The sequence below is a fragment of the Phyllopteryx taeniolatus genome, chromosome 22, assembly GCF_024500385.1.
Source record: "Phyllopteryx taeniolatus isolate TA_2022b chromosome 22, UOR_Ptae_1.2, whole genome shotgun sequence".
Taxonomy (NCBI): Eukaryota; Metazoa; Chordata; class Actinopteri; order Syngnathiformes; family Syngnathidae; genus Phyllopteryx; species Phyllopteryx taeniolatus.
In genome coordinates, this window is record NC_084523.1 from 2,480,285 (window position 1) to 2,701,444 (window position 221,160).

Consider the following 221,160-nt stretch of genomic DNA (forward strand, 5'->3'; position numbering starts at 1 on the left):
CGTCCCTGCTTATTTCAGCAAGACAATGCCAAACCACATTCTGCACGTGTTACAACAGCGTGGCTTCGTAGTAAAAGAGTGCGGGTACTAAACTGGCCTGCCTGCAGTCCAGACCTGTTTCCCATTGAAAATGTGTGGCGCATTATGAAGCGTAAAATACGACAACGGAGACCCTGGACTGTTGAACAGCTGAAGCTGTACATCAAGCAAGAATGGGAAAGAATTCCACCTCCAAAGCTTGAACAATTAGTGTCCTCAGTTCCCAAACGTTTATTGAATGTTGTTAAAAGAAAAGATGATGTAACACAGTGGTAAACATGACCCTGTCCCAGCTTTTTGGGAATGTGTTGCACCCATAAAATGTTAAGTTCATGATTATTTGCTAAAAACAATAAAGTTGGTCAGTTTGAACATTAAATATATTGTCTTTGTAGTGTATTCAATTAAATATAGGTCGAACATGATTGAGAAATCATTGCATTCTGTTTTTATTTATGTTTAACACAACATCCCAACTTCATTGGAATTGGGGTCGTAAATTTAGCGCAACAGTGGTCTGTTGGATTCCACGTATTTGCACTTTAGGGACTTGGTATTTTTTTGGTCATTTTTGTAACTGGATAACATATTTTAAAATTCCAATTATTGCAGGATTGAAATGAGAACTTCCATTTTTGCAGAAAAAAATACCACTATGACACCTTCTTTCTATAGCTGTTACACCACACGAAATGTGAGCCTCTTTTCCAGTGTTCGTGTTAGGTGTTCACTTTTAAGTAGGCGTCAGCTTCGAGGCCTTAGAGAGTTGCCAACGCCCTTCACTGACTGTATGTTTCCACACACACAGTTTACTATTCCTAATAACTCAAGCCATCACCGCTTTACTGTTGAAAACGGCTGAGAATCTTTATTATACAAAAGCAAGTATTGTCGCCATCACGGGGAGGCCATTGTTTGCATGTGACAGCCACAGCTATAAGCGTACTTATGTCACTCTTGTGGAATGCGTCCTTGTTGAAAAACAGTAATCCCGTGTTGAGTGGCTAAAAAGGGGAGGAGAAGGCAGAGTCTCCGTTTAGTTGAACTTCAGGGTTGTTCATCTGACAACTCAAGGCATATAAGGGGGAAATTGCATTCGTTTGTTGCATGTATTTTGAAGGGACTCTAGATCGAGACGGGGGAAAATGCACCTAAACCCTTTCCCCCTGCTTTTCCACTGGTATTTTAGCCCCATTCCATTTTACTGAGGAGCAAAACAATCATTTCCCTACAATCCCATCATGAAGCAACAGTTCCAGAACCTGAGAGCTGTGCCATTTGAGCTCTCTCATGCCGATACATAATGGTTAGTTAGCAATGCTGACCCAATTCCCTAATAGCCCACTAATCTGTGTGTCAAGTGGCCCTTTATATACACTGTCATACTTGAAGGGGCCATCGCTGGAAACGAGGCCTTGGGTAGTACGAGCACACAATGTGTTTGTCAGCACTCTGGCCTGTCATTTACACTCAGTTTACAGCGCTATATAAAAATCCCAATCCTCTTCTTGTTGTCTTTGGCCCCCTTCCCACCCTTCAACATTTCCTAATCCAGGGCTGTATGTGTTACACTTGGCTATGCAATATTTACACCCATTGTCTTCCCTCTGCAGTCCTTGCCCCTTGAATAAATTAGCTTGTCTGAAAAAAAACAAAACAAAAAAAAAAAAACAATTCTGTATGACAATGTGCCGGGAAGAAGAGAACTTAATCTTTTTTTTTTTTTACCATTCAAGTGTCACAGTGGGATGAGATTTGCAATGGGCGTATTAGGGACCACACGCGTCCTCCCACGTGGGAGGCTTTTTCGATTGCTTAGGTGATTAGTGTCGTAATTAAGGCGTTACGGGAAACATTACAAGAACAACAAAAGGATGCGGCTTTGTCATATGACTCTTGAGCTCGATAAAAATAAGAATTTTCAGAACAATTATGTGAAGTTGGATAGTGTGGAGGACACTTGCTCTGTAGTATTCCAAGCCATTTATTCCCTCAATCGAGCATTATAACATATGTTTTAGTTAGTTTTAAAAGCATTTTGACAATAGACTATTTTCAAGACAAGCACTTTTCATAAAAAATATCGAAAATGTGTTTCACATAAACAGGAAGTAAAGGAATAATAACGATGGAGAAGAAGTTGTTACTGCACAGGTGCCGTTTGGGGCTTTCCACATCCTTTTCATTTCTCGATTGCAGAACTAGAATAGAGAAGCGGTACACCACAGACAATCTATTGTCTTTTTCTTCCTGTGGGACCTTGATTACCGACGCGGCGTGAAGAATTACTTTGACGAATGCGGTCAAAAAGGAGTAGAAAGGACGCATTAGCTTCAGCGTGTTACGTGCAACATCAGAATGGAAATCATCCTGTTATGTTGCGATGAATCAACTTGACTGATTATTCATAATTTTAGGGGGGAAATCTATTTTTTCTAGCAGCTTCCATAGTTCAAAGTGTGTCCCCGCTGATGTGCACTGTCTACACTAACAGCGTGGCTATGAACAGAGAGGAGAGAGTTGACAAAAGCACAACTAGTGTTGCCAGCTTAGCGATTTGGTCAGTACATTTAGATTGCAAAAGTTCCAAATCTTTCCAAGAGTATTTGTCGTATTTCGAGTGAAAACTAATCTGATGATACTTAAAATAAGACTCATCAGGTAAAAAGTAACGTTTTTCTTTTTTTTTTTTTTTCAAACCATACCATTCGCCCAGCTGTGGAGGCCATGGTGAGGGAAGGCGAGGGTCTGTTGATGCATGCGTGTGTGTTGGGAGAAGTTAGGGGTGCAGGGAGTGCTAGAGCAGCTGGATATTGTCAGGAGTTCACGGGGGGATCCAGGGTGTCAGGGTAAATGGATCTAAGTTGAAATATGGCCAAGGAGACCCTAAGTGTTGGTTTTGGGATGTCCCAAGCGGGGTGCCCAGGGTGGGTTGGTGTGCTTGTGTGATGTATTTTAGCCTGCCGGCACGGTGGACGACTGGTTGGCACATCTGCCTCACAGTTCTGGGGACCGGGTTTCAAATCCCGGCCCCGCCTGTATGGAGTTTGCATGATCTCTCCGTGCCTGGGTGAGTTTTCTTCAGGCACTCCGGTTTCCTCCCGCATCCCAAAAACATACGTGGTAGGTTGATTGAAGACTCTAAAGGGTTAAAGGGCAGGCCACAGAGTGCGTAAATTGATCCTTTGTTTTCGTCCCAGCGTAAGTGTCTGAGAGGGGTTGGTTTTGGTCTCGCTTCGGTGACTTTGAGACCCACTCAGTGCAGTGTCACGATTTCAAGGAAAAGAGCTTCATAATCAGATGCATTAGTGGAAAATAGCAAATTACATTATTATTGGGCTGCAATTTGACAAATGCTGGTTGAAAATCTCACTTATCAATAATAGTATGACTATAGAATACCTTATAAGCTAAAATACCATACTGTATGTGGTATTCATAAGAGCAAGCAGAGGTGTGTGTGAGTCCTAGTGTGTGTGCGCGGTTGTGTGTGTGCGTGTGCGCAGCTGGCATGAAAAAGTGCTGTGTTTCAGCTGATGTGTTTTTGACCTTATCTCCATCTGGGAAACAGCTGACTCACATCTGAGCCCAGCTGTGTACTGTAGTACTGGCCTGCGCACAAGCATAATAATTGTGTGTGTGTGTGTGTGTGTCTGTCTGTGTGTGTGTGTGAGTGAGTGAGTTGGAGGTCATGTACAACCGGGGGAGGCTTTTTCGATTACTTAGGTGATTAGTGTCGTAATTAAGGCGTTACGGGAAAACATTACAAGAACAACAAAAGGATGCGGCTTTGTCATATGACTCTGAGCTCGATAAAAATAATAATTTTCAGAACAATTATGTGAAGTTGGATAGTGTGGAGGACACTTGCTCTGTAGTATTCCAAGCCATTTATTCCCTCAATCGAGCATTATAACATATGTTTTAGTTAGTTTTAAAAGCATTTTGACAATAGACTATTTTCAAGACAAGCACTTTTCATAAAAAATATCGAAAATGTGTTTCACATAAACAGGAAGTAAAGGAATAATAACGATGGAGAAGAAGTTGTTACTGCACAGGTGCCGTTTGGGGCTTTCCACATCCTTTTCATTTCTCGATTGCAGAACTAGAATAGAGAAGCGGTACACCACAGACAATCTATTGTCTATTGTGTGTGTGTGTGTGAGTGAGTTAGTGAGTTAGTTAGTTAGTTGGAGGTCATGTACAACCGGGGGAGGCTTTTTCGATTACTTAGGTGATTAGTGTCGTAATTAAGGCGTTACGGGAAACATTACAAGAACAACAAAAGGAGTGAGTGAGTTGGAGGTCATGTACAACCGGGGGATATGTGGCAGAGGATAAAGAATATATGCCTATGAGTATTGTCGTATGCTCTGTCTGCATGTGTTACTGCTGCTTGTTTTCAAATAAGTTGTTTAAAGTTTGATCATTACTGCAACATTGAGGCTAGTTTTGTGAGCCTGCGGCGTTTTGCTTTCGGTGTTAACATTAAGCTAGCAGACTTTCTAAGACAATGTAAATATTCATTCATTCATATTCTGTTCCGCTTATCCTCGCTGGGGTCGCGGGCCTGCTGGAGCCTATCCCAGCCATCTTTGGACGAGAGGCGGGGTACACCCTGAACTGGTGGCCAGCCAATCGCAGGGCACATAAAAACAAACAACCATTAGCACTCACATTCACTCCTACGGGCAATTTAGAGTCTTCAAATAACCTACCCTGCATGTTTTGGGGATGTGGGAGGAAACCGGAGGCACGGGGAGAACATGCAAACTCCGCACAGGCGGGGCCGGGATTTGAACCCCAGTTCTCAGAACGGTGAGGCAGACGTGCTATCCAGTTGTCACTGTGCCACCACAATTTAAAAATGTTTTGGTAAAACACACGGTGTAATTCTCTTTGTTTTATTATTAATGTCACAGTAAACAGCTTGAGGCAAGCACTTGGACCCTTTTTTTTTTTTTTACATTTTAGAATTGTTCACTATCTGCTAAAGTGCAACAAGTAAAAAAAAATAAAAATGTAAAAAAAAATCTGCTAAATGATCAAATCTCGAAAAACTAGTAAGTCAGGTCACTCGTAAATTGAGATACGACTGTGTTTGCTCAAAACCTTTTTAGCCAAAAATGAACTAAATAACAATTTTACATACGTATACATTAAAAAAATATATATATTTTAAATAATAATAATATCCTTGAGCCCACAAACTTTTGCCCACCAATGATGAGACCATTGCTTGGATTTGACTGATATTCCCTGTTGGCCTTTTTCCATTCGGGCTGTTTTCCACATCCTCGAAATCTTTGGAACTTTTAATAAACTTTGGTATTCGAGGGCATGTTGTGATTCACCTCCTGAATTTTTAATACCCACCAGCCAGCGACTCTAAAGAATTCAGACTCAATGTAGTGTTATGTAAGATATTCAACCTGTTATGTGCTTGGTTGTATTCAGGAGTTTGTTTACTGTGGACGACATATTTGAACCAGATTCCTCCGAGCTGAAATGTGGATCATTGCGTTCTGAGTGAGGGCGCGCCCCGGCTCCTTCCCGCCCTTTGGACGCCGCGGTACCGAGGAAACGCCGGTAGCTGCCGTGGTTTTGGAAAGTATGAGCGTGGTGTGAGAGTGTGAATGTGTGTAACATTGTGTACGTGGGTGTGAGACAGGAAGTAATCAGGGATCCGTTCTTAGCCACAAAGCTGCACTAGTTAGCCAAGAGAGTCTGTAAAAGGATGTAAAGGGTTACTCAAGTGTGTATTTATCAAAACCAGTTTTTAAAATAAAAATAAAAATAGCTTGAATGGGCAAATTCCCATCGTGTGACAAGGTGGTGAGCTTCCCCTCTTAGTGGGGCCCACGGTGGAAACTCATCATAATCACAAAGTGAAGTAAGAGGCCACTGAAAGGGGAATTCATACCCTTCCCTAAAAAAAAAAAAAAAAAAAAAAAAAAAACTTCACATTTTAACCCGCGCACCATAAAAAAAAAAAAGAGCGATTTGCCCTATATACTCATACGACATAACATTAGGTACAGCTGTAATATTTATTGAGACCCCAACAAGAGTGTTATCTCGATATTTACCTTCACAAAGAAAATAATGAGATGTATTGTACCGGCACGTTTAATTCAAACATTCTGAGTGTTTTTTTTCCCACCTAATGTACGAGAATCTTGATGCAGTATATAGTTACATTGATAGTGTAAAGGAATATTCGGGCCACGCTGCAAATAATAAAAAAAATAATTACAATCTGAGATTAAAGTCGAGTTGTGATTTTTCATTTGAAAATTGTCCTTTTCTGTACCACTTAAATTGCAAAACTAGATGACTTCTTATCAAAAATATTACTTCCCCCCCCCAAATATACAAATTTAACAATAAAATAGAGCCTGCTTCGATTGACCTCCGTGACAAGCACAGGAGTGACAGCCCATCTCCAGCAGTTATTCCTGGGAATCGTGCAAGGCTCTTGTTCTTTGTCTTTGATCCTCGACACTTTTTGATTGCGCTTTATTGCAGCTCCCCCATGCACGTTATACACGTTTTAGTAGTGGTTCCCCTTCCTAAGCAGCAAATTCAATCATAGCTCTCTGCTTCTGACGGGCATCCGACAATCATGTAATTTCCAAATTGGCTGAAAAGGAAAAGGACAAGCTTAAACAAAATTTTTTTTTTTTTTTAATAAACCGTCAAAAAGTATTTAAATTGCAAAGAGTCAACATTTCAGAAAAAAATTAAACTACTAGTAAATTAGATTAAATTAGGCTCATTACTTTTTGACTGCTCCTTTTGACTATTTTGCCTCACAAGGAAAAATCCTCAAATTTTGTGATGAAATAATGACAGGGTATTTCGGGTATTTTCCATAGCTGTCAAATGTAAACCAAACAAATTAAATTTGACCGGAATAGTATGTAAGTATGAAGAATAAAAGTCTCTTGACTTGACCCTTATTGCTGTAGCACCACCTTAATAAACCCCAAGCTTCTTTTGCGAGTTTGTCATCCTAAAATGTCTGCTATGAAAATACTCCAACCAGGCTTTAGGACCACAGCGTCCTCTGCTGGTAAAGATTAGGAATCACTGCACAGGGAGAAAGAAAAACCTAACATTTCCACTGATGACCTCCAGTTTCCTGCCTGTCTTAAATACACATGGCAAAAAATAACACACTCTCCTGTGTTAGAGTCCACTTGGCACATGTCACACACCCCTAATCAATCGCTCATCCCTAATGTGTGTCACATTCCTGGGAACAAGTTGGGACAACTTGCTGCACCTGAAACCAGTAAAACTGCCATAACAAGTCATGAAAATTTCAAAATACTGCTATAAATTGTCTATTTTTTCATCCTTGTGAAACATCGATGATCCTCGTCAGCTTGTTAACGTGAACATGTGATAGCAGTTACTGTAAGTCAAATTAGCAAATGATGGCAGAGACGTGTGGAATTTTTCATTGCCTCGCCCCAGGAGCACCATGCTGTCTGTGCCTGCTGCTGGTTCTTCTCCTTTTTTTCTGCTGTTGTTTCCACCCATCCCTTTCATCTCTCTCACACACACTTCCTTTTTTACTTCTCTGTGAGCTAGGAGCTTGTTGCAGCCGATGTCTCTCTCTCTCTCTCTTTCTCCATGGCCTGTCCTCCCGCCGCCTCCTGCTCCTACACCGTGGTCCTCATCCCGCTCAGGAGCAGCCTCTGCAGCCTGGACGCCCTTCGCTTCTACTTGTGGGTGAGCAACGTATCCATGTGTGTTGAACAATTACTCTTGTTTATCTTTAAAATTATAGCTACAAGGTGGCTCAACAACAAAAAGTTTTTTTTTTTTGTTGTTTTTTTTTACGACTTCCAAGATTGTCAATATTTTTTTCCCATTCTAATGAGATTAATGTGAGTAAATATCATTACCTGCAATGAATTACTTAAAAAAGAAAGAGGCAAAAGGCAAAATATTCAGCACAGTTCTCTACCACAATAATAAACATACTGGTCAGTTTTAAACAAAACTGAATTTAAAAAAAAAAATGAAAGTCCATGTGCTGTACTTCACAGTATGGAAATGTCAAACTCCTCACTGACAGTACAAGCAAGTGCAGGCTTGCAAGAAAGCCGTTAAGAGCTGACACAATATACCTAAGTGGGTGTGGTCTGCATTCAATAATAGTGAATGACTTTGAGCCACACCTGTTTGTTTTTCTATTTTTATGTGTCTCATTCTGGCTCTGTTTATTTAATGTGTTGGATAGATGACGTTTTAAATGCAGCGTACAGTACTGACTTCCATTTTTGAACACGACAACATGACATCAATCAGTGTATTTTAGGCGTATTTTTCCCATCTTGGCTGGCGCTGCGTTTCGCCGTTGGAGGTAGCGACCGTCACAGTGACACAGCCGTCAGCTTCCTGTTAAAGGCTCAGAATAACAACTGAGTGGAAACATATTGTCACCTAGCTACAAATATTGTCCATGCAGTCAAATCAAATACTCCTGAATATGGACATATACATTGTAATACACACAGTTGTAGCATGATTCTATTGTTCCATTTTTAAAGCCTTTTTCAAGTGCTTCGAATCCAACTCATAGGACCTCTGCTCTGCCTGTTTCAGATTAAGCATCTCAAGGATCTAGAAAAGGAAAAAGACATTCTGTGCTGTGGTTTGGAGACTCTGGAGCAGGCCCGACTCTGGTACTGCCAACGGCTGCAAAAGTCCAGAGCCCAGCAAGATGACACTGACACCAAAGGTTGGATCAACTCCTCCCAACAAGTTGTTACAAAGGTACAAATACGAATAGTGAAAATCCGCGAGTGACAGAAGCATGCCCAAAAAGGTTTCTAATGGCTTATAGATGCCACAATGTGGCAGGAAAAGCACTTTTTTTCTTTTCTTTTTTTTTTTTTTTTTTTATTAGACAAGGCTATAGCTTGACTAAATGAAGCTCCTCCACTCAGTTGAATGTAAGTGGCTGCCACCAAGATGTGTCCAGAACTCAGGTGGCGCCAAAGCATTTTTTGATGTTAGACATGGCTTTGCCCTGAGCACAAAAACAGCAAATAGGTGAGTTTTCAGTGAAAAACGTAAGAAAAAAAATCCGCAAATTTACAAATGCCGAATTGCAAATCTGCTTGAATTCACTATAGTTGTGGGAGTAAGTCACATATGTGCAAGTCATAAACTGTAAGTTATCCTGGCAAAAGTCAGATCAACCAAGTTGAATCTTTCAGAGGTTTTTCGCCCAGCAAGTCATAAGTCCTAAAATTGGACAACTTATTGGAAGTCAAGTCACGTGGCTCGAGTCCCTTACCTGTGATATAGCTGTCATTGGGTACTGCCTTGACCAAGCTTCCTTTCCCCACAGGCCCATTCTTGCTGGCTGAGGTCTCGCATACAGCGGGTGAATGCATCTTTGGCTTCTGTCATGGCTGAGCCCAGTGGCACCAGCACTGATGCTGTAGTACACAGCGCCCTCCGGTGGTATCACACGCGACTCACACAGGTCAGCTACTGTACATTGACAGTGCTAACATTTTCAAAATACTGTATCTACACCTGCAGGACTCTTGACAGTGTAACTGCTCAGTGAGCAAATCGGGTCATCCCACTATGTTTAAGCTTTCTTCCAAAATAGATTCAATTCATTTTTCCCACCATCATTCCACACGATATCCCATGTGAATAACGATGTGAAACCATGTTGATAGAAATCTGTGCAAATGTATTCAAATTCTCAGATATCTCACGTGCGTATGCAGTGTTAACATTGGTTATTGTCTCCCTTTTTCAAAGGAAGTGAGTCACAAGAATCGACAGATCTCCATGTTAGAGATGGAAAAGGACGCTCTTCTCGAGCGACTTTATGAAGTTGAAACTGTCAGGTGCACGTCTCCTCATTTGTAAATATGTATTTAAGTCAATAAATGTAACAGTATTGTGTATAATTTGTTGTGACAGATTGTGACCAGGTGTAAGGAAATTGGTGTGACTACTGTATTAATAATGGTAATGCAACAGCTTCTTTTATTGCATAGTTTTTAAACTAACATCAGCTCTCGTTATTCTCAAAAATTCTTTTTTTTTTTTTTTTCACCCTTCAAATTTCATTTGGTTCTCACAATGTACAGGTTGAAAAAAAAAAATCACCAAAATGAAATGTCATATACTGTACTCTCAATACTACATTTTCCCCCTTATATTGCTAATAGTACAGTCTTTCTATAGCCAGCAGAGCGTATCTCCACTCGGTAAAATCAAAAGTGTGTCATTTTTTTGCAGTAAGCCAAGGGTGTCCAAAGTCCGGCCTGGGGCCATTTGCGGGACGCTGCAGTTTTTGGGGTTTTTTTTAAGTTGAAAATTAAACATGGCCTGCATCAAAAGGTTATGACAAAAAAAGTAAAAATGTGAAAAGATCACACTCTGTTTTTAAATAAAAAGTGTCTGGCTATGTGTATGTATTATATATATATATAATATGGCCAGAATAGAACCCAGAGGGTTAATCATTAAGAGTATGAAGTATCAGCTCCGTCACTCCATGTTCTTCCGTTTCTGTCCCCTGCATGTGGGCTCTCTGCCTCGACACGCCGACCCGTCCTGGTGGTCCCGTACTGATCTTAGTTCTGCTGATAAACCTTATCTAGGCCACTCATCACGCGAGTTTACGGGAATTTATGGCCCCTCCCCCCTCATTTTTTTGTTTTTTTTTTTGCACTCAACCACAGAATACCCAAATATACTCTTCTTGAATTGATTCTAAAAGCAATGTCACTGTGCTATGTTTTCCTTAGCATTCAGTTTTGACCAAAATGTTCTCACGTGTGAATAGTGACAGTTGAAGGAGCGGACGTAAAAAAAAAAAAAAAACTTATGCTGGTATACCGACTTCAGTGAGTTTATGAATAACTACAGTGTGTGACTATTTTGCTGCATTACATTGTATGTGGTGGGGGGGCTAAAATATATAGTGATATAAATGTCTCACCTCTTCGTCATGCCCTAGTAAGCACATCTGCACACTTCCTGCAAGGAATCCGATTAAAATCAGCCTGTTAAAACATCCATTATGCAGGAAGCTTTCATTTAAGTAGCTTCATGCGCTCTACCTTCACAGTGTAACTGAACCATCAAGCCCAGGGTACCAGCACTTGACGATTTACCGGGTCGAATTCACATGCCAAAGAACTTTGTTTTGGATATGTCACGCCTTTGAGGCTGTCATTCGCGCTATGGTTCAGCTACACAGCACCCGATACGGGTATGTCCAAATCCTGTACTTACAATGTACATATGTTTTATTTTCCTTCCAATTTTGTGGTTTTAGTGGCTTCCGTGCAGGTCTGCGGCGGTGGGAAGAAGAAAACATCCTGCCGTGGTTGTGCTCTATGTTACACACTTCAAACAAACTGTCGTGATTCAAGAGTCACACACATGCAAAATATTGCCTTTGTAATTAGACGTTGTTCACATTTGCAGCTCAATGTGGAGGTATTGAAGTCACGACACTTTTATCATCACATACACTAATACAGTAGCGCTGCAGAACATGACATGACTGTTGTATCTTGCAAATTCTGTGCAATAATGTTGTGCTCTATATTGAACCCTTTATGGATTATTTTTTGCTATTCTCTTTCAAATGCTTGGAACGTACAACGAAGGGACACTTCATTCGGTACACCCGCTCGCCCAATTTCATCGATTCCAAATGCGATCATGCTCAATTTGGATCGAAATCGATTAATTTAACAATCGTCATTGTGGTTGTAGTTTACAGTGGTGTCAAACTACACTGCTGAGATATTTCTTTTATATATATATATTTACCCATTAATAATGCGCTAAGATAAATAAATACTAATACACATTTCATTTTTTTTTGCGCCACAATAGTAAGCGTGTTGTTAGTGTGTCAATAAAAGCAAAACTGAGTATGACGTACCTTTGTACAGACAATAATTTTTCACTCTGCAACTCTTATGGATCTCATGAGTTTTGCAGGAGTATCTAATATTATGACTAATGGGTATGGATTACATTATCGCTTAAAGCAAATACATGACCTTAAACTTTAAGGCTTAAAAGAAAAATGTTCATTGTTATTGAGCATATACAAGGGCGGGCCAAAAGTAGGTATCGTATACACTTAAAAATGTTTTTTTTTTTTTTTTTGCTGGCATATTTTCCTTCTTGACTTCCTTTATTCCCTCATTCATTCTATCATTTCTCAAAGTTGCTATTTATCTTTGCCTTGCTCCTTCCTACGCCGAAATCTACTTTTCTCCCTTCATTCCTTTCCTTCCCGGCATCTTTTCCTTTCCTGTCCTCCTTCATTTCTTTCTTCCTTCTTTCCTCTCTTCTGTCGCACCTGCTTATATGCGTGCATCTTTACCTCTGTCACTTAAACCTACTTTTCTACCTTCTTTCCCTCAGTTTTTTTTCTTTTTATGAATGGATCCTTCCATCCTTAGTTTTTTCACTTGAACCAACTTTTCTTCCTTCCATCCCTCCCTCAGACACACTTAATTTTCCATCCTCACATCCTTCCACCTCAGACTGGCTTTTTCTTCCTTCCTTCCTACATCCTTCCTTCTTTTTCTTCCTTTCTTGTTTGTATCCTGCCCTCAGCCCAGCTTTTTATTTTGCATCCTTCTTTTGCTGAAAAGTACTTGTATGTCTTCCTTCCTTCATCAGTGAAGGTCAGATCAGTGCCTGTCCAAAATGGCTTTAATGTATAGTGTACAGCCTTTTTTTTTTTTTTTTTAAGCCCAATATAGGCGGGGAAAGCGGTATTTAATGTCCTCAGTGGCATTTGCAAAAACTAGTATCCAATGTCCTCACGGCATTTCGGCCGTTTGTGGCCAGCTTCCAGTGACATCCCGGGTGCGTTCACGTCCAAAAGGCCTTGCAGATGTTTGATATAGTCGATGGCGGCCCGCAGTGTCTCCACTTTACTGAGCCTCTTGTCGTCCAACTCCCTCGGCAGGCGCTCCCGGAGGCGCGCGTAACCCTCGTTGACGCACCGGACCCGGTGGCGCTCCCTCTCGTTCCTCTTGCGGATAAACGCAGGCTCCAGCGAGTATTCACACACGCTCACCGAGCCGGGACACGGGTAATAGCGCAGTCCTCCGTCTGGGAACTTGGGGCTGGGGTAGACGCAGTCGAGGCAAGCCGGCTCCAGGTGGAAGGAGGGCAGGCCGAAGTGGTGGTGCGACCCGGTGATGTCAACGGAGAAGCAATGGAGCGCCAGCGGGGGGATATAAGGAATATGCTCCACTATCTCATGACGAGAAGACATTTCCCCCTGAAAATACATGTCCATTAACAATTGCAAACATGCATCATTAAGTGCTTAAAATCAATGCAACTTACACTACTTGTGACACTTTCAGCTCATCCCAAGTTGTTTTAAAAATAACAACGGTATAAAACAGTGCAAAAGTCTCTTCTCAACGAGGACTTGAGTCTGTGTGACAACTTGTTGCAGTATTTTGGAGCTTTTTGATGTCGCACTGTGGGGTGGGTGTGATCCAGGGAGGCGATCTGCAACCGAGATAACGTTTTCTTACGTCTCTGAGGCAAATATCACCATGACTACACTACTGGAATGGAATTCTTTAAGAAAATCAACATTTTGTTTGTTTTGAACAAACTAGAAGTAGTATGGCGTGCTTTACAAACGCTGGAATGCGTGGAAATAAATAATTTACAAAAATGTAAGCTTGGAACAAATATGCGTCCTCCGCTGCATTGCGCATGCGCAAGTGTATCCCGTCTAGGTTTAACTGCGCATGCGCCATAACAGTGTTGCTAGTTTTTTTGTTGTTGTTTTTTTTTTTTTTTTTTTTACGACGCCTTCTCAAGCTGTTGGTGTTTTGAATGCTGGGGGCTCACATTTGGTCGTGATTCGTGACTTTTGTCTACTCCTTCTTTGAACCGTAACACTTGACAATGTTCATAGTTATAGGTCATAGTTTTGGGGAGATGATATCCATCGAGGGCTAGGCTAATGCTTATTGAGCAGTAGCTGGTTTTATGGTTAGTAAAGTAGTAATAATGGCGCTGGAAATGGTCTTTTCCTCCCCCCAACCTTACAGGTTCAAATATGTAAGCGTACCCTTGTCTGGTTTACCGATGGAAAGCTGTTGATTTCAGGTAAGCTAATATTGCTAGCACTGAGTATTTTGATGCAGCATTGCCACGAGTTGGGCTTTTACTATGATATATAAATGCATAACAAGCTAGACAAAGCCATTTGATTGCGTCACTTGTCTCATAAGTGACACTGTTCTAGCATGAATGACATGAACCTGAGTCCAGTGGGCATGGACCAGCTGAGTGTGCCTTCAGTGAGTGCAAGCCACTTGGGTCTGGCCACCTCACCCCCACATAACACCATCCCCACCCCAGGTAGGAAAACACTTCAAACCCCGCATTGTAATGTCAGAATTTCTTTTTAATTACGCTGTCTCCTGTTTTTCAGGCATACCAGTGGCAATCCCCAGCCTGGCTCCTTCTTTAGGCGCCCTTCCGTCAGCGCTGTCCCTCATGCTGCCCATGGGCCCTCTGGGGGATAGAGGAGTCATGTGCGGCCTCCCGGATAGGAACTATTCCCTGCCACCTCCTCCTTACCCACACTTGGAGAGCAGCTACTTCCGACATATATTACCAGGTAGGCCATTCGAGACATTTAAAGGAGACAGACCTAGACGTCGCTTTACAGTTTAACAGATTAATTAGCTGACATGCGGGATTTAGATATTGATATTTTTCATTTATCCCTTGATTCAACACTGTCCCCGTCCGTCCCCATAACTGTCTTGTGCCATGCACGAACTGACAACCATGACGTGATGTCTTCCATACTTGATTGTGTAGTTTTGCCAACTCTGCGTATCCGGTTTTGTTGCAATAAACCACAATGCACATTGTGCCTTTTTATGAGGATTACCCATTTTCTTAGGGATTTATTTAGCAGAACTCAGTTCCTCCACAGGTACAGTGTTCTTCAGCTATTCCCAAATATTTCTATACAAACATTCATTCATTCATCTTCCGTTCCGCTTATCCTCCAAAGTGTCGCTGAGGTGCTGGAGCCTATCCCAGCTATCTTCGGGCGAGAGGCGGGGTACACCCTGAACTGGTCGCCAGCCAATCACAGGGTACATATAAACAAACAACCATTTGCACTCACATTCATACCTTCAGGCAATTTAGAGTCTTCAATGAACCTACCCTGCATGTTTTTGGGATGTGGGAGGAAACTGGAGTACCCGGAGAAAACCCACGCAGGCATGGGGAGAACATGCAAACTCCACACAGGCAAGACCAGATTTGAACCCCAGTCCTCAGAACTGTAAGGCAGATGTGCTAAACAGTCGGCCATTGTGCCTATACAAACATTAAAATGTCAATTTTCACAGAGTATTATGTTCTCTGACAGTATAAGCACCTTTTTTTCCCGAGTGATAGTGACTCACAGTTTCGAACTAACTACTGTAACACGTACTCTTTTTTCACCATACAACTACAGATGCGTACTCTGTTGAAGTGCGAGGTGCTTAAACTTGGATGACTTGTCCGTGTTGGCATTTCTCTTCCTCGTAATCGATGTGAGAAGCCTGTTGAAAAATATACTTGACGAATACGTTTGTCGCTGGCAGTAAACTAATTCACAATTGCTTCACATTTTTGTTGCTTTAGGTATTTTGTCCTATTTGGCTGATCGTCCACCACCTCAGTACATCCATCCAAGCAGCCTCAACATGGACGGTACCCTCTCTGTGGCCAGCAACAACTCCTCGGGTCTTGACCCTTACAGTGGAGCGGGCGGCCCACTGGAGCAGGGCCTGGTGCCCATGGACTCAAGACAAGTCAGTGGCCAGGAAGATCTCCACCAGACTGGCACCCATGACCTGGACTCGACAGGGTTAGCAATGGAGTCCCGTGACAGCAACTCCATGTCCCCGGACAGGATGGGAGAGGAGTTGGCCTCCATGGACGGAGTCGGCGTGGTACCGGTCTCTGACGGTGGGAGCCAGCCCCTGACAGGGGTGGACTCCTCAGGCGGGGTGATGCCCCTCTCTGTGCTCGAACTCCCCATGGTGATGGAGCCGGATCACATGGGGGGCCGCGTGGGCAATGCGGGCGGAGGAGGAGCAGGAGGACTCGGGGACCAGCTCCACCCAAACGGCGAGCTGAATTCGGGTGTTGTGAGCGTGGTGCTCACCAGCTCCTTGGCTGGCCAGGCCCAGCTGGGGTCCGTGTCGCTTCACGGCCACTCTGGGATTGGGCTAGACTCTGTGAATGTCTCCCCCATCACCACAGAGGTATCGCTGGGTCCGGAAAACAACCTGGTGCTGGTCAACTCCAGCCTGCAACTGGAGGATTCAAGCCCCAACAAGGAGAGCATGGTCACTGGTTACACTATTTGTAAGTATCTTTGGAATTGATTTAATCAAAAATTATCATCATAAGTAAATAATAATTTAAATATTCAGCTTTTTTTAATAATCATCACTCAGGGTGCACTCTGTGTGAGCGCTCGTATACCTCAGACTGCCCAGAGCACGGGCCGGTCGCTTTCATCCCGGACGCGCCCATCCAAAGCCGGGCTCGCCTCTCCATCCCACGTCCTCTTTGCCTACGCATCTCCGCGGCTGACGAGCCGCTCGGTAAGACAACTGAATATACGCGCAAAAGCATGATGACTATATATATAGTATCTCCTATTTACTGTTTACGTCAGGCGTTTTTGCACGGGACATCATCCCTGCAAGGACATGCTTTGGACCGATGGTTGGCCAGCATTGTAGCAATGTGGATCTCTCTGATTGGCCAGAAAAGGGCACGCCTCAGATTTGGAAGGTGAGTTACCTCCACTTTAGCACTTAAACCATACATACTGTTCAAATCAAATTTGACCCCGTTATGATATTTGACAGCAATACAAATGCCCTCAATGCCAATCCCTTATCCGGAAATTTGATGACTTTCCAAGTGACCCAAAATACACAAAAATGAAAATGTTTCAAAATTTCATTCTTTTGTACAGATGCTGCAAAATTTCTTTACAGTTGGTCAAGTTTGACCTGTGTTTACTAAAATGGATTCTAGATTTACCAGTGTGTGTTGAATCAAGGAAAATGGCGGAAATGGTGAAGATCTTGAAACTGTACATTCCTTTAATGTGTGTATATTTTTGGGACAGTCGTAACAGAGTTCAAGAGGGACCTTTTAAACATTCCCGAGACCATATTTGCACAGGTTCCCGCAGAAAAATGCATCTATTGGTCTTTGAAGGGTCACGAGGGAATCTTGAAATCATAAAAGAATAGAGTAGCATTAGAATGATCATACATCCTGAACCTAAGGAGCAGAAGTCATACAGAGGTCAGAGTCTGCCTTGCCAAAGTGAGCCTGGGTCACCATTGAACCAAAACATACAATGTGTGCATGGGAAATGAACAGTATGTTAGGAAGAACACTTGATTAAGCGCATTGTGTTGTGACAGATGTACCACAACAACGTGCTGGAGTTTTACACCGTGACGGCAGATGAGAACGAATGCAACTGGATGATGTTTGTGCACAAGGCAAGGTATGAAGGTGCAGTCTGGACTCAGAATTTGAGCTTGAACATTTCTATTTAGACGAAGGAGGGCTATAAAATTACCCCCCCCCAAATAATACGTTTTTAAAACCTTTTTATGTATTTTATTCCCCCCATAATATTAGGTTTTTTTTTTAAATTTTGCTCTCTGATTTGAATCACTTTGTGCTTGTAGGAGCCGCGAAGAGCAGAACTTGGTAGCGTACTCTGCCAATGGGAAGCTCTTCTTCTGCACCACCATGGAGGTCCACCCCGACGAGGAACTGCGCTTCTACTACAGCCGAGACTACTGCAGACTCATGGGTCAGATCTCGTCTCTGACGAGGGGGTGGGGGGGGGGGGCTTTTTTTCTATAGCTTTCTTTTTTCTTTATTTCTCTTTTTCTTTATATTCATTTTTTTCTCTTTCTCTTTTTCCTTTTTTAATTGCATGCTGACTTCGTGCCTACCTACCTCCTTAGTTACCAACCTACCTAATTACTTTAGGGCTGTAACTAACAATTATTTTAATTGAGTAATCTGTCAATTTTTATTGACTAATCGATAAATCGGATTAAATTTTTTTTTATTTCCATCCCTTTATTCAAAAACATGACATTATTTCAAATAGTGCAGAGAATGCACAATCATAAATTATGATTCAGTTACGGGTTTGGTCAGTAACGTCAGAAAATGGGCAAAAATGTTGATCATTGTTCTTCAAAGTAAACACAGAGCTAATCAGGCTGCTTTGAGGGAAGACTACGGAAATTGGAGAATATTTACTGACAGGCTTAAATTCCGAGGATTTGGACAATTTAAAGTTAAACAAGGTCTAAACGATTAATCGAGTATCAAAATAGTTGATTAATTGTTGCATCACCAATTTATTTACCCACCAATCTACAGACTTCCTTGACGTATTGACTTACTTTACTCACTGTGCTGCTGAGAATATCGTACATGATCTATGCTGATCCCGCCATCATGTATCCAGGTGTTCCTCCTTTACCTGAGGCTCAGCTCTGCCAGTGTGGCAAAGACTGCCCTTCTTTTTCGGACCTCAAGTCTCACATGAACAACCACGGCCACAACCAGCCTCCTCACAGCCACAGCCCACCACAGCAGGACCACCCGCTTCAGCAAGAGCAGCAGCCGCGGGAGCAGCAACCGCCTCCGCAAGCGGAGGAGAAGCTCACCAACGGGATGTCCAGCTCTTCGTCCTCGCCGTGGCCCCAAGCGGCAGGACAGACGAACGGGGACAACCTTAACGGCAATCAGAATTCAAGTACCGGTACCTCCAGAATGAACTCGAAAGGTCAGGGGCACCCGCGAGAGAAGAAATTCAAGTGCAGCATGTGCTCGCGGGCATTCATCACGTCCACCAAGCTCAATGTGCACTTTATGGGGCATGTTGGCATGAAACCACACAAGTGTGAATACTGCAGCAAGGCCTTTAGTGATCCCAGCAACCTCAGGATGCACCTCAAAATACACACGGGTATGTACATATTCATTCATTAGATTGGATGTTTTTATAAAGGTTCTGAAGTTCTAGCTTCGAATCTCTGCTCCGGCCTTCCCGTGTCGAGTTTGCATGTTCTCACTGTGCTGTGCTGCATTTGAAAATGAATTGCACTTACTGAACTATATAATATGAAATACATTTTTTAGGCTTTTATGAAAGATTTATTCCGGTGCTATTCTTTTCTTTGGCCAATAACAGGTCAGAAGAACTACCGGTGTACCGTTTGCGAGAAGTCGTTCACGCAGAAGTCCCACGTGGCTTCTCACATGCTCATCCACACTGGCGCCGAGAAACTCAAGTGCGACCTGTGTGAGCGGACCTTCATCCGAAAGCATGACCTGAATCAGCACATGTTCTCTCACACACAGTACGTCCCTTCTTTTCCGCTTCATAACCACTGTTATGCGTTGTATTTGTTACTAGGGCCCGACCGATGTGGATTTTTTGGGAGGTCGATGTCAACATATACTATCAGCCAATTAAATCAGCCAGCTGCTTAATCCCTATTCGTTTCATTTTCTTTACTTTACAGCGAACGCCGAATTCAGTGCCCGAAGTGCAACAAGCACTTCCTGAAGACCAACCACCTGAAGAAGCATATGAACTCCCACGAGGGGCGTCGGGACTTTGTGTGCGAGAAGTGCCACAAGGCCTTCCTCACTAAGTACCACCTCACACGTCACCTCAAGATATGCAAGGGGCCCAAGGCGGAGCACTCATCCCGGAAGGAGCGACACATGGGCGAGGAGGAGGAGGACGAAGAGGAGGAGGACGAAGCCGAGGACAGCGGGGGAAGAGGAGGAGACAGACTCATGGACTCTGGCAGGAGTGAAGACGTTGGAGGATATAACTCTGAAAAGTCACTGTCACCCCCTCATTGACTGCAATGTATCTCTAGTCGTGTTAATTTATTTACTGCCATACATTACACTGTCTACTTGTCATTTTTCAAGCATTTCTTAACCAAATTTTCTTATTTTACATTCATATTGAATATCAAAAAACATCAGCGCTGCTCAGACTCTGTCATTACTTTTGAATTGTCTATTTTTGGTTTAGGTGCATTCCTTATCTGCCTTTGGTTCATTTCAGTGTGAGTGAGTGACATTTATGCATAGCTGCTCATATTTCCTTCTAATTATGTTTAACTTTAAATGGTCATTATTTATTATAAGGTGATTTGGTGCAATTAAAATTATGGGTGATATTTGAAGTGGAACACTGGGCATTATGTGATGTACTTCATCATATTTCAGATTTGTTTCAAGCGGTTATTATTATTGTCTTTTTTTGTTACGTCATAATGCTCTCGTATTTTAGAAAGGAGAGCTGCAGTTGCCTATGTACTTTTCCACTTATTGAAAGGGGCCGCATTTATTAAAGAGTGGGTAGAACAGGTTCCAACTTCGTTCATGGGACGGAATTTAGAATCTGTAACTACAAAAAAAAAATTTATTTATCAAATGTGCGGACACCTGTTGCAATCACACAAGTGATGGGCACCTGCTCTAAACTGCAACGCTCGGCATGTGTAGCCTCATCTGCATTGAGAAATGCAAGCTTAATAAGGGTTTTGATAGCTGTTTTACAAAATTATTTTAAAATTAAAACATCATGTCATAGATGAACATTTTCAAGGTACATTTTAATACAATAAGTCTACAACTCGTGCATTCTAGTATTGTACACTTTTTTTTTTTAAATAACAGAACATGTCAAAACATGCTCTGGAAAGAAAACAAATGACTCTTGAAAAAGGCAAAAATAAGATTTGATTTAATAGGAATGCTGAAAAAATATAGTCAATGTTTTTAAATTGTATAGGTTTCTAAAGGCAACAGAGGTGGTTATTTTTTTAATGAAATTATTATTATTTTTTTTTATAATATCATTGTCGTAGTTCAGTCTCACTCCACACCAGTAGGTAGAAGTAAACGTTATTTACCAGAAGTGCAGTAACCAAGACAACCCGGTAGTAAATCTGTTTCCGGGTCGGAATTTAAAAAAAAAAAGAGACAACATGTAATGCCCGGCTTTCGTCAGCGTGCTATGAATGCTTTAATACGCTATAAGGTATTTTACAAACTTTTTTGTCGTTAACAGTTGTAATGTAACGTTATTGAAATGATAGCTTACCATAAGCGTTTCTATGTGAGCAAATTCTTTGTTGTATGTGTCACCTTGCTAATTTTAGCTAAGTTAGCAGCTCAGCTAAAACTAGTACACGAGCCCTCCTATTATATCTCGCGCTATGTTATGATTATTATTTTATTTTATTTTACAATTGTAGTGTTATTGTCCTCTCTCTCTCTCTCGCCTTCTTTTCAGCCTTAACTTTGTAAAGATGTTTACCCCACCGAAGGACGGGGTGGCCAGCATGATTGACAAGGCGCTGAGGATGAGGAGGGAGGAACAAGCTCGTCAGGTGGTCCTCGCCTGGGCTGTTCTCAACGTATCCCTGGCTGGCATGATTTACACTGAAATGTAAGTTGATTTCTCCACATGATACATTTCACTATTTAGTGCTCCACTGTGTGTGAGATAACTAGTGATTGACTATACAGCAAGTACTAATATAACTTCTAATTTAGGTCTGGAAAATTGTTAAGCCGATACTTCAGCATCAACTACTGGCCGATTTGGTACATTGGTGAGTCTCTTATACGATCAATTATGACGTATACTGATACAATATCCTTAATGTGTTCTTCTATTTTAATCACAGAACTCGCGCTGGCTTCGCTTTTTAGCATCAATGCTCTTTTCGATTTCTGGAAATATTTTAAATACACTATGGCTCCGTCCACCATCGCAGTATCCCCTCAACAGCATCTGCTTCTGGGTCTGAGAAACACAAGTGAGTCTTCAATAAGCTTGCCGCTTCTTAAAGAATACTGGCTCAGACTGTATCTGTTGACTTGTCTGTTTCTCCTGCAGGTATTCAGGCTTCTCCTCCCCAGAAGCCGGAAAAAAAGGAGACCCGCGCTCCGGCGGAGTCGTCCCCCTTGCAGGGCCAGAGCGTTCTGAGTTTTAGCCCGTCTCGTTCTGCCACCACCAGCCCCAAGTTCTCCCCAAGCTGTGTGGCAGGCTACAGCCCATCTCTTAGTAATACAACCACTCCAAATAGTGCCCCTTATTCTCCTTCGGTAGCCTTTGGGAAGGTACGTTCCTCACAGGGCATAAAATTAACTGGCTTTACTACACATTTTTCACCATTTTCTCTCGTTTTACCTTTTCAGGTGTTGAGCTACAGTCCGTCCCCTGGCTCCCCGTCATACCCGAGCAGCGTCGGGACGCCGGAAAGCTCCGTGTTGAGGGCTCGATACCGTACGTCGCCGTCCGTGTTTAACTCGCCCGGAAGCGAGGAGGATTACATGGAGGATCTGAAAAGCCTCGAGCGGTTCCTGCGCACGGAGGAGGAAAAAAGTCACCGCAGTCAGCTTGGTACAATGATTTATACAGTCATCACGCAACACATTAGGAATATTGGACTTTCGGGTGAAATTTCCGGAGGGTTTTAGGAAGGTCAAATTATGTTTGCCGGTAAAGGTTACATAAGCGTCTGCGAGAGGTGAAACTATATAAAAAAATAATTATATGGTCTCTCTATTGCAGACTTTGACCTATAACAGCTTGGGCTGAAACGTATTTCCTGCTATAAATGAAGGTTTAATGTAAATATTATTTTTGTGTGTGTTCCGGGCCCTAATATTGTCTAATTATTAATTTCTCCTCACTAGGGAGCCCAGAATCTGTCTCCCCGAATCACAGTCCGACATTTTGGAACTACAACCGCTCTGTAGGGGACTACGCTCAGAGTCTGAGGAAGTTCCTGTACCAGCCCGCCTGCCGCTCTCAGGCGCCGTCTGCCCACAAGGATGAGACGGACCCGGGCTCCAAACAGGCTGCGGAAGAGGTTAGTGAAATCGTCAATCTGACGTGAATGACTTGTATGTCGGAGTGGCATGAAATATGATTTTATTTCATGTAGGTGTGGGCGAGGATCACGACCAGTCGCCCTGTTGTGGACCGCATCGATGGCTGGACAGCAAAGCTGCGAAATGTTAGTGTGTGACTCGCCAGAGCAAATCAATGAAGTCAATTTTAACGAGATGCTGTGTGTGTTTTCACAGTGGATCAGTGACACCATCTTGGTCCCTCTGGTCAAGGAAATGGACTCGGTCAACACCCAGCTCAGGAGAATGGGCTTTCCTGAGCTCCAGATAGGAGGTAAACATGCCGGAATAATCCTGTGAAATATTACATAGAAATCATTATGCCCTTTCTTGTTGCTTCACCTAATGCAGTGGGAGCCAAACATTTGTGCTCAGGGGCCATGTTAGATTTTTAAAACGAACAGATGTCGTTCATAGATGAGGTTCAAAAAAGCTTAAGACATGTATTTAGTATTTATTTGAATACTAAAATAATTCATCCTCATTTTAAAATTGTATTTAGGATTTCAAACAAAGTTCAATATATTTTTCATTTTACTATTGTAACATGTTATTTGAAATATCGTATATATTTTTGTAATTTAAAAAACATTGAACTTATTGAAGGGGAAAAACATGCTATTTCTATGCAAGATTAATTCTAAAAAAAATTTTGAATTGACAGGTATTTGTTAATTTGATTAAGATTTATTTATCATAAATTTACCAATGTAATGAGATAATTGAATCAATGCAGAATCAATACAGAATGCAACCAATAACAGTTCATGTGCAGTTGTTTACATCACTACCGCATTGCAAAATTGATCAAGGTGGTCACTAAAAAAAATACCTCATTCACGCTCAAACAAAAGTGACAGCACGACTCTCGCACAGGGCGCCATTCAAGCGATGACCGCCACTGGATAACCAATTTTAGGGGAAATAGGTCAAATTAATGCAACAAATATTACAGTCGTATCGATAATGTTAATGGTATGTGGTCTGGATTAAAGAACAAAGCCGCTGACTTGATGAGATCCACTACAAGAGCTCAGTCGACCAGTTTTTCCCTCTTTGTTTCCACCAGAGGCCAGCATTAGCAGCCTTAAACAGGCCGCAGTGATGAAAGCCTCATCCATCCCTAGTATGAACTCCATGGTCCAGTACCTGGACATCACTCCCAATCAGGAGTATTTGGTGGATCGCATAAAAGGTTTGTTTACAGGTTTGCGTGTGTGTGTGTGTGTGTGGAAAATGAGCCCCGATATGAAGTCCCCATTTCTTGTGTTTTGGAATTGGCAGAGCTGGCACACAGTGGCTGCATGAGCTCCTTTCGGTGGAACCGTGGAGGTGATCTGAAGAACCGGAAGTGGGACACGGACCTCCCCACAGATTGTGCTGTGAGTACAGACACACGCACACACACACACGCCTCTTCATGGTCAGCCACGTCTTTGTCACCTTACCCTGGTTGTCTCCACTCTAGATCCTCATGCACATAGTTTGCACCTACCTGGACTCCAGACTGCCTCCTCACCCCAAATACCCAGATGGGAAGACCTTCACTTCGCAACACTTCAGCCACATCCCAGACAAACCTGGTGAGCGCACACACACACACACACACACACACACACACATCCATTCATCACAAAACTTGTCTTTACAGTGTTTCTCTTTTGTCTTCATACAGATGTGACCAAGGAGAACCTCTTCTGCATCCACCAAAGTAGCACCACCCCACCTCACTACCAGCTCATCTATCAGGGACACATCTCCAGTCTGCCCAAGGTGAAACAACACCACACCAACAGCATCCAATTTTCTGAACTTAATCTTCTTCACTGTTGTAACTTTTTTCATGACTCTTTCCTCCCTTTGTCAGCTTTGCCAATTTTTCGTGGACAGAGAGGTCCGCAGCGTCGAAATGATTTTAACGCCCTTGGCTGGCGTCACAATAGCCTTTCTTTTGCTTCTGTAGCCTACATATTGTAGGTGTAGCGTGCTCGACTCGAAATGCTTTGCCAAGTCGACTGTGCACACACATCATTCATGTTTGTATCTGATTTCAAACTTCAATTCAATATGCATTATTGACTGAGTCTCTCAGCCCTCGCTTTCACAGGAAACATGGTTAGAAGGAAGACATTTGGCAGAGTTAGTGAAATATTGGTAGGGGCTGCTGTCAGCCACAGCTCACGCCCACACACTCGCCGACGTGAGACGCCATGCACACCAGGCCTCGCCTCTCATAGGCACATACAGTTTCTAACACTCAGGCATGTGTGCGTGTGTGGGGGAGGGGGGGGGACTATTTAAAAAAAAAAATACCTATATGGTCTTTATCACAGATTGATCACCTATAGCAGGTAGGTCTGGATTGGATCCCGTGGGTTCACTGGACAGCTACACAAACTCCCCTTGCTTTCTTTTGCAGGGCAGGAACAACTTGTTCCATACAATCCTCATGTTCCTCTACATCATTAAGACCAAGGAGTCAGGAATGCTGGGGTGAGTGTCTTTTTGTTTTGGTTTTGTCTCCTGACTATACATTTCTGAAAAATCTTGACTCTTGAACAAAAATAAACACCAAGGTACAAATGACATATTTCATTGAAGAAATTGTGTGTCATCCTTATCCAGGCGAGTAAACCTCGGCCTCTCCGGTGTGAACATTCTGTGGATTTTTGAAGACTGAGTTGCCAAAGTTCACAGTCGACGACTTCAAAGTGGACCCCCCCCCCCCCCCCCCCCATTTACCCCCCCAACCCCTCCCTCCATCGAGAGTGCTCATCTTTTTCAGGACTTCTATTTCAGCAGCACTTCACTCCAAAAGTATGTTTACCAGACATCATTGTAATCACACAGAGAACATGTCAGACAATAGTTTTTGTTCATTTTGAGAACGTGCTCCATCGACCTCAACTTAGTTCATAGTGTTTAAGGGCTCAATCCCCATTCGGTTGAATGTAAAACATAGTATGCGTGGGCTTTTCTGGGTGTCAATGCTATGCGTTTGACATCTTACAGGAAAAAACAAATCAACAGTTGCTATGTTTTGTCTTTTCTTAGGCCCCAATGCCCTTTTGTTTGTTTGTTGATTCTTTTCTTTTTTTTCTTCTTTTTTATGAAGCTTGCGCAAATAAAAAACACTTGGAGGTCTGAGTTAACTGAATATCATAGCTCTCTTTTCAAATGAACTTTGGATGTGATTACAATTGTGTGGCTTTTTTTTTTTTTTTTTTTTAAAGCTGCAGGAATTAATCCTGAAATTTTCCACCTGGGACTTGACATGAATGAATAAAACAAGGTAAACGCTTGTTCATTTTCATTCAACGGTGCTTGTTTTTTTCCGTTTTTTTTTAACCACTTGATGTCACTGTTCACATGCTTTAGTTGTTTTTTTTTTTTTGACCTTGTTCTCGTTTGATGCAGTGCACACGCACAGCGTGAGCTTTATGTGATTCATTGTGGCGCCTCAAATGAATCCAAACGACCTGGTTAAGAACAGCAGCACAAATGTAAATACTGGGCCTGGCAGTAAAGCACAGGTAACACACTGATGACAAATGCATAATATTGTGTTTTTCTGAAAAGGCATGAGAAAATTATTAATGATTATCATTGTTGACTTTGAAACTGCCCAAAACCGTAACGATGTGGCGAAAATTGCTTTGTAGTGCCATGCTGTGCCTTTCATAGTGAACAACATTTCCCACATTGCATCTCGCGTTTTGACATCTTTTTTTGTGGGTTATGATAATTGCCCCTCCCCACACATGTAATTGAAACAGTTTCCTTTTTAAAACACAGATCTAAAGTCTCGCTATTGTAACGTGAATTGTTAGCAAGTGTGTCAGAGGAGCTGTAGTCCAAAAACACGAAGAACTACAAGGACCAGAATGCATTTCGCACCTGAGCTTCCTCCGCTCACATCCGCTCGCCTCGCTGTAGTGTTGGGGAAAGGGACTTGGTGAAAACGAGCGATGTCTGTGCAGGTTGTGGCAGCGAAAATGGCAGAGGTCGAACTCAAAGACGTCGCGAAGGAATTATCCGCTGATTCTCCCATCACACCGACGTCGGAGGGAGTTATCGGCAGAAACTACCCGCGCGAGGCCGGTTCCTCCACCGCAGCGTCCCCGACCGCGGAGCCCTCCGCCAAAGCCGGGGAAGGCAGCCCGGGTTTGCTCGCCCCGAACGCCACCAAGATGCCGCAGGCGTCGGCGATGAAGCGTCCGGACCCGCAGCAGAACGGCGGCGAGGCGTTCGTCAATCGCGACGGCACCGTGGCCGAGGCACCGCGCATGAAAAAGGCGAGTGGGACGCTTGTGTTTTTCCTCCTTTTATGCTTTCTTCCCCCCCCCGAGCGCACGCTGTGTGGCTAAGCTAACAATGCTAACGGAGAACAAGGCTGATTCAGCTGTGTGACCTAACCTCAAAATAAACACTTTACAGTGTTCAGAACTTTGAAGACTGGACACTGGTGAACTTAAGATGTACTTTTGAATGTTTATTAGTCGTCAAACTGTTATGCTTCTTGGGAGTCCCACTGCCATTTTCCTTCATGCTCCAACACAGTGTTTCCCAACCTTTTATTAAGCCAAGACACATATTTTACATTAAAAAGTGGCAACACCAGAAACTAACTTAACTCGGAGCCACTTTAGTACGAACGCAAACAAGCCACTGTACCAAAATAGGACATAAAATGGTACAAATAGTTATCAAGCAATATGAAATGTCCATTAGTGTATTAATACTGACCAGTAAGTATCATAGTAATAGTACTGTTAGGACCAACTAAGTGAAATTGAATAATTTCTCACAGATCCCTCATGGCACCACTGTCTTAACCCGTCACTATAGCAACACAGCTTGACATGGGTGCTGTCACTTGAAAGGAGGCTCATTTTTGATTCACACGTGTCAGTCTGGACATGAGGACATTGTTCTAATTGAAGGGAATAGGAATGGCCATGTTCAAGGAAAAGTTGGACAAGCAATCCCGTGAGGGGGGCTGCTGTGTAGTGTATTTCCTCTGACAAGCGACTTGACATTGATTTGGAGCCAGAGGTTTGCATTGATCCTTTTTATTGATCTGCAGTTGCTTGTTCAGGAATGGTTTTCCGATGAGACCATAAATAACATGCGCGTTAGTCGAAAACCAAACGATGGGTTGGACACCTTGTGACAAGCACTCACGCAGCCCCCCCCCTGAAGAAAACCCACAATGGAGGGCACCCCAGCAGCAATGCAGAACAGATGGCCCTGTGCACCACGACTGGATCCTGACTATGGAAGCCATCCAGGAAGCAATTGGTAATTTGGACATACTTTGTCAGAATGCAAAAAACTGGACCTCCCGGAGAGCAGCACCCACATCTGGATTATTTCCCAGTTTGACTCCAAGAGAGCGGTATTTCACTTTCATTAGCAGTTTCATATAGATGATGCGTGGCAATCCACGGGGATTGTTTTGACGCAATCTTAATTCCCTGTTACATCAGGCATAGGTTGCCAGCTAGACAGGGTTCCTATGGCACGCGGCGTTATATATATGACCACAGCCGCGCCATGTGCATCTGTTCAAATCATCCAGTCCAGTAGAAAGTGGAAGGGGTTGGAGAGTGGGGTGCGTTTACAACCGGTTAACGCTTTTAATCTTTATCGTGTCATCCTCATGAGAGGATTAAAACGCCAGCTCTGTGTTGTAAGCGGGGCCCAGATGTGAGCTGTTTTCAGCGATTAGTTTTATTGTAACCTGTTGTGCACACACAGCTTGGTGCTAATGTCTCCCAGCTTCCGGGATGTCTCTCACAGTTGAAATATGCAAGATGATTTTAGAATCCTTATTCATTTGAAGTTTTGTACTTGTATGGATGCATTTGAGATCTACGGTAAGGATGCGTTCTTTGCTAATAGGACAAACCTTTTCGGCCCACTTCTTCAAATATATATTTTCTTCTCTTTTGGGGTGGAAAAAAAACAAACTGTCAGCTCATCTGACCACTTGTCTGATTGTTTTTTTTTCTTCTTTCCCTTCTCTCTCTAAACGCCTGCTATTTTCCAAGGCAAACATCCCAGATGGTTTCCCGCAGCAAACCATCTGTTACCTACAGTTAATCATTCTCCACTGCCCCCCTCCGCCCTTTTTTTCCCAAAATTCACCCAGTGTCCAAAAAAAAAAAAGAACACATGGAAAATTCAACATACAATTCCAGATCATCCCGCTTTGATGTAACGTTATGTCACATGAACTAAGCTGGTGTTCCTGGTATTGCTTGCCGGCTAACAGGCTTACAGTGTGACCTGTGGCTGCCCTACATGGGAAATGGAGTGGACGGAGGAATGGGTTATGTATTCCCCCCCCCCAAAAAAAAGCCTTTGGTTGTTTATAAAGGCTACACAAATCAGCACTAACCTTTACTGTCACATCATTTATACCAGTGATTCCCAACTGGTGTGCCTCGGGAAATCGTCCCAAAATTATTAACTGCCAATAAAGAATTTGTACTGTTCGTCTGTCTATGCTAGCGATGTATAGTGACAAGCAGAACAATTAAAGGATCTTCCGTTTGGTGATGTGTGTTTTGTTGAGTTGTGTACAGCGAGATGTTTTTCTCCAGGAAAATATGTCCCTTGGCTCAATAAAGGGTGGAAAATATTTCCAGCGCGTTGTAGTCACGTGACTCGATTCGGTTGGGTCGCCGGCTTCCGTGTGCAGCTCTCCGCATTTGTACCGCAAGTGTGAACAAACCCAAAGGCTTGAGTACGCATCCGTACGACGTGCAACACACAAGGGAATGTTGCGCGATAGCGTCAGGAAAACGGAAGACCCACTGCTTCCCAAATAGCCCCTTGTGTCTTTCTGTGTTCGAGTTAAAATTAACTGCATCAGAATAAACTTGAGAGTTGAAAATGTTCTGAACGTAAATGTCTGTTTGCACACTTCGGCAGGCGCAGGCATGCAATTAGCTTTGTAAAAAGGATGAGGTTTTGTGCTAGTTTATGGTTTCTGTGGTTCTGTATTGCAGGGGTTCCCAACCACTGTGCCGTGAGTGATCATCAGGTGTGCCGCCGGAAATGGTCACTTATTAATTAGCTTCAAATAATGCAGCTTTGTTCTCTCTATGTGACAAGCAGAACAATAATTCCTCTTTTATGGGAAGGCAGGAGGTACAATAACCCTGTGTATCCACCTGTTGCCATTCTTACAACAGAATAATAGCTTTGTGTTCAACGAAATGTGCTGACAAAACTAATTGGTTATTGAGTCATCATAGATAATGTTGATTATTGTCAGCGGTGACACAGACGTTCAATATTTCTGGCTGTTAAAGATTAATTCGTCTTTGTCTGGTAATAATTGTAAAATGTCTCAGGACTATGTCAGCTGTGCTCTGAGGGGATTTATTGCTGATGTAATGAGCTATCAGCGAAACCCATTTTCGGCCGTCGCGGGGCTCCATTATAGCCCCTCGCCAAGCTTTTCATGTCAGACCACTTGCTTTTTCTGCTTCATCTCCTCGCTCTCATCGGCCCTGCTTTGTTCCTACCATGAAGTAGATTGCCGCTACTCACTGCCTCATTCCCTTCCTGCGCTTCGTGGCCTCGGTCTGCCCCCTCGCAGTGCAAAAAAGTGAAGGCGTGCGCCTGTTCACACCCTCCTAACCACTTCCTTCCATCCTTTGAGGCTTACTCAGGAAATGAACTGTTGGTCCTTTACACCACTTTGACTTGCTGTCGCCACGCGTTGACACGTCGCCTTAGCACTTCACAGATGGATTGTTCTAGTCATTCTTTTTTTGTTGAGTACCATGATCTCCTGTTTAACGCGGGTGATACGTTCCAGACCCACTCGCAGTAGGTGAAAATCTACGGTATAGCGAGACCAATGCTGTGCGATGTGAAGATATATGTGTGTGTGATATAAGTAACATATGTAACAATTCATTTATTAACACCTTTACTGGTTAAATGGTTGGCATACTTGAATGTTTCTTGAAGCATATTGTTATTGTGTTTATTTGAATTCTGTGCACTTTATTGGATTCCTTGAAGTCCAATTGTACCTCCAGATATTTTGAATTGTATTTTTTTCCACTGGATATTTGTGTTTTTATTTTTTCTGTGTTTTCTATGTAAAATGTGTTTTCCCCAAAAATGGAGTTGAGGTAAGGAAAAAAACCTTCATTAATATCATGTAATTTGCAGGAAAAATAATGTATCAAAATGAATATTGTTTTCAGGATTTAAAAGTACCTTTTACGGAATATATAATTTTGTGCATATGGCACGTCACTGAGCGAGACCATCTAAAAAATATTTTTTATATATAGTTTTAGCCCTCCACATGCTTTAACACATTTAAATATAGTAAAACACACTTTTTAAAGGTCTCACTCTCTCACTTGCACAATTCCCCAAATAAGAGGCAAACCATGCTTGCTTCAAGTTGTTTATTTGGTACTCCCAGTTGAAGTTTACTGTAAAACTAACAAATTAAAAACATATTTGTTGTGTTTAAACACCAAAATGTTGAGCCAAAAAAATATGGACTATTTCAGCTAACAGAAGTCCGCTAGCTTAATCCTAACATCTAATGCAAAACACCAGCGATGGGCTAACCGAAGTTAGCATCGATGTTACAGTAATTATAAACCTTCAAACAGCTGCTACTTTAGCATTACAGTAATTATACACCTTCAAACAGCTGCTACTTTAGCACACATGGCCCAGCAGCACATAAAAATAGAGAATGCAACATACAACTTACTCACAGGCTTACATTATCTCTGCTCTGTGGGAGCGACGACTATTACTGGGCGACTATTGGGGACCTTCTCTGCCTTTTCTGCTTGCTAAGTACACTGCATCTCTTCCAGTAGACCTCAGTGCTGCTTGGTATTTTGCAGCACAACATCATACCACATGAAGGCACGCAACTGTAAATTCAGACTTGCCCGAATGCTTCACAAAAAAACCAAAAACTAAAGTTACAACTACATATGTTTAACAGAAAAATCTGCAATATTGCCCGCCATATAGTGGGGGATGTGTGTGCCTCTTAACCTTTCTGGAATCTTTGTAATGATATTTAAAAAAAACAAAAACAAACTAAGAACCATGTCGTTCTAACATAAGCTACCCTCTTTGACCCATGTTGCCCAATTTCAGGCGACTGAAGGGAAATGGAGCATACAGGTGTTTCCAGGAACCTGTGTGTTAGTGTGAAATGTGAAACCCTTTCGGTTTCCTCACTGACAAACCGGCGTGTACGTCGTGAAAATGTGCATCCATGTGACCAGTGGCGTGGACACGGGTGGACGTCGGCTCAGTTTGTAACGTGACGGGGAATGCAACAACGGGAAATAACAATTTAAAAATACATTGTTGTGTTTGTGAAACTGGAGAACTTTTGTCAAATTGGGTTTTGCGTTGTTTTTCTCAAGCTTCTGCGCCTTTCATGAAGTCCTCACACTCTGATTCCATAATAGTTATGTACTTGTCAGTAAGATGAAGTAAAACCCCTGAATACTGGTTTCATGGTCCCAAAGAAACTCACTGACCTGCTGTTTCATTCAAAAATAGAGCAGCACCACCCGTCTTGATGTTGTTTGATGTAATTATAGTCAGCCCTTAGGGAATGAGGGCTGTTTTTGGCAAAGTCAGAGGAAGATGAATACATACAAAACAAACAACTGAAATTGCGCACTCCCAACAAAATCATTCAGTGGTTTTCCAACATTTGCGGGGTTAATTGTCCCATCGAGTTTAATTACCGGGATTACCAATCCATTTAAGCGTTTCAGACCACTGAAAGGCTTTATTGAGCCATTAAGAGCCAGAGTGGCCAAAAGGTAACAGGATGGACCGCACGCACCGATGGATGTTTGCCCGAGTAAACGCATGCTCATGTTTGTTACAGGTCATTAACGCAACTGCGTAAAAGCTGTGATATTGTTGATACGGTGCTCCATCAAATATTTCCACTCCCGTTATGAAGCCAAACGTCCCAAGATTGAATAACATATTATCCGCAGCGGTGACTTTGTCAAGGTCACGTAACCACCGTTCAAATGTGAGGCGACCTGAGGCTGATCGACATAACAGGAAACACGGATGTGTAACATGTCGTTTTTGTGTAATAAGTCCTTTTTATATAGAATTTAATTCGTTCATAAAGGTGGCTTATTTGTTTTAAATGATATGAAGGTATGAGTGTGTGTTTGGGGGGGGGTGACAATGAAACGTAGGGCTGGGCGATATGGCCTTAAAATAGAATCATGAAATTATATAGGGTTCCACAAAAATCCAATTTCCCATTTTATTTTTTCCCCCTGCACTTATTTTAAAAAAAGTGAATTAAAATGACATAATTCATAAACTTTCAGAATTAATATGCCTTTTATTCTAAAAAAAAAAAAAAAAAACGCACCACTTTATTCATGAAACAATGATGGATTTATGTGATGTCACAATCATATCAGAGCTTTTAATCGGCCCAAAGCTAAGGTATGGAGGAGTAGTTTGTTTCTGTTTATTGTATTGACTGCCAGGCCCTTTTTATGCTTTTTTAATTTTTGTAATTTTTTAAAAATGATATGACAATTTATTCCAAATTATTTCGTGGACCCCTATGTTATGGCTTGGAGACCCCCAGGAGTACCTGGATCCCAGTTTGAGAACCTGTGGTGTAAACGACAACAGGATGACTTCCTCCTGGCTGGTACTGTATAGCGAAGCCCCTGTTGACATGAAGGCTCTGGCAATGCACGTGCGAGCCCACTGGTAGCTGTGTGCCTCGCGTGCATGTATGCGCGGCGTTATTTACCACGCCAGCGCTTGTCGGCGCACATTAATCAGCAGGAAGCGCTCTTACATCACAGCCGCCCTCGGGGGCAGCTAGCGCCCCCGACGTGTGCACGGGCGGGCCACCTCACGATAGCTGCCTCCTCCTCCTTTCCCCGCCTGTTGGTGAGAGTGGTCGCACGTGTTTGGTTATTGGATGAGGAGGATAATAGAAAAATATAGTGAACCCCATTTTATGGCGAGGGATACGGTCTAGACACTGTAGGTTGAAATCTGTGCTATAGAGAGACCGTTATTATTCATATTTGTTATAGTTACATCCCTTCCACATTTAAACTTATTAAAACACACGAGGTGGCGCCTGATGGGATGGCATGTGACCTCAAATATGCACGTGAGCCTCAGGGTGTGAACTGTGGCCGACAGCAGCTGCTTCGTGAGTGTGCGGATTGTCTTCGAGTGTTCTTTGTGCAAACCAAACTGAAGCGTACCGGGTTGCGTAAATGATTTTGTCAGGTGTCGTGTTGGAGTTGCAAACTTCTCCCGCCCTATTGGAATGTTAGAAATCACAGCTGCTCCGGTTTTGTTATTCACAAAAATACAACAATTCCCCGATGCCCCATTTCAATATTGAGAAGTATCGGTATCACTTCCATGGTGTTTCTCGCGGGCGAGCCCAGCTTCTGTGGACAATGGCTCTTTTGTTGTGGGTGTCGTTTGAAGGTTCACTGGTTGCATGGATGATTCAGCATCTCTCGCAAGACAATGGAGACTTTGGTGTGGCTATTTACCTGGGCAGTTGATGATTGATTGTAGAGACCAGTTGAGGCGGCTTTCTTTTCCACATCACTTTAAACTTTTTCAACATCCACTTGCCTCCATTGTCCCCAATTCACCTAAGCCAGTTCATGTCTTGTAAAGACCCAAAAATCCACTGCCGCTGATAAAAGCATGACACCGCATACAAAATATCTTCAAATCTGCGGCCGTTTATGTAATGCCATTGAGTAACAGATGGCAAAGCTTGAGGATCAGTCTCTTGTGACACTAGAGGGATCCCTGTCTTTTTATTCATGTTGTCGTGCAAATGCCCAGATTGAGCCTATGAAGTTGCGTAACTGTGACTGCAGGCTGAGGGCCTGGTAAATATGAATTTACGGTATCTTTATCATGGAGGCAGAGTGGGAATCACCATCCGCCCCCATCCTTCTGTTGTGTTTGTGCCATTTTTGAGAGTAGAAAATCAAGGACCGGCTGATCGGTCAGAGATTGTATTTCCATAGGGCTCCCTGCTTCTACTGTGTTTGATTAGAATCAGGTTTCTGTCTCTATGGGTCTCGAAAGCCACAGAGAATGAAGCCCTCCCGTTGTGGGTGGGAAGCAAGTCATGTTACCGCAGAGGACGAGTGTCGAAAACCCTGCAGACCGCACAGCTGTATGATTGAAGGCACAGCTGCCTGTGCCTGCATATTGAGTCGGAACACATTCAAGCCGAGCCGTCATTACTTTGTTGATACAGTTCTTTCCTACGGAGAGGCACCTATGAAAACGTTCGTTCCCGTGGTTCACAGAAATACCTTCTATATCCTCTCAGTTGGCTGGGAAAACGTTAGCCGCATCCTTATCTAATAGAAGCCAAAGTGTCTTAATCTGTGAACGCCTGGTTACAGATTTTCCTCCAATTTATCGATTAGCGACAGTGGTCAAACCTGAGGCCTTATCTGCCATGTTGGCAATACATACTTGAAATTATTTTAAAGATTTTGAAATGGCCAAAGACACAAGGGTTTCTTCCATCTCGACGATCTTGCAAATACATACAGCGATACCTTGATTTACCGGTTTAATTCTGTGACTGAATTTATAACTCAATTAACTCGTACTTCAAATTTTGCTGAGCAGATGTTGTGGCGTTCGCTGGCGCTATCTAGCAGCAGGGTATCAATAGCTTGCCCATACATCAAATTTTGTTTGTTTGTCGTCTCAATTAAACAGATTATGCAAATCAGTCAAATCATACATACTGCAGGCAGTATTTTACCACGAAAAAAAATATTGTTTGCCACGTTTCTGAAAGTCGTGAATACACAAGTTTTTATGCGAATAACAGAAGGTAAGTTCGAGAAAAAAAAACAGGGAATGCTGTTTGGGATCAGGGAGTTAAAAAAACGATAACCGATCAACAATCCGATCACAAGTTGAGTAATGTGTCTATTTAAATGACTTGTTCATTTACTATGTATACTTGTGTACTGTCGACTGAGTATCTTCAAAAGTAATCTCTAGCATCTTAGACAAAAGGTAAAACATTAATGACCTCTAGGGGGCATTCAAGGATTGGCCACTGACGTAAGTTTTAAGTTTTCAGTCAGGTCAAACCAACATAAGAACATGACAGAAATAATGGGTGCTAACGAAGTGTAATTAAATTACTTCGTACACACTGAAACTTTAAAGCATGAGTCAACAGAACGCCGGCATGTTTACGTACAACCGTTAGTGCTAGCACTAGCTTGCTAGGCTACCTAACGTTTTGTTGCCTGCTTGTGAGGCGTATCGTATTAAAAGTACGTGAACATACCTCAACCAATGCATGAATGAAAGTCCTCACACACACACACTACATTTGCGATCTGTTGTTGTTGTCATCGCCATGGTAACGCGTGTATCCGGTCGCGTTTGAGTTGACAAGATAAAGCCCAGTGACTGTAAAAGACGGGATGCGGTGGTATCAGAGTACAAGATTTTATTGCAGTAGTCTGACATAGTGCAATCGTGAAAGACCAAATTTGTCTTGTAGTCTGATCCAGATATTTACAGTACTACGTCAAAAGACGCGTGACAAGGCTAAAAATCAACTAGATTTTGGATTCAAATATGCTGTACACGATGGCGACACGGAGTAAATGTCTTTTGCGGAGCCGATCAATGACGTCATAGATCGGATCGACGAATTATGACAAAGCCGACCTGCATAAAATGCTAATTATCGGGCGATACCGATCAGGCCGATGTAAAGTCTCGCAAAGAGGTAAATTCCCGAATGCTGAACCCAGACCGCGAATATGTGGGGGTCCACTGTATCTAGAAACGTAGACTTCCATCCATTTCCAGATGAGTTGGTAGCATTGCTGCCTTGTACAGATTACATTGTGGTGGCATTATTAGCCTCCACTGCTAGTTAGCTGCCTTTGCGCTAAATGACTGTGGGTAAACTCTGCTGTATCATGTCACCCTGTGTGTTTGTTTTCTCTCGCCCTGAGGGTGCTTTTGTTTTTTTTCCACTGACCCAAGACACGGTGTCTCAACTAACCTGTTGACTGCGCTTTCCCGGAACACAACCTCCTCAGAGTCAGTTATTTGCTTTGTCACTGTATAGCATCATAAGCAGATAGTGCAAAAAAACAAAACAAAAAAACCAAGCCAGTGTGATCTCTTGATTTAGGTTAGTGCTTAGTGTCACTTAAGGGATTCTCACATAGACATAAGCTACCGGGCTTAGACCATCTTCTCTACCAAAATCCAACAGCACGTCTTTACTTTCAGTCATTCTAAAGCCACGCTCTTCTATGTATGTTGACAGAACATTGTAAGAGATTATTCAAATTATTCATTTGAGTGTGCCCCCTGCTGCTCTTTTCATCTTAGTTCAGTTTATACTCTGCTTTCTTTACTACAACCACTAATCAATGGATGCGGTACATTTACATAAACCGAGCACACTGCGCTCTTGTTTGAGAGGTGCTCATTTATTATTAATTATTAATCCACTCAGCTAGTGGACAGCTCAGATCTGGCTGGTAAAATGCTGGAATGGTTAACCCGCATTTAGCTGGCTGGTTTGTAATGAGCAGCAGATTAGAACATCAGCTCATTTGCAGCGTGAAATTTGATCTTTAAATCTAATCGCAGCACGTTATAAAACAGATTAATACAAGATTTTCTATAAATGCTGACAAAGCTCTGGCTTTCCAAGGAATTTGCACTTGAATGCACTCACTTAACCTTTGTTCACTCGCATCGCACTTCTCATTTCGTGTGGAAGTACTGTACCTAGTGTTCTAGAACTGCAGCTAACTAGCGCTAGTTTTGTCCTAAAAACAACTCTTAAGCCACCTCGAGCCGCGGCTCCTTGGCTCCCAAAATTACCCCAAATCTCTCCACTCTGAGCTCCTAAAGCCCATCATCTAACCTCAATCGGGTAAACCTCAGCAGACAAAAATCTGCATTATACCCACCCTTTTTATGGCTGGCCGAGTTATTTGCAGTATCTGCCATCTGAAATTCTGCAATTCAGGGGCTTTATGAGCTGAGAAATTGTCCGTGAATTGTATCTTACCCCTAGTTAGTCTTAATCTTTTACTTGCGCATTCATATTGTTCAGTTTTTTTATTAATCCCACCAAATAATCTCCAAGCGGGCATGATAACTGTGGGTGTGTAGCAGGAGTCAGGGACTAAAAAGAGAGCTAAAGGGAGCCCAAACGAAAGGAAGGGAAACAATTAATTGCATTGTGTCTGCCTGCGCTGTCGGACCAGTTTGGGCTGGATTGCAAGAAGAGATTAGTGACCATAAAGAACCACAACGACAAGAGCTTGGCTGATTTTCAAGTTCCTTGACAGTGGGCTCCAGCAATATCTGCGCATTTCCCCCCGGTCACATTGATTTATGGTGGGGATAAGTCATCCTTTCAAATTATAATATATTGATAATACGAGTACAGAAGGATCTGTGGAAAGATTCATGGCGTGATTTGAATCAGTAACCTTCGATGTCGCAGGTCCATTTTTACACTTGACTGTTGGCAAAATGAATGTTTTGGTGATTCCGGTTTCAAAAGCACCAAATTCTGATCTTGTCTTCCTCTCGACCAGCAGATCCAGTTCGCAGACCAGAAACAGGAGTTCAACAAGCGGCCATCCAAGATCGGCCGTCGTTCTTTGTCGCGCTCCATTTCTCAGTCGTCCACAGACAGCTACAGTTCAGGTAAGCCAACGTATCCTTCCTCCTCTTGCCGGTTCCTTGTATTCTCACAGAATCATCTCACACCTGTCGTTCAAATTCCTCTGATGGTTTCCATTGGTAACACTTTCCCCAAGACCACTCTGTTCTCATGTCAGGTCTTTAAGCATTACTTTTGGAATGTAGGAGGAAGCTGGAGAAAACGCACACAAGCGCAATAAGAACATGCAAACTCCACCCAGGAGAGCTTGAGGCGAGATTCAAACGCAGAACCTCAGGAGTTAATTGTGAGACAGACGTGCTAATCAGTAGTCCCCACCGTGCCCTATCCGAAACAAATTTGGACAGAATGGAGCCAAAGTGCTCCAAGTTACCTTTTAAACAGTCGTATATTATGAGGCAAATATGTTCAACTCAGTGGGAGAAAAAAGTCCCTTTTTACTTCATTTGCTGACATCAATGTTTTCAGTTCCTCATCTCATTTCAGCATTGTTTAAAAAAATGGTGGCTAAACACATTTTAAGGCTTGCATGATCGCATCACAGTCATTTTGGTCCATTACACAGGTTTTATGGTGCAAACACATGTCCTCTATCCAGTGTTATAAACAATTGGAGTATGCCTAGTGTGATCATCTCCACTGGCCATGTATGTTCTATTTAGATACGGCTTTGGACTGTTTAGAAATATTTCTTGGGTTGATGTTGCTGCAATGTCCTTTGCCAGTATCTGTACATTCATCCTTATGACTTTTAAGATAACGTCGTCATTGTTGCACCCGCCCTTCCTTTTATGTCTGTATGGATGGAAGAGGTCAGAGGGGTTTTCATTTTTTCAAATTATCCCCGCACCCTTTTTCTTTCTTGGCACAGCACACAGCGTGTCCTTTTTACAGTTTTTACGGTGCGGCCGGATAAGGTGAGCACTTCTGCCTGGCGCTGCTGTGCGAGCTTGTTAGAAAGCGCTCTTGGGGTTGTGATGTTGTGATGGATGTCTCCTCAACAAAAGCGGGTTGTGTGGTGAGTCAGATTCGCACACGTCGCAGAGTACCAATGGCTCTCACCACCTTGTTGCTTTCCAATCTCCTGTTTATGTCTCACATAGCCACTGTGTGTCTACACTGCACTTCAGTACATTATTTAGATACAAAGCTTGGTATAAACCTCTAACATTTGATTCAATAATAAGGAGGTTGTCTAGACACCCAAGGTCTCATGAAGAGGGTTGCAACCTCCAAATCAGGGTATTCATAACTTTATTCACGCCGTCATGGTGACAAATCTGCTGTTTGTTTTCCAGCGGCGTCATACACGGACAGCTCCGATGACGAGACGTCTCCTCGGGACAAACAGCAGAAGAACTCGAAGGGCAACGGCGACTTCTGCATCAAAAACATCAAGCAGGCTGACTTTGGACGCCGAGAGATCGAGATAGCCGAGCAAGGTTTGTGGTTTGTTGCTCGACTGTGGTTTCTTTTGTCAACACGGCGTGGACAGGTTTGTGAAACCAGCATCTTCGGTGTTACAGAAAAAGCATAAAAAATATGCGGATAGGCATGGTGTAGGTGTGTTTTTCAGTGAATAGTTCTAGCAATGTTCTGCGGGGGGGGGGAAAAAAATCCCAAATCGATGAACGTTCACCCTGAACGGAACACTCAATCACTGCTAGTATGATGTTGTAGAAATTAAGCCTCAGTTGAACCCTGCCACTCAAACACAACTCACAAACACGCACACACATAAAACCATCTTTAGCGTCAGTACCTCCTTCAGCTGGATGAGTCGATCGGCTTAGCGATGAAGTATTAGAGGGATTAAATGATCATACAATGAATTCCTTCACGCAACGCTCCTTTTATCCATTCAGATGCCTGACGTATGCTTTCCCCCTCTAGAGATGCCGGCCCTCATGGCTCTGAGGAAGCGAGCCCAGGGCGAGAAACCCCTCGCCGGCGCCAAGGTGGTGGGCTGCACCCACATTACTGCCCAGACTGCTGTGAGTGTGGAAAAAAAAAAAATATATATATATATATATATATATATAACAATCCTGTCCTATGGAGCAGTGGTTCTCAAACTGGGTCCCCGGAATCCCTGGTGTCTGTGAGTTGTAGCTTGGGGGTCTGCAAAATAATTTTCAATAAATCATGTCAAATCAAAAAAAAAACACAGGTGTGCCGATGAAGCAATAAACCAATCACTTCCCACGACCTTTGGCCCAATTAAAATCCCTGATAGGATTGGAACGTATCATCACATAAATCTGATATCCCTCCATGAATGTTTTTTAAAAATGTTTTCGAAGGTAACAGGAACAAAGTGCTACTTTTTTCAAACTGAAAATGTGTATTTTTTCTCCTTTCTTTTGAGAATATCTTTTCCAGAATAAAAGGCATAATATTATGAGAACACTGTAAATTGTTATTTTTGAAATCCACTTGTTAGAATCTCCCGTGTGAGGGAATCCCTGGACCCAAAAACTTTGAGCTCCCTCGTTTGACACTGCTCACAGTCTGTGAGGGAATGTACTCTAGGTTTAGAGAATCAACTTTTTCCGGCCCCCTCCCTTCAGGTGCTGATGGAAACTCTGTCAGCTTTGGGTGCTCAGTGCAGATGGGCGGCCTGTAACATCTACTCCACCCAAAATGAGGTGGCAGCTGCTCTGGCAGAAGGAGGTGGGACACCGTCTTGCCCTTGTTTCTTCTCTTCCTATTCTCTTTCGATATACAGCATCTCTGTGTGTCCAGGTTTCAGTGTGTTTGCATGGAAGGGTGAGTCCGAGGACGATTTCTGGTGGTGTATCGATCGCTGTGTCAACGTGGAAGGCTGGCAGCCCAACATGGTACCACATTTTCCTGTACATGCCGATTATGTCACCAGTTTTTAGGACTTGGGACTTACTCGGCTTAAACTTAGGAAAGACTCCTTGTTTAAGACCTGCACAAACATTGTGTCTTTTATCTCTGATAAAAGTATCTCGTCTTTGTTCCTTCTTTATATGTAGTCGCTAATGCATTTTGAATCATAGTTATGAGCAGTTCAATTTGCCTCTGTGCTGAACCTCTCATTGTACCACGTTGCCTCCAGATCTTGGACGACGGTGGCGACCTGACCCACTGGATCTACAAGAAGTACCCCAATATGTTCAAGAAGATCAAGGGCATTGTGGAGGAGAGTGTCACTGGTGTGCACAGGTAGGACCAAACTATTTCCAGAAAAAAAAAAAGACTAAACTAAACTAAAATGCAGGATGAGTGCTGGTTTAAAAAGTCTCACCCAGTTCCTGGTGCCATATCACCATCTAGTGGTGACATGTACATCAGGACACACCGTTCTAGAAAAAGCAATCCCGATAGATGGATGAAAGCAATTAGTTCCACTGCACCTAATATATGATTCATAGCACTGTTATGCACATTACACTCGCAGGCTTTACCAGCTGTCCAAGGCCGGAAAGCTGTGCGTCCCCGCGATGAATGTCAACGACTCTGTGACCAAACAGAAATTTGACAACCTCTACTGCTGCAGGGAGTCTATCCTAGATGGGTATGGGCCCATTTTTGGATGTGTTAGAAGGACAATTAAATTCCACCTTCAATAATCTGACTGCCACTGGCGCTTGTTTCTAGATTGAAGAGGACGACTGATGTCATGTTTGGAGGCAAACAAGTGGTGGTGTGTGGGTATGGAGAGGTAAAGCTCCTCACCCGCATTGGCTTTCCTCTCACATGGTTGTTGATACACAATTGAATATTTGCTGTTTGGCACCCTCAGGTGGGAAAAGGCTGCTGCGCCGCACTCAAAGCAATGGGCTCCATTGTGTACGTCACAGAGATCGACCCCATCTGTGCCTTGCAGGCTTGGTACACCTCCACCCGCCTGTGTACTTTCTCAACGCCGCTATTGACATTTCACTATTGACATTTCAGTCTCATTCTCCTTTCTGTTTTCCATTGACAGCATGGATGGCTTCAGGCTGGTGAAGCTCAATGAAGTCATCAGACAAGTGGATATCGTCATCACCTGCACGGGTGTGTTCGCATCCTCCCTTTGTTTTGTTTGTACAGCATAATTGCTAGATTAGCCGGTACTACACGATGAAGAACGTCAGCTTGTGGAAGTCATTATTCCAACTCAGAATTATTTGAGCGCTTTACTGCCTCAGTGTTTCTCACCCAAGATATTTATATAGCAAGATGGAAATAACTTCGGGAAGGCCACTCACTGTGTATTCAGGAGGAGTCCGTGATGATATTGTGTCAATGTACTCATAGATTGACTTATTTGCTTATTCAAATATCGGCCCGTTAAATTGAAAACAAAGCTATTATACTCTTGCACGAATGGCAAAAGTAGAGAAGTAGTTTAATTGTACCTTCTGCGACATAGCAGAAAGGCATTTCATTGATCTGCATAGGTAGATGAACAAAGATACATTATTTGTAATACAGCACGAGTAATTTTGGGACAAATTAAGTGAAATTGGATCATTTCTCGCAGCACAGTGTTTGGGAATCTTTGCAGTACCCAAAGATACAGCTTTATGGTATTTTCCCAGATCTAATCTGTACACTGTAACTATATGTCAAACTAATTAACCGTGATGAACTGAGAAGTCATTCATTTAACATTTAGAATTTAATTACCCTTACTAGGTCTCTTGGGGCCACGTTTTCCCTCATCTGATTTTCCGTTTGCTGTCGTCCCATCAGGCAACAAGAACGTGGTGGTGCGGGAGAACCTGGACCGCATGAAGAACGGCTGCATCGTCTGCAACATGGGGCACTCCAACACCGAAATCGACGTGGTCAGTCACCAACTTCTTTATATAATGTTAATACTGGGAAAATCTTTATCCACGACATAATAGTAATCGTCTTAAAAGCCTGTAGGTTTTCATATACACTGTGCTGTGAAAATGTATCTTCTCCAATTCTTTTATTTTTCCGTGGTTTGCCCACTTTAATGTTTAAGATCATCAAACAAATGTAAACATGAGACAAATATAACTCAAGTGAACTTAAAATGCTGTTTTTAAATATTTTTAATTTAAGTTTCACTGATCACACTGAAGCCTGTTTTTTTTTTGTTTTTTTTTGTTTTTTTGTTTGTTTGTTTGTTTGTTTGTTTGTTTTGTTTTTTTACCTTAGTAAATGAAACCACCATTTGACAACAGCATTTTAAGTCCCCTGGGGTAATATTTGTCTGATATTTACATTTGTTTGATGATCTTCAACATGAAAGTAAGGAAACTATGCTAAAATATAAGAATTTGAGAAGGGGGCCAATGCTTTTTCACAGCGCTGTATAATGCAGCCGAGTGGGACATGATTGAATAAGGACAGATTAGTTTTCGATGGTTGTCATAGTTACTGCTGGTTTCATCTGAGCCTTGACAAAGGATCTTCTTGGCTTTCGTAGTTCATGAAGCATTCTAGTTGTCGTGATTGGAATAAGCTCATCCCCATCTAAAAATGGGAAGGCCGTAGACACGTTCTAACGCTTTTTGCTGTGAATCTGCAGGCAAGTCTGCGGACGCCCGAGCTGACCTGGGAGAGAGTGCGCTCTCAGGTGGACCACGTCATCTGGCCAGACAGCAAAAGGATAGTCTTGCTGGCCGAGGTACTCATACACGCATACGATAATGGTCTCCGATTTGAATACAGTGAAACCCCGTCTCGACCCACCGTTAATACGCTTTTAACACAATTCAGCTACTTAAAACATACTTTGTAAAGACATGGGAAGCTTATTTGAACGTGCGCGCACACTAAATTGCAGGCATAAAATCTATAGATAATACTGTAAGATTACACTGTCTGTATGTTCGATATGCGCCTTTAAGAGTAACTCATCGATGCACTTTAAGCGGTTTATTTAATGAATGAGACACTGTATGGCAAGGTAATTGAACGTTTCATATGGAGTAAGGCTTTGTTTCCTGCGCTTGTTGCTTAGTACGTGTGTAAAATATGTTTGGATGGAGACTTTTTTTAAACTGCTGCGACAGAACCAGAGCGGTGGTGACGGATCCAAGCAGACAACCTGCCAAGTCAGGGTGTCACGCCCCATCAGCCCCTCTTAATCACGCCCCATCCACCTCTATTATCACACACACATGCACTCTCTGGAGTAAAGAAAATTTTACATAAAATGAATGTGTATAAATGTGTCTCGATAAATAAATAATTACTGTGAAAGACATTCTTATTATTTTAATATTTTGGGGTGTCTTTTTCATCTACTTTGCAGGGTCGTCTTCTGAACCTCAGCTGTTCCACCGTGCCCACGTTTGTGCTGTCTATCACGGCCACCACCCAGGTAGAGCCGGACAATTGTCGATGGCTTCATTGGGCCGTGAGAAGCAAAAGGAATCATGACGTGTCTGTTTGTGTGGTCAGGCCCTGGCTCTGATAGAGTTGTATAATGCTCCAGATGGACGCTACAAGCAGGATGTTTATCTTCTGCCCAAGAAGATGGGTAAGATCTTCGGTTTTAAATTTGTATTTAATTCAGGGAATCTTTCACGTACCACTAGAGGGAGCGCTCATACTGGTACCGAATTTTGAGAGTCACTGGTGAAGAATATTTGCTCAATAACTATTTTTAAAATGCAAAGTGATCCAGGCCAGCTACTTTAAACTGAAATGTGGTGCTCAAGAGCCACATTGTTTATCAAACCCTCATGTCATCTACCCATCGTGTTGCTTGTTTTTTGCGGCATACACAGGGAGCCCACTAACCTCTTTTCAGGGTTGAGTCACGTGAAAAATGTAAAAAATGTATATATACACTTTGATAAACCATTTTTTTTTTTTGGGGGGGGGGGGGGGGGGGCTGTATTTCTAAATTATATAAAACCCATAGCTTATATATCATTGATTAATTCATTCATCTATCGTTCCGCTTCTCCTGACGTGCCGGAGCCCATTCCAGCAATCTTGGGGCGAGACCCCAAACCGGTCGCCAGCCAATCGCAGGGCACATGGAAACAAACAACCGTTCACGCACACATTCACACCTACGGGGAATTTAGAGTATTCAATTAACCTGCCATGCATGTTTTTGGGATGTGGGAGGAAACCGGAGTGCCCGGAGAAAACCCACGCAGGCAGGGGGAGAACATGCAAACTCCACACAGGCGGGGCCGGGATTTGAACCCCGGTCCTGAGAACTGTGTGGCAGATGTGCTAACCAGTCGCCCACCGTGCAGCTTATATATCATTGCAACAAATACTACAGAACTCTTAATAATGTAAATACTCAGTGAGCCGGAGTAAGGAATGGAGCGACTAAAGTATTCGAAAGTAGAGGAAGTCAGGATAAGTCTGTTTTGCCTCCAGGCGTGTTTAATTTCTCCGCTCCCTCACCCAATTTATGAGGTGGGCTGCGTCTGTTCGAATCCGCCTGCCTCCCACGACAGACGATCCTTCGCAGTCGAATACGTTTTAGCTCTGTATGAGTGAGAGGGGCCAAACGGTAAACAACGACAGCAAACCAAAATGTAGGTGACTTGGACCGTTGTGCGCTCGGAAAGGAAACCGTTTGACAAAGAAGGGGGGTGAGAGGAACCCGACGGGAGGATGGCAAGATGAAAAGCCGGCTGCTCTCTCTTCTCTTTGCCATCTGAATGATTCATTAATGCCACCCTTGTGTGTGTGTGTGTTGTGTGCAGATGAGTATGTGGCCAGCCTACATCTGCCGACATTCGACGCGCACCTCACAGAGCTGAGTGACGAGCAGGCCAAGTATCTGGGCTTGAACAAGAATGGTCCCTTTAAGCCAAACTACTATCGGTATGAAAACACTCAGTTGTTTTTGTGATGCATTTTGTCAACATGGAAACAATGTTTGGGTCCCGAATAATATCTGACTTTGGAAAATGTTTTATTGTTGTGTCACCTTTTTCCTTATTCACAACGTAAATGGCACAACAGTTTGAGGAGAAGCTTCCTACATTTCCCTGTCTCTTAATTTCATTTTTTGTGTCTTTTATCAAGGTATTAAAGCAGTCTCGGGGCAGTGCACAAAAGGAGACCGCAGGACTCCTCAAACCGCACAAACTCTTAAGAGGCCGAGGTGGAGGAAGACGGGACAGGAAAGTTAACACACATCTTTTAGAATGAATATAAGCGGGGAGGAGGGCAGGGCTCCAGCTGCGCCTGAGGGGGCAGTCATTTAATTTATTCCCACTTGACGATATTAATTAAAACCCTGAGGATGCGGCTCCTGCTGTTGTTTGCCACCAGCTCGCTCCCCGGGAAGCCTCGTCTCCCCCCGGAGGACTTTTGATTTCCCCTTTTTCCTCTCACGTGTGCGTCGCCACACTCTCCTCCCATCACCTTTTTATGGTTTCAACCAATACTCAAATATATATACTTTGTAAGAAAAACCATGATTTAAAAAAAAAAAAAAAAAAAAAAATGAAGACAATTTATTGAAGATTTTGTGCTTTTTACCCCCTGCCCTCCCTTGTTCTTTTTGTCGTCATCTTTTATACTTTTATTCTTGTGTATTGTTCCGGTTGGTGGGATAATACCTGGACAGGTGGGAATTAGCCAGGATCTCACAGTCCAATCATATTTCTTTTTGTAAGTATTACTTGACACGCTATTCCTCCTCGTTAAACTACAGTAGCAGTCCATTTTATTTTATTTTTTTAAAAGCCTGACTGTACAGTGATTGGTTCTTCCAGCTGTCACTTAAACTGCCTTTCGGCTTCAGTGTGGCTAAAAATGAAAAGCATTCGGGAGATTTTTATTATTATTATTATTCATAAAAAGTACCATATTGTATTCAAAGTGTTGTCAAATCATTACATACTGTATATTTACATATTTATATAGAAATGACAAATTTTCTACATTTTCTCCCTCTCATTGTCTTAGATCAATAAATGTAATCGAGATAAGCAATGAAATATTCAAATTATATGTGTAATAAATGTACCTATATGAATAAATACTGTGATTATATTAACAAAGATACCAAAACATACAGAAAGTTGGCTTGGGAACAAAGGATCCAAATTTGAAGTTTTTCCTTTTTTTTAAAATTTTTTTTTATTAAGTTTAGTTTCCAAACTGAAATGATTCTTATGGAAGCAAGCTTTCCTTGTCTTGCTTTTTCACATGTTTTGCGTTCTTCTGCTTAAAGTAGCGGGATCAACCACTCTGAAACCGCATGTGCGCCGCAGCTTTGATATCTTGCGGCTGTGCTGTTAATAAGAGTGAAACGGAGACCATCTTGAGCTTGCACAACCAGCTTGGCGAAACACTTAATTCCCAAATTGTTCCGGATGAGATTTGTGCTTTTCTTTTGCCCTAGAGTGAGTGTGACCTGCACGAGTGAATGGTGATTGTAATGTGTGTGTGTGTGTGTCTACATTTGCGTGTGTATGTGTGCTTTATAAACAGCTGCCTCAGGATCCAAGCCTGCGCGTTTTGAGGGTGGGAGAATTTCCGTTTTTTTGTCAGCCTCAAACTGACCATCGACCCGTGGGTCGGTGGGCAGGGGTGACACCAGCATCGCGTGTATGTATTATATATAGAATACACACATTCTATATACAGATATAACAACCTTTAAAAATCGTAGGAAGGAAAATAAATCATCTCTTGTATTTATTGTTGTAAATCCTTAAAAAAAAAAAAAAGGTGAAAATTCCTAAACATGTCTTGTCTCATAAAGAGAGGAAAGTGATGACGGTAGATGACGAGCAATAATCTGTAATCTCTAATAAAAATGTAAAAAAAACGTATCCTTGTCCCCCTTTGCGTTCTCTGTGCTGTTTATTGCATTGATTTGGCAGTGTTTGGGGGAGGGCTGCGAATGCGCGCGCGCGCGTGCGTGCAGCTGCCAAGGTCCGTCAAGACCCGCCTGACCTCATCCCAGCCGGCACTGATCAGACGAGCTCGCCTCTGACATCTGCTGACTGTTGGGCCTTGATTTATTCCCTGCGTTTGCCTCGCCCTTTGTCGAAAATCTATTTTGAATAATGTTGGAATGGAGAAAATCCTCCGTTGTAGCAGCCAATCGTGTCTGCTTGTTCACCGTACAGCAATCTTTGAAGTGCTCCCGGGGGGGCAAGACTGGAGGTGAAGGTGTGTGTTGCTGGGGGGGGGGGGTCTCTATCCCTGCCTTCTTCACACATCTGTATTTAGACCAGCCAAGCTGGCAGCCACTTTATTTATATTAAAAAAGTTCTATGTAAAGGCAGACTCATAAGATGGATCTTGTAGCGCGTGTTTGAAAAGGAAAGCAAAAAAGAGTAGATGGAGTATACACTTAATTAAAACACTGGTATGTTTCAGCATGTATCTTCCGTTCATTCTCTTTTCATCCTTCATTCAATTGCAGTTTTCCTGTTCTTTTCTCCCCATCTTGCCTTTTGCTACTTCAGTCCCCTCTTCTTTCTACCTTCTTTTCATACCATCATTGCCTCCTTCCTTCTGATTCATCAGCTTTCCTTCCTCTTCATTTTGTCCTTTCTTCCTACCTTTCTCCCTTCCTCACTCCCTTCAGTCTTTCCGTCAGCCTTCCTCCAGTTCATTTTTCCATCCTTCCTTTCCCCCTCCCTTTCTTTCTCCCCACATTTCTTTCCTTCCTTCCTTTTTTCATATCCGTTTCCTTTTTTTTCTACCTTGCAACCCTTCCTTCATTCTTTCCTTTTCCAACGTCCTCTCCCATCTTTCCTTTCATCCCATCCCAGTTACTTCCCTTCTAGGCAGCATTCCTATTTACATTTCCCTTCATTCTGCCTTTCAGGTCTGTCAGACAGCCTTCTTCCTTTCCTTCCTCCCTTACTGTGTTCCTTCTTTCCTCTGATCCGTCCATCTTCCCAAACTCCCCTTTCTCACTTTCCTTCCTTCTTTTCATATCGTCTATATTCTTCATTCCTTCCATCCTTCCTGGCTTTCCCTTTTCTCCGGTTCGTCCTTAAGTTAATGTAAAACATGTATACCTTCCTTTGCCCCCAACCCACCTGTGTATTATACGGTATAGGTGAAATTACCATTTTGGTATTGGTTGTGTCAATGTGAAAGCGACATTTTTAACCAGAAATGATGTGTAAAGTCACTTGTTCTTATAGTGGTTGTAAGGTTTAGAATGTGTCGGAAGTCCAGGTTTTTGCTAGTGTGCCGGTTAGCTCGTTTCTGTTGTGATTGCGGTCTAGCCCCGCCCTCTCGAGGCGTGCGGGGACAACGAATCCAACACACGTTTCGAGGCGAAAGGCGGGCGGGGGGCACGAAAAGGAGGAAGGAGAAGCTCACAACTTGCCCTCCCGCCGCCGGTGGGCCGCCGTGTTTTGTGCCTGCTTGTCCTCCGTTAACAAGATGCAGGTGGAGGACATGGAGGTCCCTTTGCTCAACAACCTCAACGACAACGGCGACAGGCTGAGGTCGAAAGGGAAAGATGTGTTCAAGGAACAGCAGAAGGAGTCCGAGGTAGGTAACCCCGAGAGAGACGTTCGCGTCCGTCGGAAACGACACGATTTGGGGTGTTCTACCGTGGCGTAATTGTTGCTGGGGAGCTTTTTTTCCGTGACGGCTGAACGTCCCTTTTTCCGTGGCTGTCTGGAAAGTATGCATGCAGACAGACGCACTTGAGGTTATTTTGGCAAGCGGCTCCTAAAAATAACCCCGCTCGTAATCCTGCAGCGTTGCTCAACGTGGAGACTGCAGGTGGTGAAATGTGGCCGCTTGGTGCATGGCTGCCATCTCATATTTACATTGGTTCATCGTGAATTCCACACTATTGCGGGTTGTCATTTAGCATTCGTTTGAATCTGAACAGCGTTTTGCCTCGTGTGCAATACTGTACCTTGCTGGCCCACCTCTTGTCAGTGACATTTTGACCAGGTTTGAACATTGCAAAGGTCACATGATTATTTAAAAGGCGTTCAATTATGAACCATAATGGCAAATCCTGCACTGGACGTTACATTTTATAATTGATAATTTGAGTAAATTGCACATATTTGTATATTTAACAGAATTTAAAAAAAAAAAACGAACAACCTCTAGTGCCTCTTCAGTGAGTTATTTTGGTTAAAAAATCTTCAAATCTTTTTTGTTTTTGTGTTTTATAATTTGTGATTGTTTTGTAAATGTTGGATATTTTAAAAAAAGTTTTAGAAATCCTTAATACCTCTGAAATTAATCAATGTTTTCATTTTATAAATGTTTTATTTTTATAATCTAATTCTTGATTTTGGTAGTTGCTGTTTTAATAATGTTTCTACTGCCTCTGTAATGATTTTGTGTTATGATTAAAAAAAAAAAAAAAAAAAGTTCTGGATCTTAAATTTATTTATTTTATTTTTTATTATTTTAGTCATATTTAAAAATGGGGTTACATTTTTAAATGCTGCATGGTAGGTGTGGCAAAATGTGATAAGTTGTGATAAGTATGTTTTTGTAAAAAATCCAGGATATTTAATTAATGAATTAAGAGTCAATTTTAATATTTTTTTTATATTATGACTAATTATGATTTAATTACAAAGGAAGTAATTATTGAGGTTATTTTTAGAAACTTGTGGCTATGTAATTGATAGTTTTATTAAAACTCCAAGCTCTTTAATTTTCATGTTATTTTTATAACGTAAGTGATTTTATTACTTTTGCCAATTCTTTTAGTTTAGTTTTTATATTAATAATTATTTTTTGCAAATATTAACGTTGAAATTATTTTTATATCATTTCATAATGTAATTGATCATTTAAATATGAAAAAAAAAAAAAAATTGATATCCTTTTCCACGCACTTCCAAATGCTTTATTTGTTGCTTTGCTCCATGGCAATGGAGGCAGCGTATGAAAGTGTCCTTTCATTTGCTCCCCAAATGAGCATGCTTTCTAGAACAAACTTAATGTTCATCCCCTCATACAAAGAAATAAAAAAACACTATATACACTTGGGGGGGGTCATTTTACTTTGTGCTAAAACAGTGTTGATGCTGATACTGTCTGGCCTCGGCAGCGTTTAAACCTATACAGCACTTGCAACTCATTCACTCAAGGGGCTTTCTGGTGTCAAGTGTTGTCTGTGTGACATATGTCCACAGGAGTGTGTGTTTCTTGACCGCATGCCCAGTTTGTGCACGCTGATGTGCTAGAGTGAAGCGTCTGTGCCTGTATAGAGCCAGGAAACCAACTTGATATCATTTCAATACTCAAATAGTCATTTTAGTCTGGCTCTTATTTTACCCCTACTATACTGATATTACATTACATATCAGAATTTTACCCATTTCTAGTAATACTTTAGTCATTGAAATGAGTAGAAAGGTCTTCTTTTTTTTTAATCCATTAATCGTTTAGAGACCTTGCTTAAAATTGATTTTCAGCAGTAAATATTCTCTGATTTCTGTAATCCTCCATGAAAGCAGACTACCTTTGTGTTGAATACAAATAAGATTTGTGCAAACTTCTGCTGTTTCTGAATTTTTGTACTGTCAATTTGTAATAATATCCTGTTTTGTTTAATAAAGGGATGGGGAAAAAAAAGTTTTGAATCCGATTAATAGAAAACATAAACCACAGATTAATTGATTATTAAAAATATTGTTCATTGCATCTACTTTTGCTTCTGAGCATTCGTTTTCTTAGGACCCAAGGTTAGAAGAAAACAGAAATACTTGCACAAAAATGAGAGCACAAAACACTTTCATTACAAGGTAACCACGGGAACTGACCGTGTCCTGATCTTGTGACATTCGCTGCCGCCCTCAAAATGTTCAACTAGTTATTGAACCATGACAGTTGACACCCCTGAGGTGCTTTAAAAAAAAAAAAAAAAAAAAAAAAAAAAAAAAAAAAAAAAACATTCCAGGGCTGTTCAACGGCATTCAGCATAAACCTGAAATTAATCTCGCCCCACCCAAAAGGTAAACGAAGAATCCTCCCCCTCCTCATTTTTATTTCGTCATTTTCTATCATTAATGTCCTGATATCGGGAGAAGTGAACTGCATGCACGGTCTGTTTGTTTGCACGTTTATATTGGCATACAAAAAAAGGCGTACTGGAACCTGTTTGCATTTCCTGGAGCGGATGGACACTCGCTTCCTCTTGCACCGACCGGCTTCACTCTTTTTCTTTTTTACTTCATGCTACAATAAGAAATGCTTTTTAATCAACATTTTTTCACTTAAAATCTTTGTAAAAGCAGAATTTGTTGTATTTGAGCATGGTAGGTGTGGCAAAATGTGATAAGCTTCTGTTTATGCCTTTTGTTCTCACCATTATTTACTACTTCCCTGGCAGAGCTCCTTGGAGTCTCCCAACCTGGAGTTTGAATACGGCGACACGGACACGCTCACGGCCGAACTCTCAGGTCGTAATTTTGACAATTCCCTTTCGAACGGGGGTGGGCAAAATATGGCTTGGGGGCCCACACACGGTCCACACTGAGCATTTACACGAGTCCAAAAGTCCTGTAATATTTGTTGCATTCGTTTTTCTGTTTTTCCTTAAAATTGCCTAATTAAAATATGTTGCTCCATTTAAAATAAAATAAAAATCTGATTAAATCATTTGATTTATTGTAAATGCTAAAACTAAATAGTAAGAGTTACTTTCTTTGTCAATATCTATTTTAGTAATTATTTACAACATTTCAATTTTCAAAAAGAATTTTGATTAAGTAATTGGTAATTAGTTATACATAATAAAAATGAAGTTATTTTTTTTATTATTATAATTGGTTAATTTAAATTAAATAAATAATTTAGTAAAATAAGCAATTTCACAAACATTTAAGTGTTTTATTTTATTACATAATTGGTCCATTAGTTATACATAATACAATTTCTAAAAATATATTATAATTGGTTAATTAATTAAAAATAATAGATGGAAAAAATAGTCATTTTATTTACTAATATAATTGGTTCATGTATTTTAAATAAAGAATAGTAAAACAAACAATTTTACTTAAACATGTAAGTTTTTATTTTTATTACATAATTGGTTAATAACACAGGGTAAAATTGAAAAAAAGATTCATTGTTAATTTAAAGAGTTTAACATTTTAAATTATGCAATAAAATAAATGTATAGAAATCAAACAATGACTAAGAATAAATGTATAGATTTACATCAATTATTAAATTGTTTCATTAAATAATTGGTTAATTGTTATTGATACATGTGTACATGCAATTATACAGGTATTTATATTCACATCTGCCAATTTTAAAAATAAGATGTGGCCATTGAGCAGAAACATTTTCCCACCCCTGCCTTAGAATTTGTGGAAGAATGCTGTCGCCAAGCCAATAAATACATATATTGAGGACTATTGTGTTGCACATTTAATCACCCAGAGTAAATGGTAGCTGTTAACCACCCCCCTCCCAAAAAAAAGACCATGAATCATAAAAATTTGCATGTTGACTTTGTCTTCTATAGTGTATTTCTACAGACTTAATTTTAGACACTGACACATGGTGATTAAACCCTGACTGACTGAGTGTTATTAAACAAGTTGTTCATCAGTCTGTGTAGCGAGTGAGAGAAAGCATCCGTTTGCCTCCAAGCGCAATGTGTTGCCTGCGGTTTTTGCTCACATGTTCATTGTGGTCCTTTCCAGAGCTTTACAGCTACACAGAGGAACCGGAGTTTGCTCTGAACAGAGATTACTTTGAGGAGGACTTCAGAAGCCATGGTACTGTCTGCGTTTTAGGAATGTGGCCAACACCCATGCCATATTTCTTTCCACCCCCACCCACCCCCATGATTTGTGCTCTTAAGCCGATTTGGTGTCAGATGATGGTACCCGGCACATCAAAGCGCTGCTTCTGTTTAAGCTGTTGGGAGTTGAGGAAATGAATATCCTCTCTTATGCAGAGTAGATGGAAGGTTTTGGCCAATCAAACCATGCAAAGACTAAGCGACAGTAATACCATCAGTTATTACTTTGCAACTCAGTTCTCATTTAATTTATCAAGACATTTTGGACTATTTCCTTGTAATCTGGGAGCAGTTTTGGAAGGGGCAAGCATGGTGTGCCTCAAGGGAGCGCTTTAGGTCCTCTTTTATTTTCTGTATTTACAAATGACTTACGATTATTACTAAATAAATCTAGACTGGTTTTGTATGTTGATGATTCTATGATGTACAGTGCAGCTCCTCCGACGGGTCGTCCTCTGCCTATACTGTTCTGCAGAGAGAGAGCGCACATTTACGTGTGTGTGTATGTGGGTGTGTGCTCGCGCACTGCACATTACTCGTATGAGAGATATTTGACAGCGTAATCATAAATCTGGTGGTTAAATGGTTCCCAACGAATTCCAGTCGGGCCCTGCCATCAATGACGGAAGTTAACATTGCGAGGCGTTTTATTTCATTTACCAGAAGGGCAGTGTTTTCATTTTGGACTCAAGTTGGTAAACGCCTGTTAATCATGGAGATGACATTCCAGACCCACCTGTAAGAAGACTTTTGTCTTTTCCTTGTCAACCTATCCTGTTATTCATCAAAACAATGAAAGTTTCACTATTTTGTGCACCATCTGGGGGCAAGGACGTATGTTGAAGTGGGTTGAGGGGTTTCACTTTGACTCAAGTAGTGTTTTGCCACCATCTTTGGCAATTGCAAACCTTTTAGTGGGATGCCCTCACACATTTTCGGTATTTATGGCAGGTGCCTATCCCTTTGAATATCAGTGGTTCACTGTAATACTACTACTACTAATAATATATACATCATTTGTTAGTCCCTGCCCAGGGTTCCAAGGAACAGTATTTCACAGGGATATCAGGATATATAGATAGGAGGTGTCCTTGAAAATAACCTTCCTGTGTCGTCCGCCCCGCAGCCCGAGGCAGACGGTGGATCGATCTGAGCGCGGGCGAGCGGCGTACGTACGTGATGAGATTACTCGACGCGTTAGAGGTGACTGACCGGGACAAGAGGCTTAAAGTGGCCCGGGCCATCCTCTATCTTGCTCAGGGTATGTAGCCCCAGCACGCAGAAACACTTGCTTATTGTTGAATCAGTCTTTCTGCGATTTAATTAAAAAACAACAACAAAAAAAACAATTCTTTATTGAATTTCTTTCCAGGGGTGTTCGACGAGTGCGACACCGAGGCGGACTTGCTCCGCTGGTCCAGGCACAACGTCTTCCTCCTGTATGACATGGGCATCTTCACAGCCCTACTGGAGCTTCTCAGCATGGAGATAGAGTGAGTAAGAAGCCCAGGAAAAAGCCTTAATATCATTAAGAGGGATTGGTTACAATAAGACTGACTAAGGCACCTTTTTTTTTTTTTTTTTAAATATGTACATTCTTTTAAAAAAATTGTCGTCATGCATGTTTTAAAGGAGATAATATGCAAAAATGTATTTGTATGTGTTTTGCAGTAACAACCAAGCATGCAACAGTGCGGTGAGAAAGCCCGCCATCTCCCTTGCAGACAGCACAGAACTTAGGTGAGGAATATTGGCACTTGCACACAGTTATTCATTTTTTGTCAAAATCCAATTTTATACATCTATATACTCACTCACACACGTGTAAAAAGGTGCATCTCAATAAATTAGAATGTCCTAGAAAATTGCATTTATTGCAGTAGTTCAATTCATAATAGTGAAATTCATGCAGACTCATTAACTCAGTAGACATACAAAATTCCTACTGAATTTCAAAATTAGAAATCTTTTTTCTTGTTTCTAATGTAATATTCTGATTTCTTGAGATGGTGGATTTTGGGTTGTCTTCAGCTGTGAGCTATAATCACCAAAAGTATAAGAAATAAAATCCTGTCAAATCATTTCACTGTTTTTCTTCCCCACGATATTGTAGTTCGTCGCACCTAAGTCGTTGCAAGCTTTACTTGCAGGCACCCACCCACCCACCCACCCACACGCATGGACCCATTCTACCAAATAATTTCACATTTTGTTGACCTGTGCAATTTACAAGTAATTTCAGGCTCCAGGAGAAGATTTATGCTTTATTGCTGCGGCAAAATAAAGACGACATAACGATTATTTTTGCACGGTGCTTTGTAGCATAAACAATGCTCTAAGCTTCCATTATTGCACTGCTTGCATGTTCATTGTTTCCCATTTCCAAATCCTTGTTTCTTTCAAGAGTGTTGCTCAGCATCATGTACCTGATGGTGGAGACCATTCGAGTTCAAACAGAGGACGACGCACCGCAGTGGAGAGCGGCCAGGGAGGCCTTCAAGAACGAGCTAGGTGGGTAGAAGGAAAAAAAAAAAAAATCTCCTTTTCACCAGATGTCCGCTTTTAAAATAGTTTTCCCTTCACACGATAAAAAAATCGCAAGCGTAACATTTATAGAAAATGCTGTGCCATATTGATAAGTGCTGTGCTGCTTTTTGGACCGATTATGTCAAATTTGATAATTTCCTGCAGCACACCTGACCCATATCGGTTGGGAATTGTGTTACTGAGCCACTTCTATCCCACTCAGGCGCACCTCTGTACAACGGCGAGCCGTTTTCCCTGCTCCTCTTCTCCATGGTGACCAAGTTCTGCAGCATGAGCGCACCGCATTTCCCCATGAAGAAAGTGCTTCTTCTCTTATGGAAGACTCTCCTGGTGAGTACTCCAATGCTCATTAATTCGAAAGATCCTCCCAGTAGGATGGCGTTTCACAATGTATCCCACCAGGAATTCGCTGAGTACACTAAAGGCAGCTCTACTTCCTCATCCTCGTTTCCCAGTTCACCTTGGGGGGCTTCGAGGAGCTGCAGGAGATGAAGGTGCAGGGCCGCGAACACCTCAAGCTGCCCCCCCTCCCCGAGGACAGCATCAAGGTGGTGAGGGCCATGAGAGCCGCCTCGCCGCCCGCCTCCGCCATGGAGCTCATCGAGCAGCAGCAGCAGCAGAAAAGAGGGCGGCGCAGTCGCAGGGTACAGGAACGCCCGCGCGCACACACACAAAACCAACACTGGGCACACACACACACGCATAGAGTACAGTGAACCCCCACCTATTTGTGATTTGTTATTCACAAATTGACATAATCAAATTATTATTATTTTTTTTTTTTCTGCGGAGCCTATCCCCAACTATTTGCTGAAAAACCTTTTCACAGTTTTTCTGCTTTTTCTAAAACGCCCTAAGAGTCTGCCAAACCTTTATCGAAATCTGAAAGTAGGAGTTGGTGTCAAGGAAGTACAGATGTACTCAAATGACTTATCACAAATCGACTGCCTTGAGTCCATTCCAGCCTTCCCAAAACACCCAGAACTGTTGTAGTTTTTTTCTTCTTCTTCAATAAATAGCATTGTACATCCAGTTATAACATAATAAAATACAATGTAAAGAACTGAAATATTTTAACTTATTAGCTACATTTTTTAATTTCACTGAACTTAATCTTAACTTTTTGTTTTTTTCCTTTTTCGCCACGCTTTCCTCACTTTTGATTGATTGCTTTGTAAACAAAAAACAAAAAACATATATGAAAAGGGGGGGGGGGGGGGGGGGGGAAGGGACCGAGCACGGCCGACAGCGAGAAAATGCAAGGCATTGGTGCCCCTAAAAATGTTTATCACTGCCTATATTCATATTTTAAACCATAAATATACCACAAACTATAATCCTAAAATACTTCATATCATTTCAAACTTCCACTCACAACCCAAGCTAAAGTTAGACCCCCCCCGCCATACAATGCTTGTCTTAGTCGAGATTTATCATTTCAACATACTTCCTTTACACCAATTACTACTTTCCTGTTGAGACAGGGCTTTGGCCACATCTTATGGGATCTTAGGGCATTTCAGAAAGAACACAAGTGAGTTTTTCACCAAATAGCTAGGGATAGGTTTCACATGAATAGAGAATACAATATGCGGGGGATTCCCTGGGGAGAAAGATTGTTTGGCCAATTTTAACTAACAGCATAAGCAGCATCGTTAGCGCTAATACACCATAAACACTTACCAGAGACTAAGAGTTTTTTTTTTTCTTTTTTTTTTTTCATTCCATGAAAACGATCCTTTTCTAACTCATCGAACAATAGCAGGGCCGAAAGGAGGCTTGCGCACAGGCTCGCCGTCTAACTGCCCTCATGGTGTCTCATTGCCCCTCTTCCTTGTGTCCCCACAGAGTGCCTTTGTTGATAGCTTGGAAGGAGACAGTCCCTTTCCCAAGAAGCAGGTCTTTACCCGCAAATTCCCTCTTTTCATTTTTTTTTCTGCATTGAGCATCTTTTTTTTTTGTTGCACTCCTTCCCCTCACCTCCCTTTGTCTCCCTCCCGCTCACCTCTTGCCTTTTTCCTCCCTTTCTCCTCCTGTGGTTTCACCTCATACGGTCACGCCGGGATGCACCACCACCGAAGTCAATTAGCAATTTTTTTCACTTCATAATTAATGACGTGTTTCCACTGAGCAGCACCGTTCGGTTCGGCTCATCCGAAACCAGAATTCTACTGTCTGAAAATGTCAAACATAGGGCATCAAAATATGACGTGATTAGATTTGACAGTGGTAAATTCATTTTTCAAGGGCAAATACATGCATGTCAGAGTGAGAAACATATGGAATTGTTCTTGTTCAATGTAATTGGCCCCAAAATATTAAAATCTGGATTAATACTGACACTTATACGCATATTTAAAAAATGTATCACCGGTAGTCATCTAATGGGACAATGGGTAGATCGTCTACCCATTGTCTGCTGCGTCATGTAGCTAACGTTTTTCTCTCGTCCTCAATCAAAGGATGAAAAGGTTTTTGATGTTGAGAGACACAACATCTGAGCAAAATTACGACTATTTAAATTAGACATCTGTGATAAAACAAAGCACGACATATCAACAAAATCATACCACAAAAAGCTCATTGAAAACCTTTTTTGAATCAGTTATATTTCATATGCAAGTGGGTCATCATTTTAAGGGGTGCTCGAGAGCTATTTGGTATTTGATTTAGTATTTGGGAGTCACTTTTCCTCCAGCGACAGGAACATTTTGTCTCCAAATTTCTTGTGGTTTTGGACCACCCAAAAAAATAAAATGACTCCCATTTCTGGATTGTCCCATCAGTCAGTTTGGTACCCTTCACAACACAAAGCGTACGGCTTTAAGAAAAACGTTTGAGTGGTCGTGGCGGAGCTCTTCATCCTTCTCCGTCCCCCTGCTCCTCCTTTGCGTTTCGGTGTTTTCTATTCTCTATTTCCAATTATTCCAACTCCATTGTGTCCCACTGCCGCTCTATTCATCTCTCTTCTTCTTCATCCTCGTCCACCTGCTCAGTCCAGAGTTTTGAGATGCGGGGCTGCCTTGCCGGCTTGTTGTCTTTGGCGCCGGTCCCACCGGCCCATGAAGACGGTCGTAGCATCCCCCTCCCGCCACCACCTCCGCCACCACTATGTAGTGTCCATTACATTGCTCCCTCCAACACAATCATGCACTGTAGACACTGAAGTAGGGGGTCATTAAAATGCATTCATCAAAGAGGTGACCTTCTGAAGTTGAAGTTTTTTTTTTTTTTTTTTTTTTTTTTATGCATTTGAGTGACAGTCTACCTCCTTGATGGGTGTCAGTGAATGCAGTCGACCCCGCTAGGGGAAAAAAAAAAAAAAAAACTCCCGACCTCTCCACGTAGCAGAGAATGGCTTCTTCATACCGTAGAGAATGTCCTTGTTGTCTTCTATACTACAGCCTCCTCAACGAGTCCCAGCGCCACACCATCCACCGCACCAGCTCCACTAACGTCCACAGCGCTGACTCATGCCTGATTGCTTGCACTACTGCCACACTCATTCATTGAAGCGACGCCGTGTCGAGCCCAAATGTGTGTGTGCGCGTGTGAGTGCTTTGTTTGCAGTATTAATGTACACGTGTGGTAAGTTGAATCAGAAATGATGCGAGTGCTAGCAAGTTTTAATTTTGGGACAGAATGGAATAGCTCATAATGACAGTATTTTGTACTTATTTTGAAATTGTATTTTTTTTTCCCCAGACTATTTATTATTTGTTTTATTTTGATACATTTCTTCTTGTACAACTGCACAAAAACAATTACAATACATTTTCCTCAGGCGCACCTATCTTTGGGCAGTTTTGTCCATTCCCTATCTGGAAATGATTAAAAAGTGAAGCACTGCATCTGGAAAGTATTCACAGCGCTTCTCTTTTGTCACACTTTGTTCTTTCAAAATGGATTAAAAAAAAAAAAAGAAAAAAAGCATCAAAATTCTATGCATAACCCCACTTAATGACATGTTTTTTCTTTTTTGCAATTGTATGAAAAACAATGGTGGTGGATTAAAGAAATAATAATACAAAAACAAAGAACATGTAGTACTCACATCCTTTGCCATGAAGCTCAAAATTGAGCTTTGGTTCCTCCTGCTTCTTCTAATCATCTTGGAGATGAAGTTGTCACATAAAAAGTAGAACAAGTGAAGCGCCGTGATTACTTCCTGGATATACTGTATAGTAAATGTTCTTCCAGTCTGGATGCAGTCGACCTACTTAAGCATTAATACTAGAAAGCTGTACATAAAATATTCGGGCAGTGTTATCTTAACTTGAGGCAGCATGAAGACTGAAAGTACTTGTTATCTCATGGCTATGCTTGCACACACATTTACCTCTTTGCGGCAAAAAGTGTGTAAAAGGGCTTTGTTATCATGCTTCCTGCCCCCGTCAGCCGCTGGTCAAGCAGGACAGCCTGGACACGTACAACGAGCGGGACACGTACAACGAGCGGGACCCGTTCAAGAACGACGACGTCCGCGACGATGAGGAGGACCCCGACGACGGTGACAGCGGCATGGAGGGCGAGGTGGACCTTTTGGACCGCGACGTCATCATCCAGCCGCCGCCCCCGCCGCCGCCTCTGCGGCCCCCCACCGAGAGGGTGAACTTCCCCAAGGGCCTCCCCTGGGCCCCGAAAGTCAGGTTACTATTACAGTGCTCAGTTATTTGAAGACATTTTCTTGCCTTTAAAGGGGAATGCTTGAATTTAGCTGCTTTTGGCTGACACTGTCACACCCGAAATCTGCATGTGTAAAGATAGCATTCAAAAAAAATCTCTTGTAATATTTGTTAAATTAGCTGTTTTTCCCACTAAAATTGAGTTACTTAATATATTTCTTTAATTCATTTAGTTCATTAAACATTTGTTTTGTGGATGTATTGTAACTAATACAATTGTTTTGAAATGAGTACATTTTTACCTTTAACATTTATTTATGGGACAAAAGAATAGGTTGACTACAGTTAATAAATAATCAAATTAGCTAATTAAATTCAAAGTATTTCATGTTTTTTTTTTTGTTCATTCGCTGATCTCCTGAAATAATTTGGGGTTTCTTCTTGTAAATCCAAAATATTCATTATTGGGCGTGATTTTACCAATTTCCTCGATTCGCGGTCGAGCTCGGCCCCTGTCCGTATCCCTTCTCAGCATGCGAGCATAATACATCATGACTGTTTCCTGTGTACGTGCAGGGAGAAGGACATCGAGCACTTCCTGGAGACCAGTCGGAACAAGTTCATCGGCTTTACCCTCGGAAAGTCGGTATTCAGCCACCAGAATCTAGTGATTGCATTGAGGCTAAAGCTCTCCTATGCCAAGACTCTAGCTTAGGATGGCTGCGAATTGTGTTGCAGTGACACCGAGACCCTTGTGGGCCTTCCTCGACCCATCCACGAGAGTGTGAAGACTCTTAAACAAGTGAGCGAGGGACTCTTTGTCTCTTAATGATTCTCAAACTTTTTACACCTTAAAAAAAAAGACTTTACACGCCAAGTACCACCAAGTATTCATGAAAAATATATTTATGTTATTGTAAGCCACTCTAACATTACAGACAGTTTGAACTTTAACACTATAATTAAGTATAGGAGAGTAAAAAAAATAAAAATACTCCTTTTAAATTCTGATTCAATTAAAATGTATTCCACATCAAAGTTACAAATTGCAGCTAAATGTTTACAAATTGTTCAAAAGACTAAATACAAAGCTGTTGTACATAAAACTGAATTGTAGTGAAAAATAAACTAAAAAAATACTCTGCCTACGGTACTTGAAAAGTCCAAAATGAGCCAAAATTCTGCTTGACTTGATAAATAACCTCCATATGCTTTTGTCTGTCTCCTGCAGCACAAATACGTGTCCATCGCCGAAGTGCAGATGAAACGCGAGGAGGAGCTCCAACAGTGTCCACTGAGCTTGGTGACTTTGCTTATAAATCGCTTCATTTCCATGTACATCGTTCCCCCTGCTGTATCTCACCCGCCGCTGCGCAGGGCGAGGAGGAGGTGGAAGAGACGCCTGCGGAGGTGCTCTACCTGGGCATGCTCCCAAACCTCTCTCAATACGTGGTGAGTTTTATTCACGTGGAAATCGACGGCATGACGTGATCAAAATGGTGAAAGTCGCACAGCGCCGTCGGTAGCGGTTAGCATCTCCGCCTCACAGTCCTGAGGTTCGGTTATCCCTCATCCAAAAACGTGCATACTCGGTTCACTGAAGACTCGCGATTGTGTAAATGTCGGATTCTTCATTTAGGGTTTATGCAGAGCCTCCAAGAATTTGATGAAACCTTTAACTACTGTTTAAAAAAAAAAAAAAAAGACAATTCAACCTTAAACCTGCCGTTTGTCCAACTGTGTAGCTGAGAAGAAAAATAAATGACATAGGTCCCATTTAGTTTCAATAGTTTGGATAAGGTAGTGCTGCGTCCTTCAGGTTTTAATGGCAGATTTGTTTGAAATGTCATTTAAAAAAAAAAAAAAAAAAAAAAAGTCATTTATAATTACGGCTGCCTCTTGCCCAGTGTCACCTGGGATAAACTTCGACTCACCCACTACCCTAAATAGGACCGGCGCTACAAATGGATGACCGGCTGGTGAAATGCTTGTTGTTTTTTGGGGTTCAGATCGCCCTGCTTAAGCTGCTATTGGCCGCGGCACCGACCTCCAAAGCCAAAACGGACTCCATTAACATCCTCGCCGATGTGCTACCCGAGGAGATGCCGTAAGTGCGCACACCGACTTGTATTTTGCGGGAGCTTTGTGCGCTATTGAGGTTAATGAATAAATACATTGAATTAAGCAATTTTAGAAAAGGAGCTTAATGTGTTGTGTATGGGAAACTAATTTGAATAGTTAATCATCCATTATTCTAGTTTAATGTTCATGTCATCATGATTTTATAAATAAATGCTAAAATGTACATGTAAATGTTTCATTTGATGAAGTTTAGAACTCTTATGTACAATAAATGTTGCAACTATTTTTGAGGCGATACTGGAAATAAATCCAAATGAATAAAATTCATTTAAAATATAACCAATTTTCAGGGAAAGAAATGGCTTGATCAACCCACCAAATATTACAGGCAAATGCTTGTCTTTTGATTCAGTGATGAACACGGTATCTGCCGTTGGTGGCCTGAAGGCGGTAACTTGTTTGTGTTTCCGTCCAGAATCACGGTCCTCCAGAGCATGAAGCTGGGCATCGATGTCAACCGGCACAAAGAAATCATCGTCAAGGCCATCTCGGCCCTGCTGCTCCTCCTCCTCAAACACTTAAAACTCAACCACGTCTACCAGGTTACGCCAGCGCATCGCCCTCACACTTACGCTCCCCTCCCACTCGAGAGCACGTGACCTCGCCTCCCCCGGCCTCTCTCCCATCCATTCCATTTGCTGTGATTACACGGTTCGACCTGCTATTGCTTCCATTCAATCATTCCTTCAATCTCTCCCAATCCCTTACACCAGCAGACTGCAATGTTTGTTTTAAATAGGCTCCCCTTTAAAGTTAACGTAACAGCGCCCTCTGCCGTCAGGTAGAGACTGCACAGCCACTGCAGCAATTTGAATTGACCCAACGTGCAGTAATGTACTAATTCTAGTCAGAAATATGACGCAAAACTTAAATCATCTCCTCCTCCAGTTTGAGATCGTCTCCCAGCATCTGGTGTTTGCCAACTGTATCCCACTCATCCTCAAGTTCTTCAACCAGAACATCATGTCTTATATCAGTGCCAAAAACAGGTAGGATATATATACATATATATTTTGTTTTGAATCCCCTTCCCTGCTAATGTGCACCGCACGCACTAACAGCATGGCTGCCGACGGAGGAGCCAGTTTACAAATGCAAAATTCTAGCAACCATTACAATCACAAGTCAGATTTTAATTTAAGGCCGTATCGCATCTTGTTTTTGTTTTCTACGCAAGCATCTGTGTGTTGGACTTTCCCCACTGCGCCGTCCATGAGATGCCCGAGCTCACCGCCGAGAGCCTGGTGAGTCCACACACCTGCTCAAGCCTCAGTGGATGAAACTCAAGGGGTGGGGGGGGGGGGGAAAAAAAGTCACTCTGTTGTGGTGTATGTTATGCGTTATCAGGAGGCTGGAGACAACAACCACTTCTGTTGGAGGAATCTCTTCTCTTGCATCAACCTGCTCCGAATCCTCAACAAGCTGACCAAGTGGAAACACTCTCGGACCATGGTTAGATGCGATGCAATATATCTACAGGATATTGCTGTAACAACACGTAAGGTCAGGGTCAATGCGCTCGAGATAACAGATGGGAAATTCCCCACACTGATTGAGGCAGATTAACGGAGACAGATTCCGGAAGAGGGCAGATCATTCTGACCAGACTCTTGTTGAATGATCTCCAGTGTACTGTTAATCTCCTTTATTTAAGATTGAACTCATTCTCGACCTTACCTTTGATTACTTACACAAGATTATCAACAAAAAGAACTGGGAAAAAAACTACAGTCTAGTCCATACTGTAGAAGTCGACTACATGCACACCTCGCTCATGTTTTTACATGATTTCAAGCGTTAATTCGATGGACATGATATGCGTCGGTGGCCGCATGCCGGGAAGTTCACTTGCAAGTCAAGGCACCACTGCACTGAATGTAATTTTTTGCGACGTTTTTGTTTTCTAATGGGAAAAAAAACCAACAATAAAAGAGTCGGAGTTGAGAAACACTCGATGAAACCCACCTTGTTCTTTCTTCTGTCAGATGTTGGTGGTCTTCAAGTCGGCCCCCATCCTGAAGCGAGCGCTGAAGGTCAAGCAGGCCATGATGCAACTGTACGTGCTCAAGCTGCTTAAAATCCAGACCAAGTATCTGGGCCGCCAGTGGAGGAAGAGCAACATGAAGACCATGTCGGCCATCTACCAGAAGGTCCGCCACCGTCTCAATGACGACTGGGCCTACGGGAATGGTAAAGTCTTGCAGCAGGGCTCACACACAAACACAAAGTGCACACATACCCACAAATAGACAGTTTTGGTTTTTTTTATTAATAAGGCCTAATTTGTCTCAATGATGGTGGTCACATATTTAAAATTCTGTTTTCATCGTAAAATTATAATCAATTCTGTTTTCAAATTTGAAATAATCATAACTATTTTCATTTTCCTTCATTTACCAATGATTTAATTGAAAATTGAAAGTGTATTAGAAAATTGTTTATTCCTACCAATATTTTGTTCTTTGTGAAAGGGTTTATTTTCATAATAAAATAATAATGACACTAATTTGTCAAAATGATGATTAATTTAAGTAGAGTTAATTAACCAAATATTTTTATATTCTCTTATATGAATTTCATTTTTTCGAATTTATAATTAATTTTCCAATTGATTGTAAAATAGCAAAACTGATTTCTTACTGATATTTTTCTTTAATTCTTTAATTAAAAATTCTTATTTTTAAATGTTATTTGTGATCATTTTAATTTGTTAACCAATGATTTAATCAAAAAAGTGTTTGAGTATTTTATTTATTGACAATAGATAGATGAATGAATACATTTTTAATAGAGGGACAAAGATTGCGTTTTAATTCTAAAAGTGACGTCCACGTCCTCTAGATATCGACGCACGACCTTGGGACTTCCAAGCGGAGGAGTGCGCCCTGCGGGAGAGCATCGAGAAGTTTAACGGCCGGCGCTACGACAAAAACCGGAACGGCGACTTCGCCCCCGTGGACAACTGCCTGCAGAGCGTACTGGGTCAGCGCGTGGACCTGCCCGACGACTTCCACTACAGCTACGAGATGTGGCTGGAGAGGGAGGTGTTCTCGCAGCCCATCGAGTGGGAGGGCCTGCTACAGGAGCCGTGACGCCGAGGAGCGGAGTGAAAGACGTGCCTATGACTACTTTGAAGACACACGGACGGACGAGGCGGCCGAGAACTGAGGTAGCGTTTCCTAAGAACGGTGTCGCCGGACCTCCGGGGATCCGCAAGCTGTAGCTTTGGGGTCCACAAAATAATTACCATTCAATTTGATGTTGTTCATTTTTAAAAAGAGCATACCTTCATGTGGGGACCAGCCTGCCAATAAAACAAACAAGCCCCGATATGACTGTGATGTATTATCCCATCAATCGGGCATCCGTGAATGAATAAAGTTATTTTTATTTATTTTTTGGGAACAAAAGGTGGATTATTACAGGAATAAAGTCCTATTTTCTTTCAAGAATATAGGTCTTTTTTTCCGTGAATAAAAGCATCGTTTCTGGAATAAAATGTGTAATAATACGAGAATGAAGTCATATTTTCAAATTCACTTGTTGAAATCTAAAGTTATTCCATCGCTAAATTTTGACTTTAATATCTCAATACATATAACGACTGCTTTAAAAATATGACTTTATTCTTTAATACAGTGATTCCCAACCAGTGTGCCGTGGGAAATGATCAAATTTCTATTTATGCCAGTGAGTCATAGTGACTGACGGAACAAATAAATGCTCTTCTATTAGACAACAGGACGTACATACAGTAATGAATGTATCCATTTTTTGTGACATTTTTGTTTGTTGGTGTGCCATGAGATTTTTCCAATTGTAAAATATGTGCTTTGGCTCCATGAAGGTTGGAAATCACTGCTCTAATATTATGACGTCTTTGTTCTTGTGAAGATTATGACTTTTTTTTCTCTCTGGAAAAAAACTGCAACTGTATTCTTTTGTTTTGCTTTCAAAATATTGAAATGGCAATTATGTGGCGCAGCAACTATTACCATGACTGGCCCGTCAGTCGGCCGCTGGTTTTGCCGAGATTCCAAATTTGAATTGCGGTTGCACGGTGTAGCAACTAGCCAATAGATTTTTTTGAAAGGTTTTAACCGAGTGAGATCCAGCTGGTGGCTACCGCCAAGCCATACAAATACAGTATGAAAAGTATAATACATATATTGTGTTTATATTTATAATTGATAGCGTACCTGTGGATGAAATAGCGAAGCTTGTGGCCAAAATGGACGTGAGCGATGCGTACAGCGCCAGGTCCATTCAAGTGAATGTCTCCAACTGTCTTTTTTTTTTTTTTTTTTTTTTTTGGCCGATGGTCGGGCCCCAAGTCAGGCTCGGCCGCATCCTCTAAAAAAAATAATAATAATTTTTAATTCTCCCTGGACCTCAAATTTTTTATTATTCCCGCCTAAGAAACATTTGGTAGCAACAACTTTTATGACTCCCATTCTTCTTCTGGACTCCTCCAATCTCTTAGTTTATTTTTATGTCCCCATTTTTATATTATGGGTGCTGGTTTGACTCGTTACTTGTTTGTATTAGTGTGTGGTGAACTTTGTAATCTAAAGCTGTACATTTCTCACACATTTTGTCTCCACAAAGCTTGTTGGTTTGTCAATGTGAAATTGGAAGGTTTTTTTTAATGTGTTTTTTAGGTGGTGGGGGGGGGCATTTAAATAGTTAAAAGCATATGCAGTGTGTCCTAAAACTTGACATAATTTCAGTCTATTATTTGCAGTAAATAAATGCGAATATTTGGGCTAATTATGTGAAATTATCTCAAATTTTAATAAGAAATTTAGTTTAAATGAAATCAACTTTTTTTTTTTAGGGCACCCTGTGTAATTGAGTATGTTGCCAAAACAACACAGCAGCTGTAGGTGGGGAAACTTAGGGTAATTGTTATTCATTTTCTACATGTTTTTGGACAAACAAAATGTGATATATTTGAAATCTCAGACTTGTGTGATGTCACAATTTGGGATGCTGATTAAGTGGGTTCCTCTCAATCTGCCCGACAACTGCACAATAAAATAATAAAATTAAAATAAAAACACCTCCAGTGCTAACGGTTCGCTTCACAAGCACATTGTCGCCACTAGTTTTTAATTTATTTTATAAATTTTCTCTACCAGACCTGCCAACAACGTGAGCTTCAGGGCAATGGTGGGCTTCACTGAAGCACACGCAAGCACAGAGCACAAACAGCATTGTCAATGTGTCAGATGTTGTATTTTATCTTTATTTCAAATAATTCTCTTTAGGTTCTGATCCTTTTTGAATGTGCATGGCCACTGTGCTTTTTAAAAAATGTTTTATTTGTTTTTGTTTGCAAGGGGGGAAATGTCTCAGAATAATAACATACTTGTAGAATCTCAGGTTTACACGGATACTATGTTGCAAAGCTTTTATCACTATTAGCTCCTGTACACTTGCACATTCTTATACTGAACATTCTTAATCCCTCACTTTGTTCCATTTGTGCCAAATATGAGTGGCATTTTTACTTTCTCACTCTTGCCTCCATTATGCCAAATGTGATTTATTTTCTACTTCAAAACTGTACAGTCTACGAAAATAGACATTTATTGTATCAAGTCGAATATGCCAAGAGCGTTATGGTCATTTTCATGATGTATAGCCCAGGGGTTGTTCAGGGGTATGTGCAATTATGGATCAGCAGAGGCTTTATTTGAGATATAAATACATAACATGACAGTTCCTTATTAAAGAATGTTTAAAAAAACGTCTTTGAGTTTGATTTGTGATACATACACAGTAAGCATTTATGACAAATCATGGGGAAAGTACAACACAAGCACTTGGAAGAAAGAAATCCATGGTTTCTTTTCGAAGAAGAAGAAGAATCATCTTTTATTGTCATGAACATGCATGCATGCACACGAAATTTGTTCTCTGCATTTAACCCATCACAGTGAACACATATACATGTTAGTGGAACACACTGGAGCAGGGGGCAGCTGAAGCTCCTCATAATGCTCTCCAGTTTATGTGATGTCACCCTGATTTAGACCAGCCATTGTTTAAGGTCCCATTGATGCACATTTTTAATTATAAACAAGCAAAAGCATATTTATAGCATTTTTACCACATCTGTCCCAATTTTGGGGATAATAAAGTGTATTTTTGTTTTGTTTTGTTTGAGATTCCCCTGCAACCACAAAACGGAATACTATTTAGTTATGTAAAGTCGTTCAATTTAGTGAAATGGTCAAGAAAAATAACATTACGCTCAAGTAATTCAACTTAGTTAAACTTTCCGGACTCCTGAGTGTGAGCTCAGGAATGGAGCACAATCAGTGGTTGCCATAGTTACGCAAATATAAAGGCGAAAAAAAGTTAGTATTTTCTTACTTTCACAGTATATTATTGATATCTAATTTTGTCATTTTTGTTAAACATTTAACTTCATTTTAACTTCATTTTCAGTTATGTAAAAGACTACCGGAAGTGAAAACTTTCAACTCTGAATTCCGCCCAATCAACGAGCCGCATTCACCTGGCTAGTGCAGGCCTCGGCTGTCTTTCGTTTGTAAAATGTTCACTCTAAATCGTGACATTTAAGTTTTATATATATATATATATATTTTTTTTTTTTTGGGCAGTCGCTATCGTTTCCCAACCCAAAATTCCCTCAACGTTTCCAATGAGAAAGTAGCGAGAAAGCCTCTTGTTTCTTTGGCGAGTTCGACCTACGTGGGAGCTGGCCGGTATGCTTTTTAGCTAGCGTTAGCACAATTTTAGCGTTGTAAATAAGTACACGGTTGCGTTATTCGATACGTCATAGGTTTGGTCTGTTTTGTTGCTTTTGTCCACGTCATAGGTTTTGTCTGTTTTGTTGCTTTTTTTTGTCCTCGGGTACTTCACAACACATCACATTGGTGGTCAGCCAGGCGTGTACGGAAGTGGACACATCGCCCCGTTTGGGGAGTTGCGCCGCACGCTCAGTTGCATAATTTTCGCCTTGGGGGCCACCATCTCATCGCTCGCACGGTCCACACCGAACGGAAGGGCTACAAACGCGGCGGCCCACAGCTATGTGCCACTCCGCGCTGCATGCCCGCAACTTGCCTTTGACTCCACTCACGTTATTGGATTCCTACCGTCTGATTACGGGATTTTGAGGGTGAGCGGTCTTTTAAGCAACATTTGACACACCCAAAATATCTGACTTTACAACGATAATAATTTTTAAAATGACCACTGTTTCCTAGTCAAACCAGTTTGTTGTTGTCAAAAATGAGTGCGAGGAGAAGAGGTGGGAAGCCCAACAGAGGTGGATGGAAATTTAACAAGCCAGGAGGAGGAGGAGGAGGAGGAGGTAGAAAAGGAGGAAGCGGCGGCTGGGATGATGACGATGATGATTTCACCCTTGATTTTGGACCACGGCCATCCAGCAGGTATGATAAAAAAAATTTTTTAGTGTAAATATTTCTTTATTCATACTCTGGATTTCCCCCCTAGACCCACCAAAGCACGAGGTGGCGGCAGCCATACCAGCAGCAGTAGGAATGGCAATCCCGGATGGGGAGGTAGCGATCGAAACAAATACAATAGAGCCGAGTCTGTTCTCCCCAAATCCCTGGCTAAGAACAGAACATACACCAAGGCAAGTGACAGCAGCAAACCAGAGGCGAGCACCATGCCTATGCAGAAGATTTTAATGACCGACAAGAATCAAGAACTCCTCAAGGAGCTGCTGTGGGACCTGCGGACACGGGACTTCGACGAGCATGAAGAGTAAATCAGCTTTTTAACAAGCATGAGGAGCATTAAAACACTTAAAAATCCATGTATCTTACATCCTTAGTGAGACTGGTTTCGATGATTTACAAGAGGAGGAACACGATGAACTGGACCAACGTGAGGAAGGCCAGTTTTGGAGCACCAACGACGAGCCGGTGGAGAGAGCAGAGAGCCCGAGAGAGTACGAATCGGACAACGACCGTCCTCCAGCCGAACCTATCGTCTCCGTGTTTGCTATAGGCAAACTCTGCAGGTGAAAGCACATTTACGGCGTTCCCCTGCTGTACTGTGGTTCAGCGACTATGCAGATTTTTTTGTGTGTAACGTATCTACTTGCCTATTGCAGAAATATGGTACTAATACACCAAATTCGGACTTGCCTGTATACATTAAAACCTATAGAAATGATATCTTCAAAAATCTGCAGTATATTGGGGTGCGTTCCATGTTCCAGACCCACCGTCAATGAACTGGGGTTTTGTATGTCATGATATGATGTACAGTAATTTTAACCTTTTAACCTTGCTGTTTGGTCTAGGTATGGCTTTGACCGGGAGCGCAGCAAGCAGGCACTGGAGTCCAGTGGAGGAGAATTTGGCGCGACACTGGAGCAGCTCCTTCAGCAGGTTTACACCGAACGCTACGGAAAGGAAGCAGTTTCCAGTGCGGACCTCGCCGCCATGCCCATGGATGAGTGTCTGAACCAGAGGCAGGAGGAAGCGCTGGCGCTGGCTGCCATTTACGGCGACCGCTTCCAGGAGCGCATTGCCAATTCAGTGTGGGTAATAACCTTGGATGGCCTGTTCCTTACAGACAACATTGGAAAAAACTACAGTGCGAATCAGAACGGTTTTAAGTCTTCTAAAAAAGTCTGCCAGTTTTACATGAAAGGAAGAGGCTGCAGGTATGGGAACAAATGCAAATTCAAGCACCAGGCTCCTGATAAAGGCTTATCAAAGCTACAGGGACCAGCTCAAGCTGGGATAAGCAGCTATTCTCCCCCGGAGTATGAACTGGAGATCCGTTTCCCGAAAGGAAACCGCTACCCATATCAAGCACCAGTTGTCGCCTTCAGCACCAACGCCGAGTCCGTCGGCGCCGCCGGGAGGCTCAGCGTGACTGAAAGGTTGTTTGGGGAGGCACTGACGGCCGCCCAAAACAATGAACCCGTGGTTTATACTCTGGTCAGCATATGCGAGGACGAGACCACCATGAAGGAGCTGCTGGACGTCGCACATCACAAATACAGCAAGCCGCAGCCCGTTGTGGTTCCTCCTGCCTCGGTTGTGCCGGCAAAGCGTAAAAGTGTGACGAACAACGCTTCGGAGGAAAACGTCTGTCCCAGCAGGAGGATCACGGCGCCAGTAGACCGTGAGGACACTTCTACATTGATTAAATCAGCTCGACTTTCCAAAACTTCATTCACTGTCTGTTTCCTTTTCACTGTATGACGTAAGAAACAATCCAAATGATTTCTAATATAGAATTAAGGTCGGAATTGGCCTCACGAAAAGTATTTTCTTATGTGAATAGTGTGTAATAGTGCTTGAGTTGCACTTTGAACTGAACTACAGTCACCCCTCGCTATGGCACGGTGTTTTGCATTTTGTGGCTTCACTGAATCACAGATATGTATTTTTTGAATCATACATGGCGGATTATTTTTCTACATGCACTGTTACTGCAGAGCAATAAGCGCGAGCCAGGAGGAAAGTGTGCGTCAAAGAATATCCAAAGTTTGGGATCAGTACTCTAAAGTGCAGTTCCTTTTGCAAAGCACAACTGGCTTAAGTGACACAATTGCACACCTCCGGTAAAGTAAACATCATTAGCTAATTTAATATAGCCTACCGCTGTGTGTTGGAGAACTCATTGTAATCCCTCCACCTGTAGGATAGACACAGCTGCTGGTGCACTTTCAATTGCTTTATTTAAGCAAGCTGAAAAAAATAAACACAAGCACATAATCACACACGACCTGCCGTTTGTGACAAGTGGCGCAGAGTCGCTCAACACGCAGAGGGGTTAACACCCAGCCAACTCTAGTCATTCACAGTCATACAGTACTGTATAATTTGAGGATGGTGGCCCCAAGAGGGGGCGGCACGGTGGACGACTGGTTAGAGCGTAAGCCTCACAGTTCTGAGGACCAGGGTTCAATCCCTGACTGTGAGTGTGAATGGTTGTTTGTTTCTATGTGCCCTGCGATTGGCTGGCAACCAGTTCAGGGTGTACCCCGCCTCCTGCCCGATGACAGCTGGGATAGGCTCCAGCACGCCCGCGACCCTAGTGAGGAGAAGCGGCTCAGAAAATGGATGGATGGATGGATGGCCCCAAGAGGACAAAGATAATATTTGTGCCTCTCACGCATATACTGTACTGTGGTATTGGTAATATGCATAAAGATGTAAACTGTATATAAATAATGAAATAAATATATGGTCGCTACTTCGCTGATATCGTCTGTCACGTGTTAAATGAGGAATTAGTGTACTCAAATACCTTTAACTGTATGTATGGACATAACCACAGTGGAGCTGCATTAGTGGTGCCTGTGTCCAAATTCCACCATGTCTTTTGTTTTTGTGGGAAAGGGACTGGAGGGGCAGAGGGGCGGGAAGACGACGACGAGGTCTCCGCCGTCCCCATCGAGAACGTCAGCTCCGTCAACCTGAGGAAGAAAGTGGCCAATAATCTCAACTCGCTCCAAGAGAATGGCAAACTGTGCAGAGACTTTCACAGGAAACAGGTGCAGGCATGAGTAAAAAAAATAAAGTCCAACTGCGTTGCCGTTTGAATGACTCAATGTGTTACGCCGCAGTCCTCCAAGCGCTTCAGGTCAATGCTGGAGCAGAGGACAAAGCTGCCGGCTTGGAACGAAAGAGACAACATTCTGGATCTGTTGGACGGGTATCAAGTGTTGGTTGTCAGCGGCATGACGGGGTGAGCCACTCAAAAGGATCCGCTTCATCTTGTGATACTGATTTATTCATTTCTTTTTCAGTTATTGAATAATTGGTGATTTTTTTTTTTTTTTTTTTTTTTTTTGGGTACATAATAAAACATGAATACAAATTTTACACGAACATTCTTTTATTCATTTCCTAGGGGCCAAATTAATTAAGATTTATCTTCTCTGAAGGTGCGGTAAGACAACTCAGATCCCCCAGTTCATTCTGGATGCTTCCTTGAGCGGTCCGGCGGACAAGGTGGCCAACGTCGTCTGCACTCAGCCACGCCGCATCTCCGCCATCTCAGTGGCCCAGCGGGTGGCGCAGGAGCGGGCCGAGAGTCTTGGCAACTCCGTGGGCTACCAGATCCGCCTTGAGAGTGTCCGGGTGCGCGCACAGACTTGTTTGCATAATATCCAAAAGCCAGAAAGGGTAAAAAAAATGTAACCTGTTCTATTTAGCAAATACCTTGTGTTTCTTTCCACTGCTTTCAGTCGTCTGCCACCAGGCTGCTTTACTGCACCACAGGAGTGTTGCTGAGAAGGCTGCAGGGCGACGTGGACCTTCAAGGCGTTACCCACGTCGTCGTGGATGAGGTGCATGAGCGCACAGAGGAGAGGTTCGCTATCCAAGCAGTTCTCTCTTGGAATTGTCTTCAAAACAGGCTTTTCACTTAAGGCTGGGCGACGTGTCCTTCAAATAACAAAACAAAAAAAAACGCATATATATCCCCTACAAATGTCTGATTTTAGTACGCCCCCCCCCCCCCCCCCCCCACACACACACTTATAGAAAAAGGAAATGGCAATGGCATTCAAAATAAGTTAATTTAAACTTTCCAAAAATATTTTGACTTATGGCATTGTTTTGATTCCCGCTCTGTGCAGTGACTTCCTCCTGTTGGTCCTCAAAGACCTGATTCTTCAGAGACCTGACTTGAAAATTATCCTCATGAGCGCCACACTCAATGCCAACCTCTTCTCTGAATATTTCTACAGCTGTCCAACTGTACACATACCTGGTAAGAAAGCTACCATTTTCTTTTTTTTGTGTGATTTCCTATCAGCGAATATATATCAATGTAAATCTGTCCAGGTTGCACTTTCCCTGTCACCCAGTTTTTCCTTGAGGACGTCATCTCTTTAACCCGGTAAGTGCTTCGTCATAGATGAAATTTGAAACCTTGCAACAGTCTCCATTGGTGTTGTCAGGTATGTGATGGAGGACGGGAGCCCTTACATGCGCTCAACGAGACCGAACCCTTCTGTGAGTGGGCAGGGAGGAAGAGGAAAGCCAAAGGACATTGTGGACACCTTGGGGGATGACATGTGGAACTTCATGTCTTTCACGAAAAAGGACTTTGTCAAAGACTCTGTGCCCGACCAACAACTCAGCCTGCAGGAACTCACGGTTAGATTCAAAGGTGAAGTGAGGACCAGCGTCACTGATTTTGCAACAACGACATGGCCAAATTAACTGTTTTGCTGCCCATGCAGATTGTAAAGCGTCTGTGCTGAAGACCATTGCTGCAATGGACCTGGATAAGATCAACATGGACCTGATTGAAAGTCTGCTGGAGTGGATTGTGGATGGAAATCACAGTTATCCCCGAGGCAAGAATCACTTAATTTTACTGAACATGCAGTTAGGCGACAATCATCCACTACACATTCACAAATTAACTTTTTTGTTTTTTTGTTTTTTTTAATAAACCTATGCTGAGTTATTTGCTGGAAAACTCTCCCTATTTCTATTTGTCTGTGCTCCTCTGTACCTCTAATGTTAAACTTTGATGGGGCTTGTGTGCTCCAGGTGCAGTGCTGGTGTTTCTTCCAGGCCTCGCTGAGATCAAGATGCTCTACGAGCAGTTGCAGTCAAACAGGAAGTTCAACAACAGGTGCAAAGACAGGTCGAGGTCCCTTTGAACATGAATATAGGAATCGCCCGCTATCCTGTGCTTCACCTATTTTGGTCCCACTATACATTAGCTTTTTCTGTTGAGCATGAAGTACAAATACATTTGCAATGTGTTTAAAAAGTATATTTCAATACATACCATTGTGATTACGGGAGGGGGGGGGGGGGGGGGGGGGGTTATTGTTGGGCTTGAACTATAAAACAAACATTTTTTAGTTTTTGGTCCATAATTATTCTGATTTTCTCTATATTTTTATGCTTGCCGTTTTTTTTTTCTTCAAAGACGTTTACGGTGTATTTGAATAAGTTTCAATGTGATTCCAGTGTGTAGGAGGGTTATTTTAAGGCTAAACCTATAAAACAAATGTTTTTATTTTCATCCAAAGATTACATATGCAAAGTATTTTCTGTACATTTTATGCTCACAATTTTTCTGTGTTTATGTTCCGTTGTGTTCGTGTTTAAAATATATTTAAATGTGTTAAAGCGTATGGGAGGGGTATTTTTAGGCTTACACTATTTTAAATACATTTTTATATGGCCGTTACAGTGCAGATTTTCACCCCTTGTTGAACGGGGATCACTTTTTTTTTTCTTCTTTTTCTTCATGTGTTCTTTACTGGAGGCGGGTATCATGTCTCAATGAATTGTGGTGATTAATGTGAGCCATGTGTGTGACCAACGTCAGATGTGTGGTGTACCCGCTCCACTCCACTCTGTCCAATGAGGAGCAGCAGGCCGTCTTCAGTCGCCCCCGTGAGGGCGTCACAAAGATCATCATCTCCACCAACATCGCCGAGACCTCGGTCACCATCGACGATGTGGTGTACGTCATCGACTGCGGGAAGATGAAGGAGAAAAGGTGACTTTCCAACACCCGAGACCTGTGATGGTCTGTGTTGTAAGTGTGCCCGGTGCCCTTTTCAGGTACGACGCAACCAAAAGCATGGAGAGCCTGGAGGATACGTGGGTGTCACGGGCCAACGCGCTTCAGAGAAGGGGCAGGGCAGGCCGCGTGGCCTCAGGGGTCTGTTTCCACCTCTTCACCAGCCACTGCTTCCGGCACCAGCTGGCTGAGCAACAGCTTCCTGAGATCCAGAGAGTTCCTCTGGAGCAGCTTTGCCTCCGGTAGATCCATCTGTTTCACTCGCTGCGTGCCAAAAATACATAGCAAAAACTCAAATTTAACCAAGATTAGATATGTCAAATCAAGGCAAAATATAGTCTTTGTCTGCCAATGTATTTCCAAGCATGTGAATGTACAATTGTACCATAATTCTATAAGTAATCCAGTTTTGGAGGCTGGTAATGTTTACTTGTTTTCGGCAATCTTGCCAAGTTTCTTGTTTTATTGTTAGATAATTTTTCTTAAATGAAGTAATCTTTTCGCTTCTGACAGCATCAAGATCCTGGACGTGTTCGCAGAGCAAACGCTGGAGTCCGTCTTCTGTCGCCTCATCGAGCCGCCGGCCACGGGCAGCTTGGACGCGGCCAAGCAGCGCCTGCAGGACCTGGGCGCCTTGACGTCCGAGGAGAAGCTCACACCGCTGGGCTACCACCTGGCCTGCCTACCCGTCGACGTCCGCGTCGGCAAGCTCATGCTGTATGGCGCCATCTTCCGCTGTCTGGACCCAGCACTCACCATCGCTGCCAGCCTTGCGTTCAAATCACCTTTTGTAAGAACTGTTGAGAAACCAATGTATGAGGGTTCACTGTATTTTATTACATCACTAAATTGTATGTGATGCCTTGGTGTCTCTTATCAAGGTGTCACCATGGCACAAACGTGATGAGGCCAACGACAAGAAAATGGCCTTTGCGCTCGCCAACAGTGACCATCTGGCCCTGCTCCAGGCATACAAGGTAACAATCTACAGACAAGAACCAGTGTTGATTCACATTTGAGCCTAATCATAAATATGCTGGTATCTTTTTTTTTTTAGGGTTGGTGTGACGCTGAAAAGGCAGCCGACTTGTCCGGCCCCCATTATTGCCGGCAGAACTTCCTGTCTGTGCGAGTTCTGCAGGAAATCGCTTGCCTCAAGCGTCAGTTTGCCGAGCTGCTGTCTGACATCGGTTTCATCAAAGAGGGGCTGAGGTCCAGAGTGATTGAGCGGCTTGGCTCCAAAGGCTCTGACGGGCTTCTAGAGGCTACTGGACCAGAGGTACCACATCTATCAACCTGTATATGACCACTGTTTTTATGCTTCGCCTTAAGTTGGAGAAAGAAAAAAAAAGCTAACAAAATTAACACTTCTGCTCTGTTTAAGGCAAACCTGAATGCAGATAACATCCATCTAATGTCTGCCATGCTGTGTGCTGCCCTCTATCCTAATGTGGTGCAGGTACATGCTTGTTTCCAAATCCGAGATACGCATTTAATGTATCAGTGGGTGGTGAAGGGCTACATTTCATTTTTAAAATGGACAGATTGGTGAGATAATTTGTGGATAATAAGGTAAAAAAAAAAAGTGTATTTACAATAGTTCATTTTAATAATACACTATATATTTTAATTTGTAATGAATGAGAGACACACATAAAATGAATAAATACATTTTAACTAAGGAATTTGCAGAAGAAAAATGGCTCAACAATGCTCAATTATTGCGGGACCCTTGATAATTTAAATGCTTGGTGGCCAGAATTAGAGAACAAAGTGGGGCATATGTGTGTGCAATAAACCCCCTCCCCCATTCATGGATTAATTTTTTTTTTTTTTTTAAATATAATTGTATCCCTCTCACATGCTTTAAACACACTTAAATTTGGTAACGCACACTTTTTAAACACGGTGTAAATAGATATGAACACAAAATAATTGTATGAAATGTATAGAATATACTCTACATATTGTTTATAGATATGTGCTTATAACAGGCAGGGCAGACCGATGAACCGTATTATAGTGGTCAAACACTGTACTGCATACTTTTCCCGACGCTGATTTAATGTGTTCTTCCTCCATTAAATTGAATAACGCTTTGAGTCGCACGAGCAAACAGACAAACTGCCATCAAACTACTGACATGGGCGTAACACTTGCCAAGCTGTGTTTGATCTCCAGGTCCAAGCCAGCGAGGGGGTTTGCAAGTTGACCGTCAAAGGAGTGGTCAAGATGCTCCCCAAGGCCAACGAGCTGCGCTTCCTGACCAAGAGCGACGGCTGCGTCCACGTTCACCCCTCGTCCGTCAATTACAACGTGAGTGGGACGATGAAATGAACAAAGCTCAGCCTCGTACGCACCGACTCGAGTCGACTTGTGTCACCTCTGTGCTAAAGGTACGTAAATACCCCAGTCCCTACCTGGTGTACCTGGAGAAGGTGAAAACCTCCCGGGTTTTCATCCGGGACTGCAGCATGGTGTCCGTGTACGCTTTGGTCCTCTTTGGAGGCGGGGAGGTCAACGTGGAGATGCACAAGGGCAAGTTTGTCATATCCCTCGACGATGGATGGATTCGGTTCGCTGCCGATTCTCACCAGGTCAGCACAAATAAGGGGTGAATTTATTCCTCACCAGTAACGCTGTGATGGTGTGTGTTAGCCAGAGGTGGCAAAAGTACTCACACTCTATATTTAATTTGAAGTACGGATACTTGTGTCAAAAAATAGAAGTTGTGAAACGACTACTGTACTTAAAGGTCCCATGCAATCAAAATCCAATTTTTGTGACTGGTTTATGCATAACATAGGTGAGCAATTCAGTCAGAGCAAAGCTAATTTACATGCCACATTTTAATGAGGAATTTGGCCGTCTCAACTGCCAGGTGTAAAAAGACCAAGTAAAATAGCTTGAAAAGAACCTTCTGGGCATTTCCAACCCAGATTATCGTGCAAACCCAATAAAAACAAATCAAAGATTATCAAAAATATTTTTTTTCAAAATCTGATTTCATGGGACCTTGAAGTAAAAGTTAAACAAAATTGTCTGAAATGTACTTACGTGGTGGCACAACCGGGGGGGGGGGGGGGGAATCCTTTGAACAAAAAATAGTAATTTAAATTGTAAAAAGTCGTCAGAAAAAATATATACAGTTCTCAAAACAAAAAAAAGTGAATGATGTATTTGTACTTGATACAGGTGGCTGAACTGGTGAAGGAGCTGCGCTGGGAGCTGGACCGCCTGCTGGAGGACAAAATCCGGAACCCTAGCATGGACCTGTGCAGCTGCCCCCGCGGCTCCCGCATCATCCGCATGATCGTCAACCTCGTGTCCACTCAGTAGCTCTGCCACTGGTTCACTCTCCGAAGTGCTTCGTTTTCCCACATCTTTCTGACTCCTATAGGTTATGTTCCCATGCTTGTTTTTTTCCTCACGCACATTGTTGAAGTAGCCATCTATGGATTAATGGGTATGAAAGAAAAAATATGCACTCGAGCACAATGTGTTTGCTTTTTGTGCGTCATTGCTTACCAACAAAAGCATCGTGTCCTGACAGCATTTTAATTTATTTTTTTGGGCTATAGGGACTGCGTGTTGACTGAAATTCACACGGCATTGCATTATTTAAGCACACTTACACCGCAAATCTTCGTCACCATGCTGTCACATTACATTATATCATGGACTGTGTGTGTGTGTCTCCCAATTGTTTTGCACCAACTTCTTGGGATCCATATTGGAAGCGTTGTACCGAAAGTGACTGCACTGACAATAATGTTTTTGACAGGGAGCTCCAGTTGTGTGTCCATGCTTTTCACACATTTAACGTGATCTGAATGTATTTGCACGTTTACGAAGTCACGCCAAGTGCTCTTTGAATGTGGGGAGTTGCCAAATAATTTGTCTTAAAACATTAAAAAGTTGGCTTTTATTTGCATCTTCACTTCATTGTGATATTTCGGCGCCGGGTCTTTCACAAGCTTGTGGGTTAGGCCAACCTTTTCTTTGCATGGGTCTGTGCTCTTGCCATGACAACGGGACCAAAACAAACAAGGAGCCAGTCGAAACCTTTCTTTTGGCTTTTCAACCGCCGGAAAGAACCGTTAAGCTCTGTTTGTTCTGCTTTTTAGAGACAGCAAGAACATGTTTTTGTAAAGATAAATATATTTTTAAGATCAGTAAACTGAATTATTTGAATAATTAACCAGATGGGCTGATTGTGTACCTCTCCTATGGTAAGGCTTTGTAAATAACATGCAAATGACTACCGTAATCAAAAAAGAGTGAGTCGTCTATTTTTTATTTTGTTTATTTTTTTAAAAGGCCACCAAATCAAGATCCCACAGCTCGAAACCCACCAAGAAGATTGGCTCTCCAAAAACAGACAAGAGGTCGACTGGTGACAAAGCCATGAAAAAAGATGTGGACTTCCTCAGTGCTGCAGCCGTGCAGAACCTGTACTACATCGCTCACAATGCAGCCGCCTGCCTGGAGTTAAGAGGGTATGGCTTGTCCAAGGACAAGAGAAAAATAAGAAAAAACAAGAAAAGGAAGAAAAAGTAAATATGAGTGAAGGGGATTTTTAATCCAGTCAAGTATTTGTGCCAACATTTGCTTCAACTATAAAACAAAAGCAACTTTAAAGGAATGCTCAGCAACTTTATTGGAAGCTGAATACGTTCAAATTGTTTCGTCATGCGATCAGAACATATGTGTCAAGCAGGTAACAAACTGGATTTACAAAAGCAAATGTGTACATTTTAAATCCAGCTCGCTTGTAAAAATACAAGTAACATTTCTGTGAAACCTGTTTCAGGCACTGTCATTATACTCCGTACATATATTTAAAGTATATCAAATGTACAATTGTTACACCACCCTGTGAAATAAATAGATGTTCTGCAGAGTGCATATTCTTGATGGAAACATCCTTCAACGTTCAGTCACTCAGGTGGTTTCTTCTTGGCCTCCACGTCTTTCTTGAACGCTTCGATTTTTTTGGCTATGTTTGGTACCTTAAAAACAAAACCCAAATGCAATGTAGACCAAAATAGCCAACACACTGAACACAATGGAGCATTGTGGCCTTGGGAGGAGGTAGTCGTCAACTTACATCGTAGTTCTGAGCGAGGTACATCCCCACAACATTGCCCAAGGTGAATCCAGCCTGAAAGATGACCACACATCAATTTTAAAGGCATCAAGCAGCATTCGGGTTCATATAGTCATGTTAGATTTTCGAAGACTGACCAAGTAACACTGTTGAGCTTTTAATGTAACAATTATGCTAGCCATCATTTAACTCCCGTAAATCGTCGATGAAGTACAAAAGTTGGTTTCACTCACCAAGAACTGTAACATAGTGCAATAATAAAGGCTTTAAGATGTCAGACTTATGACTTTGGGAGGGGGGAAAAAGGTAGTTATTACAGCTTAAAAGCGACCCACACAAACTATCTACGTCTGTCAAAGATAGGCTGTCATAAACAATGCGCGTACGCATGCGCGAGATTTGAAGCCAATGATGTGTTATCGCATTGTTTTCGGAGAGCAGGTTCTGTAGTCCTTTTCTCAGCTTGAGCTTCAAGCGAGTGTTGCGAGAGAAACTACAACTCCCATCGCCCCGAAGTCCCAAGTGCAGCTGCTGTTGTCGCAATGGTGGCGGCGCCGAGACATTGAATGACTTTGGTTCCATCACAAAAAAAACAAAACAAAAAAACCCGGCGAATTCGTCTTTTTGCGAAACCGAGGACATGGAGGCGCTTATTCCCGTCATTAACAAGCTCCAGGATGTGTTCAACACTGTGGGAGCGGATATTATTCAGCTACCGCAGATAGCTGTGGTGGGGACCCAGGTAAAACGCTGCGATAACGTTAAACTGTCAGGCACCTGGTGATAATAATTCAGCTAGCCAATGTTCATTAATTCTGAATTTCAGTGTAACATAACGGACATAAATGACACGGACGTACAAACGTAGGAGTGCTTTCAAGTCCCCCTTGGCAAAAACTGATAACCTTCATTCTGTGCTAATTTAAGAATCATATCACCACCCTGTTGGCCTAAAGAGGCCACGACTGGAGTAAAAGACAGGTGCATTTAGCGGTTTCATCATCATTATCATCATCATCAGCAACCTGTGAAAGAACCAGTTGCTACTTTCTTATTAGGTATTTTATGACTTTTTTTTTTTTTGGACTGACCGAGTGATGCTAATTCTGGTTTGGCATTTGGGAACTTGCCCCTTTGCCTATTTTCTGTTATTTGCTATATATAAAAAATAAACAAACCAAAAAAACCCTCACCTATTTTCTGTTTTGTGCTCAGGCCATCTGTTGAGGAGCATATAGGTCACGGGTGTAAATTTTTTTTTAGTCGTGGGCCACATTGTAGTTATGGCTTCCTTCAAAAGGCCATTATGACTTTGATTTAAATGAATTATCGCCTCATATAATCACATATACACAAGAAATGGTGATGGATAACTAGCTTTGAAATCACAAGCCAATAAAAAAACTTATTACATTTCTTTTAAAAGTGGGATTAGTAACCCCCAAAAAATGCTGGCAATATCTTAATGTTATTACAAGTAAAACATTTTTTTTGTATTTTCGCAAGAAACATGAAGTCGACGCACATGATTTGCTTTCGCGGGCCACATAAGTTGATGTGGCAGGCAGGATCTGGCCACCGGACCACGAGTTTGAAACCTATGGGACAGGCAATTCGAAACCCTTTTAGGGAGGGCATCAATAAATCGCATATTCTCACAACTCACGGCAGGCCTCGATCCCGATCCCAATCACCTATTTACGTTTTTTTGTGCTCTCTCTGTAATGCTCTATGATTGCAAATGCTAAAATAGTACAGTAAAACCTTGAATAAAACCAAAATGTATGAAAACCGACACAATATTTCCTATAAGAAATAATGTGACTCTATTTAATCTGTTCCAGGCACTCCAAGATTTTTTAACAAAAAACACATTTTATAGAGAATAGCTATAGTTTAACATACAGGAATGAATGGGAAATAATTATCAATGACTAAAGAAATTGTTAAATGAACATTAAACATGTATCGAAGGTGATACTGAATATTTAAGCCAATGTTAGTCATGGTCCCTGTGACCATGTTATAAATTGTTCGCACCCTCTATTGGTAAAACGTGTACACTTCAGCGTCCTTGGTTCCCTTGAAAAGCGGCATATCAATCTTATCATCATCTTTATCCGTCATTTCACCTTCTCTGTGCTTGTTACGTCTGCAGAGCAGTGGCAAGAGTTCCGTCCTGGAGAGCCTGGTGGGGCGTGACCTGCTCCCCCGCGGAACCGGCATCGTCACCAGGCGGCCTCTCATCCTCCAGCTGGTCCACGTCGATCCGGGAGATGTCCGCAAAAATGACGACATTGGTAGGGGCCAACACCCCCCTTCCAGAGGAGACCCTTTGGGGTTCTCTAGTCCCTTCCTATCCTTTTTTTTTGTGTTTTCTCGATCTTTTCCACCTCACTTTTTGGTGTCAATGAAGTTTTGTTGTTGTTGTTCAATCACTTGCAGATTCCAGTGTGTGGAAAAGCTCCATAAAGGTGCATGGTAGTAATCACGTTAATTAATGTATCCACCTACCTTCACTCGTCAGTACACTTGTTTTGATCGTCAGTTTTAGTAGACCCCCTTTTGCTGCCCCATGTGATGGCCAAGCATCCCACACACAATAGTTGCCAGTCATATTCCTGTCTTAAATTGTTTTTGCCCTAAAATATTCCCTCGTGTTGTACAGGCAGAGAAGGCGAAGAGTGGGGGAAGTTTCTGCACACCAAAAATAAGGTGAAGTTTGGTGTGATTTAAAACATGACTCAGTAATCACCCTTTTTTCCATGTATTGATTTTTTTTTCCAGCTCTACACTGATTTTGATGAAATCAGGCAAGAAATAGAAGCTGAAACAGAGCGAGTGTCAGGGAATAACAAGGTGAGATTTTTTTTTTTTTTTTTTTTACTGCATCACTCATTAAATGAAATTCCACAGCGAAAGCCTGGAATGAGATTTAAACCGAGAACCTAAAAATTGTGAGGCAGAGGTTCTAACCACCAGGTTCTAACCACCAGGTCCACCGTGCTGCCCTAATGTATTTTCCATGCCATTTAAATGGATTTAAATTCATAACCCTATCTGCCACTACTAATTTGCTAGATGATTTGATGTCATATACGTAATTAATTGGCAAGGTTTATTTTTCCCTCCTGTGTAGGGCATTAGTGATGAGCCCATTCATTTGAAGATATTTTCCCCCCACGTTGTCAACCTCACTCTGGTGGACCTGCCTGGCATCACCAAGGTAAGACAGCCCTGCTCTAAACCGAGCATACGCACGTCTTAACGTGAGAAATCCCCATTTTGTCGCAGGTGCCCGTGGGAGATCAGCCCAAAGACATCGAGATCCAGATACGAGATCTCATCCTGAAGCACATCTCCAACCCCAACTGCATCATATTAGCTGTCACCGCCGCCAACACGGATATGGCGACATCTGAAGCCCTCAAGGTGGCCCGTGAGGTGGACACTGACGGTAAAGCCCAAAATCAGTTCCCTTAGAAAAGTCATTCTCAAAGTGTGAGACGTGAAATAACTTGTGACCAATCCCTGGATATCATACAAGTAAAACCTCATGACATTTGACCCACCAGGCAGGAGGACATTGGCCGTGGTGACCAAACTGGACCTGATGGACGCTGGTACTGATGCCATGGACGTGCTGATGGGTCGAGTCATTCCCGTCAAACTGGGACTCATCGGCGTGGTCAACAGGTTAGCATCACACCCTCCTTTGCACACATTCACCATGAGTCGGGAGAGAAGTGCTCTGATACATGGATCAATATGTATTGTTTATTTACGGCATACGACTGTAATCAGAGCATGGCTTTTATACCCAGCATTAGATATTCATAATGACTATGCCCGAAGCAGCATTGGTGTACCGTCTAGGGAGAATAGAATACTGTTAATCACCTGATGTTTACAGGAGCCAGCTGGACATCAACAATAAAAAGTCTGTGGCTGACGCAATCCGTGACGAACATGCTTTCCTGCAGAAGAAGTATCCCTCGCTTGCTAACAGGAACGGGACCAAATACCTGGCCAGGACCCTTAATAGGTCAGGGGATTGTCCATCTTGTGTCTCGTGTGGAACCAATGTACTATGTTGAAGTGAGTGGAGGAGCTTCATATAGTCAGGCCATAGCCTTGTCTAACAAAAAAAAGTGCTTCTTTGTCTCTGTTTCACACAAATAGCGAAAGGGGGACTGGGGGGTGGGGGCACTTTATATTCTAAAATTATAAAGGAATAATACCAAATAAAGTCAATTAAAAAAAAAAAAAAACAGGATTATTAGTTCAACTGACCAATTTTACCAATACTGTAAGGTGGTGAAAACGCTTTAACTTGGTCTTTAGGAACATTTACAGATGTTTTGTAACATGAAACACATTTTCTTGTGTGGAAAACTATTTGAAGAGCAAAGCCCCTTATTTGCTCAACATTCGAAAGGGTCTCGTAGCTAATTTTCCGGACATTGAGACGGTGAAGCTTGACTGCATATCTGCATCGTAACGAGAGCACACGCCCCTTCCCCTTCAGACTACTGATGCATCACATCCGCGACTGTCTGCCGGAGCTCAAGACGCGGATCAACGTGCTGGCCGCCCAGTACCAATCCCTGCTCGGCAGCTACGGCGAGCCCGTGGAGGACCAAAGCGCCACCTTGCTCCAGCTCATCACCAAGTTCGCCACCGAGTACTGCAACACCATCGAGGGCACGGCCAAGTACATCGAGACGGCAGAGCTGTGAGCGTCAAAACAAAATGTTATCATTTAATAATGTGGTCCGTGTGACTATCGCAGCTGATATCTCCCTCGCTGCCCCTTGTCAGGTGCGGCGGAGCCCGAATCTGTTACATATTCCACGAGACTTTTGGCCGAACGTTGGAGTGCGTCGATCCCCTGGGAGGCCTCAGCACCATCGATATCCTGACGGCCATAAGGAACGCGACCGTCAGTACTGCTTCACTTCGAGCTTTTTAGAAGTTACGAATGGCTGACCTTTGTCCTTCGGATCCTCCATCAGGGCCCTCGCCCGTCTCTGTTCGTGCCCGAGGTCTCCTTCGAGCTGCTGGTGAAGAAGCAGGTGAAACGCCTGGAGGAGCCCAGTCTGCGCTGCGTGGAGCTGGTCCACGAGGAGATGCAGAGGATCATCCAGCACTGCAGCAACTACAGCACGCAGGTTATCGCGTTTCCATGGTATCTGCTTCTTGTTATCTTATTGGGATTCTGCTGCTAAACCAGAGTTTTCTACCAGGAGCTGCAGAGATTCCCGAAGCTCCATGAGGCCATCGTGGAAGTAGTCACTTCCCTCCTGAGGAAGAGACTGCCCATCACTAATGAGATGGTATCATCACATTCATCCTTTCTTCTTCTTTTCATGGACATGATAAATACATTTTGCGTCGAGGCATTTTTCGCTTAATTGTTGGAATATACTGCATATAAGGGACATTCCAATGAATTGGTGCCATTTGCTTGTTTTAACTCGCAAAACTTGTTTAACTCACTGGTTTTTTTTTCGTCTTTTTCTTTCAACTTTAAATCTGATAATACACATTGAGCTCCTCAAAATTTCATTCAGCTTTTTTTTTTTTTTTTTGGTCATTGTTTTATTGTACTGAAACTCCTCAATTTGATTAACATGACTGAAAGTCACAGAAGTGAGATTTTAGCCTACAATTAGTAAATATAGCCACATGGAATTTGGCTAATAGCATGTTGACACCGAGCACATTACAGTGATCCAGCAAAAAAAATATTTTAAAAATAAAATAAAAACAAAAATAATTTAGGTAACAGGACTGTGCTGAGATTTTACCCCCCCCCCCCCCCCCCCCCCCCAAAAAAAAAAGGATTTAAATTATTATATTTCAAGGTAAAGTCAAATTTTCCACTGTTAAAGGTAGATTTCATTCATCTTTTTAATTGTATTTATTACATATGCAATCAGATACATGTGCAGGACACTTTGTTTATGTCCCATATATGATTTGTGTCGCTGAAACTTGTTTGAATGTGAAATTTAAGCACAAGCTATTGCCTTGTTGCCCTGTTCTATTAGGTCCACAACTTGGTTGCCATTGAGCTGGCCTACATCAACACAAAGCATCCAGACTTTGCAGACGCCTGCGGGGTCATGAACAACAACATTGAGGTGTGCCCTTGCCTCTAGATATACCCCAAAATACACCGCTTTAAATTATTGAACCCTTTTTGTTATAAAGACAATACAGTGTATTGCTGCAGATGTAGAAACGTAATCATATGTAGCCGCTTGACTCCTTCTAAATCTCAGCTTGTTAGTTACAATTGTACTTTCATATATTTTACTATAAAAGCAGAGTTGGTGACTTTGCTTTTATTTTTGTAGTCTTGTGTGATGAGTAAGAGAACTTGGTGTGTTCTATTCCAATTCCTGCTTTTGTGTGTTTAGGAGCAACGGCGAAACCGGATGAGGGAGCTGCCCACCGCAGTGCCCAGGGATAAGGTAATATTCAAACAAGGCTTTGGAGATGTTATAAAAGCTTCATTTATGTTTAAAGCAACTCCAAAAGGGTGACCAAATCCTACATGTTCTTTCTCTCCTCAAACGACTGTGGACTGCAAACCCCTCTCTGTCTCTCCATATTTGTCCTCCACTTCTCTCTCTGTCGCTCCATCCCTCGCTCATTCGATCCCTCTCTCCATTCCTCCTCTCAAATTGCTGCCAGGCTCTTGGCAAAGGCCCGGCTGCGGTTTCTGGCGAGCCCACCGCGTCCGGAGCAGGTGCGAATGGTGCCAAGGTGGGCAGCTGCTGGCTCCGCGCCTGGGCGGCTGTGTCAATGGGTGGATGGCTTGGCTTGTACCCAAATCTTTATTTCCTGATGTCGTGCTCTTTTCGTACCCCCGCCGACCGCGACCTTTGTGGACTTGCACTAACAACGTGTGTTTCCTCCTGTAATGACCCATCACCCTTCTTTTTCCAAACTCTTGGTTTTGTTTCACATTCCAAGTCCGTGTGAAGTGCAGAACTTCACAGTCGTGACAATGGACTGTACAGTGGACCTCAATGCTGTTTTATTATTATTATTATTTTTTTTATGTTAGCTTCTTCTGATATATTTTCCTTTTTGACTGCACTATGACGACATGATGCTGTCCCCTTCTTAACGGTGTCTGAAAGCTTCACGTCGATGCTCCTTTTTTGATGCTAGGCTCCAGCAGCCGGGCCGCAGGGCGACGCGGACAGCACAGGCACCTGGAGGGGGATGCTCAAGAAAGGAGAGGACGGACCTGGCTCGGGCCCGGGAAGCCCTCTTAAAGGAGCCGTCAACTTGCTGGATGTGGTGACTTGTCCTCTTTGTCCTCCTCTCCTGATCCATTAGGAGGAGTATTGTTTGCCGAATAATCTCTCTCTTTGAACTTGTAGCCGGTACCGGTAGCCAGGAAGCTGTCGTCACGTGAGCAGCGGGACTGCGAGGTCATCGAACGCCTCATCAAGTCCTACTTCCTTATTGTGCGCAAGAACATCCAAGACAGGTAAGGAGTTGCATGACAACTATGACTGTCGCGCTGCAGCCCGGTCAGCCTCCAGAGAATGGCTTTGGGACAGTACAACTCATTAAACATCCTCTATTATATTTAAATGTATTATTGTGTGAATGCTTATTCTGCAGTTCAAATTTACCATCCCAACACATTCCCAAAATTCCCACATTTTCCATAATTCCATTCCATTCCCCCCCCTCCAAAATTAGTGATTCACTCCCAATGAGAAGTCCACAAAATAGTTCATCATTCCCGCATTCCGTTTTCCACATGAAAATTCCCAATTAAGACAATCTATATTCCATCCTCCTTCAACATTTCCAACAAAATATTTTTCATGTTTGAAAAATACCACATTCCCCAAATTCCACATTTTTTACAGTAAAATTCCAGATATTTCCACATTAAAATGCCCACATTTAGACATATTCCACATTATTCTCTGCTCCTTCAAAATTTCTTGATTGGTTGAAACCATTCCAACGACAAAATACTTTCCACATTCCAATATTACTCGATATCAATTCACGGCATTTCTACAGAAATTGCATCGCCCTGTTATTTTTGATGATGTCATTTCCAATGACCGCTGACTGGCTCCAACCACTCAATCTGCTCCTCAGCGTACCCAAGGCAGTGATGCACTTCCTGGTCAATCACGTGAAGGACAGCCTCCAGAGCGAGCTGGTGGGTCAACTCTACAAGTCGGGCCTCCTCAACGATCTGCTGACTGAGTCGGAGGACATGGCCCAGCGCCGCAAAGAGGCGGCCGACATGCTGCAGGTAAAATATGCCAGACTCCAGCATGTCCCCGAAGAAGCAATAGAAAGTTCCGTAACGGTTTCTTTGTGGTTGCAGGCGTTGCAGAAAGCCAGCCAGGTGATCGCTGAGATCAGGGAGACTCATCTGTGGTGAACTGGAAGATGCTCGAAGAATGCACTGAACCCTGCTGTAAAAGTAAATTATTCAATGAAATTAGAAACTCATGTACCTTCAAGACGCGCACGCTTTGAAGAGAATGCAAATGTAAATACAGTATGTTGTTGTGATCATGCGAGGCCTGTCGTGACACAATGTGATGACATTGTGACATTTTATTTATCGTCGCTGGACAAAGCTGTCAAAAAGTGATGTGGTCAATAAAAAAAAGATGCACTGACAAAAACGCTTTCAGTGGGGTCCGGGTGGGGATTGCATCGCCTGTGGAAAAATGAGCGGCAAGCCGTCACCAATTTGCTCAGTTTACATTCCCAGCAAGCTTCCGGACGATACGAAAGGAGGGTGAGGACACCTGATGTGACGTTCACCTTCCTTATGCTTCCAGTTCTTGACGTTTTGTGTCTGCAGTTATGACAGCCCCTGATTTGACTGAACGCGGTGGCAATGTACGAGTCTACCATCGTGCAGGTAAAAGCTTTCGATTCTTGCTCGCCTCCACCTGGTGGCGAGAAAGCATCCTTCAGCCCCTGGATTTCAGACGTCGCAATCCACACATGGCCAATTAACACAATAACCACCCCTCCACAAGTTTCTCCGCCCATGACTTTACAGCTAGTCTCTTCGCAAGTACGATCATGTCAAAGCCCATAGGTAAGCAGAGCTGTAGTGTTGGCAAAGGTTAGTTTCATCTCGCAGCGTTCATCTACTTTCGATTGATTGGGTGAGTTTCGTCATTCACTACCACAAAAATGCACCTTTCACTCGCGCTGGAATTAGACAATTTGTTCACGTCAATGGTTAGATTGCATCTGCTTTATTTATAACACCTTTATTTACTTTAAAACAACACAAAAAATAAGGACAAATGCACAACAGAGACAAGCAACAACGGCATAAAATCTCAATGACTCCTTACTCCACAGGTAGAAAACTTTTTTTTTTTGCTGGCTGCTGTTTAAGTCCTGTAAGTGTTTTTTTCTGTGTTTATAATGAGCAGCGTCAAATATTCCCCCAAAGTTCTTTCTGGTCAGTGCCTCTTTTCTCATCAGAGCTCTGCATGAGGACTCTCATCCGTCTCAGATACTGCCGGCTCCTCTTCTTGGTCTGAGGACACAATAATGATTTAGGCACGACAACAAACTTCTATTATCCTTCAAGAGTGACACGAACCCTCTTGTGGCTTTTGGACACACTCTCCTTCTTTGTCCTCATAGCTGGCGGCGCAGACGCACTTGTAGCTGCCTTTGGTGTTGACACACTGCTGGTGCTCCTTTGTGCACACCGACTCGGTGTGGGAGCACTCATCGATATCTAGCGGGAAACCAAGACGAGTGAATATAAACTATCAATCCAGCCATCCATTTGCTGTACTGCTTAACCTCACTACCAGTACACTTATTTCCTTCTCAAAAACAAAAAACACCAACAACATTTCTGGATCATAGTTATTCTCAACAACTACAAATATAATAGAAATATGTACCTTTTCAAAACATAAATCTTTCTAACTTCTGATGACACCACACAAACCTGTGCAGGTGCCCTCAGTGTCTTGGTAGCCCCTGGCGCACGCCTGGCACTTGTCTGCACCGGCTCCAGTGCAGCCCGCGCACTCTTCCTCACAACCTGAGGCGACAAAAGAGCTCATTGTGAGCTCAATTTGAGTGAACTGAGATGTGCAGGTTGACCTTTGCAGGAGTAGGAGCCTTCTGTGTTGATGCAGTATTGATCTTCTTGACATGGAGGTGAGTCTTTGGAGCACTCGTCTACATCTGAAATCACATCCGATGTTTAAATGCTTTTGGCGATGTATTAATACTTTCTTACTTGAATTTTACCAATGCAGGATTCCTGGTCATCTTCCACCCAACCATCCTTGCACTCGTTGCAGTCCCGATTGGTCGCCCCGCTGCACGTCTTGCAGGAGGAATGGCATTCTAACGGCAGAGGAGATGCTCATTATTCAGTGAACGATAACAATCGGTGTGGTAAATAGGTAGGTGATGTTTCGCACCCGTGCACAGGGAAAAGGAGTCGTTGCGCACTTCGTTAAAGTAGCCGTCGATGCAGTCCAGGCAGAAGTCCCCCGTGTACTCGACGTCGCACGTGCACTTGCCGTCCCCTCCGCGGGTTCCGTCGCCGTCGCACTTGCCGTTCCCGTGACACGGTTTCTCGGGGCCTCCGACGCAAGCTTTGACAAACACACAGACAAAAAAAAAAAATAAAAAATGCTACTGCAACTTACGTTTGTGGTTTATGGCGGTAATACCCAACATTGTACAATTAAAATGTACTATTTTTGGCCAACATTGAGACCAGTGGTACAATTTCCTCACCATTGCAGTCAGGTCCAAATGTGCCTTTCGGACAGCACACTTCTATGGTGTCAATGCAGAACCACTTATGCAAATCAGGATGTTTCGTTTTCCTGCATTTGGGACCGCAGACAATAAGAAGATAAACAGAGTGAGCAGATGTTTTGACCAACATTCCGAGTCGACTCCCACGGACCTTTTAAACCACCACGTCTCAAACCGCTCCTCGTGCTCTTCGAGCATCCGGTTGCACTCAAAGCTGCTACTGTCGCACAACCCCTCCACGATCTCCATCAGTCGGATTTCACTGGAAGAAGCGGCGTCAAGAGATATGTGCTCGTTAAAACAATGATACATTTTCATGCTCATCCGATTTGTCAAGCTCAACGGTACACTTTTTAGGAGTTATTTTGTGTCACAACATATTTGGCGCAACACTGTGGCAGACACTCGAGCCCCCTGGTAAATATATTTTGAAAATATTGATCAATCTTTTACAATTAAAGTAACAGGTGACAGGGTTGCAAATCAATGCGAATAGAGTTTTTGCTCAAGAGTACATGGTAAATGGTCAAGAACATATGTAATATTGTAATTATATATGGTTGCTCGTGTGGTTTAGTTGAGATGACCTGGAGTTTGTTCTCACCTTGTCTCATATTTGGACAATTTCCTCTCCTCCCAGGCCGTGTTGCCCCCACCAAAATTTTGCTTTGCAGTTCTCTCATAGCCCTAAAAATACATCCAAACATCAAAAATACAAGATATGGGAGAACAGGGGAGTGTTTCCTACACGCTCGCTTACCTTTTGGAAATTGTCAGTAATCCGTTGGCAGGTCACACAAGCGCTTTTTAAATCCCTCTTCGCGTTCGTGACTTGTAAAAGTAAAACAAAACAGGACAAAAGCCCGAGAAGTCGCCGATGTGGACCCGTGGGCAGCATTTCACTGTTTCATTAGGGCACACAATAAAATCCACCCCACAACGTACTTGCTACTTTTGGTGCGCTGCACACAGCGGATTAGCTGTCTTCTAGTAGAAATAAACATTAGCGTTTAAATACAACGCGTAAATAAGGTAGTATTTACATGCCGGCTGAGGAAAAGATGCACGACTTGTAGTTTTCCGCTTCAGCCACTTCGCTCGAATTGTGGCGTGTGGCGATTGGCTCTTTGTGCCTGTCAATCAAACGGAAAGCCAATCACCTGCCGCCACGCTCGGGACAAGGAACGCATTTCCCACGTGAAAAATTCAAGAAGGCGAAATAAAATTGGAGAAATTCTCATTTTCCCCAAAAATGTGATTTTATTTCAAATGAATATTGTCTTTAAAATACAAAAAAAATCACCGATACAAAAAACAAGACGTACAGGTCAAATCCGGTCTAAACCGGATGTATTGACCATCCTGCAGCTGTCATGGCTGAAACAAATCATGTTTCGGGGCTTCCACTTCTACTTTTATTAACGTCCGTGGTTCTGTTACACTTATTTATCTGTCCGTTCACCAAAGTTGAAGAAAGCTTCAATTTGCAAGCGGCCCACGACCTCCTGTATCACACATTTGACTTTGACAAGGTAGGGAGTAGCAGCTAGTGCAGAGGAAGCTAATAAGCTAGGCTACCATTGTACACAGAAGTCACTCAGCACATTTTTGTTCAATCATGTGATGACAACGTCATGTAACTAGCAAAGTGTGAACGTGTAACTGAACTGAAAGGCTGTGGAATTAATAGAAAGACTGAGATGAATGTGCATTGATCAAATGTATCCAGTCACTTGGTCATTTTCACATGGAAAATATGGAATTAGGCTAAAATTGGGATTTCTTAGAATCAGTGTCACAAATAGTAACCTGAATGTCCAGGTGATGTTTGGAAAGGTACGATACATTTGGTAAATGTCTCCATAAATTTGCTCAGATTCGCTCACTTTGTATGGAAAATGTGATTCCTGAAAATGGGGGACTTTTTAAGGTGACATCATTTCCAGTGGGATTTATTTATTTATTTATTTGGGTCATGGAAAATAAGGAATTGTGGGAATTTGGAAAATGTACAAAAAAAAAATTGTTGCCCAGGTGTCCTGAAAGAGCAAAATATATTGATGAATTAAAAGTGTCAAAGTTTTAGGACAAAATGTGTCATAATTATAATAAAGTTACTTTTTGTAAATCATCCTAATTAATAAACTTGAATGAATCGATGTATATCTTTTTTAATGTACACTGTTATTGCTGGTGTCTTCCAGTATGACCACCATGAGTTCCCTGGTGTGGTTCCACGAACCTTCATTGGTCCCCTGCTCATCTGCATCCTTTGCTCCCCTGTTGTGTTTCTGTCTTCTCTGCTGAATGCGCCGAAGTTCTCCGCACAGCTCATCGGTACATCACTTACATCTCGCCCAGTTGTCAAAACTCCGTCTCACAACGTTGTTTTTTGCCCGTTGTGTTCAGTCCGAGCCTCTCTAGGAGTGTGCGTGATCGCTGCGCTATGGCACATGCGACGAGAGGTGAGGAGGCAGTTTGGCTCCACGGTGGCGCTCCTCTTCTGCCTGATGTGCGCATCTCAGTTTCACCTCATGTTCTACAGCACCAGGACGCTCCCGAATGTCTTTGCGCTACCAATTGGTAAGATGTGCCACTGTGAAAATTAATAGGATTCTTTTTGAGTACGGTGAACTAGTGGTTAGCACATCTGTCAGGCGAGAGGTCCTGGGTTTGAATCTCGGCTCTGACGCTCCTATGTGGGGTTTGGATGTTCTCCTCGTGCTTGCGTGGGTTTTCTCCCGGTACTCTGGTTTCTTCGCACAGCCAAAGAACATGTATGTTAGGTTTATTGAAGACTCTAAATAAGTGGTGTGGCCCACAGCATATTCCAATACTAGAATTAAACATGGACCAAGAGGTTAACACATTTTAATTACAAATTAAAATGTTGAAAATAATAATAAATCAAATAATAAATTTGAAATAAAAATCTACAAAAAAAGGTTTAATGTCACAAGATATTACACTTTGTATTTTAGTTTTAAAATGTGGGGGGGGGGGGGAAAGTTTTACGAATATTTTACACACATTTAGAATTGCACAAATGTTTGAATGTTACAAGAAATAATGCTATTTTGCCTTTTTTTAATTGAAGAAATGTTTAAATTTACATTACGTGAATGTTACAAGAGATGTAGTTTTGCTGTTTTTAATTTAAGAAATTGTTGTATTTAACATAAAAAATAGAAAAGTTCAATCAAGATATCACATGAAGACATAACTTTTTGCTTTGTCACCAATAAAAAAAAAAATAATTTAGAAAGGGTATCACACTGTTGTTTTAAGTTGAAAATATAAATGTTAAAAAGTTTACAGGATTAAACCTTGTATTTTGAATTTTCAAAAATTCAAAAAAGTTTTAATAAAAACATTTTTTTTTTTTAAATTGTAAAATATTCGGATGTTACAAGATACTTTTGTTTACAGTATTTTGCTTTTTTTTTATTTAAGAAACTGTTTGACCTGTTTTTATTTAACAAATCAATAAAAGAAAAGTTTGTTCCTCATTACTAGTTAAGAGTTATTACTTTGACTAATACTTAAAACCTTTTGCTTTGTCACTGTTCACATTGACAAAAAAATATTTTTTTTTTAATTGTTGAAAAAAAGTGCATTGAATGTTACAAAATATCACACTTCATATTTTATGTAAATTAAAAAAAAATAAAAAAAAAGCTCAGTAAAAATGTACCACACATTTAAAATTGCACAAAATTTGAAAGATACTATTTCACTCTAATTTGATACTTTTCATTTCAGAAATAAAGTATTGCTTTTATCAAACCAATAATTAGAAAAATTAAATGTTGGAAGATATCACATGAATAATGTTTTCCTTTGTCACAAATAATAACGTAATCTGAGAAGTAGACTGTGATTGATTTAGATTGTGATTGATTTAGTTGACTTATTTTTTGAAATACACTGTTCATTTTGTCTCCAAGTCCTTGTTGCATTCACCTCTTGGATGTCTAACAAACACGGTAGCTTCATCAGCCTCTCCGCCTTCGCCATCATTGTGTTCCGATCGGAGCTCTGCATCTTTTTGGGTCTCATGTTGGTAATATCACTGTTGAGCAGAAAGCTTGGCCTACTGGAACTTCTTTACTACGCCGTTCCTGCTGGATTGCTCTCAATGGGTAAGTGAGAGACTAGCACTATGCATTTAGTTTGCCATATTTGGAGCAAGCTTTGGATTTTGTATGTTTTTGCAGCTCTGACTGTGGCGATTGACACTTTCTTTTGGAGAAAACCTTTGTGGCCAGAAGGTCAGGTGTTATGGTACAATACCATTCTCAACAGAAGTTCCAACTGGGGAATATCCTTTACTCTATACCGTTATTTGTATTAAACACTAATGCCTGATATCCTGTAAACCAACTACCCATTTTCACAATAAGCAGTGGGTAGAAACACCAGTGTGGGAGGGGTAAAACTATTGGGAAAAAAACCCTCTGAGGACAAGCGCTATCTAAAATGGAATGGACATCTTTTCGGAATTCCCATTTAGTGTCTCCTTGACTCCCCTTTCAAACCTCACCCTTTCTCTGGTATTTTTACTCTGCTTTGCCCCGCGGCCTCGGCTGCACGCTGCCGTTCGTCCCCTTGGGGCTCCTTGACCGGCGGATGAGGCTCCGGCTGCTACCCGCCGTCGCCTTCATCCTCGTCTACTCGCTGCTGCCACACAAAGAGCTGCGTTTCATCATATACACTTTCCCCGTGTTCACTCTGGTGGCTGCTCGAGGCTGCTCGTTTATGTTCGTACATACAAACAACATGGAATCTTAATGGGGAAAAAACGTGCCACAACATAATATTGCTTTTTGTCTTGTAGTTTGAACAACTACCATAAATCTTGGATGTATAAACTGGGTTCGGCTGTAGTGGTGGGCCAGCTGTTGATGAACGGCGCGTACTCCGGTGTTTGCCTCTACGTTTCCCATCACAATTACCCAGGAGGCCGAGGGATGCAGGAACTACACAGGCTGTTGCCAGCCACGGCAGGTAGGAATTACCTGTAGACCAGGAGAGTGCAAACCATTGTGCTAAAGCACCACATTTGATTTTTAAAACAGGCATATGGGCCATATTAGTATATTAGGTAAAAAAAAAAAATTTAAAAAAAGCATATTGTGATGATGCAGTAGATGTGTGAATGTCACTTCTTACATATCTTAAAACTGTATTGTATTCAAGTGTATTTTGTAATCACACATTTGGAATGGACCTTGATTTCATTGTATCGCCACCATACAATGACAGAAAATGTAAATGCTTACTGGGCCTGATTAAAGAGCGGAGCGGGCCTTACTTTGGCCCAGCCCTGCTTTAGATGGTATTGACAGATAAAACAATTGTTTTGCAACATATAAAATGCATGTCATCTTCTCAGACGTCTTTGTTCACATTGACACCTACGCTGCCGAATCAGGAGTATCTCGCTTCTTGGAGCAGCACCAACATTGGAGGTTAGTGGAAGCCAAACTTATGTTATACGTTTTTGTTTTTTTTAACCCTTTTACTCAACAGATATGACAAACGTGAGGATTTGCACCCAGCAAGTCCTGACATGAAAATGTTCTCGCACCTCCTAATGGAGACAAACGCCACAAAGATGGAGCTCCTCCAGGACACTCATCGGCCCCTGGCGTTCATACAAGGCTATGACGGCATCGCCTGCCACTTGTTTCACTTCCCTCCTTTTAGCGTGGCATTGACAAGAAAAACTGTACTGATGCAGAGGACCACGTTCAAGGGGTCTCATTAAGGAGTCAGGTGACCAGCAATCCCACTTATTTCCTCAGGGTTTACATGAAAGAAACGAGTATGTGTGAATCCTAAACCTTTTTGCGAGCATGACGTGTTACTGAATGTGATTGAGTGGTTGGATATTGGTGGTATGTTCTAAAAAATATTCATAAAGATACTTTTTCTTATTCTCTTCTTTACTTTTGGACATGCATATTTTATATGGAAAAAAAAAATACAGCCTGAACGGAATTGCCCCACAAACTAAAACCTGTTCACGAAAAGAAAAACAAATGTGCTCGCGTAACATAAGGAAAACCTTTATTTACAACGGGCCGCAATATTTGCGTGGTTCCAGTTCAATTCTAAAACATTTATCAAATCAAGTTCAGAATTTCTTATAAAATGCACAGTACATTTCTTGACTCAAACCCATAAATTAATCCCAACATAAACCCAAATTGTGCTTATTACGAGACATTGTATATTCCAAACCTCTTAATTCTTGAAAATACAGCATTATCTTAAGTCTTATTAAAACAATTCAAGTAAAAATGTGTCAATCTCTAAATGACAGTACCATGAGCCACAATTACACAATGAAAATTAAATAATATTAAGTTAAAACTTTTTCAGTCACAGCATTTATTTTTGGGCCTTGTTTTCATCAAGAAAACTCTGCATCAGTAATCGAGAATATTCAGTGGCAAACCTGAAGTGGATTGCGCAGATTAACTATAATATTTACAGCAGTTTGACCTGAAGTACATTTGGATAAGGCACAAGGAGAGAGTCGAGAGAAAAAACACACACTTATTAATGAGCAAACGCACAACCCCTACAGCTACAAAACCCCTCCCTCCCTGATGCACCTCTCACTGAGACTTTTCATGAAACCTTCTTCAAAGTGTTCAAACAGTAGTACACACAATACAATTACCCCCCCCCCCCCCCCCCCCACCCCCCCCAACAAACCTGGCTGCAGCATTGAAATAAGCTCAATGTTTAAGTGATACTGTACATCACACAATAGAACACCCCATTTCACAGCTACTGTATGTCTCTTGGTCCTTAATTAATAAAAGGGCTTTTCAAGTTAATGTTTCATCAATATTTAAAATAAATGAGCGGGAGGTTGACCTTGAGGAAGAGCAGACCCTCCATGTTTTCCAGCGAAGGCCTGGGATGGTTCAGGACACAGTTGACGCTCGCCGTGCTGAACAGTGCCTCGGCCGGGACGGTGCTGGGAGGGCAGCCCACGTAACGGGCGGCTACTTTGGCGAGCTCGGGCCACAGGAACTTCTTCAGGTTCCAGTAGTCGAGCGGGTCACAGCTTTGATCAAGTATGTCCTCCTCGAGGTACTCCAGCACTGCCAGTTCGGAGGACTTTGGTTTTTCCTCGTGTTTCACTTTTTGCCTCAAGTCTGCCATCAGGGACCAGATGTTGTCCCTGTGGGAAGGGACGCCGTCAGACACCGGGGCCTCGTTACAACCGTTGGGCAGTGAAGAGGTAGAAGAAAACAGGTCCAGCTCCTGGATCAGCTCTTGCTTACATCGTTCTGCTTCTTCCTCCGTGAATAATGAAGTCTTGTATCGTGGGTCCAGCATGGTCGCCCAGGTGAAGCGCGGGTCGTTCAGAGTGGCCGACATCCTGCTTACCATGGCTTCTTTGAGAGACTTGAGCATGTTGTCTATGCCCACGGTCTCGTCGAATAGCAGGTCAATCTTTCTATTCAGGATGTGAATCAGCGGTATCACTTGTCCCAGAGTGGCAGTGCGGTTGCGGATTTCCCGGTAGGCGACCTCGAAAGATTTCAGCGCGTTGCAGACGGACTGCATCACCTCCCACTGGTCGCAGCTGATAATTTCCCTGAAATTGCACTCAATTGACATCTCGTCAATGGCTTTCTTTTGTTCCACCAGCCGCTCCAGCATTAGGAAGGAAGTCCTCCATTTCGAGGGGATGTCCTGAATGAGTTGGTTCTCTGGTAACTGGTGGTCCCTCTGGAGCTCGACCAGCTTCTCTTTAGCCTTGGCCGAGCGGTGCACACGTTCGCAGATCTTCCGAGCGATACTCAGAAGGTTTTGAACCATCCTCTGGCTCTTTATGGCTTCACTAACAATGAGGTCGATGGTGTGGCCAAAACACTGCACAGTGACATGGCCGTGGTCCTCCAGATTGTTTCTTATGTTGGCATTATCAGTTACAGTGAAACCCCTCTTCAGACCCGGTGACGTGATCCAAGAATCCCACAGATACTCGAGCTGCTTGGGGATGTCATGCATATCTTGATCACAGTCTATTTGGGACACGCTGAGAAGAGCTGAACAGTGAAAGTCCTGGCCCTGGGGTCTGACGCTCGATTCGTACGTCGCCCAGTGGGCGGTGAGGGTCAAGTATTCTTTTGTCTGGCTGCTGACCCAAATACTCGTCGTGAAGTGGACGACTCCACCCTCAGCCTCTTTCAGATGCGTCAGCACAACGTCCCTCACCTTTTCATACATCTCTGGTATTGCAGTGCTGGTAAAGTAAGAGGAGGGTGGGAGACAATACTGAGGCTGGAGGTACTCGAGAAGTCTGCTCAGTCCAGCATTCTCCACCATAGCTGATGGCTGAAGATCCAGTGCAAGCATTTCAGCAATAAGTTTGGTAATTTTTTTGGCAACCGGGTGGTGTTCATCAAACCTCCCGTGATTCTGTTCCGTTTTGTAAACCGACATATCCACGAGCTCTTGTTTGACGTGAATTCCAGCAGACGGTGCTTCACCTGAGATAGCGTTGTTGCTTTCAAGAAAATGTCCATGGAACCTTTGCATGTGCCTGAAGAGGCAGCTTGTGCCGAGGTTAGTAGTCTTTTTGCCTCTGCTAATAGTGCGGCTACAGTGCAAACAGACCACCTTGGTGGGGTCAGCGGGTGAAATTGAAAAATGGTTCCACAGTTTGGATGTCTTCTTACTGAAAACAGTTTGTGGCTTTTTCTTGCTGGCGGGGCTTTCAGTTTCTTTGGCTGAAACGTCGTCTGGTGTGATGTAGGGTTGGGGGGAGGGCTCTTTGTCATCTGCAGCTTTTTGGTTTTGGAGGACGTCTGGGTGTCGCCTCATGAGGTGCCTCATTAGACAGCTTGTACCAAAGTCCCCCCGTTTCCCTCGACTGATGACGCACGGACAGTAACGGCACAGTGCTTTTAACTGGTCAACTGGTGACACAATGAAATGTTGCCAAACTTCTGATTTCACCCGTTTCATGATTTTCTTGTTTTGCTCGAAAATAACATGATTCTGGTTGTGGCTGGGAACCTCAGAGAGATCACATGGTGAGGAGGTTGAGGGCGTATCCTGCCCGTGAGCACCGGGCAGATGGAGAGAGGACTCTTGTTCAGTCAGAAGCATCGCCTCGTCAGATTCCTCTTTGATATCCATGCTTTCCACCGTAGTCTGCGGTAGCTCATCTAATATCGTTTCCGGTGAAGACGGGAGAAGAGGCGATTCCTTTTTTATGTCCAGTGGGTCATGTAACAGTGTGCGTGACAGCAGTGAAGGCGGGTTTGAGTAGGGTGGAGGAATGTGATTGCCCAGTCCATTTTCCTCAATGACAACCTCTTTGTGGGCCCGCCACATATGACGAATAAGACAGCTCGTCCCGAGATCTTTCCCATTCTTGCCCCTGCTGAATTCATTCATGCAGTGGATGCATACCGCTTTGGAACTGTCCACGGGTGAAAGGTAGAAGTGTTTCCACACGGCTGATCTCCGACGGGAACTTGAGCTTTTTGGGTTGCTAGGAAGGCGCTCGTGCCCTGCGTCAGGTATCTCTTCGAGGTTGTTTTCACTGGAATGTGAAGAGTCAAGCGCACTGTAGATTGCGTCCATGTTCGCAAATGGTTCAAGTTTTGGTTCAACTTTGGACAACACTTCTTTGGATGACAAGTCTGAATTTTCAGCCGAGGATGTGGACGGTGAAGTGTTTTTTGACCCGGAGTACAGCAAACTGTTTATGTCTCCGTTTTTTGGCGAGTTTGGGGAAGAAGGGATCAAGGAGGAGGCTGAAGTACTCAGATTAGGTGTCGGTGCATCTGCTCCCTCTTGGAAAAGCATCGTCGGGTGAGCCCTTCGTACGTGCCTCATCAAACAACTGGTACTGAGGTCTTTTTCATTCTTGCCCCGACTGAACTCTTTCATGCAATATAAACAGATTGCTTTGGTATTGTCCCTTGGCGATATACAGAAATGATTCCATGCGGGAGATTTTTTCCGTGGGTTGCTTTGACTTCTCATAGACGCCAAAAGGCTCTGGGTGACAGCATCCATTGCAACATCATAAAGAGTGCTCGTATAGCCACTTAATAAATTACTATAGTCGTCCCCATCTCGAGTCAAAAACGGTCCAAATGAGCTACCAAATGCTAGTCTTTCAAAATCTTGTGTTTCATCCTCTAAATCATTTGTATCTCGACTTTCATCTTTGATATGCTGAGTGGGCTCATTTTCATATTTGTCATTGTCTGGATGGATGCTGAGCCATTTGCTTGAAAGAGATGGAGAGGCCGGATCCGTTTCTTTTTTTGTGTCAGACTCCGACTGTTTGTCACCCTGAGAAGAAAGATGGCTTGAGCAGAAAAGGTCTTTGTCCAGTGTTTTTGAGATACACGATGAATTTGCATCAGTTGTCTCGCGTGGCTTCATGCTGTAGGATTTAAAGACGTATCCATCCTGCCCCTCGATTTTCAAGCAAGTGCCTTTTGCCTCTCGTTTCTTTTCTATGGAGCTATTGAGTGAATCCTCACTCACGCGAGACACCTCTTCCTGCCTGTCCATGGCAGCAGCCTAAAGATTTCTGTCTTGTTCGTCAGGTCTGCCTTGTCAAATGGGATTACTTCGGGTCATTGGCTGGGCGATTCTCATGCAGGTGTTCTTATGTTTGTGTGGCTGTTCGGGTCACAGGATCCCACCTTGTCCCTCTCCATTTATAACCCAAATAGTTCCACCTCTCCACACACAACCTAGACAGAGTGAAATAAGGTCAGAGTCCATTCACTTCACAGATATGACAACAGGCAATATACGCTTGGATGTGGGAAATATAGTCTGTCTACATATTCCAGTTGCATAATATTAACTCAAGCGAGCACCGTTTACAATTTTGGTTGTGTAGAAGTAGCTTGGGGACCAAATCATTTCAGATTTTAGACTCATATTTGGATAGCTGTTGGAGAGACACTAGTTCACTTCCTGTCCTCTTGCGCAACCCTTAACTGCATGATGTGCAATGTTTTTCAGTATTGTGTGTTGTAACCAAAGGCCGTCCATCTGTCTCGTCAATTTTCAATGCTGCCTATCCTCATGTGGGTTGTGGGTGAGCCTAATCCTATCCCAGCAGAATTTGGGTATGAGGCAGGGTGGAGCGTACACCCTGAACTGGTCGCTAGTCAGTGACGGGGCACATTCCAGACACGCATCCATTTGCGCTCACATTCACCATAGGGACAGTTCAGTTTTCAATGACCCTCACATTTTAGAATGTGGGAAGAAGCTGGAGCATCTTTATTAAAAAAAAAAAAAAAAAGGCAAGTACGAGGAGAGAACATGCAAGTGCTGAGATTTGAACACCAACCCTCAGAACTGTAAAACAGACGTTCTATCCACTAGGTCCATCGCTCTGTCCAGAACTAAATGCCATTGCCATGCATACAAAGTAAAACTTCAATTTAATGTGTTGTTCCAAAAGAATTTCGAAAGTATTATCATTGTTGTTATGGAAATATTATGCGTCCTATTTAACTGACAAAACGATAAAAAAAATGAAACAATGGAAAAGTACAGTTACACTGGCCTGAGTACGCAAGTATTACACTGTTAAAACCAGGGTCATTTCTAAATAACCATAACATAGGCCTATTACACAAATAATTCGTTTTTTAGATGCGACCAATATGATCATATTCATTAAACCATTGCTAATTAAAATGTAGTCGTATTTCAATCGTCATGACAGAGAAAACAAGCGAAGGCATTTCGCAAACGGTAACTGACAGCAGCAACCTTTTCCGGGTTTGGCTAAAGTGCTAGTCCGGAAGGACAACAGAATACAGCCACCAGACATTACCACTTTTACCAACTTTAACCAGCTTTAGTTCGAACCATAAACAATAACGGCACTTCATAGTACGCTAAATACGAACGACACACAAGTCGTAACGCATTCATAATAAACACGTAGTTAGGGCACACCATCAGTAAACATGGTTGCTATCCTTGTGCTAACGAGGTTAGCCTCGAGGCTAATGCACGCACCAAAACAAACAGTCGCGTATAACACTGTTATGATCCGGCAATAGCACGCACATGTACTGCCGTTTGATTCCTACGAGGGTTGTGGGGGTCCATAATCGAGGCTCGACTATTTAGGAGCGCACCGTAACTGCTAACTGCTTAGCAAGCAGCTAGGCCGTACACAGGACAAACTAGCTAAACCTGGCGAGGTAGAACCCTGTCGAACCCAACTCAAATCGGACCAGTTCTACCCGACGACGGCCCCTGTCCGGTATTTAAAAAAAACAAAAAACACGGCACCCACGCGTGGATCCGTCACGGGCCGTTGACTTACCGTGAAGTGTTGCCACAGCGTTTCGGCCCATAAACGGTTAATTGTGCCACATTTGATTGATCCGGACTGGGGGCTTCACTTTGTTGCTTTTGTCTGCACGTTCGGCCGAAGCAGCTCCACACAGCGTCGGACGGAAGGAACAGGTTTTTAATGATGTCACCGGGGCGCTTTAGGAACGGCAAAGGGGGCGGGGGCGGTGGCGGTGGCGGGGGGGCGATGATGTAGGGACATTCATTGCGCGACACCACTTTGATGTTCGTCCAAGGAGCACTTCCAGCCGTTTCTGCGTGACTTTGAACTGATTGCAAATGTTTAATGTGGGACATGACAATGCGCGCCGTTGACGTCAGTTTAAAGACCTGCAAGAGGTTGTCCCTCGTTCGATTCAACGTGTGCTGCGTTCACTGTCATTGAAAGAGCATTCGCGATCCACGTTTCATGGCAATAATATGTTACAAGGGTGGATGTTGAGCGGCTCTGTATTTCTCTATTTTTTTAGGGTTGTGAATGGAAAGTGGTTACCAGAGTGGTGGAGCTGAGTTTGGGAATAAATAAAAACGTCTTGTGTGTCAGCTATGTCATATTGGCCGCCAGGGGGGGAAAGGCTAAGTCGAATGACCCAGCACATGGTGGGAAGTAAACCCCTCCCGGTCGCTAGCTTTTGGTAGCTCTCTTCCGTGCTTTTGTTTTCGGGCGTAGCTTTGTCTATGTGTGCATGAAGCGTCGTCAAACGATTGCGTGACAGATGGGGCTTTTGTGTGAAATACGACTCGCGGCCAACATGACCTCCAGCGTCACGCGTCGAGTGGTGCGTGCGGTGGGAGTTGTCTGGTGAAAAATGCATTGTTGTGTCGAGGGGGGGTGGAAGAGCCGTCCGGGCTTCTGCCACCGCCGCCGTCGTCGCTCTGCTATTCACTCGGCCAAGCGATTCTCACGATTATGAATAGCCTTTTAAACCCAAATACTATCGCCGGGACACGAACAAGACACCAAGCATCTTTGCGTTCGTATTAACAATTGAGTTTTAGTCGCCCAATTGGATGAGAACTCTGCGTGCGGGAAGGGAGCCACTTAGCAGGCCCTTTCGCCATTGCTTTGTAAGGCTGCTGGCAAGCTAACACCGTTATCAACCCAAGGTATGAGCTTGTCACTTTATTCTTTGCAATGTAACACGCGCAGCCGCGACACAAGTCTGCAAGTTGATTTCACATTGTATTCAAATGGCTCGTGTTGACTTTGACGCTGTTTTTCGGGGGCCTGGAGCTCTTCGTGCTAGTTAGCCAACTAGGTGGCTAATGTTATTGTTAGCCACTCGCCTACTTAGAATCGCCAATAAATAACATACTGCACTGTAAGAGGCTCGTTGCCGTGCCAAAACGTGGGCAAGTGCTAACTTTTGCAGTGCCGTTCAATGACCGAGGGTGTCCGCCTCTCACTGAAGTTAAATGCCCCCATGCACTCATCCAACTGCAAACTTTTTTTTTTTTTTTTTGCTGTTCTGCACTGAACGACAGGCTCGACTGCAGTGTTTGTCAACCACATGAGCAAAGTCGTACAAATATCACGGCACGCCACCAAACAAAATGGTCACAAAAACCATTTGTATCTAAGTAATGATGCTCTCAACTCAAATTTATTCACAAATGTATTTTCTAAGTGTGAAATCTGGGCTTGTTAAACACAGTACACTACAGCTTTCTGTTGTGTGAATATGAAGTGGACGCGCAGTTGGTACCTTCTGCCATCTCGTGCAAGAGCATTTAATATGTTCTGCCTGTCACCATAGGTTGCTGGCATAGATCAGTGATTCTCACATTTTGATTTCTCACAGATGTGTCGTCAGACATCATCATTGGTGCTGCGGCAAATGATCAAATTTCGCTCAATTAGTCTGAAAATGGATTTTTAATGACAAATATATATTTGTTGAGATATGTATGTGATTGGCCTTTTGTGAAAGGCAAAACAATGAAATGTTCTTGCAATGGATTGCAGGTCCAATAAAACTGTCCACTTTTTGCCATTCATGAAAAACAATAAGTTAAGGATTCAAGTTTATCAGCTTTGTATTCAATTATCCATCCATCCATTTTCTTGACCGCTTATCCTCACAAAGGTCCCCAGCTATCTTCAGGCGGGAGGCGGGGTACACCCTGAACCGGTCGCCAGCCAATCACGGGGCACATAGAAACAACCAACCATTCGCACTCACATTTACACTTACGGGCAATTTAGAGTCTTCAATCAACCTACCATGCATGTCCGGAGTGCTCGGAGAAAACCCACCGAGGCACGGGGAGAACATCCAAACAGGCGGTACCGGGTTTTGAACCCCGGTCATCAGAACTGTGAGGCAGATGTGCTAACCAGTCTCTACCGTGCCGGCTTGTGTTCAATTAAACAGTGAGATTTCACACAGAATATACGTTATTTGTAGGATGGAAATATTTTTGGGATGAAGTGAAATTGGATAAATTCCTGCAGCACACCAGATGATCAACATCTCAGTGGGAATCACTGCATTACACAATCCTCATCGTTGTTCGAAGATGTAAAATTTGTATGGACATCAATTTACGAAATCTCCTGAATATCAATTTTATCACTATCAAGTCAGCAGTCTTCCACTGTAAAAGCATTTCCCCACTCCGCCCATCACTCGCTCACTTTTTGACCCAATGAACATTTTACATTAGAAAAATCCCACGGCACATGCATACACGCACCCACATACATTATAATTAGCCCAATGAATTATTAAGCATTCCTTGGGTCCATTTAAAGATGCTTATCAATCCAAGCTATTATTATTATTATTATTGCTATTATTAAATGCTTGTCAATACTGATTTGGATGAATCACTGCGAGTGTACATCGTGTGTTTTTCTCCACAGAAACACGGAGCAACAAGATGAAGAAGAAAGCCCGGAACCACCGAGTTTCGGCACCGCAGAGGCCTTCGTCGCCCATCAAGCCCTCACCCAACAAACAGATCCTGACGTACGCTCAGGCGCAGCGCATGGTGGAGTTTGAACTCGACGGCCGCATCCATCGGCTCAGTGTCTTTGACCGGCTCGACGTGATCTCTGACGGCGACCCCGTGTTGCGGGAAATGGTGGAGTGTGCCAAAAACAAGGAGAACGCAGACAAACCACAGCAGCAGGTTCTGTTGAGGTCTGTCCGATTAAAAAACAACCGGGACAAGAGAAAAGCTGCACTGGGCATCACTGCTCAGAAAGAAGGAGGCGGGCATCCTGTCAGTGTTCATCCCGGTCCGAAACTCCCAGAGCCTAAATTTCGGACTGTAGAATATAACTTGCCAGCAGTTCCTAAACTTCATTCTTCTTATTATAAATACGAAGAGAAGACCGAGGAAGAGCTTGATGAGGAAACCGAGTACGACATGGACGAGGAAGATTACGCCTGGCTTGATTTGGTCAACGAAAAGCGACGAAGTGAAGGCGCCAGCCAGGTGTCTTTCAACGTCTTTGAGTTCCTTATTGACCGCTTTGAGAAAGAGTTGTACCTAGAAGGCTTGGATAAAGGCAGCGAGAAGCAAGCTTCTGTGGACGAAGACACGGTGTGCTCCATCTGCATGGACGGCGAATGTCACAACAGCAACGCCATTCTCCTCTGCGACCTGTGCAACGTGGCCGTGCACCAGGAGTGTTACGGCGTCCCCTACATCCCCGAGGGCCAGTGGCTTTGCAGACACTGCCTGCAGTCGCCAATGCAGCCCGCCGACTGCGTCCTTTGTCCCAGTAAGGGCGGGGCGGTGAAAAAGACGGACGACGACCGCTGGGGCCACGTGGTGTGCGCCCTCTGGGTCCCTGAGGTGGGCTTCTCCAACACTACCTTCATCGAGCCCATCGACGGCGTCCGGCACATCCCGCCGGCCCGCTGGAAGCTCACCTGTTACCTGTGCAAAGAAAAGGGCGTCGGGGCGTGCATCCAGTGCCACAAAGCCAACTGCTACACCGCCTTCCACGTCAGCTGTGCCCAAAAAGCCGGCCTCTTCATGAAGATCGAGCCCGTTAAAGACATGACTGAGTCAGGCGAGCCCACCTTGTCATTGAAAAAGACCGCCTACTGTGGTGCTCACACACCCAATGGCTGCGTGAGGAGGAAACTCGCAATCTACGACGAGGTCAAACCCAAGAATGGACTATGTAGCAAAGTGGACAAAGTTCCAAGAGCTGCTCAATGTAAAGGGAAACAGAAGAAAAAGACTAAAAAACCTGAGCCTGATGTTAAAAGTGAGGTGCCAACTCCTGCTGTTGTGCCTACGTTTCCTGATCATAGGTACAACAACTGCAACTAATATTTTTATAGCTTTGGCCTCAGCACAAAAGCAGCCAATGGGCAAGTTTTTCCAGTTAATTTCATTATTATAACGACTCGATCCGGTGCAAAGTGGCACACAGCAATGCTCATTTGAGCCGCCTAGCGTTGGAAAGGTAGCCCTCAAATTATATTTACTCATTTTTCTGGCAGTTGAAGTGCTCAAGTTTTTCCTCTCCATTCATTTTCTCACTGTTGTGAATGGAAGTACTGTAAGTCACCAATCATGTGTAATTTCTTATACTGTTCCGGTGCCAGACTAAATCCTGTTATGTACTAGCCATTGTTAATTGGATCAAAGCGAACTTTTTAAATATTTCTTTAAAGGCACAGAATGCTTCAAATCCTTACCAATCCATCTTTGTTGTGTTTTTGTGACGGCCCGTTACTGGATTGGCTCTCGTGATTGGGGTTTGTGTTTCTCGTCACGCGTGAAGGCTCCGGCGAATTGCTTACCTTGCACAAGCTGATCATATCAGTTGTTGTTGCGCTTCAAGCAGAGTTACAGTGTTTTTGTTTCTTCATGTCTTCGCCAGGTTGCAAACTATTCTGAACCAGGTATCGGTCCAAAAAAAGAAAGCGTTTGTGGAGCTCGTCTTAAATTACTGGACTCTTAAACGGCAGTTCAGGAATGGGCTCCCATTGATCCGACGCCTCCAGACAAGTCTGCAGTCCCAGAAAAATGCGCAGCCGGTTTGTTCAGTCAGTCAATCACAAGAGGACTTTTGGTCTTCTTTTGTTTCTGCATCGGTCCGCCAATTTGTAGAGCCTATTCAGGCAGTCGTGCATTGTGAAATATATTCATTTCTTTTTCCACTTCTCTCGCCCCGAAGAAACGGAATGAGGAAGAAACACGGGCGCTGAAGGAGCAGCTGAAGGAGTGGCACCGGCTCCGGCACGACCTCGAGAGAGCCCGGCTGCTGCTGGAGCTCATTCGCAAGAGGGAGAAACTCAAGAGGGAGGAGGTAATCGAAGAAGTTCTTCTGGAGGGGATAGAACAAAAATGAATTGCTGGCTAATGCTCCTTTGCTCCGTGTTGTAGTTAAAATTCCAAGAGAGCCTGCTTGAGATGCAGCTCACTCCATTTAGCATCCTGCTCAGAGGCGTCTTGGACCAGTTACTGTCAAAAGACCAGGCCAGGATCTTCACCCAGCCGGTCGACATCAATGAGGTACCAAATTTTCCATAACTATTATTACTATTATTTTTTTTTGTGTGTAATTTTAGATACCACACATGATGGGGGGTGCGTGTGTGTGGTGTACTCCGATAACAGCACAACACACCCTACACAACTGTGACTGTTGTAATACCAAGATTCACCTGTAAGAGGTAGCATGCTTGCACAAGACATCCAGTATTTCAAGTATTTTGAACGAGTAGGAGAACAGGTCCAAAGTATGGTCTGCTACCCCTTTTTCAGCGTCCCACCGCTTATAAAAATAACATTTGACACGGCAAGCGTTGTTTGTACTTCTTGCCATTGGTCTTTAATAGAGCTTTTCGAGATATTCAAAGATGCATAGAAACTATTTACTTTATTTAGGGACACCACACCACATGCCCGTAAACTGACTGCAACCGTCTTTGGATATTCCTATTAGGTGCCTGACTACCTTGACCACATCAAGTGCCCTATGGACTTCTCCACCATGCGGCAGCGCATCGACGCCCAGAAATACAGCAACTTTGACCAGTTCGAGGAGGACTTCGACCTCCTTGTCGGCAATTGCATGAAGTACAACTCCAAGGACACCTGTTTCTACCGGGCTGCCGTTCGCCTTCGAGATCAGGGCGGGGCGGTGATTCGGAAGGCGCGGCGGGATGCGGAGAAAATCGGCTTCGACGCAGTCAGCGGCATGCATCTGGAAGAGGTCCCCGAAGTAAAGACATCGTCATTTTCGTGGGAGGACGGTAAGGCCATAAAAAACTTGTATTTGTGTAATAGTGCTTTACAACCACTGTGCCATTAGTGTGCCATGACACTGTATAAAATGTTTGTGACATTATTATTTGGCAGTGCGACAGGAGATTTTTGTAATGTAAAGTATGTGCCCTGGATCAATAAACGTTGGCAAGTACTGGTTTAATACATGATCTCCTTCCTCTTTTTCCCCCCCAGTGGATCGCTTACTCGTGCCCGCCAACCGCAGCCATTTGCCCCTGGACAAGCAGCTGCAGCAACTTCTGGAGAAGTTTGACCTGACCTGCGCCATGAAGTCCAGCCCGTCCCGCAGCAAACGCATCAAGCTGCTGAAAAAGACCATTAATGAAGTGCGCAGCGACATGAGCCTGAAGAGAGTCCACCCCTCCCCACATCAGCACCACCACAACAGCAGCTCGTCCTCTGGAGCCCCTTCGTCATCAGCGTCATCTTCATCAGCTGAGGTCGTGGCTAAGACTGAAGAGGAGACGTGGAAGCCAAATGGACATTTCCCAGATGACGAGGGTATGTATGTATCTAAATCTTACAATAACATCTGCTATACTTTTCACTGGGGCTGGGCAATTCATCAATTTATTTGTCAGGACTTTTTATTTTTTAATTTTGAAAATTTATTTATTTTCGAAACAGCTTCCGTAGTTCAAAGCACGCCGTGCTGGCCGACATGCACTACTTACACTAACATGGCTGTGAACAGAGACGAGCTTGTTTACAAAATCACAGTTAGCGATGCCAATTTAGCAATTTGGTTGCTATATTTCGCAAGTTTTACACTTCCTTTTGTGGCCGGCGTGTTGTAATTTCCACTCAGGCATGAGCGGAGTAATTTTCACATTGTTTACCGTCACAGGAGTCTCATGGAAAACAATCGAGGAGTGAGTAATAAAAGGTGCATTTTTCCAATAGGAAGCACTTGTTTTCTTGTCTGTAAAGAAAAATGATTTCTATTATTTCTTTTGAAGTTGATGGCAACTTAATACTGGGTTAAAAAAATGCTGAAGTTTGTTTGGCATCAGTAGGAAAAAAAGCAAATTTCAGATAGGGGGGAGGGGGGTGGGGGGTGGGGGAACCAAAGCTTGTTTTGAAAAATGTCATTGTAATTTGCTTTTTCTATAACCTAAAGGGAGACATTGCTTAAAATAGGAAATTAGATTTTTATATTTTAGTTTAAGCCCGTATCGCCAAGACCCACTGTCGGTCGGAATTTGGTGGATTTAAGTTTTCTACAAATCGATACTATTGGTTAGTCCCCACTGGGTCTGTAATTAACCAATCTAATCTGTAATTAACCAGTCTAAAGTGTTGCAAATAGCTTGAGAGCATATCTCTTTAACTCCATTGGACATTTCACCTGGCCGAGAAGTGTTGTAATTCCACCACTTGTTGACTCCATGGTAGCCTTGCAGGGTTAAGTCCCTTCAAGACTGAAATTCTGTGTTTTTTTTAGACAATAACGAGTGAAAATAATTAGGTCAGGTATAATCGAATTGGTGTGTTTTGTTTAAAATCGTTCGCTGTAATGCTTCATCTGTCAACCACAGAGGTCAGATTGTGTGCAATTACATTTCTGCCTCTTAGACTGCTTCGTCAGTTCTTTTTCTGTATTGCAAATTTGCACCACTCGAGGAGACTGTATAGTGGTTACTGTGTTTTTTGTTTCCTTTCTCCCAGCAGACAAGTCTCTCCCGCCGAAACTTGAACCCTCCGACGCCATTCCTCCTCTCATCCACTCGGACACGGACCCCGAGCCCCCTACCCTCAAACCCATCGACGTCACCCCAGATTTTGACAAAAAGACTCACGCCAAGGCCGCCAAGTTCGACGGGGACCGACCAAACACCCCGTCGTCCCCGCCACACCTAAACGGCCACTTCCACAGTAACTTCCAGAATTCTCTATTCGATGGCGATGTGAGCGTAGTGGCCACATCCACCCTGGCCGAACCGGCGGGCACCGTCAGTCGGCGGACCGCCGTGCTCTTCCGCAAGTCCCAAGCCACCGGACCCCACAAGCTGGCGAGGGCTGGCGACGACAATGGCCCTGACCAGGCCGAGCGGAAAGAGAGCGAGGAGGAGGTCGACGGCGGCAACACGCAACTGGGTTCCAAATCCTTCCTGTCCGTCGTGATTCCTAGACTGGAGACCTTACTTCACAGCAAAAAAAGGAAACATCTGGACAGCCATGAGGAGGTCACAGAGGACGACGAGTCTCCTGTTAAAAGACTTGACATGGGTAAGATGTGTATCAAATGTAGCCTTAAACTTGATGTCAAACTCAAGTCATGCAGGACCAGATCTGGCCCGCCGCGTTATTTTATGTTCTGTGAATGCTTGCCACAATTTTCCAGAACGAGCAATTATCATGATAACAACCAAATGCAGTGGCAATTTTGTAATATGATGGGGTGATTATTCGGGCTCCCACACAGAGCATATTCGGTAAAAGACAAGAGGTGTGTCTGGGTCATTCCAGAATTGAAATTGCAACTAATCCATGCACAGAAAAAAAGAAACATGCACTTGTGGAAACTATAGTTGTCCTGAGACCAAATGTAACTGTATCTAGAGTAAAATTGATGTCTAAATATTATTTAAAATACTAAATAGCTCTCAAGCACCCCTAACCCCCATATGATTAAACAAATGAAATATCAAAAAAAAGGGGGGGGGCGGTATCTTTGATGATAGAGCTGGATGAATAAATTTTTATAGGATGAGTTATTACTGTTTTGAAACAAAAAAATATGATTATTATTATTTTTAAATGCTGGTGCCTAAATTGTCTCCCACTTCTGAAATGACCTACCTGCTTTGCGCTAGCCACACGGCTAGTCCATAAATACACACTATTAGTGTTTTTATACATAATTTACACTGTCGTTACACTTGTCCACGCCCTTTATTTCATAAAAAGAAACGCTATTAATTCTCTTTCATAAAAATACAAGATTTAAGCTCTTGTTGTTTCATTTTAAGTCATTATCTCAGTTCCTGTTCGCACAAAACATCAGCTGTTTGTTTTGCATTTTGTTCCGTGAACCGAACCGTGAAACGAGATCATGGGATGGCATTGGGAATTCATGTCCATTTTGTGTCCACTCAGGGCTGTCGAGAGGTTTCCTGGAGGTGGAAGAGGAGAACGAGCTCGGCCAGCCCAGCAGAGTGAGCAGACCTGTAGAGCCACGTAGACGCTGCGCCTCAGAGTCCTCCATCTCCTCGTGCAGCAGTCTACCTGGAGGTCCCGGGTAAGAGCTCACCTTTCGCGCGTCGGCAAACTTAGTAAAGCAACAAATTATTTATTTTTTTCTTTGCCCTTGTCTCCAGTACCATCCTCAGTCTTCCGAAGTGTGGGAAAGGGAAACCTGCTTTGTTGCGAAGAAACACTGTGGATGATAAGACTGAATTAATTGCCTGCATAGAAAATGGGAATTTTGCCAAAGCTGCACGAATCGCTGCAGGTAAGTTGGATTTGTTGTGTTAAACCTCCTTGCTAGTGTCTGTTAATTTAAAAAAAAAAAAAAAAAAAAAAAAAATAAAGGCTATTGTGACATATCGCTGGCATCAGGCCGAAACCGATTGAATATTTTTTTTCACGAATTGATACGATTGGTCAGTGCCCAAATGGGTCTGTCATTTTTACAAATTGACCAATTGAAAGGGTTGAAAATGGCTCACTCCTTTTGAGGATGCAATGTTAATGGCTCAACAAACTTTATATTTTTTTGCTTTTCTGAAAATGGTTCGTTTTGGAGATACGGGGATTCCGCCCGACGCCAGCGATACAGAAATGTTTGCATATTCACAGATGACTATTCATGCATTTAAGTATTTGCATTTTTATTTATTTATTTTTTTTTCACTATGAAGTGATACATCTCGACTGAGAGACAAGCGTTGAGGGAGGGGCTAAATTTAGCCTCGGTTAGAGGAGGAGAGGGAGTTTTTTTTTTTTAAGGGTAATGTTGCAAAATGTGTTTTTGTGAATCTATAAAATAAAATAAAAATAAAGTGCAGACACTTGCTCTTCATACACATAGGACACAGGGTTGAAAATCTGTAGGAACTTCCACAGCCAAGTTCTTGTGGCAGTTGGCAGTGACCAGCGAGTGTCTGTGTCGCCATGACATCCAACCAGTCAACATCTGGACTGTCCCTCATCTAAAAATTCATATTTGGCTCATTAGGTGAATAAGAACATGGCACATGAAGTGCAATAACTGTCATTCAATGTGAATTTCCTGCCCTGACCATGTCTGTGCTCCTGCTATGTCGCTCCTGTGCATTTAAACCCTCCTGTATCCTGTTTGGTCTTGTGTTCCCGCTTCTGTAGAGGTTGGCAACAGCAATATTTGGATGCCCGCTAGTGCTGCAACAGTTGCGCTGGAACCCCTAAAGCTAGTTTGGGCCAAATGTAGTGGATACCCCTCCTACCCCGCATTGGTGAGTTTTTGTCGGAAAGAAAGCATGACTACATAAGCTATAATAATAATAATAATAATACATTCTTTCCACTTTTTTGTTGTTTGGGGTAAAAAGTTGAAAACAACTCTAATTCCACTGGGCCACGGCACATTAGTGCCCTGATAGAGATCATTAGGTGTGCTGCGGGAAATGTATCCAGTCTGAAAATGGTTATTTACTACATATGCATACAATACCTTGGGGCCGGATAGCTGGATTTAGTCGCATTACACTAGTTGGTCCTCAAGGTGGCACCCTTTAACAGCTGCCCTGCATGTTCACAATCACAGTGAACTAATGTACAGCATGCCATGTGAATTTCACTCATGCATTCCCCCTCGCCCCCGGCCGTTAGATCATCGACCCCCACATGCCGCGCGTGGGCTGCCAGCACAACGGGGTGTCCATCCCCATGCCCCCCCTGGACGTGCTCCGCATCGGAGAACAAATGCAGTACAAAGCCGACGAGAAACTCTACCTCGTGCTCTTCTTCGACAACAAGCGCAGCTGGTGAGTGTCGGCGGCGATTTGCGCTACTGCAGGTGCATCGGAGCAGAAAGCTGTTAGCGGGCCTGATCATTGTCCTCTGGCGGATGCGTTAGCTGGCCAGGGATGTCACATAGCTTTTCCCTAGAGAGGCTAGTGAAGACTTTGCCCACTTTCCTTAGAAAATGAGCACACACACAATTCGTACTGCACTTACTACATACTATATATTTACAATTCAGTCCAAGTCATCATTTAGCATGTCTAGTTTTGATTAACTAAACAATATTGTGGATTCCTGTACCCTTTCAAAAGGATTTTGGCTAATTGAGGCCTAGTTGGAACCTAACAAAAACCTTAACACCTAACCAGTCACTAAACTACTATTTAACGACCTCAGCTAAGCAGGCAATTAAGATGTTTGTTAGATGACTGGCCTCTGCAAATACTATTTACACTAAGAAAACTCAAAATCTTACCAAGAATGTTTGCCTTATTTCTAGTCAAAATTAATACAAATAAGGCTCATCACTTAAAAGTAAGTTGTTTTTCGACAATTTGTTTCAAGATAATTGTTACTTGAAATAGGCCCAAAAATTGCCAGTGGAGAGTAGGAAAAAAAAAAAAGCTTCACTGGCAGTTTTTGTCCTCCTCAATTTTTTTTTTTTTAATTTTTAATTTTATTTTATTATTTTTTTTTGCCTCTGACAGTGGTTCATAAACTTTTTCCGTGACATACCGCCTCAAAGAAATACTTTCTTCTCCAAGTAGCACGACCAACATTGAAGCACAGTCACGTAGTCGGCCCAAGTGTTCATCAAAGACAAGGAGGAGGTTGCGTGCCTTAAAAAGCATATTCATGATTTGTGTTAGCCTTTGTCGCAATATGCGCGGTTTGAACATTAACGCTGTGCTTGATTAAAGGAGAAAACTAAAGTAAAATGTATTGCATGGAAAATTTTAATTTAAAAAAACAAAAATGTTTGAAAACAAACATTTCTTAATGACTAAATGCAAATATACATACAGTTCAGTTTTATTTCACTTCTAACAACAGTACTCTAAATGCGCTGTATGGGGGATATGCACTTTGAACACTGGGTCAATGGTTTGAATATTTTAGCCTTCTTCTTAACAGTCGTAAGTAGGGTTGTGTGAACTGTCAATCAAAAAGATGACGTTACACGAGGAAAATTGTTCCTGGGAAGACAGAGCCCTGTTTACCTTTCGACAGGTAAGTTTATTGAAAAATAGACATGGTGGAAATTCAGAAAATGCTAACGTCATCACTAATTAACTTTTTGTTTGTGACACTAAGCTTGCTTTGGCAGCGCAGTCCCAAACACGCTTTTGTCGTCGTTTTCAGTTCATGTCAACCTTAATCAATCGGTTTGTGCAACCGGAAGGTGAGATCTTTTAAAATCATGCCTCACAGGCAGTGGCTTCCTAGATCCAAGATGGTTCCCCTGGGCATTGACAAGACCATCGACAAGATCAAGATGATGGAAGGCCGCACGTCCGGCATCCGCAAGGCGGTCCAGGTGGCCTTCAGCCGCGCCATGAACCACCTGAGCATCGTGCGGGACGAGCCGGTCAGCGACCTCAGCGACGTGGACTGACGAGCCGCAGCCCCTTCTCGCAAACCCGCACCTCTTCCTCTCTCAGAGACGACAATGTTTACTGGGCCGTCGCCCCCCCCCCCCCCCTTCGCCCATTCCCACTCGTACACACTCCTCTAACATGCTGCTTGAATGAATGTCCCCCACCCTCACGTCTGCAAAAATGTAAGTGTGCTTTAGAGACCGTCTCCACTGTCCTCTTGCATAACGTTTCAGGACTTAAATGATTTAGTTTGGCTATGGTGTCACTATTTCATACATTTTTTTTTTTTTTTTTTTTTTTTTTTTTTTTTTTTTTTTTTTTTATAAATACACTTTTTTAAAAATTGTGGCACAAAAACCTTTCCTGCCCACATGACGGTAATGTTTCTGTCACGGTTCCATTTGCATATGAAATCATCCCTATTTACAAACACCCGCCTTTGTATTTAAACTGTAAGTATGTACAGTTGCTCGACACTAACTTATTTAGTAGTTTTGACCTACATGACTGCTTTTTATTTATACTAGACGCATTTTGTGGCACTAAGGCACCCGAGTGCTGTGTGAGCAAGGAGAGCGAGGAAAAAAAAAAAGCCTTATTGTTAAGCAGGTTAGGGCTGAACCAACGTGTATGAAAGTGTTCTTTTTCCTATTTTAAATTATTGAACTTTATTATCAAGCCTCTATTTGGTATTAATCCTTTTGTATTGAATAGTGTGTATTTTTGTTCCTATATAGTATATTTATATGGTTTGAATACAACATAATGTGTGAAGCGCAGTCTGATTTTTGTCGACGAACAAACCAAAAACTTTGCTACTCAGATTTTTCTTTATTTTTTGCCAGTTTTCTGTGGGATGTGTGAACATGTTGCCAAAAAAAAAAAAAAAAGTACAAAAGTAATTTTTATGTGACACATTTGACTTGTGTATTTTTATTTTTGTAGTTTATAGCTGTAGGGGTGCGTGCCTGCGTTAACTTTCAAGCATTTTCATGACTTTATATTCAAGGAACGATGTTGAAATCTTGTGGCACATTTTGCGATGAATTATTGCTTGTTCAAGTTTGATTTTCTAACATTTTTTTGGAGGTGTCAGAATACAGATGTTTTTTTTTTTTTTCTTGGGTATCATTGGTTATGTTAATTTCTTGTATTTAACTATAGTCATTTATATCAAGTCAAATCAACACAAAAAGCAGAAAATAAAATATACAAATATAAACACGGCTACATGGTTTTTGTTTAAGCATGCATTTAAATTGAAATTAGCCAGCCTTTTATGTTCTCAAACGTTTCAGGCACCACAGAGCTTGACTAGAAGTTCATGAAATTAGATGTAAGGCTGTTTTGTTAATCATGAGCACCTCTGAGGCTCTGCGGGAGGCTTTCTTATCCTGGTTAAGAAAAAAAAATAAGAAAAAAATTGAAATACAGACCACATATCACTCAAAGCATACAGCATTGAACAGGCCCATTGATAATGCTTGGTTTGGTTATTTTATTTCTTTTCCCCTTTGGTGACATGAACGGCGCCTGGAATAAAATTTACAATATTATAATTCTGAAATATAACTAAGACCTCGAGCGCTAAATTGTAATATTTTAAAAATAAAAGGACTAGCATGTATTGGAAGCATTCCCATTTATTTTGAGCTCAGTTAAAAATCATGTAACACATTTGTATATTTTATTTGTATTTGTTGGTAGCCTTGAGGTTTGGTTGTCAATTGTTCAACGTTGCCTACGTTTTAAACGGTAATCCTTCAATTGATTGGATTGATAGTCACGAATGGATGACGTCAGAATTAATTTCCGGGGAAATCTTCCTAGTTCAGGGAGCGTTCCCAGTAGGATGTCGTTCCCAGTCTTGCCACTGAGGGGCGCTGTGGCCCAAAAAGGTGGACTTGCAAAGCAAACACCGGAGTTGGCCTCGAATCAACTCATTTCTGTCTCAGCGAGGATAAACCTATTTTTTTAAAAAAACGTTAATTGTTCCAATGTACATTATTGCATATCTATATATATATTAATTTTAAATCTCGGCTGTTTTGAACCTGCTACGCTTTGATGCGTTTCGGAGGTTCAAACACCGGTCCCTTTTATTTGATTTATTTTTTTTCTTTTTACGGTCAAGTCACGTCCAAGATGCAAATGTGACTGAAAATGGATGAAACGCGCATTTTTATTTCCATTCTAGACAATCCGGCGTCTGTTATTTTGAGCCGGAGGCACTTAAGAGAGGCGAAAGTAGCATCATGGGGATTAAACGAGCGAGTAATGGCCCTTCAGTTATAGGGGAGCCACCTTGAAGACGGTTGAAAGACATCTCCCATCTTTATAAACAATTGCAGCTAATGAAGTCTCACACACATACACACGCTGGGTAACCTCGCTGTCTGTCTTCACCTGAGACTAATTGTGCACGGAAGTAAACACAAAAGTGGAGAGGAAGCCGTGTTGAGCGAGAATATCAATCCCGCTCCCTGCACCGGTTGCCTTCAGGTGACTTTGACTTGAGTCGTTGGCCCCATTTAGGTCGCACATTCAGGTTCCTAAAACATCCCGGGAACCCGCAGAGCTCATAAAAGGCGGCTCGAAAGGACATAAGACGTGATTCACTGCAAGTTCATGTGTTAAAACACAAGTTTAAGCTGGAGTCGATTCAAAGTCGGGTGTCAAAAAAGTGTCGCCAACCAGGCTCGGAGGTTCAAAATGGGGTTTCTGGCCAGGGTTAGGGCTTTTAAAACAAGGGTAAGGTTTCAAATTAGTGTTAGGGTTTCAAGTGTGTGTTTTCAGCTGGTGGAGACCATTCATGTCATGTTTGTTTTCTGTCTGCTCACAGTGTGGCCCGGTTAATTGGTGGGCGGAGTCGCCCAGCCTTAGCCGCACCTGCCTGCAATCAGTCAACTCCACCTGCCTGCTTGCAACTTGGCCTCGTCTTCAGGTGCGGCTCCATTGGAAGGAAGGCGCCGAAGTATTGCCTCGCCTGTCGGGGTTTTGGTCGTCTTGTTTTGTTCCCGCAAGATTTCGTCTAGTTGGCTCCAGAAGAACTCCAGGTTTGTTTTCCCCACTTTCTTCAGCTTGTGTTACAGAATTAGACATAATTTGTTTGTAAGTACTTCTGTGATTTTTATTTTCCATTTCTATCTTGCGGAGATGTATTCCGTTTTGCTCGTTTTTGCTTCCAGAATGTCAAAAGTACTGGTATTCAGTACTTAAAAGTGTTTATACTTGTGCAACAAAACAATGGTAAAAGTACTGAAGCCACTCCCTTTAAAAGAATAAATGTACTTAAGTAAAAAGTGACTGAAACTATAGTCGAAACTGCGCAAATTAGAGCTAATTTCAATTTGTTTATATATATATATATATATACATATATACATATAAACACAAACACACAGGGTTTTGGCATGAGGCAAATGTATTGGGAAAACTTTTATGTGCAAAACTGCCAGCGAGCCAGAATTCAACAAGCTAGCTTTCTAAAAAGCTAATGTGGTTTATTTCTTGCATTTATTGGGGAGTGGGGAGAGGAAACAAAGGTTATTCCCAGTTCATAGTAACCCTGTTATGATTGTATGACGTGTACAGGTATCCTTATTTTGGTTTCCACAAACATGGACTGCACTGACACTTTGACCCCACTAGTTTAACTATATTGAATGCGCAAATACTTTGGCTCCACTAGCTTAGCATCGCCGTAGGCACGCTGCTCAAGGGAGTGCTTAACTAACAATTTGAACGATGCGCTTTGCTCTTATTTCTGGTTTCCGGTATTTAGGAGTTTTGCTTTTTACTGAACATCGTTGCTAACTTTAGGTTTTAAAAATGAGGTAATTTTTCAAATGTAGGGAGTAGAAAGTACAGATGTTTAAAAGCAAATAAATGCTCAAAGTACAGATGTGAAAAATCTACTTAAGCACAGTAACGAAGACCAACTACTTTGCTTCATTACTTCCCACCTGCTTGCTTCCACTGAGGCTCCGTCCACCACTTTTGTTTTGCTCTTTTTTGCGCGTTTCATTTTCATGATGACTTTGGTCGTCAGTTTTTATCCGTTAATCAGACTTGGTTTGGTATTCGTGATGATTGTTTTGTCCTTTTTTTTTTTTGCTTTTGAGTGGCGTTCTGTATCAAACACTTGTGCAACTTTTGGTTTCTATAGATTTTGTTCTAAACCCCCTCCATCCTTTGGCCGTTGTCCAATCATTGTTTCACTTTACCATCCTCCTGTTCCTTCCTGCAATCCAGCCTCCCTTCCATCCTTATCTTTTGGTTCCTTTTCTTTCATCATCATTCTTTACTACCTTCCATCCTTCCTTCCATCCATTTTATGTTTTGAATTTCCGACCATTGTCCCATCCATCTTCCCTCAAGTCCTTCCTACCTTGCCTCTTCTGTCCTTCGTTCTTCCTTCCATAAGTTAACTTAGACTTCACAGTGCTTAAATTTGGCCCACTGTGTGTGTCTGTGCCAGGGCAATCCTTGTATCATCCCTGTTCCCAAGTGTCACCTGTGTCCATGGAGGCTGGGGGGAAAAAAGCTCCCACGCAGGTATGTTCCATCTTAAATCCCACATGCGCACACAGTGAATTATTATTACAAACTATATGTCCGTACATGTCATTATGGGGCAGCCAAAAATGGCACATTGGGTGTCAAAGCTGCCAACTGCAGACTAATTCCAAGTAAGGCAGCCGTCTGCCTGCAAGCGTTCAAATCAAAAGAATGTGTGCGTAAGTCTCACATGGCTGTGGTGCTAATGGACCTTTTCACCACAGTGTCCTTTTACTGTGCTTCCCTTGCTGTTGGAGGCTTGTTTATGTCAAAAAAGGCAACTTGTTGACTCTGCATTTGCTGCTTCATCATGTAGAACTGCTGATTTGTGTCTTGTCAAATTTGGGTGTAGCATTGAGGTTGTCCCAATTGTCTTCAATATTTCATTCTGTTTACAAAGATGAGGCACAGTTGAGCTGGATTACATTATTTTGTGTAGTTTTAATGGTTTAACTGCACACTTTATGACGTTGATGCTATTTTGTGGTATGTTGCTTTACTTTATATTTTAGTCAAGCTCCCCAATATTGCTCTTATCTCCTTTATAGAATGCTAACATTAGGCTGCTATCAGACCATCCAACATAAAATGTTTAGAATCCAAATTCTTTTTGTTAATCATTGTATCATGTCGGTTTTGTATATTATAAGTTAATGCATTTTTTTTAAAGCACTAAAAGCACAGTGTAATCACAATCACAGTTCCTTTAAGTGAATTTCACAGAGTGAAACTTTGACATGCAATGACTGTTATCTTGTGAAATTGTCGGGAGTTGAAAGATCATTTTAAAAAAATGTATCCTTGAATATACTTTCAACCAGTTCTCGGCAACGTTGGATCCATTTTGGCCGGCGTCGCCTGTTTGTTCATGCAAAATGTCTTCACTTATTTTAAAAGCAGAAGAGAAAAGCGGCTAACCTAGCAAAAAAAAATAAAAAATAAAATAAAATAAAAACTGCTGAGGCTCATTTGTGCCTGAAAGTTGGCGGCGGTGTGTGTGGGGTGACTCGTGAAGGAAACTCACTCTGAAACTTGGCCTGCTCCTTCTGCATTAAACATCACGCAAAACCATCCACTTTCCATTTTGGAACATGCACAAAAATATTATCCTCCACCACTTGCTCCCAGCTCCTTTCCATTTTTTTTTTTTTTTTTTTTTCCCCTCTTCCCTCTCCCCCCGTCTCTCTGCGGGTCCTTGATAGGTCCAATCTCCAGTGGCTATGTTCAAAACACTGGGCCAGAATAGCACAGGCCCTGGGTAGATGAATATTTATGGGTTGTGTATACGTCTTGCCACGGAGGAGAAGTAGAAATAGTGCGTTTCCAAGGTGAGCAAAACAAACAACTTCAAAGGAATTTAAATGCACTTCATGTAAATTAACCCTCCCCCCACGCAGTCTGACGCTTTCTGTGGAGATTAGTGTTCCAATTGTTTGGGAGCGACTCCCTCCTGATGCCAGATGACCTGATTACTGTCTTTGCACCAAATTATAAAGCAAAAAGTGCATGTGAACGCCTTCTGTCAGGCAATTCTGGGCACCAATCAAGCAGGCGGCTACATTATTCATTGATCAGCGTGGACTGTGATCAGAAGCAGCCCTGCTAATGGGGGAGATGAAAGCACTGCTCGGCTCAGATGAAATCAGAGGAGGGGTGAAATATCGCCGATGGCCCACTGGGGTGTCATTTTTCTGCTAATCTGTAACCAACTCGGTCGTACGCGGATTAGCAGCTCATTTGAGCTATCAAACGGACTAAATGCTCGTTATTGTGTTTACACAAATATGTGCTTATAGTTTTGCGTTTCAGTTTCGGGGCTTTGTAGGTTGTAAGGTGCAGAATGAGCAGTGGGAGGGTTGGATGTTGTGCACGTGGCCCTTTTAATTATTTGAGGTAATGTAAGTAAATATAGCTTGACTGCTTTGACCGCTGTGGCTGAATTTATGGGTCGCATTTGAAGACTATCTGATCATTTTTGTTAAATTTGGGTGCTAAAATCAGATCGTGGCATCACGATGTCTTTCTGGTTAGCATTATCTGCTTCACAGGTTTGACGTTCAAAATCTTGCATGCTTGTTAAATTACACACACTTCTTTATAAGATCGGGTCCGGGCCGACAAGCTTAAATATGAAGGCGTCGATATTTACAACCAAAAATCTTTGCTGGGAAAACCCGACATCTCCCGAGTCCGTGAATTGTGACTAACGGTGGCCAGTCAAGAAGCGACATGACTGAGGAACAAAGTGGCTGTAAATAAAAACATGTCCTACCTGATGTACTTTGTATGCGGTTTGACCAGATGGCAAGAAGTATTTTTCCAAAGCAAGTCTTTATTGATGACAATTTTATAACACGCGCGCCTCTGGTCCCTTCAGGAGCACTCAGGAAACATTGGCTTGCGCCTTTTGTTTTTGTTAAATCCTGTTTTATCATCAGATTTCTGTCTCGGAGGACTGGTTTCTATATCGGTGGTGAAACGGAATCTTTGTGTTTGTGTGGTGTTCTGTTCTGTGTTGATTATTAGAGCGGACCACACAGTTTGACCAAAACTGTTAAATGTGTATTGCGTGTAATACATCTCACCAATCGACCGCACCTGAATCAGCTGTTGCAGTTGCTAAAAGTGCGTTTAAGTTGTAGAGCTCCTATGAATATGCCCACGCTTGGTGACGAAAGACTACACTTCATCCCGACTCTCGCGGAAAGAGACTCTCCACCGTCCGCCGTTCTCATCACCATTCTGCTGCATCCCAAGGGCACTTGTGATTGACGGGGCTTAATGTGGATCTTGCCAGAATTGGATTTGATCCTGGGGGCTCTGCCACAGGCCCCTATGTTAGATTTACGCTCCCCACCCCTCTCCTCCCACCACAGCCGCAAGCAGCGCCTATCTTTTCCCCTCCCTTTCTCTGTCGAACAAATAGAAACAGAATTACCTCTTCTCTGGAGCCGCTCCCGCATGCCTAGCTTGCCGCATTGTGGCGAGATCATGCGCGGATCTGTGTCGCTGAGTGATTGTGCTTCGCTCGCCCGTGTTTTTCCGGGGGAAGTGAATGCGAGGATTTGTGCAAAGCAGCTGCGAAGGCGGCAGGTGTCGACTGCGTTTGCTTGCTTTGACAAGTGTGTGTTCACTTTTCATGTAATGTACACACGTGCCTCAACTGTCCACACGCACGTTTGGATGTCCGAGGAGGAGTTGCACCTCCTTCCGTTGAACTCTTGCCAACCCCGCTTGTACAGTTTCATGCTTTAAAACAGACAATAGAAAACCAAGCAGTCAGCCCATTTAGTCCGTTATTTGTTGTTTTTCTTTGTGGAAACTATTCTCAGCTAGAAAAACTCACCTATTCAGTTTTTAATGCTCTAATGCTGCATTCACACCGAACGCGAAAGTTCACTTGGAAGTCTGAACGTCTCGGCATGCCAAATGCTGTCGTGCTTGGGTCCCCGACGCCATCCAGCGGCGCACGCAGCTTGGTGACTTTCACCTGGAGCTGCTTCTGGATGACTGCGGCTTCAAGTGCTACATGAGGCTAACCCGTGCCCAGTTTGGCTCAAATCGGTCCCAGGATTTCCCTGCAAACTACTAAACTACAGGCGTTCCATCTCAGCTGCGGAGCACCTGTCCGTTTGTCTCTGGTGAGTGGCAGTTTTGTCGTTAACTGGTGTCACAAATTAATATTCACTGTATCTGAGTCACACACTGCAGGTTTACTACAGTGCTAACAAATTTATCAAAAATGAAATTACCACATGCTGCCAAATTGTAAAAAGCAATGGATTGATGAAAGGAACGCCATGAACGAGATCAGATCTGATCAAGTTTACAAAACTTTCTATTCGCTTGATACTGCAGTCTTTTTTTTTTTCTTTTTCTTTGAGATGTATAAAATAGACAATATAGTCATGGTGCTGTGATGTGCCACTGTTTTTAGTCATGACGATGTTTTCGTTTATAGACTACTACAGTATCTTTTAATACAACTGGTCAATTGAAAGGTTTTGTGTGCTGCAGATGCTCCTTCAGGACCATGGCAAACAGTTTCCGTGTTGGGGGCGCCACGATGTTCCCTGATGAGGCAACGGCGATTTGGGACCGCCTCGTGGACGACTGCGTGGCTGCGCCCACCACAGGAGAGGAAGAAAATTTCCGAGAGATTTGAGGAGTGGTGGGATGGGCAGCACGAGATCCGACAAGCCCCTGCCAACTCCGGATCCCGCTTCTACAATTTAAGAGCCACCCGCACATACTTTAAAATTCCTCCAATGTTACTTTATCAGCACAGAGATTATTGCACCTGTCCCGTTTGTGTACATGTCAACAATCCATTTGCATATCACAATGAACATTGCTTATATTTTAGTCATAAATTGTATTTGATTGCATTTTATTGTGAGGCAATAAAACATCACTTTTGAAAGAGCTACACTGTAATATGTATGGACTGTATTTAGCAGGTAACCGAACAAAACTGTACACCGACGTAAAATACTGCAATAAACCTGACAAGGTAAGGCACATAAGGTTATGTATGTAATCGTTTTTGTCTGAAAGTTGAAAGACAAATTGGTAAAATAAAGTGGATGTATTAATGTATACACGTGGAACGAAATGAAGAAAAAAAATATATATATAAAAGCCTGAATCCTTCCTGGAAAAGATTGCCACCTGGACATAATTTAGAGTAAATGTGCTGTGTTCATACATTAATTTCGGGATTTGAAATTTGACATCTTCCTTCTACTCTCGTGGCAATGTTTCCAAGGAAGGAGTCATGCTAGTCATGAGCAGCGAAGTGAGGTCTCGCTGGGGGAATGTTTATACATAAGAAGATGCGCCTCAATTCCTCTTTTCTGTTGCCCTTTTCCTGTATGGAACGGAAACATTTTGTGATACAAAGCAGTTGGTGTAAAGGTTTAATTATATCAATAATGCATTTTATTTTGGGTGCGTTTCATGTCACCTACCCTGTTAAAACAATATAAAATTAATCAAATGCAGTGACATGGAACACAAGAATCAATAGAATAGTTTAACCCAGTCCAGTTATAGTGATTATAACCTAAAATATTGAAATTGGAACCCAAAACAAAGGAAAATTATGGAATGCAGTACTACTCATTGTGAAACGCTTACCATAATTGCTTGTACAGGTAGTGCACTTGTACCCTATGAAATTCAATCCAAGTGTTTTATGTACATACCCCCAGGCGGTCTTTGAGGTGCCTCATGTGCTCCTTGACCTTCCTCCCGTTCCCCCTCATCTGTCTGATAAAGTTCATCTTTAAATAGAAATAATGTACATGTGTAATCAGGGGGCCGATGGTTGTGCTAATGCTATTGCTATCTTGGTTCACAGTTCAACAGCAGGAAATGGAAAAACTACACTTACCGGGTATGCCAGCTTTCTTCCTTCAGTTTTCCAAGCCTGCTCTTTTCTTGCTTGGTGTCGGTACTGATAACGTGTCAAACAGCTGTGGCTGCCCACAGACTGCAACAATCACCTCCTCCCTTTTCCTCTACAGGACGCCGTGTGTGACTTAGTCCGTTCTCGAAGCTGATTGGCTGTCACCATGCGAATGCGGCTTGTAGTTCAATTCGCCCAACCCCGAGCGAACCGCCGAAGGAGGCGAATTTTTGCGTGCCCACGCTGCCCGGCACAGATTCGCGTGAGCTCCACTGACTTTCTATGTAACCACGCCGCGTGAAATGCCCAAAACTCATCCGGTGTGAATGCAGCAAAAGAGGCCACATGATGGTGCTAAACCCAAGTTTGAAACGCGAATCAAACAAAACATCCCTTTTAGGCAATTTCTAGCTCCTCCTAATTTGACGCAATAGTTATTTTCTGGAATTCAGTAATATTTTTTTCCTTTCCCACTAACACTTCCAGTTCCATCATTTCAATTTTGTTTTGCACTTGCAGTGCCATTCCAAATTGACCTTGGTGTACCATCAGAGCGATCGAAACCCTCTTAAATATGGCGGTCTCCACCACTGTTACACCTGTTGCCAATTGCACCGCAATCTTGGTAGATCCCGTTCCACACGCTTACCGACAGCGTGCACAATCTGTTAGTTAACCCACAAGTAACCACTGTTTCTAATCTAAATCAGGCCACAAGATTTTGTCTCGTCTGTAAACAGTGTCCGTTGCATCCATTTTCTTGACAACGTTCCTCCTCAATCTGTGGGTTAACGGTTCCATATCAGACATGTTGATATTGAACCAGTGACCTGGTTAACAACGGTATCTTATCGAGCTGATTAATGCTAGGAGTTATAGAGACACCTTGTTGTTCCTTACATCTGCTACAATACAATCGATCAATTCCCCACAGTCCAAAAACTGATCAATCAATTGACCGATTATGCCCATACCATGTGTACTGTTGATTGTCAGAAACGCCACACAGCCGCTGCGCCATGTGGTGGAATCGACGTCTACCAGCCCTTATACATCAAGTCCTGATCAATGGCAGCTTGGGATAACGCTGACACAAGCTGTCAGCATCTACATAAAGAGATCGCCTCGATACCATCAATTCCCGAGACATCGCCGTTAAAACATACCCACGGCTTGCCGTCGCCGCGGTCTCATTTAACATCCCCGTATGAACGAGGCCCCCTTCTCCTTGGCCTTTAGATAGCGGACTTGTCTGGCACAGATCTGCGGCGGTAACATCCTTTAAAACAAGCTGAGAGCCCGCCGTCCCGGCTTATTCATCTGGCGGAGGGCTGACATTACCCCGGCGTCCCGCCTTATCTCTCCCTCGCGGCAAGGGAAGCAAATGCAAGATAGATTCCTATTTCGCTCGAGAGGCGAAACAATGGCTTTCCATCTTGTTTGTGTCCACAAGTGTGCATGTGAGGCAGCGCGCATACACACACAACAGGACAGGTGTGATGTGTTGCCTGGAATAGGAGGGCATTACCTTGAGGTATATACTGTGTACTCACCAGACACTTTATTACGTACGCAATCTGATGAGATCAGTACAAGAGCAAAAAACAAAAACAAAACAAATGACACTCCAGTCTTATGACATAGAGTGTTACCCCGCTAGATTGCTTTTCATAGTTATGGCTTTTTACAGTACTTACTGTAATGCCCTCACATGTGGGAAAGGAGAGCCCCGGTCACGTTTATTGACCAGCGAAAGAACAGGAAAACTCACTCACTCACACAGGAGCTGCTGTTGGCCACAGCGCACGCCCAGACGGTCGCACGCAGACTCGCCAGTGTCCCACGGCCCCATTTTATGCATTTTAAGCATACATTTTATGCTTGCTATTTCCGTTATATGTTTACAATGTTTTAAGTTCTCAGATTTTCGTGGTTCTGTAATGTAACCACAGAGATAATTGTGGGTTCACTGTAATTGTTGTTACAAAGTACACACACACACACACACACAGTAGGTCTTTCCCATTGCAGCGCCATCCGTTGGATCTGATAGGTCACTTCCATGCCCCAATGCAAACAGACTGTAACCGCAAAGGCAAGCAAATAAAACAAATTAAGTACAATTTGTTTATTATTTTGCACTTGCGTTTTCAATGTCTTTAATTTTCCCGATGCGACTGGGCTAATTGTTTCAGGTCTAATTAAATGTATAGCCTAAAAGCTGCAGTATTTTGTGCACATAGTTCTTCCTTTACCAACAAAGAGTTTGCAAGACGGCACGGTGGCTGACTGGTTAGAGCGTCAGCCTCACAGTTCTGAGGACCCGGGTTCAATCTCCGGCCCCGCCTGTGTGGAGTTTGCATGTTCTCCCCGTGCCTCCGTGGGTTTTCTCCGGGCACTCCGGTTTCCTCCCACATCCCAAAAACATGCATGAATTGGAGACTCTAAATTGCCCGTAGGCATGACTGTGAGTGCGAATGGTTGTTTGTTTCGATGTGTCCTGCGATTGACTGGCAACCAGTTCAGGATGTACCCCGCCTCCTGCCCGATGGCAGCTGGGATGGGCTCCAGCACCCCCGCGACCCTAGTGAGGAGAATAGGCTCAGAAAATGGATGGATGGATGGAGTTTGCAAGACACTTTCCAAGGTGTCTCGCCTGTAGCCTTACGCTACCCAAACACTCTGAACTTGACCCAAATCATAACTCGGACCTTGTCGGATTCAGGGGCACGTTCCACACCTGGAAGCTTCAACTTTCAGTGGACTGAAATTAGATGCTTCTTCTGTCCTCTTGTCTTCCTCGAACGAACAAACAAACCGGAGGGATCAAGGCCGACCTCCGGATCGCGAGTGTATATTGGGAATAATTACCCGCAGTCCCCACCATCCAGTGTCCTGAACGCAAAACACAGCCGGAGTCAGTCGAGCGAAAAGAGCAGCTAAATTAAACATGTCAGCTTTTTAATGGAGTTTATTTACTTTGGTGTGTTTACCCATGAATGTCGGCCACAATTTCATTTGCATACTGTGCGTGCGTACGTGCGTGCGTGCCTGTGTGTGTTTTAGGCCTGCCTAAGGGCTTCTTTACAATTCCCTGAAAGTCCTTGAAAGTGTAAGGCTCTTGTCCTGTTTGCATGGGAAGGAAACTGCTTCAGCCAGGAAATCTATATTTGGGTAAAAGTAGCACTACAATGCACTCACTAACTAAAAGCGTTGGAACTAAGTGTTGAGTCCTTTGGATGTCAAAGCTCATTAACACTTGTGCGGACTGAATTAATTCAGATGAAACGGCTGTATGCGCTTTTACAGCATTCCGGATGAAAGCGCCCGTGACCCGGAGCTTTCTCTCGTCGGGATCTTCCACGTTAAGTAAATTGCTTCTTGCTTGGCCGTGCTGCTACAAGAAGGACCAGCGACTTTGAGCTAATGAGACAGTCCTGATCATAGCTGGAGACTTCCATTTGAGTTGCGTTTTAACATGCTCGTATATTTCCCGTTTGAAGTGTTTGTATTATAGGATGAAGCTTGCTTTATAGGGCAGCAATTTGTCTCCTTCTGTATCGACTTGACGTCCTCAAACTGAGGATTTGTTGACAGTCAATCTGCTGATGCAGTGCAAAAATAGGGTTAGGATTTCTTGCCCCCAACTCCTTTTTTTTTTTTTTTTTTTTTTGCTTTTAATATCAGCCTCTGTCTGCTTGAGTCTATACTTGAGATCAAACAGACCCGCCGACCAAATAAAAGTGAGCGCCATAAGAAAAAAACTGGATTGTAAGCGTATACAATGCTTGTCCTCTTCAACTGTTTTAGGGTTGATTCACATGGTTTCGAGCTTTCCTCACGGGGACGCTGGAAGGGGAACAGCTGTGGGCGGTTGCTTGACGGTGTGGCTGTGTGTACCTTGTTGTTTTTTTTAGACAGAGTGAGAAACAAAGGTAACTTGGTGACGTCCCTGATGTGGGATTGGTGATCAATAGCAGCGGCGATGGGAGAGGGGCGTGCGTCTTCGTCGATGGTTGTTCTTGGTAATAGCTAATGTGGCCTTCTCTCGGAACATCTCAACTGTGTGAGTCATGTTTTTTTTTTTTTCTGCCAGCCAGTGCAGTTCGATTTTGAATGGGCAATGCATTGGCGTAGTATAAAGCTGCGGCGTGTCCCAAAATGACGCTTTCCAACTGGGTTTCCTCCATTTTTATTGTATTTATTTATTTGCTGCTGCTATGAGGTCACACTTTATGTAGCCGATTCAGCTATTACCATTCCTCCGACAAACCCTGAGGTGTATCCACAAAACGGCTCAGAGTTTACCATTCCATATTTGGAACTGTGCTGCTTGTCGGAAGCACAAGTTTCCCACCCCAAAGTGATGATTTATTGCTTTTGGAAAAGCTCATAAATAGTTAGTTTCAGAGACTTTGCAGAAAAACACTGAATAAAAATGGTTGCGTGCTTTGTAAAAGAGTGCAGCAGCTGCACAAAGATCAGCCCTTCTCAAATGGAACTTTTCAGTCGGGGGGGGGGAATCTATTTCACAAAAGTCTGCCATTTCCGTTTATAAAATGTTTCCCCCCGCCCCAATCTTTGCCGCCTCTTTTCATTACCTATCCAAACAGCACAGCTGCTGCGTGGTACCATATGTACCCGACGTCACAATCAACCTGTGAAAGTCATCGCTGCCAACGACGCTCTTATTGTTCACTTTGTAATTTGGAAACTGACACTTGTTTTGAAAAAATAAAAATAAAAAATAGATTGAGCTTGACACCACCAAGCTGTGACAACAGGATTTTTTTCTTCTTTTCTTCCTACGTTTCTCACAAACAACACCATGGGGTCTTGGAGAACACTTTAGCGCCTCATCACGCCACACATGCCACTTGTGATGAAATATTAAAATAAGTGATGCGAAGGTTTTGCTAAGTGTTTTTTTTTTTTGTTGTTGTTTGCACTTGCAACTGTTTACTTGTCCAGCCCAAGATTTTCATTGCTTGTGTCCGCAGTTGGGGCACTGACAAGTCAAGGTTCGCAACATGTTCTCACAGTAAAATAGTAGGAAATCATCCAAAATTATTTCGACTGCTGGAACTTTCTCCCCGAGAATGTCCGACATATATTGAAGTACAAAACTACATTTTGTCATAGTGTCAGACTAAAATCTTACCATACTTAATATAATGTTTCCATAACTGCACAAAACTAAGTCACAGGTATTTAGAAAGGAAAAAGATGGTGCTGTGTTGCACTTTAGAATTAAATCAACTTATGAAGACCTAGGAATTATTACCATGAGTATAAAAAAAAGCTCAATTATTTGGAGTCCCCATCACTGCAATGTCTGAGGTATTTCCCCCCACTTTCAAATTCATCCTGCGGGCTGGATTGAAACACCTAGCGGGCCTATTTTGGCCCACCAACCATATGTTTGACACCGATGGGTGAGGGTCAACCAAAACTGCCATCAAAGCTAACCACCTGTAGAAGTTGACAGGTTTTCTCTATGGAAAAATTAAGAAAATGGACTTTGTATCCTCGCTTTATCCAACAAAGTTGCTGCCGACAAACACGCATGCTGTACAAATAAAACATCCTGCTTGTAGTTAATGTTTAAAAATGAAAAAGTGCCAGTCCTTTTCCTTTTTGTTTAAAATCCTACTCTATTATTGTGAGTTTTCGATCGCTTGCGCCTCGTCCTCGAGCGTAATGAACAGCACATGTAAGCACTTACAAGTGCGCCAAGCGATTTTTATCTCACAAAAGTGAAAACAATTAAAGCTTGATGTATGTATCGCCTTGTTCCTTGTCACAGCAGAAAACCGGGCAGGGGGAGTGCGAGAGAGAGACGCGAGTGCTGCTCTGCATCGGAGACGTGGGGGAGTGAAAAGGTCTGCTGAAGGTCAGTTTCAATGCAGAAAAGCAGCCATTTCTTTCCACCTTGTTTGCCTGGAAAACAAGTTAAATAAACAAGGTGAATTTGAAAGAAATTGGATCAAACCCACAGGGCGGCAGGAGTATGAATTCCATAGTCATTTCATTTCAATGTCATTCGGGAACACTTTGGACCAGCCCCACTTGTGGAGGAAGAAAAGAAAAGGGTATTTTCCTTTTTTTTTCACGAGAGCGGACTTTTGGCCCCACAGCGGTACGCAGCTAAGAGATGGGAAGAGACAGGCGAGGGGTGGAGCAGCGGGAAAGAAGAAAGGGAAAACAGTTAGGTGGTCGAGATGCCACCTGTGGTCCGACGTAAAACTAAAGCCTCTCATTCCCAATTGGCTCCTCATCCCCGTTTCCTCGCTGGCTTCTCAGCTCCTCGGAGGATGCCCTATTCTCTCAGTGGTCCCGAGACACCAACCCTATTTCGCATGCTTTCCCGGTGGGCCCAGAGTGATAGAAAAGACGTAATTTGTTTTGATTTGGCCCCTCGCACAAAGCAATCTCCCGGCGTTATTTAAGGCCTCGCTCGCTCTCGGCAGCATCTGACAGCAAAACAACAAATCTCAGGTTGCCACGGATCTCCTCTCGTTATCGGCGTCTGCCTTTCTATATCTTTTAATCTATCAGCTTTCGTTGGTATATAAGCATTTTGCTCCCTCGTCGTTTCCCTCCGTCGTGTAGGTGAAAACAGTCATGGAATTTGCTGGTAGAATGGCGCTCAATTGAGCAAAAACTTCGCCAAGGTCACAAAATTAAAAAAAAAATAAAATCTATTCGTGTTAGCGAGGGTTCTTCCCTTTTCTACTCACAACCGACCAAAAAATAACTCCCTCAATGCGTTTGTGCTTGATGGAGGGAATAATAAACGTGTTCACTGATCTGACAGAACAATGCGCTCCTTTCTATTCTCGCGTATCTGGGTTGGTATGATCCAACGATTCGAAGCCAGAGAGTGTCTAGGAATAGCGACGGGTGGGGGAGAACCCACAACAGTCCCAAAATAGGGAGCTTCATTATGGCATCCATCCCTGATAATCAATTCTTTCTGTTGACTTGTGAATCGCACTTTTCTGCCATGAATTCGGGAAAAACAACCAAAAAAAGGCACTCACTTTCCTTGATGCAGACAAGGTGTCAGATTGCTAAGTTTCAGTTTGTTTTCTTCCCTTTTTAAAGCCACTTTGCCCATCTCCGGCTCACAAGCGTTTTGCCAGAAAGTAATTTGGTATCCTCACGGAAAAGCAACAGCGAGCAAAAGCAAGGTTTGATGCGCCCCTGCCACGCAAAAAGCGCCTCCCTGTCACGCATTTGCAGCCGACACAAACACTTTCATCACTTCATCATGTAAAACAGTCGATCCAAAGCGCTGTTGTTGTCTTCGCCTTCTCGATCTGATTTTATACAATTGCCACCATTCAGCTGGCTTTGTTTGCATAGTTTGCCACTAATTTGACTTCCGCCACACATTTTTATAATGACTCAATTACAGCATACGTGAGTTTTCCAGCATCATTTTTACTGTCAACTCTCTGAAGCAATTTACCTGTAACGTTTATCGATATTTCAATAATTCATCAATTGTTTTTCAACTTTGTGTGTGTGTGTGTGTGTAGGGGGGGGGGGGGGGGGGTGCTAATTGATGAGTTGCTATTAGCTAACCATTTTGCCAAAGTACAGTCTTTTATAGTAGCATATTTAGCATAGTACTAGCTCACATGGCTAGCTGTGGGGTTAACGCAAAGAGGAATAAGTCTCTGGAGTCTGGAACATGCTATTTTTGCTTCAGTAACTTTTATTTATTTATTTTTTATTTTTTTATTTTTTTTTAAGCCATTCATCTGTGACAACGGAGTTGGAACTAGGAAGCTCGTATACTTTGCGGCTCAAAGCGACTCGGCTATGACGATTGCGTCAATGTCTTCATAAAGGACACCAATGGTAAGTTTGGATACATTTTTAACCTTTTTTATATTTATTTACAATAACTTTGTACTGTACTGGGTGTTTTAGGCCACAAAAAGTAGAAAACATTAATTTTGTGCCGTACAGTAATATGTTGCATATGGCCTAAAAAAAAATAAAAAATAAAAAGTTCTTCAAAGGTTCGGACATGGACAATCGTCTATCGGACGACCCTCCGCCCCTATTCGTCCATTTTATCGAGGTTCCACTGTACAGTCTATATAGTCTCCTAAATATTACTTATCCTATTTTGCCCATTTATGAATTTTTTTTTTTTTTTAATGAGGTGTATTTTTTTTAAGTGTACATTCATCTTCTAATACCCCCCTACTGCCACTGGCCCATTTCACCATTGGTTTTGGTAGATGAGCTGCAGTGGACAGGAGGGGCGGAGCCATACACGAGGCCTATCATACAGCCACAGCCCTAATTACTTCCACACTCTGATGGAGTCTCAAGAGCCAAAAGTAGCGGATCAGCACATTCCATCCCTCCTAGCTTCTCTTATGTTCCTGCCCGCCCCACTCCTTTGTCAGGACAGGGCTTGTGTTATTAACCTTCCGTCTGCTCATGCAAATATAACACTGCACTCCCTCCCCTCACTTGCTGCAAGCTCGTCGTCGACAGTTGAGCTCTTATTTCTGCTCGGTTATCCCCACAGCGTTTGTCAAAGGTCGAAAGCAAGAAGAAATTCAAACAGCGCTGCGGCGGCAGAAAACAGACAGATTGACTGGACACTGTGGTTCAATTATTGTCGGATTTCACTGGAGGATAAGAGAGAAAATGGAAACGGCAGAAAGAGAAGGGAGTGTTTGGAAAGAACAAAATGGAGACAGAGTGGACTTCATGATGGAGTGTGAGTTGAGTGTCGATGGCGTCTGTCTGTGTGGACTGCCGCAGAACAAAAAGGGGTCAAGGGTACACTTAGTTTTGATGGATAGAGGCCTTCACCCCAAAGTCTTGCTTCACATCCTGGTCGTTAGGGCAACTAAGCACCTCTCAATGTGGCGATTGTACCTCTCATCAGCACGGCGTGCAGACACCCAACGCCAGGCGGGGAGCGCAGTAATCATGCGATGTGAGTCAGGCGCGGGCAGACATCTTTACGCGCGACCCTCCCGGCTGATAAACGGACGGACGGACGGACGGACGGCCGGCGGCTAAAGGACTCGCTAACGTCCTCATTAGCCTCCCTTCTCGCCGCCGCCGCCCGCCACCCTGATGAGGGCTCATGGCGCCGCACATAAAATCCATATTCATACCCTGCGTATGAGGGGGGGGGTATAAAAATGACAGCTGCACTTTGAAGTGTTACTGTGTCGCTTGTAACAGTGGACACAATGAGACACACAGTCGTTGAAGGCCTGTATTTCGGCAGTTATGGGAGTTGAAATGCTGCAGACGTAGTGCCTAAATGTGCCTTATGATCCTCTAACCAAACGTCATTCCCATCTATCTGGCCACACATCAAGCAATTAATATATCTGAGTACTTAAATATTTAATATCCTGTGTTTTATTCTGGATTCCCCCCCTACAATTTGGCAAAGGCTTGAGCATCAGTTGTACAAAAAAATGCCTGTAGGGCTTTTGAATCATTGCAAAATGTGATCAATAATTGTGTCAGTAAGTAACCATGGGGCTTATTTTGGCATAGGAATCAAGTAAAAACAACTCACTTTACCATCTGTCTGCGCTATAATTATTTTGACTAACGTGCTTGTTTTGATGCAAAACAATGTAATTGTATTGGTTTTGCACGCAAGGGGGTGCTGTGGGTTTACTGTCGTCGAGAATTAGCACACAAGTTCGGCTAGTTTCCACACAGATTTCAGGATCCAAAATGTTTCTGCTTTGGACTTGCTTTCGGAACTTTCTGGAGCCATTCACTGAGTTACACCTCCGCCTCTGCGTTTGATACGCATGCAGAAACCTGTATCTCAGTTAACATCATGATTGCATTGATATTTTATCGTTTTGGATTTTCCAACTGTGAATTTGGGCTGACTTGAACGGAAATCAATACACATAACGTTGGTACCATTTGAAATTACACGAACAGGATCAAAGGTCAAATTCATCATGGTGCTATTTGCCTAACCATTGTTATAATCAGTAGATTTACTGTCAGCGTAATTCGTTACTTACGAGTGTCCAAGTTTTGTTTAATCCTGCTCCAGCTCAGATGTTAACTAGACCCCGCCCCTTAAAGGCACAGGTCCAACACGATCTTTTTGTTGTCACGGCGGCTTCTTCAAAACTAGTCCCATTGATGACCCTCTTGAGCTTAATAAAAAGGAAAAAAAATCATATTGAACCACGTTGCGTCAGAAGGGAGTTTGCTCCAGCAAGGTGATGTGCTCGTCGGCAGGAACTGTTGGATGCTCAGGGAATTGTGAGCAGGTGCGTTGTCCTGGTGAAGCCGACACGGGTTGTCCTGCCACAACTCTCGCCTCTTCTCACGCACTGAACGAAGCAAACGCCGTATTGAAGGTGAAAACTTGTCGTACGGGTTTGAAACAGAACTTTTGTGACACTACTAAGGAAACACCTTGTACGGGTAAATTGAGTCACTAGCTTGGTCATGAAACGGATGAAATGAGTAGAAATGACCACAATCATCTATGAATTGGTTACTATAAATGTCAATTGTGTAATTTACTGTTCATTAATAAATAAACTGGGCACAATTAAGTGCAGTACAGCGCTACGACCAGCGGAGGCGCTGTTGATTCGGTCTCAACTCGTTCGCTGTTGAGGGAAACATGACTTCAGCCATGGGAATTGGCAGCATTATTCTGCTCACTTCTAACATTGGCAATTTTGGCTCTGAAAAGGTCAGATTTTTGGTTTATAAAAAAAAAAAAAAAAAAACAACAACAAAAAACTCAAAGACACAAAGCTTTGTGATGAGTGAATTTCTCTGCCTGACAAGGCAGCTTTACACACAATTGCACTCATGCCTAAAACATTGTTGCTATGGTTTCAGCCTTTTTAAAATACTGAAATCCCGTGGCTTGTTTGGAGTGGGGATCCATCAGAAGTGTTTTTTAACTTGAAAGCCGTTTGTCAGGCAAGCCGTCAGCACACTGCGCGCACACACACTGTACGGAGTCACACTGTAGATTACCAGTGACCCCAGGGGAAGGAGTAAAAAGATGAATACATACAACTTAGCTTTCTTTTTTGTCCCGTCGCAGTAAAAGGTAGAGCACATCCACTTCCCATCACAGGATTTTTATTTAAACACCGAGGCGCTGTCAGCCGTTCTCCCAATGGGAGATTTGATGAGTTGTCATAGGAACACTGTGGAGCGCAGTGTGTGTAAGAGAGAAGCGTGGGGGGGGGGGGGGGGAATGTTAAACACTGTCGAATAAAAGAGCCACTTCATTGTTAAATACAACCCCCACCTTCAGGTGAGTCAATATCCCATTTGTTGGTTTTAAGGCCTGTGTGAGCTTTGGGCTTTGGACCCACCATCAATAAATTACATTCCATTTCTTTATCTAATTCTGCTCTCATCTTTGGATACCATAAACACAAACTCATCTGTTACTTGCATTCTTGACATATTTTGATTGCTTTGAGCAACTTGAATGGTAGATTTTCCACATACAGTACTGTAAATGGTGTGGGATACATTTTGGTTATGGACCACCAAGCATTTCTAGTTTGTTTTGGCTTTGTTGTTTACTTAAAGCAACAATCAGGAATTACTGTTGTTGTTTTTGTCTGCTCACCGACAAATTGTGTTGACGCTTAGACAAAAACCCAGCTACACTCATAGATTTTGTTTTTGTTTGATCTGCTATCAATGTCTCTAGCGTTGCGAACCTTGAACACTTTTTGTTTTTTTAATTGCTGTTCTGAAAAACATGCTTTCAGTTGTGAGTCACCTCCCCACCCTTTAGCTCCCTTGGTTGTCCATTCATTTCGCATAGTAATTGGATCAAGTGGTGCATTTATTTCCACGAGGAACGCCAAATTCTTAGCCAACACATGCTGTGCTGCTATTCGTCATTACCAAGAGGGGAAAAAAAAAAAGTGGCTTGGCCCTGGCCTATTATTTCCAATTTCTCCAGGAGAAAGTTAATCTAATGAGCATTATCGGCAGCTAATGGGAATTATAATTAGTCAGATGCAGGAGATTATCTGCACGCAATTAGCTGTGTCTGTCAGCTCCAATTAGCGTGACAGAAATGAGGACACTTTGGAGTTTGTTGCTGCGCAGATGACAATGATGAGAGAGGCGAGAAGGGCAAGGAGGTGGGAAGATGGAGGGAGATGAGTTGTGGGGGGGGGGGGGGGGGGGGGGGGATGACTTATGCAGTTTGGCAAAAACAAAAAATTCGCCCAAAACTGAATTTTATCCATTATATTTAACGTTGTTGTGGCCAATTTCACTTGCCTGAAAACTGAAGAATCCATTTCCCCGTCGTCCTTGCCATAATGCATTCCGGGTACATTCCAAGCACACAAATCGCGCTCTGTTCAACAACCCACTTGCTAATGTTTTTAATCAGCCTCATATCGCCATGCCAACCCCTCCCTGGGTGCAGTGTCAATGAACACCACTGCACAACACAGCCGGATACACAGGCAGCTAAATAGCTACTGATTGCCCTCCCCCGTTACGTTTGCATGGATTATCTCCGTCTATTTGACCAGGCTGCATGCATGTGTCAGTAAAGCATGCATCGTAAACAGTTGGAGTCAATAGGTAGAGGAAGCGGGCGCATGCCTCCGCTGCACACAACACATGAAGACACACATGGTTACTCTAATACTTGAGAACCCCGCCCATCACGTTTGTGCACGCAGGCACACATGCACATAAAGCTGATGGGCACGCACCTAAACCCAGGGGCGGCGCGCGAGACAATATATATTCAGACAGTGACAGTCAATTTGGGACGAGTTTAAGCTTCTCTTTGCTTGAGATTGATCGGGTTTAGCTCATATTTACCAGGCAGACACTCAACGCTGTAATGTGTCCAGGAGGCATTTATCAAAACAGTATCATACCGAAGTGCACCCCAAAGGACTGTTAGCAGGCGGATTTAATACCGGAAATGTAAATTTGGCCTCTCTATTATCAAGCACATTTAATGTTGCCAACAATGTAAAGTTGTTCAGAGCAGTGACGACCCTGGTTATGTTCCTCTCGTAAAGCTCGTAGTGTCATGAGGAATTGCACTGATATGATCCAATGGAATCATTAATTGCTTATTCGATAATGGGGACAATGCGTGGAACCTCTCAGGTGGAACCCAAGCCATTTTGGGACACTGGTTAAAATAATGGCAATAGAGATCTTTGGCACCATAAAATTGGTTTTAACTGTACAGTAAAATTCTTAACCGTAAGTCAACCGCTGCTATGAGGGTGAACTTAGAAGTACTGCAAAAGATGTGAAATATAGGAACTGTGTGGGAAACGCTACCAACCAGACGTGTCCGGTACGTAGAGTCCACGAGGGAGAAAAGCGCTCTTTTTGACAAATGGTCAGGCGAGCAAAGTAACTCGTGCTACTTTTGGTAATATGCAAACGCTCATGTTGCTCGAAGAAATTAAAAATGGACTCCGTGGAAAAAAAATGCCCATTTACCTCAATGAGGAAAAAAAAGTCAAAATTGCAAAAGAGTTTTTGCTCACACACGAGTGATTCTGAGAAACGCGAGTGTTTCTATCGCCACCAGGCAGGGTCACCTCGTCACCATCTGCCCCACTCGAAAGAAAAAAAGAGCAAGCCAAAAATGTCAAAATGCTGCCGTGTCTCCAATCGGTGTCGGGGGAGACAAGTTTGCTGAGGAGTTCAATCCATTTGTTTCACAAGGCTTTGTTGCATTTGACAGTGACCACTTTCCTGCGGGATAGCAACACAAAACAGTCCGTCATGTTTGACAGTCTTCTCCCCTTTTGAACACGCTCACATTTTAGCATGGGGCGTTCAAACTGAGTGCTGAGCGTGCCCGTCGCATTCGTCCACTTGTTCTCTAAAAAGCCTGTGAGGTCCATTTAAAATCGCCGTGAAAACGCCATGCCCAGTAGCCGGTATTGTTCTTATCCTCTGAAATCATTTGGCTGGTAGAAAAGTTTTCCCTTCTCCGGCGCTAACAGAAAACCGCTGTTTTTCTGATCCGACTGCGACTGACTCACCCTTTTTGTTCGCGGCGTGCGCTGCAACCCATGCTCAGGCTTGAAAACTTGGACACTTGGTGGATCGTAGTGACTCTTTCACGGTTAGCTCTGATCCCACTAATTCTCTCTTCGACCGTAAACAAAATGTTGTTGTTGTAACTTCAGCCTAATGATGCAGCCCTGTTACTGTCAGTAGACAGAGAACGGTCAATAAATGCCCAGAAGACTGATGCTACTTTGCGTACTTGTTTTTCCTCTGGTAACAGATCCAAAATGGGAGTAGTCTCAGCAGTTTTGTCCACACGGGCCATGTTTGGCCTTTAATCATAGCATGTCTTGCCATTTAGGAATGAAAAAAACAAAACAAAAAACGCTGCTGTATTAATTTCTTTTGGCTCGGACTTAAGTCAGATGTGGTGGTGGTGGTACAGATTTGTGGCAAACCTGTCCAATCTCGGATAAGCCAAACTAGATGATCCATTAAGCCCAATTAACAACAACTTAAAATACCCGAGATGAAAAAGAATTAGCTTTCTCGTGGAAGCAGAATTTTTTTAATTTAGATTTTACTCCATTCACCCAAAATGGAGATGTGTGCTTTTGCATTTGGACTCTTCAGTTGTTGTTGGAGAGCAACTGTTCCCAAAAGATGAAGTTGAATACGCATAATTGCATAATTGTTGTACCGGTTGTTTACAGGGTTATTGAACAGGCACAATATGCACTCGGCACAATCATTCAGGAACACATACAAAACAGGAAAAAAAACCTCCATCTCAGCTCAGCGGGAGCGGCATGAATGGATGCACGCACTCACGCAGTATTACAACGCGCACCATTTTCCTATCCCGGCTCAAGGCTACTTCGCATCCCCACAGATTCATGCCATGTCAGTACACTCGCCGTCGTCCCCGTTTGCCCATGTTGACGTCTCGCCGCTCTGACAGGCACACTGAAACTGACAGCGTGATTTGTACTCCAGCGCAAACAAGCCCGGCTACATCAATTCCCCCTAGACGGGAGCCTCGGAAAATGTCTTGGAATTCCCGCGACTGTTTTACATAATTTTTTTGTTTTGTTTTGTTTTCAAGGTTGAACCGCAGAGCAGCTCATAGCAGCTGTACTGCGACAACTTTAACAACTCACTCCCCCAAAATAATTTCTCTTTAGTCCTTTTAGTCTTCGCTAAGAGTTAGATTGGCTCCCGGTGCATGTCTTATCAAAGGGACAGATTGACCACGAGACCACGCAGAACCCAAGTCGGATCTGCAGGAGCACTTGTCTTGCTCAGGCATTGCCGTTCAGTGGAAAAACAGTTAAGTGCAAAAACATACTGTTTTAAGTTTGTAAGTGGAGGCGTATTATGTGTACTCATTTTTGCGGGAAAGTGTCACACACAGAAATATGATAACACCACTTATTAAAAAAATGAGCTAAAGTTTTTGCTGTGCAATTATTTTGTCATTTTTTAAAATGTATTTTGAACTTGGCTTTTACCTGGAAATGCAAAGTCTGGAGCAACAGTTTGGTTTGTTACCCTCTGTTTTGCTTTTGTACTCTTGACACTCTGCTTTTAACGCTCAAGAATTGTATACAAATCTATTAACCTATTAACTTTGAAAAAACATCTGCCGTAAGTGGAGAATGGTTCCTATATTCCCCACCTAATTGGATTGTACATTTTACGAGCGCAAACCTCTCGTGACAGTTTTCCCGTGGTCCATTTTTGATTGTGTATACTGTGCGCACTGATGTTTGTCTCGCTGGAGGCGCGGTGGGCTCGCGATCGGTCTATACCTGCGAGGGTGGGCACGGTTCAAACTGTGGCTGAGCCTGCCCGAGTGGAGTGTGTGTCTTCTGGGCAGAATGTGTGGATTAAGGGAGGCCTGAACTTGAAACAAGAAAGGACAGAACAGTCAATAACACACTGATTAATGGTAATGGCATGCAAGCCAGGGGGCTAATCTTCTAAGCTCTTTTTTTGGGGGGATCTAAGAAACGATTGGCTGAAAACGTTGAGGACAGGAAGAGAAGGCGAGCAAGCCAGTGAATGTTTGTGTATCGCTTCACCTTTTAAGTCTGACGAGTGCCAGTAATACTGTGACTTTAAGGTGTGACATGGACTTGAAACAGTGGGAACATTTCTTTCATTCTTTCTTTAGCCACACGAGCACCCATCAGTCCAATTTTCTTTCACCTTGCTCAGAAACATGATCATAAAAAGCTCAGTCATTGTTACACTGAATTCCCGATGCTTATTATCCAGCAGTATCAAGTGGCTGATGAAATGGAAATAGTTTATCCTAGCTTTTTCCAAGCAATCTGGCTCATTCAGAGATTTTCTCCCCTGAAATTGAAGAGGTGCTGATCCCTGTGCTCGCACCTCATCCACTGCCTATGGATTTGCCACAAGCGTGGGTTAATTTATGCAGCCTCGTGAATGCAATCTGTCCACAGTCACGAAGGAGCGACGGGAATGTTGAGTCTCATGATGGATTGGATGTTGCTCCCGGTGTTTATCTAAGGAGCTTGTCATCAGTCTTTTGGATTGCAGATGGATGCTCTCTTCTGGCCTTCGTGGGAGCGGCCCACTCAGCTTAACACTCTTGAATGAGACAGGCATGATAAAGCGATTTATTGATTGCGCATCATTAAGACCTTTGCCAGTCATGTGGAATTAGATCAACTTTCATCGAGGCATCATGGCATTCGTTTCAAGGCTTGCAGAGGGCGCAATTAATTCAGGCTCCCCTATATGTCTCATTAGCAAGCTTTCATATTCTGTTTTATTTAGAAATAGAACATGACATACTCATGTCTAATACAGTGATTCCCAACCACTGTAATTTGTTATTAAATTGAGGCAAGATCATCATTTCAGGGTAAATACTATTTCTGACATTTTTGCTTGGTGGTGTACCGTGAGATATTGCAAATGGTTGGGAAACACTGGTCTTTGCAACGATGTCATATTGTGTCTGTGTTTTTGGTTTTTGAGTAAGTTGGCATTTGGTTTTCTTGTCTCCCTTTGGTGGCACAGTGAGCCGGGTGGAATGAGCAAGGTGGTGTGCACCTGGGAGCTATTCGTAATTGGCAACTGCTAACAGGGGGCCCAGAATGACTCGTGAAAGTAAATCGTAGTCCTCCAAATATTTGAGTAAGGGTAAATATTCAGTGAAAACTACTCAAGTGAGCAAATAATGACTTCTGATTTATTCGTTTTTTTTTTTTTTTTAAATATCACATGAACATCAAAGACAAAAATATAAATTGGGAATATGCATATTGAAATATGCACTTTAAATTAACTTTAAAACTATAAAGTATCATAAAATATGCCAAAATCAAACACTAAATGATCTTAAACGTACGATCTTTGTTTGCACAAATGAACAAGCACGATAGCGTCACCAAGAGATGATTAATTATATAAAAATACAAGTAGCGAGCGGAATTTAACGTAATGTAAGTAAAGGTTTCTTCTTAGCAAATATACTCAAAAGTAAAAAAGTATGTTGCATTAAAACTATCCCAAAAGCTCCACAAGTAAATGTTGCCTGTTACCACCCACTTCTCTGCCAGCAACCCTCCTTGCTCCCGCTTCCTATCACTGTAAACTGCATGCATTGAATGAATGTTGTTTTATTGAATACAAAAATCTTGTTCACGCTTTATTTTCCGCAGTGGAGCAATTCAAAAATATGCCTTCTCGAATGATGTCGGTAATCATAGACTTCGTTCGTATCGTTTGTTGTTCCGCCATCTTTCATCAGGACCAAGAATCGGCTCTCTTGGCCGTGCACTTCCTGCTTGATTGGTCCAATAGTTTATTCACTTCACTCACACACAAAAGGCATCAAGCTGACCGATCTCTGAGTAGGAGCCAGACCCGGGCTGATCGATGAGGCCTTGGTCCGAGTGGTGGTATGGGGGAGGGGGGCACGGTGGTAGCGAGCTGGACAGGTAGGCTGACGGACGTCCAATCAGTGGGCGAATCGATGGGAACTTTTGCTGAGCTCAGATAAGAGCCTGCTCGGGATGCTCAATCGCCTTAGCTGACGGTAGCCTTTGGTTGCTGTGCTGATCTTTCTTTTTCTCTGCAGATCTTCTCTCCAAATCATGTCTACCACAAAACAGAGAATGTAATATAGTGTGATAAATGCCTTTGAGTATTCGTGTGTATCAGCGCAATCATCGATTGGACTTCATGCTGTTTTGTTTAGTGACCACCACCACATTAATGGCACAGGTTATTGATGCGATGTACCGAAAACAATAGCGCCAACTGCGCGTTTGCTGTTGTCTTTCTATTTACCACTTTCAAATGCATGTTTGCCTGTGCAGAGATTTCCAGTCAAGTTGAAGAATAAATCAGACTTCAAACCCCTGTGGTGCCCTCATTAGAGCAGGCTATTGAACCTCAATAGACAGCCAGAATGTGTCGCGGGAGTAGTTGCCTTCAGGCTCACTATAAAGCTTAAAGTAAAGCAATAAAGCTAAAGTTCGCTTGCTTAAGCTAAAGGTTAAGTACTTTAGGATTTCCACTGACTGTATTTATGGTCTTCTGGATTGACATGAGGTCTACAATAGTTGCTATTTGAGAGACAAAAATCTTTGGATACACCTCACAATCTGTTTGGGATTGGTTTAAATCACTTTATTGTCCAAATTGTCCCAAATCATTTGGCTCGCATGCCGACTGGTAAAGGCAGCTATTGCTTGACACCTCCATAGCATCAGGGAGACGATTTATTGGATTAGCCGGTGTGATGTGTGCGGATGCCCCCACGCACGCAATCTTAACGATTCAGATCATTGTTTGCCGTCTTGTCTTTATCATATCACACTTGGGCTTGTTGTTAATTATTTCCAAGTAAGAGCCCTTGCCAGGTATATGTGCTTCAGAAAAGGTTTGTTTCTCTTTCCTGGCAAAGAAGTGTTGCAAAAAAATAAAGAAATCTCATTACAGGTTTGCTGGGCTGCTGCAGGCAAGCATGTTTGCCCACCTCCACTGTGAGACAAAATCTTGACCGAAAGCGTCGTGAAGGCTCGTTCGTGAGAGACGTGCGGCGTCAGGGTTGGAGAGCTGATCCATGGCGAGTTAATAGCAAAATATGGGGGCAGGAAATGTGACCGTGGCGGCTCACTGTGGTCTTACTGCAGTTGCATGTCGCTTCTTCGGAGGAGTGGGGTTTTTGCAGTCATAGGGTCAGAGCCACCGGTTGGCTCAAATGAAAATCACAGTCACCCCAAGTATGGTGCCATGAGTACAAGGATAGGGTGCTGGTTCAGTGTATTTATCTGATCGCCACAAGATATTAATATTCTAAAATTGCCAGGAAACAGAAAAGTCCAGAACATTGTATGACAATATGTCCTTTTAAATTGTTATAGCCTGTGCGCTAAACACAGGCAGAAAATCTGTAGAGAATCCTGCTGAATGTACCAGGGTGCGTTTGATTGACCAAGCAGAACCCACCAACGTGGCTTGCAGATGTGCTAATAGCAAACCGACAGGAAAGCTATCAGTCTGACAGGAGAGAACAAAAGCAATTACAGTGAAGAGGAGCCTGAAGCCAAAGTGCAACGGTGGCTCGACTCGTCAAAGTAACGGCACAGTTTGTGCGCCTAAATATAGAATTCCAACATGTACGGTACAGTAGATTTCAGAGGCTGCGAGGTTGCATTCACAGTCAATGTGAAGTTACTTCAATTAGAAAGGACAGAAACAGAAAGGGAGAATGGCCGCAGGACACCACAAACGGTCCTCTTGCTACAAATAGTGTCTGCAGCATTTCTAAATGGACTCTTTGAAGAAAATAGAACTGGACATCACAGGCAGTGTGTCCGCCAAATTACTCCAATTTGTGAAAGTGACACGCTGCTTCCAATCTGAAAATACCTCGCCTTTTCTTCAGGAGTGCAGGACTAGAAAATGCAATGTTGAAAATGCTGGAACTGACATATGGCTCATGTAGCGTAGCACTTGAATGAAGTTGGTCTTTTGTCTAAATGTTCCCGAGTACTATTGACAAAAGTTTAGGTACTCCCCTCATCTCTTATTCATGAATCAGTGGTTGGACTAATCTGTTGTGAGCTAGTCCATCTAACCTCACAAATTCTCTTCTGGATGAATAGCTCAAATAAATCCTGCAGTTGCAATGGCTAGGCGTCCCAGTACATTTTTCCCGACTACTTAGAGCGTCTTTCTTTTTGGACGACTTCTGATCCTCTATTTACCTTCAGGCTAGACTTTCCAAAGTTCACCTTTTAGGTCTAATCCAAATACTCCTGGTTCATTTAGTTACATATTTTGGCTTGTGGAGAAAATGGATGGATGGATGGAGTTCGGATAAGGAGGAAACAAGGATTTGGAGTAGACGGCAAAAAAAAAAAAGAAAAGTCAAGTCCAGTTTCGTACTCTGGGGCTGTCTACATGTCACCAGAATACGATGAACTGCCAGACATGAGTGACAGTGATAGCCACTGTGGGTCGAGGACCGCCCCCTTTTGTCCCAATTCCCAAGGCCTGGCCTCCCTGTGACAAGATGAGATGTTGTCTAAGCCGCACTGAGACCGTCGTTGTCTCAGTGAATGAACTTGCTGCCTCGTCTCTCTTATTTATATTGGTTTTCTGCTTCCGAACAATTAGGATTTACAAGTATGTCTCATAATGATAATGACATAATTATCCCAATCCCAATTTCTAGCAAAAGCTTGTTGCGGAAGTCACTTCCAGGATCCAAGCGTCACCGTGAATAGTATCCTGAATACAACCCGAAAGCCTCGCTAATCTCCATCACCTCCGTTGTGGCGTCACGCTAAATTGTGTGCATGAAACTGACAGAAAATGTGGTGTTAAGCATTAAAAATACAGAGCCTGAGTTTCACACCTGGTCAAGAGCTATGTAAAGGTCTGCCGTAAATCACTGGATTCGGTTCCCCAATTCTGCCATCGCTACGGGGGTTCAAATACTCAGGGGATAAAGAAAAATAAAATGAACTTGGTGCTAGATCATAAATCCTGTCTCCAGCGAGCTGACGATGCAAAAGGGAACCAGTAGTTTTCCTTTCTGATATTCCACGTACTCTGTTAAAATGTAATTTTGAAGTGCTACATTTGTTGTAGATTTGGTTTGTTATAAATCTTCCAAATTTTCTTCGCCAACACTATCCCTGAACAACAACGGGATGGTTGTGCAATCGCTGAACAAATGTACTGGGATTCTTTGAAACTTTCTTCAGGTTTCCCACTGGAACAACATCAGCTTATTAAGTATGATATCCTTAAAGAAGAAAATTGTCAGGTTCCTTTTATAAATGTTTTTTTTTTTTTTTGTAACCATTGTTCCTTCAAACTACACTCCACTAAACACTTATAAGATCTTTTCAATTACCAAGCATGCAATTGAGAAAGTTTGCTATATTTTCCATCAGTTACAAGTGCATTAAGCTCCCTTTTAGGTTTCTATATATAATCGCACCACGAGGGCCTTATCAAAGAGGCACCCACATAAAAGCGGTCTCCTCTTTCCTTTCTTTGACTATCTCAGCCTTACCGCCGCCATTTATTTCGGCGGGTGGACAAGCCAATCTCGTTTTGTGCAGCTGTTGCCTTCCTCGAAAGCTTGCCTGGCTTACTTGTATCTCCAACTTCATCAAGCTCCTGATGAAACCCACTGCCCCTTTCCAGATAAGCTAAGGCGGGCAACAAGATATATCCATCATTCCCCTACTTAAAGCACACGCATACTTGTGTATGTGTGCGGGTCTTGATATAGTGCAGGGGTACTGCTACAGTCTGTTCAAATGAGAATTGAGTGGGATTTTGTATGAAAAGCAATGTGATCTCTGCAGTAAGTAGATACTGAAAAATATCACTTCGTAAACCTAAAATGGATCTTTTGATTGCATTTCCTTCTAAATTCTCCCGAGGGAAAGTTGAACTAAAACAAGGTCAGTTTTAGAAATTAGAATGGTAAATGCCTCTTATGAGTTTAAAGTAGGATTTTGAACAAAAAGCAGTTCAATCTCGAAAGTTAGGTTGCAGTTCTCAAATGTATGATAGAGCCAAGCTTTTTCATACAATTCCACACTAAATTCTTGTGCGAGCAAGTCGAAATGACCCGCCACCATACTAATAATCCTTCTTAGCGGCTTCACAGAAGTCTCATTATTCCGTTAACCCGCCACACACACAAATGCAACAAACGTGACATTGTGTCGTGGGACCCCATCCAAAGCGGTGGGGGGGCTGGGTTCAGCTGGGTACTTAATCATCTCTGAGATCATGTAACACTTGTAAACAGTGTTTGTTTGTGGGCCAAGAAAGCGTGAGGTCCCCCCCCCCCCCCCCAAGGCCCTAGTTAGCTGTAACGTGATGTTCTACCTGGGAATAGTTGCTCATGTGGCGAAGGAGCAAAGGTTGCTAGGTGTTCATAATTGACCAAGTGCCTAGTTGTCATGACACAAATCCTGCGGTGGCTAAAGTGCTGCATAAATATGAAGCGAAAGATAAATTGCACTCAGGATGATGCATGGGCAGGCGTCGTACGTTGTTCCATTGGTCCGCGCGTGCGTCATCCAGATATTAAAATGACCAAAACCATTTCGATGATGTATTCTCTTCTGTGTCTTTTGGTTACGGTGTACACAAGGTCACTTAGTTACTGATCAATAGCTTGTATTAAGCCGGCGCTCCCCGCGCCGCCCGCCCTGTTTCTGAAACGGCCATTAAATCGATGCGAACAAATGAAATTAAGCTCCTGGGTGGCTCTGAGGAGCAAATGATCTTCCTGTGATTAATAACGCACTGTAAACGCGTCTGCGCTCGCCACATCACACGCACGCACGAGGATTTCCTTGCCTTGTTTCCTCGAGGTAATACCCCAGGGAATGAAGCTCTGCTAATGGTGTTTTTCTGCGGGAGGGCCATTTGCCGTAACAGCCCGAACAACAAATGGCTTTGTTTACAGAGCTGGAAGTATATGGCTTTTGGATCCCTGTCATTTTAGACGAGCAAAAAAGTGGGCATCATCACTGTCATTTGTGAGCTAAGTCAGTGTTACATTGCTTGTGTTAGGTAAACAATAAACAAATTATTGACCGCATTCTAAATAACATTCCTTTCATGTTTCTTGTTGAATGTTCCTTTCATTATACCTCTTATGTTACTGCACAGTGTTAGCTCATAACGATCTTTTTGTGGACTTTTGTGGTTTCTCTCCTCCCGGCCATATTGATTCAAATCAGAGTATTGCTGCCCATAGAGAAGTAACCATGTTTCCATTGATATTTTAGAAGAAAAATATGAGAAGATTGGCAGAAAATGGGGGGGGGGGGGGGGAATGATACACAGCAGCAAATTAAGCGATGGTATGTGGGCCTTTTTTATTGCTTAGAATTTTATATCAAAAGTTTAATATATTCTTTACTTCTTCTGCTGTAAAGTAGATGAGAGAGAAGTTGTAGTTCAACTTAACGAGGCTAATAATTGCCCTGATCGTTTTCATTATATTTTGTGCTTTTGGCCGCATTGGGCTCAAAATAGAGAGATGGTTTTCCGCTTTGCGCTCAGCTCAAGACCATTTATTAAGGTGTGTTTATCATTCACAGTGACCTCGGTTAAGTGTCCTGAGAATTATATTTAAGGCCGTGGGTCCCAGTCGGCAATTAAGTACAATTCATTACCGCAGTCACACAAGGCCTACGGGGGTGGGGGAAAGGTAGGAGCAAAACACTCCAGCAAGCAGGGGAAAGGCAAAACAGATGGAGGAGCCAGTGTGAGAGGAATATTAAAGAATCAGCTGTGTGTGTGTGTGTGTGTGTGTGTGTGTGTGTGGGACAGGCTGAACGTGAGAAAAGGGGCCGATTGTGCGTTCGGAACGTTTCGTCTCCGACGATAGAGGAAGAAAGGTGGAGAGTTGTATTTATTCGGGAGACCTCGGTTTGCCTGACGACGGCGTGCTTGCGCATTGTCGGCGCCCTCCTCCTCGTGCCTTCACTTTTGTTGACGTTTTGATGCTGACAATGTCAGATGTCGTGCAACTCTGTTTTCCTTATAGCCTAATTGTTGTGTATTTCTGCCCGTCAAAGCAAGAGTCCTGTTAGTACTGAATTTGAGCCACGATATTTTGGAAACTGAGCCCACTCAAAGCAGTACATGGTCCTTTTTAGAGCTCTGCCAGCTACAATTCGAATTCCTTATCGCAGCTATATGTTAACGCCCGCGAGACGAGGCTTAAAGTCGGCTTTTTAGTCTCTTGGCCCTCGTTCATGTTGTTCCGAGGACATCCTGAAGGCACATTTCAAACATTGAGGGATTATTTTTGATAACACAGCAGAAACCCGATTGATGTTTATATTAGCCTTGTATTGAATCAGGTTCTGTGTCAAAACAGGAGCCCTATTAGTGATATGAGACAAAGGCCTTTTCTTGCTAGATATGGGCAATTTTCTAAACTCAGACATTATCTTGCGATAACACGACAAAGAACCCCAGTGACGTTACATCTAATGTGGCCTTAAATGGTTGCATTCTATGCCGAGGCCCTATCAATACTGGACAGGAGACATTTTAGGTGTGCAGTAGCTCAGTCATTTTCATAGATTAGGATGCGTCAGAGCTTCATGATCCTTGTGTTCTGGCAAGCACAGTTTTGAGCCAACTATAAGATATCATTTATACAAGAAAAATTCTCTTAGTTTTGTTGGTGCATCATCAGGGATACGACCACGCATTTCTAGTATTAGTTCGCCTCGGGCACCATGCCATGATTGACCTTCCAATTCAGCCTTTTAGATTAAAAGACGATTATTTCATAGAGGGTACGCCAGGCCGTGACCGTGACTATCATTGTTTTCGAGTTGTACGTATGCTGCATTTGCTCTGCTCGCTGACGTAAACTCCACGCTTTGTCCCGATTCACTTTGCATTCGGAATCAGATTTGTCACACGTTCTGCGTTGGGAGTCGTGCGTGTTGCTCATCACGCAGGTGCAGCAGTCTGGAAGTGCACTTCCTGTTCTTTTGAGGAGCTCTTTGCTTGTTTGCAAGAAAAGAGAAACTGTTTTGCATTCATATTGTACACACGGTCCACATCAAGTGATTGTACATGAAACCATTTTCTCGTCAGTCGATTTTCTGAAGGGCATAATAGGCGACTTGTGGTATTTCCATGCACTCTTGCGCAAATAGTTGGGATCTCCCACCTGCTGCATCAATCCTTTTGCTCCAATGCTTTGAGTCACGTAGAATTATTATTATTCTAAAGAAACTAAGTATCACACGTTGCAATTTCACATGCCTCCCATTCGCCTCTTTTGACGTCAATTGCTTAAGGGAAAAAACAAAACCCATTTTTCTTTTTAAATCCAATTATTGTGAAAACTGATAACATTTAAAAGCTAACCAATTTTTACTACTGCTAAGTCATTCGGCGGGCACCAATTATCTTGACTGTTTTGGATGACTGTTATACAATATTGACATTGATTAAATCCAAACAATAGTTTGCCACAGAACCACCTCCAGTACATTATTCCAATTTTATTGCATGAACTCAATAAAACAGAGTTGCCTTGTTCAACACGATTACATTGTACCACACTGTGCCAATTCCATCCCAATGTAAACACAGTCAATGCTTCCAAATATATAGAAAGACAAATCTCAACTCTTTCCAAGTTCTGCTCAACTATCGTACATGCTTACCGAATTATCTAAATTATCCATTCGTTGGCTTCATCATCACCACTCCTAGCCTCTTGGTACCCTCCCATTAAATAAAGAAAAAATAGCTTGACTAACAAAAGTAAAAACTAAAGATTTACTGAAAATGAACAAATGACAAATATTGAAGTGCATCCATCGGCTTTCATGACAGAACCGTTTTGGAACTGGTGCCTGATTATTCATTCTTTTAGCGCACGTGCATTTCCACGATGTAATCTAATGTATGCCACTCTGGAAGACATTTTGCATTTTAATCTAAATGACTTTTAAATTTTTTTGTGTGCTTGCCACTGTCACACTGACACCGCATACGTGACACAAAGCTGCATTGTAATGCTTTGCCTTACACTGTAACACCCTGCAAAAACTAAAAGTACATGGCTGATGCTTTATGCCTGAGACTTGTGCAGTTATTGGGTTTCCATTCCAGTGCGGCTCTAATTTGAACAGACTTATCAGAAAATTGAAAAAGAAAATGCAAACGGAGTTTGTATTAAGGTGCTGTTCTACGAGTGTTAGGAGGGGGGAGATCAGCGTGAGTCTGCTTTTGCTTGCGGAACATTTTGCAAACCGTATCCTTGTGGTTTGTTGCTGGAGTAATAATGGGGATTGCTTTCTCCTTGGTACAGGTCCTGATCCATTTCCAAGACGTCCATTCGAACAGTGACGACAATGTTCATCACGTTTAATATGGCATCAAGTGCCCCGAGTGGTTTAAATACTGACACATCGTTGACATTGTCCACAGAGCATTAACCGTTAAATCATACTTCCTCTTTTGTGAAACCTTGAACATTTTATGAAATGCGAGACATAGAGTAGCGTAATATAGGAAACCTGCTGTCATTTTGTTTACACCAGTAATTTAGATCGTCACAGTATCCAAAATGATTTTTCTGTTGATGACACTGCAATTTATTAACAAGTAGACTCCGTTTTGTACATGGGAAAATCCCAAAATACAGTATATCCTACAATAGAGTACAAATGCCATGAGTCACATATACTGTACATAAATACAAAAGTTATCATACCTTGATTCATCCAAATTCCGGTTAACTTTACCTTTTCTTTTTAACAAGCAGCTTTCTCCACATTTAAAAAAACTATTTTATTTTTTTTTTTTTAACTCGAGGCACATCACTCCACCGATCTGTTGAACTGTACCAACCTCAGATGAACCTTTAACTTCATTGTCATCACTGGAGGTGGCACGCGCGCGCACACACGCACATGCACGCACACGTTGCAAAGTCTGTACTTCAATAGACTGAAGCAGGCAGAGCGCTTGGATCGAAGCAAAAGTATGGCTAATTGAAATCTGTGATCCTTAGGGCTTCTTTTTTTTTTTTAACCTTGAAGTAACGGAGCGAGGCAGAAATACAAAAATTAGTTCTTTGCCAACACTTCAACTTTAGTTTTGTGACATCAAAAGGTGATCGCAGTCTGTGCTTAATTTTTTTTAATTGCGGTGGATGGGACCAAAGCAATTTTTGGGGTTCAGATGTAAATGTTCACTAACAATTAAAATAATGAACTCATGTTGGTCCCTAGCAATAAAATCAAAGAATATCTATGATTTGGTCCACCGGTTCGTTGGATTATAATGCAAATGTAGCGTCCATTGATACAATATATAGAACCCAAAGTATGCTTCCATTTTGTTCTTGTTCAACCTGCCTTGCCGAATAGTGCCATAGTTTGCAGTGGGCTAATGACTTTGGTGACCGTTCGCCTTTTCCTCAAGCGCTGCTGCTATGAGGTCATCGGTTCTCGAGTAAACTGTTGTGACAGCTGTTGAATGGACTTGCCATTACATTAGACAGTCACGTTCCCCACAGCGTGGCTCGTAATAATTTCGTCCGTCTCCCCCGTGACATTTCATTAAGCGGTGTTTACTATCAGGTCAACATCTCCTTTTGTCCAGTGATTTAGTTAATGGCCAAATACTTCACTGGCGTGATTTGCAATTCAATAGCCATTGTTTCATATTTTTTTTTATCATACTACCATGCATAGCTGCTCCCCTGCAAGAACATCCTGGCTCCCTGTATGCAATTCAATATGTTTTAACGTAATAGCAGCAGGTGGTCTGTGTTTTCATCTGCGCTTGTGTCCAGGCACTGTATTTGTTAAAAGCCTTCCCGCAGTGCAACAAGCCACACACGTCACTGCAAAAGTTGTTTTTTTTTTTCTTTTCTTTTTGCAACCATGTGAATACATTTCATGTTTACGCTATGCGTGTGTTTTAGTTGCAATTCTTTGAGCTTCTCATGCTACCACGACAGCCAACGGTAAAGGCAGCCACGGCATCTCGGCGGGATTCGAGGTGCCCGGATGATTCGTCTTAGCGAGAAACATTTTCCACTCGCCTTTGCTTTCCACACTCAGTGGGGAGAATGTTTCGCTAATCCAATTTGGAACTGCGAAATAGATTTATGTCGTGTTGTGACTTGGAAAAACAAACTCGATCTGCACTAGCTGGAAAAATGTAACTTGATTTGAAAGCTTAATCTTTCTTCAAGAGTTGAGTGTATTTGTGTGTCCTCAAGATCGGAGGACTAATGGCGCTGTTCATCTCCGATTACACTCTTGAATGAAAGGCCAAGTGGGGTCGGGGGTCATGTCTAGCCGTTAAGAGATTTACAGAAATAACCTCCAGCAGGGTTAAGGTACCATCACTTCTGGTCTGGTTGTGCTGCCCGGAACTTGAAATGTGCTTGTGAGTGAACAAATGAATCAATGGCAATCCATCCTTTTAAACCACTTGACTATAACCTAAGAGACTAACGGATCAATAGCGAAGCCATCGATTGGCGGAAAGGTGAAAGTTTTTGTCCATTTTGGTTAATAAATGAAGGAGCCTGTCACTAATTAACAACAGGGTTAAAGGAAAGTAGGAGTTACTCATCTAAAAACAATAAGCCTCGTGGTCATTGCTACTTCCAGTTGAAGTTTGCAATCTAACGAAACAAACAAAGAGAATTAGACATTGTGTACTTGAAAAAATATAACTTTGTCCTGAAGTCTGCTAGCTTAACTTTAACAAGCAATGGCAAACTCCATAGATGGGCTGACGTCATCAACGTGGCGTCAGTGTTATAAACCTTTAAGGAAAGGGTAATTGAACCAAAATGTTGGCGCAGCCCATGTAGACAGGTAATGTAACATATATTCTTTATCCTCTGCGAAATACTACTATTGTGGCTTACTCTGCTCCAAGTACAGTATATCAGTTTGTTTTATACTGCCCCCAGGTGGCCCGAAATGCACACACCAGAAGGAGCGGCCCAATGTCCATTTGAAAATCTTATGGGGGGGAAAAAAAACAAACCAAAAAAACAAGCATTTTTGTTGTTTTTGGCTGGCTGGAAAGGATTTATTGCAGTTTCTGTTCATTCTAATGGGGAAAGAGTTTTTGAGATACAAGTGTTCTGTTCTACGAGCATTGTCGCAAAAGGAATGAAATGTGTATCTCAAGGCACCAGTGCACTGTGATAAATGCAATCCCTGAAATGCTTAATTCAAAAATCCTGAATCCTAAGTACCTTTTATTTTACTTCGTATTTCATAGCCTGTCTTTTGACCATGTCATACATTTCATGAATTGTACCCATGTCCTAAAATGTGGTATTACTGAAATGGTTGTAACGTGGGTTTCTGTCCATGCCCACGTGAACCTATAAACCTACTACTTTATTTTATGTGCTACGCTAAAGATCATCTCATTAGATGACTTTTTTTTTTTTTTTTTTCCCCCCCACATGTAAATTTCACGCTGTCGTTTTGAGTGAAATGATTTTTGCAAAGAGGCAAGCGCCGCCACAGTCAACACAAAGCCGAGGGCTCATAATGAAATACAAAAGCTGCAATTAATAGCTAATTAAACCATATCAGTCATGCCGGTCAGGTCGAACTAATAATGATTCATGAGTGAAATCTTCCAAAATGAATGAAAGCACATTTCTATCGAATGCAAGCGCTTGTTAAGTCGCTTGAAAGGAGATATTGGACTACGTGGAAATTAATTAATTGAAATTTCTTCGGTGATTTGACGGGGTACATTGGCTCAGACAGTCACACGCTAATTCTATATTCATGAGAAAATAAGTAAATCATTTCTGATCTGGCCTCCATCCAGCGCTGTCCGAACGTATATATCGCAATTGCAAGACTTTGATGGAGTGCTTATAAACGGTAAATGAAAAAAGAGCGTTCCCATCATAGCGCGGCAGCCGTGAAATGCATATTTCCGAACTATAATAAGTCAGATCGGGAGAATCTGCCCTTAGACACTAGCAAATAATCATTGCAGCTCATTAGAAATGACGCTGTATTGGAATATATGAAGAGCCAATCATTATTCATTCAAATAGAGGTCACGCACACTAGGTCTTTTTTTTTTTTTTTTTTTTTTTTTTTTTTTTTTTCCCCCCCGAGATTATAAATTGCTTCTGTCTGTCCTGCTCGGCCCCTCTTCTTCCGCCCACCACCCTGCAGCGTTTGAGAAAGGCTACTGAATTTAAATGGGATAAATCATAAATCTGATTAGGTGAATATTCTCTATGATCTGGAGGGGCAATATGGGAGAAAGGTGATGAATTGGAAATTATGAGACTTTTTCTCATTTTTATTTTCTCTCCCTCGTTCGCGTCATTCAACCCTCTCGTCAAGACTTTCGTTGAATAATTTACCAGCACGACAATAATGGGAAGTACTTCATTAGACCAAAAAGCTCTCGTGGTGTCAGCGATGTCTCTTAATTGAGAGCCCTTAGATGAATCTCGATAGGGACCATTGCGATTTTTAACAGTCTGGAGATTTATTATTGCAACCTTTAATTTTAAACCGCCACAGAGGGTCTGACGCTGCCAGGCAAGCGGCCACTAACTTGCTATTAAATGTGACTCAAGGTGGACTGAAGTGCATTTGCTCCACCTCGAGATGTAGCTTTTGGCTGTAAAGCACAGCGAGGCCACGGTTGGGCATTTTTCCAGCATAAAACTTTTGCAGACAGTCTGTCTTTATAGGAAAGGCTGCACTAAAAGCTCAGTGTGTTATAAGTGTTATAAGAACTTGGGGGTATGACACACAATTGATATGATTTCTTTGTAAAGTCTAAATGCGTTTTCCTTGACTCAGACAGAATCGCTTCCTAAGTACAGTTCAGTTGTATTTAACTTTTAAGTTGAATACATTTGCATTTCATCTTTAAAAATGTTTTTTCATGTATTGATGTGCATTTAAAAAAAAAAAAAAAATGTGTGCAATACATTTTAATTGAATCATTAAGTAGTTTTTATGACGCAGTATATTGAAGCGCTGTGTTAATGCGAATTAAGTGATGTTAACTGAGCTGCGGGCAATTGTCGAGACTGTGAAGTTTGGATAATTGAATCACAACCAGAAAGTATATCGACTCTTGTTCCAGCCTTGTACTCACTTGTAATGATTTTTCAGGGAAAAGTAGGTTGCATCAAAGTGCAGCTCATTGGACATTAAATCGAAAATAACACAATTGGGACAGTAATCAAAACAATACGGGAGGTTTAGTAGAGACTCGTTAGCGGTGGCTTTTGTCCATTGCAGTAGAGAAACTATTGTTCTTTGGACCTTTTTTTTTGTTTGCTCTGTGAAGTATGTCGACTGCATTTTAAGGCTTAAACTATACTTTTTTTTTTCCACACGAACTGTTTTCTGCAACTTCAAAGGCTTATTTTTCACTAAAATGTTGGTTTACTTAGTTATAGTAATTTTCCTCACCGTATTACAATACTAAGAATCATTTTGAATATACTTTTAAAAAATAACACCTGTGCCCCACTTTTGATGAACACTTGAGCCTCCTACGCTAGTTTTTGTTGTTGTTGTTGGTGATTACGGTGGAAGTTATTTTTCGAGGCGACACTTGAAAAGTTTGTGAACCGCCGCTCTCTACCTTAACGCCTCTAAGCCATTGTGAATGTATCCTCCAGGGAAAGTTTACTTTGCCCCTGGGATGCTTATATAAAATGGCCGTGGCAACCTGTAGCTGAACTCGGGACCCCACAGCTGAAGGAAGTTGCCCTGCGGAGCCATGTCTGCTCCGTCCTGTGATTACGGGCCAACAGCGACGACCGAATACGCACGTGAATAAATGAGCTTCCCAATAACTCCATCCATCTATTCCCCCATGGCAAGCAACACATCTCAAAGCAAGCAGCACATAAGCTGCACACGTTCCAATTTTTCCGTGCCACCAACACCCCCCCACCCCAATCTCGCCCCGACAGCAGACACACAAAGCCTCCGTATCTCCCGTCCGACAGAGAATATCGCAGTGACCGACGCGTTTGAGCCACAAACGCCCTCTATTTCTCCATTGCTCACTTTCGCTCCCCGAGCGTGCGTCGGGATGCTATCGCGCCCCAGGCAATCGGAGATACAGTCATATGTCACAAATAGGTGTCAACTCTTATTACAGTGGGGAAGCGGGGTCGAAGCCAAGCGAAAACTCACTTAGCAGGAAGGACATCGCCTGGACACTGCCTCCGTGCCTTTGCTGGGTATTACCTTGTTTCCCTTCACGGCCTGCCGTATTTTACCAGGAACACAAACGTAATGCCTCTGCTCTCCACTCTGTTGCACTAACCTTCTTGACTGCACTCACCTGAAAAGTGAATATTGTTTATTCAATCTCATTTATGCTGGCTGGCCCTCCTTGACGCAAGCCATCCACTTTTTATCTATGGCCGGGTATTGTTGGGGCGCTGGCTGGGACTCGAACATTCAAATCAATTTTATGCCACTAGTAATAGTCAACAATGTGAAGTTACAAGACATTTTAGCTGTTGTTGACCTTTTAATGGCTTTGCTTATCTAGCTTTGGACCATCTGCTCTCTGGATCTGTGTTTACGACCGTGGCTTAAATGTACACTAACTTTAGATGCATCCTCCGAGCAAAGAATAAAAAGCTGCAGCTCTAAACTAAGGCCGGTTTAGTTTTTCTTTCTCATATTTTAATTAGTTTTAAAAACGGGGTTAATTTACCCCCTCTCCCCAAATACTTGTTCTTATTTTGAAAGAGCGATCAGTGTGACAAATAAAACATTTTCCACAATCTAACATGGTTGTATGGACTGTGAATGTCACACAATTTCACACCATAGCTGAGCAAAACCAAGCACTCGCATCATTCGTCATACATGGTTTACAGTGCGTTGGCCTCGCGAATCCATAACGCTGCACTTACAGCCCCGAGGTCGCACTTATGCACCATCACAATCGCTGCTTTTGAAAGCTGGAAAAGACATTCAGCAGTGTCATTATAGCCATTTCATTCAGTGCATCCATGTAACAAGTGCCTTTTAGCAGCCTTGAAGCTTAAATGCCTTTTGGTGCAGAAACGTTCACGTCAGTACAGAAATTGTGGAGCATTTGCATGTCGGGGTTAGCGTACGTGAAAGCACATTTGCCATGCATGTTGCAAACCTAATCTCATTCATTGGCACCAAAACTCTAGTAATCATTTTCTTCGGGTAAAATTTGACCCGTTTTGACATTGGACAGCAATAAAAATACCCATACTCTACAACCGATGAATCGGCTAGATAGTAGCCCTTTTCAATTAAGCAAAAATTGGCTTTTTTTTTTTTTTTACACAAATGAGGAAAAACAAATATTCAAAGAAATATTTTCCCCAAATATCAAACTCGATTTTTGCAGGGTTTTTTTTTTTTTTTGGCGTAGTTAACAAGCACTAAATGACAAAGTATTTTAAAACATTCTAATGTTCTGCCTTTAATTCATACCCATTGTTGTAAGCCTTAAGTCACCCAAAAAGTAATTTTATTCATTATATGTTTTAATTAATCGGCCGATAAATCAGAATTTTATTCTGACAAATGTCGGAATCTGCTTCAGAAAATCCATATCGGTCGGGCGCTAAAAAAATATTTGTCGTTCTTTCACCCTGGAATTTGATGACTTTACCTATAACAAATGCACATTCTTTAGTATAGGTGTTCCAAGTTTTGTCCACATTGACCTGTCTTTACTAAAATGAATTTGAGATTTACTAGTGTTATATTAAGGAAAATGGTGGTAAGAATCTTGAAACTGTGAAACTACTGATTCAGTGTTTTTTATCCAAAAAAACGGAGTTAAACAGGAATACACATTAAATCCAATCCTAATTTGATACGGACAATTATTTATGAGGACATTCTTGGCCCTTGGTAAAAACGGAACCACAACCCTCCTCTGTGCATGGAAAATGAACAGTATGTAGTTTTTAAGTAAAATAAATCCTATTTTTACTTCCCTTGTTCATCATATTTTTGTTGACCCGATATTGGACCAGGAAATATCTGTTTGTTCAACATTTCCCACACAATTAACTTTTTTTTTTTTTTTTTTTCAATCATCACAGAGCATCTCCTTGTTTCTATTTCTTTCCAATGCGATTTTTATCATTTTGTTATTTTTATTTTTTTACCCGAGCGGGTGTACGGGGGGGTGCAATACTTGCTCAGCGAGGCATTGACTGGCGAGATGGGCAAAAATCAGCCAGCCAGGAGAAGTCAGCCATCAATCTTCCTCGCTGTCATTCCGTTATTCGCCCTCTCCTGCTCCCCTTCACTATCATTTCCTCTGTCTGTGCTCTATCTCCCTCTGTCTGTCTGTCTCGCCCACCACCCTTTCTAATTCTGACTTCAGTCAAGGTTGGACGTGATGGCCGGCCGGCTAGACCAATATAAACCTCGTCTCGGCCCGCTCTTTATTACTCTTCGGTCTCGATAGCATCTTCAGGAATCCTCATTGTGTTTTTCTCACTCTCTGTCCCTCAGTGGGCGTGTGTCTGGCTGAGACGTACCTTAGTGGAAAGCCAAACGTGGAAACCCTCAACACACGGTTCCATAAACCGGGCGAGCCTAGCTTCACTTTCATAATTGGCACTGTAAAATGTCCCGTAAGCGTCTTTTAAGCGAGACTTTTCAACACAAATACGGTGTCGGTGCCACTCTAAACCGCTAATGAAGCTTCTTTAAAAAAGAAAATAAATAAATAAAAATATGCCAAGATCCATAAAGATGAAGCTACAGATTAGATATAAACCTTGTTATACACCGAATGGTCTCCAAAAAGGGAAGCCGGGTTACGGCCTCCCATTCAGTGGCTAATACCGGAGTGTTAAGGATCACAGAGGGGTTTTAACCTCCCCTGTCAGCCTAAATTAATGAGGTAATTAAGGGCTCAGGTGGAATTAGACGGAGACACCTCAAGTGCCCTCGGGGCCGTAAGATAGGCGGCCCAGGATGTTACGTTATAGAGACGGACGCTCCTTCCCAAGCAGAGGTCAACTCGGACGGCCGTTGCTCGGCGGCAATTCAATTCCGAGTGGGTTTGGTGACAGTCGGTGAAATGCGGACACGATGACTTTGCCGCCGACGAGGATTCGCACAGGAAAATCGCAGCGGTTTGTTTCCCATTACAGGTCTGTGCTGATAAGCGATCGGGCGAACATAAGGAGAATTGAAGAGGCTCTTTTGGGCAGTTTGATGTGATTACATTACATAGCCTGCTTCAGTCGTAAAATCAGCCGATTTAAAGCAAACATAAAACGCTCCCCTGGGGATCATTTTCGCATGATGGATTTTTTTAGTGCCCTCTCCTTCGCTCCGGTGGGGCTTCTATTTGTTTTGTTTTTTTCTTTTAGTGTTTTCAATTTCCTAACTTTCTTTACTTGGAAAATACAATCACAAATATTGATTGATTGTCCGCCGAGGAGATAGCGGCGGCAGCTGTAGTCGTAAAAGCGGTACTACAAGATTTAAAACAATGTTGGCCCCTGGTGGGATTAGCACGGATGCCGCTGTAGTCAAATTTGAATCCAGAATGAAGTGAAGCAATGCATTCACTGAAAGATTGAAGAACTCAAAACCCTTCCGACCTCGGGTGCCACAACTCATCATTTCATTTCAAATGTCCATCGTAAGGGTTCTCGTAAAGATAATGAATGCAATCAAATGGAAGGGCTTCGGATGAAATCATTTCAAAATGGCTTCGGTGGCCATTGCGCTGCCTCCACATTAGTGTTGGCGCCAGAGACACAGGTGGCTTTCGAACCTGTCGTTATTCTAATCCAAAAACACAGCGGGGGCAGCCTGCAGTCATTTTGTCCGGCAAACACGTTAAAGCCTTATTACGTTCACAGTGATCATTTTCTGTCCACTGGGCAGAGGTAATTAGCTCATCTCTCTTGCCGCCTCATAGGTGACGCGCGATATAGCGACGGCGAAGTGAGCGATTATCATAGAGGACGCAGCCTGTGGGTGTTTCTATCAGTGACACCCACCATGCGTGCGTTTGTGCATTAGTTCATGAATGCCTCCTCAGAGATTCATCTGAGTAATAGAAAGACCGCAGAATTACATTAGCGGAATGGAAGCGTTCAGATTCACGATGCATTCGGGTGAACAAATGGTTCAAGGCACCAGTTGGATATTGTATATACAGAACGAAGAGGGAAACGCTGTATATCTGTAGGAACGGAAACCTTTGCCTGAGTTTAAGACGTATTTTACATGATTGCAAGTTATTGTAATGAAGTTAATTCCAAATGATGGCTAACAGATTCATTTACCAATGTTGGGCCATAAGGACCAAATGAGTAAGTAGCCTGCGGCTTGGTCACCTGTGATTTGCTCGGAATGATTTAAAAATGTCAACACCTGGCGACATGTATAGTAATAATGTTGCATATTGATATTGATCCGTTTCTTTCAGTGCCATGCAATGCATCATTATTTGAAGGTGTATTTTATGTTCTCATTTACACACACACACACACACACACACAAAAGCGCGTACACAGTGTAGCGGTTGTTGTAGTTGTCACTTTGTCCTCCCAGTGCGTCCTCTGATGTCAGTCAATAGTTGGGTTCCCGCAGGTTTGACTCCCTCGCACGACAGCGGGCCCGCCGCGCTCTGTCGGCCTGGGCTCGCTCCTCCTCTCCCTTCCCGGGGTTATCCACATATGCCAGAGTGGAATCTGACATTTCCTCGCTCGTCCGCAGGCGCCAATCTCTGCCACTGTCCCACCTTCTACTTTCACCTTGAGTCTTTGCCCTCCTCTATGAACTTAGTATGTCCAAACGCATCTAAATGTCACACGGAGCTGGTCAAATAGACCGACTATTCACCCACTTGTGCTCTGAAGCATTCCCATTTTCCATAAAGCGTCAAGATGTGGCCAGACTCCTCCTTGCTCTTCCTCAGTCTTTGCCCTTTTTTCAGGCTCAGTGAACTGAGGGAAAATGACATTTAATTACAGGAGAGCATCACGCAGTTTGGCTAATTCCAATCCCGGGAGTTCAGTCATCATATCTAATTAACTTTCACTTTCATGAAAGCTTAATGCAGCTCCATAGGATGGCGCCGCATGTGCCGCACTTCAGGACTATTGACAAATGTCTGAGAATTAATTTGTTTTTACTCACTCCTACTTCTCGTTCATAAGCAGTGGAGGGTTAATGGCTGTTTTGGGGGGATTTATTTCACATTGGGCTTCTTTTATGACTACTAAAGAGACAATAGAAGATATTCATAATTGATCGAAGCCTGACTTATGCCTAAATAGGAATGAATATAATCAATGCCTTGGACGCCGGTGGTAATTCATAGCCTTATCGATTGTGCAAAACACATCGCAGTCTGATTCACATTCATTATGACACTCTCAGAGGACAATCAATTCATTATTATGCCTGCCCTTGACCACATTGTTAGTGTGCTTATTGGGGCATCATCCTTGGAGTGCACGCGAGTGCGTGATGCCGTCATTTTTCATACACGCACTCCATTTGAAAATATACTATGCTGAATCTCGAAACGTATTTTGTGGAAACGGGTTTAATTGTAACCGGTTTTAATAGTTAGCAATTCTGCTTTTGTGCATTTCCGATTGGGTCTCCGTAAAAGAGGGCATGTCCTCCTCGGCGTGACGTAATTTTCGCCGTCATACTAACACGACCTCTGTGGTTTGAGTGGTGTTGCATATCCGGTGCCGCTGTCGTTGATGGGATGCGTCTCGCTCTCGCTGAGGCGTGCCACCCCTGCAGTGGTGGCACTAGAGGTGCGACGGTCGGCCCAGAAAATCTAATGCAAAACTGTACTGAGAAAACAAAGGCGCAGTTAGTTTGCAATGGATAGCATACAACGTGATGATAATCCAAACATGGGTTGTTTAGCCTCGGTGGAGGTCCAGCTCTTTTGTCCTCGTGGAAGTTGATTTTTAGGGTTTAGTTGGGCACCTTCCGTAGAGTGCCACAAAAGGGCGGGCAGCACTGAGGTCTACTAAAAGTGATGCGGTGTAATTAAGAGCGAGAAAAGGCAGAGGAGGTGCCCAAAAGAGATCCAGTCACGCTTGTGAATAATGTACGCTCTGTATGTGTTGTTTGAAAGTTGGTTCCTGTAACATTGTGCTAATGTACGTTGGCACGTCTGCGCCGTTTTGCATGATTTGTTACCATTTAGTTATCGCCGATGAAATTGTGGTTTGTTTGAACATTTTGGTTTAAATACAAAATGTTGAATCCTTTTGTTTTATGTCAATTGTACAGTGAACTTTAACTGGGAGTGACAACCATCCTGACGCTTTGCCCCTTGTTTGAAGAACTGTGTGAGCAAGAGTCATTCCCTCAAAGTGATGCTGTACGATAGTTTCCCATTTCTTAACAGCAAGAGGGAGAACAGGCGCTTATGAATACTTTAAACACTTTCCGTGTATATAAAGCTTGTCGGAATCTAAAAATCTTTACATGGTCTCTCTCTATTGCAGCTTTTCACCTGCGATAAACGGGGTTGGCTGTACCTATGAGCTTCAGTGCGTCGGTAAGACAACATGCCGTGCACATGGCCACGGTTTAGCTGTTGACTTAAATATGGCCCTGTTAATTCCCAACCCCAAGCACACAGAGAAGGGGCATGGGAAAAATGAGTGCCCCGCTGAAATGCTGCAAACATCAGCAACGCCCACTCGGAGGATGAATGCCCGTCGTCCTTTGCCGCGTGGCCGTTCATCCTTGTAACGTATCCACACGGGCGTGCATCTCGTTGCACGTTTGTTTGGGTTACGCACGGCTAAAGGTGGCAAAAGTTAATACCCGAGGCTGTTAAATCACTCGTCCCCCTCGTGGGATTTCCAGGGTCACGTCTAGTTCGTCTTATCGATCTATAGACAAGCCACCCGTGCTGCCGGAGGTTGCCCCGATGCGGGAGCCGGCCGGGGCTCCGCCACGGAGGAATACTAATCGGGATGCAGATGGCTTTGGCCGTCTCAGCAGACATTGATCCCTCTGCGGACTTCCGAGGTGGTGAGAGATGGACTGTCACCTGAATGAGAGGAGATTGGGACACGTCCCTTCAAATCTTCCTCAGTCACTGCACTCCACAGTGCAGTGACTGAGGAAGATGCGTTTGGCTCGGAGTGGGTCTTTATGTTCCCGTGCTGTTGTTGCTTCCCCTTTCTCTCTCTCTTTCCCCCCCGACAGCCTCTCGTTGGAGGGTCTCCCGCATACTCAAAAGGTTACAGCTTGAATCCCTGCACCTGCCATCTGTCATTTTTGGTGTCAACACTGACAGTAACTTGTCTATCTTTATTCTTGTAATTAATTAAATGAGGCAATGGGGGGTTGTTTATATCAGTGTGACAAATCCGTTCCTGGGAGAGCTAAGAAGGATTTTGTATCACAAATAATCCAATGTGAATAGTTGCAACTGGGTTTGTTGGCTGGCTTATTCAAGTTTCAAGATTTTTATGTGCATGTGCTCAGTAAAAACAAAAGTAGCAATGAGCATTGAAATTCTTTGCTAGTCTCCCTCCACTTATGCAGAAATCTAAAGAAAAAAGATCATAATGAAAGATAAATACTGAAAGATGGGAGGCTAGGCAATGTACAAAACATTTTTGTATTGTAAAAACCCATGAACATTTTCTTAAAAACAGGGAACACTGTACAATACATCAATTTCCATAAACAAAAAAAGTAATACAGTAGTAGTAAATTGCTGAGATTCCTTGTTTTTGTTTGTTTGTGTGTGTGTGTGTGTTACCACATTACCGGTGAACCAGGAAGTGTTAACATACGAAGTCAAGTCACTTTTGTTGACAGTTCAACCTTGATGCCATTCTAAAAAGTGTATGTAATACCCTTTGAAATATTTCTCCCAGAATACATTGCACTGAGTCTTGTGTTTGTATCTCTGGTAGGATGAGATCGTGATGCAATCAAAAGAGATCGCCATTGCAGCACCAGCAGAAGCCTAAGAAGGTAAGACCAGCCTCAATTTAATTTTATTGATTTTTTAATTTTTTTAATTCATTTTTTTTTTAATATCTTGGAACCACTAGAAATTCATTTTTTTTTCTCTCCCTGACCTTAACTGTCAATGTGGGACTTTGGGCGTCGAGAAACCTCACACTCAGCCGATCTGGCGACACGAAGTCTCTTAAATCACCTCTTGTACCGATTGTTATCTCCAGCAGATCCCTTTGACCGTATCTGCATGGCATGTGTGGATTTTAATGTCGGAAAGGAGGAATATCTTTTTTCTCTCGTCGGAAACTTCAAATGAATTTCCTTTTGAGGGCTTTTCTCAACCTGCCTGGATTTTGGGATTAACTCGCCCTCTAAATTTGGACAACAGTCCAAAAGTCATTGAACATACAGTATAAAGTCTTTGGCGATAAGCTGTAATAAACTCGGTACGTCCGTTCGTACCATAAAATTGGTCCCTCAGCCTTTTTAAATCACCTGTTGAGCGGTTTTGAGCAATTCCACTTATCGGCGGCCGGCCCCAGGATCGTATCGAAAGGCGCTATGCAAATGACCGGGAGAGAGAGGCCAGATCTAATCTTAAGGTTTATTCTAATTAAAAGTGATTTACTTTCCACACCATCCCTGCGAGGGAGAGGTGCTTAAATGTCCTGCTCTCCGAGGAGATGGCATCCTCTAACTCAATTAGTTAGCACAAGATGCACTTGGATAAAGTTTACTCTGTGAAGAACTGCTTAACATGCAATACAGAGCTAATGCGCCGATGCACTGTGCATCTAAGAACAGTCAAATGTCAAGGTTAACGGGTTTTGCTTACTTTTAAAGCCTAAACTAGTGTGACTCAGCATATTTTACACAATATACGCGAGTTGGTATTGCATCGAAAGTCATCGTATAATGTATTGACTGATTAGTAAAATGCGCATCCCCGCGCAGACCTTCATTGATATAGGCACCATTTACCGCTGTCACCCAGCACCCCTCATCAGCAACACCACTTAGTGAATAAAGGTCAGGCAATCAGGCATCTGGAAGGACAGCTAATTTGTCATCCCTCGACAAACGTGTCAGAGTCCGATCTTGTCCGCCGGGCTTGATACCGCAACAAGACGTAAAGGTTAAGAGATTCAAAGAACGCTCAGCCCCCCACCCCGCGCCGCACCTCCGATCCTTCCCTCGCTTGCCCCGTTTCCATCTCGGCACGCATCGGGTGCCAGAGCAGAAAATTCAATTTTAGATTTGATACCGTGAGAGTTATGGGGTTTCTCGGATCCAACTCTGAGGGGTGTTTAAGCACGTCGTCCGCCGCCTCGCTCTGTCGAACCACGCTAAGATCGAGGCGCCGCCGCCGTCTCGTACACGTCGTCGTCAACCAGCCACTGACCCGACTAGGCCCATCCCATCTTTAATACCGACCTATAGAAAGTGAAATGAGCGTTAAAATGTCTTAGTCTCTGCAGAGTGTCATTACTGATTATTTGTGTGCTAGCTGGATTACAAATTCCAAAAACATTGCGTACGGATAGACGGTTTAGCACTCGTGAGACGACGACGTGCCCCTTTTGATCGCTGCGTCGAATAAAGCCGAGCGTGCCTACCTCAGCAGCCCTCAGGTCTCACTGCCCATCCCACCATCCTTTTCCTCCCACCATTGATGAGAACGCTGTAGAATATCATCATTCAAATAGATCAGACGTGAAACAAGCACAAGCAGGGCAAATTTGCCTGGGCCAAACTGCAAATCTGAGGGGGTTCACTGTAGAATTAATAATAATAATAATAAAAAAGGTTGACCTGCAGTATGGGGGAAAATGTCAACCTTACCTGTTGCTCTTTTCCTTTTTAAGGTTTTAGATAGTAGATAGTAGATTTTACTAAATCCCTCGGAGGGAACTTTTTTTTATAAAAAATACAAATAAAAATATAAGATCCTCAATTGCAGTCATTGATGCAAATTTGAAAGGAATGTGTAACCAACTATTCCCACCCTAAAAATGTGTGCTGAAAAATTTGCATTCAATGTATCGCCATATTTGTCGTGGTGATTCTACTACAGATACCTAACATCAAATACAAATGATTTGGCGTTAATTTACTCAGAAATGTACTTCAGTGAGGAATTTGAGTCTTAGCTGAACGAAAAGCAATTTTTTTAGAGTAGTAACAGGTGGATACACGTTAATGTAGTTTCTGCCATCCAGTTCAATTGCATGAAATTGTTCTGCCTGTCAAAATACGTCACTGACAGAGAGATGAACAAAAATTCATATCGTGAATAAATACATTTCAAACCAATTAAGTGAAATTGGGCAATTTATTGGACAATTCACAGTGGTTGGGAATCACTGCACAAGCTTTCGTTGTAGAGTATAATTAAAAACTTGTGCAATTTCAAGCACATTCTTCCAAACAAGAGAATCAACTGAATTGCAGAATGATTATGGCGCAGTCAACCCAGCGGGGGGGGGGGGGGGGCGAGCCTGCTGGCGCTTGCTAAAACTCTGAGATTCCAGGTGGGCATTTGAAGGCAGGTGGCACATTAAAAAGCCCATAAAAGGACGGGTGGCGGGAAGGGCGTTTGGGACTGGCGAAGACGGCCCCGATAACAAGGGAAGCACGAGACAAGAGGGGTGTTAGTCGCAGGTCAAGTTGCGCTGGGGGCTGGGGATTTAATGGAGTTGTGTACGAAGAAAAGGAAGATGCGGGTTGCGGTGCTGGGAGGGCGACGGAACAGATGCTAGTTTCGCAGCGGGGGTTGTTGAATTCTAGTGCCAACCTTAGATTACCCGCGCGTGTTTATATAAAACACTATCAATGACTCTTGAGTTTACTTGTGGACTCATGAGTGAGACAGGTTCAAGTCCGACGAGGATTTGATTAAAACTCAAATCAATAGTGTACTTGGTGCCAATTGCAATATATTTGCTGCAATATCCAAATGCAGGCCTGTATGTGAATTGAATGACAACGCCAACTTTAACAGTTTAATACAATCACTCAAGGGATTCGACTTTTTTGGCCTCGTTTGACCCCTGCGGGGGGGAAGAAAACAAACAAAGATGCCAATTAGTAGCCTGTGACTGAAATAGATGAGACTGGAGGAGTTTGACTGTGAAGTAACAATACCCAAATCGCATTGTCTGACCAGTCTGGGCGACTCATAATGTGTTGCCATTGATACTGATACCCCTGCTCAAAGTTCTGTGGCTCTTTGTTTCCATCAGGTGCGTCAAACTCATTTCTGTCGGGGGCACATTGTAGTCACGGTTTCCCTCAGAGGGCCGTTGACTGTGAAACCATATAACTGTTTAGTCAATACTATTACAAACACACAACAAATTGATGGATACCTAGTTTTGAAATCAGAAGTCAAGGGTAATAGTTTGTTCAACTTAGTTACTGTAAACAGAAAATACTTGCAATAGCTCAACAATACTATTTATTATATGTGAGAATTTGAGCAAGAATCGGAAGTTGACAGATGATTTGGCCCTGGGCCTTGAGTTTGACACCTGTGGTTTACATGAACACTGCTTGAAGTTCACATCAATAGGGAGAACAACTTGGATCAGAAATGATCCCTTATTGTTGTTTAAATCATGTTCAACAATAAGATAATAATCAAAGGGTACATCCTCGAAACTACAGTTAAAACGTCTCCACTAAAGGTAATTGTATGTTTTGGCTATTGACGGCAACCATTTTGTTTGTATCATGCGTTTTTTAACAGCGCTGTCTCTTCTCACTGGTTTGCTGTAATATGAGCGAGAAGGAAAAGCACTGGCTGTCAGACGGCGGATGATCACGACGATGATGATGATATTAAGAGCTCATGCCAGCTCTCTGCGAGCTCGGCTCATCTGGGAGTTGAAAGTTAAAAATCCCCGCGCACACAGTGTGCACGCCTACACGCTCTAGAAGCTAGCGGGCCAGATTGGATGGCAAAAAACGTCACTAATAAATCCGTCAAACGGTGTGCAATATTTGCCTGATTCCAATTGCCGATTAAATGAAACATTCCAAATGAGCGTTGGATGTCTTTGTTGTTTCGTCTCGTCTCGTAAATATGCGGTTATGCAACACAAGACACGCTGATAACAGCATACAGTTTATTTTGTGATACAAATATTTACTTTGACTTTACTACTGCCATAGCATGGTTTTGTGATAGACTACAGGTGTTTTCCAGTTTGTTACATTATTTTGACGGCTATGCGTCCCAGGTGTCTCGGGGGGGGGGTGTAACGGTACATGTATTTATATTCGGTACACCTCTGAACCATAATAAAGGACAGCAACTTTTCTGTAAACATTCACAGTGCAGCTCAGCCTGTGGCTACGGACGCCTTGGCTTGCGATATGCTTCTCGCGCTACGTCGAACTCATTTAGCATTTCCTCACATAACTGCCGTAGGTGTTTTTACAGCACAACAATTCAGACTGTTCAAACTGTTCCGATTGCACTCGTTTGCGTCCTTGTTTCCTCCCAACTATTGATGTTGCATTTTCCCATTAAAAAGGGAGCGCTCAGTGCCGAGATATATTTTTAGGGCAATTCTGTGTGCATATATTGTGCAATTACAATATTTATTTTCGCACTGGGGGTCAGCAGCAAAGGTAGTCCTGGGTCAAGCCCGTAACGTGAGCCATTTTTCCTTTGCGCCATTCCTCATCGGCGCTAGTGGGGCGAACGCAGGAAGTGGCGTAGTGAAGGAAATGGCATTTCAATTTATGTAACCCCTCACCCCGCTCGCTCCCCTCTTGACGGGGTGGCAACTCCGCCTCATCTCGCTCAGGCGGCCTCGTATATCTCGCACGTCTCTCGCCGCCCACTTCGTCATCCCCCTTGAGGGCTGCTCGATCCGCTCTGCAATGAACACGTCTGCCACCCCCTCACCTGTAGACGCTTCTTGTGATACTGATAAAAGGTGATCAGAACTGGGTTTTTTTTGTCTTTAAAAAAAAAAAAATACCATTCCTCTTCTCCAAATACTGAATAAGTCCAGCACCAAGGTGACTGGAATGGAGGCTGGAGAAGCAAATGTGGTGCAACTCTCCAGGAACCAACCACTTGGTGGCACTAGCAGCCAAAATCAATGAGGGCGAACGCAGTGGATGGAGACGCTTGCCACACAACCGTGGAATGAAATCAAAATGAATCATTTGCTGCATTAATTTAATTAGAGGATGAATATTAAAGCCTCAGAGCGGCTTTGGATGAGGTCTGCCAAAAATGCTCACCAGCCACGCCATCAAGTACACTTCCACTACAATCACTACTATAGGATCGACATTAGTAATATTTTCCCATTATGTATTGTGGCTAAATGATCAAGTTATTTGAAACAGCTGTTAACACAGTTCGTTTAGTTACATTCATTGTAATCCACTGTAACATGCCGAGTTAGTTTGAGCATTAACAGTGCTTAAAATAGTGACTAGGAAAAGAAAAAATGCCACTCGCAGAATGATTCAATTAAAATGTATTGCTCACGTTCAATAAAAAATTGTTAAATGTTTACAGTTTTGAATGATTAAATGCAAATATATCGTACTTAAAAGTTAAATACAACTAAACTTAAAAAAATACACTCTACTGGATTTGAAATAAACCAAAAATAAACAGGATGTATTCATAGCGGCAACCTTCATTCTATGTTGGATTGTATTGCATGTTTAAAAAGTTAAAATTGTATTTATAATGAATTCAGGGATTCTTTCGTGTAACACGAGAGTGCCCGTGTACCCCCAGTGGTACTTGTACCACTCTTTTGAGAATCCCTGATCTCCAGTACTTAAGAAAAATATAGCCACAATATATCGGTAAATACAAGGGTCATTGCACTAGATCAACAATCCAGTCCATATTTCATTATCGTATCATGAAAAAATGATTCCTAGGCCTTATGTGGACGAGTGGTTAGCGTGTCTGCCTTACAGTTCTGAGGTAGGTATTTTTCACATTGGCATGGTTTGCGTTCTCTATCATACAGTAGTGCACGTTTCAATACGAGTCTGAAAGTTCGTGAAGTATTGTGCAGAATAGGACACGCGCTGAACGCTAACCCAGTACACAACAAATGTTGCTCAATGGACTGCGCAGGTGTACCTACTGTTGTGGCCCCCGAGCGTATGCATCGCGTGTCGTTCACATCAAATGAAGGGCTCTTTTTGCGCCTACGCTTTTTTCGCCGGTCGTCTTTTTTGTCGGTGGAGCAATTAGGAGCGAGAACCGTGCGGAGCTCGGCGGGGAAGCCACTTTGCGATTCAGGTCACGCCTCCGCCTAAATGTCATTGGGCCGAGTGCAGCAGGTTAATTAAAGGCACCGCTCGCCACGGTGGCCTGTTTCACCCAGATAGTTGGAGGAAAAAGGGATTGACCTGTCTTGAAATCTGATCGCACGTTCATTCATATTAATTCCCAAGCATATGCATGTTCCGCATCGGCTGCTACTCCCTCCCTCATTGTGCTGCACTGCAATAATTATGGCATGAAGTGACATTTTTAGCCATACACACACACACGGTGAATACCAGCCCAGCGATTCTCAGTGGAGTTTCCTCAAGAGTTACGTGAAAGAATACCTGCCCAAGTACTGTTCAGTTGTATTTAGTTGAACACAAATGCATTTCATTTCGGAACTTTTTTCAACATTAGGTATTCTTATGTGCAATACATGTTCCTTGAAATATTTTTGAAAATGTTCCCATATTCAAGTGCAAAGTATTTTTGGTACTGGTACTTGGTGTAAAAAGTTGAAGCTAAAACAACCGGCATCCAATCTAAGAGCTGCATTAAACCTTCCGCCTTTACAAAGATAATAAATGCTCACTTGTTATCCAAAGATGCCTGCTGATTTGAATGTTGTTGGAAGTTTTTATCCCACTCAGACCCCTTCACATGAAACAGAAGAGAGAAGATAGAGGTTGCCATAACGACTTGTCCCGGTGCACTCTAGGTAGTAATCAGCGCTGATTTGTCGCAATAGCGGGTAAAGACTCCAGTGCGACTAGGTCGTCTTGTCAGCGGGACTCTAGCGGCGGCAGTGGCCCCAAATAAGCTTTCGCTAATTTTTATTCAGCGAAAAGGAAAAGGGCAAGCCATGGTAGCAAAGCACGGGCGACGTAAATCAACCATAACTGCGGTTATTATTCACACGACGCTACATGTACTACTTTGCTCGTTACGGGAAACGGATGCGATGCCATATTAAACGTGTCGTAATTAGCTAACAGTGAAAGCAATATCATCATTCCTGGGAGATTCCTTCTTCTTTCTCGTGCCTGGCTTGATTTTGAAGTGCACAAAGTAGAAGCCCGAGGCAAAGTTTCTGTCGTGCTCGCCGTCTCACTGAAGAAACTCACAGATAAGACAAATGGTTGAAATGACCTTTGAAAACATCACCATCTCTCAGCCGGCCCGAGAGAGACTGAGGGGAGCGTGAGAGGCAGCTATTTCTATGGCGCGTGGGATAAAAGTGGGTTCTCAAACTGTGCCGGATTTGTCTTCCTTCTCGGAATGCGTTCTGCTCCATTTACACGAGCGAAGTGCATTCGTCTCTGTCTCGGAGTTGTAGTGAAGAAGAAAAAGAAGAAGAAATGAAGCAGTCTGGGTGTTAAAAGCTCTCTTACTAACTCGTGGCAAATTCCGAGTACAACACTTCAATGATCCACCAAAGTGTTTCGGTCTATGTATGTAATAGGAGAGCAGGCATTTAAAACTTTTTTTCTTTATTTATTTTTTTGCAGCTTTGCGTATTCAGCTAGTTGCCCTTCGACGTAGGCACTTGGCATTAAGACGCAAAAACAGTGATTGTCACGTGTTAGGCGTCGGGATATTACATTGGAATCTGACAAATATACGGGCTGACATCAATCCACCAACTCGCGTATCTTACACTTGGAACAGCCAGCTGTGTGAAAAGCCAAAATATAGTGAGTTTAATTTGAGCAGACCTTATTACTACAATCTCATTTTGGTTTTTAGGGCGGTACAAACATACGGTACACAGTATCTTAAATAATGGAAGGAGACAAGGTGGGATACATTGTGATCATGCATTTCTAGTATTATACAGTGGTACTTTAGTGCCATGTGTTACAAGTAAAAATTTCAGCCACTCCACCGTGAGATGGCGGACTTTATTACATTGCATTGACATTTAAAGCTTGAAGTTGACTATTTCCTAATCACGTTTTTGGCATTTCATCTTCAAATCGGGCAATTTACAGAGGACTTTTGACCTGACCGTCTGTTGCTGTCAGTGGGCTATCATGCTCTGCGGAGAAGCAAAAATACTCTTAATATATCTGCGCGGGCCACAGTATGAAAATAAGCACGCGGTGGACGAGAATAGCCGTTAGCCTTGCTATCTGCAGCTATTTCAATGGCCGCTAGTCTTAAAATATTCATACCAGCAGCCATCAGTTCACATTGCTTACCTCACACTAAAAGTACAGATATTTGTGCTTGCATTTAACTTCCCCCCCCCCCCCAAATATTTTGCCAAATTATTTTTTTCTTCCCAAGGCACTGCGTAATTTCCAAACATTCTGAAAGAGTGGAAGTAAAAAAACTTATTTTTTTCTTCTTCATGGGAAAATACTTCTGTGAAAGTGAAGTAAAAAAGTTGTTTTTGTATTCTGTTTATTTTACAGTACAGTACTGTAGAATGCTATTATCTTAATGTGAAAGAAATATTTGGGTGTTTTTAGGGGGCTGGAACAGTTTGATTCACTCACTGCCAGCCTTCCCAGTTAACATGGATATTTGACTTCTAAAGCCGTCAATGGCAGTGAATGTGTTAATCACATTTCCTTCAATTTTTGGGAAAAGGCACATCTAGCAGCTCATAGTCATAGCCTAGCGTTGAAAAGGTTCAACTCACAGTCGGAAATGCTTATTTCTGGCAAAACGGCCACAACAGGATGTCCCTTTTTAAAATTCAAATGACCAAAGACTTGCAAATTAAATGCATCGGCGCACTTGTGTGTTGGGTGGGGGGGTCACGGAGGAGATGAAGTCCAGTCTGCAGCATCACTTGTCCCAATTAGCCAAGCAGGGCTTTCAATGTGTTTAACCTTAGCAGAGCTTAATCATGTCATTAACAAGACGGGGAGTTGGGGAACTGCTCGTCTGTTGCCACCTTCCTGCTGGGATAAAAAAACAAAAAGTCTAGACTTTTGTGTGTGTGGCAAAGGCATTATTTGTGACCTCTAATTCAAGGAGAGTTTTGGCTACCTAAGGCGTGCGTTTTATTTAGCCGCTCCAAATGACTTATTATTCGGAGCATGTGTCACCGTTGCCCCGCGCGTGCTCTCCGGTGATGACTTTTATGTTACAGTTCCACGCTCGGCTTCTCTCTGCTGCTCGTCACCGAGTTGCTGTAATTGCTCATCAAATTATCCATTTTATTCTGAGACACAAGAGATTGAAAGGGACACATGGAATCGGACAGCGGTGGTGAAAATAGAACCCGCCGCAGTGTTGGTGTGCAGCAGCCGTGTCCATTAGCTAAACGCGCTCGAATCCTATTTTGCGGTAATCAACAGAAGCACTGTGGAAGATAAAGATCAGCGCAGGCATTATTTTCGATTCAGGCTTCAAGAGTGACAGGCCCATTATGCGGTGTACGGGATTTACGCGATAATTTTTGATGGCCCGGACGTTTGTCGTCTGCTGTAATGTTTTCTATGGTAATGATGCTTCCACTCTGCCTTTGGACCACAAAGCTGCCTCGTGACTCCATCTTTTACGCCGGAAAGAGATTGTTGACGGCTCCATTAAGAGGTGCCGCAATCTTTCTTCCTTGGTTATGTTGGTGTAATTTGAGTCTAGGGATGGTTTGAATTTACTGGCTTAGACTAGCGGTGGGGGATGTGAAATGACCTTGATACAACGTCCAACGCGTGAGATCAACATAGGGCGGCACCAAGAAATAAGCGTGACATCGAAAAGCCGCCCAGTGCGATCATTAGCGCTGCAAGACCATCCACATTGTCTAATGACAAACTGCCTTGTTGTGCATTTTATCTTGATGGATCAGCTTGCATACCTAATGCCCTTTTTAAAGGGTGCATGGTCACAACCACAAATTCTTGTTTGTGTGTGGTTATAGAAACTGCCAATACGATACAAAAATGCAATATAACAGCACAAAAATGTGCCACATACAGTGAAGCTCTGCTATTGGGGGTGAGTGCGAGTAATTGATACCCACCCATAAAGGTTTGTAATTGGCTATAGATGCCACAAAATGGGGGCGAAGCCAATGATTTTGTTTTCTATTAGACAAGGCTAAGGCCTGACTCAACGATGCTCGTACCCTCACTTTAACATAGGGCCTCGTCACTAAGAGGCCACAAGATGGCGCCAAAGCAATATACAGTACGTCATATTAGATTTTTTATTTTATTTTTTTTCAGTGAACAACGGAGGATAGGTTCCACCCAAAAAATAAAAAAACACATCATATTCCCCATTGGTGCTGATTGTAAATGAAATAACGTGTGCAGATTGCAACAGAAAAAGTAGCTGGCCGGTTGTGAATTTGAAACGTGATCGGTTACAGAAACCGGCCGCTTGCTAGTTGAGATGAAGTTACATCGCCCAGCGCTGCTGATGCTGAAGGCGCTGGGCAGATGAGATTGATATAAAGGCTGACTGTAGTTTATCAGTAAAATGATGTATCGCTTTTATTTTCCACAATATTCACATCAACCACAATCGGGCAAGTCTCTCTTGCGCTTTGTGTGCTTTTTTTTCCCCATCACTACCATTGCTTCCACCCAACAAATGCACGGGACTTTCCCCGATTCCTAAACTTTGATCTCTTTTATACTTGGCTGACAGCTGCCTTTAACAATAGATGGGATAGATCTGTGACCCCTGCGGCTTGTATCTTTTGACATGTTTTTCACAGTGGGATTCGTGGCAGTAATTGCTTCCGAGGGGTCCCTAATCCATTTCGACACTGCGCATTTGACATCCAAAGCGGGGAAACATGATTATTTGACACACGGCCTCTTTTCATCTTTTGTATTTGTGATGACTCTGCTTATTTGGGCTCCCTTGGACTTTTTAATTTTTTTACTTCCATGTTCAGTCAACACACAATTTTTTTTCTATCAATGTGCGCGAAGATTCAAGTAAAAAATTCAAACTCCAATTAATAATACCAATTCATTTGTCGCATGAAGCCTGTCTCTTCTATTACAGTGTATGGGGATATAAACACTTGAATTAGAATTCCAATATCCTGTTTTGACTATATAAACATGAGTGCAGAGCGAAAATATCTTCCAAATAAAATGCCATTTTTGCAGAGTCAATGCAGCTGAGAATGTTTTGAGGCAAGCGCGACTGGAAGAAAGACAGACTCTTGGTCGCTCGTACCCTCACATGACTCGAGATTATGAAACCCGCTCAAAGAAACATCAGTCGTACTGCTGAATGTAAAACGGCTTCTCGCGCAGTCTCCCAGAATCTGCTCTTCAATGGGTCGTTGATGCTAAAATTAGCATGGAGTTTTTATCAGTGCTGTGAAACTCGAGCAGAAATCGTACAGGTCTTCAAAAGATGGAGATGTTGCCCGTGTTAGGTTGTGAATACTAATACATATTCTGATGTTCGATGTTTCATAGAGGACACAGGAACACGCGTGTTGAGAGCAAACCCTTTCTTGTATGGCTGGCAAACAGGTATGCGCCAGAATGCTCCTTTCGGACTTTATCAGCTGATTATCACGTAATAGTTAATGCACTGCCATACAAGAAAAGTGTTGATAAGCTACATGTGGTACAGACTGCAGTCATCGTTGCTTAGAACGGTTGCTTTCTGCATAACAATCATATGTGACCTCAGTCGTACAGTACGTCAGCTGAGGACTTCTCTGCCTATTTGTCCGATGCTAAAGTGACCCAGGTAAATTCGGCCACCGTTTGTTCTCCGTATATTTACGTAGATGTGCCTTTAGGTGACGGTAAACTTGAAAACCTTGGTTGAAAGCTGCTTGAATAATTCAAATATCCCCGGTAGTATGTACGGTCAGTCTTTGGAAACACATCATTGCGACTTCAAGCAACTGTCACGGAAAGCACGTGTAAATGTCAGTAGTCTGTAGAACACACCGTGGCGGACTTAAACTGAGCTGTCTTGGTATTGCATCCGGTCACTGTCGCACAGTGACAGTTTTGACGCGTCCAGAACAAAGCCATTGTTAATAGTAATGGCTGCATGGGTATGAACTCTCAGGTCACTTTTCAGGAGAATAGGAGCAGTCTTAAAAGTGGGAGTAAAGAATAATTATTCTTTCCCAGGCTGTCCCTTGCAGCTACTAGGCCAAAAGCCTAAAAGCCTCTGCAAAGAATGGATGCGCTCACACAACTTGTCTTCATTATAAGCGGATTGTCCAGATGTGCCACCTTAATCACCATATCCACATTTCTGCTTATTTAATCGAACTTTCCAAATTTCTGAGAAACAACCTCAAACTATTTGCATAGCTGATTCATTGTGACTTTAGCTGCTTGACAATCTCGTCTGCAGCTTTGTTTGTCGCCTCCCTCTGCTAAGTTAGATTAATAAATGAGATTTCATCGGAAGGCATAGCTGTGATTAAAGTGTGGGGGGGGGGGGGTGGAAAACAAAAGCATCTCCCTGACAATGCATGTTTTACAGCTCACCAACAGCCGCTCGAATTAAGTGATGCAAACACGCCAAATTGAATCAATTTGCCGCCTCTAAATGGATGTGATGCGCGGCGCCTGAATGCTCGAATGAATCGGAGAGAATTTCTGCGTTTAATAATGTTGTTTTTTGTTTGTGCCTTTCTTGTCCTCGCACACTTGATGAAGGTTCCAGAAGATGGGGCGTGAAGAGGATATCTGATAACAAGGCGCCGTCGCACGCTCCGGGAACGAAGCGACGGACCGAGCACGACGAGGGTTCGGGGCGGAGGTGAGTGGAGCATATCAAACGGATAAGTAGCCATTTGGAAAACGCGTGTTGCAAAGCCATGCGTGGAATTCCCCAAAAACCCTAAATAAGTACATCATCTCTTATAGACAGACATGCCTAAACGCTTGCAGATGTTTCCTAGGGACCTCGAGGTCTGCAGAGCAGGCAAAGGTGTACTCTGTCGTCGAAGTAATTGTGGCGTTGGCTTGACTTTTATGCTCTCAAAACAATGCGTTCCTATAGCTTTGCAAATGTGAAATGACTAACAAATCATAAAATCATACCTATATAATTATTGGCCAAATTAGCCATAATAAAAACTGCCATTAAGCTGTTCCAGCGCCCCCAAAACACCAACAAAAACTTCCGTGATACTAAAAATTGCACTGTGTAGTATTGTACTTTATAAACGTACAGTAATAAAATAAAATAACCAGTTTGTGCGTGCCTTAGCCACTAGGGGGCGGTATGTTACATACAGATATAATGCATATTAGATTTGATGACAAAACACACAGGACCGCCGCCACTGGAATAAACTGCAATAATATAGTAATAGTCGTTTTTTGCAGAGGCTAACGAATATATGCCCGTGAGCGTTCTTGTATGCTCTGTCTGCATGTGTTGCTACTGTTTGTTCAAGTCGAAATTGTTTGAAAGTTTTAAAACGTTGATACTAGTTTGGTTAGGCATTTTGTATTTTGAGCGAACAGATTAGTTTTTTGTAAGACAAAGTGATTGTTTGGTTCAAGACAAAGTTGTTTTAGTTTTACAGTAAACGTCACCTCAGAGTGGCAACAGACAGCTTGAAGCAAGACTTGTTCACGATTTGCCTTGTTGTTAAAGTTAGTCGCCTGTCCGTACGATGGCTCGTCTTGAAAAACTTGTCTAGACTTGTGGAGTCACTGGTATGTCGAGGTACCACTGAACAGATCTCAGGTTTCAATTGGAGGAAGTAAAAGTGAAGTTGTCGGTAAAATAAATAAGTACAGTGCAGATAATTGAAAACTTTAAGTACAAGAAGAAAGTATTTGCACTCGGTTACTTCCTGTCCGTTGACATATCGAGCTGGAGTTGCGCGGCCCGTCTGCAACGCAATGATCGCGGACTACGAAGCTTCCAACGGTGCGGACACATTGACGAACCTGTGATTAAATCAGGAGCGGCGACCACGTTGTTGACGACGATAGCGCTGTGGACGCTCATCAACGTCGGCGCCAATCTCAACGCCACGCGCTTTTCCGAGAAGCTGTCTCCGGTTGCTGATGGGGTGAATCAATTTGAACGAAAACCAAAGCGTTTATCATCAAACCGAGCGCTCACCTCGCGCCGACTTGTGAATAATTCTTTCCAAGTGTTCTGTTTTTGCTGTCAGTCAGAAGTGTGGCAACGAGTCTGCGTTTTCAGGCCGGCGCTCTGTCACGTACGCCGCGCCGTAAGCCGTTAAATACAAAAATGGGGTTTAAGTGAACACACACCCCGCTTGTCTTGCTCGCTTTGCGGGGTAATTCATCTCCCAAATCTGTGATTCTGTTATGCAGTCAAATTGACAAGTAATCCATTGCCCGTTGTCCTTGTTGTCAACATTAAGGTCGTTGCACATCGTGGCGTTGCGCGAACAACCGTGCAGCATTGCAAGAGGGGCGTGTACAGTATGAACATGTGAGCTCATAAGAGGAGTAGAGTCAAGCCCTGTTCATCGTGGGGGATGAGTTCCAGACCCACCCGCTATAGGTGAAAAGCTGCACTCTAGAGAGACCATATTAAAAAAAAAAAAAAAAAAAAAAAAGTTAGTTATACACCTCCCACATGCTTTGAACACATTTCTCTTCTTACATTTTTTTCTCTTCATACTGTCGGGTCAAGTTTGACCAATTTTGACATTTGACAGCAATAAAAAAAATACTCGTTTCACTGCAATGTATTGACTTTTACAGAATACATCAAAATTAAGATATGTAAGAATCATTCTCTTGTACAGGTGCTGCCAAGTTTGTGGTTGAATTTTCCCTGTGTAGCTCAAGGGATTTTTAATTTGCCAGAGTGTGTTGAATCAAGGAATACGGTGGTGATGTTGGCAGTCCTGAAAATGCACATCATACTGTGTTTTTAGGAGACAGTGGTCACAGAGTCTTCATGAAGAAGCTTGAAATCTTCCCAACTGTCTGCGTTATCACCACATTTCCACAGGTTCCTGCAGAAGCGTGCACCCTGTCGCTCTTTGAAGTGTCACGGGGCAATCCGGAAACGGTGAAAGAGTAAAACGCCAGAAGAATTAGCATACATACGAAACGTAAGGAACAGAAGTAATACAGAGGTCAGAGAGAGCCGTGACGCAGGCGTGGGATCTGGCAAAATATTGACCTGCAATTTTCTCTGAAACATTAAGGATGAATCATCCATTTATTGTCACGTAGGCTGCTAATACATTCTGAAAAGATCCATTGTTTGGAATTTGATGTCGACAATTCTGAGGATGTTTTTGTCCCGAGTCAAACTTTACCTGGAACATAGTATGGGTCTGGGTTATTAAGATCACGGCTGATAAATTGCATCTCCCTACTCATAACAGATTGCGCACCCTTTTGGCAACAGGTGTAAAAGTGGTGGAGACTGCCATATAAATGATTAAATTTGTTTTCACTTTAGGTAGCTCAAATGGTTTTAACCTTGGAAATTTTGGGAGATCACTGGAAATGCAAACTGAAATGATAGTATTGGAAGTGTTAGTGGAATTCCAAAAAAATAAACTCGCTCTCAGAATGTTTGGGAAGCCAGCAAGCACATAAAAGCAATGTTTTGATTTAACTCAGCTCGAATGTGTGGGTTTTGGATGTATCTGCTCATCCTGCGTAACATTGCGTTTAAACCTTGGGAGAGGCCAGCACCAATTGAACAGACGCAAGGGAAAGCAGTTGATGCAGTTTTATCATAGGTGATAGGCCATTACTTGTAAACGTATTTGAACACAAAAAAATACAAGCATAACAAGTTAGAAAATACTCTTTGCGTAAGATATGTGCTTTTAAGAGGTGGGGGCTCGTTGTAATGTCAACGCCTTTGCGTGAGTGTGTGGGCGTGAGCTGTGGGCAACGGCAGCTCCTGCTCGAGTGTGCTTGTTGGGTTTAGGTTTTACTCTTCTCCCGGTGTTCAATACATGGCTGAAAAGTGGATCGGCGACGGTGGCTCTCCTTTCCTACATGTGAGGTCATTGTCGTAAGGATAGGTTCCACAAAAAAAAGAAATAAAAATATCAACGATGAACCGTGTCAGAGCACTGGACTGTTTTACAATTGCGTGTCTGTTAACAAAAGAACTCAGTCGTCACCCTTAATCCCAGCACCTTCTCTGATTTATAATCGTCTTTTTTTTTGCTGAATCACACTAAATCCTTTGTTGCAGACTTTCAAAACTGCGCAGCACCTGTCAGGGCACTTTGCAAGCACTGCGGATGTAATACATGTTTTTCTTTTTCTTTCTTTTTCTTTTTTTTTTATACAAGTGCACTCAGGCTTTAAATAGATTACAGCTCATTATCCCCAATTACATTTCAGAATTCAGCTCGGAAATGGAGAGTAAAGGCTGCGCAAATGTCTTTCATGGCAATTTTACTGAGGTGCTCACTGGAGCTGCGAATGGGATTATTTGTCTTAATTAATACACTTGGGGACGCGGGGGGGGGGGGGGGGGGTGCTTAAATCAAGGTCAAGATCAAGATGTAAACAAAAAAAAAAATTTCCAACTAAGATGAGTTACATCAAATTTTGAACTCACATACAGCAATCCCCTAGAGCCCCGCCAATAGTGGAAAACCGCTCGTAATCCACAGCCAGTTCAAACTGAACTGCGGCAAAGTTGGAACAAAACCAAAACGTTCAAAAGGTGAAATCCTGCTCTCGGTTGGTGTGGCCTTTCTCATTGAGCTGTAGCAGTGACCCACCACTGTGATCTCATTTGTGACCCTGTTTTTATATGACACTTTAGAGCACAAACACATTACAGTATCGGGGCCGGTACACGTCAACCTACAGACAACAATAACCATAACTCACCATGCATGGAATGCTGTATGGTGAGCTATTGCTCAGCAGAGGACATAACTTGCTGTGTACGTCTATGCATCTGCAGGCAACTGTAAACGACGACGCCATAGGTAGCTGTATGTCTCTATATGGCTCCGCAGACAAAATTAAAGCAGACCAAGTTAGGGTAGTAGTAGTAGTAGTAGTAGTAGTAGTATTAAAGTAGAATTGCAACCAATGTTGAAAAACTTACCTTCAAAATTGCCGAAGTATGATGCAGTGTAAAAGTTAATAGCTCGAGTTGCGTCGTCGTTCACGGTAACTTTTGCTAATTCCGGAGTGAACTTTGTTGAGCTCGAGTCTACCATTGTTGTCACTGTTTATGTATCGGACATATATTTCGAAATATTAAAATGTTATTATTTCCTCATTTCGTCTTGTTCCCGGGAATACGAGCGATGGGGCGGCACCCTAGTGCCCCCTATTGGCCACCCGCCACCGCCTTACTGCTGCTTTACTATTAAAAAGATGTCTTGAATGCCTGTTAGTGCAATAGGTTTTTTTTTTTCTTCGTTTTATTTAAGACCTTGTCATACTTTGTTGAATTTCTCACCGTCCATCCGTAAAGCATCAGTAGGGTGAAATACACCCGAGCTCCTCTGTCGTCTCAAAGTGCCCGCGGCCACCTCGATGGCGCCGAACGTGCGCAGTAACATCTTGTCGTGTCCATCACCGCCGCGCCGCTCGATAAGTTACCTCGACGTGCGCACTTGACATAAACGAGCGCTGTTTTTATACCCTGTCAATAAAAGTGATTTACCAGGGAATCAATAAGACTCCTGCCTGTGCGCCGGCAGCAGACTGTCCTAAATTTATACCGCGTTTTTAGCTTTAACGTTTACTCAGGCCGTCATTGACTAAAACAGCAGCCATTTCCTGAAGATAACTTTTTGGATGACATTTACAGTAAAGAAATAAAACATATCCTTGTATGCTTGCAGAGATGATTTCTCATATGTGACACCACAAGTATCATAAATCAGAAGCATTGGAGGACACTCTCTGTCAGAAGTGTTACCACAGCATACCTTAATACCTATGTTAGTGTTAAAGGGAATTTCTCGTCTTATTTTTAATTAAAATTTTACATCGAGAGGGTGGGGGCGGGGGGGGGGGGGGGGGGGGGGGGGGGGGGGACGACGACCATCTGTTCTACCACTATTATCAATCAGTTTCCCTCGTTCCTCCCTGCTTTTTCCTCAATGGAATCCTCCTCTTTGCCGACGACATGGAATAACCATCATCTTCCACGCCAACGAGCCATGTCGTCAGACCGCCGGCTCCAAATGGTGGCACTTTATCTGTTGTAACAATGTAGGTTGGACAGGCAATGAGTGGGTGGGACCCTCCTAAGGATGTCTTGACCTCCATGGCCAGGAATTGTTGAAGCGTGGATGTTAGGTTGTTGCGTGGATAGCAACCACTAGGGGCACAAACGAGAGATTCCTGCAGGGAGATGTATATATCTTTTAGTAATTTCCATTTCCCTGAAAGCAAGTTGAGTATTTTTGCATCCATGTTTATCAGAGGAATTCAATGAAATGTCTTTGCTTGACAAGCAGGGTGGTCTCCGTCGGCCAGCCGCCCACACGCGACGGCATCTTACGGGACCGAAGTGACATTTGCTGGTAAATTTGCATGCTGCAGCTCATTAGCTAATTAGCAATCTACATAGCCCTCAGTATAGCACAGTTAACTTTGTCCTCAGGTGAAGGATTCTCCAGCGGCTTGTTTAACAAGCTTACGAACCGGATCGGACCAGTCTTTAAGTTACATTCGACTTCAGGAGGGCGCTAATATGCGGCAGAACTCAAGTCTTGCAATAATGTATTTACAGTAATTACAATCATGATTTTTTTAAAACTGCAAATAGGTTTCGGTGGATATGGGAAAACGGTTAAAGCCATAAATAGGCACATTTGCGAGTACCGAACCACGAATACGCTGAGGTTCGCTCTCACACAAACGTCACATCGGCTTGGGATGTCACGGTCAAGTTGAGTAGCTCGCCATTACCAGCGGATCAGCGATTGATTTCCTGCCAAAAGTGATCCAGACGTTTCTCTGCATCCTCTTAAGAAATTGACCACTCAATGTTCTTTTATCTTCCATCCGCTGTTGGCTGTCAGATGCGGGCCAACGCTAGCTAGTCCTCCGCTAACACGCTGGGTCGAAAGTGCAGTGTGTTTTGGCGGCAACTTGTGGCAGATGTCACAGAGAACGAAAATCCGCAAAGAGGTGAGTTTTTCAGCAAATAGTTGTTCATTAGATTACGGAGAAATCATATCAAGAGTAGCCGAGTTTGTGAATAGGCGAGGATTTACAGGACATGCTCTTTATTGGACAGCGATGACATAATTTTGATGACTTGCGCAATACATTTTCCAAAGCTAAAATGCGATTTCAACGCCGAAACGCCATCTTTCGTCAACGCCACGTTTTACTTTCCCGCTATCCTCTCGCAGCAGCACGAACATTTCCGTCACCGATAAAAGTCATTGTTGCGCAGCCCACTCTTAATCTGAGGCCTGCTTCTGTCGCCGATGACAGAGGAAAGCATAAAGCATCCCTCGCAGTGATGGAGCGCCCCCGATGCTTTTATTAGCCCGCTGGGAAAAGGCACCGCTCGTCACGTGCTGTCCGCCTCTGCTATAACGCAGTGTGGTTCTCAACTACTTTGGGCATCAGAATTGGACACACAATAAAACATTCAGACAAATTATGACTTAACATGCTGTTATGCGAGTCAGAAAGGAGAGGGGGTATTTTCCTCATTTACCTTTTTCATCGATGTCGGCTAGCTTATGATTTGCTTTGTACTTCGACGACAACCAAAGGACTTCGTGGAGTGCGAAAATGCGTGCTAACCTTCGAAAATGCCGATTTGTTGCTAAAAGCCAGCGGTGGGGAGAGTAGCGGCTGCCAAAAGCTCCGCGGGCCAAACCGAAGAGAAGTCGTCGCCATCTGGGCCACCCGAGGCGAGGCTGAAAACAACTCCCGGCGCCATCACTGAATCCCCCACATTCCCCCCTAATCTTTTTATGTACTCATTTTGTCTCCAAACTCACGAAACTCCCGCTATCCTGACCCCTGGTCTCATTCCTTGTTCCTCTCCTTCATTAACCGCATCCGAAAGTAGCAGTACAAATATGAGTTCAAAGTACGGGTGCAACTCCTTTGCTTAAAGGTAAAATAGTACAGACGCTGAAAGTGAAAATACATTTTACTGTCAATTACTGTATGTCCAATTCACTACTCATTTTCATAACTTGACACAATGGAAAAAAAAAGTGCAGTAGAAAGTGCAGATATTTAAAAATGTAAGGAGTAAAAATAAAAATGTCAAATATTCAAGTAGAAATACTGTGCCTGTAAAAATATGCTTGCACGACATTATCGATTTCATACTTAGACTCCAGATGCAGAGACTAACCGATTTGAAGTTCCTGCCGGTGCTCACGACTTAAAGCGAAAGCTCCTATAGCAGGACGCTGCAAAATGTGACTTCCACTTTATTTTTTTCCCCCTCACAAGTTCAAATCAGTTTGTCGACTTTGCCGAGCTGGAGGAGAAGGCGGTGTGCTGCGTGGAAATAAGAATTGGACTTTTTGAAAATATATTTGTTTAAATGGCTTGCAGTCTTAATGCAAGAGGGATGCATTTTTTTGTATCTTATTTCTCCCGATTTAAATGGGATAACAGTGGCAAGGATAGATATTTTTAGTTGGCGATGGGGGGAACAGATGTCTGTTTAAATGTCATGTTTGTCGCCGAGGCTGCGCTGACATTTCCGTCCCAGACTTTCACCTCTCGGATTTGTTTCGCCGTGACTCATTTAGCAGAACCCGGTAGCGTCAGAGCTGTAGTTATGAATAAATATGATCTAATTGATAGCTGACCTCTCACATTAACAAGCAAATGGGACCAAAACAGTGGCGGAGGCAAGATTTAACCGTTTGTTTATGCATCCAAATCATCTTTTTACCCTCTTCCCATGTAAAAGCGCCTTGGGTGCGCGTGCATATGCAGTCGGGACAGCTGGTGGCCGCGAATATTGATAATGGCATCGGGGACGCTCGGCTTCTTGTCTTATTAATCACACCAGGCTGAGCGGTGACCTTTCCCCGAGCCCGCTGCTTCGGGCTCAGCCGTATCCCTCGCTTCCTCCCGCGCGGCCCCTCGTTCCTCACGGGAGTAGGAGGCCGACATCACTCACCCGGCGTCCGCTAACGTCAGCCCCGAGCCCGGCCGCGGCGGCTCACCGGCCCTGCCCGGTGCCCCGGACGCCGCCCGCGATGACAGAGACATTGATCATTCGGGAAGCAAGCGTTGTCCGGTGGTGGCCGGGTTGGGGGGGTGCAGACCGCTGGTGCGTGTGCGTGTGTGCGCGTGTCGTAATATAACACCGATCGTGACTGGTGAGCCTAATTACAACTCACATCTGGGCCCTAATCAGCAAATCAAGACCCATTATTGATCAAGGATCAACTGGCCTTGAGCTGCTCTCCGATTGGCTGAGAGCAAGCACACGGGCTGCCGGGTGACAACTAATTACTCATTCAGAAAACTCACATGAATCAGTTTATTAGTGCTAAACGCTAACTCGGCACATTGGTAATTTGGATGCAATGAAGAGAAATGAAGAGATGAGGTCACATTTATCTTTACAATCATTTCGGGTCTGCAGAGGCCCGTTTTGGTAAAGCGACACAATCGTGTTGTTGCGAAAAAATGAAAATACAGTGAACCTCTGCGATCGGTAGAAATAAAAACCACGTTGAGTATTTAAAACAACCCCATACTGTTACTTTGCCTTTACGAATGCTAGTTTAATGCTAACACATAACGGGAAAGGACATAGACTGGCCAACGAATAGCGTCTGCGTGACGGCGTTATTATGCGTTAAGGAACGGACATTTGAACAAACAGTGCAGCGACGTGTAGACGGACGATGCAAGTCTCCTTTTGGCTCAGGATGTATAATAATAGTCAAAAGCTTATAGTCTCGATCCTTTCCGAAAAACAACTACTAACCCAGTGACTTACAGTACCGTCGTTGTAAAAATCTGCACGCTATATTATACTGCCGCCCGGCGATCAAGTTGCTGGCAAAAGGAGCCGCAATGAATTCCAAATGCACAAACTGTTTGTTTACATTCTGTGATGACTGTGTTTTTAGTACAATATTAGAAAGTGCTATTTTCCTTATTCAAAATATTTTTTGTGGCAGGCTGGAACAAATGAATGTCATTTCCATTCATTTCAATGGGGAGCGCTGATTTGGAATACACGTCTTGAGTTGTGAGTGTGTTCACAGAACGGATTGAACTTGTATCTTAAGGCACCACTGTAAATGAAATCTGCGTGTAATTGACCCCCGACCTGTAAATGCTAGAGGACTACTATTGTATAGATGGAGCTCCTCAACTCACTTTGACAGTTGCTTGACAAGAAGATACCACCAGATGATCACAAAGCCAAACTTTTTGCTGTGGTCCTAGCACAAAACAGGTGATTGCCAAACCCTAAATATGAGGGGGGGGGGTCATCGTTTTTTTGTTTCTGATGCTCGAGTATAAATATAGTCGGGTTATCTTGGTAAAATGACATCCTGATAGGCATATTCTTGTAATCTCTCTCTACACATGAAATAAACAAACCTAATTTCAAGTCTGTTTTAATTGAGCGATATTAACTGATTAAATACCACCAGGGCAATTTAATAGCTCCGTTGATTGCAAAATTGGAGCTCACTCGTTGAGAATCAAAACACTTCCCGTAAAGTTGCTCAAGATATGTAGGAAATCAAATTGGAGTGGAATTCGTCATATGAACAGTACCCTGCCAGAAATTGCTGTTTGGAAAGATGTGCTGATATAAGATACATCAATTAAACATGGATATCTATTTTGTCACTTTTTTGGGGGGGGGGGGGGAATATTAAAAAAAAAAAAAAAAGAAAAATGGGCGTTTGACGCCATCTGCCCTTTCTCGGAATGCAGTCTGACACACATAACATACGAGCAAAACAATATATCAATGTGTGTTTCCCCCCCCGCATTGGTGATTCATGCAACGATGACAGAAAAAGCAATATCGTGTGGAGGAATCTGCTCGGCCAGCCCCTTCTAAACGAGGACAACAGAAAGGCATCAAAGTGTGCGTTGAGGATGCACCAGCAACATTAGCCAAAATAATTGAATTAAAATTATTCCAGGATAAAAGGGTGAGGGTGGAAGATTGCAAATCAGCACTTATATTTGCGGAAGAACAAGCGCGCAATTTCAATTCGTCTTTAACGACCGCTTTCGGCACCCTTCTTGCGGTCCGTTAACGAGGAGTCGCTTGTTGATTTGGTCCTCCGAGAACAAATGACTTCAATTTTGTAATAATGATTTCTGAGGTTTGGCCCTGATGACTTTGCCTTGCTTGTAATAAACTTTTCTGCTGTAATTTATTTATGGCTGTTCTCCGCTCCTATTGTCACTCAGACACGTCAAAAGGCTTTTCCATCATTGTTTACACGTCGAATCGGCTCGTTAAATCCGTCTTCGGCGAGGACCGAAGCGCGCACGTGATCTATGCGCGTTTACCTACGTTGCGTATCGATGAGTGTTTAGAGAACACATTTCCTTGACGGCACCCGAGCAATACAGATTTGCCAATTAACCTCGATGTCACTGTAATTACCGAGTCACATCAGTAAAATGAATTAATTTCCCAAAAGGACTCTGCAACAAAATAACCTCCTCTCTTTCCGATGAGAGCCAATATGGTGTCTGATAATTAGGGTAGGCAAAAGCGAGCGGCTGCCATATTTCTATCCGCGGTTGTGCGTATTGTGCCACTAGGGGGAAGGCCGCCGATCTGCCTCCTTCCTGTTACGGCGCGCCGCGGCCGTCGCGTTGTGCGACGAAACCGACTTGTCACCGCTCGCCGCTTCAATTAGTATGTAAATTGTTAATAAAAACATCGGAAGCTCGGCGGGTTTCCTCAAATGAACTCCAGACATGTCGTGAAAAGTGTAGAAAAACTCGATTAAGATCTTCGGGGTCCCTCGTGTGAGCCAAACGGTCTCCGACGTGGCATCAATCATATTAAGATATAATTAAAGTTTCAATCTCGTTAGGTGTATGATTGATGTTTTGTTTAATCAGTTCGATAATTCAGACTGGGCGCATTAATTAGCGATAATGAATCAATTTAAAATGCGCTAAGGTTTACGACGCATACGTTTAGATAGCGAGGGCGTGGCGGACTCCTCCCCCCCCGTCAAAATGATTCATTCGCTAAAAAATCTACAAAAGCACTTTTGGAACTGCGGCAAATGTTTGTCTATGTGAAAATTTTGACAAAAAGTCAAAACCGTTTTAAAATGAGTGCGTTACGATGTTTTCAGGAGAAAACACGACTTTACCGAAAATAGGAATCTCACAGGATGCTTAAAGGAATTGCATTGTGTTGCGTCATTCCCCGTTTTGAGCTTCGTGGTTTAACATCTTGTAACAGGTCTGCAGTTAAGGCAATCTAAAATAGTTGCAGTTATTTTTCTTAAATGCGTTGCAAAATAATGGCAATAAACAAGCCGAATAAAAATAAGTTTGTTTCTCAGCATTCACAAGTGTTTAGGGAGGCATCCAGACCCAAAAAAACAATTAGCAGTGTTTTTGCGCCTAAAGCCATTCTTGTTATTCTTTTGTAAACCTTTAATAGTTAGAAAAAGACACAAAGCACTGTCCCTTACATTTTTGCATTCAGGGCTACGGGGTACTGAATAATCTGAATGTACGATGGTACGATGTCATTATTTTAGTAAAACCACTAGCTAGTTATTATAATAGACACTAGCAGACGTGTACACGGAAGCTAAAGAACGGACTGCGGCTGAATAACATCAGTCAGTGGAGTGGACACAGCCAGCAGGAAGCGTCGAGTCAATTAGGCACCAACAGAAGCCGTCAGCCCGCATTTTCATAAACGGAAAATGCGTTAAGCGAGACTTGACCAAAGTCACAGGCTGACCCTTGCCCTCCCTCGGCTCCACATCATTATACCTGAGAGTGCCCCCCCCCGGGTCTGCGGTCCAGCCAGTCTCGGGTGGCGTCGGCGGTCTAATTGCTTTTCTCATACCCTAAAGAAACGGCTCTGCTCGTGCAGCGTTAATTTGTATTTCTGTGCGCGCGCGCATTGCGGGAGGTCAATCGAGAGACTGATGTCCCTACTCGCCGTGTGACCCGGGTCACTTCACACCGTGGGAGCGTGCCGGTGTACGTGAAGGTGCGAGTCGGCGTCGGGCCGTCCGGCGTGGATGGGCTACGCGTACTTTCCCACCTCAGTGCATCGTGCCCTCGTCGTCAGCGGAAAGTCGGGGAATGTTTTACCAACAATGAGCAAAAAGGTGCTTCCGCTTGGTAAAATGTGCCTTCAGTCAAAACACGTAACCACGATCCTTACAACAAGTAACAGTACGTTATTCCTTTAACAAATAAAAAAAATGGTCATGTTTTTTAGCGAAAATTAAAGTAGTTGCTTAAAAAAAAAAAAAAAGTCTGTCGCAAAAGTTGCTAAATATAGCGATCACCTCTCTAAGTCGGCCATACCGACACCACCGACAACCAACAATAGGAGCAATTTCCGCTCACATGTTTGCAAGTAACACTTGAAAGAACCACTGCAATATACATGCCGGGCCACTAGCTGGCAATGCGTTTTCAATCCCCTTTGTAAACTAACAAGTTGAAACCAAGTGTAATGACCTCGTATATGGAGATCACAGTTTGGCACAAAAGTCATATTTAATACTTTTTTCAATATTCATCCAAAGACACAAGGAGATGCTGTTTTACGATCATATTCATTTTATGAACGAGCCGCTATGCTAATTCGCACTTTTATCCCCTTGATTGCGCCCTCGCAAAAGCAGAATCTGTAACGTGGCATTTTGAAATGAAGTCCATTTGGAGCACAGTTGATGATCGTGACATTTATTTGTTTTTCTGAGCGGTGATGAAATTAGGCGGCGTCGAAGATGCGAGAACAAGCCAGCAGCGACGGCTCGAGTAAAGGACCGTGCGCAGTGTACTGTAAAACGACGAGTGACTCCGCTGTGAATTGGGCGGCTTTTTATGAAATAGCGAGGCGGCGGTGTTGATGTAGGAGGCCAATTAAAATAAGAAACGGAAGCCCCACTTTTCCAGTTAATGGACACACGCAGAAAAAATATTGACCTAGAATCTCTTTTATTGAGGAAATAAAAAGATGTCAAATGTTTACCGTCCCTGAAATGACACGTGTAAATTTTAATTAAAAAAAACCGCAATCTGGGTAGGAAAAAAATAAAGAAGAGACAATTTGTGAGATGATTTTAAACCATTGAAGCCAAACATTGTAATGTTTACACTAGCATTAACTAGTGAGGAAAAATGTCACATCTTCCACACAGTGTGCAAGATAACGGTGTCACGTGCATTGCTGTTTTTGGGAAAAGAACGCATTTCCGCGCATTTGTATTCCAGTATTGCCCACCGATCCACTAGATCGGCCGCCGCTGGGCAACATTGAAGATTTTCTGACTTAATTTTTTGCGATGATATCAATCATAGACAAAATCATTAGCACGATAGCATAATAGCTTGCAACTGTGTTAACGAGATGCCGATGTTAAAAGGTCAATGTAGCATGACATCAGATAGGCTTCCCCCGTATGAGAGTTGACGGAATGTGAAATGAACGAAGTCACGGCGGCGTAACGATCGGAGGGCTCGTCCGACACAAAACAACCGAAAAAAGCCCGAGCGCGCTTGTGTGGGTTTTGTGGAAATCCCGCAGAGTCCCGCACGCGTCTGAAGTAGGACGGGGACCAAACGGAGACAAGTCCCGCGTGAACAAACATGGGCACAAACGGATTGTATGAAAGGGACGCAGGAGGTGTACAAATTGATTGTTGTAAATAGAGGCTGTGACTCCAATTAAATACGCTTCCAAAAACACGATTTTTGGCCGGTTGTCACATATTTTGAGCTCGAACGCAATTGAAGCGCGCGTAAGGCGGCGGCGGCGCTCTCGAGGGAGACAGATGGGACGGACGTCCACCAACCCCCCGTCCTTTCTCTCCGCGTGACTCGCCGCCGCAGTCTGCGGCCCGTTTTAGTGCCAGAGCGTTTCGCGTCCTCGCACGCAAAACTACTCTTTCATTAATCATCTGCATGTGTAAATTAGGCATGAAAAGAGAGTATTTGGAGCATAAAAACTTGGAATGCGGTCTTTAACCACGTCCCGCGGTCATAAATTGGACGATGGAGGGAAGTTAACGAGCTTCTGTCTGTTTCAGGACCGAACGGCCCCGCCGAAGCGGAAATGTCACCGGCGCTCGCTCGATGCGTCTGTGACGCGTTTTGCTATCGGTCGTGATTCTTTGCCGTCGTTCGTAGTTCCAACGTAGCAGTTTAATAGTTTGTAAGAAAATTCAGATACTTTTAAACTTTTGTAATTTTTCGGTCACTTGTTCTTTTAAAGTGTATCGGGTTACCTTGACTTTGAATGGTTTACCTTACAAGTCCGGTTTAAAAAATAAAAAATAAAAAAAAAAACCAAAAAAAGAAAGTGGTCATTTGTAAGCGCTCGAGCTCTGAAAAGAAACTGCAACAAAGAACGTCTTTCTTTTACATGTGGTGGACTTCACCTATCGTGGCCTTGTGCAAGATAGCTTTGAAAATGAATGAAGTTCCTCTTCTCTCTGAGGTTTATTCTCCACACAAAGCTTTTATCGGCGTATTATCTGCTTCCGTTCATATTGAAATCCCAACTTTATTTATCTTAGTTGCGGCCCGATAAGACTGTTTGAGCACTGCGCCTCACCCCTAAGATTAACATTTCACCAAGCGGCTTATTAGAGCAATTCATCAAATCAGTGGGCATTGCTGATTAAATCAACTCGGTAATAAACGGAATGATCTAAAGGCTTCTGACACCCCGGGTCCTCGCAGCCCACCTGCCTGATTAGGAGGCAATTTATCCCATAGCTTTCCACACAGCCTCGCCTTTTAATTGGGGCAGGAATGAGAACGTCATACTGTTTTCCTGACGGCACATCCCGCAGGGTCTCGATGAAAGATCTCGGAGCATCAATTTAGCTCCACGATGAGACGATCGGCCTGTTAACGGACCCGTTTTGTATTTATTTATTTTTTTTAGAGCGCTTTGCCACAGGACAATGCGTTGCAGTAGTACAAACAATTGAAGAGGTTGTAGCTTATGATCCATGAGAGCCAAGTAAAAAAAAAAAAAAAAAACAAAATCAATACAAGCTACATTTTTTCCCCCCAATTCAAATAAATCTTTTCTTCCTTTTCCATGACAATGTTATTCATTTGCTCCAATGTCCTTTTAACTGTGAGTGTCTATTTGTCCCAAAATTGACATTTGTCTGTGTTTTAGTGACTTACTGTGAAGTTAAGAATGGGCGAGTATCGATACCAGGTATTGGTATCACGCCGGTACCAGCGTTATTTCAAGTGTCCTTGTGAATGCTGCCAATGCCGGACACCAATTACTTAAGCCATAAAAAAAATCTGCCATCGTCCTCCTCGCAGTAGCTAAACTAAAGTGACAAATTGCTGAATCATGTGTGTCAGAAAGAAATAGGTCTTTGTTCACAATTACATCGTTGAATCAAAATGTTGTATCAAAAGTACTGGTATCGGTGAGTACTCGGTACCGGTATCGGTCTGAAAAAAGAAGCGGTACGGAACATCCCAACTCGACTTTACACCGATCTGTTCGGCTTTATCGGTATCGGCCGATAATTAGCATTTTATGGCGATCGGCTTTGTCGTTCGCCGAGCCGATCAACGACGTCATCGGTCGCCTCCGCAAAGGACATTTACTCCGTCGCCATCGTGTACAGTATATTTGACTCCAAAAGCTAGTTTATTTTTAGCCTTGTCGCATCTTTTGATGCAGTACTGTAGATATCCGACCGCCAACTGTTATCTAAAAAAAATAAAAATAATAATTGTTGGCGGTGTGGGACAGACAACACGTAATGCCAGGATCAGACTACGACAAATTCGGTCTGTCACGATCGCACTGTCAGACTACTGCAATAAAATCTTGTATTCCACCGCATCCCGTCTTTTACGATCACTGGATTTGATCTTGTCAACTCAAACGCGACCGGATAAATTCGTTCCGATGGCGACAACAGCAATGGATCGTCGTCTGTATTACAAGAACAAACGCGCGCCGGTGGTCACCGGTGCTCGGGAGAAGACTTTCATACAAGGCTCGCTTGAGGTATGTTCGCGTACTTTTAATACGATACGGCTCGCAAGCAGGCAACAAAATGTCAGGTAGCCTTGCAAGCTAGCGCTAGCACTAACAGTTGTATGTAAACATGCTGCCGTTGTGTCGAATCATCCTCTGAAGTTTCGGTGTGGGTGAAGTAATGTAATTGCAATAAAGTAATTCCAGTAAATTAGCGCCCGTTATTTCTGTCATGTTGTAATGTTGTTTTGACCCGACTAGTTAGAATACATGAACGGAATGGAGAATACTTTTGAAGATACTCTGTATACACTACATAAGTATATACAGTAAATGAAGAAGTCATTTAAATAGACACATTGCTACATCTTGCGATCGGATCGGCGATCGGTTATCGTCTTTTTTAAATCGCTTATCGGCCCCAAAAATCCTGATAGCGGAAGGCCTAATCCTAATTTGTCGCGCTACTATCGGCAAATTTAGCAATATCCTCCAGGTTGAGTATAAAATGTAAATAATAACAGTAGTTCAGTAAATAGTACAATCACAACTAATAGTTTTGTAAAAAAAAATGTAATCATACACCCACTTTTAACTTACTAAACAAAACCAATTGTACGCAGCTTTAAAGCAATGCAATTTTGTATGGGGCCAACTGTTATTTGAAGGAAGAGTTCCAAGGAGAAGGTTTATCCTTGTGCAGTTCGAAACAAATCCCCCTAAAAGTCCTAATAAGAAAATTATGCAAACCATAAAATTACACTTTAACCCTTAACTAAACAACAAAAACAAAATTTACATCCAAACCACACATGTAAGAACAATAATGCGTTGACGCCGACGCTCGCTTTGTGTCTTTGCTAGACGCCCAATTTAAACCTGGCATAATTTGTCACGGGTTACACATCTATCCCCGTGCACTGCTTTGTTTTTCAATCATTTGTCTTTGTTTACCACATAATCACACTCTAAACCGGCTAAATCGGTGGCTCCTCCACTCTGAATGCAGATGAGCCGCTCTATAGGGTGACGCATACACTAATCCTCCGTTCTGTGTCCGCTTGTTGTTTTTAAAAATTCTGCCGTGCGCTCGCTGGCTAATTCCTACCGTGGCGCGATTGTACATCTCTCGGCGAGGACGTAAGAAGTGCAGAATGTTGACGAAAGAGACCCGGCGAACATCAGATGGCTCGCTATGAATAGTCAATTAACTGTGACTTGTTCCAGCAATGACTAGCGAATGAGGGGAGGAGAGGATGGCTGTCGGAGGGGGAAAAAGCCCTCCATTATCTCGCAGCTAATTATCTAGCCACTGTTATTTCCATTTGCCAGATAGTTTGTGATTAAAGGGTTGGGTCAATCAAAGAGATAACAGGGATTAGAAGCAGGAGGACGAGAGCGGAAGAGAAAGTGGGAGAAAGAGCCGGCAGGGCGACGGCTCCTTTGGATCTTAGGTGCTCTTTTAACAAAAGCGCTGCCAAAAAGATATTGCTCATTAGCGTGGGTATTTCCTGGAACAGCGGGCCGAAAGTGATCGCGGTACCGTTGAACGGCGAGTGCAATATTAACTGCGTTTGCACCGGTCACGCTAACACAAAGTAGGAGGCTCTGTTTGGATTCTTAGTTTGTCAGCAGGACTTTGCTAAAAGTACAGAAAATCCAAACGGTCAGCTCAAAAGCCAATCAAGAATCCACCAAAAGATCAGCTCGTGTCGCAGCGGTACCTTGCCGTACTAGCAGAGGTGGGTAGTAACGCGCCACATTTACTCAAGTAACATTTTCGATACTGTACTTGTCAGAGTACTTTAAATGCAAATGTACTTTAAACCTTTTACTTGAGTATTTATGCAAAGGATCGATAGTTTTACTCCGTCACAATGATCGGCATGCCGTCCGCTACTTTTATTGATCCATTCTCGCGTGCGCGCGTCTATTTTTAGACTCCATCTTCGACTTCCGCAAAGGGCGCCCGTTGCGGCAATCAGTCATTTGACTCCAATTCACCAATCAGACGACACGAGGCAGTCACATGACCGCGCCCGTAGGCTTTGCGAGCCAATCAAAATGACTCATTTTGGGGAAAAAAACAAAATAGCAGCGCGAGCGCATTTACTTTCGACTCCAAAAACAACAGCTTTGTCATGCGGCTCTTAAATTGTGACTGCCCAAGCTTGGATATTTCAGCCCACTTCTAAGTTGAGAAAACATGTTACGGTAAGTAAGAGTCAGTCTGTTCAGCAAACAGCTTCTTCATGAATTTAAGCAAATAGCGTTTCTGTAGCGCCCAATGCATGCGTTGTTGGTTTTTGGGCAGTTAAAAATTTAAATGGTGGCAGGTGTGTGTTGAATCCCATATATTATTAGTCTTCAATTTTATTTGATGTCCATGCTCTGATTAAAAAAAAAAAAAAAAAATCATAATAATTCCAGAAGTTACTCATAAGTTACTATTGTGTTTTTTTCATTTTGTACTTTCTTACTCTTAAATATTTGAATGACTTCTTTTTACTTGAGTCATTATTTGAAAGTAACAGTACTCTTACTTGAGTACAATATTTGGCTGCTCTACCCACCTCTGCTTACTAGTGTCCCAATTTAAGTTTTTTTGAGTTACAAGCTGTCGTTTGGTTGATGTACTGGTATTAATTTATTAAATTTTTTGTAATATATTTTTGCTTTGTTTTTGCGAGCCAAAATTTAAGGTCCGAGCAAATGTGTGTGTGTGTATATATATATATATATATATGTGTGTGTGTGTATATATATATATATATATATATGTGTGTGTGTGTGTGTATATATATATATATGTGTGTGTGTATATATATATATATATATATATATATATATATATATATATACATACACACCGTTCTAGTGGGCTCAGGCCTAATGACAGCTCTTATATTGTGCAGTTTAAAGAGATATAGAAAAGTAATACACAACATTAAACAAGCTGCAATTGTGCTATCCATGCAAAGTTGAATGTGGACTTAGAGCAGATGCTGGCTCATAAATGGAGGGAACTACTCGAGACACTGCATGGAATATTAATGACCCATATCACACCCAGCCATGGGAAAAAAAAGATACACCCTCCAACAATAATGCAGTGTTTGCTGGAGGAACTACAAGGGGAGAATTGCATTGGGAGAAATCTGAGTAATCTGCAGGGGAGGACACGCCCCCTTTGTATATAAATGCTCACGGAGACACCCGACCTCTGAAGGCTTGGAAGGACAATTATTTCTTTTACAATTAAAGCTAAAATGCTAAACATTATGTTAAGGAAGCCAGATATTTTAACTTCTGTTTTAATGTCTCGCGGAGAGTCAAAAAGGTTGTTAGATAGCACGGTAAAATTCTGTCACGTAAAGTGAAGATGAATTGCCAACAATGAGTTTGTCGAAGCATCTGTTGGATGTGTGTTGTGCATATTTGCCCCGCTTGTGTTGGGTGCGAGCTGGCCACTGGGGTGTAAAAAAAAAAAAAAAAAAAAAAAAAAACACAAAAAAAAACAAGTTGACCGACCAGCTGCTCCAGTTTCTATAATTACAAGGGGTGGAGGGGGGATGGGGGGGTAGAGAGTGAAGTTGTGCATCAAAATTGTTTGAGAATCTTTGATTTTTTTTTGTGATTATCATCCTCAGAAGTATGACTTAAAAACAATTCTGCCAAAAAAGGTTTGCTGCAGTCATTTTGTGTAATGCAAAACACAGGCCCCCCAGGAATATATAAGCAAGCTTTGTTCTTCAACTTGAAAATGAAAGTTGAGGCAAAGAGAAGGGGGCGGGGGACGGGGGAGAGAGAGGAGAAGAAGAACAGGTACATTGTAAAAGTATGCCGACTAATTGAGACAAACGCACAGCGGGAGAGGAGCGTGAGAGAGACAGCGGTGAATTTATCGAGCCCGTCTTTTGCCCTTTTTCCTCAGCTTGCCTCGTTTTGTTGAAATCCACTACCTTGCTCTTTTTTTCTCTCCCTAGTTTGAATAGCAACACAAAGCATCGCGTCTCTCTCTCTTTGCGCACATTTAGAATCTGTAAATCATGTTTGGCAAACCACACCATTTTGCAGGACAAATCATACGGGAGGCTTTTCTGGGTGTTACACAAAATGAATTAGTTATTAGTTGAAGCTAAGCACGACATTTTGGAGGGAAGAAACCCAAAACATTACTGCCAGTACGCTGAACTCCATGTGTAGTTCCAATCAAAATGATGTTTACACTTTTGAGTCACGACAGTAGACAAACAGTTGTCATGTAAATGTCAACGCGCATGGCGGAAATATCTGTATCTGTATACGGCTCGCTCTGTGCGCTAAAAAGTCACTCCGTGCGGTGACCTCGTCAGTCGCGCTGCAGATGTTGACGACGGGCGAGTGTCACGGCTGATCCGGGTTCAAAGGTCGCACGCGCTCAGCTGGAATTCGCCAACCCAGCGGCAAAAAGGACATTTATTTACGGCCATCGCATCACCATCAGCTTTCCCGCGACGTTATGAACGCTTTGACATCAGAGGCCGTCTGTGTGAACTTTTCATTTGTGACCCGATACAGAACCGCTTTGGTTTCTGGTGAAAGGCAGTCCATCTCTTCTCGCGCCCCCACGAATAACCACAGTATCAAAAGGGTTCCGGCAAAAGCTCGGTCATACGGCTCGAGTAGAATTAACGATCACCTCCGCCAAGGGCATCGCGTCCGCACCTACATCAGTCACTCGATTAGCCGGATGACTCAAAAACCGCCGGACTGGCACCAGCTAAGAAAGATCGTAGTGTACAGTGTATGTGGGGCACGGTGACAAATTGCATCTTTTTCCAATGCCGTGGAAAAAAAACGTTTTCTTTTTTTTGCAGGATTAATGTTTAAGGTCATAAAACATATGTAAATATCAGACAAAGATAACCCAAGTAAAAATGAAACGGCGATGGAATCGGGAAGAACAACTATCGAAAGCTTCTTGGCCCTGTGCGAAAATGTAACGGCAGCAGCAACAACTGAAATGAAGCATTTTCTATTACAGCCAATGAGTCTTTCATTATATCTTTCAAATATTTTGGTTCACGTTTCGTCGCCAAATTGTTTGAATTCCGCAACACTGGAAGGTTAATGTCCTTTTTCAGGTCACGCCACTGCTTTTCAATCGGATTGTAGTCCGGAATTTGACAAGGCCACGCCAAAACCCATTTTATTTTTTCTTGAAGCCGTTCAGAAGTTGACCTGCTGTTGTGTTTGGGATCGCGCGCTTCAGCTCGAGGTCACACGCCGACGGCCGGACACGGTCCTTCCGGATTTTCCGGTGAGGAGTAGAATTGGCGGTTCCATCAAGTCATCCAGGTGTTGAAGTACAATGGCAGCCTCAGACATGACACTACCATGACATTTGCATTTGTTTATTTTCAACATAAAAGTGGGGAAACTGTGCATAAGCAAAAATTGAGAAGGGGGCAAATCCTTTTTTCAAATCACTGTACTTCAGAACGGACGGTGGCACTCTCTCTAAGGACTCGCACTCTCACGCACGGCCTTTTCGGTCCGCGGCGCGACTCGATCGTCGATCTTCCGACGATAATGCGAGATGAGTCCCGGACTGTTTTGAAGCAGCATTGTAATTGGTTAATGAGTCGGAAAGGAAAAGCTTCTTGATCTCATTTCCAGCGCTTAATTAACCTCGGAGTCGGGATATTTCCCCCGGTGCCGGGGACGAGGCCGGGGGCGCCTCGCCCCTCCTCTACCCGCCTTTAGTGTCCTTCTCGCCCGTGTCACTCTCTCATTCCGGGCCATGTGACACCCCCGCTCATCCGGCGCGTCCTTCACGTGGCAACGCCAATTTATCGACTAAATGGAAATTTGCATACGCGCCACACGCATAAAGATGTTACGACAAAGCGATTCTCATTGAAGTCCAGAAGAAAACGTTCTAAATAGCAGCGCGGCCTATTGATCTCTGGTTCATCATCAGCCCCCTCCCAGGAGACCAGAATGACACCCGGCTTCCTTAGCGGGTTCCACTTTCATCCCGCAATGTTGTTGTGGAAAAAACGGACGCTCTGTACCAGCAGAGGGTCAGACGTTCACACAAATGTGGGATCGTGACCGGAAGCCGGCGCTTAGCCGTCGCCTCCAGCTTCAAAGCAGATCATTTACAAGTCGTGGAGCACCTCCGCACCGCTTCTCTCTTTGCCCCTCTTCCGAGTTCCAGGCGCGGGGCCATTTTTCCTTCTCAGTTGTCCGCTTCGGTCTCGCACCTTCTGCCAACTGAGCGTCCCGCCACCTCCGGCGCACTTAGCCGTACGGTCCGGGGCCTCGCCGGTTCTCAGCCCGCCACGGTCCCCGAAGGTCGAGGACGGGGAGGACTCGGATGCGACGGGAGAAGACGAAGGGCGAAATGTGTAATTACAGCCTGAATGTGCCCAAAATCTGTGTGACATTATAGCACTTTATTACAACAGCAGGCGGAGTCACACTGAAACAGGTGGTAGTTTGACATTGACGTAACGAAGGCGGGTGTTCATTTAGGTGACCTAGATTCAGCCGCTAAAACAAAGAGAAAGCGAGCGTTCCCTTTTACGAAACCATGCGCAGTGAGCCTTACGGTAAATACATTTTTGCCTCAGGGGCTGTCCAAAAATCACTGAAGTGGAGACCGCCTGGTCTATTAACTTAAAAAAAGAAAAAAAAAAAAAAAAAAAGGCTCACCCTTTTTTAATTTGATCTTGAGGAAGAAAGTAAGCCTGAAAGAGAGACAATAAATGTACCAATCAGAGTGAGTCAATCCAAAAAGGAGGACGTCTGCGTATGGGCGCTCTCTGCAGATTGGGGAAGGGAAGCCAAGCATGAGGCGAGGCGGAGCGAAACAGCGGGCGTCAAATAGGAAGAGGTATGAAATTCTCCACTTGCGGGAGCCGCAGCGGCCGGAAGACGCAAACCGAACTCCTTTAATGGGAACCTAGCCGATTGTCTGCTCCGTGTTCACTAATGGGCCACGTTAAACATAACTTATTTCTGGCCCAAAAATGAAGACTAATTGTCACACTTTTCAAGAATATTGATGGATTTGTGTCACGGCTGGGCACCGCGGCGGAGTTATCCTCTTAAGCGGGATCGCTCCAAAAACGTCATCACTTAAGGCGGCGTGACTTTTTCGATTTAAACCCTCCTCAGGGTGACGTACGAATGCGGCTCAGCGGCACGTCAAGCACGTTCATTGACGCGGACGGCGTCTCCGCTTAAGACTCGACTCGGCACCCGCTCCGGCCCGCCTCTAAAAATAGATATTTATAAACCGTAGCCCTGCCGAACGCACTTAATATTCCCCATTCGGAGAAGCGTTTAAAAAAAAAAAAAAAAAGAAATCAGCTAAATGATCGGCGGTCGTGCTCCTGACAGTGGACCCTGGCCAGCAACAGCACTTCTCCCAGGCAGCGAAGCATACATAGCAAATGCACCTCTTTAGCAATATAATAATTTGTAAAAGGCACCCACCCGGTGAGACCGAATGAATATTCGGCCTGGATATTAAGCAGAGGCATAGTTAGCGCTTAATAAACGGAGCCGCGGTACGCGGGTTCTTTTCCGGACCGTGCCAAGTGGCAGGAACTCCCGGGTACGATGAAGTGAAGGCCAACCTCGGCTTGACAGGTTTTAATAACTAATGAAAAAAAGGATTAGAGTGCTTTTGCAAAAAGAGAAGAGACCAATGAAGACTGAATAATAAGAGAAGTAAATGCGGTATCTCGCGCCTCTCGCACAAGCTCGTCGGATCGATCCGCGTCTTTTTCTCCGTCGGGGAAATTGGAACAGAAAAGTCGGTATCGTTTATCCTTGCTTTTTCTCGGCTTCCTCCAGAGTTTTCTTCAAATTGAGTTAAGACATCGGCGTCGTCGTCTCGACCCATAAATGCCTACCCTAACTACCGTTCTTGAGGATGATTCTTCCAATACCAACACTGTTTTCCAGTTTCGACAGAGTTGAGCAGTGTTTCTCAAATTTGATCATCAAAGACCCAAAATTGGGATTTGACTCGTTCCTAAAAAGTAAACATTTGCTGTCGGTCGACGGTCAATCAAATAGCTCAGAACATTTGACTCTGACCGTGAGCCACCCGTATGAAAAATGACCTGAAAAAAGACATTTTGAGAGTCAACCTAAAAGGTGATTTCAGATGAATTTGGTACTAAATTGTGGAACTATAGCAATCGCCCTACTTCGGTCCGTATCTTTTGGGTACGCGCTCTGGCTTTCTGGCAGGAGCGGGCCCTCCTACCGAGCGCCGTCGACGTACCGTACGCACGGCAACGCATTAAGCATTTCCGACGGAAGGATTACGTGGCGTACGGGTTTCCGGTGTCCGTTTGTTTTCCTGCTGTTAGGACGCCATCTGATGGAAAAATGACCTCATCCTTTAAATGTTAATAGGTTGTTCAATGCTGGTACTTTTCAAGTTTGAAAGTAAAGTTTTCTATTGAATTAATTCCTCCAGCCGACACCACGGTGTCCCGCTACATTCAGCGTCAACTCCGTTTTGAGTCGGAACGCGTTTCGCACGTTGTCACGATGCGTTTGCCAGGCGACCGGACGTTAGCATGCCGCCATACCCCAAATGCGAAAGCGTTGCGCGCATAGAGTCCTATGCGATTTACCCGGGCAATCGCTTTCAGATGGTACTAGAATTTGACCGCACATGAAAACTTTAAACGAGAGTCTACGGGTAAAGGGGGTAAAGCTCAAACCGTAAGTTGCGTCACGTAGATAAACGAATCAATTTTACACATTAACTGAAGCCTAAAGTATTTCTCCTTCTCAATATATATATTTATACATATTTAGAAAAGAAATCATTATTGAAGTTGTCCTAGCGACCCAGCCACTTTTACTGGTTACCAAGTACCAGAGGGAATGGAAGACGTCCGGCACAAGCGCAACTTTCCAAAACAGGCGATCATGCATTGGTGCTTGGTTTTTCTATTGCCGCTGTTGCCTAAGATTCACTGCACTCTGGCATGTGCTGATCTACTTGGATGAGCCACAACCAGAGAGGAATGATCACCTTGCTGCCAAAGCGTGAGAATTATCTGCACGATTCCAGGCGGGCCTAAAGACAGGCAGCTCAGATTGTCAACACCGCGAAAGATGTCAGGAATTAAACGGCTCAAACTGAAATGTACACGTGCTCATCAAACATTTGTTAATATATGTAGTTTTTGTGTAATCCTCCCACTTGACAAACATACCGCCATCCAAGTACTATACTCTTATCTCAGAATAAGCCATAAGTTTGTCAAAGCGCACGGACTTTTTGCACACCCTATCATCAATCTCAAGGTTTCAGGTACCCTCCCCCCTTGAGTCCTCGGTTCTGTTTTTGGCTCCGTCTCGATGCGGGCAGGAGGTCTCCTGACACTTACCATTCGGGTACAGCTAACTCCGCATGAATGCGACATCCCTCCCCATTAAGATCTCCATCCAGTATTTTCTTGTCCTTCCACACTGCAGTGTCCGCACGCAGCAGAGCGTACCCTAAAAGAGGTAGCGCGCATCGCCGCGGGAACCGACGGCAAATTTCACGTCCTGTCGTAGGAACGCTTAGAGTACGTCGGTTTGAGTTTGTCCTTCCGGCATGCCGATACACTACCGGCTTCTCTTCAAAGCACATACGGTTATATTATAAGGGAATTGAAACATGAGCTCCTTCAAAAAAAAAAAAAAAAAAAAACGGTGCTAAAGTTGTTGGTTTCGTACCAAAGGACAGGAAAAAACAGGCCTGCGAATAAAAACATTGCCAAATCAATTTCACGTAACTAAAGATGATTTCAAAATTGACGTATCGCCAAGTTCGTCAAGTGCAATAAAGCGGGCATATTTAGCACCGTATAATCAGGATGTTTATTACCGAGCGACGAGGGCAGAGATTTGACCGTGAATCTTAAACGGGTGTTCAAGTATCGGACACTTTGAGCTAAAAATATATTTTGACATCAAATGTTTCTGTTGGCAACATTTGAGTGGTTTATTATTTCCTCCAACACACCATGAATACCAAAAGGACATCTTTCAAGCTGCCTCACAAATATTGACTTTGATTTTCGGAACAAAAGTCAAGCAACATTGGACTGTACATCAGCTAATTTCCGTTGTCCAAAAAGCATCCGGAAGAAAGACGTTTTGATAATTTCCACGTTTGTCGTTAAGAAACTAAATTGAGCGAACACATCCAAATGAAATGCAAACGGTAGTATTAAAAAATGAGGGATTAAGGTGACTCAAGAAGCACTGTGGCATTGCTTACTAAAAGGAAACGTCTGAATGTTGACATTTGCGCGCTGGTTTTCCACGTCCTGGTATTTTACAATTTGTTTTTATTTCCATAACGCTCACCGTGAAATGAATTTGTCAGTCAGGGCACGCGAAACGGGGTCTCTCGCTCAGAGGGGAGAGGGAGCGAACAGTACAAGCTCGACAGTGGGTTCTCTACGGCCCGGGCTCAGGCGTCCCGCTTTTCCGACTATTCCCAGTCCGGGCCTATCCGTAATTTGCGGAGCCCGCCGGGGGAAGGTGGCGATCTGCAAACAATGAGCCCCGCGTCCGTGACAGATGGCCTACATCACACTCCCACCCCACCCCCGTTTGTGTAGACTTTATCCCCATCACAGAATGAATTGTGAGACCCCAAAGTTAAGGGGGCAGTGCTGAATGTAGAGGGTACGCTAAGAAAAGAGATCAATGTTGTCCTGAAGCGCAAGCCTGGATGAGAGGGATTTTCAGGGTCCTAATTAGGGACAGCTAGCTACCTCTCCGGCTGACATTTAACTGGACATACTTGATAAATGTCACAACGCTGGATACAATCACGACAAATGGATGCATCAACAACAGCTTCATAACCTTTACCGATAGTCCTGCCAGGAATTCAAATGTTGTATCCGCTCTCCCTCGCATCTCTAAACACCGCGGCCTCATAATCAACATTTTGCAGGGAGAGTGACTTTCGCTCCGCGCGTTAAGCCAAATGAAGCGGAAAGGGGGCGGCGGGGGGCGCGCGAATGCCGAATAATCTTGGCCCTCGACGGCGAGAAGGGGACCTTTTGTTAGCAATCGGAGAAAACGGAGAGCTCGTAGACGTCCCTCTTATCTTCCCAAACTTGGATGCGGACAAGCCATCGGAGGGAATCTGCTCCCGAGACGGTCGGAATCAGGCAAGCGGCAGGGTCGAGACGGACCGGTCGGTGTAACGATCGAGGGTATAAATGTCATGTATTCTAGGCTCGACTTCAGTTTTTTTTTTTTTTTTTGACACAAGCTTGAAAATAATAATAATCACCTTGACTGATTTGTAATATTTGCTTTATGTACTTTGATACTGTAATGTTCAGAATTGACTGTATTGACATCGGTGTCCGGTTGGCTAAAAAGGCACATTTCCCTTATTGTGTATTAACAGAAATGATGAGTTAATTACAGAGGTGCTTTTTTGTTCCGTGACTCAAAACACATCTGAAATCATCTTTCCCAATCACGATGCATTTAAATGCCATTCATCCGTTGTAGCCACTGAAAAAAATAGCCAATGTTTGTCCTTTGTTAAATAAATAGTAGTCTACATTCTTGTACTTTAAAAAAAAAAAACATAGTAATGACATAACTAAATGAAATGTAAACAAATGAAAGCAACATTTTTGCCACATTTGGTGCTTCAAATCAACGCGCCGCTCCCGGCCACCTTTATAAAACAGACAGTAATATTAGTGGTTCTTCACAGAGGATAGAGAGTATATGTCTGTATTGCTATTGCGCTACCGTTTGTTTAAATATCAGAATCATCTGTATTTGCCAAGGATGTCCAAAAAAACCCAAGGAATTTGTCTCCGGTCGTATGAATTGCTGAAAGGGTTATAACACCGTGACCTTGACGATAGCCCTTCCATGGCGTTTCCCAATGATCTTGGCAAGGTTACAGTATGTGGTTTTAAATCCACGTGTGCTGTGTTTTTAGTTTGACATTACATTTTAAAGGTAAGTGGCGATAGGCAGCTTCAATATTCCTAAAAGGAACACAAACAATTGTGCATGAGAAACATTAGCGATAAATGTTGAAATTGTAAATGGTCCCTTTTTTTCTTTTTCAATCTGATCCGTTCGGGTCCCATCGGAAGGCGTAAACGCTCTGTGATTAGAAGTGACATCTCGGCAAGTAGCCGAGAGTAGATGAGTTAACACGAGGCCGGTTGCAAATCAACTGACAGCAACATGACATTTATAGAACAAGGCATAAAAAAAAAGAAGAGGAAATATTTTTTTTTGCCGTTGTAGGAAATCAAGTTTAAAATGAAAAGATAAAGCACTTTTTCATTTGCAATACTTTTGTTTCAGTGAGTGATTATTTAGAAAAAGAAACCCCAAACGGTCACGTTACGGCTTCGGAAGGCGTAGCAAATGTTGTCTTTTGAAGTATGTCTTTGATATGGAGAATATGTATACATAGATTCATGTATCATCCCCTCTGCATGTAAAGTAAAATCATTCATCTGTCTAAATATAAACCCTCGATTGGTTTCAGGGATTCTTTTATCTAACACGGAGCTCTCCTCGGACCTGCGCTCCTGAGTTACCGCACCGCGCATCGCCTTACAGCAGAACGTTTGCGCGTACTCCCACGCTTCACATCACGCGGCCGTAGTTGCGCCGCGGTGGCTAATTGCCTCTCCTGAGGAATAATTAGATGACAAAAGCAAACGTAGCGGCGCTTGGGTTGCCAAAAAAACGACGTTACGTCGGGAGTACGCTCGGCCAAGCGGTGCCAGTCGTTGGCAATGGATATCTGCCAGCGGTGGCGTTAAGAGAGGACACAGCAGAGGCCATACATTGAGGCCGAAACCTCGAGAAAGACCGAATGACAATTAATTACGGCTAATTAGACGCATCTGTTATATTTACCGGGCCGACCATAAATGAAACGGTGGAGTTATTTTGAAAGAGAGAGAGAGATCTGTAAGGAACACCACGTGGGCACGCACGCGATGTACTCTAGGTGCGTCGTCGTGCGCGTCGCAGGTTATTTACCGTTAGCGTTCCAGGTGTTCAGAGCTGGGTCGCCGCACACTCCCTCCTCAGGGACGAATAATCCATTTCACTAACGAGCATAGCGGAAGGGGTGGATTCGGAGCGCATACTTAATTTGTGTTGCGATTGACCGCTACGGTGGATGGTCTTTATCGGGTTCCAGGAAATAGTCGACCTAATTTCTACTACGGTCCACCTATAGTGGACTATCAGTGTGGGGAAATTCACAATAACATTTAACTTAACTGCAAGCAAGGAGCTCCACAAGGAACTATTCTAAGCCCCTTACTGTTTGGTTGGTTTTTATTTTTTTTTGATAAATATCCAACAATGTCGGCGTTACAGATAGCAACGGTCTTCAAAATAGAGCGGTAACAACACAATTGTAGTACTAGTATTTATTTAGTACTTCTCAAAGAGAGGACTGAAAAAGTGCATTACACGGTTAAAATACAAAAAGAGTCACAAACATAGCACAAGAAGAAATCAAACCCAAAACAAATTTCCCAAAAATGTCTCCCGATCAGGACGGTCTCAGATGAAACGCCAGCACATACCACAATTTGGGGGCACGGACTCGAGGACAATGAAATTGGATCAATCAAATGCGGAGGAGCGTCACCATTGAAAATTTGTACCCAATCCTAAAATGAACAAACTAAAAAAGTAAACCCATACACTGCGGCACACTCGCATTTACGTAAACGATCAGTTTAAACGATCAGAGACCAGGTTTACCTGTCCAAATCGTACCCCGGCAAAACAAATTCAACTTAAAAGCTGAAACGCGACGCTGCGCTCCCAGTCCCGCGCGAGACACGGAGCGGCCCGATCGCCGACGAGAAGACGGCACGCCGGAGAGAGGTCAACAATCCCACAAAGCGACATTTCTTAACGACAAGCAGGGGAGCGCAAATGACTCCCAAATGTCAGCAACGGGTCTGATAGAACGCCGATTCCACTGCATAGGTAATGGGGTATTAGTTCTAAAAATGGGCTTTTGAAGCGTTCCGGCGGGGCTCGCGGCACCTAAAAGCCGTTTGGAGGGCCGGCGAACGCGGAAGATTGTTCACACCCGATGGCAATCCGGCACGCCCGCGACAATCTGCAATTGCACGTTTCAAATCAAACCGGCAGATTTCCCCAGCGTGACGACCCGCTCCCACCTCCACAGATCTCCTCTTTGTCGTTTAGCAAGTCCGACCGTGAGGGAGCTCGACAAAAGACGGCGTTGGAAATGGAATGCCGTAAGTTATTTTTTTTGGGGGGGGGGGGGTCATTTTAACCGACACGCACGGGTGAAATCCGACACCTTCTTCCTTTTCTCCTCGCTCTCCCTCGGGGAGGGAGCCCTGTTTCCAGATCGCCCCGCATGACGGATGCGCAGCGTGAGGAACGGGCCGTCCCGTGGGCCGGGGTGTCGTTTCTGGGTTAAACGGCATCCTATATCAAGCCCACGTCTACTATCGCAAGCGGGAACCCTGTTTACTGGGCCGGGAAAGCACTGCAATCCATTTCCCGTCGGGCTCTCTCAAGGAAGCGGACAAAAAAGTCGGACAGCCACACGTTCGGGGGAGGGTCCGACAGTCTCCCGGCAGCGCGTTTGCAAAAAAGAAGGCGCGACGGTACTAAATGGAAAACGTATTGAGACGGGTCACATTTGCACACGCCAGAATAAATGCAAATTCCAAGACACCGCAACTCCGCCTGTGGAATTGGTCAGGGTTGCAAGGCACTCGTGTTGCTGAATGTCATGAAAGATTCTCCTTCCGTATTTAAAGGCGCGATGGGAAAAACGATATATCCCGCTCATGATTTTCTTTGAGAAAAATCCAACGTCTTTTGATTGGACCGTTTTGAATGTTTTGGGACGCATTCTGAAAAAGAAAAGAAATGAACCAAGCTTGAATGTTGAATATGGAAAGTGAAAAGATTCCAATGTGAAACAATTATCCGTAGATGTAGATTCTGGAAATGTGGCTTTTTAATAAAAATTTTTTTACGGATGAACAAAATAATAAAAAAAAAACACCGAAATGGGTCAAAAGCAATGAAGCCTGGACCGGACGTTTTGATCGAGGCAGTGAAGTCGTACCGGGTTTGAATGGAAGAAAAGCGAGAACTGTTGTTTTGTCGTCACTCGGTCGGCAATAAGAGTCCCCGGCAACCCGGCCAAAGAAGCGCAGCGATCTGTTTCGGCAAACCTTGCAATCGGGCATATCTTGTCATTTTGCAGCGGTGTATTTGTTTGTTTGTTCTCCATAGCGGTGTATATAAAATGTAACGGCAAAACAATACATGCATTTTCTGAAGTTCCCATTTGAAAAATGTAAAAACCAAAAATGTTTGGATTTGTGCTCTGAAGGTACGCTCCAGCTCACAAGAAACCCAAACGGATGGTTGAATGGCTGGGTTTTGGAAAGTTAGAATTTGATACTCCAATACACTGAGAAATGAATCTGAAAGGGGAACACACTCGTCATGGGAAAACAGGGTATCATATCATTTTGTACACTTCAAACCACGCGTATGCTTTACGGACGACACGTGTTAAAATGTCTTTTGATTGGCTTTTGAATTTTTTGAAGGAATCACTTCCATTGTGTGGCCCTTTGCAAACGTCACGGCCAGCATTCAGCCTTTGAAGAAATGTGTTCCCTGCGGGCAAAGTCAGCCTTTGAATGTTCTGACTCAGGTACACCATACCTGTGATTTTTGCTGCCTTTTCTTTTACGCCGTTGAAGTCGTGTTCCGAAAGTTTGCAGAAAGTTTTCATTCCGATCCCACTAGCGCTGTCTTTTATCTGATACGAAACGGGAAGCTCCGGGGTGTCCATTAGACGGATCCCGGGTCTAGACTGATTGAATGCACCAATAGATGAGCAAAAGAGCCGTGAAGCGAAGATGATATTCCACTTTGCACTTTGTGTTCAATTCCAGCAAACGCGGCGCGGGGTTACCCGCGCGCCATAGGTGGACGGAGAGTCAATTAGCGGGGCTCGCGGGCAGTCTTAGCCGAGGGCCCTCCGGCGACAGTTCGCGGCGGACCGCCTCGCTACGGAGAGCCGGCGAGGGGCGAGGGGAGCTTAAATGGAATGCTAATACGAGTCGGGGCTCTCTAATTGGAACACAGCCGCCGCAGGGACCGAGTATCCTGCGAAGCGCCGTGGCGACGAGGTCGGGCGGCGACGAGGTCGGCGTTCTCTCTCCGTGCCCGGCTGGAAAATAGTTGGCCTGAAAGGTTGAGAGAGGAAACAGATTTCAACTTTGGGGAAGACTGTACTTCGGCGTTTGTACACTCATTTGGTGAACACAAAATGTTTGTAGGGAAGTGAGGACAGCTCTTCTAACAGCGATTTATTTTTGGAAGAAACGGCAGGCAGTTAAAAGTCTATCGCTGTTTTGTTAGACCTGTTAATTTGACGCGCGGTCGCTTAAACGGGGAGGCAGCTGCGCTTTTAGAAAGCTACCGTGACTGTCAGATGGATTTGATCGTATCCAACATGGGTTCATTGGATTTCTACTCGTTAGCGAAATGTTTTTTTAAAGCACGTCTGTCTTCCAGTTGTGAGGTTAGGTGTTTGAATGTCAGCTGCGATCTTCCAGCGTGGAGTTAGCCTGTTGTCCTTTCTCCACAAGTAGCGCAGCTTCGTCACACGTTCCCAAAACTAGGACTAAACGAAACCAGATCTGGCCCGTTGTATGGTTTTACACTGGCCACAAAAGCAATTGAAGTGCGTCTACTTCACGTTTGTCGCTAAAACGGTAGAATGTAATTTTGCAGACAATCTGTCCCGGGATAGGAATTTTTCCTTTTGGAGATATTCCAATGACTTTTCTTCACCAAATCCCTTCTTAGTTAGTTGGATATAACAATGAGGAAAACGTGTTTCCATACTGTACTTTGTTGAAGACAAATATTTGTGGTCCAAAAAACATTTGGTAGTGGGTAGATTTAGATAACCAAATTGCGCAAACTGCACCGGTTGTTTTTAACATTGAAGGAGACTTTGTCATTCCCAAGATGAGAGGATACAAAGCAATGCGATGAGGAACTCAGGGGCAAGTGATAAAGAAATATGTATGAAGTAAGTGACTAATGAAATGTAAAAAAGAATCAAATGTAGCCCAAAAAATCCCCCATAAATGACCAATATTTCCAAAAGATTTAGCAACATTAATAGTATAGAAAGAATAAAAGTGAGTACTTTAAAATGTTTGTTTGCCCCCCAAGTTTAGTCCAAGTAATGACCAGTCTTACCAGAAAAATTGTAGTATTGAAACATTTGAAATGTGGTTAAAAAATCTTCAATATACTTGAAGACCAATGACCAACGGTTTCCCCCCCGCGGGCCGCGCTAATCGTTTGGCGCGTATTTGCGTATACAGCGCTCGACTAAACGTCACGACCGGCTTCGGCGGTGACCCGCGCGGGCCCCTCGGCGAAACGAACAGATGAGGGTAATTCATCACGCCGCTCGGACAGGGAGCCCGCCGTCGTTAGCGGACGATGAGGACGACGCTGGCAGCGATGACATTTTCCGCCGTCACTCGATCGTTTTTAAGGCCGGCGAGGCCTTCTCCGCCGGCTTCAACACACTCTGTCGTACGCTTACGGAGGCGCAGGGAGAACATGCAAAATCCACGGACGCAGTAGAGTGTGTTTCCAGGTTGAAACCACGACCTTGAGAACAGCGAGGCAGATGTTTGGATCGCTGCCGCCCCAATCATTTCCGCGTGGGAAAAAGGGATTTATTCACGATTCCCGCACGAGTCATCCATGAAGTTTCACACATCTAGCCAAGAAAACATGTAATGCAAGGTATTCAATCCATCTCTATCTCCAAACGTGTTGAAGGTCATTGCGACATTACACCGGTCTGGCCAAAACTCTCCGGTTTGCCGATCCTACTCAGAAGGTAAACATTTTGCCGTCGTCGGGGTAATTACGTCCGAGCGCAAGTTTCCAAAGTGCGAATGAATTAGCGCGATAACGCAGCTTCCAATTCCCTTGAGAGATTAGAGTTTTCAACCAATAAGCTGGCGGAGCAACCTATCGGCCACCAAGCGATCTCCGCAGACACTGTTAAACGTACGCGCCATCGTAGCGCTCGGAACGGCCGCGTCTGACTGACGTCGCTGCCAAATAACGGCTTTTATGACACGTCTAATTGTTTTTGGTGTAAAAACGGCGCCGTCTGCTATGCGTTCCCTGCGGGTGTTTGTGTTATCGACCATTTTTGAGCAATAAGGCCGGCCGAATAGATTATCGTAACGCACAACGGCGGAAGGTGTTCCGAAGCCGAACTATAGCTTTGTAATATTCACACGATTTCTCCGAGCGGGTCAAAAGGCCCGGCAGTCGGTGCCGGATAATGCGGTCGGGCGGGAAGTAATCTTTAGGACTCTGCACGAAAGCCAGGGAACGGACGCGCCCGGTAAAGCAAAGTCCCCGGAAGCTCGTTGGCCATGTGTTAAAAGCGGCGGTCGATGTCATTAAAGTTGAGTCAGTTAACGACTTTTACGTTATCCAGTGATTTCCGGCAATGTTTTGTGACCCTTTCACTCATCACGAGACAGCATGATGGTATCGCCTTAATAATTGAAGGCCAGCAGAAGGTACCCGGGAGCGTGAGGACAAACAACTCCGCTAACCGGGAACGGATCGGCAGTGGGATCGCAAGAGACCGTTCCCAAGTTCCGTCGATCAGACAATCCAATCGGGAAGCTACCGAGGCCGACGGCGCACCCGTTTCATTGTAGCGCGAGACACGACCGGACCGGCGGCGGGTAGTTGGCCCTCGCGCCAGTTTGATAAAAGTGTTCTCGGAGAGGTCGGCGGGCTTTGAGCTCGACTAGGTTGCGTCGAGGCTCGGTAGGATCTGGCAAGGCCGCCGCTTAATCCAAAATATGTTGCGTGGCTTCAATAAAAATGAAAAAGTTTGTCAATCTTTGTCATATATTTGTGTTCAACTTTATCACGTTGACTTGGAGAATATGTATTTTTGCCCATATATATATATATATATTTTTTTTTGTAAGTAGCAAAGTTATATAGTATGAAGAAAATGTCTCCTTAGGGGAGAAAATGTATGTTTTATTTAACATTGGTCGTCTGAATGTCTTGTGAATGATTTTGTTTTGGTCAGTCTGGGTTTTCCCGGTTGTGATTCTAACGTCGTTGGCCGAATGATATCATCAATTGTCATGGACGACACGCCAATAAATAAGGGGAATGGGGCTTTTGGGTGACATTTCAGGATCAACCTAAAATGCACTCCAAACTTTGAAGTTGAAGTTAATTTGCCATTGTCTGTACTTTTGATGCAAGTTTGTGTTCTCTAAGGAGTTGTCGAATAGCAAAATTGCAAACGGGCGTTGGCGCTTGTAGATTTCAGCGACATGGCCACGTTGCGACGCAAGAGTCACAGAAGCGGACGTCCTTTGAAATCTGAAGGCTTCAAACACCCGTTGTCAGTTTTGCTCTGGAGCTCCTCAGACACACGTCTTCACGGACGCAGAGTCCGGCATCCTCAAAGAAAGCCGTTAATGTTGGAACGGCTTCGCTTTCACCGTCATCAAAGCGGCCGGACCCAGAATACGTGGAAGAATTGTCATTTCTGACCCGGTCTTTTAGGGATAGTGTAAACGGGGGGCTGCAGGAAAGGCGAACGTTACCCTAACGCACAAAAACGCGCGATGTATAATCCGCCAAAGAAACCCCACCGACCCTCATCCGAGCGGTGCAAACGATTTCCTATATTGCTGTAGGTCTACAGCAGAAGGACAATAGTCCAGATCCCTGGACTCTGCTATTGTGACCTGATAGTTTGTGGGGTTAGCTCTAAGTGGAACCCTAATCAAGGTGGATAGCTTGAGACCAAATGAAGGCAGAGGGAGGTGTATATATATATATATATAGAATTTGTTTTCCCTAATAAAGCCTTTTTATACATGGTATTTGTTTGATTTCCCCAAAAATGGCATAGTACACTTAATTTTTTCTTTAATCATGTAAGAGAACGTTGCCCCCGTAGACACCTGACTTTTGCATATGCTTTACATATGGACATGCTTGTTTTATTAGCAATGGATCAAGTCACAGGATCCTCATCCTGGCCCAAATGCCGCTGTATAGTTGAATTAGATTCCTGCCAAAAAGTCCAACAGAAAATGACTTATTTTTATCCCCCCTTTCAAAGAAGGCTATATTCTGGCCATGCCCACCCCCCTCCCCCTCCCAACAGTAGCTTATGTGTGTATTTAGTTGTTCCAAAAAAGAACTCCTATTTAGCTTGTAACTCTCTGGGGCTTTTTCAGATGACGACCGAGGCTCAGGACGTGCGACACTGAGATGATTCCTCAAGACCCATTCTGTGTGGGATTTGGGAAGCCTCTGGAGTTCTCCACGGAGGTTCACCAGCCTGGACTCGTGAAGAGATGAAAAGGGTAACGTGTCGTCCGGTTGACATTGCGGAATAAAAGGATGTGATGCTGTGCTGTAAATGAGCTGTTCAGTCAGTGTTATGGAGCGGTGAGACTTGTACACATTAGGAAATGAAGTGTCATTGTAAACGTGACATAGTTTTCAGATGAATGCAATATGCTTCCTGAAATGAGAGGGTAATTATCTGAAAAAGATAATTGGCATAACGACCGACCGTTACATATCAAGAGAAATGACAGCTTAGTGTCTTCAAATAAAAGGAATTGAAAAGCGGCCGGGCCTTTGAGTCATATCGGTGCGCGTCAGCCGAATGTATAGACAAGACGATGGAGATCGCAGGCTCAACCGCACTTGTTAACTCGTAGAGATATCAGTTATTAATACATTTAGAATCCAATTTGTTTTGGCCTTATCCGTAACACAGGTCTTGAACTTGTTGACAAGGTGCCGACTTGCTTTTTCCTAATCAACACGCCAACGAAGACTTGTGGGATTGTTGCAGTTGTTTATTTTGATCAGTAACTTTTTGAAAGCTATTTAGCCATGATCTTCAGGTGACGACATCATCCAAAACACTGGCACAATGTTACGGGGTAGCGCTTGTAATGTTAAATGTGCATCAGCTTGCATTGTAGGAAACCTCAGCGCTCACGATCCAGAGGTATATTTCAATCCAAGTTCCAAACATAGTTGTTAAAGTTGAAACAGAGCTATATTCAACTCATAATTCAGGGCGCAAACGCCTGTCGTTTGAGAGGATGTTTAGACGTTACACGTATGCACAAAATGTAGTACTCCCAAAGTTGTGGGTTTGATTTCACGTTGCTTCAACATTTGTTACGCGGTGATGATGAGCTCACTTTTGTCTGGACAAAGGATGTCATTTGGGCTTCTACTCATCATAATTGTCATTTGTTGCAGTTTGTCGTGCGGAAGCCGAAGGGTCTCATGATGTCGTTCCTGGAAATGCCTCACCTGTGGACAAACACCAACGTGAGTCATTGTGCTGCTGTGAACTTAAATTGTACCCTACACAATAAAGTTCCTGTGGAACCGCCAATGGAGTGTTGTGTAATGTTGGTATTTTCAATGTTCAGCTGGAATGTTTTTTGTTAATGGTGACTCGCATGTGTTTTGAGCCTTTGCTCTTCCAGGTTGCTTCAGGTTTGTGGTGTCAAATAATATTGCCCAATGTTTTGAGTTCCCCAGTCTGAACTTGAGCTTTGAAGCCATCCAAGCTGGTCAACATGTGGAAACTTCATTCCTAAGTTTTAGTCTACAAGACTTGGAGTATCAACTGGCTGAAATTCTTTTTGGTGGTGTCTAAACTTGATTCCCAAGTTTGACTCTACAAGACTCGGAGTATCAACTGGCTGAAATGTTTTTTTGGTAATGTTAACATTGCACCATGTCTAAACTTCATTCCCAAATTTATCACCTGGCTTAAATGTTAACATTGCACCATGTCTAAACTTCATTCCCAAATTTTTATCTACAAGACTTGGTGTATCACCTGGCCTAAATGTTTATTTTATTAATGTACAATGTCTAAACTTGATTCCCAAGTTTGACTCATCAAGACTTTGTGTATCACCATGTCTAAACTTCATTCCCAAATTTTTATCTACAAGACTTGGTGTATCAACTGGCCTAAATGTTTTTTTGTAATGTTAACATTGTACCATGTCTAAACTTAATTCCCACCTTTTAATCTACATGACTTGGTGTATCACCTGGCCTAAATGTTTATTGTATTAATGTACAATGTCTAAACTTGATTCCCAAGTTTGACTCATCAAGACTTTGTGTATCACCATGTCTAAACTTCATTCCCAAATTTTTATCTACAAGACTTGGTGTATCAACTGGCCTAAATGTTTTTTTGTAATGTTAACATTGTACCATGTCTAAACTTAATTCCCACCTTTTAATCTACATGACTTGGTGTATCACCTGGCCTAAATGTTTTTTGTATTAATGTACAATGTCCAAGTTTGAGTCATCAAGACTTTGTGTATCACCATGTCTAAACTTAATTCCCAAATTTTAATCTACATGACTTGGTGTATCACCTGGCCTAAATGTTTTTTGTATTAATGTACAATGTCCAAACTTGATTCCCAAGTTTGACTCATCACGACTTTGTATCACCACATCTAAGTTTGACTCAAGACTTGGTGCATCAACTGGCCCAAGTGTTAGACTCCACATCATGACAAGACTTGGTGCATCAACTGGCCCAAGTCTTTTATGTAATGCTAATGTATGATTCAAGTGTTAGACTCCACATCATGACAAGACTCGGTGTATCAACTGGCCCAAGTGTTAGACTCCACATCATGACAAGACTCGGTGTATCACCTGGCCCAAGTCTGTGATTCAGATGTCTAACCTTTATTCCCAAGTGTAAGACTGACCAATGTCATTCATTGTTTGTTGTGTAATAAACATTCTCTGCAACCACCCATGTCGTCTTGAATGTGTCTAAGTCATGTTGGACTCGTGCGATAAGAGTCTAGCGTGTGTAGGGTGCTATCTTTCGTCTAAGTCTAAGTCTAAGTCGACTTAGACTTAGACTTAGACTTAGACTTAGACTTAGACTTAGACTTAGACTTAGACTTAGACTTAGACTTAGACTTAGACTTAGACTTAGACTTAGACTTAGACTTAGACTTAGACGTCTTCGAGGGTCCAAAGCAACAAAAAGGGAGGGAGGGAGGCACAGAATTTCTTTTTTCCAAAAAACTTTATTAAAAAAAAC

The 221,160-nt window shown here is 43.1% G+C and overlaps 13 protein-coding genes and 1 long non-coding RNA gene across 52 annotated transcripts; 9 read left to right on the plus strand and 5 right to left on the minus strand.

Annotated features, from left to right (window-relative positions):
- Positions 1–5,457: 5,457 nt before the first annotated feature.
- sapcd1 (suppressor APC domain containing 1) lies at positions 5,458–11,962 on the plus strand. Of its 9 annotated transcripts, none has more exons than XM_061762062.1 (6): positions 5,458–5,653; positions 7,642–7,782; positions 8,662–8,832; positions 9,413–9,550; positions 9,841–9,929; positions 11,162–11,899. In XM_061762062.1, the coding sequence occupies exons 2-6, from the start codon at positions 7,684–7,686 to the stop codon at positions 11,460–11,462; spliced, it is 798 nt and encodes a 265-aa protein (XP_061618046.1). In that variant the 5' UTR covers positions 5,458–5,653; positions 7,642–7,683; the 3' UTR covers positions 11,463–11,899. The 9 variants fall into 9 exon arrangements, with proteins under 9 accessions (XP_061618046.1, XP_061618045.1, XP_061618041.1 ...); XM_061762061.1 differs by lacking the exon at positions 5,458–5,653 and adding an exon at positions 6,026–7,464; XM_061762057.1 differs by lacking the exon at positions 5,458–5,653 and having other exon boundaries at positions 7,471–7,778; positions 11,162–11,305; positions 11,372–11,929.
- A 148-nt stretch (positions 11,963–12,110) lies between these two features.
- Positions 12,111–13,582, minus strand: LOC133471924 (achaete-scute homolog 4). Its single transcript, XM_061762067.1, has 2 exons — positions 13,420–13,582; positions 12,111–13,351 (listed from the first exon to the last, which is right to left on the minus strand). Exon 2 carries the CDS (start codon positions 13,343–13,345, stop codon positions 12,869–12,871), a length of 477 nt encoding a protein of 158 aa, XP_061618051.1. The 5' UTR covers positions 13,346–13,351; positions 13,420–13,582; the 3' UTR covers positions 12,111–12,868.
- A 290-nt stretch (positions 13,583–13,872) lies between these two features.
- Positions 13,873–20,378, plus strand: prdm4 (PR domain containing 4). Of its 3 annotated transcripts, XM_061762868.1 has the most exons (11): positions 13,873–14,202; positions 14,342–14,457; positions 14,531–14,719; positions 15,751–16,479; positions 16,572–16,721; positions 16,796–16,914; positions 17,562–17,647; positions 17,835–17,962; positions 18,635–19,138; positions 19,364–19,532; positions 19,698–20,378. In XM_061762868.1, the coding sequence occupies exons 2-11, from the start codon at positions 14,343–14,345 to the stop codon at positions 20,044–20,046; spliced, it is 2,538 nt and encodes an 845-aa protein (XP_061618852.1). In that variant the 5' UTR covers positions 13,873–14,202; position 14,342; the 3' UTR covers positions 20,047–20,378. The 3 variants fall into 3 exon arrangements, with proteins under 3 accessions (XP_061618852.1, XP_061618854.1, XP_061618853.1); XM_061762870.1 differs by lacking the exons at positions 13,873–14,202; positions 14,342–14,457; positions 14,531–14,719 and adding an exon at positions 15,104–15,209; XM_061762869.1 differs by lacking the exons at positions 13,873–14,202; positions 14,342–14,457; positions 14,531–14,719 and adding an exon at positions 15,266–15,659.
- A 704-nt stretch (positions 20,379–21,082) lies between these two features.
- On the plus strand, positions 21,083–26,268 carry tmem209 (transmembrane protein 209). Of its 2 annotated transcripts, XM_061762874.1 has the most exons (15): positions 21,083–21,238; positions 21,494–21,649; positions 21,757–21,815; positions 21,891–22,022; positions 22,103–22,326; positions 22,405–22,609; positions 22,906–23,081; positions 23,157–23,228; positions 23,299–23,395; positions 24,191–24,316; positions 24,406–24,503; positions 24,590–24,704; positions 24,797–24,894; positions 25,541–25,614; positions 25,747–26,268. In XM_061762874.1, the coding sequence occupies exons 2-15, from the start codon at positions 21,510–21,512 to the stop codon at positions 25,799–25,801; spliced, it is 1,671 nt and encodes a 556-aa protein (XP_061618858.1). In that variant the 5' UTR covers positions 21,083–21,238; positions 21,494–21,509; the 3' UTR covers positions 25,802–26,268. The 2 variants fall into 2 exon arrangements, with proteins under 2 accessions (XP_061618858.1, XP_061618857.1); XM_061762873.1 differs by having other exon boundaries at positions 22,103–22,609.
- A 738-nt stretch (positions 26,269–27,006) lies between these two features.
- ahcyl2b (adenosylhomocysteinase like 2b) lies at positions 27,007–48,636 on the plus strand. Its single transcript, XM_061762872.1, has 17 exons — positions 27,007–27,416; positions 38,793–38,901; positions 40,177–40,320; positions 40,772–40,872; positions 41,449–41,551; positions 41,624–41,718; positions 41,964–42,070; positions 42,306–42,422; positions 42,506–42,569; positions 42,651–42,739; positions 42,837–42,907; positions 43,589–43,683; positions 44,400–44,498; positions 45,129–45,197; positions 45,278–45,356; positions 46,552–46,672; positions 46,877–48,636. Exons 1-17 carry the CDS (start codon positions 27,090–27,092, stop codon positions 46,881–46,883), a joined length of 1,797 nt encoding a protein of 598 aa, XP_061618856.1. The 5' UTR covers positions 27,007–27,089; the 3' UTR covers positions 46,884–48,636.
- A 359-nt stretch (positions 48,637–48,995) lies between these two features.
- Positions 48,996–69,641, plus strand: strip2 (striatin interacting protein 2). Of its 7 annotated transcripts, none has more exons than XR_009786667.1 (22): positions 48,996–50,323; positions 53,145–53,214; positions 54,472–54,546; positions 55,699–55,833; positions 55,945–56,065; positions 56,244–56,312; positions 56,977–57,083; positions 57,322–57,449; positions 57,575–57,763; positions 58,968–59,018; positions 61,518–61,768; positions 62,321–62,386; positions 62,483–62,546; positions 62,976–63,047; positions 63,122–63,196; positions 63,754–63,851; positions 64,302–64,428; positions 64,775–64,875; positions 65,064–65,130; positions 65,234–65,384; positions 65,872–66,076; positions 66,728–66,868. XR_009786667.1 is itself a non-coding variant. In XM_061762861.1 (22 exons), the coding sequence occupies exons 1-22, from the start codon at positions 50,213–50,215 to the stop codon at positions 66,976–66,978; spliced, it is 2,589 nt and encodes an 862-aa protein (XP_061618845.1). In that variant the 5' UTR covers positions 49,004–50,212; the 3' UTR covers positions 66,979–69,641. The 7 variants fall into 7 exon arrangements, 6 of the variants coding, with proteins under 6 accessions (XP_061618845.1, XP_061618848.1, XP_061618847.1 ...); XM_061762861.1 differs by having other exon boundaries at positions 49,004–50,323; positions 65,234–65,389; positions 66,728–69,641; XM_061762863.1 differs by having other exon boundaries at positions 49,006–50,323; positions 65,234–65,338; positions 66,728–69,641.
- A 759-nt stretch (positions 69,642–70,400) lies between these two features.
- On the plus strand, positions 70,401–81,341 carry dhx57 (DEAH (Asp-Glu-Ala-Asp/His) box polypeptide 57). Of its 4 annotated transcripts, none has more exons than XM_061761499.1 (24): positions 70,401–70,623; positions 70,737–71,039; positions 71,128–71,313; positions 71,378–71,653; positions 71,724–71,912; positions 72,198–73,030; positions 74,254–74,408; positions 74,481–74,602; positions 74,802–74,997; positions 75,105–75,229; positions 75,498–75,631; positions 75,706–75,760; positions 75,822–76,033; positions 76,107–76,223; positions 76,423–76,519; positions 77,216–77,389; positions 77,455–77,655; positions 77,927–78,203; positions 78,295–78,390; positions 78,471–78,692; positions 78,798–78,872; positions 79,595–79,729; positions 79,810–80,010; positions 80,609–81,341. In XM_061761499.1, exons 3-24 carry the CDS (start codon positions 71,153–71,155, stop codon positions 80,750–80,752), a joined length of 4,197 nt encoding a protein of 1,398 aa, XP_061617483.1. In that variant the 5' UTR covers positions 70,401–70,623; positions 70,737–71,039; positions 71,128–71,152; the 3' UTR covers positions 80,753–81,341. The 4 variants fall into 4 exon arrangements, with proteins under 4 accessions (XP_061617483.1, XP_061617482.1, XP_061617481.1 ...); XM_061761498.1 differs by having other exon boundaries at positions 70,803–71,039; XM_061761497.1 differs by having other exon boundaries at positions 70,807–71,039.
- A 362-nt stretch (positions 81,342–81,703) lies between these two features.
- On the minus strand, positions 81,704–82,906 carry stmp1 (short transmembrane mitochondrial protein 1). 2 transcript variants are annotated; one of them, XR_009786336.1, is made up of 4 exons: positions 82,757–82,906; positions 82,524–82,577; positions 82,289–82,425; positions 81,704–81,918 (listed from the first exon to the last, which is right to left on the minus strand). XR_009786336.1 is itself a non-coding variant. In XM_061761521.1 (3 exons), the coding sequence occupies exons 1-3, from the start codon at positions 82,769–82,771 to the stop codon at positions 82,354–82,356; spliced, it is 141 nt and encodes a 46-aa protein (XP_061617505.1). In that variant the 5' UTR covers positions 82,772–82,906; the 3' UTR covers positions 81,975–82,353. The 2 variants fall into 2 exon arrangements, 1 of the variants encoding a protein (XP_061617505.1); XM_061761521.1 differs by lacking the exon at positions 81,704–81,918 and having other exon boundaries at positions 81,975–82,425.
- Positions 82,907–83,038: 132 nt separating this feature from the next.
- Positions 83,039–91,207, plus strand: LOC133471697 (dynamin-1-like protein). Of its 3 annotated transcripts, XM_061761510.1 has the most exons (19): positions 83,039–83,265; positions 84,682–84,823; positions 85,192–85,238; positions 85,311–85,382; positions 85,663–85,749; positions 85,818–85,980; positions 86,099–86,219; positions 86,437–86,568; positions 87,052–87,258; positions 87,345–87,465; positions 87,539–87,694; positions 87,770–87,859; positions 88,577–88,669; positions 88,949–89,002; positions 89,226–89,297; positions 89,709–89,840; positions 89,924–90,033; positions 90,666–90,825; positions 90,901–91,207. In XM_061761510.1, exons 1-19 carry the CDS (start codon positions 83,164–83,166, stop codon positions 90,955–90,957), a joined length of 2,118 nt encoding a protein of 705 aa, XP_061617494.1. In that variant the 5' UTR covers positions 83,039–83,163; the 3' UTR covers positions 90,958–91,207. The 3 variants fall into 3 exon arrangements, with proteins under 3 accessions (XP_061617494.1, XP_061617492.1, XP_061617493.1); XM_061761508.1 differs by lacking the exon at positions 89,226–89,297; XM_061761509.1 differs by lacking the exons at positions 83,039–83,265; positions 85,192–85,238; positions 89,226–89,297 and having other exon boundaries at positions 84,694–84,823.
- A 572-nt stretch (positions 91,208–91,779) lies between these two features.
- On the minus strand, positions 91,780–94,459 carry creld2 (cysteine-rich with EGF-like domains 2). Its single transcript, XM_061761516.1, has 10 exons — positions 94,102–94,459; positions 93,946–94,028; positions 93,493–93,603; positions 93,318–93,409; positions 92,996–93,172; positions 92,820–92,918; positions 92,670–92,753; positions 92,512–92,607; positions 92,152–92,292; positions 91,780–92,085 (listed from the first exon to the last, which is right to left on the minus strand). The coding sequence occupies exons 1-10, from the start codon at positions 94,237–94,239 to the stop codon at positions 92,027–92,029; spliced, it is 1,080 nt and encodes a 359-aa protein (XP_061617500.1). The 5' UTR covers positions 94,240–94,459; the 3' UTR covers positions 91,780–92,026.
- A 215-nt stretch (positions 94,460–94,674) lies between these two features.
- On the plus strand, positions 94,675–99,292 carry alg12 (ALG12 alpha-1,6-mannosyltransferase). Its single transcript, XM_061761515.1, has 9 exons — positions 94,675–94,873; positions 95,546–95,678; positions 95,751–95,924; positions 97,289–97,483; positions 97,559–97,661; positions 97,877–98,101; positions 98,179–98,348; positions 98,737–98,812; positions 98,874–99,292. Exons 1-9 carry the CDS (start codon positions 94,715–94,717, stop codon positions 99,109–99,111), a joined length of 1,473 nt encoding a protein of 490 aa, XP_061617499.1. The 5' UTR covers positions 94,675–94,714; the 3' UTR covers positions 99,112–99,292.
- A 104-nt stretch (positions 99,293–99,396) lies between these two features.
- zbed4 (zinc finger, BED-type containing 4) lies at positions 99,397–105,847 on the minus strand. Its single transcript, XM_061761507.1, has 2 exons — positions 105,697–105,847; positions 99,397–104,092 (listed from the first exon to the last, which is right to left on the minus strand). Exon 2 carries the CDS (start codon positions 103,905–103,907, stop codon positions 100,200–100,202), a length of 3,708 nt encoding a protein of 1,235 aa, XP_061617491.1. The 5' UTR covers positions 103,908–104,092; positions 105,697–105,847; the 3' UTR covers positions 99,397–100,199.
- Positions 105,848–105,952: 105 nt separating this feature from the next.
- brd1a (bromodomain containing 1a) lies at positions 105,953–220,394 on the plus strand. Of its 16 annotated transcripts, none has more exons than XR_009786318.1 (20): positions 105,953–106,832; positions 108,592–109,999; positions 110,575–110,740; positions 110,872–111,003; positions 111,081–111,209; positions 111,643–111,952; positions 112,161–112,487; positions 113,655–114,215; positions 115,086–115,227; positions 115,307–115,440; positions 116,313–116,422; positions 116,799–116,953; positions 121,374–121,587; positions 123,012–123,088; positions 134,308–134,394; positions 136,263–136,370; positions 168,520–168,580; positions 181,442–181,544; positions 218,273–218,401; positions 219,321–220,394. XR_009786318.1 is itself a non-coding variant. In XM_061761502.1 (13 exons), the coding sequence occupies exons 2-13, from the start codon at positions 108,609–108,611 to the stop codon at positions 118,546–118,548; spliced, it is 3,741 nt and encodes a 1,246-aa protein (XP_061617486.1). In that variant the 5' UTR covers positions 105,953–106,832; positions 108,592–108,608; the 3' UTR covers positions 118,549–119,753. The 16 variants fall into 16 exon arrangements, 4 of the variants coding, with proteins under 4 accessions (XP_061617486.1, XP_061617487.1, XP_061617488.1 ...); XR_009786319.1 differs by having other exon boundaries at positions 134,311–134,394; XR_009786327.1 differs by having other exon boundaries at positions 113,658–114,215.
- Positions 127,609–128,849, minus strand: LOC133471704 (uncharacterized). Its single transcript, XR_009786338.1, has 3 exons — positions 128,487–128,849; positions 128,299–128,376; positions 127,609–127,961 (listed from the first exon to the last, which is right to left on the minus strand). It is a non-coding gene; the product is annotated as an uncharacterized LOC133471704 (long non-coding RNA).
- Positions 220,395–221,160: the final 766 nt, after the last annotated feature.

Excerpts from the sequence above, each read along its gene's own strand:
- sapcd1 (XM_061762056.1), top strand. The coding sequence starts at position 7,482 with ATGATGGCAGAGACGTGTGGAATTTTTCATTGCCTCGCCCCAGGAGCA. Across the intron at positions 7,779-8,661 it reads GACGCCCTTCGCTTCTACTT|ATTAAGCATCTCAAGGATCT; the intron begins GTGGGTGAGCAA and ends TGCCTGTTTCAG. Across the intron at positions 9,930-11,161 it reads TATGAAGTTGAAACTGTCAG|TGTAACTGAACCATCAAGCC; the intron begins GTGCACGTCTCC and ends CTACCTTCACAG.
- LOC133471924 (XM_061762067.1), bottom strand. The coding sequence starts at position 13,345 with ATGTCTTCTCGTCATGAGATAGTGGAGCATATTCCTTATATCCCCCCG.
- prdm4 (XM_061762868.1), top strand. The coding sequence starts at position 14,343 with ATGAATGACATGAACCTGAGTCCAGTGGGCATGGACCAGCTGAGTGTG. Across the intron at positions 16,722-16,795 it reads CGCGGCTGACGAGCCGCTCG|GCGTTTTTGCACGGGACATC; the intron begins GTAAGACAACTG and ends TGTTTACGTCAG. Across the intron at positions 16,915-17,561 it reads GCACGCCTCAGATTTGGAAG|ATGTACCACAACAACGTGCT; the intron begins GTGAGTTACCTC and ends GTGTTGTGACAG.
- tmem209 (XM_061762873.1), top strand. The coding sequence starts at position 21,510 with ATGTTTACCCCACCGAAGGACGGGGTGGCCAGCATGATTGACAAGGCG. Across the intron at positions 23,082-23,156 it reads CCAAACAGGCTGCGGAAGAG|GTGTGGGCGAGGATCACGAC; the intron begins GTTAGTGAAATC and ends TATTTCATGTAG. Across the intron at positions 24,317-24,405 it reads TTTGGTGGATCGCATAAAAG|AGCTGGCACACAGTGGCTGC; the intron begins GTTTGTTTACAG and ends TGGAATTGGCAG.
- ahcyl2b (XM_061762872.1), top strand. The coding sequence starts at position 27,090 with ATGTCTGTGCAGGTTGTGGCAGCGAAAATGGCAGAGGTCGAACTCAAA. Across the intron at positions 38,902-40,176 it reads CACAGACAGCTACAGTTCAG|CGGCGTCATACACGGACAGC; the intron begins GTAAGCCAACGT and ends TTTGTTTTCCAG. Across the intron at positions 42,740-42,836 it reads ATCTGTGCCTTGCAGGCTTG|CATGGATGGCTTCAGGCTGG; the intron begins GTACACCTCCAC and ends TTCCATTGACAG.
- strip2 (XM_061762861.1), top strand. The coding sequence starts at position 50,213 with ATGCAGGTGGAGGACATGGAGGTCCCTTTGCTCAACAACCTCAACGAC. Across the intron at positions 56,313-56,976 it reads GCAGACAGCACAGAACTTAG|AGTGTTGCTCAGCATCATGT; the intron begins GTGAGGAATATT and ends GTTTCTTTCAAG. Across the intron at positions 64,876-65,063 it reads TATATCAGTGCCAAAAACAG|CATCTGTGTGTTGGACTTTC; the intron begins GTAGGATATATA and ends TTTCTACGCAAG.
- dhx57 (XM_061761499.1), top strand. The coding sequence starts at position 71,153 with ATGAGTGCGAGGAGAAGAGGTGGGAAGCCCAACAGAGGTGGATGGAAA. Across the intron at positions 71,654-71,723 it reads GACTTCGACGAGCATGAAGA|TGAGACTGGTTTCGATGATT; the intron begins GTAAATCAGCTT and ends TTACATCCTTAG. Across the intron at positions 76,224-76,422 it reads AAATCACAGTTATCCCCGAG|GTGCAGTGCTGGTGTTTCTT; the intron begins GCAAGAATCACT and ends TGTGTGCTCCAG.
- stmp1 (XM_061761521.1), bottom strand. Across the intron at positions 82,426-82,523 it reads ACCTCGCTCAGAACTACGAT|GTACCAAACATAGCCAAAAA; the intron begins GTAAGTTGACGA and ends TTTGTTTTTAAG.
- LOC133471697 (XM_061761510.1), top strand. The coding sequence starts at position 83,164 with ATGGAGGCGCTTATTCCCGTCATTAACAAGCTCCAGGATGTGTTCAAC. Across the intron at positions 84,824-85,191 it reads CCGCAAAAATGACGACATTG|GCAGAGAAGGCGAAGAGTGG; the intron begins GTAGGGGCCAAC and ends CGTGTTGTACAG. Across the intron at positions 85,981-86,098 it reads CCGTGAGGTGGACACTGACG|GCAGGAGGACATTGGCCGTG; the intron begins GTAAAGCCCAAA and ends TTGACCCACCAG.
- creld2 (XM_061761516.1), bottom strand. The coding sequence starts at position 94,239 with ATGCTGCCCACGGGTCCACATCGGCGACTTCTCGGGCTTTTGTCCTGT. Across the intron at positions 92,754-92,819 it reads TGACCAGGAATCCTGCATTG|ATGTAGACGAGTGCTCCAAA; the intron begins GTAAAATTCAAG and ends ATGTGATTTCAG. Across the intron at positions 92,086-92,151 it reads TGTCCAAAAGCCACAAGAGG|ACCAAGAAGAGGAGCCGGCA; the intron begins GTTCGTGTCACT and ends TTGTGTCCTCAG.
- alg12 (XM_061761515.1), top strand. The coding sequence starts at position 94,715 with ATGGCTGAAACAAATCATGTTTCGGGGCTTCCACTTCTACTTTTATTA. Across the intron at positions 95,925-97,288 it reads TGTCTTTGCGCTACCAATTG|TCCTTGTTGCATTCACCTCT; the intron begins GTAAGATGTGCC and ends TTTGTCTCCAAG. Across the intron at positions 98,813-98,873 it reads GAGCAGCACCAACATTGGAG|ATATGACAAACGTGAGGATT; the intron begins GTTAGTGGAAGC and ends TTTACTCAACAG.
- zbed4 (XM_061761507.1), bottom strand. The coding sequence starts at position 103,907 with ATGGACAGGCAGGAAGAGGTGTCTCGCGTGAGTGAGGATTCACTCAAT.
- brd1a (XM_061761502.1), top strand. The coding sequence starts at position 108,609 with ATGAAGAAGAAAGCCCGGAACCACCGAGTTTCGGCACCGCAGAGGCCT. Across the intron at positions 111,004-111,080 it reads AGAAACTCAAGAGGGAGGAG|TTAAAATTCCAAGAGAGCCT; the intron begins GTAATCGAAGAA and ends TCCGTGTTGTAG. Across the intron at positions 111,210-111,642 it reads AGCCGGTCGACATCAATGAG|GTGCCTGACTACCTTGACCA; the intron begins GTACCAAATTTT and ends TATTCCTATTAG.